Below are 280,685 nucleotides of genomic sequence, written 5' to 3' on the forward strand. Positions count from 1 at the left end.
AAAGAGAGATAAAAATCGTTGTTTTTGGATAGATGGTAGAGGCGATCAATTACAGCGAACGTCACTCGTGCGGCTAATCACGGGTCCGTAGCGAGTCACGGGGGTTCGCTGGAAATCGGGGCCGGTGTTCGATTTCGCGTGTACCCATTATTAGACGGACGAACTTCGTGCGTTGCTGCGCTCCGGACATCCAAGGTGCTAATCTAATCTGGCCGCGAGCGATTAAAGGCCGGCAGCAATCACCCCACAGGACCTTTACCCTTACCTTTACTCCGGCTACTCCACGTTTAATTAACTATTCTCCCTCTTTCCTATCTCTCTCTCTCTCCCTCTTTGTACATCACGTATATGTACACCCTAACCTCACCCAAATTCAGTATCGCTGAATCCATATCTGTATATATATATATATATATATATATATGCACGCGTGGATATAACTCTTATGATTATCTCGTAATTTTTTCCTAGTCGAAAGAAAAACTCGAGCTCGAGGATTTGGTCCGAGAATTGAAAAGAGAACGATCGTTGTGCCCCGAGCTTCCTTCCGGTTTCTTGCTGTATTTTCTTCGCACCACCCTGCTCGTCCCGCTGCGCTCTGCAAGGATTGGTAGGCGTGTGCGTGCACGCCCGCGCGCGATCTCTGATTAACGAGGGAGGGCAGCTCTCGTTTCGGACTGATTTTTGTCGGGCTTTCTCAGAAAACACAGAGCCACTCAAGCGTGGGCGGAGCGCCCTTTCTCAATATCTTTTTTCTTCCCCAACTCCGCGCGTTTCAGCGCTGTGCAGACACACGCCGATGGCTCCGCGAAAAATCCGACGATTCATTACGAGAGAGATCGCAGCCCATTACACCCTCTCTCTAATCCTTTAATCAACGCTCTATACCTGTACGTAGGGAAATATGATATATATATATATATATTCCACAGTGAGGAGCAAGAGAAATGAGAAAATAAGAAAACAGCAGAGTCGAGTAACGATTAATTTTTGTATTCATTTATTTTCATAATGATGAGTGTTCATTATAATCGATCTATAATATACATCATAGCATTCGGTTTATACATAATTACAATTATAAATCTCGTTCGCCCTTTAACGCGTAGGAGTAACTGGTTAATTACGTCGTGAGTATTTCGCGCGGCGAGGATGAAAAACCTAGATAAGGGGGGGGGGGGGGTAGACACGTAGAAAAGAGGTCCTTTCTTTCCTTCATTCTTTCTTTTATCTTCGCGCTGCTTGATTCGCGAGAAACTGATATACTCGCTTATGAAAATAAACATATATATACAACGAAAATTCGACTGCCCAAGAACGATCCTGGTGAATCGAGATGTGATGTTTACGTTAGGATCCGTTCGTGTATATCGTTCGCACACAATTGGTTGTACCGCGCGTGTGTGTGTGTGTGTGTGTGTGTGTGCGTATAACAGTATTAGAGCTGCAAATTGCAATAATTGGAGATTCAATCAGGATCGTTCTGTCGCAGCCAGCTGCGCGCTAAAAGGACTTGGCGATTTAATCCTAGAGGAGGAGGTTAACGCGGCAGTGCCCGCTACTGGCCGCTGGTACAGAGTATCGTGTAGGATTCCTAGTAAACAATAAATAAAATCTATCTATTCTCATTTATCTATATAGCGCGAGCTTCATCCATCAATTTGATTTACTGGTCGATACGTGCTCGCTCACCGATCGCTCGGCTCGTCGACTATCCGCAGGAGAGATCCAATAATACTAATAGAAAAAAAGGCAAACTAACTTTAAGAACCTGTTACGTAATCGATGCCGGTAAAAGAATCCTCGTGATTCCATCTTGCACTCTGCTCTCATTTCTCTAGTTTTTAACATTGCTCTATTACGGGATCTCTCTTGCAAATTTCGCATTCCCCTGCGTCGACTGATTGCATTTTAGGTTAGCTGCCGTTCGATATTATCTTCTTCATCTTCTTCCCCCCTCCTCTCTTCGACTTAGCAACTCGTTTAGAAAACTAACGTGACCACCGATTCACCCTGGGGCGTAGGTGAGCTTGTGTGACGACGATCGCTCCACAAGTGGGCCAACTTAAAGACAATATATTTACGCGATACATCGAAATGTACTATATCATATATATTATATACAGCAGTACTAACGGATTATTGATTAAATAGTGGCGTATTCGCTAATACGTACGTTATCACAACGATGATAAAATTAGTTCGTAGACCGAGATTGAAATACTTGGAAAGTCTCGGGCCACGAGGTATCTCGGTCTGTGCTCGTCCGGCCAATTGTTCTCAGTCTCGTTCCGCATTGGTCCCCGGTGGTACCTGGCGAGCCAAGACCACGGCGATTATGCGCGAGGGAGAGAGAGAAAGAGAAAGAGGGAGGGGGAGGGGGAGGGGGAGAGAGGGGGAGAGAGAGAGAGAAAGAGAGAGAAAGAGAGAGAGAGAGAGAGAGAGAGAGAGACTAAAAGCGGCGGAATTATCTTAGCCGATCAGTTTGGAGTGCTTTGTGTGACACGCGGACTGGAACAAAGTGCGCGGAGAACGCTGCGTGCTACTAGTTACGATTTCGTCCGCGAGCAGCGTAAAATTGGACGCGGAAACGCGCACAAAGAAATCATTCGCTTCTTACTCCCGATGGAATCTTACGAATCTCGAGCGGCGAGTCGCAATATAAGGAATCTTCCTTCGCTCCCGATGCCGCGCACTAAATTTATTTTGATTATAGTTTAGTTTACTTAATCCTACGTGTAGTTTTGTGCATTTCGTTTCCTTTCTTTGTCTCGTTGAACCAAGGAGAACGCACTTGGTACGAGTACCTGACGTAGATTAGATAGATGGAAGAAAGAATTTTTGTGCAAAGGAGAGATAACACTGTAATATAATATTTATATCTTTATGTATATATATAGATCTGCATATATATATATATTTTTTTTTATATCGTAGAACGAAAAAAAAAATCAGTCTTGAAAAAATAAATTACAATCGACGTAGATTCAGTGGCATCGCAACGTTCCAGTGGACACAAACGCACTCCGATCTATATATTGCACGTGTTCGGCGAAGTTGAGACTTTGATTTGCGTCCGAGCCGCTAGAGGGACAGGGGAGATCATCTCGGCGATCTAAGAGTCGTCGCAGTGGTCGTGGTCGTCATCGTCGCAGTCGTTGTTTTCAGGATTTTGGCATCACAGTAAGGAATAGTCGTGCGGTCGATGTCCGTAAAACAAGATCGGTCACGAGCTGTTGGAGATGATCGGTAGATCCCGATGGGCTTGAGGATCCCTGGTGTGAGCGTCCCTGACAGCCCTGGAACCAAAGATCCGGTCGCAGCCAGGAATGGTACACCTAGCCTCTTCCTTCCGGTCGTCCGAGTCCGGGGACGACAGTGGTGATCCCGAGCTGGAGGCGTGTCTCGCGTGTTCCTGCTGCGACAGCCTGGTCAGATGATTGAGATGTTGATGAGTGAGGCCGTTGAGACCAGCCAGGTGGGAGGCGAACGACGTTAAACCTGGGAAGGTGACGTCCAAGTGAGGAGGTAGCAGCAGCGGATGAGGCGGTGGTATCCTCGCGACCAGATCAACGGCCGAGGGCATTCCTGGTACCAGAGGGTAGGGAGCCAAGGGACCGATTCCAGCATCGGCGTACAACCTGGCTAGGAACTCGTGAGGATTCATCTGTCCGGCGTCCTCGATCCTCGGTGACAGACTGGCCGGTAAATTGGACGCGAGGGGTGGACTGGACGAGGTCGACAGCAACTTCCGGTGGAGATTGAGATTGGCCGAGTGTCGATCCCTCGATCTCTTCGAGGGGAATGCCGCGTTGCAGCCATCGACGCTACAGCGATGCATCAGCTTGAGATGGACGTTCTGGTAGTGCGTCTTGACCCCGAAGTGATTCTGGAAGACCTTGCCGCAGGCCGTGCAGCGCCTCGGATTCTCGCGGTCCAGCGGTACCTCTTGGGTGCTGACGAAGCCGCCATTTTCGTAGCGAGCGTAGGTGATGAGGCTACTGTCCGTATCCATGGCCGTTGGGGAGGGTGAAGTGCTGGAAGAGCTCGAGAAACGCGAAGAGTCGATGGTGACCTCCTGATGCTGGTGGTGGAGGTGGTGGTGGTGGTGGTGGTGGTGGTGGTGGTGCTGCTGCTGCTGCTGCTGCTGCTGCTGATAGTGATGCGGTTGGTTGCCGTGGATGAGGCTGACGGGGCTGGTGGAACCTCCGCCAGCTCTCGCTGAGGTCTGCTGCTGGCCCACGGCGACGAACGGCATCGTGCGACCCTGCGACAAGGACTCGAGTTGACGCAAAGTGTTGGTCGAGGAGTCGAGGGAGAGGTCGTCGGCTGTGGTGGGCCGGCTGTCGACCGAGCTCGGGTCACGGGAGGGATCATCAGGACGCTCACCTTCTTGATTGCGCAGTGCATCGTCCTGCTCCTCCTCATCATCCATATCCGCTTCCGGCAGTGGCCCCTCTGAGTCATCATCATCATCCACCTCTTCATCATCCCCCTCGGAGTAGAGTCCGCCCTTCTTCTCTTCCTTCCTCGACACCTCCACCTCCATCCCCTTCTCCCTCTCCTCCTCCTCCTCCCTCCTCCTCTTCCTCTCCCTCTCACTCAGCCTCTCCACCCCCGTTATCTCCGGCCCCGTTCTGTCCTCGTTCTCCTGCAGCAGGGAATCCTCGCTCTCGCTGCGACGATGATTCGCCCGTCGCTCCTCCTCCTCCGCCGACTCTCTCTCCCTCTCCCTCTTGCAACTCGTCGTCGCCGCTGTGCCATTCTCGGCCTTGGCGCACTCCGACTCCCCGCGAGTCTTTGGTTCCGGGCTGATCGGACCTTTCGGCGATTTGGCGCTGCTCGCCCTCGAGCTCAGATCCCTCGGCTCGTCCTGAGGTAGGTCCTCCGGCTGCTTCTCGGTGCTCGCGTCGATCGGCAAGACTTCTCTCACCCGAGGATCCCCCGGGGACCGCGAGTTCGAGTCTCGATCGTTATTGTTGCACGAGGTCGAGAGATTCTTCGGGGACGACGACGCGGTTTTGCGCTCCTCCGCCTCCAGCCTGGACATCGACATGTCCTCCGGTTGGTTCTGGAAGTTGTTCATTTTGGACAAACCACCGTCCTGCGCGTGTCTGTGCACCCTGTCGTCGTCGTTGGAGGACTCGCCGTCCGTCGACGAGGAGTGGACCTCGGAGAGTACTGCGCATCTCGTCGGGTGCTGGGACTTGCGTTTCCGCACACCCTTGCTGTGCAGGGAGCCGGTGCTCGGAGTCTGTTGACCGAGGGAGAAGGAGTGTTGCTCGATCGTCCCCATGGAGTCGTTGTCCTCGTTGCTCTCGGGATTGCTGACCGCGTCCTCTTCAGCCGTATCAGCGAAGTAGAACTTGGGTCGTTTGGCTATACTGAAATCCGCCGGTTGCTCGTCGTCGTCGTCGGCGACCGAGCGCTTGGAAAGTCCCAGGGGGAGGTTGCTGGCTTCGTCGTCGGCGACCACGTAAATTCCTGCATCGTCGTCGTCCTCGTCGTCCTCGCCCTCCTGCATCATCGAGGAGGTCTGGCTGGACGGCGAGACGGCGCCCGCTTGCATTCCCGAGGGATTAGAGTAGGATCCTCTTGCTATGGTGGTGGTGGCTGCCGCCGTCGTCATGGCTAGGCTAGCGGACGACAAGGTCGTCGTGGACAAACTCGTCGCACTGGTCATTCTCTGCTGGGCCTCCTCGAAGGATCTCGACTGATTTTGCGAGGAGGAGGAGGACAGGTCCAGGTGCTTGAAGTCGAGGGCGCAGAGGGAGGCTGGCGAACGCAAGGGATCCGGAGGCGGCGTTAGCAGTGGGAAGGAACCGAAGGACAAGTGATTGAGACCGCTGGGTGGTACCGGAAGTCCACCGACCTGGGGAGGCAGTACCAGAGCGTGGGCCATCGACGAGCGACCGTCGTGAGGCGAGATCTTCCTTCTGAGGTGCGGCGAGTGCAGCTTTGGATTGGGATTCTGACTGTGGCGATTCCTCGATCTTCTCGAGCTGAAGGTCATCGGACAGCCCTTGATGGTGCACTTGTGCATCTCGCGCAAATGCACAGCACTGAAGTGAATCTTGAGCGCACCCTTGTCGCAGAAAGTCTTGAGACAAAGATTGCACTGCACCCTCTTCTTGCCGGTGGTGGGGTTGATGAAGGGAGTACCGAGATTCGGTGGCATGTTGGTGGAAGTACCCCACTGGCTGGTGGGACGTTTGCCGGGCGAGTGAGGCTTCCTGCCCGGGATGCTCGGAGGCCTACCCAGAGGCGCGGCTTGAAGAGGTAGCGGCGGCGGTGGTTGTCGTTGCTCCGAAGAGTGCTTCGTCGACAGGGAGTCCCTTCTGCTGAGATTCAAGGCGCTGCCGGAGTTCTTGTCGTCGGCGTCGTCCTCCTCGGAGCCGAACTCGCTGCTCCTTTCACCTCCGCTGTGGATATCGGCGGGATTGGTCAGTCCAGTGACGGAACTCGGCGATTTCACCATCTGCGGAGGTGGAAAGTGCGTGGGGAAGCTGGGGGGCAGGGCGCCGGAGGACACCGCGACCGAGAGCGGATGTCCAAAGGTCAAGGCCGAGGAGGAGACCGGCGCTACGGGCATGTGGGGTCTCTGCAACTGAGAGCTAGAGTGATGAGGAGGACTGTGGGGAGTCTGAGGATTTCTCAAGGACTTCCTGGCCGGTAGGAGCTGGTCCCCGGGAGGCGGTGGCAGTGGCGAGAAGGCTGGTAGCCCTAGGTTCCCCAGTTTCCGGAAGTCGAAGGGCTGCATGCTCTGCAATCTGTTGAGCGGCGAGGTCAAGTGGGACTCGAGGCTTCTGGGCGGGGAGTTGGCGCTGCCGGCCGGTCCGGAATTGATACCGGCCGAGGTGGAGTAGTGTTTCTGCGCGGTCGGTGACACCGAGGGATGCGAGACCGCTGGTGGTGGAGGTGGGGGCGGCAGCTGGAGCGAGAGTCTCGATCCGTGCGGCGGCAGTCCGCAGTGGAAGGGATGAAGGGTCGGTGGTAATTGTGCTAGTGGCATCGTCGGTGGCGAAGTTCGTCTGCTTGGTGACATAGCATCCGAACCCGACGTGCCGGCGGCCAGCAGCAGCTGCTGCACGAACGGACGCGTCTCGGCGAACCTGAGGAACTGCTGAAGAACCAGCGGCTCCTCCTCAGCCGAGCAGAAACTCCATCGGTCCAGCACCGGGCCGTTCTGCGAGTCCTGCAAAATTACAAGGAAAACACGGTTAATGATCGATCGATTCTCCACTGGGACACCTCCGGCTCTTGCCAATGGCGTGCTCCTCTCGATCGCCTTTAGCACATTACCATATGTATATACATATATGTATATATATATATATACGCACACGTAGCGCGACTGTATAAGCTTGTGTCTCTCGCCTCGCGCCTGCCGCGTGTATATTTACGCATTCCGAGCGAGTAGACGTAACGCAGGACGCCCGCGACGCGACGCTTTTCCCGTACCGTGTATATTTCTTCAACCACGCGTAAAATAACGCGCATCGGCCTTAATCCGCGCGCACTCCAAATCTCTTCCCGCCGACACATTCCATTTTATTTTTCGACACGGCGAAATTGTTATACTTCTCGACCCGGGTTTGTTTGTCCAAGAAAAATCACCGACGATCCTTTTTTCCCCCTTACATCTCCGCAACAATAAATATCCTTTCAACGGTAACGAAAATCGTGCTAAGATTAGCGGGGGTCTCGTCCCTGGAGAAAGGAGAATTCGAGCGATGATTGTTTCGAGCGTTTGTTGCGAGATCAGGCTAAAGTAGTTGCCTGTTTTACCTACGGTTGGACAAATTGGTCGCGCGGAGTTATCCGATTCGCGTTTGGGTCCTCTAGTTCGGTGGTGGTGGTGGTGGTTTATTGCTTCGTGGTGGATGTTCGAGAAGCGAGCGAGGTGTTTCGCACGTGTGTGCGTGACGTGTGGTGGTCCGCGATGAAAAGAATTCCGCGAATCGGTTAAACGCTTCGTCGTTACGTGAAAGGATGGAACGGCGGAGGACCTAAACGATCGTGTCTGAGAATGCAAGACTACCGTGTGTGTATACCGTGGGACTCAAATTTTAATCCCACACGCGAATGAGCCGCCAGACCCCCACCCCCTTGCACCTTCGACCCGTCGAGTCACGCGTTCGCACTCGCGCGCCATCATCTCCCTCCCCTCCCCTATCTTCCTTTATGATGGACAGAATTTCGGTAAAACCCGCAGCTACACACAGGCAGGCCCATTAAAGGACCCAATCTCCATCCGTGAGAAACCGACTCTCTCGACTCAGCCCTATTACTTTCTTCCTTCTATTTCTCTCCATTCATTTTTCATTTAGCGCGGAACCATCTAAAAATCACAACGGTTCAAGAATCACGCCTGGGAAACACCTTACGCTCGACTCGAGGTGTGCTGAAACGTTAGGGGAGCGGTCGTTACGTAATATCGCGTAATACGTTAATTAGCACACGCGGGTTAGTCCTCGCTTCACTTGTATAGCCTGCTCCACGCATCTCTTCGTCATAAGAAATACATCATTGCGAGCCGTATCTCGAAGAGATTTCTCCCACTTTTCATCCTCGGTCCTTATCAAATTGAATATGCACAACGTAATCGAGCACCATTGATAAGATTTACTCGTTTTAGCTATGTATGTACATATATATATATATATACCATTTCACATTACAGCAGCATGAAACTATATATAGCAGAGAGTAGCGTGTATCATTGCGAGAATGATGAAAATAAATTATCCATCGGGTTACCGTGGAGGATATTTCGTAAAACATCGCTGCTAATTGCTCGGAACAACTATATGAGTTCCATTTCGTTTTGCTTCAACGATCGATGCAATAAACGCCAACGGTATACTGGTATATAAACACGCGTATACGAGGAGGTTTTATTCGGAGCGAGCCAATAAATGGATTAAAAATAAATTATCGAAAGCGTGAGAAATTTTTTGCAAAAATTGCCGAGGGACGGTTAGGCTAAAATAAGGAGAGTCTGCGGAATATACATATAGGATAGACTCGTAAAGGCATAGCTGCGCGTTATTGACGTGAAAATTTGAAGGATTCGGTGGAGGATATCGTGCAACGTCTCGAAAGGGGTTGAGAAAAATGAAAGGGGAAGTGAGATTAGAGGAAAAAGAGTAGCAGAAGCTCGGTGTTTATAGCAATTACGAGGATCGTAGCGTGGGAAAGCGGGATGAGATTGTACGGGCTCGCGTGGCTGTGGGAGAAACTCGGCTTCCGATGGGTGGTGCCATCTATCGGGCGAGGCCTTCGTCGCCGGGCACGTCGAGTCGAGTTTCTCGACCGAGAAACAGATTCGGAGAAAGAGATGCGTAGAGCGAAGAGCAGTGCCATCCGTGACTGGACACAGTGCATATGATTTCACGCTCCGCGTATCTGTCTTATTCGTGTGTAGAAATCGTGAAGATCTCGCATGGATATCCGCCGCTAATTTAGATAAGCAACATTTAGCCCGGGGACTATTGCTCTGCGGATCTTTGCTCTTCGTCTTTTCATATCGAATGCCACCCCCCCCCCCCCCCCCCCCACTCCTTTATAGATTTATAATCTTTTTCCCTCCGCATCTATTTATCCATTTCCACGCACGCCTTCCATATCCCTTTTCACGCGTCACTCTCATCAGCGATACACCTGTCACAGACAATTTTACTCACACTTGCATGGAATTCCTACTTCAATTTTAGTGGTTTATCTTTAAAAATGCAGGATTATCTTGTTGTATCTATAACACTGGACAATTTGGTTGGTAAGAATCAGCGGGATTTCTTTGCTCGGACTTTTATGCATCGAAACCGGATCCTATATACATACAGAAGCAATGCAAAGAGTGTGGTGGTGCAGTATTGGGTGGAGAGCACGCGTGGAAAGTGCGTAATTACCGCGGACTTTTACGACATGCACGACAATTAGCTATAGGTCGGTGCGTCTAAGCGAATTCTACAGCATGAGAGGCAGCGAGGCTTTTTCCTCCTGGCGATTCTCGTAGAGAGAGAGCCGAGCGACGAAAAACTGCGCAAAGAACGGCGGGTGCTTCCTGCGTGATGGAAAGCCACCGTATAGTAAAAAGCGCGGATTGTTTCGGTGTAGCTGGCGCGCGCTCGCCAAGTCGCAGGCTTCATCGGACAAATTTTACGAGTTCCGAATAATCGACTCTTGCGCGCTGATCGAATCGATGCAATTCAAACTACACGTATGTATATATATATATATACATTAACAAGGCAGAATTCTTCCATCGTCGCATACACGGTAAATATTATCTCTCCGAGAATTACAAGAGTCTCTTTTCGCAAATTCCACCGAGCTATCCCATTGCGTCAGACACAATGTAAGTTTACAAAGATGGCAGTATATAGTGGTGTAATTTGCAAAGTGTCCCACGACTGTCGTAGCAATTTTATACAAATTTGTTGCATCGTGCGCGCTAACGACGATGGATGGGAGAATCTCTTATAGGAATCGCAGGTTTCCCGTGTCGCGCGACAGTATTGGTGCAATGGGCAGCACTCTCCCCCGTTCCATTTGCGTCGTATCGAACGCAATAAGGAAAACGAGGGGGGTGGTGGGGGGAAAGGTATGCACCGTTAGGCTCGCGGAAGAAGAAACCGGAGCGAGCGGGCTGGAGAGGTTCTCAGCGGCCGCATCTAGGAACAAAGCGCGAGCTCGGAATATATTTAAGCTAAGAATATGCATTACGCGCGCGCGACGCGCAAACGGCCATTGTTGTCGATCGAACGGCGCGCGAGCCTCCTCTATTGCAAATCGAAATCGGCCACTTCCGTTCCTATCATAATTATACACTCTGCTCCGCGACCTCGCGCGAATCCCCGTGTTTCTCTTAGCTCGGAAAATCGTCCACGTTGCGTATTCCCAATATGCGTCGATGGAAGAAGAAGAAGAAGAAGAAGGTAACTCGATCCCGCGCTCTCTAGCTCGCGCGTGTGTACTGTGTACACTGGATGCTAACGATGAAATGGAGAAGAAAAAATTTAGTTACATATATACATATAGCAATTGGGACAGAGTCGTACTAGAGTACCTAGGAGTGTGTATATACATGTATATATGCATACATGGGGAAGGAAGGATTTTATCGCGAGAGAGGCGTGCGAGGGAATCGAGAGTATTTTGAAAGGAATCGCGGGCGCCAAACTGGGCCGACCATTACTCACTGGAGACTATATAGACTCGCGAAACAATATATAGTATATGCCGATGCCCGAAGCGCGTACACACTTAACGCAAGCATTATTGTAATTTTGCCGGGCTGCTGGTAAAGTGACGGCTGCCTTTAAATCCGACTCCTTCCTTTCCCAGGCGCGCCTCTCGGCGATTTACATACGAAACACGTTTTTTGTCGCGTACAATCCTGACAGAGGACATCACACGGACGATCTACGGCAATTAACCGGATCCAGCCGCAACCGTACGCGCGCGGTGTGCGCGCGGCAGAAGCTCAAGAGCTCGCTTTCTTCTTCTCGTATATATATATATATATACATATACCTATCGAGCGATGCAGGCTTCGACGTGCACAGCCGGTGGAGCCTCTAACCGAGTGTATATATATATATATATATATATAGTAGGGAGCGAGAGAAAGAGACGAGACGCCACTACGGCAGAGAAACCCTTCGCTAATGATCGGTTCTCGAAAGACCAGCAGGTCTCCGCGCGCCATTTTTTTTTATCCCCGCGAATCCTGTTCTCCATCGCACTCTGTAATCTCGCGTACTCGCGCGCGGCCTTCGTCCTTTCAATTCCAATAAATCTCTCTCATCGTTGCTCTTCTGCAATTGAATTCCGGTAAAAGCGTAATTTCACTACGCGAGCTGCTGTCCCACATTACGCTCGTCTCAATCATCGAAAATCACGCAGTCCTAGCTACATATATATGCAGGCTGATTATAGCTCGAAAATCGGCAACCGTGATGGAGAACGATCCGATGTCTTTATAAATTCGAGAATCGGCGTCGATCTCCACGCCGAATTTACATGGAGATTCCAACTAATTTCAGGCTGGAAATTTTATTCCAGTCTTGTGTGCATGCGTATATGTATATAATAGAGTGGAATCTGCATAAAGGTTGTAGCGAGGGAAAGAGCAGTAGTCTCTTAGATTAATGGTGCGTAGAGGGGAATCGGTTGCAACTAGATCGGCGAGAGGTGCTTTTATCCCGAGTTCGGTGTAATAATCGGCTGGGATTCGGTGGTTCCGGCCCGGCTCTCGATCGAGCCTCGGAGTCTCTTCGTCAGCAGCCCCTGTAATTTTTCGCCTTCGTGCGTGATCTTCCTTTTTCGTCCTCGCGGCCCAACCCCGATCGATCGGTAGCCCTTGTAACGGCGAGGCCAACTTTTAATTTCCCCGCGAATCCACCTCTACTATATATATATGTATACGCTACGCATGCACGGCGCTTTTGCGCTCTTTTGCGTTTCCGCTCGATTTGCATTCGTTGGCCTCCGCGGCTCCCATAATTCAAGGTTTTGGGCCCGCTCGAGGTGGAGTAATGACGGGTCGATCTCCACGGGTCGGCTCTTGCCCCGATTCTCATCGCCTTTACACCGATCGCCCTTCATTTTTAACGCGACATCCGTCCTTAACCTTATAATCGTGCTTGCATATACATATATATATATATATATATACAAAGTTTTAAACACGCGCGCACAATCCTACTGGATATAAATATAATATCTCGCCTAATTTTCATTTTTAGACCAACGATTCTTGGATGACCTGCGTGATGCGGAAATTAACATTGGCTCTCGTAAATTCACATCACTTTTATACACCGAATACTCGAAGAATTACAATTCTCAACTCAAAGATCCATTTCTCCTAAAATCTCTACATTGTACGATCGTTTCATGCACCTTATCCCATGTCACTTTGAGATATTCGTCAATACAGGAAACAGAAAATAGACTTTTGTTAAGGAAATATATAATAGGAATGTGGCCTCAACACTACCTCTGGTTCTAAATTTCCAACGGACAATTATTTCGGTGACCCGAGAATTTCAGGAAACAACAAAGTCGACTCCCGCATATAGATTCACGTCACTTTTATACACAAACTAAACAAGAATTAAATTTTCCAACTGAAAACCCAAATTCCTCTCGATTTCGACGCTCGTTTGACGTAATTTTTAACGTTACACATTGAGATTCTTCATTGTACGACATAACAGAGAGATAAGGAAGAGCATAGAACGGAATGTGGTAAGAAGGTGGCGCCAAGGTTCCAGCGAGTGCCGTCAATATTTCGAAGGCTTAAATTCGACTAAACGATTCGGGTGGTTGAATGGCGTGCGAGGTGCGGTAATAATGACATGCAGGCCGATGGCCGGTCTCGCTGGGCTTCGGGCGAATTATTTTCGCATCTCTCCCCGTTCCGTATAGCAGAGATCGAGCAACCGGGCCAAGTCGTTTCCGGTTGGCGCTTCCACCAGCAGTCCTCCAATGAGCCGATACGAGGAGAGTTGCGTGTGCTCTCGCGCGCGCAGCACACTTTGTAGCCTGATGGACGCGCACCGATTTATGAACCATCCACATCTCGCGGGCATATTTACAAATTCTCAACGCTCAAAAGGCAGGGGACCACCTGTGCGAGAAATTAATACCTCCTTCCTTTTTTATTTCGAGACCGATCATCTCCTCTCTCTCTCTCTCTCTCTCTCTCTCTCTAGTGCATGATGATTTAATATTGTCAATTGGAATTAATGGCTTGGCGCGACGCGATCCAACGATTTATGCTCTTCCTTGCATTCTTCGCTTTGTATGTATACGTATACACGTATATATATAGGTTCAGAATAATTCTCCATTTTTTCAACGCTTCGTACTGCACATACATAGTTTTCGTACAAGAGTCTGATGGAACGTTGAACCGATCCCTGCATTCGGTCACTTTCCTTTTTTACTCGTATCGGCTGTGTAAAGCATACACACACACACACACACACACACACATATTTATATATATATCTAGTGTAGCAGCGAGTAGTGGCTCGTCCCTCATTACCGACGGGCCGCGGATCAATTCGTCACGCTCACCGATCCTTTCACGACTCGCGGCTTCCAGGGCGTTCGCCGTACCTTATTCCTATATACATATATAGCTATATCTACCTATGAGAATCTTTCAGGTTTTCATCGATAGAAAGATAAGGAAATTCTTGCTTATATATATATATATATATATATAGAGAGAGAGAGAGAGAGAGAGAGAGAGAGAGAGTCCTCGCGTGCCGCAAGATTTCTTTCGTTAATTCCACAAGAAAATTGAGAGAGAATATATTTAGCGTTGGAGATCGAGAGGATTGTTCGAATTTGTTTCTTTTGCAAGAAGCGAGCGATTTGGTGTACCGGGTAGTTGAGTCTGACGGGCGAGATTTCTTCGGATAAGAGAGTAGCGGCACAGCAGCATCAGCAACAACAACAACAACACAGCAAGAGGACATCTTAAAGGCATCCTCGCTCGTAAATCTGCGCTCGAATGCGCGGTTCTCCGTTGTACGGGCGAGCGAGGGACCGCGGTAAACGCAAAATCGCCTGAATTACGCGGCGCGTCTCTCGCGAAATTGGCCTGAGCTTCGACAGGAAGGCGTTGCGAGGCGTGATTTACCGTTTCGCCGTCGAAATATCGACGATAAAACGGCCCGATGCAAATTTCGCGTTCACCGGGAGGCTCTTGCTAACGGGATCCAGCAGGATTCCGAGTTCCGAGCTAAGGACGAGCGTCAATCAGCTCTCGTGACAGCAGCTTTACGCGTTTTCAACATTTTCTTTCTCATCCCAGCAGCTCGCTGCACGCTATATACGTGCCATTATATGTATATATATATAGTATACCTGCAATTTCTCAACCACTCAAATTCAAATTCGTCCAACGACGAGTTATCAAAGTTTTCTATATATATATATATATATATATATATATATGCGTGTGCGCGTGCATGCACTAGTGTACGCGGCGAAGCGTTGACAGCTGTCAAGAGCTGTGCGTGAAACGGTCACTTTTATAACATGTTCCTGCGCGAATGGAGATCTTTTCGCGAGGAGTTTCAAAAGGTACACTGCCAACGGTATGTCGTAGTTTGGATTTAATTGGTAGAAAGTTTGATCCGGCATTGAAAAAGAAACACTTCGGGTAAAAGTTTACAACTGTGCGCACATTGTGGAGTTTAACGTCAGACTAATATATATATATATATGTGTGTGTGTGTATACGTGTATAAATATATATATAGAAAGAGAGAGAGAGAGAGAGAGAGAGAAGGACAGAGAAGGAAGGAAACGAATAAATAATTAACAAAGTTGAAGAGTTGTCAGGAGTAATCCAGGCGACAAGCAAGAGGGAGAAGGTCGCGAAAAGTTATCGGCGATCGTTGCACGCGTAAACGGAGACAATGCCAATGGGACCTCTAAGTACACTTGCGTGTAAAATTCATTGCGATTAAATTCCAGCACGCTGTACCCACGCCGAGTGGCCGACCGCCGCGATAGCGCCAAGCGGCCTCAAGTCCTCTGCGAGTCCCGCCGCCAAACCGGTTTTCCATACGTTTTAATTTCACGCTTACAAAGCCGCGATTCACTTTATATACATACTATACATACACGCATACCGTCCGTTTTCCACGCGAGCCTCGTCTCACTCTCCTCCGCAAGAAACGCGTTGACTCTTCTTCGGCCAAATTCGACCATGCCCACCAACCTCTTTCGAACGTTTCTTTTCTTCCCCTTGGAACGTTTCCTCGTCACGATAACACTTCACTAGGTTGCTACGTCCGATGGATCTCCTCAAATTTCTTTCCATTTACTTCTCTGTCTCTCTCTCTCTCTCCCCCACTTATTGGTTCACTTTCACGCATAGGACAGAAGAGGAGGGCTCGTCATCGCCATCAGAATTGACGTTTGGCAGCTGCGGGCAAGAGTCGGTCGCTGCGACTGCTGTTGCACTTGATCTTCTCGACGCGCGTGTCTACGTGGATTTCTCAAGAACGAGCACTTCTGGTGGAACATCCATGCGACGCTGTATTTCCTGCACCATTCGATCGCCTCTCGTCAACGCGGCACAAAACACTCGTAAAACGAACGACGCACTTTGGTGAAAAAAAAAAAAAAAAAAAAAACACTGTCCATCGCAGTCCATTCACTTGGCTCTGGTTAAATCCAAGCAGGCTACGTCCGAGTGTCGAAGATGGATGAATTTTGATCGGTTTCGAGCTGTCATCGGGAGATGTCAACGACGGATATATCGGTGCTTTCCAAGTCGAGCGTCTTTTCCAGGAACTTGTCAATGTCGTTGTGAAACGAGGTGTTCTTTCCGTTGACCTGTCAAAGTCCCACCGTGACTGTTGCGCGCCTCGACTTCGTAGCTCCCACCCTGCTCACACCTGTCGCTATGGTTTAGCCGAGGCTCGCCACATGGCGAGACACGCGCCGCGCTTCGTCAAATTCGCCGAACTGTCTCTCACACCCCCACCCACCCTTGCTATCTTTGTCCGCGTGCCAAGAAGAGTGTACCGAGAGCAATTATCGTCAAAGTTGGAAGAGCTGGTTGCGACAAGTTCCGCAAAAACCGGCGCGTATCACATACACACACACACTGTATAAAGGTATATACGAATGTCGAAGCGAGCTGAGGCGATAGGTACGCGAGAAGAGGAGCGCTACTACGTATACACGTGGTTCCATGGAAAGTCTCGAGAAGGATGAAATTGTTAGCGAGCGACAGGGGAGCGGCAGGAGAGGCGGAGGATTCCGAAGGGAAGTGCCGATGGAGGGTAGTAGGGTAGGGGATGAAAATTCGACTCACCTGCAGTATGTATCCTCTCGCGTAATCCTCGTGGGTCCAGCCAAATGTGGCTAGGAGACGCGTCACTTCCGCGTGCGGTAACTTGGCGAACAATTTATCGAGCAGGATCTTAAGTCTGATCGGTAGAGCGTGCGAGCCGTAGAGGACGAGGGATGCGACGTCAAACGCGGCCGTCGGCTCGACAGTCTCTGAAACCGGCGGCCTCTCCTCCTTCTCCGCGAGCTGCTCCGACCCGGCGCTGCTTCCCCCACCACCGTTGCCCGCCACCCCACCAGACTTGCCTCGATCCCCACCGAATCTCTCTCTCTCGACACCCCCACCTTCAGCCCCACCCGTGGGCGACGTCCTCGTTCTCGGCGACGTCGCCTTTACCCTCCCTACGACGCTTTTATCTGCCCCACCACCACCCCCGCCGCCGCCGTAACCGTACGAAGCGAGGACATCCAGTAGAGCCAGACCCCCTCCGCCTCCGCCGCCGCCGCAAGACCTCTGCTTCTGGTGCTCCTGCTCCTGCTCCTCTTGATGTTGCTGCTTCCCCGACAGTCGTGCCAGTGCTGAAACACATAAACGCGCGATTCAGCTTTAGAGACCCTTTAATTCCAAAACCCATTTACACGAGGTTTCTCTATGTAAGTACGTGTGTGTGTGTGCGCGCGGGATTCAGGGGGATAAGCGTAGGTGTATTCGTCGACAGGTCCCCACCAACGACTTCTCCCACCCCCGCAGGGTCCCCTCCACAAGGACAGAATCCTCCCCCCCCCCCCCTCATTTCCCTCCCCACTCGTCGACAAACTTTGACTTTCTCTTTCTAAAAGAGGCTCTCGCTTCTCGCTAGCTCCCCGTCAGCGTATCCAGCACTTACGCTCCCCCCCCCCCCCACCCTCTCTCCTTCGCGACTCCCACCCCGAAACCGACGACGTCGTCGACGCTCCCCACTTCTCTCGCGAAAACCCACCACGCAGCTAGTTTAACGTACGTCAACCTGCTGCTGCTGCCACCGTGTCATTCCGCTCACAACCACCGATATCGCTCTCTCTCTCTCTCTCTCTCTCTCTCCCTCCGGTATATGTCAGGTACACACAATTTTGAATTACTAACATCTACTATATGCATATGCAGGAGTAAATTTGAACGTGCGACTCGATTTTGATCGACCGGCCTCTTATACATATCGTCGCATCGTCGACTTTAGGCTGCTTGAAGAATATCAGGACCCTCGGCCACTTTCCCTCGAGAACCGTCACGCTTTTCGCACCTGACGATCCTTATCTCGACACACGAAAGTTTATGGGCCTTCCACAATGCTCGATGGTATCGTTCGCGCCAGTTTCCACTACGAAAACGTTAATCGAATGTGTGTTTGCTAATGTTCCTTCGCTATCTCGATAATTATCTGCCTTCTTAACGACTATGGCCGTGTGTATCCTACTACCTGCAACCTGCAATTGGTCGATAAAGCAGTGTTTCCATTTGGCTCCCGCGAAAACTTTAATAGATTCAAGATCATTCTCCAGTCATTATCTCCTTGACGCGTTGAGTCACTCCCCAGCCTGTTTATAGCCAAAGCGTGCAACGATGCCTCGGAGCTTCGTGAAAAATGCACGATCCAGCAAAATGTCACTCCAAAGGGAAAATGTTGAATTATCGTCGTTCCATCGCGCTTTATTATTGTGCCGCGACAGTCGAGATCCTGCAATGTTGCAAATCAGACACTCCGCTTTAACGAGCGACTTTAATATCAGATTTAATTACAGACTGGATAAAATTATTTAACCAGATACGTGATGCTTTTAATTGAATCGAGTAACCTTTTTGCCAATAAAATATTCTTCGTTAATCTTGCATTTTCCCCTTTCGTTATATTATAATTGTTCTTTACTCGAAGCAACATAGCGACGTATTCTAGAAAGATTTGGTCGCGCAGATAACAAGTCATTGTCATAGCGTAAGTGCGAGAGGGATCCATTACGCGATGACTTTTAACTCGTCGGATAACGTTAAGGGGGCGTTGTATTGTTGCACGGTTCTTATGGGCTTTAAGAGGAAAGCGCCGACCGCGATTGTCGTCGTAGGTGCCACATCGGGCCCTCACAGCGGGCCCTGGCCCTCGCAGCTCACAGCATGAGTTCAATAGAAATCATGCAGTCATTCCGATTGGGCGCCACTTGTCATTAATGACTATCCGTTTCTCTGTTTAATTAAATCTCGATGACCATCTCGCCACCTAGACTCTTCAGTAAAAAAAAAAAAAAATTATCCGCGGGTACTTTGTGCATTTCCTTCGATCATTGACCCCCCCCCCCCCTCCTCCTTCCCTTCCACTCTCAAGCATTCACGTGTGGCTCGTAGCAAACATTCGACTAGTCCGCACTTGGATCAATTAAAATTAAAGAACGAAAGGCAGCAAAAAGGTGCAGCGACAACTGCAGTAAAACCGAGTGGAGAGGGTAAAAAGAGAATCAATCATACAGGCCGTAGCTTTTGTTATTCGGTGTCGTTTCCGCGTGACTGGTGCGTTTTTCGAACAAACCAGTCGCGCGCGTCACACGTGCGTTTTGACACGTGACAGGCACGAAAGTTCGACAGAATCGAAGCACGGTAAAATCCGCGACGTTATCGTCATTGTAAAATGCCGCTGGATATTTTCCGGCAAAAAAGGGACTATGACGCGTATATTACATGGAAAACAGAAAGATCGAGGTGGGGGTGAAAAAATTGGGGTTGCAAGGGGAAGGGGGGGGGGGGAATCCGAAAAAAAATAAATAAATAAAGGACTGAAATGAAAAAGAAAAAAGAATCGAGTCGAAGGGGAATAGGAACGAGTGGCGCGATAGTGAACGAAATCGAATTTCCCACAGCAGCGTGATAAACAAAACAAGATTATCCACGGTGGTCAACGGGGCTAGGGATCCAAGCGTTTATACGAGTGCGCTCGCGTGTATGTACATGTATACGCGAGGAGACCGCTGAATTTTCCAGGGAGAGACGCGAGTTTCGAGGGGAAACGGTGGGTGGACGCCGAACACCTGCATCGAAATACTCCGTATCGCTGGATTTACGTAACGTGGAAAGCGCATTTTTGCCAGCAAACACTATACTCGTCAAGCCTGACCATCGCGATCCTGTATACGTGTGACGCAGTCACCCGTCACATTTTACGCGATTTCTATCCCGATCACCGACTACTATTCCACCTCTCGATTCGACGCCCAAAATCTACAGTTTATTTTGTCACTTACGAGAGAGACTCGTCGTTTAATTCTATTTGGTTGCTCGTTTCGTCATCGTTTCAATGTTGCATATATCATTAAATTTTTGCTTTGTCGCGTGCGCGAGTGCAGCTTTGGCGTGACCATTTTTCGACTATATATAATATCTGACGAATCTGTCGTAGAAATATTTTGTCGGAAGAGGGCGCGCGAGTGCTTTCGATGTCTTATATATGTATATGTATAGAGAGAGAGAGAGAGGGAAAGAGAGTGATGAATAATGATTTAGAGAGACGGATATGCGTTGGAAATCATTTGTCTTTGGGGCGCCGCGCGGCACTTTACGCTCTTCGCCGTGGGCCGGCCAATCTCGGAAAGGTGGCTGGCTGTTGTTCGCAAGACGTCACGCATTTTCCAGCGACCTGTGGACACTCATTGTTCGCTCTATTCAAAGTTCGATGAATATGCGCAGAGAGCAAACCTGGCGAGATATAAAGGAGAAGCTTCAGGTATCGTTGGCGTAACGAAAGCAACCGAATAGGATTCCTCTCGGGAGCTTTATTATGCAAAAGGGTGCACTTGACACCGAGCAAATTTCCCATTTCTTCACAATAATGGAAAGTTTAGCCACTTGAGAGGGATCCGTATTATCGACATGACATTGCAGATCGAAAACGTAACTCTTCTAACAAATTTAAGAACGTCGAGATTCATCGTGAAATACAATTGCAATGTTGGAACTAATGAAAATATGGGAATAATTCTTAAATATAAATGTACGTATTTCACTCTAGTGAAGAAGAGCAACGAACACTATTAAACTATTTATCTTAAAATATCATATAGAGACGAATCGGGTACGCGCGAAAGAGTTTGCCAAAGCTCGAAATCAGCCAGAAATATAAAGTAGCACATTCAGAACGCGTTTTCGATCTACAATGTAGATTGTACAAATTCCTCCCAAATACTTTATTCCAATGTTTAAATTGTTGCTGTATAATCAATAATGTCAATTGTAGAATTTTACTTAAATAAACAGTAATCGAAATATCTTACGTACTACAGAATATTATAAAAACAATGTTGAAAATATGCTCTGGAGAATTTTGTAGAAAATTCCCCTTTGGTTAATAATCCAAGGAATCGGTGGAGCTTGGCAGAGGACTATTGAAAATGGTTGAAGGGGAGTTGCAGGAAAGAAAGCAAGAAAGCGTTGCGCAGGGTATCGTTGGCGTAACTAAACGTCAGCACAAGAGTAAAAGACTAGCTATATATATATATATAGCGTATACACGGGTATAGGATTGTAGGAGTATAGGAAGCGCGCAGGGCAAATCATCCATTACGGTCTGGGAAAGCTTAAAGGGGGGGGGGGGGGGGAGCATGCAAATTTGTCAGGATGCCTGGCGAATGGAATTCGGGTAGACCGAGGCATTGTCTCAGCTGGTCCTCCCCCCCCCCCCCCCCCACCCCAGCAGAGGATTCTCCTTTGGGACTTGGGGACTTCCGTCAATTGTTCGTGTCACGGCGCGTTCTCCGGGATTCGCGCGCCCACCACGGTTATCGTGCACTTTTAGACAATAGCCAGACACCTGCTGCCCATTGACACATCGTGGCCGAGCTAAAACGCGTGCAGAAAAGGGGCGGGCGCTCGGGAAAGGAGCCGCTAATTATTAAAACTATCATTTGTTACCTCGGGCCGGTATACGTCTCCGAAAAACCTTCCTCGGCTACTGTTATATATATATATATATATGTATAGCTTTGTGGCTTTCCTCGGAAACCCTCGCGTGTCCAACGCATCATTCTTAACAGCCAGTGACGTAATGCGATCAACGCAGCGAAGAAGAATTCTTCCCTTTTTCAATTTCGCTCACGGCGAAACTCCGATGCTCGAATTCCGCGCGACGCTGATTGGAGGATATAAATTATTACTGCTCGAGGGATCCTCGCGTAGAAATCCTGTGAACTTTGTACGTGGTACAACGAGTCGTGACAAATGGTACTCCGAGAGTTTGTCTTTTCTGCCTTGTAAACGATGATCGAACAGAGAGCGATCGATCTTGCCCGCTATATATACGAATCTAGCGCGCGCGCTCTCTGTATATACTACTGTGAAACAAGTTTTACGTAACGAGCGCGCGCGGCGTGTTCTTCCAGCCGAGCGTTGCGAAATAATGTCTGCGGCAGAAGACATAAAGTCTCACGCGAGGACGAAAAGCCAATTTAAGGCCGCGCGCTGCATGCGTAAGCGAAACTCGATATCCAATTATACTTTTCTAGCCTGAAACGTGTACCGAATGGCCTCTTGATTGCTCGCGAATCGCGATGGATCAACCCCCCCCCCCCCCTCAAACATTGCAACCGGTGCTTCGCGCTAAAACCGTCCACCCACGTTTCTCGCACATCTCTTATTGTTAATTCCCATATATAGTATATACATACACTCCGTGGAATATCCTGCCGAAAGACTCGCGTGTATCGGAAGCAGCCAAAGAGTCTCAGCTGTTCCTTTTCAAGGAAGTCCGCGCACTGGAGATTGTGCAAACTTCATCCTTGTAATTTATCTAACAACATAATGAGCGACTTCTTAGCAGCTTTGAGCTCGGCGCCACAATCGCTCGTCTTTCCGCTGAAACACACAGCGGGGCTCGGATCACTGCGAATAGTGCCATTTAATAACGATCGGAAAGTAGGGAGAGATCGATAATCCCAATATCGATGGAATTTTTCACCCGAATCGTCCTGCTATTCCACAATCTCAATTCGATATCTATATATAACATCGTTTATAGATTAAACTTTCTCGGTTTTTTGAAAAAAGAACGAACCGCCGAGGAAGATCCTTATCGTGGCCGTGTAATCATCGTGGCACTAATAATAAGAATGGTTAGATAGGTATCTGTTTCGCTGGTAAATTTTCTGAAAAAATAAAACTCGAGGATCGTCACGATGAATCGGCAGAAATAGTCGATTTGTATTGTAAAATGTTAATGACGCAGTGGCGTTATTTCTCGAGTGCTACGGTTTCACTTTTTTCTTTCTTCTCCAACAGTGGAAAATTACAGAGACGATGGGAGGAGGACGTTTGGAGTGTTGGTGAGGGATAATATTGGATGGAGAGGGGGGAGGCGATGGATTTGGTTGGGACGCGACGACATTGAAGCGACTGGAGCGTCGCTAGGTGGTTTGTACAGCACTGTAAATAGGCTGGCGAGATTGCAGGACGCGAGTAAATGGTATGTAAACCGTTCCGTGCCGACTTCACCCCTGGCCCGAAACCCCGTGCCACCCCTTCTCGCACTCCGCAAACTCCATTAAAACATTATGCACGTACGGATGCGCTGAGAAAATCAGACGCGACCGTTCCGACTCCCGTGTGGATCCCGTATTGATATTACCATCCATTCCTCACCCCCCCCCTCAACCTTCCTCCCTCTAAAATAAGTCTGCGTGAATTCCCTGGAATTTCCATTTCGCGATTGGTTCACATATATTTAGCAACTATATCGCAGAGTTTCTCAAGGTTTTTTTCAGTCTCTCCTTCGTCATCAGGAGTGAAAGGAATTATGGGATTTATTGGGAAATAATTTAAGTGAAAAAAGAGCGCCGTTTTCTCGAGGACTGCAGCTTTGCCAGTTGCAGATGAGCGGCGTCGAGTACGCGACTCGGAGCGGTGTTCAGTTTGCACGGGTGAATCTGGGCAAACAGGAGAAAGACAATGGGATGCGGTGGCGCGGGCGGGACGGCATCAGGTATGCGTCGCGTCGGGGGCCTTTTTCTCATTGGGAAAGCCGACGCGATTAGGCCAGTTTTGAAACGTAATGCAGCCGCCGTCACGACTCATGCGAGGTCATTTGTCTTGCCAGGTCGTCGTTGGACGTCGCACCGCGGGATATTATATGCCGAACGGCCTCCTCGGACCCGCAAAATAATTGTTCGCCAGATGAGTTTGGGTCTCGAAACCTCGCACGACCCAATTCCATCGACTTTTGTGATCCGAATAGAATGAGTCAACGATTGATGTTCGTTTTGAATCTTTTCCATCCACTAATATCCATCGATCCCCCCCGCAGGACGGTACCAAAATGAAGATGGACATTTTTTTGATTCAACAGCTATTACGTCTAAATAAAACGCATGCACCTTCTCCATGCGGAAATTCAACGTCTCGCGTGCTGCGTCCTGTAGCTATAAACTCGTACGTATAAAAACTATTTCCATACCACGTTCGAGATTCGTGAATAATTAAGATGAAGTTAACCGCAGCGAATAATAAAGCGAACGATAGAAATATTAGGGGTATTCGAATTATAATCCAAGCCGAAGAATAGGAGCTTGTGCGAGTGTACTCAACGTTACGTATATGTATATAGCTGATCGATGAAAAGGGATACGGACAATTATAGAAAACTACTGCTGCAGGGGAAGCCTTGCTCAACTCGATACACCGTTGACGCAAGCTTTGACCGGATTTTATGGAAACTATTGGGAGGCATGGGCGCGAATGTAATGCTTGGTAGAACTCGAGGAAGATGGAGTGGAAAAAAGATTGTTAGATATAGCTATATAGGGGGGAGGGGGGATGGAGGCATTAGTCGAAGGAAGAATTTGGGCAGAGGGAGTGGTGGAGGATCGGTGTGACAGCGTGACGGATTCGAGTGGTGTATCGAGGCGATTATTTGTCGGTTGTGTGGGATATAATATGCGACAGGTATAGATACGAGGTCGGATAAAATTCTGGTAGGCGGGTTAGAGGGATTCTGTCGCGTGACGCTGGCTCCGCGAGCCGAGACCTCGTCGTCCTCGTGAGCTTTGAAGTGGCCGCCGCCTCGGAGATCCCGCGCGTCCCCGTCGCGCGTCCTTCCAATCTCACTGATGCAAGATGGCCGTTTGACATTTTCACTACGGGAGACTATACGAGCTACGATAATAATAGGTTTAACTCCGTCCCAAGCCGAGCTTGTCGTCTGTCCGGCTGAAATTGTCTGGAAAGCTGCAGGACACGAGGTACGTGGTGCTTCATGGTGTCCCCTCGTACATTTTCCCTTGGCTCGCTCGACCAAGCGCGGGTGTGCGTTTGCGGAATCAAACTGTATATATATATATAGGAGCAGGAGAGATCGTGTGGACAAACCTAACCGGATCCCTGAGATGTGCCGCGCGCTGCTCTTCCGAGATTGCGGCCTGGCAAAAGCTGCAGAAGCCAAACTCGAGTGCGCTCCGCTGGAGATAACTCGAGTTGACTCGCACCAGAGACCAGGTAGCTCTCCTCGGAAGACAGTTTGGTAGTCGCACTGGCTCACCAATACCAATAATCAATGTCCTTCCCCGACCCTCCTAATTCCATATTATACACACATGGCAGGATTCTCCGATCTTCTTTCTGCATTAATTACGTAAGCAAAGAATTCTCAGAAATCTATATATACGATAGACGAATTAATTAAGAGCTCCTGCGGCGGGACCATCGCAATTATTTTTCGTTATATAGAATTATTAAGAAGAGTCCAACTTGCTCGTGTGCGATCGTACAGTTTTATGGCATTACGTGCGTCTATAGATATATACGTATATAGGAGTTATCGACGAAGCTGTACGGCTGGTAGCGAGGGAATAATCGAAACGGTGATAACGAGCGAAACATCGAAGGCGCGTTGTGGCACACGGCTACGCGCGCGCGTTACAATTAATATCTATTAGCCCTCTTCCGGATGGCGGTGGCGTTGTGCCCTGTGGCATGACGCGTCGGTGACGTCACTGCCGGTCAACTACAAGTATTTCGCATTAGAGGGACGGCGCGCGCTCCGATCCGGCGTTAATTAATTGGGTTAAAAAGACGTTAGACGAAATTGATCGGTCCATTCAAAGCCGATCCGAGAGATAAAGTTATTATTCGCTCGTATCAATTTGGACGCCTGCGCGATATCGCGTGTCTGCCAGTCGTATCTGTTCTTCTTATCGTTTCAATTCACCCGTTACGATCGTCCGCCATGGGAAACTATGTCTGACCACCGTTCTCTTTCCCTCATATTTATAAGCACACACACACACACACACATAATATTAGGTATAGATAGGCGAACTTGGCGAGTTCATTCGGCTAGATGTATATATATATATATATATATATATATAGAAGCGTGCGTGAAAATAGCCACTGTCCTATAATATTGAAATAATAAGAGGAGCGAGTGCATCGGGACGAGACCAGAACGGCGAACGATTAATCCCTGTATATATAGGATGTTCCAGCAAGGAATTCCTAAGCTCTCACGAAAAACAATATATCCTGCTGGAAGAAGGACGATACTCCCGGGGAAAATGAGAAATTTTCTTAAGCCTTGTTAAAAAAAGTACAACGTCACCGCGCATCGATAGTCAGCAATGAGAAAGCCAAGTTTTTCCTGCGAGTCTTAGCCGGCTTGGCTTTTCAAGTTCCGTGGCGCGCGAGAGAGCAACAAACGAAACGACAAAGGAATTAGCGAGCTATTTGCAGGAGGAGGTTGCGGAGGATGAAGAATAAGAGAAAGAGGATGATGAGGAGAAGGGGGAGAAACGCCAGGAGAGTGGACTCGCACGATTTGGCAAAGCGGGTAGTTACTTTGAAAAGGCCCCCGGCCGCTCGGGACAATCGGTCCCCGCTGCCACGAATTTTGGAAAACACTGCAGCGCCCGCAAAAGGCCCCTGCCCGCTCTTTGTCCGCCTGTCACCGGTCCCTCTGGGGAGCCCGAGCAAGATCCAATCACTGCGCCCCCACTATTCCTCATCCCCCCACCACCTTTTTGTACTTTTGCACGATGCGTGTCATCGTTATGACGTGACTGCACCCCTCACCCCACCCCCCCCCCCCCCCACCCAACCACCCTTCTTACACAATTGTCTCTAGCATCCTCGATGAAACAAACTGACAGACTTGGAATGAAAGATGCATTATTCCCATGAACGAGAAGCCTGAAAGGTCCGAAATCTCGAATGAATTCTATCCATGTTTATACATCTATATATATATATATATACATATATACTATTTCAGTTGACTCGGATGACAATGCCTTATTTATAGATTTACGAGAAACACGGGATGTTTTCTTAAGTCGAGGAATTTAAGAACGTTAAGATGGAATTATTTGATGTAATATGCAGATTGGAAGTTAGCCGGAAGCGAGCGAGAGGTCCTCGAGTTACTGAAGAGGCCCGGAGGCTGACGGGATGACGATGTGGCGAGTGTGATGAGCCAAGATATAGAGACTTTAAAGATACAATGCGATATCTGTGGGTAGCTATTGACAGAAATGGCCGTGTCATCCCGCCATGATACACTCCATTGTAGCCTGCACGCAGGACCTTCTCTCGGACTGCATTAAATCCTTCCCAGATCGTTTTATTAAACTCATAGTCTCGATTCCTCTCCTCTCCTCTCCTCAACCCACCCCCCCCCCCCCCCTCCCCCATCAATCCCTCCTTTTATCTACGATACGCTTTCGCCGTTGGAAGATGCTGCTGAATTCGTGCAGGATGCGTCAGCAGGAAAACTCGAGACTTTGCTCGTCCCAGTCGCATGATACATGTGAAAGCCACTTTAATGGCGATAAAATCCTCTTTCCATCTCGGCGAACCATCTGTTTTACCATTATACGAATCTCTGACTCGACTATAACTATAGCACAACTGTCACCCATATGATTTTCAAGCCATATCCCAGTCCCGCACGAGCCAACGCAGGCAAAAGTATCAACGTCTCGGATGAGTTTCGTGAATCCTGTCGATATAGCCTCGAGGTCAAAGGTTACACTTGGCTGGATGATTGATTTCAAGGAAAATGCAAATTGTACGGTAATTTGTCAAGCTGTTGGCGTAGCATTTCTCGAGTAAAAGGGGGAAATAAGCCTCGAGATACGAAACTCGTGTACAGAAGAGTCTAAACTCTCGAGTGCATCCGTTCCTCGGTGTGTCTTTATCAGTGGGACCAATTCACACTGATTCGAATCACATTCCCACACGTGCTAAAGTTCAATGCGTTACATCGACGAGTCGAGATAGTCTTGGAGGGTGAAGACTAAAAAACACGAGTTTTCACGTATATCGAGACTCGGCCAACGTCATACCGCTCCGAGATAGAAAGGTTAATTTCAGCGTGAAACAATGCCAACGTGATAGCGAGAAATACAAGCGTTCTAATGTAACCTATAATCATTACCTCTCTCGCTATCTCACCATCTTCCCGCCGCATTTGTTTTCCACAACAACTATTTATGCTTCACCCCTGCTCTCGTGTTGTTCCCTCTCATACACACACACACACACACACACACAAATATCTACAGAAAACCAACACCGTTCCGAACTACAGGGCTCAGTAGTAAAGGAAGCCGAGGCGTGTGGTGGACCCCCGTCCGTATAAGAAGAAAATTCATTTAAACGTGATCGTGATGGTTGTCGCTGTACACGATGCACCTTGAGGCCTGGCTGCTATTTATTCATTTGTTTATTTATTTATCAGCTTTGACGTTGCGAAAAGCGTTTATCGACGCCATAACACCGCTAATACACCCCATCATCGCTCTACTCGACTATCTTGTAATCGCATTTACCAATTTGTTTTCTCTCGATGCACGAGTTTCTCTATATCTATATACATGCAGCTAATCGGTGCTGATTTTGCCTCTGGTACTAATTTGCCAGCTCGCCTATATCGATATAATTGATAGCGAGCCGTTGACTGCAATTAACATTTACGATGAATTAAAATGCGCGCCAATGAAGTGAACGATATTTCTCATAATATTTACTCATAAATCTCGCCCCTCGATTGTTCCTATTATTTATCGCTTCAGCCCGGGGCTTCAGCTTTTTCCGTGGCTCCATGCACATAAGACTACCTAGTCGCGTAACATTATCGCCATTTTTTCAATCACAATCTTTATTGGATTATTTATTGTACTATATCGATAGATATCAATCCTATAATACAATTAGAGCTGCATGTATCGGTGCACCTGCCTACTGTTACGTTGAAATAATATTGGCTGGATTTGCAGTAGGTATATATATGGGAAAAAATCCTTAGTTTTAATTAAATATTTATTTCAATGGTTGCAAAAAATATTTACTTACGACTATTCAAGCAAAGAGCTATTTAACCCTCAGCTGGCTCTCTCGGCCATAAACGACCTCAGTTCATTGAGTAGTAAAAGAGATTCATTACATTAGTCAATACATTCCTCGATGTTTCTCAGAAACTTAAAATTCACTTTTGCCAAATCCCACCATTCTGTTAAAGTAACATTTAAAGATTATATATAGGGGAGACCGGGTTAAAACGTTACCCTTAAGGATAAAGGCTTATATTTAGGTTATTTATTAAAAAAAAAAAAAAAATGAAAATAAAACGACTTTTATATAATATAAACCTTATTTAAAGTGGTGACACAAAATTAAATAATTATTTTTATTTTTGATAAATCAAATATCTTAATTTAAAAAAAAACAACAATTTACGGTTTTACCCCGATGCATGGGTAAAATAGAGTACTCCACGGATTCAAATCGGATACAAAAAATTGATACAGACTTAGCATTTATTACATGAGAAATTATATAAATTTTCAATTTTCTAGTTAGTTCGCATCCTTCATGAGCCCATTTTAAATATTTTATGCATTGCACCCATCCTTCTTGTAATTTTGTTAATGCGCATATTTCTAATACATTTATTAGGGGAAACCCAGGTAAAATAAGATACCAGGGTAAAACAAGGACCCATTAATATAACAAAAATTATATTCCTGATTCAGTCATTAATGAAGGTACGAGATCCGATTTTACCCCGTACGGTTTTGCCCCTTAACCATACAAAGTGTATTTAAATATTATATACACACATATATATCGTATGTAAATTAAAAATACGACTAACGAAATTATAGTTAAAAATATTACAAAATTAAGTGACTTAAGTGAAAATATATATTTACTCTATTAGTCCAGATTTTGTACTGAACACTTGGAAATTATCGGAAACTTTTAAGAATTTTGTGCAGAAATGAAAAATAAAGCGTTTGGAAAGTAATCAAGCGCCAATGTTTACAAATTTTTGCTGACAAATATCTTTAAGTGGCACCATTACATATCTTACATTAATGACTGAATCACAAAAAGTAGTTTGTTATATTAATGGGTCCTTGTTTTACCCCGGTACCCTATTTTACTCGAGTTATCTCCCCTAAATTTGTAACAGTTTAAAAATTTAATTCCCATCCATCTAATAATATATTTTAGTAGTCAGGGGTTAAATTTTCCAACGGGTCAGCTATCTCGTACAGCGAAAGTGTATCAGCCAAGGGTTAAATCATTTGATTTTTGTATCTATGCAGTATATAGTATAGGTATACAATATATGTCGTCTATAGAGTGAAAATGCGTAATTATTAATCACGTTATCATTTGGAAGGGGGTTGAGATGGAACTGGGACGAAGAGTCGCAGAGTGGTTAACAATCTCCCTGGAAATTTATGCGGCCGCATTCGTACTTCATAAATCGTCTTTTAATGAAATCTGGCCGGTGAGAGGAGTTGGCTGACTGCGTGCGTAGACAGGGTGTACACGGGAGGAAAGCTCGGTTTTGCGGTTAATCGCGTCGCGTAACAAACGTTTACGTAGCACGCATGTACCGGATCGTTATCCGCTCTTGTTACCAAGGTGTCGGCAGGTTAGTCCACGCTGCGGGGCGCGAACAGGACTGCACGGCCTTTTTTTACCCTCGACTACCCCTCCGCGAGCCCATTAACGTCCAGAGCCCAGAGAACTCATCCTCCGCGTTATCTAAAATCTGGGCCTTTAACGAAGCACCCGTTGCAACCGATCCTTTTGCTGGCTCTCACGATATCGCAGCTGCTGCTTTGCTAAAATTTAAAAAGCCCCAAGAAAAAATTGTTCGAGATGAGGGAGCATTTTCCAGCTGAAACAATTTTAATCAATATTAGAACTATGGATTAAGGTACCAAAAGCTCTATACGAGGAAGAAAAACTAAGCAGTTAGAGTTTATTAATTATCAACTTATAATGTCTCGCTAATTTAGAAATTTTCCAGATATACTGCTCGATATAAAAGGTTTAAAAGCAAAATATTAATTTAAGAAATAATGTAGCACGAGGGGTTAAATTGGTATATAATATATAGAAAATATTTAATTTGGTACTTCCTTTGGGTGGACGAGGGAATGTAGCGGATACGCATCGAAGATACGTCCATGCAGATTCCGATGATGAAGAGTCGAAGTTTTAATGTATAACGCGTTGTCGTGTCCTCGGCGGCCCATTAGAGCGATAATTAATGGGCGACATCGTCGCTCGTATAAATATAGCATATTATTATGGGTGTGATATGCGGTCCGGGACCGAAGACTGGTGTGTCACATTTGAATAACACGCTCGCAAACTAGTGCATAAATTTTTAATTACAAGGTAGAGAACGAATGCGTGCTCAGTCCGTTCAGCGATTCGTCCTGCGCGCACGGCGGCGCAACACGCCTCTATCATTTATCTGGTCACATTTGTGTACTGCTATGAACGAGCCTTCCCCTGGGACAGGAGAGATATGGCCGTCGGTGACAGAATTTTATACCGCGGATTAATTTTCCTACCTATATATATATATATATACCCAAGCGATATATTTATGAATCCTCCGATAATATAAGCTCGTTTACAAATCCCTCCTCTTGTTTCTTTCCAGGCTAAAATCACAGCAGTAATCTCTCTATACACTTTATTATTGTGCGTGAATGGACTATAGGCGCGTTAACGAAATCCATAATTCTCGCTTGAACCGCGCTTGGATTATTTATCGCCTTGAGATCGATATTTCGCTGGATCAGTCGCGCATCGCGATGCAAATTGTTGCGATAAGAAGCAATAAAAAGCGATATTGATCGAATTATAGGCCCGTATCATGCTCCTTCGATAATGTAGATATATAGGTGTAATTATGGCTAATAGTTTATCGCGTTAATTCGCTATTGATTCGTTGCTGGAAATTGTCACGGGTGATGTGTATTGTATATATATATATGTGTATAAGTGGCTCGATGGGAGAATTTTTGTCGAGGCAGTCGATGCTTGAAATACGAGCATCCGGTTGTATTCGTTGCATATAGCTCGAAGCGTGAAAAATGCTGGAGCGATCTCGGCGATCGCGATGGGACACAGGTGTAAGCCTTGGATATATAGTATATATATATATATATATATACGAAGTGTAATAGCTTCATTTATTAATATGCGCTTTGCTTTACGAGGGCGGTTGCGCACCCCCATAAAGCCTCTTTCTTATGGGACCGCGCAGCCCCTTTGGTGACACTAAAATCCCCAATCTACACCCATAAGCGAGCGTTTATGGTCTCTTTGAGCTGGCCCGCCATTGACGTCTCTGTCATCCCAATTAGGATGCTGTAAAGTTCCCTTTTTTGTCAGACACTGTTTTAGACTGGAATCACCGAGACGCGGAAACATCTTCCTTCAAAGAACCGTGAAACCCTTGAGGCACGTTGTCTCCATATTTCCAAGAAATAATAGCTTCTTTGGAAAAGGGACGAGCTGAGCAAACTTCGACCCTTCGCTTCCAATCGAATGTCCTTTCGTCAAAATAACCATATAGTTTTTCTCTTTCCAAGCAATAAATACTTTCATCCATTAATTATATAAAATTAAATCTATAGTTTTGGATAATTTCACTATAATCTTGTTTTCTTTTTTATAAGAAATTCCTGGAGATTTAATTATACGTTAGAAAATATAGTTTATGTACATATATATGTATATGTATATTGGAAGGGGAACGGAGTAAGGTAAGGAAAGGAGAATACTTGTGCTGTCACCGCGTGGTCTCGGTGGAGGATTGGCTGGTGGCGCGTATTAGCAAGGGCACCGTGGATTTTCCGAGGTCGGTGCGAGAACGTTGCTAGCGAGGAACGAGTCGCGCTGCTCACCAGGGGGGATCCCACGGAAAACAAGATCTCATCTAGATAGGTAGATGCTCGCACTACGTAGCACCTACCTGACGTCCTGCTCCCTGAAACTGCCATGCACCATTAACCGAGATCCTGAGAGTTGTTCGCCCCGTCGCGCGGACCAAGTGAGATGGGAAAAAAGGGGGGAGGATATTACTAGTCATGTTGCACACGTTCACCACTTTCTCTCTCTTTCCTCCAGCAGTTGTTTTCGTACGCCTGTCTCTTTGAAAACAGATACTTGCCAGCCAACCGTCTCTCGACATTACAAAACTATAATAAGAAAAGGTTCATTCGTTTCTTCTCACTAGCAAAAAAAAAAATACCTTCGAATAACATGTTCTAAAATTTTATTCTTAGAAAATAAAACGTAGAGATAATTTGGAAGAAGGAAGGGTTGAAAGCTTGCGAGAGACACCTATCAATTATGAATAGATATATAGTTAGTAGATGGTAGCACATACATTCGCTACAACGCCGAATCCTTTCCGTTTGAGGATTATCGAGTAGGAGCGCTGCGAGAGTACTACTACAAAGTGTCCGTAACGGAGCAGCAATCTTTTCGAGAACCGGTTTATCCTCGCGGTGTACAGAGAGAGAGAGAGAGAGAGAGAGAGAGAGAGAGAGAATCAGCGAGGAGGCTGGAGAGCGTGAAAAAAAGATGGACAGGCTCGCGATTCTTTCAACGAGACTATCGGAGTGGCAATTGGCTTTAATCCGAGCGGGCGTCAAAACCTCGGCGTGGCGTGGCGCAGGACTCGAAATGGATGGGTTTCGAGCTGGCGTACACACACACACACACACACACACTTATATATGTATATACATAGTATATAGCGGTTGATTTTATCTGCTCCGGTGGGAGGCATCTGCCGATATGTATACAATGCCATAGCTCTGCCGGGAATATTACAGCCTTGACAAATTGCTGCGGTGAAGGCCGACCCCGGTAATTACGGGCCAGCGGAGAGAGAGAGAGAGAGACTACGCGGATGTAAGAGGATTGGCAGTGAGCGTTTCTGGTCTTGGAGCTGCGAATCACGAGCAACAACCGTCCGCGCGATCACGGAGCTTTTCGTCGATCCAATTGCAGATCCGCGCGATTCCTCGGGAATCACCGTCCGCTCATCTTCGCTCGCCGAGTCCCGTGGTATATATATATATATACGCTCGTTCGATTTCGCGATGAGGAAAAATACCGGGAGACCGCGTGGCTTTGTCCTTGTGCCGATATAATTGCGCGAGGAGTATCGAGGTGCAGGGGGGATACACCGGAAACAAGCGTTTAATCAGCGAGCGGCTCTTTGTTCTTCGAGTGAGTTTGGTAAGTTTTTAATCGCGTGAGTCGTAAGTCGAACCGAGCCGGAGCTCTAGCAGCGATAATAGATTTCTCGAAGCCATATTTCGACGAGTCGATGGCGAATCGTGACGCGACAACACCGGAGGGAGCTGAAATAGACACGAATGAACGTCGGGCCACTTGGAGCTAAGGGATCCCCCTGTTGTTTAGCCGACAATCGACCCTCGTCCCATCGAGGAGGGAAGCGGCAGCACGGAATTATTGTTCGCGCAATTCTATCGCCTTTCTACTCCTCCTTCTCCTCCCCCGCAGCCTTCCTTCCTTCACCTCTGTGCGCCGTCTTCTTTCCTACCGGCGTGCACGTCCGTATATATATACGTATACGTGACCTCATAGGACGATGGCTACCAGACTCGTGTAACACAGCTGATCGTTGCTATACAAAATATCCTTCTTTATATGTGTGTGTGTGTGTATATGTATAATAGAGGAATTTTTAACAATAGAAAAATATTGACATTTTTGAAACTATACCGCGAACCCTTGATTTAGGATAGAAACGATGTAACCGAAAAGATTGGAAATATTTTTAGCACGAGCAGTGCGTGTGTTCGTTAACGAAAATACTTGAGGTGTCTCTCGTTAACGTGCATTCAAGGATATCCCCGTCAAGTTCTGTCATCCTGACATCATCTTCCTGACACGGCGCTGAAGCACTTTGACTGTTAACTTATTGATTGTACACACTCGAAAGATTTCTTGAGAAAATAAGTCGAGGATGACAGTAAGATAACACTGGCACTTCATCGGCATACCGATCGAGGTGCCCGTGTACTGTAATCCCCAGCAAGATTATTGTCCATTGTCAATGCTGTACCGGTACATTACACGCGTGCAATTATGTTGAATTGACATTATCCCAAGTTGATATAAACCAACTGAGATTTCGTCATTCGCTCAAGCACAATTGAGCGCTTGTCCATCCGGAGGACGCGTAAACAAACGCTGACAATAAATCACATGCAGGGAAATTAACATCACGTTGTTATCTCTCTCTCTTTATAGTATATATATAAATATATATATATAATATTCCTCTTCCTCTGAAATACACATTATAATACGTTGCATTGATTTGAGTCAACGTAGCTCGTTACTCTGATAAAATTACTAAATCATTGATTGCACACTATGTTCAGAGGACATCCTCGGTACGTCGAGTGGACGCTTCGATATCCTCGGAGCGTTTCAAGGATGTCCCGAGGATAGTTTTGCTGCTGGAGTGTTGATTTCTATAAGAGACCCTATAATCCCTCGCGTTTTTCTCATCTGTGGAAAATGCTGACGTGGACGAGGATAGAGAGGAAAATTCATGTGACACGCAAGAGCAGTAGCACTCGGCATTGTTTGATGTTTTACTGTCCTATTGTCGCCAGTTTCCCTCAAAGACCGACTCTCACGACACGTTTATGAATTTATAGCGGTCTTTGTACATAGGACGCGGTAGTTGTGTAATATGGCGAGGAGCGCGGACAGGTACCGATCCACGGTTTATTGGACTCTTTGTTATTATATATTCGTTCGGAAAGACTTGTCGGCACGAAAGAGCACGTCTGGCTGGCTGGTTGCTTTCCGCGATGCGCTGAAAAGGCGCGCAGCCCTTTTTCCTCTCGTAATTAAGACGCGAGCATCTCTGTATACATCGCACCCTCCTACGCGCCTCGGCAGCCACCGAGAGAAAATCTTTAGAAACTTTTCAGCCGAAAGATGGATGCAGGAAAGGAAAGGGTTGTGCCCCGTTCTCTGATGATGCATAAATTAGGTACGCTAATGGGCCGAGGTCGTCGAGAGATACGGTCTTGGAAAAGACGGGAAAATATTAATGCTCCCCCCTCTCATACCATCGTCCAAACTGAGAATTTCCAAAGATCGTCCTAAGCTCCATAATTACGTGCGCTTTCGTAACTCGTCGACTGCTTCTTCGCCTCTTCGTTTTACTGGCGGACAGCTAATTTTTCCGTAGAAAGGACCGTATACGCTGATAACGCTCGAAGAATGAGTATATATAGGGAAGAAGAGAAATGGAAATCTTGCAGGAAAACTATAAAAAATTCGTGAGACAGAGACCGAGGAGGTACTCGATAATGTTCTCATTTCCTGTAACAACACACACAGTAGTCATGACAATTTGGTGGTGTGCGTGTGTGTGTGACCGAGTAACTTATAGTACCAACCCCCAGGGAACGCAGGCTGGCTGGCGGGCAAGCGGGATTGGCGGATTTTTCGTGACACACCAGGTGAGCTCCCAGCTCCAGTGACGTCATTAATCCACCCATCGTTTTTCGAGGGAGTAAGGGCATTGTGTAACAGGCGGGGGATGCTACGCAGCTGCTAACAAGGACGGGTTTGCCAACCTCCGCGCGGTGCGCCCTTCGTGCTTCCCCCGTGCGAACCTGGCACAAACACACGGAAGGGAGTAAGCGTGTGCTAGGATTCCACGCCCGTAAAGAAATGGCGGAGCACGATTCCTCGTATCGAGTCTTAAACGATGCTTCTTTCTCCCGAGCAGAGATACTACCTAAAAGGGATAATCACACATTTTCCATCGTAAAAACGACCCCACATTCGCTCCGCGGAGTTGGCTCGCTATGGAAAAGCCTGAAAAAATCCTGTTCGAACGATAATTGCTGTGCAACCGTTATATATTATTAGATGGCGAGGAATGCGTGAAATTTAATATATATATATATATATATATAGGATCGAGTGATTCGAATCCGATACAGAGAAGCGGGGTAAAAGAATAGAGGAGAGATCGGAGCAATATTATCACAGCTGTCCTCTCTTGTTTCTCTCCCGCTGATGGCACTAATCTGTAAACTCATATATACATCGATGGCGGTCCTGTTATCCCACCAAATCTGTCCATTTTGAATGATTCGTTTAATCCGGAGGATATTGGATGTAACGCCATCATGTCAGTAACGCATTACGTTGGCACGAGAGTATATATATATATATATATATATAGAGAGAGAGAGAGAGAGAGAGAGAGGGTAGGCTAGCTAGGTAATTCTAGGGAGGGGGCAGAAGGTGGGGGAACGGGGGGCTGACCACGCAGGGTCTCCCTAATGAAAGAGAGCTCAGCTCCCACTCAACTAGTTCTCATCTGTCTGCTTTCCCATGCGAAATAAAATATCGCTAATCACTCGTACGCAGGGCTCTAAGTACTTTTCGTGGGCGTCCCCATGCAGCCTATGTGCATCTGTGTACTCAGTCGAAGCCCTACTGTCGTCCCCACCAACCCCAGGCCGTACTACCCCATCGATACCGAAGGGTTTGCCATATAATAGTCACCTTGTCTAGGCGCATCCTTCCTCTCTCATTCTCTCCGTACGTCCAGTAAATCAAACATGGCCGCTCGAATCTTCTCAATTTTTCCATTACCATCTTCTTCGATATACGTATTGCTTTATAGTGTATCATAATTATACGAATTTAATTATCCAGATAAATCATGAATAATTTTTGTATTTTAAATCTATAATTATTGCTAATCACAGTATATATATATATATATATAGTTACTTTCTATCGATGTAATCTGTATAGAATATTGCGAGTAAAAAGAGAGAATGGAGCACATGCAGACTCCAAATTGACCTGGTTGTTTAGGAGAATCAGAAAAATACGGAGAAAAGGACACTCTCCCTAGGAGAAATAAAGAAAGAAAGAGAGAGAGAGAGAGAGAGAAAGGGGCTCGCGCATGATGGCCGCTTTCCTGTCGGCTGAATAAAAAATTCAGTTGTTCAAGCGGCAGTACTGGCGTAACCCTTTGTGCAGGACAGAAGGGTGCCCCTTTAGCCAAGAGGGTACCGTATACAATGCGCTGGGCGTGTGTCGTTTGGTGTGCCCTATTTACACAGCGACAGCCTCCGAGTGGGACAAAACTCTCCCTCTTTTTCTTCCTCCCCCCCCCCCCCCTCCTTTCACGAAAATCCTGCTCCGTCTCTCCCACATTTTTCTACTCGAGCTCTCACGCGATACGTTCGTCTCCGTTCGTTTCTCTTTTATAAGAGGGTCTCGCAGAACGAAGCTATCTCGCACATATATATATATTGACGTCACGCTCTCCCTCTCTCTTTGTACAGACTCTGGCTCCTCTTTAGACCGATGCGCCTGTCCCCGCTCATTTTGCCATCTCTCGTGATTCTCTCTCTCTCTCTCCACACTCCACCCCTCGCTCCAATATTGCCACGAACAAACCCCTTGCATTGTGCGACCCTCCAACGACCCCTGGCCAATCGTCGTGGCGCATGACGATTTTATTATGAAAAAGTGAAACGCCAGGGGTGGAATAGACCGAGGCAAAAGGGCTTTCGCGTGTTTAGAATGTTTATCCGAGCCGTTTTAAACGGTCGTCGCTGAAAACCGACGAGCACAATTCGTGCTGCTGTTGAAGACTGCACGGAGAGACTCTTCGTTTTCTCTCTCCTCTCTCTCTCTCTCTCCCAGTCGCCTGACGAGTTTGAGGGCCCTTAATTTCGGAGCCACACCATTTTCGCGTGCGCCCCGAGTATTACGTACTACCCACCACCGAAATGAAATGCGGCCTTGTATTCCACCCCCGCGACGATACCGCTCCGCCCTGCATTCCCCATCTGTCCTTTCCCTTCCTCCTTTTTTCCTTATTACCAATCCTCCACCAGCTTATTCCTCGCTGCAGCACGCAATACTACGATTCGCCAACAACTTTGTCCTTCCTCGTTCCAACAGTGTTGCGACTCTTCGTTTCTTGTATTTGCAACATCACGATGTGTGTCGTGTATGCTACATAGTATATATCAGTGTTTGTCAAAAAATACTACTTTTAATTTATAAAATTGTGCATTGGAATTATCGCGTTGTAATCATCCGTGTGTAGATCTAAGAGTTTAAGGTTCATACATATAGATCAGTGGGTAAGAGGGGGAGGGATGGGGGGTTAAAGATAGAGAGACGCAGTTATATCTCGCAGAAGCACCTGCCATTGCAGCGGGACGATCGATACGGTCGACGATAGATAAGACCTTGGGATACGTTCTTTGGCACATCGTGCTTCCGTGCTGTTTCACGGGGAGTCGACGTCCGAGGGGCTCATAGGCGGAAGTAATACGCATAAAAGTAACGACCGAGACCATCCAAGCCACGTGTCATCTTTCCGGCGATGGTCAAGCAACTTCATGGTCATCGCCACACTATATACCATTCATATATATATATATATATATACTCCACCGTAATTACACGCTACCAAGCTGCGCCACCAAGCGAAATACGTACGCTTCATCAATTTCGCCGTTTTTGCCGAAACTGCCAGGTTTTATAAGGTTGACAATTAGCTCGAGTAATTAGCCTTTTACGTTTTCCCTAATTTTTATATAGCTTTGGCGAGTTTGCCCCATCGGAGACTCGGTGCTGACGCGAGGCCGGAAACCCGGGGTAGCCACGGCCACCACACAGAGAGACGGTGCTGAAATAGGACCGCGAAAATAAGGTGCACGATTGGAGTGGTTATCGTTAAATGACAGAAACCGCAGTTCCGAAGCGAATGTCAGTCTGCTCGACCATATGTCGGCGCGGAACTCGTAAACCTACCGAACGTGTCGCCATTCGCGAGCTTTCCCAATGTTGCCCGATGAAAATGAAGATTTTAATCTCGCAGGAGAACAGTTATTTGGGGAAATACAGGAGAGAGGGAGAGGGTAAAATATATACAGTTTAAGATTCATGATCTTGGCAGGGAGCTAAATTGACTCGGTTGGCTCTGGAATAATCCTGTCTGATTGCGCAGGTGCGTTGGCCTTTTTTTAATTGTCATGGGGAATTAGCAGAGTTCTTTTGTTTAAGGATAAAGAGTTTCTCGAGCTAGGCACACGATGAAAATGGAGGGTTTTAGGCGCCAGCATATTGCACTGATGCGAGAGGCGCAGGGACGCCACGACATCTGCTTAAGCGGCCCGAATTCAGGCCCGAGAGCACCGTAGAAACCCGTTCCCCCTTTTTTTATGGGACGAGTGAGAGAGGAACGGATAATTAGGCTTGTCGGAATAATTGGTCTTAGGAGCTGGCTATACGGCCCAGGACCCGGTGCGCGCACCGGCCCACCGGCAATTTCTTCCAAATGCCTTTCTTGTCTTTGTTCCCTTCCTACTCCCCCCCCCCTCCCCCCACTCTCTCTTCTTTCCTCACGTTGGACCGACACTAACGCGTTTCACCCGTGACAGAATTCAATTTCGACTCATCGTCTCTCATCGAACAACGCCACTCGCAATCATAATTATTATCACTCCCAGTCCAGTTTGCTTTTAAAGTGGATCCCAATGAATATATATATATATATATAGTGCATATATGAGAGGTTTTGGTGAAAATGACGTGTGACGTCTGTGTCAGTTGCACAAGACTACACAGACATATATGTAAGGTGCGTGGAGGAAAATAGCAGTTGTACCATAGGAGAAGGAAAGGAAGGCCGAAGCTGACATTATTCTAATTAGGCTAATACCGACGATGCTGGGTGTAACGTTAATTCGTTTACGAGTTGCAGCAACGGACATGGCTATATATGAGAAACTTATATTGGGCTGACGTATTGAAACAAACCGACAGACGTTTAATGAGTTTTGTTGGCTGGCGGGGATAGGTAGGTGCATGGCCACGGGACGCTAGCACGTAGTCGAGTTATTCGTGATTGCTAATAGGAAATGTGCTACGGAACAAAATGAACGGAAGTCTCTCTCTCCCTGCCTCGCTCGCGTCTCTTGCTTCCTGCAAAATCGCACGACTTCTCCCGGAAAACACGTCGACCGTGCTGGTCACGATATTCCTAACTGTTCCACGGCCCAGGACATCGATCGTTCCTAGGCTAGCTGCGCTCCTCCAATGAACATACGCGAAAATCCGGTACCAATGCAGTCCTATATTGCAAGAAACAAATTGCTAAATTATTAATATATATTACTGTGAAACGCGAGTTGTACAGTCTGTTAAAGATGTCGTTTGCGTAGAGGATTTTTGGAGAAAAACTCGTAAAATTCTATAGGGAGAATATCGTCGAGTCAGCGAGCGTAAGAAGACAAATATTTAAATATGCTGATCGATAAAGATGATGGTAATCGGGGAGAGATCCAAAAGGGAGAAATGGTACAGCGATGAGATGCGGTTTACTATATATATATATATACTTTACTCCTGCGCGCTACTTTAGTCCGTGCATAATGCGGCGTCCTCGCCACGTCGTAGTCGTTGCATCGTCTACTCATTCATTATACATTCGAGAGTAGTTGGCTTGGCAAATGACGTTTGCAGGATCATTCCCATCACCTCCCCCCCCTTCCCTTCTTTGTTTCCGTCCTTCTCCATGTTATAATTGATGAGAATGACGAGAATGATGAGACTCGAGCGCGTTCACCGAATCGAGGTCGTTGTTTTCAACTCGCCAATCGACGTGCATACCTTATACCTATATATATATATATACATTCGTGGATATAAGTGAATCGCAAGAATACCATTGGCGCGAGTTACGAGATGATTCGATCTTCCATTGAACACTGGTCAGATAAATATCGAGGGTACTACTCGTGGTGCACTGCATGATTTATTAATCCATATTATACTTTTTACACGCTTGGCAAAGTTTTCAGGTAAAAGTTGAGCGAGAGAGAGAGAGAGAGAGAGAGAGAGAGCGATCCGGGAAGAAGCTGAAGAGTCGCGCGGTGGAAGGTATAAGAAAGAAAGAGAAAAAAATGAATTAAGGGGGAGGCGGGTCTGATAATAAAATTGTTGGAGTATTTTGGCGCTGCCGGTGGTCGCACCGGTGGCTTTGGCTCGGCGGTGTGTCACCTGTCGAAGGCGAATGAGCTTTCTCCGGTGGCTCGTCGCGCAGCGGACGAACGCATCGGAGGAGAGAGCACCAAAGTACCAGGAACTAATTTTTCGAAGGGTGCACCGCCCACGGGCCAAGGTCGACGCTCGATGGTCCACTGCCTCTTCTCGTACCTGCCGCGCGGTAACAGCGATGACTTTTGTAGCAAACTCGCGCACAGGACTTTTTGATTTAAGGTTGCGAGGTACGAGTTGGCCGAAGAACCATTCGTGCGACCTCGGCTTTCGGCGATGATCCCACGACCCGGATGCGCCGGCTGCCTGGACAAAGCCAGAGCGCCACGTCAGTCCGATCGCATGACGGACGTTTTATGTGAACTGACCACGATATCGCATCGAAGCGCATCATCGGCCTCTTAAATGAGCCAGGGAAAACCATTAGCCTTGACCAAATACCTTATATACCTAAACGATCATCTATATATATACGCGTCTTTCTTCTCCCCCGCAACGTTCATCCGAATATATAGGGGGAGTCCGGGAGACTCGAGCCACTTTTCAACAAAATTAATATATTTCCTTAACAAAACAATATAGAGAGATGAAACGGGTGGCTAAAGATAGCTTGGTGTATTGACAAATACAGGTAACCTGTAGGTTTATATTCATTGATCAAGAAAAGTGTGGCATTTATTCTTATAAAAACTGTAAAGTGACTCAAAAATCTCCCTCAGAGGTGGGAAACTTAAACCAGTGAGGCGGGAGACTTCACCATACCAATAGAAGTCGGAAATGTAAACATTAAATATTAAATTTAATACACAAATTAGTTATTAACAAGCCATGTTTGAAGAAAAACTACTTTTTATTTATCTTTTAGGATTTTGCATTGAATACAAATAAAGTTTTGTTTAGGCCTTCTGCCACGGCGAGCTGTTTTCTTTTTCTATTACTTTACTTTCTTTTTATATTGAAAAGGCATCTCACATCTGAAAAGTAATCAAATAATTTTCTATTAGAATTTCCAAATTGGGTACGCGCCTACGAAAACGCAAAACAGTGGTTTATCACTCTCTTCACAACACGGATCGTGTCTCCCACCCTATACCACTTTGGATTATTTTGTTAAAAAAAAAAAAAATTGAAATTTTTTTATACTAAACTGATTTTATTTTATCAAACTAGAGAATATTAAGAGTTAAAATACAAAGTTTCAAATAAATAACTTACAATTTGAAGAAATAGGAAGCAAAATGAGGAGTTTGCAATATTATACTTGAAACACGTCCAAACAACTTTTCCTTAATAGTAACTAGGTGCCTTTGCATAGCGCTCTTTTGTCATGCGCTAGAGTAAGCGGTGTCTAAGTATATATTTACAAAAAAAAATTCGCTTCAATTGCCTAAATATTAAAAAATATATATCAAATGGTTTATGTCTCCCACCTGGTGAATTCTCCCGGACTCCCCCTATGTATATATATATATATATATATATATAAGATACAGGAACGAATCGTTGATTAAATTTCATCAAACATAATTGCTCGGTCCATCCATCACTCGATAAACGATCGTCAACATTTATATATGTACGAATTGCTGAGAGGCAGGTTGTGACTATTTGGCCACTCGACGGTTTGAAATCGGATGATTAATAGGATTTGACAAAAGATTTCTCTTTGCGCGTGTGTGTGTGTGTGTGAGGGAGAACGGTATAAATCCGTAGGAAAAGCTGCGCAGGGCGTCGCGTGCGATTATTGATGAGGCTGGCGCTAATTACGCATCGAAGGCGTTTGGTGCGTGTTTATACGCGTGAGTCTTTGACGCGCTCGCGTTAAGCAGATGCAAGAGCGCGATGAGGCAGCCCGTTAATAACGGTGAGAATGGATTTCATATGCACCTTCTCTCTCTCTCTCTATATATATATATATATATAGGCGTGCACACAGCGCTCGAGTCGCGCATCAATCAAGATCCAAGCCGAGACACGAGTCGTACTAGGACTTCCGAGTGGCTTGTGTACGACAAGCCGTATCACCGCTTCCCAGGGAACAAATTATAGGCTACGCGGAACGTTCTCTCGCATTGTCAGTCAACTCAACTTCTGTTCGTGTGCGTGGACGTCGCGACTTATCGTGGCGTCCCGATAATTACGATCGAGCACCGAGAGATCCATCCTCCGTAAACGTTTCGTAATACGTGCGAACGCAAATTGGTAGTTCGATTGGCATATAAATCGGATGGAGCGTGGAAAATCTGCGACTCGTAAAGATTGCGATATATATATATGTGTGTTTACTGTAAAAGAAAAGGAGAATGGCTACGGAGAGGAACTGGTGGAAGAAGACGAAGAAGAAGCGCGGCGCGTGTGAAACCGCGAACGATGGTTATGGGTATGGAAATGGCGATGCTGGCTGGGATGCCATTGTATGGAAAATAGCTGACAGAAGCACTCGCTCGCTCGGTTGTGACCAAGTTGCGGAGTGGCTGGCTCTGGTGGCTCGCGGCCGAGGCTCGACGCTGGTTGGCCCGAGCGGGCCGAGTGTAACGACGTTTCGCCGGGCGCCGCGCCGTGCCGCGCGAGAGTCGAGAAAACGCGTCGACTCGGCCTCCATAAAATCGCAGGACCGTCACTCGCGTGAAACATGGCGCTCCTTCTCGGCTCCTTCGGTGCTACTTCCGCTGCACCGTCAGCTCCGAGAAACCTCAAATAACATCCACGCTCCGCTCCACCACGCTCCGAAACTATATATATATGTACGCGCGGCTTCTTGGCTATTTTGCATGGAGCATCCCGAAGCAGCACCTGCAACTCGCCGTAATTTGCTCCCATAACCTTCTTCTGGTTGCTGTTGCTGCTACCGCCGCGCTTCCTCCTCCTCGATCCTCTTATATTTCTCTTTCCCGTCTTGCTTACATAATAAATTCATTTCGTTCCTACCGGAAATTTCCCTCCTTTTATTCCACGACAATCAATCATCTCAATCTCCTGCCTGAAATCCTTTATTACAAAGACTCTTGAGATATAATACTATAGATATCAGCAAATAAGGCTTCATCATATTGTTGCGAGCATTTGGCGCATCTAATGAATTCCTTAGCAATTAAATCGTTTCCGTTTTCCACTTATAATTTTCGAAAGTTATAACCGATCGGTTAGAGTTTTATTCTCTGGGGAAAATTGCCGATGGATCATCGAGGATCGTTCATTCCTTATATACGAAAGGAACGAATTTAGGAATAGAGTCGATGTGGTGATCTCGAGCTAGGAAACACTGCCGAGGATTTCTCTCTTGACAATTATATCTGCAGGTGGGTATAGCTAAATTTATTATCGCGTGCAAAACTCGGGCTATCGAAACTTTGTATATTAACGTCATTATGCTGTATATACACGTATATATATATATATATACATACGGAGAGCCACGCATACTTAAGTATATTCCAGGGCGCCAGTTTACTTGTGGCGGGTTAGGTTAAAATTACAGTGCAATCTTCGCTATTTACTTATACGAGAAGAATCAACCATGTCGAAGCACAGCGCGAAGGTAGTTTGATAATTACGCAGATAACGATGTTAATTCTACCGAGACAAGAATTTCAAAGTGCGTTAATTGTGTGTATGAGAATCGATACGAGTCGCAGGTTGCTCGTGCGTTCGATAAGAGCTGAAAAAACTTTGCTTATTATCATTATTCTGGCGACTCGCGGATATATATCAGCCGATGGTACCAGATGTTCAGGGGACATACTCGGCAAGATCGCTGAACGTATATGTATGTGGATGATATTCTCGGAACGTTCCGAGGATATTTGCGCTATTGGGGCTACATACACACACATATATATATATATATATATATATATGTATATATGACCATGGAGCAAGGGTCAGTGACAGTTTGGTTTGATGATCGGGAGCAAACGGTGAGAATTGAAAAGCCTAGTGAGTATAGGTACAGTGTGTGAAACGGAGTGCTGCTCACCAGGTGCGCTTGCATGCACTCGTCGTAAATTATGGTCGCGCGCGCGATAAAACCACCGAATAAAATTTATCTGACGTTTACGGAGTCGGTGAGATTGGCGTGAGGCAGAATAGAACGAGACACCTCGTTGTGGCAGTGCGGGAAGGTTAGGCAACGAATGGACCTCCTGCAGGCGACCCAACGATGAATGGCATCTCTCTCTCTCTCTCGTAAAAGTCACTCGCTTGAGACACCTGATACGCGACCTTTATCCTCTTGGAATATTCAGCCCTGAGCCACTCTGAAAATTGTCACTTACGAACGTCCTCGGGGCAAAATAATTTAAAGCTCTCTCTCTCTCTCTCTCTCTCTTCCTATACATATAAATATATATATATGCACGTCGATAGAGGTACTGTATGGAAATTTTACAGGTGGAAGAACACAATGATTAGGTAGAGTCTCGCGCGTTGTACAAGCGTTTTACGAGTTCTTAAAGGTATAACACTTTCGTGTAAAGTAGGTGAGGCAAAAAATTTCACGGTTCAAATGAGTGAGAACGATCGGTGAAGGAAGAAGAAGAATCTTTGAGAAGACAGTCGAAAAGTGAGCTGCAATTACAGGGTGTTTTGTCTTTGGTCGAAGCAGAGGAATGGCGAGGTGAGGCAGGTGCGTGACGTGACGAGTCGTGTCGGTTGCCGGAGTTGAGCGACGTGTCTGCTGCTTCGATCTAGGACAGAATAACGTATTATAGAGCAGCTAGGATCTGGCTAGGAGTTGGCAGAATGAAGAAAATTGTAAGATGAAGGGGGGGGGGGGGGTGGAACGGGAAGAAGGACCGAAGGGCAATAATCCAATGGCCCTCGCCAATTACGTTCGTCTCGTGGCCATCTGCTCCTACGGGACTTGGATGACCACTCGCATCCCTGGGCCTCATACCCCTCCTGCTATACTTTCAGCGAAGGTCGCCATCAAAAATTGCGATGAGGTCGGGACCGGAGGATTCGGAGAGGAGCTGGGGGCCCTCCAATCGATATGGTTCCGAGTGCGGTTTGTCGCTCTGATCACACGATACGCGCCCTCTTTCTCGTTCGTACCCCCTCCCCCCTCCCTTCCCCTTTACCAAATAATATTTCCAACCGGCCTCTGTGGCTTGCGATCGACGCAAGGGACAGGGACGTGTCCAATTACGACGAAATTGTTGTTAATCCGATACCGTGTAGCCTCGGACCAGCCTCGCCGTACACGAATTTCAATTTAAAAAGCTCGATATAGTGTATACTCTGCCTCGGTGATAAATCTTTGGAGAAATAGAGTGGTGCTCGACTAGTTTCAAATGAGAAGAGCGAAAAAATAATAAAAGCTAGGGTATATATTGGAATGAATTTTCTGCCTCCTGATGTCTTGCCTCGTATATATATATATATATATATACACTATACAGAAGTTGAAATTTGCTTGGAAGGTTTTGAGAGTCCTTCTGGATTGGAGGGTCAGTTGGCTTCGCGCAGTGGGTCCCGAAAATTGATCACGTACCACGGCCAAGCCAGCCAGCCAGCCACTCTTCTCGTTCTCGGTTCTCTGTCATTATCGGGAATAAAAGTCACCGCTACCACTTTGGAATTCGTGTATAGCGGCGCGACAATCTTGTACGACCAGGACACGGAGAGTCAATTTCTTCGCCTATCCCTGTATCTGTAGGATTTCATGTTGGTGTGTGCACCCTTCTATAGCATATACACGTATATATCCGTACCACCGCTATGGGCCTCGTCTTTTTAACTCCGTGACTTTTTGGTCGGAGGAAAAAAAGCTAATGGGATCGTGCGGTTACTCGCAGGTGTGAGTGTCCAAGGAAAATATCCTGCGTCGATATAAAAGCGTGAAGACGCGGTAGAGAAATAAATCTAACGCGTTGAAAGAAGCAAATTCGATTGATTTGTATCGAGCACCGTAATAATAAACGCTCGGCGAGACTAAAATTCAGATTACGATCAATAATTATATTGGACACAGTGCGGGATAATTTTAACAAGTCCCAGAGGTGGAAAATAAAAAGTCGTTTATATACGTAAGTCTGTAAGAGATCAATTTTTACACCATGCAGACTTCTTTAATTACGAATGGAGCAAGGAGCTTTAAAAAGATTCCATGTAAAAATTTGAAACTTTCTCATATTAAACAATCTTGGCACATTTGTAATTCTATGTGCTGACATGCCAATCGTGTCACACGCCTCTCCTTATATATATATATATATCAAAGGAAAAGATTGTTTATACGCTTGAAAAAATATGATTTTCTGGAAAAGAATGAGAAGAGTCCTCTGCTGGCGGCAGATTTTCATTTTTCTCGTCTCTGCGAGTGTATGGTGGGGAGCAGCTGTCTCGCGAGCTTCGTATTTGGGATCGCGGCGAGTGGCAATTATTCACGGTAGATGAAAGGAGGCGATTCTCACTTGAGAAATAGGAAGCCGATTAGCATAGGACGAGAAGGCAGGCATGCGAGAGGAGGACGAAGAGAAGGGAAAGGTAGGGGAGGTGGTTTGTTTGGTAGCTATTGTTCGAGAAGGCAGCTTTCGGCCGTGTCCGTCCGAATCGCCGAGCGTGGCGACGATGTCCCAACGAGAAACTTCGGACCGGCTCGGCGAAAGCGATCCACCGGCTCGTTCGTCATCGTCCTCTTCATCATAGCGCGACGTTATCGTCATTTTCACACGTCGCTGCATCATGCACTAGCTGCGCTCGTATCTTGCAAAAGCAACGTGCACTCGCTCACCCGAAAAACTCTACTGCGTTTTTTCCTGCAATTTGTCTTAAAAAAAAGTTGGACGAAGGTGACCTATCCTTTCCACAATCTCAATGTATATATATTTAATGGCAAATATAAATATTTGCTATATAAGAATAAAAGAAAAGAAAATTGCCTATACACACAGCATAACTGTCTAAACTGGCATATTATCATAGCGACGTCCACGAGTGTGGCTGATTTACGACTAAAAACGATGCCTGTTTGCAAAGCTTAATATTTAACAAATGGGAAAAGAGAGGCACGAGGCTTTAATGTGATATTAGCGAAAGAGAAAAAATGGCGAGTTATTACGAGAATTAATGAAGTACCATTAGGTGGATAGTTTGATTGTGAGCTTAGAGATGAGAATCTTGGCGCTATTTAAGGCCACATTTCTTATTCCGCGCACGTGCACGATTAACGAGGTTTTTCCCGTTATCCCGCGCGATTCTTGCGGGAAATTCGCTCGAGTGAACGCGCGTCCCCGTCGCGTTAGGTGCACGCACTCGCTCACTCACGTGCTCGCGCGCATACGCAATTCCACCCGCTGACTTCTCTTCAGCAATTTCAACCATCTATCGGCCATTTACCTCCCGCAAATTTTCTCTTATGTACATCATACAATTTGTAGAGTGCAAAAATTACAACTTCCTCTCTCTCTCTCTCTCTCTCTCTCTCTCTATATATATATATATATATATATATGTTTTATAAAACTGTACAGTTGATCGTTGCATTCGAGTTGTTATAATTTTGTAAACGTGTAATTTAGATTAACGTATGTGGTATGTATATAGCATATGTGGCAAATTCGAGGTGGCATCCGTGCGAGAGTGTATAGACGAGTGAATAATCGTGAGAGGCATAAATGAGGAGGGGGGAGGGGGTCGATGAATCAGTGTGGTAGGCGTAATTAAATGCGTTTATCGTTTGAAGGGAAGAGAGAAGAAGGTCGCGCGCGCGCGCGAGAGAGAGAACGGCGACTAATCGAGATTCGAATCGCGAAATTAGTTCGTCGATCCTCGCGAGAGAGCCGAGAGTACACGTCCGATATATGCCGTGTGCAGCGAGAAGAGAGGAGGCTGCGCGTTCGCGTGTGGTCACCGACTTATTAAACAGGCTCATTTCTCATCGGGGCCCGGTCGGCACACACTGCGGGTCTCTCTGGCTCGTTCGACTCCTCTCGCCTCGCCTCGCCTCGCCTCGCCTCGCCTCTTAACATTATAAATTTATCAGTGAGAACGGGGCGACCAAAAGAAACGCGTTGATCGAAAGATGGAGGTAGGGAGTTCACCTCTGACCCCCGAAGTATTTCGATATACGCTCTCGTGCCGCGGAGATATTTATTGGAGATAATTATAAGAGCAGTCGTAAAGTCTTGGACTGGTCCGTTTCTTAAGCTGATATCTTACACCGGGCGAGCGCGGACTGCCTTGTGCTGTACACGTGTTGCACGGGTTCCGTACGGGCTCCAGCGATCCCATCCCCGCTATATACACGGGGTGTCCTCGCGATGCGCGGGGACAAGCCGGAAAATTTCATTCGCTTCGGCAAAACACTCAATCTCCTTGTTGTTCCTTGCTATTAATCATACGAGTCTATATATGTATACAGTACACTATAGCTACTATATCGTGTATATAGAAATCAATGGGAGAAAATCCGTGCGATTGGTGCATGCTGGTGGGGCAGGAAAACTCTCGTTGCTCCGATATAGGAAGGTTGATATTACGTCGGGTACGTACGTGGTCCCTCTATATTACTGGCTCACCTTTTGACAGGATAGCATTGGATGTGAGCTGAAGCGCGAGTGAGGTTTTTTTATCCGACCGGGCTGAAATTTTATGAAGGATAATTATAAGGTATGATTGATTGTTTAGTGGAAAGGATTGTTGTGCAGGGGCATGTGTATATACTTATTGAACACCCTGTAGTTGAGGTCGTCGATGCAATAAGGTGTGTGCTCGAAGATAGCACTCGGATAGCGAACCGCCATGCAAGCCGCGGAATGAAAATCGATCAGGGAACTCGGTGCGAGGATCGAGATGATGCATCGATATCAAAAAGTTGTAGAGTGGTTTCGCGCGCACGTTCTCTATCCGCAGCAACCCTTATATATATATATATATATATATATATATACCTCTTCGCTTCTCGCTATCCTCGCTTTTTCCTCCTCGCGATGAAATCACTCTTTCCCAGAGAAAATCTACGTCCGCGCCAATTTCGATTTGAATTTTATTCCCACTTTTCTTTTGTCTCTTTCCACCATGGAACTTAACTACCTCTGTCTCGAAACTTTTCACTTGGCATGCCTTATTAAGAATGTAAATAAATATTTTATAGTATCCCGTGGAACGAAGATTCTATAATTATTCATATGTGTGCATGTGATTATAGAAAATTGTAACTATGATTTTTTGCATAGCATATATATATTCATAAACGCGTGCATGATAGGATCGAAAGAGAGAAAATGTATAATATATTGAAAAGGTATTTGTGCTTTTAGCCGATGATTTATTGTTCAATTGGAAAAAGGAAAAAATCCCTTGTACGTAATGGATCCACGGAGAGTTACGGTTTGGCTGTCGCCTTGGGCGCGCAGCCATGTAATATCGGAACGCGGCCGAATAATTGTCGCACTGCCAGCACCGTTGAATGACGGGGAGAATTTGAGAGAGAAAGAGCGACGACGTTTTGGAGAGTTAAGAGATTTTACAATCGCTACCGGCTAATATTACGGTCGCGTGCTCCTCGAGATTACTGTAGCCGAACGGGCCTTCAAACTGCGATCTTACACGCAGACTTGCCGCGTTACTCGGGGGAAACTATGTATGTATATATATGTACTGTATATTCCGTTCCTCGACGCTACTCTTTTAGCCATTAAAAAACTTGTCAACTCGAATAGACCATGAAAACTTGGCAATTTCCTCCAATAAACTTTCGTTAAATCAATTTATCGAAAATCCTCGTTAAAACTATATACATGCGAGACCAATGAAAATTGCACGAATTTATAGTCAAATATAACATAACCAGCGACCTTTACAAGAATTGATAATCCGAGTATTGTAAAATCCTGAGGAATTAATTAAGAATAATAATGGGAGGACGAGTTAATATATTTATAGAATCTAAAGTTGCAGTATTGTGGAAATTTAAATAGTGAGAGATAACATACATAGTCGGTGCAATAAAGAAGGATAATTGTCATCGAGTCGATATTCCCTGCGGTAGACGAGAGTGCCTTGCGAGGTACAAATGGGATAACGTTGACGAGACAATATTTAGCGACAAATGTTTCCTGCGATTTCGTATCGCCTGCGATGCACGGTATTCTCCACTAGACACGTACGGATCGTACATTGAAAGAGTCCGTACAGCATATTCTTTATGTTCAACTGCCACGACAGGCACGACTTCCGCTTGCAAAATCACTCTGTTCTCATCGTTATTGGTGAAAAGTACCGCTAAGCGGGTATCTTTAAGATATACTGTATATACGATGCTTATTTCTATCCCTCGTCTTGTTATTAGTGATTGTATGCAAGTGTGGAATAATACTCACTGATATATATATATATATATATATATATACCACTCGGAACAATAATGTTTACCAAGAGCTAGGTGAACTCTGCTCCACGTGTGAACAATGAACGTACGTATTATAATCATTCTCGTTGCGCTGTTTTTTAATCCCTTTTTTATATAATACCGACAAAGGTATAATTTCAATTTATTATACAGCAATGGTCGCCCTTTAATTGTTACGTGCAGCGAGCAAAATGAAAAATGAGACCGGAAACAGAGATTCGATCGAATAAAATGTATCATAAATAGTTGTACATAAAATGGAAAATGCGATATGACCGAATTTTGTAGCGAGATCCGAATATAATCAGTGAGCTAACGTGTTCATCTAGTTTTGTACGATACACACCACAGTATATAGTAAGCATATTCGAGCGCATATTTGTATTTCCGAGTATAATTTGCGTTACACGGTTTCCTCTCGGTATGTATAACATTTCCCCTGATTATAGAAATTGTATTAATGGGGATGCGCGGAGGGTAACGTGGAATTGTAATCCGTAAAACAAATTGGTCTCAGAAATATATACGCAATAATGTGTTGCTTTTGTCTGCAATTTTTAATGTATCCAGCGTAAATACAGTAGTATCTGTTTTTGTAAAAAATCCAAATGGGTGGAATTACTTTCCGATAGAGATTCTTCCATAATTTGGCCGGGGATTTGGGTAATTAAATGCGGGTGCAAGGAGCGTAGGATGAGGAGGAGGGGGGGGGGGGGGGGGGTAAGGGTGCAATTACGTACGCGAATAAAACGACGAGATTCGGGGATCCACACGCACGCAAGAGGAGTCCCACTTGTCGCAGGAAGTCAAAAATCGCGATACCACCAGGTGGAGAAGGAGCGGGCAGCACGCCAAATAGCAGCCGCATGAATTAATTAGGGAAAATGGGTCCGGTTCGTCACGCCAATTAATCGGGAGAAAGGCAATGCACTCTCCGCTATATAAATTGCGTCAGGCGAAAAAGCCTGTGTCGACTCGCTCGACTCCTGCCAGCGGAAATCTTCCATCTTTCGTTCAGGAATCTCAAATTATTTATGACTGTGATTTTTTGTTCACTCTTCAAAGTTACTTATATATATATATATATACTTGCCTATAGAAAGTCTATTAGCCGGAAGGAGTTTTTGCGCGAAGCCAACTTCATTAAACGATCGTTGCATTAATTCGCACATTAGCACTTTACGCCACGACTCTCTTGTGTACAATCGCTTCCTCTTTGAGACGCGAACAACTGTTGATTATTCTATCCAAGTCATCGTCAAATCTCATGTCCAAGTATCACGACACTGCGTGCATGACTCAACTTTCTTACCGAGCCACGAGTTTTCCGATAAAACAGAAATCACTCTTACGTAAATCAGTTTTTTCCTTTATAATGATAAACCTGTGCGGTTCAATGATAAAACTCCCGTCAATTATCATTTCTCGGATATATAATCTGTGGATCAAAGGAGAAAAACTATATATATATATATATATATGTGTGTGCATGCGTGGAGGAGTGTAAATTGGAGAAAGATCGTATAACGAGGGCTGAAAATAAAATTTGCTAATACACGTTATACACAAAGTTTGTTCGTATATATATATACAGTGAATTTAAACGTGTGAGAATGGCGTATTTCGGAGGTCGCGTAGCCGGAATGAGTAATATTGCGCGAACATGGGTGGCGGTTGAATAAATTTTGCCGACTAGAAAATGCACCCCGATCGGTGATGTTTGCGCGATATACGCTTGCCAGAACGAGGCACGCGAGACTATGACTAAAAGGGACCAGTAATTTCTCGAAAGCGGTCTCCTTAACTCCAAGTCGATAACGTATGTTCTACAAGGGCGAGATTGCCATGTCGTCGTTTCGAAAGGGGTGAGCCTCGTACAGTCCCTACGTGCTTTGCTCTGCTCTGCTGTGCTGGGGTCGTACGGTGCACGCCCCCTTTGGCCGCACCCTTCGGGGATTAAGCCTCCCCGTTTTGCGTTTTCCTGCTCCCGCAGGGAAATCGCTGGAATGTTTGCACTGGCCCGTCATCGTGCTACCGATAAATGGCCGCGATAATCATTCCAAAAATTAATTGATTACACATTGCAAACTTTATACAATATCCGCCGAATTAAACTCATCAAACCGAACGGTCTTTTCTTTCCTATGTTTTTTTGCTGCGATATATAAAGTGTAAGAGGCGAAGAAAATTTATAACAGTGATGATGGAATAAATATTTACTCTTTATAATCGGTGGATATAGCAAACAGTGTTCTTATTGTATATTTGGGAATATATATATATACTCGAGCGAGTATTTATCGTTGATATAGATGGACGGTCAAGGATCAACCTGAAGGGTAAGAAATAGGGTAGGAGTGGGGCAGAGACTTGGCAACGAGTTGAAATTAATCGGCACTCTTCTTTAGCGTTCCTCTTTCAATGGACTATACCTCCCTCGAGTCCACGGCCATGGTCGATGGATATAGAGCTATTAATCCTGCCATCATGGGGTCTCGGAATTATTGAAATTATTATTATACAGCAGCCAGAGCTGAAATCGGAGGGACCGCGTTTTGAGATTCCACCAGGAACGCACACGAACTGTTTGCCAGTGTGTACGTGGGTGCTGTACGGTGCAGGCGAGCAGGAAGCACCACGAGAATGAGAACGAAGGGACGAAATAATGAGTCACCCGTCGAACCGCGATTACAACCTCGACTCCCGAAATACAAATCTTTCTCTGCCCTATACTATATATATATGCGCGGGCTCGATGATCATGGTTCAGCCGAAAAATTTCCGCAGTGTTGCATTCTCTCGGGGTGAAAGAGAGCCATGCTCTTTATTTTCTACATATATATATATATACAGATGGAAATGATTTCCGGCTCGTTCCAGTCAGAATTCCGCCTCATGACAATTTTTCTTTAAATCGACGAAAATACAGGCAGCGATAATAAGCTGTAATTTTGCGAATACAAAGTTGATTAAAATTCAGGGATGGCCTTGGTAGGTAGATTCGCGTGCGTCGAGTCTTCCGGCGTGGAACGAGCGTGTAATGCCCGGCAGCGTAACGCTCTCCTCTGCCACGCAAATTCGATAGCGAAATTTTACGATCTGCGAGAAGAGGGTGGAGAAGCTTGGGGGGTAACGAAAGAGGTGGAATCGCTAAAGAGATGAGCGAGTCTGCCGCGGGGGTCACAAACAGGTTAGCAACCGCGTGGTCACTTTGTTGCAATTTTTTCCCAACATTATAGGATCTCCGAAAAATTGAGATTATTGACAAAATAGCTAAGAATTAGGATATCGTGGGGAGGGGATTTGATAGGAGAAGTGTAATTTGGAAAGAAAGGAATATAGGGAGAGAAATTAAGGGTGAGGTGTATTGCTGCGAGGTAAGGAATGAAATAAAAAAAAAAAAAAAAAGAAAAGAGAGAAAGGGAATAAAAGGTGCGTGGTAGGGGATGGGAGGCTCTCGCAAACATCGAAGAGCAGGAACGAGGAGGGTCCCTTTAGCGCGATGAGATTCGATCCTGCGAGGAAGGAAATTTAGCTACTTAATTCGTAAAGGGTATGTGACTCTGTGTGCGTGCGTGCGTGCGTGTTGCAAATAGGATTACGAGAAAGCCGCACTTCAAACGACGCTTTATTCACCCCATCGCTGCCGACGAATTGACAATTGACAGAATTGATACAGTGCGGCGTAGGCCACGTGTGACTCGAAACGCTCTTTCGCCCTCAGGCGCCGAGCCGAGCCGAGCCGAGCCGAGCCGAGCCGAGCCGTTTCTGCTCTGCTACCGTCAGCAAACCACTACCCCTTTTCTCTGCATCGCATCAAACCCGCAAATTTTATATACCGCAGTTGAAAATTCTATCGGATACGCTTCACAGAGGCACATGCACCGATGGCAAATTTATATTTTCTTTAATCCTTTATATCGTCCCCGGCCGACAAAGCTGCGTTACCTCGAATGAATGAACGATCGGTATGTACCTATATAATATATATATATGCACAATATTCACAAAAACTTGTACGAAATTCCATTTTTCAATCGCCCTAAACGCGACTCTTTTTTCAGGGACGCGCTTTTAGCCAACGGAGAGTAGTTGCTGGTAAATTTGTGCGTGTATATACATATATAGGAGGAATGCGTTGGGCGATAAAAGTGGAGCGGTACGGCATATGCAAAATTCGTGGCGTATCGCGGAATTGCTTTTTCGTCTCGGTGACTACTTCTCGCGATATTGTTCCTTTCACGGTCCAATCGACGAGAGTGCTCGGAAAAAATATTGGCATTGAGGTTACAACGGATAGTGCGGGGTGCTGGTGGAGACTGGCATAAAGAAACCGTTGGAATTCCCTGCCAACATCTATACACGATAAACCCGAGTGTTTTACTACGTTTCACTGATTTTCAGCATGCAAAAGACCATCCTTCCGCTTTAGTTCGCCGAGCGGTCTTCCGTGGCGAAAACTCTTTTAGCTTGCGCGTTCCCGTCGACGCTACTTCTATCCGACGTCTCTTAATTACATACATGCGACAATCAGCAGCTATTAACGCGATACTTGGTGCAGAACCGGCCAGCTTCGTCACTCGCGTTCGACGTGCAGTATTTAATTGTGAAATTCGCTACTGCCAAATTGGTACGGGTGGACGTGGGGTAAAATGAGATATTCCATTAAAAATAGTGTTCTCGATTGAAAATTTTCATTTCAATTTTAAAATGGAAGTAAAATCAATTTTGGGGGAAACACTATACGACTTTGTAAATGATTTATACATCTACTATAACAATATATAGTTGTATTTCAAAATCAGCGATTATTATTAAAAAAGCTGAAAATTTCTTTAAGCGTGACCTTCCGACGTTATTATTTAATTAATAATGAATATAATTTATACGACGCGTCATGGATCTTCTAAAACAAGGATAATATAGTATTAATAAAATTCCGTTATGATTATATTGCTAAATATTCACGACGGCACCTGCATGTTCCCTTATGCTATGTCTATACGAAATGGAATATAACAAAACTGACGAGAGTTGAATAATTACTATATAAGAATTTTTCCACGTAAAAGTACAAATCCGTAGAAAAAAAGAAAGGAAGAAAATCGCAACAAGGTAGCGTGAGAGTTTCCGGCACAAGTCGAAAGTTATTTTTTTATTGGCGAAAGAGTCTCCGGTGGAAAAAGGCCCTCGCGGTTGAAAAGGCATTCGCCACTTAATTAAAGCATCAAGTATCATCTTGGGAGAATCGACGAGTGGTTTTCAGTGCTCGACCGCCCTTGAGAAGTCGCTCCATTGAAGTAAAAGGAGGCTTGGTCGTGATACGGGGGACAAGTATGCAAAAGTTTCCATACAATTTAATAATGAGTGAGGCGAAATGGGAGAAAAAAGTGGCTAGGAATAACATGAGCAGTTTCATAACAATAATATACTATATATATTATACAGCACCGCGAATCGAAATAATAGGGGAAAAATAGTTTGCGTTGTCCCGGAACGATCATCGATTTCTCGATCCTTTGAGAGGTCATCGGGAGGAGTTTATCGATTGGACTCACCTAGACTGGTTGTGAAGACGGTAGAAAGTGGCGAAAAGGACGAACAAAGCGAGGCTTTTGATCCCGATCGTTGGCTCGTCACAACGCGAAAATCCGATTTGTCAGGCAATTTGTTCCGCGACAAAATTTAAATCGCAAAGCGTGTTAGAGCTGGCACACTGTGGACCGTCGGACCGGGCCACCACCCGGCCCACCGTCGTCGTTCTCCTCGCCACGTCGCTGCGGTGAGGGTGTGTGCGAGCCAGTGCTCGGAATCGGATGTCCTTGCCGTCTGGGGGAGCTCAAAGTGGATTCGGATAATACGTGGTAAAATGTGTCCGAGGGTGCATCCGAAATTCGTCCGTTGTAATCTCATTTTTCCCAGCAGCCGTGACAGACACTTCCAACGACGAAAAGACGAGTGCTGGCATATCCATTAAAAATCGCGATATCAATTCACTCTCCTCCCTATACATGCACGCATTCTATGTATATATAGAGACACTGCAAAAGCCGTATAGTCTCTTGAAACGCGTTAATCGTTCATTAGGAAGAGAGCATCGTACCGGTGTTAATCATCAAGCAGGTGAACAAATAATTCCTTCGAAATGATCGAGGAAAGTCATTGGCAAATATCGATTCTGATTTAAGGCCGTCGTTAAATATATCTCTTTCGATGAACTCCTTCGATTCGCTCGAGTACATAAAATTGCTTGCAATTATCGTTAAATCTGGTGTGTGAAGCAACAAGATAAAGTTCAGAGACACTTTACGACGGTAAGCTCGTTTTAATTATTACTCGATGGAGTATAAAACGTCTTGGCCTTCCCGGCCTCTCCGGGAGGCTTTAATAAAGCATCGCCGAAGAATTATTGGCCGGCTTAAAATATGACCTAGGATTTGTCCCTACTGTACCGGACTCGCTATAATCCTATATATATATATATATATATATACCGAGAGACCCAGGCTGCTCCACCTTGACACTTGTCACCTGATTTTATCGCATCGTTAAATGTAACGCTCTCTCTCTCTCTCCCTCTATATATATATATATATAGTATAGCTGCTAGATCGACATCAACGACGCTTAATTGTCGATTTATTGCTATCCCATTTCTCTCGAAGGAATATATATATATATACAGACGAAAAATCTATACTATACAGAATTATTGTTAATAACGCTGGAACGGCGAGCGAGTGAATTATTATTGAAAAAGGCGCGAAAGCCTGGAAGATAAATTGTATTTATTGAAAGATCGGGGTTTAATGGCCATGATAAATTTCTTTGTAAATGTTAAGTGGATTCTTTCGGAATAATTCACAAGCGGAGTCTCCTTACTCGCAGTCGCGTTTCTCGCCGGGTAATAAGTTTCTTTCGTGCATATGCGTGGCTGCAGGGCTTTACATTTTCAGTTGACGTTCGCAGGCGCGTTTCTTAATATTCCCGTTGTCACGATATTCCTTATAGCGGCACGTCGTGATTTAACGAGACAAAATTCCGAGTGCTTCTTAATCCTCGGACGACGTTTCATTATTTATTAAACTAAAGGTCTTATCGAAAACTATTGTGCACCATAATTAAGATCTTCGAAGAGTCAGCGTGATAATTACGATGACGTACGTGCCTCTATATATATATACAGGCGTGTTTGTAGACAAGTCAAACAATGCGTTTAAAAGTATATATATATATAAGAGATCTTTTGCAGCGATTCGATTATAGTCGATAGAATGACACGAACGAATTATATAATTTGATAAAAAATGTCTATTAGAACAATCAAGTTTTTCTTTTGGAAAATATATATAGATATGAAAGCAGGTTCTTCGATTTACTTCGAGCTGCTGCCGACTAATCACTCGTGATGGAGAAGTTGTAAAAAATAAAGTCGCTTTACGAGTAGCCGCGGAAATGGAGGAGTGGATATATATATATATATATATATTCTAAGAAAGGGCCGTACTCTCGTGTCACGGAAGGTGGTGAGTTCATGAAAAATATGCATCACGCGAGCTAGCCCTCCTTGTTACAGGTGCACTCCGCGTGCTCGACGTGGATATATAAGCGGCCCACTGATCGTAAAACGAACGACCCGAATCTGTCCCACGTATATATAGCATAGAGCGTAAACTCTTCTGAATAGCGTCACGCTGAAATAAAGACGACTTTTCCTTCCTGCATTTCGAGGCCGCGGAAAAATGATTTTCTTCATTTTCTTTGAAACATACAATGGAAAGGTGATATTATTTATAGAGTTGCTCTCTGCCTGTAAATGTATAAAATATAGTATATAAGAAACAGAAGCAGCAGAAGGCTGTCATTGTACTTGAAGAGACAAGAATATATGTTAAAGTAGGATCCGTTTATAATATTAATAGGCCCGGAAGCACGTATGCGTCGCTCCGCTGGATGGATGTGTTGGAGGATGCTGTTATGGTGTCTGGCAGTCTGCCATCCAGGCATATAAAATGAGGAAAAGCCTCGGTTATCGAATCGAACGGGCGAAAGGGAAAGCAAAATTCTCTGAAGCGAGAATCCTTCAACGACCAGATCGTCCAACATAGATACACCGATAATACAGCTAATATGCAACTGTCTCGCATTCCCTTATGCGTACAGTATATCGTTAGCCTAACGCGTTAGAAAATTGCAAAGGAGAGAGAGAGAGAGAGAGAGAGAGAGAGAGAGAGAGAGAGAGAGAGAGGGACCACAGATAAGGAGCTGAGAAAAAGCTGTGTAATTTTGTAGCAATATAATACATAGGTATTTTTTAATTATACATCCGCAAGTTTTTGCCAGCCACAGTATATTTTGGGAACAAAACGATTTATTCCCGAGTAGCGCAAGTTTTTGTCGTGCTGCCTTGATGAAACGATAAAACGTGAAAGGTTCTAACAAACTCGCGAAGGTTGAAAAAGACTCGGTCAGTCAGGGGGTCCGGGGAAATAACCGGTTGCCGGGGTCGTCCGGGATGGTCTCAATAACTTCGTTAACGAATAGATCTCTAGCTTGATGACGCTGCGGCCCTCTGCTCGTAACCGGCATTTAAGATTCGTGGACACCGAAATCGAGTCACACACGCGAGCCCCTGCTAATTGCGAGAGAACGAAGATGCCTTCGGAACTTGACTGAATCGCTCGACGAAGCTAGAATATAAGCGACCGGATACCGATGCACGCGATCCTCCGGCGCAATTGTATACCCGAAGAGAATAAAATCCTCGATATGGGAGCAGGCCGTACGTCGTTCGAGCAAATTCAATCCGAGGACATTCTCGTTGGAGAGACGACGAGGAAAAAAGGCGGAAAGTCTGGCATCTTTGAAATATCGATTAAACTTCAGCGGCACTTTGGTCCGAAACATCTTCACTCGACGTCTCGATCACGCCCCAAAGCTCGACGCTTTGTGGCTTTAGTCGTTTGCGGAAAATTTGTAGGACGCCTATATATATACAATATCTCCATTGGATTCTCGTTCGGAATGCGGGAAGGTGTCGGAAAGGGCCCGCGTTGCTCGTGTTTTGCTCTCTTTTTCCTCTTCTTTTTCTGCCAAAGGGTCGTCGAATTTTCTGCGTTTTACCGCGGATCAAAGGTGAGCGCCGACGAATATCATAAGAGAAAGAGACGGTTCGTGAAGCGAATTTGGCTGGACAAAGGCGGCAAAACAAATCCCAGGCGAATCGCGTATTGGTCGGTGCGTGGCATACCGGCGCGGCGGCCGCTCGAACGCCGCGCGGCCCAAGAAAAAGGGCTCCGTGTCGCCGGCACTTTTTGCCACCATAAATTCGTTCTTCCAGCGGCTTGCTCCTCGAGCGAACCAGCTGGAGCAACCAGCGCACTCCAGGATTTTACGGCTTTTCCAGACTTTTAACGACCTCGCTAAATGTCCCGAAAAAAGAAGTCGATGATAGGCGGCCGCGTCTCCTATATACAATATACATGTAGTAGTATTCTTGCGCTATTCTTTTGCTCCCTTTTTTTACGCGGTAGCTCATCACCCTTGAGTTTTCCGTCAATCGTCGTGTGCAATCCTTTTATCATTCTCTCTCTCTCTCTCTCTGTCGTATGATCGATCCACACCGGAGTATCCTTTTTACAAGAAGATTTTTCTCCGAGCGTTGTACGACTTCGGAAGACTATAAAATGAATTAACTGCGTGGCAAGAAATTTAGTGCACGAGACTCGAGTTTTATTTAGCAGGTGCGAGTGGGCAATTATTCGAAAATTAGTATATTACATTGAAGGAACTGTACTTTCTTCTTATTCCCGATGCAGCTTTCAACGCGTTAATAGCGGATGGAGTCTCGACTGCTTCACGCTCCGTTTACGATCTCGCGTCTCCGTAGGCTTTTCTCTCGGTGCCTCCTCTCTCTCTCACTTGTCGAGGCTTCATATACTTGGTTCGCTCTCCCGTCATCCATCTCGCTGGTCTGTCGGGGCAGGAAACGCCGGGTTGACGCTTGACAGTTGACACCACTTTGACAGTACGCCGCATTGTGCCATTGTACGAGCTCGCGTAAGCGTGCTGCCTTGCCATTGTTGAGCTATCTCCTGTTATCTCCATAACCTCCCCACCACGTCTCAATCTCTTATCGACTGCACAAGCTCATCCTTCTCCTCCTCCCCCCTCCTCGCAAAGTGAAATACTATTATATGTATATAAGGTGCAGTACACGTACTATATATATATCGTTTACGCAATCCCCAGTATAAAAATTCCTCTTTTTCCCTCATTTCGCACAATTTGCATAGGTACAATTGTATATTCCGCTATCTTGAACTTTTCGCATATTTGTCCGCCTTCTCTCTCTCTCTCTCTCTCTCTCTCTCTCTCTCTCGCGTTCGATAAGTTTGCTTCTTGCTTCCGACCGTGGTCGGTTTAATGTTTTGAATTTTGCAAACTCGTGCGAATGAATAATTTAGCGAGTGGATGGGGAGGAGGAGTGGGGGGGGGGGGGGGGGGGGGGAGGAACCGCGAAGCGGAATTCGAAGTGGCGAGCATTGAATAAAACGTGCGTTCGCGTGGGTGCGCGCGCGTTCCCGTCTCGGTCCTGTTGTACGTGTGTGACAGTAGGACGAGTATTCATGGTATCGTGCCGCGACAAAGCGTGTACGATCCGCAGGAATTCACACGCGTGACGTGCCCCTCTGTACTCTCTGTATATTTCCCTCGCTCCCCCTTTCGCAGGCCGCAGTCACTTTGTCCGACGTCAGCGAGACATTAACTGAAAAAACTTTACTGAAAAATGCACGTTAACGTTTGCCACGCATTGCTCGCCTATCGTACCAGCTATATACATATATATATATATATACACAGCTTAGCAAACTGTGCAATTATAAATTTGTAGCGAAATTTTATCTCCGTCGACTCGCGAACCTTGGCGTGCGCTCGTTAACGAGGCTACGCTGCGGTCAACCCGAACGGTAATTTGGATGGTTATCGTTTTTATCGGGAAATCGAAGGTGGTGCTTGTAGAGGCGTTAATGACGGATAATGGCGTGAATCATTGAAAGGATAGTTGTGGAGGAGGGAGCAAGGGCTTCGGGGATTGGCACATCGGTGCGGCGCGAGCGTAAATCCGGCGGACTTTTATCGCTGCTGCTGCAGCGGTGCACCACGCGAATATGTACGTGCTTTCGCGTGTATACATATATATATATATATATATATATACGTAGAGCGAGACCGAACCGTTTATTAGGCTTTAAGTACCTCGGCGATAATCACGATTCGGAAGCGCAACAAGTATAATCCGCTGCTGGCGCGCATCTGCTGCTTCCCGAAATCATCCGTTCCTGAGAGAAGAGGGGGAGGGAGGGGGGGGGGGGGGGAGCTTAGCCGTTGGGCTTTTAATTCGCAAACGGCTTGTTTATGGGCCTGCCGAAAGATCATCGATCGGCCTCTGAAAAACAAGCGAGTACGAAGAGCAGAGCCGCGCGAGTCAATAATTAAGAGGAGAAAGCAGAGTGAGTTACTCGCCTCTCGATCCATACACCCTGTACTTTTCATCGGCAAATTGCGGAAAGTTTTACGAGGCGGTTTTTGACAATTGTCGAGACTCGGTGGAGAAGATGCGTCCGCGAGGGTTTGGTTGGAGGAGCGATCGACGATGAGCCGAGAGGAGAGCGCGGTCGTTTTAGGAAGGTGGCGGCGGCACGCGGATGCATCTCGCGCCGTACCGCGTTTGATAATGCATTAACGCTGCTGGATCAGAATATTAGCATAGCATACGCCCATCGCATTTGAATTGAGAGGCAGCGGCCCCTCGGTGTACAAGCAGAAGCGAGGAGAAGGCGTCCCTGCGTCTCTTTGTCATGCTAATGCGGCATCCATCCAGCCAGCCAGCCGAGTGCGAGACGCGAGTGCGCGGCCAAAGAGAGATGACTCTGCACCGTTTGCCTCCGCTTCGATCTCTTCTTCCTTCCACAACCACGCTCCTCAACATCAGCACCGTGCGCACGACTAACCCCCCGAATAAGACGCCATCCGCCTCAATTTCCTATTACCATTTCGTTTAACGAGCCACCAATAGTATATATCTACCTCTCTCTCTCTCTCTCTCTCTCTCGCTCTTACTTTATTTTTGTATATATGTATATATGCTTCGCACTCATCTCTATCTCGTACTATATTAACACGAAGCTCTTAGCTCTGCTGACACGTGAAAAAATTCTTTCATCGATCGAAGAAATCTCACTATATATTAACATATAAAACACTCGATACAATGATGAATATTGCAATTACATTATTCATAAGATGACGATCTTGACACTTTACGAGTGAATCGACACATGCAAATGACAATAGGTACACGCGTCAAGTTAATAAATCCATTTACCCTTTCAATCTTTATTGTTCCTGGAATATAGCGGCAACTTAGTTAACTTATTACCGATGATGTTTGGTTGCTAGTTTTATACGTACGCTTGCATATATATATATATATATATATATACAGGGTGAGGCACTTAAGCCGCCCCAGAATATGGATGCAGAAAGGCGCGTATCTCTTCACCTATAAAAGATATTCAATTTTTGCATAGAACCTTTCTGAAAGCAAATAACAAGAGGCTTCGAAAATGTCCTATGGAAAAATTGAATATCTGTTATAGTTAAAGAGATACACCTCTTTCGGCATTCGTATTCTGGGGCGGCTTAAGTGCCTCACCCTGTATATATCGAATCAATGTTTTAAGCAACTGCTTCTTATCGGTAGAGGAAACAGGCGATTTTCCAGACGATGCTGACGTAATTAACAAGTGCAGCAATTGCGAATCTCTATAACTGGCTGTGCTTGGCAGCGTTGGCGTGTCACGAATGGAATAGACACATCGATATATCGAAGATTAGAATTAATAGGCAGCGCAAATCGTGGGATACAGTCATTAGTTTAAGCGATAAATTTCATTGGCGCTAAACGCATTTTACCACGAGCCATAATAAGTATATATATATATATATATATATATGTATACACATACGCATTAACATTCCAAGAGGAGAACTGAGGCTTATCGAAAGGATCGTCCCGAGCAATATTGTTTTAATTGCGCGTAATCGCGAGGGCTAATTAAAAAGGCGGACAATCTTTTTAGTCATTCTGCATCGCATCCAAAGATCCATCTTCTGCGCATCAAAGATATACCTAGTATATATATATATATAGAGAGCTGGGCGATTTTTTATACTCCGAAATGAAATCGAATTAACCAAGATCGATCGAGCTAGAACTCGAGTGACCCTCCCAGATGAACCTCTCGATAAATCTTGTCGGTGCGTTGCGTGCGTGTGATGTACACGCTTCAAACGCGCACGCGCGCATTTCTTATCAAAGAAAAGACGCACGATCTCCAATAACGCTATCCGCGTAAACGCGGATAATTATCTAGGATCGTAATGACGAATCGGCGCATCGTCTTCTCGATCCACGGTGCAGCGACCTTCGATCGATCGGCGATCCTCGATCATCGATCGAAAGCGTCGTACACCTTTTATGCCTGCCGATGACGATATTATATCCGACGAATGAAGCTAATGGGAGAAAAGAGAATGTCTTGGCGCAATTATTTGAATAAATTAATTTCTCATTGATCGGTTATCCCTATAATAATTAAATCCAAGAAATTTATCGAACCAATTTCAATTATATATTATATATCCAATATAACAATTCAATATACGTCGTTTTAACAAATCTATCCAATTCTAACGTTTTAAGATTTATCATATACACATAGCACACGCTTGCTGTTGAAATGATTGAGATATCTTGTAGGATTTTATGTAGGGCAGAAAAGCATAAGAGACCTTTAAAGTTTTATCGAGTATAGAATATCTTAATATTAGAGATATATTGACCGCGGGCTGTAAAAAGTGCGCAGTGGCAAGATTGCTTTCCTCGCGGATCGGCTTGGCAAACGCGTGGAGACGCGAATGGACGATTTGCGGTGGTAGATAGGCCAATGTGAGTTGCGCGAACGGTAAGTGTAACGGCGAGCTTCGCCAGAGGCTTCGCTTCCAGTCGACTCATGCACGAGCGCGATCCCCGCCGATCAACCTAGCTAGCAGCCCGCTGCCATGCAGCTTGGCGAGTTAGAGACGACGACTCGACTCGCGTCACGCCTATCTTCCAGCAAATGGACGCTTCGCCAATTAAGCACTCGCGGCTAATGTATTCTTTTGTCTCCTCTCCATATCTAACCCCTTATCTGATCCTCGTTCGAACGAACCTTCGCAAGCAGATAAGATTGGCGATAGTGCACGAGAGAAAAAAAGGCTTTTTCGCGAAAGGTTCCTATACTTGCCTTCTAAATCCTTTACACCCCACCCCTATATTCTCCACTGCGTCAAATTTCGGGGAGCTTTCGTCGCTCGGACATGGACAAAGAAAAAAAATAAACAAACAGCGAGAGAAAATTTTGAGCGTTTCTTGAACGTGGCGTTAATCGGACACTGCTCGAAGCGGACAATTAGATGAGATCAGCGATACGAGGGTGTGGAAAAAAAAATAGCGTGATAAAAGAAAAAAGATTTTCACGCGCCTTAGGTTGCCGCGGGACGTATATACATTCTGCCTCGGCAAACGCGCTTTTTCCGTTAGCGAAAGGTCGCTCTGAGCTTTGTAGACTTCCGACCCCGCCACACCCACGTATATAGCAACGCCTCTGGTTTATTTATGCACTCTTCTCCGCATTGTTTCGCGGTCGAACGATTCGTCTGCCAAGTACACCCAATTTTTTCCTCTCCATCTGATAGCAGAGGCTCGATGCAGCTAGCGCGCTTGGGCGGTTCGCGATCTTTGGCTGCTACGTCTCCGAGCAATCCGATATTTATTGGCCTCTCTCTTACTTAAGATTCGCCACTCAGATTCCAAACTAATAAGTTTTACCCGTCGAGCATTTTTCCCCACATATATATATATATATATATATAACCCCGGCATGTTTATCGCTCTATAACGAGACGTTAAAAAATTTCTCTCTGTTAAATTCTACTGACAGTGTGTATATACCAGTATGATATAGACAGAATATATATATATATATATATATATATATACGAATAATTTTGTCGAGGGTTCCCATCTCTTTCGATACTCACCCGAGTGGTGAGTATAGACTCTATCTCTCGGTGTCTATAGCGAGGAATTGCTTACCTGCAACAGAAATACATACATATATATATATATATATATATATATATACAGTGGTTATATATATTATACAGCACAGAACACACGGGGTGGCGAGTTGAAAATTTAATTAATTTCGAGAAAATGATCATTATATAGATATACTCTACATATACATATACAACAAGTGCGCGATGGTTCGTTAACCCACGCGTGCGTAAAAGGTTAGTAGCCGTGTTTCCGACAAAGAGCCTGCTTCCCCCGCTCGCACAATACGAGTAACCCCTACATACAGTACAACAAACGTTTACGTACACATGCGAGAATAATGGCGGAGGAAGGTATTGAACTTGGAAGGGAATAAAGAGCAGTCGGGGACGCGTGGCCAAACGTTAAAAAGGAAATCTCTATTTTCGTGGAAGAGCGTGTTGACGTGAAAATGCCACTCGTTGCATGGCGTGGCACACATACCGGCTGTTTGTGGTCGGGCCTGCACAAATGGGCATAATGGGCGTGGACCAAAGGGCAATGGCTCTTTTTCGTCCTCGCGTAAGACTCTTGCGTAACAGCCTCGTATATATAATTATTACGTCGCTATAAGTTGTTTCGTAGAATCTCGAAGGAATTACAATCCGAAGGAGACGCGAGCCGCACACGCACAACACACACATGTATACGTATTACAGAGAGAGAGAGAGAGAGAGAGAGAGAGAGAGAGATATTTCGGAAGAGAGTGGAGGCAGTGACGGGTGAGATTAGAGGGTTTCGAGGTTATTATTATTGAGCAGGTTATTGAGGTAAAAAAGAAGTCGAGCGCACAAGTGGTCGGACAGGTGACACAGCGTGACGGTTTCCGGGCCAGTGCGCGTGGCTGCACCGGCTGATGGTCCGGGTACACAGTTGCCGAAGACCGACCGGTCAACCCCGAGTACCGATCGAGCTACGGTGCTGGTGACACATTGCGCCGCGAACCATCTACAAAAGCGTAATAGGATTAACCTTGGAAGGGGATGATTGCTGGCCGGAAAAAGCAGATCTCGCGACTCGACTCCTTCGTTCTTTGTCGTCCTTCGCCTTCGAGCGTCAACAGGATCTCTCTCCATAGATCGCCAGATTACGTCGATCCCACAGCTATGACTTTCTTTCGTTTCTGCCATCTTCCAGTCGATGCATCGGCTGGACAACCACTGCTCGAACAGTGCTTCTTTATATTCCAACCGCATAATGGAATTATTCATATCGTCGTCCTAATTATGATTTCTTTATACTCGTTTGTATGTATATGTGTGTATGTTTCAATAAAACAACTTGATTAACTTATGTGGAGTATATAAAAATTTGCTCAATATCCAAGAAAGATAAACTCTGGCACCTTATATACGTGTCGAATGAAGCGCAATTGCTTATCTCGATGTTGCGGTACAAAGCGTCGAGAAATCGAATATGAATCGTATATAGAAGGATCGCTGGTGCGGAGTTGATTGAAAATTCGGGCGAGTGCGATGCGCGGCAGCATTTTTTGTCGTTCAACGTCCGTTTTGTTATAAGCGTGTCAAATTACACGGTGGGTGTAATTCGCAGTTTTACTTGGCGTGTAAATAGTACCAGGTTATATATAGTGCTCGTGCGTGAGCGTAAGTAGTTAATTGTCAGTGATAGCTCCGTCGACCAAAGTATATACGGAGTAGTACTATTGGGTATATGCAGGAGCAGCGTAACGCGCGTGGAGAGGTAAAATGACGCTTTGAGAAAACATGCTGGTATATATGTATATCAGTGTGTGTGTGTGTGTGGAGCGAGAGGCAGGTAATACGAGCACGACAATTGAGCTCGTTTTGAACGCGACCGTCAAACTTGTCGAAAGATTGACTTGCATTGGCTGGCTCGAGCCTCACGTGCTCCCACATCGACCCGTGAAACTCGTTAATTTAGCCCGCACTCGCAAAAAACTTGGAAATCTCATTAAACATCGCGTTTCGACAAGAAACTTTGATAAATTTCCGCTCGCGGATCTTTCGCTCTGAAAATTGTCAGAACGAATTTCAACGACCGAACAAAGCACTGTCGACTCTCTGGCAAATTTGATCGATGAAACGAGCAACTTGCGTACGCGTATATATATACCTATACGTACATCCTGGATCTATCGCTGTTGTTATCATTATTGTTATCGTTAGTGGTTAATTGGTAAGGAAGGATCGAAAGGACACGGAGCGCCGTGAACTCGCGAATCAATTTTAAGGGCGAGAGAGAGAGAGAGAGATAAGTGCAATTAATAAATCAAGTTTGTGCACGGGAGAAGTATTCAGCAACAATGGCGTAATAAATCAGATAGGCTGTTACGCTAGCGATGTTCTCACACCGTGGGCGCGCGATCCTGACACGCCATTCGAAGCCACTAAATGACACGGCAGCTTGCCGTTGGAGGAGAGAGAGAGAGAGAGAAACAAAGAGCTCGGAGAAGAAGAGGAGGAAGAAGATGGAGGAGGCTCCGCGCAAAATAGTATTGCGCTGGAAGCGGGGGCGTGCGGTAAGGAGGGGGATGGGGGTGAAACTCGGTGGCTCGGCGGCAATTAAGTTAAACGAAGCGGGAGTGGCGTGACGCGTACTTTGTCCAGCGCGTTCTCTGACGTCAGTGTGTTGCAGAGGGAGGGTAGAGACGTAAAATGGCCGGTAGTGGTGGTGGTGGTTGTGGTACTTTGGCATTTTTGCCAAGGAAACCCGATGGAAGCCTCGCAAAACCGGCGAGTGATAATTGTTTGGCTGGTACGGGGATACGCATGATGGAGGCTCGATCGTGTCAACAATGGAGGCGAGGCGCAGCAACGCGGAAAGTTATTCCAGCGTGGAGTGATCGATTGGCTCTGCGAACTTAACTCGTCCTCCGTGCAAGGACGTTCTACTGCTCGCGAATCCACCGCTGCTATAGACCGAGCTGCGCATGCTCCGCGCTCGCTCGATCGCCACGGAAGGAAAACATTATTGCGTAGGATAAAAAAAAACACAAAAAAAAATCGCAAATTAACAACGTCAAAAAATCCACGCGCTATAGCTCCCTAGTTTTTAATTCGCCCGTTAAACATCCTTGCGATTTGATTCGTGCGGAGATTTTTCGATACAGCGGAGGGGACGGTATTGACCTCGCGCGGTTCTTGTAGATTATAAAGGGGGTGGGGGGTTAAAAGCACGAGGGATTCTTTGTATTTTTCAAGAATTTTCTCGAGCGAGGCAAAGGACTTTGGAATCGATTTAAAGGCTCCGTTCGGTCGGTCTCGTCGACTGGCAGGTTCAGTCACATCGGTGTGGAGCGAAAGGCTGGAGATTTTAGCCGGGGTCATCAGATTCGACATGCAGTCCGAACAAAATTTTCTCTCGCTTTGGGTACGGCTGCTGATTCGATCGCGCGCCGCGCCGGGCCGCGCCGCGCGGACGGAGCTCCTTCGTTTCCATCCTTCCTCCGATAATCTGATAATGCAGGGATTAAAAGAGCCGCTATGGTGTATTAAATACAGATTTCAGTAATGACAGGCCGTGTCATGAATCCATCGCAATTCTCATCGGATTAATTCTAGCACATTTTCACGTAAAAATGTTCCAGGCGGAAACAATGGCACGAGTCGTTAAATTAAAACTGCCCCCAAGCTCTTCGAAAATATGGATTCGATATTTTTCTATCGCTATTCCTGTTACGTATAAAAACTAATAATGAATAAAAAAATACGCGTATCAAGTTATATTTGCGGAGAAAAAGTTTCAAAAATACAAAAACGGAGTATAAAGAATGTTTATATACGTATTTGGTGTGCTAGAGTAGTATTATATATGTGGAGAAATAGATTTTGAAAATACAGCCTTTATAGAGAGGTGTGCGTGTTCGTTGTTGGGTGACGGTTCTGCGGTGGGAAGGCCCTTTACCCGATCGCGCACAGTACCCCTGACAAATTGTCTTTTAATGCGTTCCTGCGACACGCTAGGCCACGCCTTTTGCCTTTATATCCCCAATGTCGCAACGCTTTTCACAAAAGCCAACAATCCTACGTGATTTTTTCCAATCCTCTCTCATTCTAAGTTAGCTTTCAACCCGACAGTTGGAATAACCTGCCACACCCCGTGAGAGCACCTATACTATATATATATATATATATATACATATATACCTCTGTAATTTTTATCCGAAAGGAATGTACCGTAAAATGCTTCTCTCGCGTGTGCGATTTTTTCATATACCTTCTGTCGAAGGAAGATACGAGTTTAATTGTTGAACAAATATATTTGCCAAGAAATTAGAGCAATATATGAGAAATATTCTATAATTTTCTGCCGGATTAAAGAAATTCGTGGCAGAGAAGAATCGATTGCATTCCGGAGGTTGGAATTTCAATCGAATCACCTTCACTAATTGGCCATGGGATAAAGGACGAGCGAGGGTATACCAATTGGTAAAAAAGGGCACTGTGTCACAGTCCCACAGTAATTTAAATCTCATTATATTGGGCGGCTGTTTGTGGTTTTGATACACAGCAGCTCTCATCCCGAAACGAAGAATAAGACGCGAGGTGAAGGGGACGAGTATACCGCGGGTGACCCAACGTTTCTTCCAGAGACTCTTATACCGTCTTCGTGTATTCGGCCTGGCACGCTATTGGCAATCAAGCTGCGAATACGCGCCAGCACGTATAACGACGAAACGAATCACACGCAGATTTATTCCATCGTATCGTATAAAGGCACAGGGTCTCTCGATCTATAGGAAACACCGTTAACACGACAATTTTACAAGCTTAAATTACTCGTATTTCGTCCAAGAGTCTGAAATATTAGGGACCAGTCGTGTGAGAGAAAATAAATAAAAAGGATGTTTTGTGTACTCTATAGGAGGGGATAAGGTGTATATACGCAGCTACATAGATTATTTATCAGAAAAGAAATGTTTTGGGATGTCGCAGCGTGAATCGTGCGACGCGTCGAGGGGTCGTAGGAAAATAAAAGTGGAATGTGAAAGCGTGTATATAGGAGGGTGGCCTTGGAAGAAAGGTTGTAGGACACGAGAGACGGGAGCAACAAGTGGTGGATGCTCGACGAGATCGACGGATGTCAAGCTGGGGGAAATAAAAAAGTCTCATCCGTAGCCCTGCGGGGGTGGTAGTGAGGGGCCAATATAAAGGGATGCGCGACAAGAAGGGTGTGGGTCCAAGTGTATAGTATACAGCTGAGGAGGACAGCAAAGTGTATTCCGAAAGGGGGAGAGAGAGGCTTAAACGCCTGCTCCTCGGTGACACAATACAATTTTATCGCGTTGCCTCGTCGAGTTTCAGCTTCTTTTCTCCGGCGCGTATAAGCGAGGAATTCAAAGGGCACCGGTGGTTTATATATGGCGTTATAACATGTAGCTATATATGTATATATGGGTAACCTCTTTATAGGAGGAATGGGAAGTACGTATTACCGAGTGGAGAGAACAACGTTTGCCTTGTACATTAGTGACGAGACGTTACTCTCGCTCGGTGCTGTGTATCCCGAGTCCATTACAAGGTATTATACTGTCTCAAACACGTTTTGATGTTACGCTGGATACACTCCGCCGTAATGATATGTTTTCGTTATTCGATCGTACAATGCCATAGCGCAGTTTAGCTTCTTATTTGTTATCCCTACGGCAACGTACATCATACACCATATACATGTATATATATATATATATATATATATAGTATACGATGCCAGTTGAATGATACGCCAAATTATCCCTTCGGTAAACACACGTTTGAAATTTCCCATTGAAACATTTCGTTAATTTACCAGAATCTCCTTGTTATTGTCCAATGATTCGCGCGAAAAGAAAATTAAAAAAACCTGCACACATATGCACACACATATATATATATATATATATATATATATATATATACGGAAGGAAAAAACGATAACGCAGATACGATAGAAATTGTTGTGTCGGAGTAAACAAGTTAAAATGGAAAAACAACGCAGGGCCTTCGACTATCGTGTTTCAGCCGTGTATATCGTAAATTGATTACCGCGTGGAATAAAAATTAATACTACCTGGCGTCCACCATTCGGGTTAACACGGTATCTCGTTATTTGCACTGGCCGGTGTTAGTGGAAGTTTGCGAAGTTTTAATCGAAAACGTAACATGAAAATCGCGATGAGAGTAGCGGAAAACAGGGAGGGGAGGAGGAGGAGGAGGAGGGAGAGACAGAGAGCCAGTCCTTAAATAGTTTCATCCCGCATTGTCTAAACTTTTAGCAGGGTATCGACACAATCAGTTCTCTCGCGCGCGCGGTCCGACGAAAAAGAGGAAGAAGCTATAGGTAGTTTGTAGGAGCATCGGCTTCAATTAATTTCAGGACGGCTTTGATCCGAGCGAAATATCGCGAGTTCACCCCGACGGAAAACAAATAGGCGGCCAGGAGTATCGTAACAACTTCTGATCAAGCTACTGTGCTGCTTAGCAATACGTAAAAACCAATTACGCGGGAATGCCTCTGTTGATTGGGATCGGAGACGGCCCTTCTCCGACTTGCGAATCAAAATGCCTGGGGTTTATGTTATACCATCGAAATGTATCCGATGTCAAAAGTGGACTGGCCAGAAATGCAGCTGGTGCCACGTGTCACTTTCAAGCGATTCCACTGTATTCCCTCAGGGCCAAACCCTCGATATTCTCGCTGTATTTAATAATAATTTCCCTACGAATCTCCTTCCCACTCTCATTATCTTATCATTTTCCAACCAAAACTCACTTTTCTCATCAATATTATTATATAATGTATATACCATATGTTGCTTGTTTATAATAAAAAAGCACGTGGTGAAAATCTTTTAGAAGGTGCAATAAAGGCTTTCGAATTGGTAATGAGCTGTGATAAACGATAGCTATTCGAAGGGTAAATATTTGGTGTATTATTGTTTCGAGTACGACGACTGTCCTTGAATTTAGCATATGCGGAGGACTATATATATAAACGTGACGCGTAAGCACGAATTGGGTAATCCTAGTACCCCACGTACGCTCCCGGCGACCTCTGTGATCGGCGTCCCGTGTAATCGCCAAGTATGCAGATGATTAAATTTGCAACATCATCACGGCAACCCTAAAAGCAAGTAAAGGGCTGAAGGCAACGGTTGGATCCTGTTTGATATACGCGGATGTAAGGAGTTTCACTGGTGGCTCTCCAAAGGATCGTCTTCTGCCCAACAGGCTCAAGACTTGTACATTCTCTAGCGAGGCTAGATTACAGCATGACAGATTCCACGAGTCTTCAAAGTTTCCTTCAAACCTTTTATTACCTTACTTTTCATCGTTATGGTAATCAAAAATATACCTATAATTTGATTTATTTTTCAAAAGTTGCTCATCATCCACATGCATTATCACAGAGAATCATAATTGGCCAATTCTTTCGAAGGATGTTTCCAGAGACGAAAGTTTCTGGCTGGCTCATAAAATATCATCCTGAAAAATATGGCACTCTGCAGATGTTTACATTAGATCCTCGAAGCGCCCAAGAAGAGCCATTGTCAACGAAACAGAAGGGAACGCTCATATATGTATATGTATATAGTTTCTTAAGCTCCCGCTTACATATACATGTCGAAGACGATCATCCTCATCCATCGGGACCGAGCGAGCACGAAATTCCCATTTTTTAGCCATTGTCCCCGTGAATTGCGCGTTGCTCTCTCAGAGACACGTCGCGATCCAACACCGAGAAAATATCATATTTTCAGTTGTAGTCGGGGGAAGAAAGATCGTCATAATCATCATCATTATCCATGGCTGGCTTGGCAAACTGCTTCCTAGCCAAATCCTATTGTCGACTACCGCTTTTCTGCCGGGCTCCCTTTTTTTCTGTCTTCCTGTTTCGAAAGATCGGTCAGGTAAGGTTGAACGGACGGCGGCCAATCACAATATTTTTGACGAGTTATGTCAGCGCATAATGGGTCGTTGGGATAGAATGGGTGTAGGAGGAGGAGGAGGTGGGGGATGTAAGTGAGCGAGTATTGGTATGTATAGGTATATATATAGAGGAAAGGGGGGGGGTGGGGGTAGAGGAAGGATAGAGGCTTTTTCGAAGCTTCTGGTGCAAACAGCGCGTGCATCATCTAGGCCGGTCCCGTAGTACGAACACATGCGAACTGCGATTCCTCTGCCGCCGGTACCACAATGGGTCCTTGAGCCTTTAAAAGCACAAAGACACTACACTGCTCCTCTCCCTGCATCCTGCTTATCCCGCACCGTGGCGGCATCCCTCGGGACATGGACGCTGTGGAGCGTACGTAACGCGATCAGCGGACCGTGAGTTATGAGGGAACGCGCGCAATATTAATATTTTGTATCATCCTTGCCATCCGGCGCGCAAGACGACCGTGCCAGGACCCTTGTCTGCGTCCTATCTTTCTCTTCAACCCCCCCCCCCCCCCCCCACCCCTCAACCAACTTGGTCCTTTGTCGTTTGAAGCATGCACGACGAGGCCTGCTGCTATATATATACCACTGCCTACCGAGAAAAGAACGCTCACGAAAGCGTTCGGTGTGTGCCAAATATGGAAAAAATCGCTAGAAATCTGGGCTGAGCCTTTCTTCCAGGTTCTTACGTCGCTCTTTTACGCAGTGTTACACAGCTACTTTTCTCGGAAATATATACGTATAGGAGTGTAGCCTCGTAAAACTCTGCTAAATCTCTGTATTTGTATATATAGTCTTTGGGGCCTTTGTATACAGAAAAAGAAAAAGTTCGTTTGTCATCGTACACAATTGTTAAATTGTAATTGGTGTACAGTTTTAGCTAGTCGATTGGCATTGTGTCTGGATTTTAAAATGTTAAGGCATCATCGAAATTAATTGTGGACAGTACAACAATGGTAATCCAGTTGTAAGTATCCCGCGGTGAGAGGGTCACTGTAAACGATTTTAAAACGTTTTTACCCGAACATAATAGGAACGAAGCAAATAATGCATGGGATAAATAGAAAATCTATCATTTTCATATAATATATATTGTTGTCGGTAGGTTCCAAAGTCTCAAATTTACATCATTAAATAGCGATATTTCATTATATCCAGGCGTGATACGATAAAAGATGTCATTCGGAAATTTATGGAAAGGACATTGATCAGCATTTACGATATTTTAAATTTATTCCGGTAATCGCTTAACGAAAGCTAAGTCGATAGTTTTTAATGAGCGATAAAGATTAACAACAGTAATAAAATTTTATCTATACAGTATATATAGCACGCGAATACACAGTTTTCAGTTACACTAGAAAAGGCAAGCCAATATGTGTGCGTGCGTGCTTTAGTGTGAAATCTCCCTTAACGAATGTGTCTTTTCAGTCAAGAAAAATGATGTTTCATGCTCATTTAAGAATCATACAAGGAATTCCCGGAGTCCCAGTGGACAAGGCGCCGCGCAATATATCACAACGACCACTGGCGATCGGCGTAAAGTATTTACCGGGCTGTGAATTATTTCGAGGCAATCGGGTGTCGAAAGTCGTTCTACTTCCGTACACCAGGCTCTTGCCTTGGGTTGGCTATATATATATATATATATATATATAGATGTAGCGTGGTTTTGGTTCGAGAGACGAGTGTATAAGGTTAGGTGGTCCTAAAGCAAGGAAGGTTCTTTCGAATTCGTGGCGAGACGGTGCGAGGTGTTGCGTTGTTGAGGAGGGGAAAGGAGGGGGAGGGGTGGGATGGCGAGGAGAGGTTTCTCCATTTCCTTCGGGGGGCCTCGTCACGGCGAGCGAAGGCCCTTTCTTTTCCCTGCGGACCAAGCGATGATGACAGGAGGGTTTCCTTGCAAAAACAATGCAGGATGACTGTCAGTCGGGTCGATCGCTAGGAAATCGCGTCTCGAGAGAGATCAGCGGTAGGAAAAAGAGAAGAAGAGAGTCCAAATAGAAAGAGTCGTGGAGGGAAAGGTATATGGATGATGCCGAGGCAACGTGGAAGGAACAAAGCTTATATATCTGGAACGTATAGGAGCGAGATGGACGAATGGGGACGACGATTAAGGCGAGGAAAAAAAAGGGTACGAGGTGCGACAGAGCTACCCCCGCCCCGCCCCGCCCAAAACTCGGAAACGCCTGGCCTCTGCCACAGAAAATTACAGGCTAAATAGTGATTTTCCCCACAACTCGGTTATTTACAATTATACTCTTCCTGCTGACACCCTCGGTGTGACGCCATTGTTTTGCAGCCGAGCCTCCGCAAGCAAGCGACTCCGCTCCGGCCGTGTTAATGACGAAATGCCACGGCAAATTGGCAAAACGAGCCGATAATTGTGTCCGTCATTATTTTCCGGCGTCGACAAGGACGATGCAAGCTCGGGAACACGCCGCGTCATTGCATTCCCAATTTGTATCGATCGGACTCCTTTTTCTTCTCTCGCTTCTTACGTCCCTCCCCCTCCCTACTCCTCTTTTTTTACTCCTCCTTGAATTCGTACCAGTCGGTTAGCTCTTCGACTTCTTCCAACTTCTCTCCTCCGAAGCTTTGCCTCGCTGCCCTGGAGTATCGTTATTTGGAATTCCATATAAAAAAACTCTACCGTTCAACAAGAGAGCTCTATAGCTGAGGAAAATTGCTTGTTTCGAAATTTTCGATAGATCACGTGACCTGCGAATCCCCCGGTGAAAAATTCTCTTCTTCGTCTTCTCTCTCTCTCTCTCTCTCTCTCTCTCACAAACCCTTTAAATATCCACAAGAGAATATATCGCGTGATTCTGCGTGTGTTTTGTCAATTATTATATATATTTCGCGATGGAGGCGTTGCCGTCCTTCGTGCGATGTCTTTGGCGTCTTTGCAAGGATCACTTTTTTTTCTTGTCCAATTGAGAATAATGACAGTGGTATATATAAAGTTTCGGTCGAAAGCGAGGAAACACACGTACGGGAGGATACCGCAAGACAAGAGAGAAGACAGCTTTTGTGGTGCAGAGTCCAAAGTCGATTGGTCCGTGACACAATTTTATTGATTTTTTTTACCGCACGATCCACTGGTCCGCGTGCGAAAAGCGGATGTTGGATCGCGAGTGTTTGTATTTGTCCCGATGCGTGCGAGAGACTCATTTTTTAGGCGTGTCGCGGCTTTCGGAACATCTGCGACTTCTTCGAGGCGGTCACCGATCGACTGCAGCGACGAGGAACCCAACTTGCGCTTTTATCGCCGTGTCCTTCGCGGCCGAGGATCGCCCTAACATCTGTCCCAACCAGAATGTTATATTTACGTATATATGTATAGTTACTCCCACAACTTCCGATTCCTCATTGGCTCATCGCCTAGCGTCAATAATGTTTCTGCACCTTTCACGCCGTTAAATTCCAAGGAAACAATTGCGTGCAACGGATATACCTATATATATATATATATATATATATATGCATGTATTATAGTTTGATCGAGCAATGGGTGTAACATTTGTGGAGAGATGACGTAATTGGATAGTGTATAGAGAGCACAGCGATCGAACGAAACGGTACCAGTAGTTGGTTCGCCACGTCGCGTTGCATCAGGAATGACAGGTAGATGCATAATATATATATATATATATATATATATATATGTATACAGGAAGAAGGTGGGCTCGGCGATATAGGCGGTCGTTGGTCCCCTGAAAGAGGAACGCGATGAGGAGGGTGGTGGTGGATTTTCGCATCTCTTCTGCGCCGGTGGAGTTTGGTCGAAATTACCCTCCCCGGGTGACACAACGTCGCGTAATGGAAGGTTCACATCGCATTCCTGCACGCAAGCAAGCCCGCCAGGCGACACTTTAGGTAACGATCGGTTAGCCGCACGACGGATCTACCGCCAAACGCAAATAACGCTGAAGAAGCTGCACCGAACTTCACCCCGAGCAGATTTCCGATCGATCGAGACTCGCCGCACTCTCACCACAGTTCGATTGATTTTTTCCCTTATTCCCAACTGCATTTGCATGAACACGCACCGTAATTGTAACGGGCTTTAACTTCTTCATCGGTAGAACCAGTTTTGTATATATATATATATATATATACGCTGCGCTAATTAAGATCGAAGTTCTGATCAATTCGAGTGTTTTATATTATTTTCTACGCTACACGCGTATGTAATCTATTATATTTATATATACATATAGCGTTCGAGCAAAGAACGTCGGACGCTTTGAGGAAAAATTCTTTTCCATGCAAATCAGCCTTCCGTGACCAATGGCCATCTCGTTGGATTTTATCATTGAATTCGATGGTGCAGGTTTGGTCCATGAACGAAAACGTGTATATTAAGGCGTGGCCAGAGTTTTATTGGAACTTTCGACGAGTATGGTTGGGGTTTATTTGCGTTTGTACGCTTTTTACTCATCGGCTAGAGCTAGCAGTATCCCACGGATGGATCGTGGCACGCGTGGATGAAGGATTCGCGAAACTTTCGCCTTAGCTCGACGTCCATTAGCATCCAGCGAGGAGTGGGTAAGTATTGCAGGTCTTGGAATGCTTTCGCTTCCTATATATATATATATATATATATATATATGAAACCACGTTCGACGCCGATATACATGCAGTTCGAGAGTGTGAGAATAAAATGCACTTTAACGAATGACTTTATACGCGCTGTCGACGAATTTCCCTGAGTCGCGTGTGACGAGTTCAATCTCAACAGACTCCATACTTAATTAACGCTACATATTCGGATCGTTAATGTTGGCACTCGAACCATTAACTCTCCTGTTCGCACTCGATCAGATAGGCGACGCGAAACATTCACGATTGATTAAAATCTTGGGAAAGAGCGTATATATATTATTAATGGTGATTTCTGCATTAGTTGTAGAGCTTGATCGAGGTGCCTCGATGAAAATAAGTTTCCGAAGATTTTTTCGGTGAATCTTGTTTTGAAACGACGTTAGGATGAGATTGGATGATATAAAATGCATATTATATATTTTTTTGTCTCCTTTAAATTATGCGAATTAAAGGAAGGACGCTGCATATGCGTCTTTATAGTTTGTTAGCAATTATAATTAATTAGTTTGTCTCGCGACGGTGTCGATCCCGTCATCCATATATACGTGAAAATCCTTCGGAGAAAAGGGATGTCACTGGCAGCTGTCAGTCGCATATAATCGGACTCGAAAATAGTGCGGCGAGTTCGCGCATCACGCAGCAGATGTTTCGCGTTTCAGCGACACTCTTGTATTTCTGTCCCACCCAGTATAAACAAACCGGAGTGACGATCGCCATCCAGGAATAAACGCGCCACCCGGCTTTCCAAGCTGCTCGATCGAAGATCGATGCCCGCCGTGTCTTGACCCCGCGAGGAAACGTAGAAAGAGACGAATATAGCGAGAGAGAGAGAGAGAGAGAGAGAGATTATTCTCGGCTGCCTCCGCAAGAATAAGCATTGTCTTCGAATCGCATTCGTTCTACCCGATTTCAAACAGATAGCCAATTTTAAACGCCTCGCGCTTCGACGAGAATCAATAAGGGACGTCGACCAAACGGTCAAAAGTCAGCTTTTATTAGATTCCCTTGAAAAAGCTTCCATATTACCAACGCTCTATCCACCAGGCTCTCTTATAGCTTTGAAGCTCGAAATATCCATAAGAGATTTTTGCTGCGTCCAGTCCACGCGATATAATTCGATGGTATACACGTGATTCTAAAGCGAGAAAATTAGTAATAATTGTACAGAGTACTCGTTCGAATAAGGTGCAGGTTTTTAATTGGACGATGCTGCGCGAGACGAGCTTCTAATCGTCGAGGACGATCGGTATTTTTTTTTTCTCGATGGATTCGGGAAACGGTGTGTTTCTCCCGAGGCACATGGACTTGGTTACGACTACGGCTCGTTATTAACAAGGAGAGCTTTGTGATGTTTTGTCGCGGGCCGCGACACGCCGTGACGAGGGAGGAATTCCTGTGCGGCCATCGCTCACTCTCTGGCCAGACTATAAAACGCTCTTTGTACGCTTCTTCGACGCGCCTTGCAGCGAGTTGCAGCTTTAACAGACAAATGTAAACACTTCGCGTGCGGACTGCGGAGACGAACAAGAGTCCTCTCGAGTGACCACGGATCACATACATCCACCAACTTAAACTACCCGTACCCGATGAAGCCCGAGAAGAGTCGAGAAAAAATTTCAGCAGCTGCGTCAAACCCCCTCGTTTGCTGCTGCTTTTCTTCTAGCAGCGAGGACTCGATGAACAAGGGGATCGGACGAGCCGCTATTCATATAATATTTACTCACTGCTCCTTATTCTTTTTAATTTTTTAATACACTGCATAAAACGCGCGAGACAAAATTATTACAATTTCTCTTCCTTTTCCGCGATATATATATATATATATACATATAAACTTTGAGTATCTATTATTTCGTCCTATTTGGTGACTATATACGTGCAATTTACATCAGTGGAGAATCGACGCGTTAGGACCACTCGGTAAATTAATTAGGACCATTAACATAGAAATTACTAATAAGCCGAAGAGGTTAAGAGGAACGTTAGGGAGAGAGGAATTACAAATTGTGGGAACAAGGAATCACAAACAGGTTTGGGAAAAAAAGTGGACCGGCTGAATGGCAGTAATCTGACCGGGCAACACCCACCACTGGCTGAAGGAGGGTACATGGCCGGCTATAGAAGGATCATTATAATTTGTTTTTCCGAGGCCTAGCCGCCTCCGCATCTCGTCGGAACGTATACGTTTACATATCAATGATACGGAAATAGAAGCCTTGGACCTCTTATCGCAAACTGGAGCACACGGGAGATCACCATAACACGCGAGCCACGCCGCGAACGGTTAAACAATCTAGGAAAATATATAATTCAGCCCTCGATGATCTCGCGTATTTCCAGTCGACATAAAAAGCGTGAACGTCGACAAAACAGTTGGCGATGACTGGTTGAACGTCCGGGGGGGGGGGGGGGGGGAGCAGACCTATATAGCTCACCGAGAGAATTTTGATCGACGTCGTGTATAATTAATACTCGTAATAACAGAGAAAGAGAACGGGAGGAAGAAACTTTTTAAATCCCTCCAACGACTTTGCACTCTTTATATCCTAATCAATTTTCACGCCCTTTTTTATCCAAACATTGCAACTCCTTCCACAACACACCTTCCTTCGCTCCTAAACGAGCCTCCTTTCTGTCAGAGTCTGCAAACTGTGTCAAATATTTTAATTCTTATTCCTCGTAAGACTGCAGTATTTAATATTGTCAGTTACTCGGATGATCCTTTCGATGCGTTTAACGACATGTATATACACGCAAGATTAATTACCGATAAAAATGTTCGAGTCGATCGTTTGGTTGCACGTGTGTGTGTGTGTGTGTGTGTGTGTGTGTGTGTGTAGAGGGCGGTGGTCGCACCTTTCTTTTGGGTCAAGTAATTATTGGGACGTTGCGCGGTGAATGGCGGCCACCCGTGGGGCCGACACGAGGTTCCACGTTGGATTCGCATGCGACTCTCAGAAAAGTGAAGGCAGAACCTAAAACGGATCACCGACAAGGCCGACGACGGTGAAGCTTTGCTGCGCTGGAGACAATGCGCCACCCGTGGCGGCGCTACAGAAATTGTTTCACCGAGCCGAAACTCTCCGCACGTTAGATTTGCGTGCAGCCAACTTGACAAAGAACGAGTGAGCTATTAATCAACGACGTACACCGATCTTCTTTCGAAAATCTAGCCACACCGCAAATCGTGATTGATATACACACCGACGCCCCGACCCGAAATCCCTTCCACAACCACGCACCAACGTCTTTTAGCCGCTAAATCTCCTAACCTAAAAACCAATCTTACTCTCTTGTATATGAATAATTTAACGTACGCGATAGTTGGATGGAAAAATATTTGCAAGCAGAGTACTCTACCTTGGCATGGGACAAGGTCAGAGAATCGCTATACGAAATGGCAGTCTCGTAGCTGAAAAGCTCTAGGTTAATGAATGTTTAACGAAATAATTTTGCGATACAATGGAACGCTCTCGGGGTAAATACAGTGGTACTCGTGTAACGTAAACGAAAACTCGGGTTTGGAGTAGGTAGGACTGGCTTACGCAAATGACACTGAAAGAAGGAGGAATGCGAGAGAGAGGAGAGAGAAAGCAGGAGGAAGGGGTGACGATTAAAGGACAAAATTGCCGGAGGGGTTAGTAGCGTCGTTGATTCGCGCGTTGGCAGCTACTGCTCCGCTGGCTCCATTGAACGCATCGGCCACAAAAGCACCTCGCCGCTACGTTAGTCTCGGTTTTGTCCGTCAGCCATATAAAAGCCAGCCGCGCTCGTTCGCAGCCCAAGTCAGCCTCGCCTGTGTGTTTTAACAGTATTTCCAAGCACTCCCACGCGCTTACTGCAAAAGCTTCGCAGTCGCGCGGATCCCTTTAACGCTCGCTATTTGCTTACCGCGAGAGAGCTTTTGTCGAGACGGCTCTCTGCAGGTTCGTTCGAACCCGAGTGTGCCGATACTCGCAGCCTGCAACAACGACTTTGCAACATTTATCAGAAACGATTTTATCTCTGCTCTATATATGTATAGAACAGGGCAAAATAAATGCTAAATGTTCATTCGAGGAATTTTAAAAGAAATAATATGGACGATTCTTGCACCATTTGCTGATATTTCGTACGAGTGTCGTCACGTGTACGAAGGAATTAGACATAATTTTAACAACGAAGCGCGCGCGTCGTCGCGTCGATATTATAACTGATGCATGTAATTATCGAACTGTGCTGAAAGCACCTGTGCAAAAGTGGATGCAAAAATGCGTAGGTTGGGATTCTCGCTCGGTTCGGCACGTCACGCGGTGTTGTTATTTTCTTTCGGCTTGGTGGAGGGGTCGTGAATATTATTCCTCGAGATGTGCGTCGGTTTGTCTGCGGCTCGCGGCGACGGGGACCGGACCGAAGCGAGCTACGAAGCTATGGTAATTCGAGCGCGAGGGACACGGGCGTGCATGCGGCCACGGATACCAGGATAAGCGTTCCTGGAGATGGCGCCTCCGGCTCGGGACCGTGCCGGAGTACGGTCCGTACCAAAAGGTATGTATATATATATATATATTCCTCGCTGGATCCCCCTAATAATATCGACCGTCTCGCGGATCAGCCGCATCCTTGCACTTGTGCCATATTTCACGAGAGTCTAGAGGGAGTCTTGTATATACTACAGCTCGAATCCTCGACACGGTTTAATCGTTGCAGGGACGAATTAAGGGGAAACGTTCAAGGTCGATGGAAGGATCGAAATTTCTACGACTCGATTGAGAATATTGCGGATATCGAAGGAGGCATTTGAGATTTGCATTTTAGAGATAAGTATCCCGAGGGTAGTGGAATGTATATCCGGTACTCTTGCGGGTGGCTGTACGTCGAGAAGAAGGTGGACAAGTTGAGTCCTGGGTCTGTGAAAGCGTGGGCGGGGCGGAGCACGCATAGCTCCCGGCCTCTTCTCCTCTTCTCCCCTTCTCCTCTCTCCTCCCCCTCGTCCTGCACCTCCAGCGTCCATCCATATACCTCTATCTCCCGCACTACCACCCCCAACCTACGCCACTCTCTCTCTCTCTCTCTCTCTCTCTCTCTCTCTCTCTCTCTCTCTCTCTCTCTCTCTCTCTCTCTCTCCCTCTCTCTCTATACGCTTCCCTTTGCTTCCTCCTGGGCCCGTGTGTTCGGCTTGCTCTTTATACCCCACTCCTCCTGCAGTATATATATCCTTTATTTTCCACCTTGTAGACCGCACTTCACTCCCGTTTTTCTCTCTTTCTTGTCTTGGTCCGCTAGGATCTGGGATGACGTCGGGACTCTAATGCTTCTGGGCTCTCTATACTATATATACGCGCATCCGATTGGTTGCAGACGCGCACACAGTTGCGGAGATGCTGGACGAGGGAAATTACACGTTGAGCCCACCCGTCGCCCTGCCGCGGGTCGTCTCTCTCTCTCTCTCTCTCTCTCTCCCGCTCGAGCGTTTTACTCTACCAGACGATCGTCCCGCACCACGAGGAAACCCCGAAGGATCCGTTCGGGATGAGAAACGTCTACCACCCTCCCCACACCCATCCACCCGCACCACCAAACTTTACCTTTCCCTTGAGTAGACTGCAGCAGTCAAGTACGGAGAGGAAGGTCGGCAATTAACTGTTACGCTGTATCAACATTGCACTGCCTCCACTGGACCATCCCAATGATCCGCACTTACAAGTACACGCGAATATCCCTGCAGACATTTTTCTTTCAAATATTTGCTACTCTTTTTTTATAAATATACTATGAATTATGATCTATGAATTTTTCTAAGAAATTGCTTCTACTTTATAATATTTCTTGGTTGTATAATACCAAGAAGAATATTAAGAGGAAAGTGAAAATAGAAAATTATTCTTTTTCTTACAAACTGTTCGTCGTTCGTTTCTATTGTCAATCATCCATCAAAAAATCCCATGCTATTTTTTATTAGGTAAATCTAGCGTCACGATTGCTGATAATCGTCTACTTTTAGTCCAGAAAGCCACTGACAATGCCGAACGAAAGAAATTTTTATTTATTTAAAGGAAACATTATTTTAAACGTGAAAAAGAGGATTTTACAGGTTATACTATATAGGTAAGTAGCATAGTTGCGACCGAGGTCAGGCACTCGCGTGTACCGCGTTTACGCAATTAACATTCGGTTTAATTGGTCGACTGGGCCGAACGGTCCTCATCGGCAGGCTATCGTTAGTCGAGCAGCGCCCTGGCAACACTTGGCCAGGTTTCTACTCATTTATTTACAAGCAACCAGTGGTGGCCGCGACTCGACACGCTCGCCACATAATTGCCTTCCGCGCAGGAGAACATCGCGACCGTGACGTTCATGGACTTTCCGCGCCCAACAGTTTCCCGATTCCGACCAATTAAACCGCTTCCTCCTTTCGCGGAATTTCCAACCATCGGAAAACCAGCGTTTCACATCGAGACCAAAATCTACCATTAACCCTTATTTAGGGAAAATTCTATTATTATACATTTATATGACCAGAAACGACAAATCCTGCAACAACGAATATTAATAAAAACTATACATTTCCACGGAAAGATTCTCCCGTTGCAGAATACGGCCTACATTCATGAGAAATCAGTTGAACGCGCAATGACAGATCGTTCCTCGCGAGATATATGCCTCGGATAAAGATTTTCACGGAACTTTCGCAGAGCGCGCGATAATGAATGGACGAGAGTCGAGTCACGAAAGAGCTAATCGTTTCCGGAGAATGTACACGGCTGCGTGCATCTTCTCGTTACAATTGAGCGCGCCGAAAGAGGCGATTTCCATTCCAAGAGGAAAACCGTACACGCTCGCTAACTCGAAAGACCGGGGCGATTCGCGGCGTGCAGAAAACTTTCGCGGCGCTGGTCTCTCGGGAGGCGCGCGCGCATACACACACACACACACACACGGACGGTTACAAGGTGGGAATATTTAGAAGCTTGGCTGGGGCGCGCGATAAGTAATTAAAGTATCGACGCGAAGGCGGTCAGCTGCGAAATGGCGAGTGTGCCACGCCACGGCGAGTCGCGCGCGGAGAAAAGCGTGAAACTAATTTCGCCTTATCTCGCGCGGGCTCCGTTGGAAGCGATAGATAGGCGCGGATAAGTCGCGACCTTTAACGCGGGGAGATCAAACTAATATAAATTGAGAGAACTCGGAATTTCCTGCCTCGGCCAATTCTCGCCTAGCGCGGGATCTTTCATAACTGATGCCGATGCTATCCTGCGGAGGATCGAAATAAACTCCGTTATACTCTACTCGTCGCATGGCTCGTGTACAGCAGTGAAATAATAAGATTGTGCAAAACGTGAAAGCTCCACTTGCCGAACGAAATCACTTAATTCGACGAGTCTTCGCGGAAACGCCTTTGCAGCTTCTATACCGCGAGCATATCTGCCGCAGCGAAACGATCTCCAAGAGTCGAGTCTGTGTCTGCCTTGGGATGAGAAACAATAATGAGGAATCACGAGTTCACGATTTCTGTCGCACGACGCGAGTGTCGATGTTGGCTGACTTTTATGGCCGGGGGAGGGGGGGGGGGGGGGGATGAGGAGTAACGTGAAAAATCGAAGGAACAAAATACCGCGGGCTCGGAAGAGTCTCGTCGACTCGAGGCGAGAAAGTAGCTCCTTATTGCTATATACATATGTAGCTCCCTTCTCATGTATATATATATGTATACGTTCGCCTCCTCTGACGCAATCGAAGAAGCCCGGCCAGGCCCCAGATCACAGATTAAACAACACTCGAGTCCTTCTCCTCGATAATTACCTAGACCAGGGTAATTGCTGCAATCCGTGAACGGCACGCAGTTACCGCGATAATTCGACGAACGGTGATTTCAAGTCAGATTGGCCGAGCAGAAGTTACGTTATACGCGCGCGAGAAGCGCCGAAGTTGAAATTGGTTCGGTTGCAGAAATTGAGTGTTCCCTCGTTTCGTCCCCTCCCCCTCTAACCCCCCCGAGTCACCCCCACCAATCGGTAGAGCCTGGGAAAATGCGATCGTCCAAATCGACGTGAATTACGCGTTCGCACCTGTATGTACCTGTGCCCGTGTGTGTGCGCATGTATATATGTATAGCTAAGCTGCGATATACGCGGGATGTCGATTAGGCACGAAATCGTGGTACTACTTCGTCGTATATGTATATATATATCCAGTGTAACTATACGATCTGTATATATATATATATATATATAGCGATGAAATTCGCGCCCCACGTGCGACGCCTTTTCTTGGACTTGCATGTAATTGACGCGGTGCACGAACCACGCGCGAAATTGAAGTGGCGCCATTTTCCGTTATTAACGCCCAATCGTTTTCGCGAAAATCTACTTGTATTCCAGTGAATTCGACTTTCGAAATGTCAAAACTGAATAACAATTTCAACGTTGAATCACTATAGAAGGATATAGCGTATATATACATATATAGTCAGGCGCGCGTGTCTCTCTTGCGATCTTTAATAATTTTCTACTGGCAGAAAAAGCCAAGAAGAAGTGTAAAATGTAAAGTAGGCGTAGAGAGAAAGAGAGAGAGAGAGAGAAAGAAAAAAAAGTGAAAGCGAATAAATATCCATGTCGTGCTAGACGGTTCGGGAAGGTAGAGATATGACAGATATGTTGTTCAGTTTTAATTATAGGGGTCCTTCCGAGAGTAGTACCTCACGCGAACTGTTCTCTCTTCTAGCTCCACTCCTTCTCGGTTCTCCCCCGACCCATGTCTACTACCCTACCGCCCCCCCCCCCCCACTCTCCTGACCGTGAAACAACCTAAAAAATAAGAGATCGCACTCGCCATGGTAAAGCACCGATCGATCTACGCGCTAATGTATTCAGCCCCTCAAGGATACAATCCTTCGAAGACAATATTTTCAGGTTTGGCTTGGTCATCAGTTTGTAATTAAAAGTTCCCTCGACGGGACCGCGTGGCCGGACTCCGTGTCATTATTTCGAACCGCGCGGCGCCAGGATCCAGTATCTCATCCGTTCTCTCAAATACAAAACGGACTAAGCATGGGATCCGATCTACGGGGTGTTGCAAAAATCCAGCTTTTATATCATGGATGACACAAATATCACACTTCTATATTGTAAATTGTACAACATCAAGTTTTACGAAAGATCTACGTGTAGATCCTTGCATTTTTCAATGTTATACAGATATACACTTGACGGACAATGAGCCAGGGTGACTAAATCGTGAGGAAGAAACGAGAATAAAATTGTCAAAGGATCGAAGATCCATTGAAGATTTTTCAAGGTATGACGAATATGGGTTAGGCACCAGGTATAGAAATCACGTAGGTGCGTGTCTAGAGGCTTTATTTAAAAGCATATATAGAGGTACATATAAGAGATGGGCGGAATGCCGACCGCGTTTTATTTACGGCCACTGGGACAGTTTTTAATTTGTTCTCCCTCGGGATATAGGATATAGGAGTCGAGAGTCGAGGGTTGTTGGAAGAGCGGGCAGACATAGGAGGGAGGGAGGGGGGGGGGGGGATGCGACGCTCTCTGTCTTTAAAGAGTTTTCGGCCTGTTAGTCGTTAGAATCGAAAGAGGCGTTTCTATGGTGTTGTTATACGGTGTGGCGGTGGGAAGAGTTTGGAGAGAGAGAGAGAGAGAGAGAGAGAGAGACGAGGAACGACGGATAGTCGACTTAGGGGATGGGAAGGGGGAGCAGGCCGCTTCGGACGCTAATAAATCCTTAATTATAATTGCGCGGACGCGTGACGGGAATGGCTCTCTGATTTAATTATCGGAGCGACGATTGTTATTGGTCGAGCAACTCTCGCCGCTAATGCGCCGCTCTCCCGGATACCGAAAGCTTGTCACCGCGTGCACTCTGATCTTAATGTTTGCTCAATTTGTTAACGATACCCCGTCAGTAATAGCCACGGGACTGAGGATAATTATACGATAAATAGATTCTCGCGAGCTATATATCGATGAGTTATCTCCGTCACGTCTATATGTACCAGTGGCCCCTTGACGTAATACACTTGTTTACATAGGATTATCGATCTTTTTGATGATTCCGCTGGATTCAGATCTATTACACGAGAAACAAGCGTTTATCGCTAAATTTCCCCAAAAAAATTAGCCAAGGAAACTATAATGTTTCGCTCGTGCAGTCAAAGGACGGTGTGTCGTTTTTAGCCTTTGACTCGAAAATAGTTGATAGAGAAATCTTGCTCTTTGCCGATGACGCTCGATAAGTTGAAATGAATTTAACACGTTAATGGAGAGATAATTGTGGTGGGAGGATTGGGGCGCACAGTTTATTCTAGGAGTTGGATATCTTTTTGTTCGAAGGCATCGAATTCCGGGCGAATTGTTTCCCTGATTGATCCGAGGTAATTGAGCGAGTACGATCCCGTCCAGCTAATTTTTTATCATTACCAAGAACTGGGATCTGTCAAAATGTCCCGGGACTGGCAGTTGCGTTAATTACGGTCCGTGGGGCCTTACCGGGGTCCGGAATAATTATAATAATCAGAGGACACGCCTCTCCCTCTCTTTCTGGACGCCGAGATGGATGGCCGGACAGATATTTCAGGTAACGCACCTCGCGGACGGCCGTGTGCGAGTGACAGGAACGAGACTGAATTAAAAGTGAGAAAGATATACATATATATATATATGGCGCGTTATAGCGGTGCTGCGCTGGTGATTAGGAGGCAAATTATTCGACTGTCGAGTCTGCCATTTTTTGCACTTATTGTCGGATTACGCAAAAACTAATGCGGTTAATTAGGACTTATTTTCGTGTGGGGCAATCGAGGCCGTCTCATCGATTGGTGGCTCGAGGCTATGCGAGAGGCATTCTCGAAGCGAGCAATTGACCGAGCTCCCCGGCCGCTGGACCCTGGGCTGACTGGCTGGCTGGCCCCCTCGGAGAATTGCAGAAGGATAAGCTGCGACGTCTCGGCCGGGCCTGACCTCTCGCCCGTCCCCGTTGATTTACGATTGCTGCCAGCGAGTAGAAATCGAACTGGAGCGATTTCGGTGACGGGCCACCTTTAATTATAGCCCTCCCTCGCTCGCCGAACCACGAAAATATTTCTCTTGCGCAAACTTATCCGCCAACTCTCGATAATCGACCGTCTATACACTCCCTGCAGGACTTTATTGAAAAGACAAATTACAGCAGGATGGACCGGGAGAAACGAGCGAATCCTTGCGATTTCGATCAGGCTACACACACACACACACACACATGTATATAGGGATAATTTTATCGAGTAAGGTGATTGCTGCTTGATAAATGGCAGGAAACTCTTGAAATATATTGATACGAGCTCATCAAAAAGACAGATCGCACTGCTTGTATTTCCCAATAATAAATTTTACTCGTCATAAGACGGGGGGTATATGAGCGGGACAGTCGAGAGAGGGTGGTTGAAAAGGAGAGAAAGAACCGCAGAGGAAGACGAAGAAGAAGAGGTGGAAATGGATGGTTGTTGAATGTATATACGCGAGATGGCTGACGTCGACGACGCTGTTAATGAAAACCACTGGGGCCGTGTCATTAAGTAAGGGAGGGCTTGGTGCACTCTCGGATGCTCTTTGTTTCGTCTCTGAAGATAAAGAGAGAGAGAGAGAGAGAGAGAGAGAGGAAGAGAGACGGAGACCGAAGAATATGGGCAAAAGTGGGGAGCTGCGGGGGTCCGAAACCGTCTGTCATCTCCGAACGACTAATGGTCGCTTCACGCTGCTTCATTATATTTTCTAAATGTAAATTTGTACACGGTCCCAAGCTCTCGTGTATAGCGCCGGAGGCCGGGGGGGTCCTTATAAAAGTTGGGACTCTTTCCTCGCATTACCCCCTCTCCAATCTCGCGCAGAGACCATGCGAGAGAACGAGAAGAGACTCGAGTCCGTTGCATGGCAGGAACGCGAGCCGGGGACCCACCCGCGGGCTAGAGTCGCGCATCCTTGATTGCAGGCGACAGTTTATGATCCTGGCTGGTCCTGCGGACCAATTAACCTGGCAGCTTCCAAGAAGCGCCTCTCCGAGTACCGCGTAGCTGTTTTTCTTTATGCCCAGGACGCCCCTCGCCTGATCTTTTGTCATTTTACGAGTGGCCTCGTAGCGCGACCTCCATCCTCATCATCGCCCATACACGCCCTGTCCCCTCGTGCTCCACCAATATTATTACTCGATAGATTAGCATCCTGTCATCGATTCTTATTTCATCTCCGAAAAGCCGCTCTCGCTCCTTTAATTGACTTTTATGCTAATATACCGAACGATTATAGCGCCTCGCGCTTCCTTTTTTTGCTTTTCAATTTTTCTCATGCTTATTCAATAATCCGCCGGCCGGCGTGCTCGAGGGGGGGGGGGGGGGAATGTTTGATTAATGTAAATGGCGTGATTGCTCGGTAAACGTATTATATATATATATATATATATATGTGTGTGTGTTAGAGAGAGAGAGAGAGAGAGAGAGAGAGAGGGAGAGGAGGAAAGTTACTATATATACACTGTCGTTGAGAATCGTCGCGAGATTTCACGGAGCGATGGAATTTGCCGTTGGGAAAAAAGGAGGGTCCGGTGTCGGAATGAGGTATAGGGGGCGTGGGGAGAGGCGACGTCGCGGCTATTATCGAGCTCGGGTCTTTTTGCGAGCGGGTTCGATCGGCGATCCATTGTCTCGAGAAGATTGCAACACGTTCGAAGCTGTTTATAATGTAGTAGGGAACCATCGGAGCTATCTCTGTCTCCTGCACTTGGCCCAACCTCCTCAGGAATCAGTTTGGCTTTGCCCTCTGCCCCGTCCGCCCCCTCCACCCTCCTTCTCTCAACTCGATACAGCTTCTTTCGCAGAACCCGTGCTACTCGCCTTCGGGAGCCACAGAGACATGTACCAAATAAGCAAGGCCGGCCTCCTCCTGAAAAGTGGCCTACGGTTAATGGGATCGCGAATCTTGCTCGATCTTGTGCCATCGTATATATAACTATGGGTAACGTGCTCGAGAGAGAGAGGGGGGGGGGGGTGAGCCTTATAGAACGACGATAACGCCCATCAACCAACGACCGCAGAAAAACTCAAGCAATTTGAGAGTCCCTCCGTTCCTTATTACCAATCGCTTCGTGAGTCACAAATTGCTTTGGGCCCCGCAGAGACGTCCGCTGGACACCCAGCCTCCCACGCACCACTGCTCTTCCACGTACGTCATTTTCTTCTCCTTGTCAATTTTCATCCTTCCATTTCTTTTCACATCCTTTGATATTGCCTGATTTCAAAATTCTCTCGTTTGCCAATGAGAGACTTTGAAGTGTTTGTCGAATTATTCGTCAGAGTATGTTTTAGGAGACCAGGACAGAGCCGGTTTTTACGCAGACGAATTTCCAGTTTGTAATTTTATCGATTTAGTTGAAAAACAGTCCTCCGATCTTTTATTGGTATAGTCGAATCACAATTTGCAATGTCCGAAATAAAAATAATGTATTAAAATAGTTTATACAAGTTATAAAGCTTCGATTCTTAGAGTCCAAGAGTCCCGCTTTTGCCTCCATCTCCTCAACGTTGAAACACTATAACCGTCAATTTGAGGAAACACGACGATCGATCAGAATTTTCGAATCCACGCGCTCGGTCGTGACGCGCGAGAGGTTCGAGATAGCGATAGGATCGTGCATACCATATAGATATACGTGATGAGCAAACGATAATTAATTAGGTGTGTTTTTAATTTATATGCCTGACGCGTGAAGGTATATTTGTCAGAAAGCGCGTGGAGGCTCTTGTCCAGCTGGGCAGAGTGTAGGTAAACGCGCACTTTATCACCCTCCTGGCAAGATTGGCAAGACGACAAACCAGCGATTGCCCAACTTATTATTGGTTATTGATCGGTTATTTATTCAAATGAATGCAGATTGCCGAGGCGGGTTTTCAATACGCGGCCAGTTAGCGGCGCAATGAATAAATTGCTACCGGGCGCACGCCAGTACTTGGCGTCTTTCAAGATCCCCTTTCACCCTGCAGATTCGATATCACCGCGTTTTCCCATTTCCGCAATTCTTCTCCAACGAGATATGGAGTAGAATCGTAATCTCGAAGATTCTTCGGAAAGAGAGATCCATGGTCGTTGGTCGAGTCCGAATGGCAAACTAGGCTTTTTGCACGAAATTACAATGGGACAAAAATAGGGAATAAAGTATACGGTATTGCCGAAGGAAAAACGTGTAGCGTTGGAAAGCAAATATCAATGGGTTACTTCGGCCAAGTAGATTCAAGCGCAGGCTTGTTGAGCAGAGTCATAAATATTGTATTTATCCTTCTGGCGAGAGAATTCGTGTCGCGGACCAAACCCGACATTAGCACAATTCCACGTTGTCTCAATGCCAATGTCTATCAGCCCGAACAATGCCTGCGCCGTATACGCAAACTACGTATATATATGCTATACGAGTCTCACGCGTGCCTCGCTATTATCAGAAATAACACGTTTAGCAAGATCCTCTTTATGCGAGCCGGAGAAACGCGTGCAATCCGATCGTGAAAAGCCGATTGCGAGTCTAATCCGAAAAATCCTTGTAATTCCTGATATCGGAATAGTAAAAACTGGCCGATAGCTCGTAATTTGCACGTTTGCGGTGGTCGTAAACAGAACGTGTGTTCTATAGATAATAATACAAATAATTAGAATGATACAGATTGTATAGAATGTGAGAAATGAAATGTATCTATATAGGTGGAATACGCGTGGTTGAATATTAGGTTAATGTTGAAAGAGTTGTGCATAACATATATAGTGTAATAATAACAAGAGTTGTTTATATATAGGTGAGATCGGGGAGCGTTTATCGCGGCACGTCGAGGGCGCTTGTGTTCGAGTCCTGCCGCGCGCGTGAGAGAGAGAGAGAGAGAGAGAGAGAGAGAGAGAGAGAGAGAGAGAGAGCGATCCCTCAGCGTGAATACATGGACGCGCGCGTCGTCGTTGATCGTGGAGAAGCTGGGAGAGATCTCGCGTGGATGACGGATTCCCTGTTTCACCCCGTGGAAGTCACAACAATGTTTGTTAGCCCGACTGAAAGTCAGCCGTTGTCCATTCCATCACTGCTGGAGTTAATGGCTGCTGGCTCGCATCACCGCCGCCTCTGTCTCGCGAAGCACTCGGAGGTGCACTGAAAACAGCGCATTTGTTAGCCGACTTCTCGCGGGATTATTACAAAAGGGCCCTGGCGACGAAACAAAAGAAGAGAAGAGTAGAGACCGAAGAGCGATGTTCGGGAATAAATCAAGACTAACCAGCCGAGCGTATACTCTTTAATTCATATACTCCGCGTGGGATGAGCATCGCGCGCCAACGCTTTCCAAAAGATACCGCGCTTCTCTCTCTCTCTCTCTCTCTCTCTCTCTCTCTCTGCTATTCCTCGAAGGAAAACCCCGATTATACATATATATATGTTTATGGGCTCAAATGAAAGGTTTTTCAAAATCATTTTAAGGAAAGCTTTATTTAAATCATCACAATTGATCATTCATTGAAATAAATTGGTTTAAAAATTGAGACGGCCAAACTTGCTGTATAAGTTACACGGTAGTGCTCGGCGGTATAGACATGTCATTATCTACTTTTATATGTACTTGCCGTCGAGACACTATAGCGTGTCTCTTGATAGAAGAGATTTCCCTGGAACCAACGCAACGGCGATAAACTCGCGCATATTTTTCTCGCTCGTTTCTAGAAAAAATAATCCAAAGATGATTGTGTCAAGCGAGTAAAATAGCCAGAAGGGACGAGAGCACAGCGAGCTTCAATAGTCTTGTGCGTAAGTGGAGAGTTTTTATAGCGAGTAAAACGAGAGCATCGCGAGCGCTCGACGTAAATTCCTGATAATCGCGCTTAGCGTCATTACTCGTCCGGCAAATTTTCCTTTTATGCCGCGATGCGTCGTAGCGGCCTTTAATTCCAAGGGAGCTCAGCTCGGCCAATAAAGCGGGAGGACGCTAATTAGGGAGCCATAAAACGATAAACGGTGACACGCGGTTGACGCTTGTAGTATTATAGCTGGAACGACATGCCGTTAGTTTTGTCTCGCGCGATAACCCTGCCGATAAACCTCCGCTCGATTATATTTTTCTCGTGTCGCCCGCACCAAACAACGCCGCCGCGCGCAGTGTCAACGTTGAACATTTTAATCTTTTTTCCACTTTCTCCTCCATCCTCGATCCACCGTTCCATCCCGACCCCACCTTGTCGCCGTTGCTCCCCGCGATAACCTGCCAGATGACATTTCTCAAATCTTCTCTTCGATGTTTTCTTATCGACCTTTCACGTATTACAAAGTATTTTAGCTGCCTGGCAAAATTCATGCATGCTTCGCTTCATTAGACGCCTTTTAGTATTTTTTTTCACACTCGATAATGAATTTATTATTGACGACTTTACAATCGTTGCTTGTGTATTTTGTAAAATAGAAGAAGAGTGGTTAAAGGGGAGCGTTGGAAGTTTATACGCATATATGGAGGGGGGATTTTACGGTTGCAATGACTATATTAGGTTGATTATCGAAACTCGAGCAATCGTTTGGAGCATTCTCTCGCGACACTGAAGGCGCACTGTGATTGTCTCGAAGCGGAGCAGCATATGCAGGTGGAGAGAGGGAGAGGGAGAGGGAGGGAGGGAGGGAGGGAGAGAGAGAGAGAGAGAGAGAGAGAGAGAGAGAGAGAGAGAGACCAGTCACTCATCAATATGGAGTAGCTGGTCGGGGCCAATCCGGCGGCGGGAGCCCTCGGGCAGCCCTTTTGAAGGTTACGAGGCGGGCAGCGGACTGTCATTCCTTTGATTGGCTTTTAGAGAGGACCACCTCCCCCTTCCTCCGCTTCCCTTTGTTTCATTTCGCCCCCTCACCTTCGTCAGTTTTCGTCTCGTTTGCCTTCTCTCTTTTGAATCTGCCAGCGCCTCCACAGTCCAGACGAGGGACAACGCTTTTTTGCTCCTGTCCTATATGTTCTTCTTTCCTCTCTGCACCCTACTCCCCCTCCCCCCTCTCATCACTCTCCTTTCCCATTCCGAAGGAGCCTAGCTCGTACGCCTTCGGCAGAACCGCGCGTCCACGTCGATCCGATGCCATCACCGTCAGGGATACCAGGAAATCGACGAACGTGTCGAGTACGACGTCCTCCAGCGGCATATACCGTTCGGTCGAGTCACTCCAACGGATTGCTGGACCACGAAGAAACACCGAAACATCTCATTATATAAGCACGGCCTTCTCACCATCGCACAAGACCCATCGAAAATTCACCCGATCCCGCCGCGTGCACCGCGATGCCGATCAAACTTTATACAATTCTTCGCACGATTAATTAACTTTTTTTCCATCCTCCTCTCTCCGTTGCCAAGTGTCCTAGCTGCTTTCGGAGTGAAATATGTGGCGTGAAGAATTTCCAGCGGGACGCGGGTTATCGAGGATGGCAATGTTATTAGGAACGTTCATGGTTATTAGGAACTCGTGGACGGTTGAGAATAGCAGACGGCAGCTCGAACGGCGCCGGATATAAATATCCTTTCGGGTCGGGAATGCGAAACGTCGCCACCTGGTAGGACCACGCCGTGTTCGATCGGTGTGGCGCCATTAAACACACGCGTTTCTCTTCTTCGAGCGATGCGCGCGCGCACACGCGTGCTCGACAAACGACCCGAGCTCATATATATCGGATCCTTTCCCACTTATATTATTATTATTCCGCTATAATTAATAACAATGTTTCCAAAGCCGACAACAAATTTCGAGGATCGATACTGCAATTTCGCTGCATTAGAAATTCCATGATATCCTCGACACGTGACAATTACAACATTCCTGCCAAATTGATTTTCTTGCTTAGCGCTAAAAATGGAGTATCGCAACGCTTTTGGCTAAACCTTCAATTATATCGGCAGGACGCTTATTTCGCGCAAATTAGGCCCTTAAAAAGGATGACGGTGGGGTATATCTATATATATATAGTAGCATCGAAGGACTGTTACAGGGACCAAAAAAATCCTTACGTATCTCTCGTTCCTAATTATCCTGAGAGGCTGATACAATACGGCTGGTGGTGATGGTTGGGAGATGTAAGGAGGGGGTTTAGAAAAGTCCGATGAGAAAACGCCGCCACGAGGCGACAACTTGATTCCTTTTTTCGTGCAGTCATCCTCGGGAAAAGAAAAGATCCGTTTGCGTTCACCGTGGGTCGCTTTCACGCCCTCCTCCTCAGGGTCTTCCCCCCGATTCTCGTATAAGGAACGTTTCCATCGGATGAAGAATGTGGTCACGTCGACGGGTGGACTAATGACACCACGAGAATGATCCAGCCCCATGCCGCTCGCTGCCGAGTTGGTCGGCTGAAAGAAAAAGGGGCCCAGGTTGACTCTCGGGGGACCACGTGATAGTACAAGGCCCGATTGCCCCCTGGTGACATTTCCCATTCTTTTCGGCACGCCATTACTCGCTCAAAGCTGCCGCCCCCGCGGGATGCCCCGCCACTCCAAAATACGCCTTCCACCATGCACGCACACATATATAACATCCGAATGGTCCTGCATGCACTCGCAACGTTACGGTCCCCGCTCCAAATATTAATCGATCGATATTTCGGTAATCGTTCCACACACAACCTTCACGAATTCTCTCATCGCCCGCGTTCCCCGTATACAGTAACCTTCCGAAGCATTGATTTATGGAGAAAAGGCAAAAGCCACGGTTCTTTGATTCGTTACGTTGCTCCATTGTGAAATAACAGATATAGATGGACCATCAAATTAATTTAAAGAACTGTCGTCCTGCCTCTCGACTTTATCAAAATATCATAAATAATCCGTCGGTGCAGCTCATTGTAATATTTCACACTTGTTTGGGATGTGGAATTTTTTTTATCGTATATATAAGATATATGGTAAGAGGGAGGTGGGGTGGAGGTGTTTAGTTGTTTAGGAACGTTTAACGTTGTATAATCTGTATACGAGACGCAGTGCGGTCTGCACGAGCGAGGAAGGAACGATGGATGGTGGCGCATTCTCCTTCGTCCTGGCGTAATAATACACACGGCATACAGCCGCCGGCTCGAAAAGGGAAAACTGCGAGGTAAACGCCGACGGAGAAGAGCTGTAATGCATGCGATTATGCGGATCAATGAGCTATAGCGCTATTTATGGCTCTATCAGAGCCTCGCGCCACCAGCACGAGCCGTGCCATTTTTTCTTTCGGCTCGCAGCGACGACTCTCCCAATCGATAAGAAGACTCTCTCTCTCTCTCTCTCTCTTTCTCTCTCTCACTATCTACTCATGTACACCTCGATCTACAGAAATCGCTATATTTGCCCTTACAACGACACTAGCACAGATACATCATTACACATTTTTTCTCTCAAAAATTCTCTACATTAAAATTTATCTTCGTGGTTGTTTCGCGAAGCACATATATATATATATACGCAGCTGTTAGAAAATTGGAATTTTTTCCGAGTGCAGGTACGTGTTGTATTACCTGTAAATTTTCATACTCGTTATTCCGAGCGTTTCGCGGATGAAGGCGGCATTAGGCGAGCTATGCGGAAGCCGAAAATCATACGCGAATCGCTTCTGGCCGGTTAAACGCAGGCGGCGCGCGCGAGTGGTCTTTCAATGCGTTTATTACGGCATAGGTCCGATCCTAATATCTTAATATTCCGCTTCATTGCGGGAGAAGAAGGTACATGAAAACACGAAGCTCTAATGGTCGACTCAATTAAGACACCATTAGACCGCCAACATTTACATGTTAACGATAATAGCCGTCATGATACATTCCCGCGGAAAATGGCGTATATATATGTGTATACCTATATATATATATATATACGGGAAGGCCGCACCACTTACGGAAGTATATTCGTCCTACAAGGGAGCGTATAATTTTTTTCGATGATGTTGTTACCCTTGCCAACGTAATAGAGCCTGGCAGAAATTTATAAATCTCACCGAGCCGTAATGCATAAGTCTTATTCATTAACCTCGCACGCACACGCACACGCGCACGCGCTCACATATACTCTCTTCTAAACATATATATATATAGCCTCTAGTCGTATTACAAGCAACGAGCAGGCCTTGATAAGATACGTTGCATAATCCGATTATAATACATTTTTTCCGGTCTACGAGGCGTAAATTATCCCCTTTACTCGCGCAATCCTCCAGAGTTCTCCGCGTGCAATGGCTGGATATTTTTTATAGCCTTTCTCAGCTGCATAAGTGATAAAATAATTAATTTATCTGGAAAGGTTTTCGAGCTGTTTTTGCTTCCCGCCAGTGATAAATGTTGCATTTTGCAGGAGATTATCGGATTCGTGTCATTGGGCTCGGTTTTTAGCGCCACGCTTGGGATTCGTCGGATGAGTTTAGTGGTCCTTGCTGGAACGTTACCGGAGACCGCCCGTGTCGACGCAACAACGACCCAAATCCTGGGGACACTTAAAACCGGCCAGGCGATAAGTCTTTCGAAATCGTCTCGTATAACTTTCGACGCATATTACAGGCCCGTCTACCCTTTTATTCATCGACACGGTTATATTATGCATGTCCACCGACAGGAAGCCTCTTCTTTTTCTCCACTTTTCTATTCGCATATATTTCTCGCCATTTACTTTACGGCTTGTTTCAACTTGAAAAAAATAAGCTTTCTAAATTTATTTATTAGTTTATCCTTATGCACATATATAGAGGTTTTGCTAAGAATTCATTTATCATATTTTCATCAAGCAAGAATATTTGTCAGTATTTTTGCACTATTTAATCATTTTAAACTGTGAAAGATTTACAGGGTGTTGTTCTAATATAGCTGTATATACATATATATATATATACGATAGTTTATGTCTTTTGACTATAGTAAAACTATCACACTTTGTTTAATTGGATTATTAAACAAATAAAATTTATGATGCACAATGAAAGTAATTAAACTATTAATGCTCTAAGAATTTATCAAGAATGTGATAACGAGTGCAAAAGTGCTATAGTTATATAATATAATCCTATATGCTACTGCTAGAAAAACACACTATAGAATATCGTGGGTTTAAGGGCTCGTAAGGAAAATTCTTAATAAGTTTTCAGTAAAGGCTCCCGTTGTTTTAGACGGCTGTTGCTCAGTTTTCTAGTCGCGTCGTCTTTATTCTTGTATGACGACGAAAGTTGGCTTTCTAACGAAGAAGCGTATATACATCCACAGCTGCGCGTATACGTAAAAGGCAATAGAGAAGGGTACCGCAGAGAAAACCTCGAGGCAGCTGCAGGGCTTACTCGTCTCAAGCTTCGAATTTTCCTGGCTGTGCACGGTGTATCCATCTTCTGATTACTTGCGAGGAACTTGCAATTGTTTCGCTATACAATCTTAAAATATATAGTTCATCCTGCTAGTTTTTATTATTGTACGATCGTTTAATATTTGCCACTAATGCTTTTACAACACGTTTATTACCCACTAAAATTGTCGAGTGTCCCATACTCATATATTGCAACATAACACTGTAAAAAAAATTTTAAAAATTAAGTGACAGTCGTGGGTGTAAACTGTTGCCCATAACTCTCTTATTACAGTATACTGTACGATATATATATATATAATGAACGAGACTCTCCGTTCATAAGCGAGCAGTTGATAGTTTAGGTGTCACCGATTCGCGAGCGTGCGAGCATATATAGAAACCAAGCGGATTTGTTAGCACGTGTATGCCTAATGCAAACAAGAGAAGATTATTGGTGGTTACCAACAATGGTCTGTGGCTCTGGACGTTATCTCCTGCTAATCGAGCGAAGCTGTGTTAATTATCCAGTGCTAATGGGGCTGCGACTGGTCGCTCGTACGAGCCTCTGTACCTCTTATAAACACGATGTTCGCGTCAAAGACCTACTAATTATCGTCGTAGGGTTATTATAATATCGAGAAAAAAATCAAGCACCTAATAAGAATTTTTAAACACGATCAGCATTGAAAGCTTCTTATTAACCCTTGATCGTTTTAACACGGACTGCAATGTGGACGTTGAATATAAATATTGAGAATATATTAGCCAATCCACATCGCTATCGGCAACGTGTAAAAGTATAACTGATTCAATTAGAATCCCTCTCTCTCTCTCTCTCTCTCTCTCTCTCTCTCTCTCTCTCTCTCTCTCTCTCTCGTTAAAACTCAAAGAAACGAAATATATGCTTTCGTTAATTGTGGCGGTTTATCGGCTATAGAAGATGAATGGCTCGAATTAATAAACGTAGCATATACATAGTTGATTTTAAAAAGTGGAGAAAATGGAATGAGGATTCCGCAGAGCAAAATGCGTGTAATCGTTCTGTTGGAAGGTAAGAGTGTTGAGAAAAACGTTGAGGGGTTGCCATTAGTGGGAGCTTCGCGGAGTGGTTATCAATGAATACAAATGAAAAAGGTAGGAAGGAGAGAGAGGAGAGGATGAGTCAGTGCGAGGCAGCCAGGTCGACCAGCACAGTATCGACTCTTCCTCGTCTTATGTAAAGCCCGCAAGCTTTGCGTGGTGAATAGTGCAGCCAGTTTCCAAATCCTCCCCCCCCCCCCCCCCTCCTTCCTTATTTCCCTCTTCCAGTGAATAATGCATGGGATTGGCGTGGTCAAACGAACGAAATATACACGTACGAGTGCTGGTATAATACACATTTATATATACGTAGAAAGGTTTTGGTTGGTCCGCAGGTGGAACCACACGGTTATTAGAATGATTTATACGAAGCGGACTGTGTGGACTGGTACATTCGCAGTCGTTTGCCCGACTCCCGAGACCAGAACAAGACGGTGGGGGACAGATATTACGCCACTATCATTAAAGACAATCGTAAAACCAGACTCGAAATAGCAGTGTATGCTAATGCCAATGACGGTTACGCACGCTAATTGCGGTGATACTTAGGGTAACCCTTGCGGCTCCCATTGTCATTATACGTATATACCGCAGGTAAGAAAAATGTAAACTATTTCAACTGCAGTGTCGCAATTGGAGAAGATTAAATATAGAAAGCACAAATATATTTCGTATTATCCATTGTCAGTGGAGCTTTTTCGCGAAGCTCTCCAACGGGAAGTTTGCACGGAAGTTGAGAGGCAAGTGTGCGGCCGAGCGATCGGAAATTTCCGCAAGGGATCGTTACAAACTTTTAACGGCTTCGAGACGCACTCGACTGCCGGGTTCAAGCTTTTCGCTGCAAGTTTCGCGTTACCACGTCGACGGACGTACGTTGTCGGAGTGCATGCCAACTTCCGAAGAACAAAATCAATTATGAAACGTCGGTTTTTATGCTCCTTGAAGGTGAAGAGGGAGGGAGGGGTGGGGGTGAAAGGAAAGGTAAAGGAGAGAAGAGAATAGGAAGAAAAAAGAGAAATAGTGACTGCAAAGAGAGAGAGAGAGAGAGAGAGAGAGAGTGAGACAGAAGCCTAGGAGACTAACCACCATGATTATCCTCCAAAGTTGCAAACTATAAAGTAATTCGTCCTTGGCGCCCTAACGTATATTTAGGATTACGTTTTGGAATTGTGTGTTATAGGTATTCTCCTCTCTCTCTCTTTCCACAAGAAAGAATAATCGCTTCGAACTATAAACCGCGCTGGATGACTTTTATCGATAATGCCTCCGATGATCATTATACATCTTTCAACAAGATTTTTCACTATAATCCTGAATTATTCGGCATCCTCATGGACCAAACTTTGATGATATTATATAATAATCATTAATTCCGCTTCGATTATGGAAATGACTGGATCGAAGAGCATTGGTAAAACCGATGAAAGCTCTCGATACAAGTTTTTTCGAGGGTTTAATGGAATATTAAAACAATCACAATGATAATCTCCGATCTCGATTAAGGGACGTAAAAGTTTAGCGTGCGATTCAGATAAGATCTTTCAGGCGTGTCACCGTGACGCGATGCTTTTTCGAATCGGCTCGTAAAAACGTAAGTGGAGCCGCTTAGGGACCCTCGAACCAACGAAAAAGAGATGCGAGAGAGAGAGAGAGAGAGAGAGAGAGAGATGGAGGGAGAGGGAGGGAGAAGGAGAGAGAAAGGGCCGGCTCGTTTTTAACGATAATTTTTCTCTTATCTCTCGGTAACACATGCTCTCTGGATAGTTGCGTGCCACGGATCGTATGTATCCGGTGGTAAATTAACCGACCTACGACCGTCGCAAATTGCTTCCAGAACTTTAATAATTAACCGTTTCGACGGATTCATTGATTTCGAATGACCCATTACGAGTGGAGCGTGAAATCGTTAAATAAAACGATTTTGACTTTCCATGATTTAACGTCGCCTCGTATTACGTTACGTTACGTCTCCTCCGAGTAAGATTAGCCCTCGGGTCGTTGTCGTTATTATTTATTATCGGTATCAATGCAGATATCTCGATAGGCGCGAACACGTACGTCTCGCAAAACCGACTAATAACTACACCGTTACTAGACAGTTATTAACTGCGATCAACAGTGAATTACTCAACGCAGCTTTTACGACTGCCTCATGCGAAATTATACACGAGCGCGCGCGCCCCATTGGCGTAACCTACCTATTGATATTGTTGCACCAAGGATCCATCCTATATTCTATATATATATATATATATATGATTGTAAAATCTGCAATGTTCAAGAAAATATTCGAAGGTATATAAGTGTAACTATATATGGAGAGACCAAACTGAAATGGAAAAAAATGCACAATTTTCTGTATTCAGTCTCGATTCCCTCCATCGCTCTAATTTCGTAGAATTTTCGAGAGAAGCGTTTTCGGAGAATCTCGAAGCTCGTACGCGGTTCGTGGGAGGCTGGAAGAGAGATAGAGCGGAATTTCCAGGAATCATGGAGATTCGTGAGCGGTAGCTACGCCACTGAGCGGTGATAATGCGGACACAATCGATGCTCTGTGTCCAAGAGCGTTCAGAATTCACGCGGTCGGGGACGCGGAGCCTCTTGTTTTTGTCGCCTTCGACGAGAGGCCCTTGCACTGGACACTCGGCTCCTTTAACTCTCCTATATATATATATATATATATATATATATATATATATATCCTTTCCCCTTTTGCTTCTTCCAACTGCACGAGTTGCTGGAAATGCATTAATGGTATATATATATATATATGTATAGTGTTGCTATAGCACCCTCGGAATTTTCTGTTTACCCCGGTATAAGTTACTCGGCAGTGAACACCCCTGGGGCCGGCAAACGGTGCGTAACTAACCTCACGCACGCTTCACGCATTGACGTGACCGCACACTGCTTCCATTCATAACACACGCCCTCGTCAATATACATGGATATACATATAGGCGCAACTACGCGAATATACGCTGCGTGCGTGTATAGTAAGGTACACCAGACCAATTGATCGTCAGGGTTCTCCAACCCTCGCAAAATCACAGAAAAACCTTAATCAAACCGCCTGAGAAATTAGCACTGACGAGAATCGTTAATCAGCAATTTTCCTCATGCTAAATTTTGCATCTATGAAAAAATTCTTGAGTTTTTATATTTATTCCTAAAAATGATTACCGATTTAGAAATTAATTTTATCGCCTCCTGTGTTTTACACGTAGCACCTGAACGAATGGCTGGTTATCTGAGAGATGTGGCCGGGTCTAATTAAGCTCATCCAGAAGCGAAGTTAATCGAGCTCGCGGTCTCTCGCTTGGGAGCAGCGATTTATTCGAGAATGTAGCTAGCTTCTTTTTTTTGGTCCAGACGCAGTCTCGATCGCGAGTGTTCCGCTCGGGTGAGGAGTACAGGGCAATCGATCCCGTGTTGTAACTCAATTAATAATTCAGTCGACGGGAGCTAGCGATTATTGAGCAAATATATTGTTAAATTATTTTAATAGCGCGCTAATTAAATTCAATCATATAGCCAGGTTCGAGCCGTCGATTACACTCTGCCGCTGATCTGCATAATAAACATGAAACTCCGCGGTACATTGTTGGACGGTGGCCTTATATATATATATATATACGCACGCATGCTGAGGCAGCAGGCGGACAGCCATCAGGCCAGCGATTAATCCTACGGTCATAATTATCTAATTAGGTCAGTGATCGCTGCTGAAATTTCGTATGACCCCGCGGGAGAGAGAGAGAGAGAGAGAGAAACGTAATAACCTTTTTGCGAGCGCGGACACAATCGATGCTTGGCTCTCTTGGATCCCCTTATTCCATCCCGACTCGACTCTGGCGAGTATATACAGAGGAGTTTTACTCTTGATTTTCCAAGAACGGATTCCCGTCGTCGGGAACACGGTGATTTTCGTATTGGAGTATTTCCCGAGGGAGCTGCACTCTGTCAAGACGAGTTTATCCATGGAGTGACAGGCATCGCCAACGGCCGACTGTTTACGTCATAAAACTTTAGGCATCTGATCGAACAGTGTGCGGTACTATATTGGACCGAGCGAGAGAAGAAGTAGGGCGATTTCGTGATTCGACGAGACCTCAAAGCCACAAACTGTCTGCAAATATTTTCGAGAACAGCTCATAAGTTCCGGAATTGACGTTCCAATACTAACAAAGAGAAACACTTTTTTCCCTGCGCCAGTGTGTTTGACTCACAGCCATAAGATTATCCGACATTTTATAAATATCGAGAGTACAGAAACGGACGTGCGTCAAATAAAGCAACAAAAGCACGCAAAAACTCTTTCAATTTCTCAGACTGTAGCGTTAAATGGTCTGAAAAGGTTATATGCAGTGGTATATGGGAAAGAGATGTGTATATATAGCCAGAGCTCGCAACTCGCTGGTCCAAGTACGATTATGCCACTGAGAAGAAAAACGTGTAAAACAGAGAGATATGATATAATTGCAAATTTTTTCACTCGAGTTTAATCGACAAACGCGCGTGTAATCCATAATTTGAACACGTTCGAGCAATTCGCTCGATGGTAAAACGCGGCGAGATCTTGTCGCGTAAGGTTTGGGATTATCGGCGCGGTTATCGCGGATAAAACGGACATAATGTTTTTCAGCGTAAACGCGAAAAGTGTCGAAGAGGCAATAATAATTAATGTAAAGCGACGATAGGGAGTACGCCGAGTGACACAGACTGATCGATGTCATAGGCCGGTTTTCTTTGCGATAACCCTCCTCGTGACATCGGCCACCTTATCATTTCCACGAATACTCCTCTCGCGCATACGGCACACAGCTTTTTTCCCCTCTTTTTTTTTAATTCTTCTTTCATGTACCAGACTTTCTATACGCACGACATATATATATATATATACGTATTGTATTCGTTTTCTTTGATCTCTTTGCCACGCGAATTCTGCATTATTCTATGCCATTCACAATGTCTTCCTTCCTGGAACACTTATCCAGAGGCAAAGCACGCAATTATACACGAGGCAATCCAATCCGGGTCATCGCCTGAACGTCCATCGCGTCAGACACGTCTTCCCAATCTTCGGATATACACCATTTCCTATCTATTAATCATACGAGCCAGAGCTCGCGCGAGACTCGAAATAAAACGTCCTAGTCCGCGGCGCGGCGCTGCTCGCTCGTTCACTCACTCGATCTCTTCTCGCGAATACTGGCCCATTGTATCCAGATATACACCTTATCTCTTACCTATTTCGTAAATCGTGATTTATCGCGCATGCAAACGACCGTATTAGCACATAATTATATGCTGCGTTATACGAGTGATTATACTCAACTATTCAATGACTGAAATCTATTAATCATTGCTTTTTCATGGGACCAACGTTTATTGGATTCGATATACCTACCACGATTACCCTGGAGCGTACAATTCTCACGAATCTAGATACAATAATAATGATAATAATAATCGAAAGAATCTCTTATCCAGTTTTCCCTGAAATTAACTATGGGTTGACCTTCAATTAGCATCGAGGACGTTTTAATCCTTCCCTCTTACCAAACAATTCTTATCGAGGAAACACTTTTTTCTTCGAAATGTCAAACATGGGAGATAAGCGAGAGGTCATAGATTAACATGGGCCACCCTGCGTTCGCCGACACTCTTGTATTTTATTCTTACGACAGGTCTTCTGCGATGTATATATATATGTTTATATAAGTTTTATCGTTGGACCTTCGCGAATGATAAATTTTTCAGCGAGGCATCAGGTTTGTGCTTTACGGCTCAATCTCATTTTCGAAAGCCGAAGGTCTCCCGAAGATCGGCCAAGACTCCGTTGGGAAGTGCTTAAGCATCTCGAGGCACCGCAGTTACATAGTGTATATCCGTTAACGAAGAGGCATGCATAGTAGTAGTATTCTATTAACGAGCGAGCGAGGGGCCAAGTAGTGTCACGTCGACGCACGCGTCCCTCGAGGATCAACCCTTTGTCGGTCCCTGCATAATCCACGACTCCGTCGAGACCCCGTGCGAAATTAGAGGTCCCCTCCCCGAACCTGCTGGGTCCTGCGCTCCTGCGAGATATGATTTACAGCAGAATTATCACGAGGAATCCAATAACGAGGACCGCGAAATACGTATACATCTAACGAATTAAGATCCACACCCCAGTTTCACCAAACTGCACCCTGTACACTACTACTATACCATCTCCAAAGTGACGAAACTTGAAAAACATTAATTATTCGACCTTCCCTTATTTTACGGAATTCAATTATTTCCTATGTAATGAAGCAAATTTTCTCATTTTTTTTTTTTGGGATAAAAATAAATTAGAGTAGAAGAAAGGGGTGAATATAGTTTTCACTTCGATGTTGTAGTAGCTTTACTACACTGCATCCCATATTGTAGGTAATACAGTGTGCCATTCCCAGAGCGAAGAAACTTGTAAACAATAAATTCTTCGATCTCCCTTACTTTGGAAAATTCAATTGTTTCAAACATAGGAAAGCATGTTTTAATAGTTTTTGAAACAAAAATAATTTATTACAGAAGCGAATGTAGTTCTCATTTGGACGTTACAAAGTGGTATGGGTATATGTGCCGAGCGAGATAAAGCTTGATTGTGATTGCACTGGTACTCGATCGATCTTGTCCGAGAAGCAAGGTTACTTACGGACAGCGATTTTCCGATTCGCCAAGTAATATGGATATCTGGGTGTAAGTATCGAGAGAGGCAAAGGACGAAAGTTGTTATGACAGTCAGCAGCGAGCGATCCATCACCGAGATTTGGTCCCGGCAGGCCGACCACGGACCAACTTATCCAATATTTAAGGTTTTGTCCCTTGCGGGCTAGCTGATATATCATTCGCATTAATATATATTTGCGGGGGAGATAACTCTCTAGGAGAGTGGGCGTCGCTCCTAAAAGGCCTGAAAGACTTCCAAGTGTGCGCGGGAGGAGGAAGGAATATATAAGGCGAGCTGGTGTTCGTAGGGTGGCTCTGCCTCGGACCTTGTGCACACGCACCGTCCAGCCACAAAACTCTCCTCATCTTCCTAACGGACGACGAGGCACAAGACGCGTTTACTCCGAGATTCAAGCGCGACATTTGCTGCTTTTTTCATGCAAGTCATGCCCACCAGATACGTTTTCCCATAATACCTGACCATTGTCCATCTGCTAACATTGTACGTGGAAGGCTGGCGACGCTTTTGTTCGATCATTCTCGCGATATTACCGAGTCGCATTATCTGCTCGAATGAATGAATGGTATTTTCCCTGACAGTAGCGTGATAAATTGAGTAACATTTTTATCAGGAGCCGAAAGCTACACGAGTTTTTGATTACTTGTGTAATTAATATTTTCTTAGATAAATGTGCGATCGTGCTTCCCTCGGCCAATGAGACGCGACTTTGACCACACAAGGATGGAACAAAATGCTGTAATCGCAATATGCAAATTCGAATAAAATGACCCATACTCGTGCACTCCTCGTGTACCTACATCCTTGCAAATTTCCAAGCTTTTCTCTGCGAGAGTCCCTCGTCGCTCGTCGCTCGACTTGAAAAGGCATATAAATTAACCGTGACTCTGCGCTATATCGCTTTCAAAATCTCTCTATTCGCTTTTTGCTTCGCGCGAGATATTCATATATAGTAACGGTAGCTGAAATTGTTATGATGATAAGAGTGGGGAAAAAACTTGTCGATTCGAAAGTTCCTTCGAGGCGTTTCTAGTTGGCGAAAGACGATCACGCCTCAGAGTCTAGCACGACTCGGCGTCATCATCCATCTTCGTAAATATCTCGGCTGGAATAGTCACGGCATGGCATCTGTTCCGTTCGTTCCTTGGCGAATTCGAGAGCCTTATTTCGCCAGGTATTATTATAATTATGCTACAGGACTCGTATCACGAAACTCGAATAATATGGCCAGCATATAGCAGAGTTTTCATTAAAGAGAAACGACGAAATGGGAGATGGACGAAGGCAATAAATTAAGTAGCGGCTCGTCTTGAAAATTGACCAAAAAGCTTCTATATATATATATATATATATATACATATCTAGTATCATTAAATTACTGCTGTAATACGATTCGTGCTCAATTAGGATGTCCAAGCCGGTGAAATGCAAATGACTCGTGACACAGCGTTTCCGCGTATAATGCCAATCGCTCCCCTTGCCCCTTTTTCTATTCTGTCCTCTATTTCGCCGAATCACCGTCTCAAACTTATTCGACAAAAACCATTGGTTGACGTTGAGAGTGCTTCTCCAAGCCAAAAGTGACAGCGACGTTAACGATACCCGTTGCATGTACTATATATAAAACTATATAGACTAGTAAATTTTCAAACCGTGCTACAAAATTATGTAGGATATTTTGCGAATATGATTAACGGATTTATAATGATGCCGAGAGCCTTGATCTACGATAAACTTAGTTTTAAAGTGCAAACGAGTCCTATAATTGGATAGTATCATTGAAACACAGCGATCTGTCGCTATCCGAGCTCGAGAAATATTTCGCAAAATACATCATTTCGCGCAAGCAGTTTGATAAGGATGACGGCGATATAGTACGCGTTGCGTGTGCATCACAGATGCAGCGCTTATCGCGGCTTGTCAGAAGCTGTCTCTATCGCGCGAGATCGATGCAAGCGTATACACGTATATATATAGTTACTTAATTCACGGCGGAACATAAATATTGTAGAAAACATTCGAGTAATTTGTATTATCGAGTTTCTCGAGCCGAAGAATCGGTCAATAAATTATATAATTACTCGAGTGACTATATATGTATATAGTGTCAGGATGCTGCCACTGATCGTTTTCCAACTCTGAAGCAAGTTTTTTGCGATTCTTTTATAATTCCTTCTTATTCGCAATATTAGCCATCATCCCGAAAGTATTTAATGGTACCGAGGTGAAATATTTTTTTAGCGTGGTAGGAAGCACGTTGAGCAGTTTGCGCCGAAGAAAGGAAGCTGGGGCATAACGGACATAACACTAAGGTAGCGCATACAAACGGGCGCTAATGGCGCGGATAGCTTTTGTTGTTTTTAATTAACCCTTTCTTTTAAGACGGCCAGGGGGAGCGGTAAAACTGTAGAAAAGGGGTTGCGTGGCGGAGGGCAACGCGTCGACGTTGCGCCTTACAGCCTCTCTCTTTGGTCCCTCGCCGTCTCGCGGGGGATGTAAATACGAGGAGAATTGCACCTTGGAGACAGGCCAGAGCTTTTCTCCTTTACGAGATACGACGATCCGGCCGTTTTGCAATTAAAGCTTCATCTAATTACTCCGCGACAGGCCGACTAATTGCTACAGAGTCCTCTATATATATATATATATATATATATAGGCAACCCGATTATCCCCCCGCACGCTCCATGCATCTATTAAATTTTCAAAAATATCTTTTTATATAAATTATTATTTTCCATCGATTTATTATAACGTCAGAGTTGAAATTATAATAATCGAGCGTCGCAAGATTTATATAAGCAAAGAGGTTACGTTATTATCTTGGTACAGGTTCGTCAACGAGAATTGATTAATATTCCACTACCGAAAGTCGAGCCTATAGAGCGATTTGAAAGAAGTTTCGCCATGCAATATGAGAGTTTTGCCCTTTGACCTCGGAGAGAATGAAGGTATGTATGCATACGTGTAGGTCGGCGACAACGACGACAGGGACGATGACACGAAAGAGTTACGCAGTTCCCATTGTAAAAATGAAGCTAAACAAGGAAGGAGAGGGTGTGGGGGTGAGAGGTGGCCGGCGCTTTGTCGTGGTCACGGTGCTGTCAATCACCGGTGATAGGAAGCGACGCATTAATCTCGCCGAGACCCCGTTGACCGCATCTGCTTCTTCCCCCCACCACTGTGCGGTCAGCCAGACACTTGACGACCTCACTACCGCATGCAACAACCCCCCCCCCCCCTCCCCCCTAAAACCACCACCATACGTCATTTTTCAACATCCATCTTTCCACGAGAATTCGTCAAATCTCGCATCGAAAACTCTTTACGACTAATGTTTATACTGACCGACTAACCCCATTCCTGTAATCTCCGAAGCGTCGAACAAATCCGTCCCTGTTCTTCCCTCTCGTCATTCTCGCCTTCCTCTCACGCACACACGTGCAAGTGTAATAAAACCGATACGTATCCTTATATATGCATGGGAAAAGAAATTTATGTATGGATATTTCAATTGTGGAATATCGCTCACGAGTTGCGTATAGTACACTTATAAAGCACAACACACTATAGTATACATCGAACGGTTCGAGAAAGCTGATATTTCAAAGGGAAGGTTTTGCGACTCGAGAAACCGATCACGAACAACGGCGCTGGCAAAAACTGACCGCGACTGACAAATGCGTAAGGAGGCGTTACCGGACGTCTTTACGGATGAGGAGCGAACACTCTGGGGTTATTCGCGTTATTAAGTACCACGTTTCTCTGAGGAATGGCGTCATTTGTTCGAGAGCCAATATCGCCCGAGTTAATTCGCGTTTCGCAGAGACTCGTGAGGACCGTTTTGTGTTTCCAGCCGAGAATTATCCTAATAAGACAGACGAACATCGATATAGGATGAAAATAATTTCGAGGGAAATTATTTTCATTGGTGATAAATCGTTAATTATTATTAGAGCTTCGCGAGCCTATCTGTCGGCGGCGAACTATGACCCTAGAATGAAATTCAAGGAATATCGTATAATATCTATTGGGGTGCACGTGTTGTCGAACGAGCGAGGCCAGCAAACTCTCGGAGATTTATCGAGCCAGCAGCAGCAGCCGCTTGGATCGTCGTTCAAACTTAAGATACGAGGACGGTAGAGCCGATTCAGGCCACCCAGACGCTCGATCGTTACGCGATAAACGCATTATTTAATTACACCGAGTAATTATCGATTATTACACGTCGTGGCCTGTCTCGGTGCACTCTCCGCCATTAATTACGCCAAGGATCGGACCAAATACTCGTTACATAGCACTTTTCGAACACTCGCATCACCACCCATTGCAATAACTTCTCGTTTACTTTAAACCGCGAGATATCGAACGCTCCACTTCCGCTTCTGGCATTCCTAGAAACTGGACGCTATCTTCATTTTTCCATACCAGAAATCTGCCATTGCTAGATATATATAAATGTATATATATATATATATATGGCTCTGATGAAATATTTGCGATGAAAATAATTTTGAGTTTTGTCATACACCCTTGCGATACTATATATACTAGTATTCGAGACTTTTGGTTGTGGCAGTATATATTTCTTGGCGTGCGAAGTTGGGCAAAAAATAATTTGACGTTATCTCGAGGGTAAATAAGTTGGCATCTATCGTAGTACGCTAATAGATTCCCCCAGGATGCCATATCTTGGGATAAATGCCTCCCCTAGCGACACCGTTCATCATAGCTAGCTTAGGGGTGGGGGGGGGGGGGGGGGGGGGGGAGTATAGTTAGAGTTCTGGTCTACTCTCGGGATGAGATAAAAAGGGCCAGAAGGCAGATAAGAGTTTTCGACAATCCGTGTGGCGTCAGAGGTGGTAATCAAAGATCCGTCTTCCTTCGTCCTTCGAGTACTCTCTCTCTCCCTCTCCCTCTCCCTCTCCGAGAGCAGCAACGACACGAGACAAATAACGCTCGGACGGAGCTCCGAGCGAAGATCGAGGATCCGACGGAACGCACATTAATCTGTATCAGCCTCCCCGATCAATATTTAATCGTAATCCCGTGAATTGGCACGAGCCTATACCTTGCTGCGACGACCTATCGCTTCACCCTGTGTGGATCCAAGCTTCCTCCTATCCTATTGCTATTTGTCAAAAAATTCCAATCCACCCTCGGTCGTATATATATATGTAGTATACTTCTCCACGTCCAATCGTTTCCACAATTAATTCATACGGAAACTTGAAAAATATCATATTTCCTTTCTTCTACAATATTCATATAATCTTCTTAGCTCTTTAATATCGTAAAACCTTGTCAATTTCCTTTTGCGTTTTATGAACGATATTTGGTAGAACACACGGACGCGGTGTATAGAAACAACGAGTGCCAGAAAGCTGGCGCAAGTTAAACACGCGTCTCGGGGACCCGAGGGGTCGTAAAGCGTCGCGGCGCCTCGGTGTTTACTTCGCAACGGGCCCACCAACCAAGATTGACTTCCTTCGCTACCTCTCCCATTTGTTTCCAGTCTATTTCTGAACTCGTGACAAATCTTTGTGTTCGCTGAATTTATCGAACGACATTCAACCTCGTTTAGCGTCCATATGGCAGCACTCAGTTCTAAATTCCTTGCGTGCACTGTTTTACACGATATCTCGACGATAAAAGCTTCCATTATTTTCAAGAAGAAAATTTGGAAAAATCTTCGAGAGAAATTTATCGATAAATCGAGTGTTGGTACAGCTGGGTCAGTAAGAAGAAGGCGTCTTACGTCCGATCAATCACGCTAATTAATTCCAACGATGTACAGCGCTGAGTGAGACTTTAAATTACTGTGCTTCAGAGATTTGATTGGAAATTAAAAATGAGCAGTCAGTGAATTGTGTCTTGATTTACGAGAGGCACTACGAATCAGAAATTTGTCAGTTTATCTCGGAAGGAGTTTGTGGCGTTGTGGCACCGGTGTATCGATCTTGTTTCGTATAAATCGAAGGTGCTGTGCTTTGTGGTGATGCTGGGGAGGGGGGGGGGGGGGTGGCGAGATCCCTTGACGCGGGAGAAAAAGTAAGTCTTAATAAAGGCGAGCCAAGATAGATCGGTACATTAGCATCTCGCTTGTGATTCATGGTGACGGTTTCCAGCCAATGAGAAGGGATCCTCTAACCAACAGTTTCGTGATATATTGCCATTAACATTGCTTTCGTATTAGAACAAATAGCCTCGTGTTTCGAGGGTGTAAAAGGCGTGTTGCGCCAGTCATTAGTACACTCATAATACAAGACCGACACCTTCTCCTCATTGGCTGTACTCTTTCGAAGCCCTCGCCCGATTGGTCTACTCGTTAGTCACACCGGAAGGTCGCGACGGGGGCTGACTCAGCCCCTCGGCTTTTAATTCATAAGCTACAGGGCCTTTATTAATGGCTCGCTGTGTCACTTGGTAAGATGGTTTTATGAATACCGTGCAGGGGCGGATCGAAAAGTGCTATAGCTATATTTAATGTGCCTTTTAAAATTCGTTTCATCTTAAGACTGTATTAATGAATATTTAAAGCTTTATATGGAAGCTTGGTGTTTAACTATATATATACAAGGTGTCGTAGAAATAGAGGCTGATAAGACAGGCACCATTGAAAGTTATTGCGAGGCTATATACATATATATATATATACAGAGTTTGTTGCGAAGGAATTATGAAATATTTCAGTATAGAGAGACCGTTGCACGGTTCCCTTTTTGTGGCAGAAATACATAAGTCATTTCTCGAAGGCGTATTAGTAGTACCTATTTGTGGTGAAAGTACGCTGCTGGTCCAGTTCTCGCGGTGAAACAAAAGCCGCGACAAGGGTGGGTTCGAGCAAGGCATGTAATTTACAGCTGGGCCAGAGGAGAGTGACTTGCGCGCACGCGTTTATTAGCTTCGGGACGCGAGAGTGTCACTCCGGGCACCGCCTTCGATGATTTATCGCGTTTCGCGGCCCATTTGCGGGCCAAAGTTCGAAGCGCGCGGCATCTTCCTGGGCCGCAGCAGAGTGCAGACCCCCTGGCTCACCTTCCAGATGCTCTCTCACCTGAAACTCGCAAGAAACCCAGATGCCGGCGCAGATGTTACCCTCAACCCTGTCGAGGCTGCTTTTCGTCCAGAAGAAAGCAAATCATCGAAATCCAGTCGGCATCTTTGGTGCACGGATCATTGCCTCTCAATGAAACTGTTTTCCTGGAAAATTTCAAGGGCCTCGACCAAATCGAAACATTTATTGTTGAAGTCCATTAAATTTTCATACCGATCAAATCTAGAAATTCCATTTGTGGTGGAAGAAAATGTTTTCAATGTATATATTAGGGCCATTAACTTGGTACTTTGGTGATTCGAGGAAAAGATTAATGCTTTATTAAGAAGCAATTATAGGCATATATATATATATATACATATATCTTGAAGAATAGGCTCGACTGTCCAATTGTTATAAGAGGCACCCTGAGAGACAATGGCAATTTGGGTAAAACTTGACGTATTAACAGTGAGAGTTTTTGTAAAAGGCGAGCAGAGGAAAACAATCAATCATAAGGGCATTTCGTCATGCTCGAGGAAGCTGTGGCGTGACTAGCACCGAGAAGGAAAGAATCATTAGTGGAGGACGCGGTTCATCGCTCACATATCGAATTCCTAAAGAAACTGCAATGATCCTTTGCTCGCAGAGGAGAATTTTGTGAGAGAGGAGAGGCACGTCTCAGCGATATAAATAAAGTATTGGGAGATAGACACACTTCGGCGACTGACGGAGCGACGGGGCAAATGAAAAATGCCGATACGGACGATCAATGTAAATATATTCATGACGTGGGGTGGCTGGGTGGGGCGGGGAGGCCAGATATATATGGGGTCCTGCAGGATGGGGTTCGCCGAGGACCCGATGGCACTTGGACGGCACATAATTCACTCTTTGGCAGCTCATTACAATTTAAAAAGGCCTTTGTCAGTGTATTACTCGCGTGATTCCTTACGCGAGTTCGCCAACTGCTCCAACCTCGCTCGATATCCTGTCACCTCGATCACCACTCCAGCCTTCGTGTATTATCTTCCTAATGTTAATTCGATAGCCATCAAACTTTGATTCGTGCCCTCTTCATGTACCTTCTTCCGTATAACGATATATATTTCTATATTGATAGTGTCAAAGATGAAATTTTTACGTGTACATATATATTGAATTGGCGTTTACGAGATTTCCCGATAGAATCTGATCAAAACCTTGATTGTTCATTGTTACTTAAGTTGCGTATAAGAAAAGAAAAACTCGCGTGTCCATGCACGAATGTTCTTTTTTATAGAACATTCCAGAAGCATTTTGACGATGCTATACAGGACAGATTATCGCGCCTAATCGAGGATCGGTAATAATGACGAGGAAGCTTTTTTATTTCACAAAAAGAGAGGAGGAACCGGTCGGGAGAGAAAAAAGGGCGAGAGGGGGGGGGGGGGGAGGTGGGAAGAGTCGGACAGGCGAGATTTCTAATTTAAGTCACTCGATCAGCCATATCGAAAGAGAAATGACTCTGTTGGCATTTTCGAGGTCGATTTCGAGCAATTACTATAGCGATCGTCTTTGTACAGTAACGGTTGATGAATGGTGCTACTGCGACCTGTGTCGACACAACAGTCACCGTCCTATAAGATCGCGTCATTTCCAAAAGCGCAGTACGTGTCGAAACACCCCATCCCAAAGTAAAACGTCATTGCGGCTCCACGTCGATTCAACATAATCATAAAACGATCAGGAGGAGAGTTCCCCTTCGCATAATCGACAAACTCTATGATTAATATTTATCTTAGATCAAGATAAACCTTGCGCAAAAGTTATATCATTCCAGAAAAAAAGAAAAGAATCCTGTTAGGTTTTTTTGACAACTGTGTCACTCGACCATGACGTAACGCATAATAAAGGCCCAGAGAGAGAATGAAGCGCAGGGACGAGGAGTTATATACGATACGAGTGGGGGGGGGGGGGGGGGGGAGCGCAAGGGCAAAAAAGGAGTGGTGAATTTCAGTGACTCGGTAACGAGTAGGAAAGTATAGCGACTTTAAAAAAAAAGAAGTATGGAAGGCGGCGGTATGGTTAGGCGATAGAAAGAAAATGCAGCTGTGTTCCCAAGAGACACGGACGGAGCTCGGCTGAAATTGATATGTATTCCATGGCGCGCCGCGTCCAATCTATCGCGGGTCAAGCAGGCGGAATTTTAAACGCGCGATACACAGCTTCTCGTAGATGCTGGGCTACTGATCGAGGAGTTTGATGTACACACGCACACGCACGCACTCTCGCTCGCTGCCTCGCTCGCCGGCGTGTCTGCTTTATACGTAGGTGAGCAGAAATAGCCAACGATATCCGGGCCAGACCCTGATATCGCCTCTATACGTTCGGAAACTTACGAGCGCATAAAGTACGCGGCCTTATACTCACGATACCACGTATACCATGCTCGTTTGTGTGTGTGTGTTTTCATGCGCGTATAGGGGCGAGCAGCTCGGCTGCTGGCCGCAGAAGGGATGGCACTGGTCATCGGCGGAAAATTGAATTTCGTCCCTGAGGGCCTGTCGGATGAAGTATGCTGACAGTTGGAAAATTTGCGTTTAACCGGCCACGCGCGACTCGCTGGAACCTTGCCCGCTTCCACATTTCCAGCTTTACATTCTTCTCGTCCATATTAACTTCATCCCTTGTATATTATAGCTATCGTTCTTTGTCTGATTTTTTTTTTTTTTTTTCGACTTCTTTCGTTCGTATCTCTGATACTCACCGTGCAGGACCCAACCGTGTTGACATTTTCCACAGTATCGTATGTGACGTTTCCCCGGTGTGAAGGATTCGCACGAGCATCCATTGACGGTGCATCTGATGGACTGCAACAGAGAAGACGAACGATAAGGTTATATGCCTGTAGTAAATGGGTGTACATGTCATGGTGGGAGAGTAGAGAGAGTAGAGAGAGAGAGAGATCAGGTAGTTTGGCCGAACGGAAAATTGCATGGGGTAAGTTTCGTTTGAAAAGACATAAAAAAGCGTGGGAGGCAGGAATATCCTGGACACTTTGGCTCGGATTAAAAGATCCTCGCCATGGGCAAGAAAAAAGGGGGGTGTGGTATTTTGAGTGACCGTTTCGCATAACGCTACCCCAGAGGAAGCTCGTAAGAGCCGGGCTGGTCGGATTTTAAGGAACCGTGAATATTTCCACCCTTCGGCCTGAAATTAACCTCTTGGGAGCCACCATCCAATCCAGCCCCGAGCGAAAGAGAGTACGGGGCTACTGCTAGAGCGCTTCTGCTGCTGCTCCGCCGATGCTGATACTGCTCCGCTCTGCCGCTGTACTCCTATCTCGCGCCGCTGGATCAGTTTTACTTTATATACGCCTTGGAAAAGTTTATTCCGCGCCGTTGCGAGTTACTTACGGATACCCAAAATGGCCAGATACTTGGTTGCGGTGAAACAGGAAGATCATTCTCGTATCTTTTCACCCACGTTTTTCATATGTAACTGAACGTTCCTCTAAAAAGCATTCGATTCATCAAATATAGCTAGCATGGGAAATAAAAGCTACGTTATAGCCTGTATAAACCTTCAATCGTTTTATAATCTATTTATATTGCCTCGCTTTGCGCTATCTGCGCTAAATAAAATTATACAACCCCTCCGAGTAATTGTACGGATAGCAGAGTAGTATACCTATATATTTATCACGTGGAGTTTTTCCGTTAATTTTATCAGAGCAGTTTAAGGGGGAATATTTTGCAAGGTGATAAGTTCATATCAAGCAAGTTTTCCCGCTGTTGAAGAAAATTGGGAGTCGCTTATGAAAATCCAGAGGGTAGGGGTAGGGGAGCATTGTCGTCATGGTAGCTCCCGTTGGAAGGGTGCTGACTATAGTTATGGCGTTACACTGTGCCTCGTAACGTTAATATAAAGACAAATGAAGCTATACGTGGAAGCTCCTGCCCGGGCCATGTGTCTTTATATATAGAAGACATCCCGTGCCACGGTGAAAGAAAGAGCATTCCTGCTGGTGAATCTTATTGCAGAGGCCACCAACTTTATTAGACTCACCGTCTCATTTTGATTTTAGCAAACTTTGTCCTCCTCGCGAACGAGCCCTCGTCACTCGCTTACAAATTTTCACTAATTTTCTCGCACTCGTCTTATATATAATTCACACACACACACACACACACACACACACACACACACACCTATTACGTACTTTTAATCATGTTCAGGCTAATTTAACAGTCGGTACGACTCAAGATTTATGACGCGAGAAATCGATGAAGAGAGGGCCTCGTTTTTTCAAAGCTGCTGGTATAGCCCCGACAAAAAGTAGCAAGGCGAGTTGCGCGATGACCGAAGGCGCGCGTGCATCGGGGGAAACCGTGAAGACAATGAAAAACGCGTGTAACGCCACGCGCCCTAATGCTGAAACGCCAACACCTTACTCACCGTGGCCACGCAGTTATCCCATTTGCCCGATTTGGAAGATTTTTATCACCGAAAAATATCCCGCTCGGCGAGAAAAAAAAGCACATTCCGGCACTAATTGCTTTCAGCAATTTTATTAGTCGAGCAATAATATAGTGAATACATCCAAGGTAGCTTCTTTCCAAGGGGCTAATTATCGACGCTCCGTAGTCAAAATTTGAGCAATTTTTTTCTGGCAAGAGGAAGCAAGAGTCGGCGAGGTGTTTATTTTCTGAGCGGTAACGGTAAATTTGCATGCCACATTCGTATAAGTAGCGAATATTACGTAGAGGTAGCAGATGATAAAACGGGGCGAAGGCATAACTGGCAATAAATGTTTCGTGGCTCGTAAAAATGTTATTGCCTTCTGTGCGGCATGATACGCGAAGACAGGCTGGCGGAGAGTAAGGGGATTCGAGGCAAAAGGAGAGACAACTGAGAATGTAATGCATCGGGGACAAGAAGCACGGAGAATGGGAAATTTTCCAGTATCCGCGAGGAAGAAGCAGACAAGGCTTCTCGAGCATTCTACTTCTGCCATGCAATTTGCGAAAAGCGAGCCCTGCGCGCCTTGCACATTATTCTCTCTCAAATTGCGTAAGCCTGACGTTCGGGAAACTCGCCCCTTTTATTATTTCCAGCAAATTCCCGCCTGCATGCATGGATATATGTTTTCGTGCGTGGGAGTAAATCTTTTTATAAACTATAACACTTTCCTATATGTATATAACCTTCGAGATATCGTCCATTGGATTTTCAACATTAATGTGCTTTTTGCACGAGATGCGAAGAACAGCAAGGAAAATAGTATACACATAGATAATCAGGCTAATTTTGATATTCAACGTGGATGGCCATTCAATTATCGCGAGCCCATTGCAATTGCATTTAGAGGGGGGCGTGGAGCTAGTAAAGCTAGAAAGCTCTCGGTGACGATCCCGTTGCACCTATATGCTAATCGTAAATAGCAAATCTGATTGGATGTAATCCGCCCGCGCGCAGTCGTGTTTAATGAAGAAGGCTAATCTCTCGATTCGAAATGCAATGCCAGCAAGGTATAGGCTGACTTGTTCATCGTTGCAAATTAATGCGACTAGGCCGAATTAAACTTGAACAATTCGCGCTTGCTGCCCAATGCGATTCGCGTGGACTGCGGATCCCATTAATGAGCTATAGGATTTAAGCTTGCCTCTGGTATATACGCTCCGTAGATCCAATAACAGCACCCCTTTCTCTATTGTTTGTTTAATATTTTAAACCGAACAATTCGCCAACTAATCTTTCTCGTTTCCCTCCAAATAACCACCCATCATAAATCTTCACCCTAATTGATTTTAATACAATTCCAACTCCTCGCTATGCGGTTAAAAATATTTGTAAAAAATCTGAATTTTCCTCTCCGTTCATCGACGCGAAGCAAATTTTGGTGATTCAACGAGTATTCTATAGCAGCATGCATACACGCATATATTACATATATGCTACAGTGTACGCGCGTCCGTGGCTTGAAAAATGCTTGGGTCGTTTTCGAAATGAAGAATCGCCTGGTATAACAGTCCCATTCGAGCGAAGCGAAATTCTTCATCCGAATGCTTCGGCGGAATAAAGAAATGCTAACAGCCACCCGTAACGTGCCATGCGTTTAGCATATTGTCGCGACCACAATGGCAATTTGTGTGATATATCTGCCCGTTACCGGGACGCGTTCAAATGTACTGGAATGAACTGGCTGGATATTTTTGCAAGTAGCAGCATATTCTTCGTGTAAACATAAAGAGCGATCAAATTATAATAAAATGCAGTATATATCGAGTATATATTCAATATTGTTATTTAAACAATTCAAGGTGTATAATAGGAGCTAGGGCATAAATCTTTTTAATTATAATAAGAAAAAAAGACTGCCTGATTCACCTGTTGTGATTTTGAGATTTGGCTCTTTACACACACACACACACACACACACCGATGGAAAACGAGAGAAGTAATTATTTGGGGAACGAAGGCGAAACGATAAATATCCATGGCGACAAAATATGACAAAATAAGAAAGGTTCTTTCGGAGGGTTAACGGACGGCACCCCTAGGACCACTAAGTCATGGCTTATGCTAACTTTGGCCCTTCTCCACGTATTTCCGACCGATGAAATAATATCACCCCGATTGCCAGGCCCGTGTGTTACATGTAGCGTGAAACACACGCTCTGCAGAATAGGTTCGCGCTGGTAGGCACATTTTTTAACTGACGCTTCGAGCATACACATACGATACACTATATATTATAATAACCATGTATGAAAGTGCTATGGTTGCGATTTGATCATCGATCGCAAACCACAGCTTAACAAACATTCGATGCGAATTTGAACCGAATCCATAAATCTGTGGTTGATATAAAAATACAGAGCACAACGAATGAGTGACAGCGAGGAAACAGTATTATAACATACAGCTAATAGAGCTGCGATTTCTCATAGAGAATCCATGAAAGTTCGTAAAGCGAAGATTTTAGGTAGGAAGTGCACGACTGGGCTTGTGGAAAATTTTCATGCGGAAGAAGAGCTCGTAAGTCTCAATTATTTAGGAAAATTGTAAAAACCGCAGAGGCAGAAGCCTATTTTGTTGGGTCTTGGGAAATAGCCAGTCCTTTTCTCAGGTGAGTAGAAAATTGCTTTTTTCTACATTGCACGCGTCGATGGACGTAGTACGTAGACGCGGGTGCGCGCGGACGGGTAGCGAGTGGGTGGGAGAGAGAGAGAGAGAGAGATGAGGAACACAGAAGGGGAGGGGGAGGCTTTTTAAGTCTCATTATTACAGCTCGCGGCAAATGCGAAAAAATAACCAAGGGTTTCACTTCGGTCCAAAGCCACCCGGAGCTGGAGAACTTAATCCTTCGGCTTAGCCGTAAAACGACGATTGCTACGCGCCCATATTCGTCCACCCACACCAGTTACGCGTGCACGAGTTAATTCACGCGTGCTCGCCGGATTTCTTTTTTAATGCGATAAAAGGAACAATGGTGGGGCCAGCTAATGCGGTAATTCTCCGTGTCACGACAAGGCTAATGCCCTGTGGAATTTAATAAGCGGCCAGCGCTACTCGCACCCCCCCCCCCTTTCCCCTCTATAAACTATAACTCCGTTACGATTAACCGCTGCATTTATCATCGTGTGAGAATAATCGAATACTCTGTCTGGTTAAAAAAAAAAGCAGAATAAAAAAATGTACTCGTTAAAATCGAACGTAAAAAAATCGAGTTTAGTTATACACATACGCTTATAGGTATATATACCGCGGTCCGAAATTAATTTTTAGAAGATTGTCTCGTTTTGCGCAGCGGTAATAATCTGGTTGCTCGATCTGTGCAGCTGTAAGATTGGATTGCAGTTAAGAAGAGTGGTTGGTAGTATAATACGATACTGTAAGGGGGTCCTTAGCGACCCAGGTGCCTCGAGCAAGGATAGGGAAGAAGGGAAGAGTGCTTTAAAAAATGACTAGACATTTTAATAGGTCGAGCAAGTTTTCATCTATCGTCCTATTCATCGGCAATTTCCGATTGGGTCGTCGGGCCTGGGGGGATCGATCGTCATTGTCTAGCTGTAGCCGTGTGGCGTTGCTGACTTTCCATCCTGAGAGCCACACCTTCCAGCGTCCACCGCTGTTAAGCGAAAATCAAGCGTAATGGTATAATGGCCGGTAGAAGGCACCTTCTATATCATCCTTTTCCTTTCTCGTGCAGCCGTGTGTCCCCCCTTTCGATAAACACACACACACACACACATATATATATATAACACCCACAACCCTTTTATATCGGGCTCTCCCCTTATAACCGTGCCTACCGTGACACTCCGAGGCCACACTTCTCTAAATGAAGTGACACACGCGATTTCAGCTCCCATCGGCCGTACAGGCACACAGTCGCAATCTGCATTTTACCAGCGGAAACTCTCCGCAGACGTCGCGTTTCCATTCCTGATGGCTCCGTGGCACGGGACATTGTTTCCGAGTAAATGCCGCGTCCACCCCCTTCCACCCCCATCCAGCCCCTTCTTCCGGCCCAGTTTCCTGCGTTCAGACAGAGAATTCGTCGGTGCAGAGACCAACGCCCAGTGACGCTTTCTCCATTAAACAGACTAAATTCGATAATACGCTCGATATAGCGTGCCATTCTCCAATAATGCTGACTCTCCCACTGCGCTATAATACACTCAACTTCCGAATAACTCGTCTTATGATAAATATTTTAAGCACTCTCTTCATTATTCATAATATCAATTTCGTTACCTAGCCTCGCAACTCTGTTGCAATTTATGGGACGAACCGTTATACCTACACTCTCGTGTCACTCTTCGCTCTCTCAGATCCACCAGCGATTCACCGTCCGTTATCGACTGTATTTGCGTCCGCGTGCACGTGCGTGTGTGTGTGTGTGTGTGTGTGTGTTTATATATTCCCGACGACCCAATAATGAGTTTTTTACGACTACAAAAAACAATACATTAGGATGACAGCGAATATCTCGTTGTGGAAAGTTATCGACGGGCCACGTCCCTCGTAATGTGCCGCAAAATGATCCACGCATTGCGTAAATTATAATACACATCGACGTTCGTCGAAGCAGAGATCGAAAAGAGAATAGAACAATTCTCAATTATTTAGAAAGTTGCGCGGTGTAATAAGTTATTGATGTTAAATTGAAATAAAATTGCGGTTTTTTGTGCGGTGCTCGAAGGTTGGGGTCTTACGAAAGACGCAGTCTCGAGCACGATCCACCAGGAAGTCAATGATCACGTCTGCTGTGTACCAAAGCAAGGATGAGCGTCCTTCGCCTCGAAGGTTATCGGTATTAGTCAATCACATCGCACAAATTGTCTATGGCAATGTTGAACGATGAGTCATTCTAACTTTGGCCAACTGTTACTCGAGGGACACCATAAATGCGGACGATCGTGCATATAGTCATAAATTAATATAATCGTAAATTTTCTACCCGAGATGTATGTAACGTCGTAGTGTCGTTAACTGACACTCTAAGTCATGCTATATACGAAGAAAACAAAGATGAGAACCGTTATCCTCGAGTAGGATATCATCGAGGGGACCATATTCATTCTTATCGATCATCGCTGAACAATTCTTCAAAGTACCAGAGAAAAGAATGCAACTGATTTTCTTTAGATTCCTGAAGACTCTTTCCCGTACACATGCAGCGTGTATACTTGCCATAAAAATATTCATGGAACAATTTTTCTCACTGTGCAACAAGACTGACTTGTCAACGTTTCTGCAACACCCTGTATATAACTGCAGAATACACGCCTATTTGTAATCAAGCATCGGGTATCGATAATTATATATATGGCAAAGTGAAAGGCGGTGGATCATTTTATTTAAACTGCTCGAAGAAGACGATCAAGGAAGGTTTCAAGGTGCAATACGATCGATAATTTTCGTGGCTCGTGTACTTCTCGTTCCGAGGAGCGTCCTGTATATGCACGTATTCCCTTATCCTGCACGTGGGAAGGGGTGAGGGGTAGGGTGTTGCCAAGTGAGTTATGAACGTCGAACTGCTCTGTCTTTCGCACGTACGCAAACATGCACACGAGGCGTGCACGTATACATATCAGTTTGAGCGGGCACAAAAGTCGAGATGATTTGGTGTTTGCGAGACGAAGGGTAGGGGAGCAGTAGAGAAGCAGAGAAGAGAGGGTGGGATCGCACCTTGGGTCTTTTCGGCATGGTCCGGCTGGTAACGCGCCAACCCCGTTGGGCCCGGCTCGGGTCGGTCGAAGTGTGATATATCGGCTCGTAAAAATCCTCGGGAATAAAATATCTCCGAAGGATCTCGGGCCGAAGGTCGCAGTCGCCGAAAGGGGCCCCTCGCGCGATGGTACTCCACCTTATAGGTGACTGCCAACGCTTGCCCGCTCCTCTCGCACACCGCTACGTAGGTGCGAACATTGTTAACAAGTCTCGTATTTTATACGCTCCTTCAGAAACAAGGCGCTCCGAACGGCAGAGGTGCTCTTCCCTCTCGATACTTTACAAAGACTTCCGCAAAATTCCCTTGTCCAATTAAACTTCGTAATGCATCGAATTGGACGAGCGCACCCATTTAAATCACCGCGATTCCATATGTTTATGCCCGAGGTTAATATCGCTGCTGTTGGAACGCCGAGATTTCTTTCGCCAGTTTTTGCCTGGAACGTTTGATCGGTCGAATTGAGAACCTGCTTGTCGGCGATACTCTTAAAGCCGGTGTTGCTCGAGCTGCCATAATTTTAAGTATAAACACTGATTTGGAACGTGTAGTATGTCGAGCGATGCACTGCCTTCTCTTTTTACACGTACCTTGTAGAACAATGAAAAGCGTTTATCGTGATTAACTCCCACTCGGCAAACGAGAGCGAAAAGAAGCATCGTTTCGCGCTTCTCGAATGACGAGTATAAATAAAGCCCGAGGGAGTCGATGATCTTTGCTGAAAAACTCGAATTATAATTGAGTGCGCACGCATATATATTTGGCAATGCATAGGTTGTGTTCTTTCAGGTAAGATAACTTTGTTACGCATGTGTGTGCATATATATATATATATATATATATATATATATATTTGTGTGTATAGTAGAATATTGATCGAAGAATTCATTTGGAGGAGGTCGACCGCAAGTGGGTTGAAGAAACAAAAGCATCCTGGTGTTTTCTATTATCGCCGTTGGCTCATGGACAAAAGGAGCCGGCAAAATCGATAGTCGTCGAGAAAATTCCCGTATAGGAGGATCGCGGCACTTAACGTCGACTCGCTTTATTTTGCCCAAGTGCTTCCGGATATTCTCTGCACGTGGTGCGACCGCTCAGAAGGTTAGGTTAAAGAGTGGTAGACCTTTCCCTCCCTCTCTCTCTCTCCGTGTCTCGATCGGCCGAAAATCGTGTGTACGCGCGCGCGCGTGTGTGTGTGCGTCTGTGTCCGAGAGAGTGAGAGAGTTTCGAAGGGGGCAGCCAGAGCAAAGGGTTTACGAACGAAGCAAACGAGTTGGGTTGTGTTCGGTGGTGCTTGGTCTGGAGCCTCGTGGATGTGGGTGGAAAATGGAGGGTGAGTGGACGGCGGGAGGTGAAGTGGGACGAGTCGGAGGTGGAGGACTAGAATGAGGTGGAGAACGAGAAGGATGAGGTGGAAGTTGGGTGGTTAGTGGCGAGGGGGGGAGGGGGAGGGGGTGGTGGTGGTGCACAGGAGGGGGTGGAGGCAATGCGATGAAAGGGGATCGCTGCCTCCTGCACGCTGGCCCCGGGGGCGGCGTATTGATCCGGAGGCGGCGGCGGTCATCCGGCCGCTAATTAAATGCCAATCGCCATCCCCCTTCTACACTCAATTCACCCTCTACTTGCTCCGCGCGCACCGGTCTCCTGCGAACCGCCCCCTTTGAGCCCGCGCGCAACCGCCATATCCTGTGATATCCTGCTCCGAACCAACCCTGCCTGCCCCAGTCCTCTGCCAGGGCACACGCGCTCTTTCATTGTTCGGCTCAACGCGACGATGCCAACCTTTATTACACCAGCGCCTTCTATATACATATACGCGTACTCTCCATTAAATCCTATCCAAGTCGATTTCCCACTGAAATTTTTCAAATCCGACTCTAAATTTCATTCAACTCTGCATATATCGGCTACAATAAGGATTCCGAGTCCCAATATCGCGCTCGGAGGCAGATGACTATCTATATATGTATGTATATCAGAGGTAAATAGCTGATTGGTCAATGTATATAGATGTAGCTTCACGTATGACGTCCTGCATCGGCGAGCGATACGCAACGCGACTAACCTTTCTTACGCTGTCGGTGAACAGTGCTTTACGCGACCGGTAATTTAGCGCTATCATCGCAAAAAGACCAGCGATTGCCTTGTAGGAGCACTGCAGGATCGCGTAATGTGTATACCATCGACACGAGATTCTCCATTGAGGAAAGCCTGCTATGTCGGATAAATTAATTTCAAAAGGCAACTCATTCAATAACAATAAAGAAACGTGCTTTCAAAACTTCGCAACGTTTACCTAAAACCATTCGTGAAACTCACACTCTCTCTCTCTCTCTCTCTTCATCGAGTCAAAGGAGTTATTTTCTAAACGGACAGCTCACTTTATCCTTCACTTACAGCTTGTATAACTAATTATAGCCTTATAATAATTTGTTTGTATACATGCAAGTTTTATCCTACTGCTGTATAATGGTTTATTTGCGCGGCACCATCTTCCCAGACGAGTTCTGGCAGAGTTTTTCCTTTGCTGATGTATGGACAAGTCTCCACTGATTGTTTCACGTTTTGACCTTAAGCAAGTAGTTGGCTAATTTACTTGGGTTCATATTTGCCGCTGAAACTTTGATTAATATAGAAATTCTATTCTATAATATCCTAAAATAACACTGTCAGATGTGTGATTAACCTTTATTGTGATGGGCATTTATGGTAGGTCGGCGTAGGTATCAATTTCTCCGAATGATCAGAAAAAGGTTAACGACTGTACGGTAATTTCTTGCAATCATCGTAAAAAGGTTAATAAACGCTTTAAAACTTTTACCCCTGTTTCATGCTTACAAATTCATCCTCCGTGCTATGCATGTACCGCCTATTGAATCAATCATCCGGTGCCGATTGAGATTCGGTCCATTAATAAACATTTTGCTGCTTTGGGGCGTATCGCGTTTAAGAATTCATTACTAGTCCAAATATCTCGCGGGTGAATTAATGAAGTCGATATAAAGGAGAAGGAGAATCTCTGTCAATCGCTGCCGGTGATCTTACCACGAGAATTAACACGGAAAACTCTCTCAGATTTATTCGAATAAGGATTATGCCCCGTAATAAAGAGCATATACCTATAGGCAATACTGAAATATTCAGAGTAAAACGATGATGAGAGCACTGCGATAGGATTCGGGGTGCTGCTCAGTCAAATGGAATTTATTTACGCGTCGGAATCGCGAATATTCGTACAACCCCCTCTGTAGCGGTCAAAGGTCGGTTGATTGACTTCCCTTGGGACTTTATTTTCAGAAGAGGACCATAGCTTATCCCTCTGGCTATCTTAGGCCTTCCGAAACCCTCCGGAATCTGTCCAACTTCGATCCGTACGTGACCGCTTTACTTTCTTATACTTGGAAGCGTCTTCTTGAAATCGCAAGAAAACCTCTTACAGTATTTATTCCATGTCGAAGAGTTTTGGCTGTATAGAGACTGTTGTAATTAATAGCGACAGTTTAATCGACTAATACACAGCGTATATATATATATACCTATGTATGTAATGTACAGTAATATGATTTGCTGTAAATTCGGGGGCATAGTTGCATGAAATGGTGCGTGATTTGGAGGCAGCTGGGTTTTTTCAAAGCTCGACTCCCATTGGTGGTCGAGTACCCCATCTTTATTCGAGGCGGTGTTAATTGGCGCGGAAGTAATTAAGAGATGGCCACCCCGTTCCCCCAGCGTCGGGCCGCGTCTCTCGGAACTCGCGCGGGGCTGAATCCCGCGCGCCTCCAACCCCCTAGTTAACGAGCAAACGTTGCTCTGGGAGATGGCAGCGTCGTGATTAATAACAAGGTCCTCTCGAAAACCTTGGCGCGCTACCTCGAAAGGTTGTAGGTGAAATTCCAGCCAACTGGTTGATGCTCCATCCACGACTACGTCAGAGGAGACTGTCGACGGTCCAAACTTCGCGAAGCAATCCGCTCATCGATCACTCCCCGCTTAACACGTCGACGCTTACCAAAAACTAAAGAGGCGTTGACCAATTCGAATTTCCTCTCGATCCGAAACACGCGCCCTTGGATCGACGATAATCCCACTATATTAATATTCCTCGTGGGTGTGAAAACAAAGAGATATCCCGGTCTTTTCATTTATTACCGGATGATGTATCGGCATCGTTCTCGCGGAGTGTGTGCTTTACGAAGCAACCTCTCTTGTATATATATATATATATATATATATGTATAATATATACATACGACTATACATAGCGATCTATAATTTATAGTGGTGTAAGAGGCTGGAGAATCCTCGTAATTATATTTGGTAAACGCGCGAGGCTCGAGGAACGAATCTGAAGGATGGAGTTTGAGATGACAATGGGCAAGGTCGAATAAGGGTTACTGGGTTGGAGGAGCTGGACGGTTCTTTAATCACCGCGTCATTCGTCAGTCTGCGGTGAAATGGTGGGATGGAAAAATCATGGCAGAGCACCGCAGGTATAGGGATCATCATCACGGAGCTTTTTAGTACCTACTATATATACATGCACACACACATAGGGGAGGCGCTTTCCTGAGCTATCAGTCTGCTCTTCAACGAGGCATATCAATCTCCCTCGGTGTATCCGACGATCATCCTCGGCGCGGCCGGCCACGAGAATCATCGCCGAGCGTCATTAGGGTGACTAGAGGAGGGGTGGGGAGGACCGGGGTCACACCTGGCGCCCCCAGCTACATGGCGTAGGAAAGGCTAATGGCGCGCGGCAGATGCAGATCATCCGCCACCATTCTTCCCGAATCTTTATAAATATCCAAACGATATATGAGACTGCGAGAGGCACACTAGCGACGAGCCTCGCACACAGATCCTATTCCAGATTCGACTAGCCCGCAGGAATTAGATCTCTCCCATCGATTTGGAGAACAAACCGAGCCTGCCAATTTTCAAGATCGATTCATAATCGCGTTATTCAAATGAGCTTTTTTCTCTCTGCTCCTCTTTTATTATACGTCAATTTATTAATACGTGGCCCGTAATTCTAGCTTAGGAGGCCTGCAAACTTGCTGCTCGTAAAGCATAAAAATCGAAGCTTTGTATGCTCTGCAGCCGGCTATATATACGTGTATACTATATATGAGTTGAAGGCCGTAAAATGGAATTTAAGTCAGAACCGTCCACGATAATGTAGGCGGCTTATCAAGACAGGGTTAATATGACAGTTTTGTTGTAGGTAGGCAGTAACAAGCCCCTCCCTCCACCCCCTGCCCCACCCGAGCGCTTATATTCGATCGAAACTACCGGCACGCAATAGCTCCAGTGTAAAAGCAGCCTTCTTCATGCGGAAAATAAGTTCGACGTTTATACACAAAGTGCCTAGTCCAAGTGCTTATTACATTTTTATACGGACATTTTCAGATTTTTTTTCTTCGCAAAACGCTCGGATATGTACGCGTGTGTATATACGAGCCGGGGGAATATATAGCTATATATATAAAGTGTATACGCGGGTATCTCAAATGTTCCTTTGATTTAGCATTCTTTTCCCCATTCGTTTCTTTCGCGCGTATACGCACTTTGGCAAAAAAAGGATCTCGATTTACGGTGGAAGCGAGCGTGCAATTACCAAACAGAATCTCTGTACGCGCGCGTCCCTTGAATATGTATATCGGGAAGTGCATCGGGTCTTGGATTCTTGCCAATAGATTAATAGCTTGGGAGTGATGCTCGAGATTTCAGCGTATATATTGCATTACGGGAAATGACGCGACAAAATGTACGAATGACTTCGCGAACGGGAGACGCATCTTGGGGGACCGATCCCGGCAGGGAGATGAATCTCAACGAGATCGCATAATCACCGCCGCTTCCTTTTCCTATTTTTTCCTCCCCTCTCTTTCTTTTCTTATATATATATATATATATATACGTAGTATGTACATGCCTGACCGCTGTCTCCCATGTAGTTTCCCTCGATCATTTACGTTTGATTTGCTTGTCATTAAGAGCCGATACGCGTGTGTCAACGCCCTATATACGCATATATAGCGTGAATCCTTCAGCACAGTCGAGCCTCCGAACGATCCGAGCAGATGATTGTAGAGTCGAGGAAGAATCTATGGATCGACATTTTCCACACGTGGATGAATTAACGCGTGTTCGAAGCTCCGATCCGGAAAGTCCGTTTAGTGCGGAATATCGAAACGTTCAGCGTATGTATATATATATATGTGTGTGTTTGTATATAGTAGACGCGATAGAGTCATCGGGGAGTGACACGAGTAGCCTCCACTTTTCCCCCCGAGTTCCTCCGGCTGCAGAGTGCTCCGAGTCGTTCTCGGCTCGTCGCCGATTCACCCTTGCTCTGCGAATGCTTACGAAGCAGACGTCAAAACATTTGTGAAATATGAGGGTGCGGAGCGGACCGCGGAAGATCGATTCCCCAGGATCTCGGACGAGCCGAGTACTCTCCTGCTCGGTGAGATGCCTCGCATTGTTAAAAGCCCGTAATAGATTATGCATTAAACGCGCGATCCAGAATATAGAGAGATAGCGTAACAATGGATCCAGCACTTTTGGCTCCCCCGGGGTCTCCGAGCGTCCTATACGTCATCCTTTGATCCCGACCTATCATCATTGTCCCGGAAGACTCCCAACTTTCCTCGGTTCAACCTCCGCAGTGACCACAAGTCGATATAATATTTTATTCGACCACTATATGTATATGTATATGAAATTCTACGTTAGTCCAATTTAAATTTCCGATGGTAAATCTTAGCGCGCGCGGTTATAACGCTCCATACGCGAAATTCTGTCTCTCTATATAACCTGCATATATATATATACGCCTACGTATAGGCATATGCCAGGCAAATACACACACACAGTTTTGACGCTCTGAATAATCGACTGGTGAAACGTGATATTAGCAGGAATTCCACGCTCGATCGACTTCTGTGAATTTCGACATTTGCGGTATTTCGATTGCTCAGATTTTCAAGCGGTCCTATAATAGGGAATGCGGGAGAGGACCGGGTGTCTTGTTGGGATACTGGCCATTTGGTCATCGGGAGAGTGAGAAACAGGGGGGAGAGGGTTGGGTGCAAAAATAATGCATGTAATCTGTTCCGTAAAACCGTTTGACCTCTCGATCGTCTCGGGTATAGTGTCTAACCCTAGCATTACCAAAATCTCCTTTAAGACGAAAAGTAGAAAGGGGCTTAAGGAGGGAGGGGGGAGGGAGTGCGATTACGAGAATTACGGTAAGACGACGTGACTCCATATGTGAGATTGCACACGATAACGTGTAATTTCACTATTAGATCTAATCTGTTGACATTAGAGAACAGTCGGGCGAAATTGTTGGGTCTCCAAATCGGAGCGCGGTCGCCATTATGTTAAACAGTTTAAACTATTGGGAAAAAGGCTCGAAACGACCACCGACCATGGCGCGTACCACGACGTCCATTATTCTAATTGTGTCCCCCCTGGCTCTGTTACTCCTCGACGGTCTATCGGAGACCTCCTTCGAAGGGCGTTGCTACCTAATCGCCAGCAGCGCTAGACGTGATATTCCAATTCGCCAATCATCATCCGGCAAAGGCCACGAAGGAATGCGCGAAAGCCCAGACGGAATAATCACCGCTCGACATCCTATACTTATACATATATATATATATATATATATATTCCACTCGCTCATGAGGAATAATATATTTAAGGAAGCGAGTCGAGCTTATATATTTATAAAGATAGGCATGATTGAATAATGAGCGTTATACGAGCAAGTCGAGTGAGTATAATTTGCAGGCTATGACATTTCAAAGATCCGAGAGAGAGAGAGAGAGAGAGAGAGAGAGAGAGAGAGAGAGACGTCATCGATGAAACGACCGAGCAATCGCAGCGTTGTTTCTGACAAAGCGTCATTGGGAGTGCTTAAAATAATACACGAGGATTCCGATGACTTCTCATCGCAGCGTTCGCGCCGCGTGCCACATTGAAATGTCGTTCCCAGGCCTGGCTTAATGCGGGGAATTGTTGCGTTGCCATTTCGTTGCCGAGGACCGCGTATTCCCCGAAGGCAGACACGAGTCTCCGTCGAGCGTGATCCTCTGATTTTATTGTCGACTCGTTACGTCACTCTTGTCACTTCCAGCTGCGGCTCCACTGCGGCCGCTCTCCTCCGTCAATTATTATCGATAGTCATCTCTCGCGATTGAGTCGAGTGCGACCGAGCGACCTTCGCGCAATTAAAACCTCTTGAAGTTTTGGCCCCGAGAACGTTCGCGCGCCAAGACCTAGCTGTATACACACATACATACATATATATAGGTACTATTCTTCGGGACATTTATCGCGTCCAAATCATCGCTTCTATCGCGATATACACCACTTATATATATATATATATATAGACAATTATAAATCCACCGAAGGAATTTATCCGAAGAAGAAGACCGTTTCGTCCCGGTGAATTTCTCGCATGGCGAAAGCCATCAGAGACAAATCACTGGAACTATGTGGGCACCTTATTATAAGTATCGGTAATGCCCAGAACTACGATTATAATCCTGATTGATGCTCGCAGCGCTACCAATTACAATCTAGTGTCGACGCTATTTTCGAAAGTAGCCGATCGAACCGGCTGAACTTCGCGAAGGTCAAGCATTCTCGATAATAATACAGTATGGGAGAGAGATGCTTGGCTATGTTTTAGAACGCAGCGTGTATACCGACCACTCGTTCACTCGGACACCGCATAAATGAATCTTAATCTTTACCGCTTTTTTTACGCTGTTTCCGGGTTGGCGCACCTGATGCGATTTACGACTTACAACCTCCGCTGATATCGTGTTAATCCCTAATAAATTGCTCCGAGGAAAAAATTCAAATTCGATCCTGCCACAGGGCTAAAATTTTGCCATCGGACCCTTTTGCAAACTTTTTCCACGGCCATACGCGAATCATATACGGATTCGTTAAATTGATTGAAATATAACGCGAGGGTCAAGGATATAACGAACAAAAGCTGAGTGCATTTTACTTGCAGATTTTATCAACGGATGATGACAGCTATTTTGCAATATTTATGTATACAAGCTGACTCTATATCGTTGCTTTCGTTGTGGAAGCTTGACAACTTTTCCTGAGAAACCTGTCAAGCTCGAGCAAAGTTAGTCTCTCTTGTATACCGAAAGTACCACCTCCCATGCACAGCTATCTCATCCGAGTATATCCCTTGCATTTCACCTTTTGGAGTCAACGAGCGGGAAAAGAGGCGTGTCTTCTCTGATGTAGAGCGTACATCTGTGTCTTTATGGAGGCGAATCAAAAGACGCCAGATGAAACTACGAGGATAGTGCCATCAATGGAATCTCATCGTGCCGGTGGATGTGAAAATTACAGAGGATTATGTCTATCTCTTGAAAACGTTCTTCTCTTACAGGTTGACAAGTTGCACCCCCCCCCCCCCCCCCTCTCTCTTTCTCTCCTTCTCTAGTTATCTGCATTCGACTTTCTCACCAGTAGTGTAAACAGTCAGGGACACCAAACGCTGATAGAATTTGCACGATTGTTCTGATAAACTACGAAAAAATATTGCAACGTGTTTATATAAAATGTCAATAATTTACCAAAGAAAATGGAAGAGTTTTATCAAGATTGAAAACAATACTTGAGATGCATAAATATATATATATATATATATAGTTATGCAAAGTATGATAGCTGGTATCGGAGCGAGTCCCTGGCAAGCTACGCCGCTGGCAGCTGGGTATAGCGAGAAGAATAGACAGAGCGAGAGAGGCGAGTGTGCGAAGTGTGTGAAGTGTGAAGACGGTTAGGGACTCGTTAGCTCGAATGATAAGTCGGAGCAATTTCACAGCTTGAAGCGCCGACAAAACAGAGGCGGCCAGATGCTCCGGAGGACTCGGCAAGATTCCCTGAAATTTCATTCTTTGCCACCATGCAAGTCGAAATTGATGCACCGCTGCTTACAAAGGCTGGCCTCTTGATTCCCAGCGTTACATTCGCATTTGATTCAGCACACTTATATATAAGACGAACGACGAGGCATCCGCAATCCTTTCACAGGGACCTCGCGGCCAGTCTACCAAACAAGATCTAACGTTCTCCGATAAATAAAGCAATTCAATTATGAACCAGCGCAATTTACACCGACTGAAATAATGCAGAAACCCTTGATAATAAAAGTTTAATAAGACACGGAGTAAAATTAGATCTGCCACTTTCGATTACGCCATTCTGTGAAAGTAAAGAAAGGTAAAAGTGGATAGATGGATAGGCAAAGAGAATTAGAGAGAGAGAGAGAATCGAAGAAAGAGAGGGAAAGGGTAAAAGCAGAGAGATGGAATGGAGCAAAGTGCAGATTGTACTCAGCGTCCGGTTGCCAAGCAACGCGCTAATTAGCCCACCCAGCTCTTTGGAGTGGATACTCGACAGTACTTGATAACTGCCCCCCCCCCCTCTCTCTCTCTCTTACTCTCTTCGATACCTGTCTGTGTCCCTCAGCATCCACAGAACACACTATATATTCCTCTCTATATCAATATAGCTATATCCATGTCTCCACTTTCTTCACTCCATATAATAGTTATACTCTCCCTCTCTGTATTTCACTCTTCGTCACAGTGACATCTGATTGGCCAGGATGTCGTTAATGCCTTCAGGCTCGTAAAAGTGACCGCACGATCGTATGCTCCGAATCATCGCGCACCCTATTAAAACGTTTCTCTACATCCATTCATCCACCCAGCAGCCTTTCTATACGTTTAAACTTTAACATGCCAATTGAATCCAAGGGGAACGACCATTTCCAGTGATCTTTGTATCCCGAAGAATTCGAAGGATCCGATACACTATTTAGCTCTTTGCCGGTATTTTCGATGGTATGCAAAAATCATGCACGAAGAGGTCGGTAAAAGGCGATCGCTTTCAGGTTGGTCCGCGGCAAATTTTACGAGCCCGAGAAATTTTTGACCCTCTCTCTCTCTCTCTCTCTCTCTCTCTCTTCGTAGTTCCAGCTGATGCACAAAGCAACGGACGTGCATTTATATGTATATAGGAACTACGTTAAATTAGCAGAGTGGCGAGTTTTTATTTGGAGCGCTTGGCATAACTCCGAAGTAGCCAGAAATGTGATAATGGCTCCGGTAGATTAGTCATTTTCTCGCGAGGAGGGAAATCGCTAATAAAGCCGCGAGACACGTAGCATTTAGGGCTCGCCATCGACGTTAACAAAGTTCTCGCGAAGTGGTGAATTACAGTCGTTTCGCGCTCAGCGTTCCATTAGCCTGGAGGCTGCGCGTGTGTTCGTAATGAAAATAGATACGTGCCCACACTCGCTTCCCACGGTTTGTTGTGTCCAAGCTACGACACCTGTGTCGTGCTTTCAACACGTCACGCGTGCACGTGTGAAACACGAATTCTCCTGCATTTTCCAGGTAAATACGCGAAACGTTCTAATTTATTTCGATTGTCCAGGAATTTCGTGGGATGCATACATATTTAAAAATGGCCACTGTGCCTGCTAATGATACGTTCGACCGGGACAATATACACAGGAAAAGGTATCCTGGACTCTTGTATCCTGGCAGGATGCGAACTGATCGAGCGGTCGTTACGTCACTTATCCACGTCTTCATTTATTGCATACTTTGACAAAAAATAAACTATCTTGCCAGTCTTAAGTGAAGCTATCATCGATGCCCACGAGAAGTCCGATTATTAAATAGAACCGTATAATGACACAAGTCGAGACTGGCCAAAGCTCCATAAATAAATAATTAGTATCGTCATCGAGCAAATTACGAACCTCTCTTACATACATAGTTGTTTTGATAAAATTGATTATTCAATCGATCTGTGACTGCAGATATCTCTCTTTCTCTGCGAACAGCCTAAAATGTTCTCCATGCATAACTCAGATTGATTACGCAGTTATATAGCTTCATGGACAGTTATGTCTGATCTGGTGAAAGTAAAATGTGCTCTTAGTCTTAATTCGCGACCGTTCCGACCAATAATATAAGCGTTGTAAAATGAAAAATGACTGCGTGCGCGTGGTACAAATTGCTATAAGTGGATTAAAACTGATAATGTTTGATTGAAAAATATATTTGTTAGGATCGGTAAACTTGGGAGGAAAAATCGAGAGGTCTAATGTCATGCGAGAAACGCAAAGTTGGACCAATGTAAGAGAGCCGGAGGTTGCAGAAGATAAAGGAAACGGTGGCGTGGCCAAGACAAAGACAAAGACAAAGAGAGAGAGAGAGAGAGAGAGGTGGAATAAAGCAGGTTAAAGCATAGCCCGAAGACAGACGAGCACAAACGGAAGACGGTTGTACTGGTGGTTGGTAGTGGTGGTGGCTCGTCTTAAAGCAGGAGGCAGTACAGGTGCGCGCGAGCAGCTCGTAAAGATGCAAATATTCTCAGGATGGACTCGTCAGCGACTGTCAAAGTGCGATTGCGAAAGGGAGCGGCGCGGCAGGCTCTTTGGCAGAGACCTCGCGAAAGAATATTGTGTTGCGGTCGGAAGATAAACAATGGGCGAGGTCCTTCCTCGGATCTTCAACAAGTCCTTCTTCGTCTCTCTCTCTCTCTCTCTCTCTCTCTCTAGCGCGTTCCACCCCCACCACCTCGCACGCCACAACGCATTTTCTGTTTACTCGACAAATAAACCCTCCCTGTCAAGGAAGCTATATTCGCTTCTTCTGCCTCCTCCATCCTTTACGTATTTTCCTTCTGCCTCCTTTCCCTTTCACGCGATCTACTCTTGCAAAATCCCGCTCGGACTTTTCTCCTGCATCTGTGCGTGGCCAAAGCTCCACTGATATGACGTTTCGAAACAGTAGGGTCCCCTCTTTATTTAGGATTGCCAGGATAAATATAACAGCCTCGCGCGACACACCGACCCATTCACCAACCGAATTTGCCTTTTTGCCTTCCTTTCTACTATATATATATATATATATATACATACCGGTCGAAACAGACCTACCTGCATTTTCCATTTTTCACTTCTATCGCCTCGGACAAATCTTATACACTTATTCTATCAATTTCGTCCAATCACTGTGTTGATCTTCTGCTATATAAACTGGGGAAAAAATACTTTGTGTGTCTCTCTTAAAGTACTATTAAAATACGATTTATAATTCTGCAGTAGGATCCATATTTTCTCTCGAATCTATTATAGATTCTGATGAAAGCTGCGAATACTGAGAAAATATTGGACGAGTCGAAAAGTAAAGTTCTGACACTCGAGCGGGATTCATCCGTAGGGCTAGCTGTCATCGTGCTGGTAAACATTGCAGTTATTCACCTAATGCCCTGTTTCCCGCGTAATGCTCCAATAGGTCTGTCTTTATTTAGGGTTGGCAAGATAAACAAGGTGGTGGCCACTGCTGGGGGCTTAGCTTCCTGCCTCTTCAGGTGATCCTCCGAGCTCAACCCTCCCTGATAAATAAATAATCAGCGATCCTCGAAGCTGCGCTCGAGTCATCATTCGAATACGACCAATAGGACGATGATGACGTAGATGAGGCATCGAGCGAGAAGCGCCGGCTCGTCCACTCCGTTTTCGCAGACCCGGGTCACCCAAGATTGTTGTTCCAAGGGCGTGAAACATGACAGGTGTACAATGCATGCTGATGCTGCAGGTGCGAATCGGGGCTAACGATGCTATCCCACTCTCGTCTCTTCTAACTCAGAAATCCTTTAGGGTTTCTACATCCACGCAGCTTCCACACGAAACGTGCAACCGAATGAAACCTCTGGATAAGCCTATATATATATATAAGAGAAACGCGCGAGAAAAATTATTTTATCCTCGTTATCAAACTTAAAGACTGTCGCCTTGTATTTTTATATAACAATAATTAAAGGGGCAATTTAGGGATTGGTGTTGATAAGAGGAGAAATCACGAGTTGGTTGGATAAAGTATTGTGGTGAGCCCGCGCATCATCGGCAAACGGATGAGAGTTATGGTTTACGAAGCGTCGCGTTACCTTATAGAGCAACAATAATGTCAAGCCAGTCAACGGTCGGGTCGACGACGTGGATACGAACGGCTGGGCAATGATAATTAATCAATCTCAACACTGCGGTGATGGCGCCCTTCTCGAGCAAGCAAGCAGCCAAGCAACCTTATAACAGCGCGTGTTGTGTGGTCCATCCTTGTCCTACGTCCTCCTCCCGTGGTCCCGTGTGTCCCGCCACGGTGCACTTCTTTCAACTCTTCCCCCCTCCTATATATCTACACGCGAGGAAGCCGGTCATTGCCTGTATTAGCACCGACGATAGACAGGGAGGGAGTGGAGGGGGTTGGAGATGGAAAATCCACGGTAGGAGCACGATTATACGCTTTGTGGATTAACCAAGCGTTCTCCGGCCTTTCAGAAACCGCGTCGTAACTCATTACGGCTATAAACGGCTGCATTTGCGTTATTTGATCACGCTTCTGATCAACTTCGGCTCTATGCATATATATAATATATATATATATATATACGCCTGCCGTTTCGTGACTCGCATTCTATACTCGATATTTATTCGACACGGCCACTGGGTTACGCAATAAAGCCCCGATGCATTACGAAGCTAATGAAATTAATTTCGTCTGTATCATTAGAATTTATTAACAGTTTTGCCAGGCTTAGGACGGTAAATCATGCAAGAGAGCTTTAATAAAATTGTTGAATTTATCTGCAAAGTGGAAGATTTTTTTGAAAAAAAGTAAAGTCCTGTTGAAGCATTCCTATACGTATACCCGTGCGTGAAAGAAATACCTGAAACGCCTAATAGCGAATCGTTTATTCATGGTTATACCTCTTCGACCGTTATTTGAAAGACGCCCTTTATAATTAGGTCAACGACGAGCTTTTTCCAGTGCAAAAATTCGGTTGGTGCCTGCCTTTATATTAATTGGCAAAAAGATGCTCCCGAAATCGGTAAGAGCATGCTGCGAGTAAATCACAAGTTCCGCCGGGTGAATAAGGCCCGGTAGAAATTAGTCTCGTCGATGAGAAAATCGAGCGTGGTTGGTCGATAAATTTACATTTTTACGAGAAAGATAGTGGGACATTGTAGATGGTGCCAGGCGCGATCGAGATGGCACGGGCGGCCGTTGGGAATTCAATTTGCAGCCGCAGGATCGAAGAAGAAAGAGCGGATCGCTCGTTGGAGGGGGAGGAGGAGGGAGGGGGGGGGACACTGTGACGCGCGCGATGGATGGAAAATGCAGCAAGAACAAAGAGAGAAAGTAATAAGGAGGAGGCTGCAGGTATAAGGAGGGAAAAAAGAATAAGGCAAAGATCGAAGGAAGATTATAAAAGGGGAAAGAAAGAGGATCGTTGTGAAAAAGATGAAAGTATAGCAGAGAGTGAGGAGGGGAGAGGGGAGGAGGAGGATTATTGAGTGGATTGAAAAAGAAGGAGGAATAATGGGGGAAAGGGAAGAACTCTCGTAAAATTCTGCACGTCTAATTATCGGAGCTGCATGAGTGCACGTGGACACAGCGGTGCGTCATCGCTGTTAATCGCGAGATAATTAATAGACGATCGTCGCTAATTGCACGATCGGATCTTCTCGGCTCCTTAATGAAGCGTGACGCCGAGAAAATTCCCCTCGATACGTGTGAGTGCACCAATACACGCGCGGACCAATCGCTCTAAAACGAATAAGAAACGGACGTATATATATATATGTACGCGCGGACTAAGCCACGTTTCTTCGTCGTCCCGTCGCGTTTGCTTCGACGATATTATCGACTAGGCGTAATCCCGATTTACAACTTTACATTTCTGCCCTCTGGACGATCGTATATCATAATAATGTTGAGCAATTAATTATCAGCCTTATGAGCCGGTCATTATCATTTTTCTCGGTGGAAAAAAATAAAAGTTCACGCACAATCCGTTACGTTGCCTCGATCATCGCTCCGCGCGGAAAAAGTCGAGCCAAATAATCGCGGGGACCCAGTTTAAGTTTAGTAGCTTAGTATATGTATAATAGCGGTCCCACATCCATGAATGCACGTGTGTCAGTTTGACTCCAAGTGGAATTTGGTTTCGCGCAGGACCTGCTTTCCAACTATCCGAGCCGCGCCTCCGGGCAGCTTACTGCGAAACTCCGTAAACGAATCAGGTCCGTTCCTAATTGCACGCCTAATTTTCGGAGCCCCCAGCACCGAGCGTAAACATTCATTTGCAGTTACGCCTCCAGGAAAGCAATGATCGATGAATATCGGTTTCGAGATCAATCTGCCTCGATAAATCCGCTTTTTCTCCTAGCAGGTGAATCTCTGCACCTCGAATATTAAGAAATTTACTTTTTTCCTGCTTTTGGCGCAATTATAAACTCGCTTCTATATGCGAACTATATTGCTTTCGAAAGTCGCTGAAAAAACACCATGCACTGTTGGAACTTTATGAATTTTCAATGAATCCATTGGATATACCGATTCTTTTTTTAAAAACTATAATATTGCTGCATTCTTACGAAGAGTTTGCGCTTTGAAAATAGTAAAATAGCAACAAAAACACTATAGTAAAATAAGTATTATCAGAAAATTTACGAGATTTTATAAATATAAATATATATATAAAGACAATGGTGGTCGAGTTGAGCGTTAAAAAATCGTAGCTTACACATATATAGTGCGAGAGGGATGAATGGTGATCTCCGAGAGGGTGAAGGAGGGGGGTTAATTCGTAATTTAACAGACGATCGCGTCTATAAAGCGTTTAAAGTGGCTGGATTCGCGGAACGGCAGTATTCTCAGCGTGTACGTTCGTCGGAGCCTCGCGTTTGGCTCGAAGACACGTGTATAATTTACGTTGATGCAGTTGCAAGAACTTATGGTTTCTCGCGATAGTGGGTAGATGGAGGGTACGCGAGGTGAGTTCAAACGCAGCCGACCGTAAGACTGTCAACGAAACTGACTGTCACGCCAGTTTCCGGCGATCGCCGATGGCGGAATTCGCATCGGTGCAAACGCTTCTCCTTTCACGCCTTATACGCAAAATGACAGGCTCGTAATCTGCGTCCACCCACACCAGCCGGTTCCTACATGCTCTTCCTCTCGTCTCCCTTTTTGCTCTTACCTAACTCGCTCGCTCCACCTCGTCGCAGCCTCCTTCGCCATATATACATATAGAGACTCTCTCGGTTTCTCGTCTTTCTTTCTTCCCCGTCATAATTTATATCGCGCGCAACATCACCTTCGCCGCGCGCGCGCGCGAGCGCCTTCTCAATCTGCCCCAAGGCCCCGATGACGCGCTCATAAAACTGCAACTTGTCTCGCAGCGCGAGATATCCTAAAAGAAAACAGACCTTTCCCCCCTCTTAACGTAGGAAGATCATTGCCGAGACTAATGTAATCTATATATATATATATATATATATATATATATGGCCGATTTAAAGTCACAGCAGCATAACAATAATAAACTATAATAAATATACAAGGATAGAAGATTTTTTGTAGTTTTCAGAGAAATCTCGGGGGCGAGGATCGTGCGTGCCTCGATGTCTACCCACACTCGTTCTTATCGATAACGTGACCGAGCGTAATGCACACATCGCGAGTGCGCTCGAGTACACGCGCGGATCCTATTATCAGAATGCACAGCTGCCGTCTCCCACACGGGTCCTTTGCTTCGAAACAAAACTGCAAAGCGCGATACTGCTCGCGTGATCACACGTGTGGCATGTTAATACACAATAAGAAATTAAGAACGTCCGCCCACTGCACTGTTTAATACCGCGCGGCTAAAAGTGCCGCTCTCTGCCAACGCCACACACCATTTCGCGCTCTACGCTACACGTTTCTTTTCCTTCGGCTCTCGCTGCACTCGTCGTGTCTGCGTTTTGTACAGAGTTTTCGTGCAAAACCAGGGAAACTCCCCTGAGAATACGGTGGAATGCTCGCGAGATAAAAAATGACTTTGCGTTTCGTACGAAAACTCTACCAAGATTTTCAAATCATTCCAGGTGTTTAAGTAGCATGATAAAAGGCTGCGGGACTTTTAATTTAGTCTTATATATATATAAACATCGGTTGGTGTAGACTGTGTATTTTGGAAATTTCAGATTTTCACCATGTTTACAGCTTTGTATTGTGACGTACGCGGCTTGGTGGCGTCACAAACTTAATTGCTAAAACCCTAGCTCCTCTCTCGCTCTGCTGATATGCCCTCCCGGATGAATATTTTAAAATTATGTTAGAAGTCCGTTATTAAGTTGTTTTCCTTTTGGCTTTCTCTAAATTCACCAATTTTGGGAGCATGTTAAGATAAACTTTTACAGCTCTAGGTCAAGGGGAGGCTCCAGGATCACTGCTGAATCCCGCCATCACTAAAGGTACGAGATCGCCTTTCTCATTTCATGTACTATTTATACCAATACCGAACGGTAATCTTTAATTCTATAAGCGATGGCGCTTTTTGGCCTTCTTTCCGCACATTGTTCATTCTATAATTCGTAATCGCTTGTACATACGGCGTGTCGATCCGAGCAGGGGGTCCTGCCTCTCCGCTCTTCTACCCCATCGACAGCTACAGGGAGGACCACACCAGCAACCACGCCGTCCGAAACGAACCCCACCGCCTTACCCTCTCGCTTCCCGGACCCATAATAGTCATCGGATCTCCGCCCAATCAGACTGGAACTGAAGAGGAGCTCTAGAGGTCGCTACACCATGCAAACTAGGCCTTTGTTAAATTAGAGTACTCTCGATATAAGGAATAATTATATCCGGATGAGTGAGCTATCGCCTACTCTTACTAGCTGGGAAAGTCTGTCCATGAATAGCCCCTGCCTCGCCACAGCCTGAATCTACCGATACCGCTACCGCCAACGACAATATTTAGAGTCGTTCAGGACGAGACTTCTTCTTGGCGGCAGAAAGAAGAGAAAAGAGTTAGAGAAGAGGATCGCTTAAGGCCGTGGATCCTCGTGAATCTTCGGTGACCCGATCGATATCCGAGTCTATTAATAATGAGATGGGGATGATCGCGAGGTGCCGAGATCACTGTACTACGAGGGGAGTCGAAATTTGGCGCTAGTTGGAGTCTGATGTGAATCTGGAGCATCCCGGACTTGACCTGTGACCATCTACAGAAGCCTATAGTCGAATCTTCAGGAATAGCCTTTTCCTGTGGGCTGCCGTATCCGAGAGACGAGTTTGGGGTGAAGATTATAGAAAAGCGAGCGGATCGGTGAGTGCCTCCCTCGGGTCAACCATGCCGGTATAATTGCCTACTTTCTTTATATCGAGTCATTTATCGTAATGTACCGGAAATCCTCTAAATCTCGCTTGCGTATGATCACGGTCGTATATAGTAGCTGACGATACGTTGAGCTAAATTTCGAAGTTTTTCTTAGAGTTAAGTATCGTTTGGCGGTGTCGCGCGTCGAGGCCTGCCCATTGTAAGCTCGACACAAGTTTCGACTTTTTAGTAGATTTTTTTTTACCGGGATAAAATTGCCCAAGTTTTCGTATCGTTTAACGGATTGATAGTCCAAGAATGAGTGTCGCCGGACATCAATTCCGTCTCCAGTTGCCTCTCCGTTTAAGGAATATATTCTCCGCTATTGAGGCGTGTGAGATTCGTAGAGTTTTATACGACGAAATATTCGACGGTATCGGTGATTGGCCATGATCATAGACAATCTTCACCACCCTTCCTCTAAGATTTATTGTATCCTCCTGATGGGTCTCCCCCTTGCGTTACCTTGTGTTGGTGAATCACAACTTTTGTTTTACTATAATCTTTTCTTGTGTGCCGCTGTAAAGAATTGATATATACAGTATTCGTTCACGAATTACTGAAATTTGTAGTAGAACGTGGCGGCCCAATTTACCAACGAATTTCGACTTTCTCGTTCTTATTCTTTAAATCTGAGGTGTTGTCAATAGTTGTAAAATACCGTAGCTTTGTTAATAAACTTCAGAATTTTCTTAGGTAAATCGTGCCTTTTCCTTTATTCGAATTTTACCTCACCTGCTAGCGATTCTCTTATCTTTTTTTTAGCGAAAGCCTCTCCTAATCTCGCCCCTCTCCCTCATCCAGCTAGGGACCGAGCTAGCCTAGCATTTTGGGGAAAACCTTACTGTATCGAATCAGAGATTTTCGTGGAGAATAACGTAATAGACAAAAACTGGTCTATGTGGACCTGGCGCCCAACTTATCGCTTCTAGAGTAATAGATTTCCGCGTATTCTAATATATAGTTGTGTAGATAATCGCGTATTAAATTCTAGCTGCCTGTTATTGCCCCAAAAACCTTTTATAGAGTATCCCGTATTTTGCTCTACGCGGCAAGTTTTATCACGGGATTTTTGCCGCGTAACAGTATATTCCTGTGCGTGGCTCGAACATCAAAGGTGGGCAGATATATTTGTCGCTTTTAGGGAATACCGAGAAGGAAGTATTGCTTGTGTAAATATACCGGAAGTCGATGCGGAGATTCGATGATGGATCTGCGAGGCACGTAAAAATCGTCGTCTACAAATATTATAGTAAGTACCTGTATAGGAGTTGTAAAGGTTAAAAAGGATGGAGTATAGAGCTATACGGTGGGTCGCGACGGCTCTGGATAAATAGAAATTCGTTTAGCAGGTCAGTGCAGCTACTGGACAGGACAAACAATCGCGCGGACCCTCGTGCTCTACCTGTGTGCGAGCGGTGAAAATTCGTCGATGTAGCCGAGAGTCGAGCGAGCGAGCGAGCGAGCGAGCGAGGAGGAGAGGTATGAAAAAGGAGGAAGAGTGAAAATGCGGCCGAAAAGGCAAAGCCCGGGAGCCCAGGACACGTTAACGACTTGCTGGGTGCTAATTGCGGTGGCGGCAACCTTGTCGTTCCCGGAGACGTTTCGGGGACAAGCCAGCTAAAGACTTTGGCAAACACACCGAGACCTGCCGAGGCCCCGAAATTTTCGACTCTGAGTAACACGTACACACGGCAGTCTCATCGATGCTTTTACCACATAATCTCTCTGTGACATCTCGTCCCCAAAGCACTCTCGAATAATTCACTTTAATGCCAATGTAAATGAACAATTATTACCACCGGATTTGACGTTCTCACCTCGTACGTTTATAACTGTAACGCATCGCAGCCATCGGATTTTCATACGGCGAGCAGCAGCTACATGTATTGATCTTTCAATTATAACGCTCGGAGTGAATTATAAGGAATTATCGTAATTTGTCGGAGCCATAGGGGGAACCACAAGGCACACGGAGTAAAATCAAATTTATTCTTTGCGCCCGAGGCCGAAGTCTGGAGAAACCTCTCACCGTGGGCAGCCGCCTCACTTTCGGTAATTTCTTTCCTATTCTCTTCCAGGTGCAGGTTGCAGCTCGACGAAAAGAACGCATCGTCCGGCGAGGCGACCGTAGCGACAAAAGAAATCCCCCTGCTCCGCCATGAATATTCAGACTAAACTTTGCATTTATTAAAAAAAAAAAAGATGGAAAAAAAACACGGAGAGATCCTTTATTCTCCACGTCGGAATAATTAAACCCTCTATCTACAAACATCTTTATTTTTATATTAGGCAGATGCTTTTTTCGCTCTTCAGTGTTCTCGTTTCTCTCCGAGACTTCGGGCAAACGGAAACAATGGAAATGGAGAATTATTATTAAATATAACAAGGATTCGTTTTTCTGTTTATTGCTTCGCACGTCCATGTTTAAAACCCAAGTGTCATGGGAGTGTTATCAAAATTGGAGCATCTTCCCGAGAGAGCTTTTTATATCGCATCAAAAATTTGATAGCGTTTGTATCATTATTTATACATTTTAGAAATCAATCCTCTGGTCGGATCGTTCTATATCAGCATTGATTACACATGCAACGTCTTGCAGTTTATTCACACGTGGTAATAACACAGTCGAAGCCAACTCGATCCACCGGGAGTCGGTGATTTATGTCTCGTTGGAGCGTAAATTTGAGAAAAATGTGAGGAGAGAAAAAAAGGTGAATCTCGCCTCTGAAAACGGGATTCAACGCGTTTATTAATTAACCGAGCCATTCGCGCGTACGTCATATACACTAGCCTTGATCCTCGCGACCGCTCACCGCGCGCTCTGTAATTAAATTTATCAGGATCGGAGGATCGCACCGCGCGAAACTATGGAATTCCGCAATTTAGCTGGTCGCGCGGAAAACTCATATCCTCGAGGAAGACGCGAGACTCTCGTTTAAGGCTGGCATATCATAGGCGGACTGGCGCTGACGGTGAAATCCGAGAAGCACAGGCGGCTGGAAATGCGCGGGAAAATCGCACGGTGATTAATTAAACGAATAATAACTGGATAATTAATAATCCAGCCATGGTCCACGATCTCTCCCTGCATGATCACGCTGGTGCCACACCTCAAGGAGATTCAATGGCCTGGACTATAAGGAGTTTGAGGACGATTCGACTATAAACCAGCGCAACACACACGTATAATAAACATGCAACTGCACCACTACTAATTAATTAGATGAAAGATAACCAGAGCTCCGATTAACAATCAAGGCATGATCCACGTTCCCCAATCGCACCAATGTCGCACTTGTAAAAGATCCAATGATCCAGTCTAAGGAGTTTAAGAACAATTCGAGTACGAAGCACCGCAACATGCATATATATATATATATATATATATATATATATATATAAACACGTATAATAAACATACAAGTATGTATAACGCAGCGGTACCGCGATCCTGCATCCACGAGAACGTAGCATATATATATATATATATATATATATATATTAGATTATATACACGCGTGTGATTTAGTTTATCTGTGCGGAGAAAATGGCGGGATTCAGCGAGGCAGAGCATGAACGTTGAAAGTAGCGAGGTTATGGCTATGTATATCTCGACCATTCTCCACTTATTATACGACTCGATTCAATTCCAGCTTGATGAGACAGGAGCACAGCAGCGCGTACGTTTCACGGCGCAGCTTTCCGTGAGAACGCTTCTTCTTGCACCGCTGATCGGCCTAGGCGAGGGTAGCTACCAACTCCAACTGTACACGTACACCTACCGTTAGAGCTGCCTCTTAAAACGTAACGATCCTTGCGCCGCTGCTATTCACCTCCGTCATCCAACGCTTTTGGCAAAATATCATGCAAGCTCTCTCCCTATACTATATATATATACGCGCTAGCATGTACATACCACAGTGTATTTGCGTATACATAGGAAAAGGCACAAGGTTTACGGGTATACTTTGTGGCTGGAAGAAACTTGGACGCATAGGTGCATGGTAGCGGAGTTTTAGCTCGGATCTCGATGAAGAACCTACGTATAGGACGGTCGATGCCGATATGCGGTAATTATCCCGGCTGGCGAGCCGAGGAGTCGTGCGAGTTCGTGGCCTGCCCAGGTGCTCCAATGCACCTAATTACGAGCAAGAACACTAAACTGCAATTAACAAGCCTCGCATTGCCATTTTCTCTTATTGCTATATGCCGTAAAACCGAGGCTGACCTCACCGAGAGTGGATCATCTCTGGGTATAGAGAAAATCGGCCTGCTGTCTTCCACATAGCAGAAACCTTTATGACTTCCTACTCTATTGCTCTCTCTCTCTCTCTCTCTTTCCAACGTATATGTGTTTCTCCACCCTGCTTCCCTCCAACCAAATGTAAATTCTTTTTCATATCTATTTTGCTTCACGCACGCTGTTTTCTATCTCTCGTATTACGCTCGCTCTTGGCATACGGAATAATAATTTTAATTTATAGTTCTCTCCACTGTGTAATGCTCGGGTTATTCCAGCTATGCATCGGGTAGATAAGCGTGTATACCTGGACATAATTCAGTCTCGATCCTCGTGTATCGCACAGTTTCACGCGCTTATAATCGAAAACTATTGATATTTACGAGCGTAAACAATAGATCTTGGCTAAACGCGAAGACAGTTGAGGCGTTTAGCTTAATGGAGTTATTTCACACGGCATTCGTTCGCGGGAGATACCCTATTGTTTCGTAACGCGAACCTCAAATACGCGTGAGTATATCGACTGATAAAATCGAGAGATCGGCGATCGAAAGTGAAAAATTGGATTGATGTTCTTTAATTCGCTGGCAAATTAGAATGGAGAGAGGATATGGTAAAAGGGTGAATTGTTGTGCCATTGGTCAAGTGTGGCCTCAGTCGAGAGGGAACTTGAGCATTTTTGCAAAAATTTCATTTCGCAGAGGTAATACGAGATTGCCTTAATTTCCACCCACGTATACGAACCGTTGACTATATATATTCTGCATACAGTCGCACGCGATATATTCCTTATATATAGAGTTGCGTACACTAACGTTTTCCTCGTTTTATATAGCTTTCCGACAGCACAATTGCAATTTAGATCCCGAAGCATTAACGCTTCTTTTCCATCGATATATATATAGCTATGCGTCCAGCTATATAAGAATTAAGATCGCAAAGTCCATCAACTCTCATTTGACGTTTTATTCTCGTCCATCGATATAGGAAAGAGTGTACTATTGTTATCGGGAGCTCAGTTTTGTGCTGCCGTTTTGTAGATACTCTGGTATTATTATGCAAAGTAGGACAAGATCACGCATGTACGACAAGAGAAGGATCAGAGAAAACCGGAACGGTGCGATCTTATCTAAAGCAGGCCCAAAAATCGAAACGCAACTGTTTCGTGGTAGTGTAGGATGTGTGCCGACACGATCGTTATCGTTGATTCTTACAACGGGCAGAGCTGCCATTACAGGGAGTTTAGTCTAATGGTCCGACTTATAGAGAGAGGACCGGTGTTCGCGCCAATGTCTTCTTGATTGATGGATTAGAAGCCTTTGAAACAAAAAAAGTCTTTAATTTTTCACCTCGCGTCGACCTCACTTGGAAAGTATAGACAAAATCTTCCACAACCATCTAAAATACGCGTATATATATATATATATATATATATATCTCTGCAGCTGTAATGAAAATTACAAAATTACGTCGTTAATTGCAAAACAAACGCGAAGCTTTTTCCATCGTTGGTTCGTGATGATTGGGCTCTCGTGAAACTATATATATATATATATATATAGATGGGTTGAATGAAAGACCAAGTTGAGAATGGAGTTTCGAGCACTAATTACCGGACGTTGTGCCACTTCTTTGCGTACGGTCATTGCGATAATCACGGTAGCCGCGCTGTGACTGAAGCAAACGCGTGTCTTGCGAGGATGGTCATCGCTATCCTCAAATGCCCCGTGAAACGATTACGCGAATAGCGCGACAAAGCACGCGAGTAGACTCCGTTTTAATATCCTGTTTTTTTTTTTGTAGATGAACCGTCGAGCGTCGAGTCACCGAGACACCCGACTGATTGATGTGCCTAATCTACGCTATTTACCGTACCAACCTAAAAACACCAGCTTCCGCACGCTTTCCAACAAAAACACTCCTACATCATCCTTCCACGTTCCTCCACTTGCCTCGTACATTAAACACGCTTCCCGATAGCCTCTTCGCCAGGCGTCATTCAGCCTCTTATAAAATATGAAAATGCCATGAAACGGTAGGCCGAAAGAACTTTGAAAACGAGAGCAAATCGGCTGTAGAAGAATTATTTTTCGCAAAACTTTATTCAGTCGGATATATGGGATGGCAGATATATAGGAGCAATAAAAACTTAACGAGTGATTTGGATTAATTAACTTTTTGCCAATGCGAATAAAACTCGTGTAATCTGGAAGGAGATTTCGCTGGGTTTTTGCCACGTTTAACTTGAAAATGCTGTGCGTTATAGGAAGCGGATGTTAATTCGAAGGGTGAGTGGTCCCACTCGGTGGCACTGCGCATAAAACCGGTAGGTGCATGGAGCTTGTGTCCCCGCGTGTAATTTACTGCGGCACCATGGCTCTCGCATCCCTTTTCACGGCGGAGGACGACAGAGTCTAATTGCACCAGCAAGGTTACAGAAAAAGACTCCAAAGTCGCTCGTTAAGCTGCTAGCCCGGGGCTGCCTCGGGATGATCATTTTCGTTGGAAATTTTCTCCCTAACCTCGCACATTTCCCACGCTTTTTCTTCCTCCACCATAGGAAAGCTCCGTTCGATTGATCGAAAAGAAAAAATCAACGGAATGATATTTACACGAGTAGTATACATTATACACAGGCAATATATAATTATGGATCGAGATTTGATTCATGTGAAACGTAATTTTGTTGTTGGAATCAATTAAACTAGAGAGTCAATAATGGAATCCGGAGGTCCTGATCGATGGATTTCTCACGGTTTCACGTAGATATTAAAAGCACAATGATAAGCTTACGCAAGGACGTGCGAGTGTGGTTCTGATTTCAGTGATAGTTGTCCGAGAATTGCACTGATGCGTTCGCGTCTATCCCAGCAAGAGTTGCCGGTTGAGTGCGTTTCGCGAAAGGTCGCCCCCTGTGCGTGATTCTTTCGCGTTAACGAATAGGAGAGGGCCACGCCTTGGGTTCGAGCTGCACCTGCACCTGCACGCTCGGCATAGCTCGTTAAAGTCATCGCGCGTTTAACTTAACCGCGGGCCAATTGGCCTCCTACGCGCCTCCTCGTCATCCGCCAACAAGAATTGTCCAGCTTTATCTCTTTCTTACCGTCAGCTGTACCGACTCCTTCAATCACAGTCTCTTATCGAAACTTTCGACCAGTATCGATTGTTCGTCGTATATATATATATAACTTTCCCTACATCCTCTTAAACTCTTTCGCTAAAAATTCATCTTGTCCAACGTTTTCCTCATCCTTTTACTGGACACCGCAATCATTGCGATTGATCGATATTATATATATGTAGTAATCTTGCAGACTTGTCCATAAAGCTTCGATGAGTACGAATCGTTCATCGATACTCTTAACTTTCCCCAGTGCAGCCTTCGACCCCTCGCCACTTGAAATTGTCTTGTTCACTTTTTGTCCTCCTCCACCCTCCTGCCTTTTCATCGAAGCGGCAGAGTCCCGTTCTGTATTGTCCGAGGTTCGATTCTTCGCGGTCCGGTCATCCTAATTGGCGCTTACGATTCCTTGAATCGAGCTTAACCAACGGCTTTCCGCGAATCGCCAAAGGCAATAGAAACTGAGATGTTTGATTTTCACGGTAGGTATATATATACTGTCGATATACAATTTTCGAGTCTACGACCCTTCCATATCTGTATATCTTATTACTGCATTATACAAAGAAACAATAGGAAACTTTTTAGCGAGAAAAGAAAACTATATATATATATATATATATAAGATTGCAGGTTGTTCAAAGGCAAGTATTATTTGGGAGTCGTAAGAGCGTATCGAGCAAAAGTGATTTTCATTAAGAGGATCACGAGCAATTACTGTTAACTGGCAGAGTGCGGCGAATGATACGGGGCAGCAGAGGCTCTTTTCCCTTTCCGTGGCACGATACGAACGACGGCCTCCGCGTAGGAAGTCGTATCACGTTGCAATGCGGAGGGAATCCACGGTAATTGATATTTAAGATATTGCTCTTAAGAGGCCGCATAAGCGGCCTGCAGATCTGTAATGAACGAAGATCGGGTAACTGTATCTTCCGGCGAGAGCGTAGCATCGAAATTATGAGCAGCAGGGTCATTCGTGCGATGCGCCATTTGCACAGCATGCGTTTATCCGATCGTATGTGGAACAAACCGATTATATTACTTTCCTCCCGTCGAGTCGTCGAGCGAGGCGTAGGGCGAGGCCTAGTTCCGGATCACCATTCCCCCCCCCCCCCCCCTAACCCTCTATATATAGCCAATCCGAATTAAACTTCAACCGCGATATCTCTCATGCCCGACCATAGTCTATACTTGTTATACTTGAAAATCCCCAGGAATCGGTGAAACTTCCAAGAATCTTCTTCCAACTTCTTTTATTAAGCATATATCAAGCCTTGCTGTGCTGCGCGCCGCTAGTTTTTCTTTAATTTCGTACAAAAATTCCAAATTGTTGCATTAACAAATTTGTATCATTCCACGTGAGTTTCTTAACGCATTCGATGTACACACGCGTGCATGCTTCAACGAGCATGATGTTCCCATTCTTTGTATCTACGATATTTGCCGTGGCACGTACTTGTCAATAAATTACAGATATTTCGCCTGAAAAGGAAAAGAAGAACTTTATGAAATAATACAGCTTTCTCTTTTACTCTCCTTTCATTGGATTTAAGAAGCTGATGCTTGTTTTGAAAGTGCAAACATTTCGGTATGCTCAATAAAGGTTTACGGGCCCCTTCCCTCTGATTACTCGAGTACCATCGATAGCCGATGGAAATCCTTTTAAATTCCCTCGATAGCTTCGAATTGCTCGAGGAAGAAAAATCTCTGGGTACTTCAAGGAGGGAAATAATCCCAGTCCTTGAGGAGAAAAACAGTTTAAATTGACGAAGAGGCGAAGAAAAGGAGGAGAGCTAAATTACCAATCAAAATAAACCAGTATAATTGACTTAATATCGCTTTTAACAATACTCTATAGAAAACGACATAAAATTCTGAAATCATTGTTGAAATTGAGCACTTTCGATTACCTAAAAAAAAAACACTTTTCTTAAATTAACCACAAGGAAATTTTAACATAAATAGAAAAGAAAATTAAAAATATTCTGCAAAAATTAAATTCCGATTCAAAAGGGGATGGGCATTTTTTAAATGAATTTCTTTTAAAAATTCTATATAAAAGACGACAGTGATCGGGTTGCGCGTGTGGTCACGATAAATAATATATAAAAATCATTGGAGATTCCATTGAGGAATGTGTATGCGCACTGCTTAAATGTTGTTACGCAGCGGTGTACCGGACATTAAAGTGTCCGCCGATTTTCTCATGGCATGCCGCGCGCAGCATAGAGAGAACCAAAACGACAACGGAACATAAAACGGGCCGTCCTCCTGGAGCTCCGGTCCGGAGGGCCGACGCGAAACAATGAACTCTGTAATTTTCTCCAACGACGACGTTCCATCGGGACCCTTTTCACGCGCCACCATAGCCCAGGGCTTCCAGTTTTTCTACCGCGTCGGATAAAACCGAGCCACCCCCCCCCCCCCCCTTATCCTCCACCAACCTCCCGCCGGATTGAGCGATCAACGATCTGTCCGGCCGATCGGCGAACCAAACCCACCAGCCGCGAGATAAGATTCCCTCTTCTTAATCCACCTGCGATCTTCTTGCTCAAGTTCGAAATAATTCTTCCGTCGAAATATTCCAATCCTACACACACACACACATATATATATATATATATAATTATATGACTCTAGTCCAATCAATCGCATTGCTTTCACGAAATAATTTAATCGATATCGCAAGGCTTCGAGGTGTTCAACGGACCAATATAATTATCCCGCTCGGGATAATTCTCAATTAACGCAATATCGCTAAATTAGCAGTCAACCGATCGAGGGATGCAGGCCGGTGTTTTTGACGAGAGAGCTTTCGCAGATCGATCGGAAGCAGCTATAGCAGTTCCGGCCACGATAACCGTATACCCCGTTGTTAATCAAGCCTTCAACGTTATCGCGTTTAAGTACAGGCTTGTCGTCGTTGCGCAGTTGCACGGTGTTTTATGTAAATAGCGCATAATCGGGACAAGAAGTAGCAATAACTTCATTAACTCGCGGACTAATCATGGAAAATTAGCGAGGCTAATCGGAACAGCAGCCCTCGATCATTAAAGTCTCTCATGTGTACATACGTATAGTGGGATTGCAGCATTGTTGAAATTAAATAAAGGTTGCGCGAATTTTCGAATCGGATGGATTAGCGATAATGCCAAAAACACTTGGTCCCTGGTAAAGTAGCTTCGTGTATATTTCAATGCGATCGACTACGCCTAACCAATTTGCGTAAACAGTGCAAGACGATGAATAATTGATCTTGTACATTGTACGTATCGCTGCATTTCATTCTCGTTTTATAGTCTTTAATATTATATATTATTTAGCGCGCACCACCTCTATCGTATAGGTGGCATGCTTTTATTATTTTTTCAACATTATATGCCGGGCCTTGCCAATAGCAGCTCGCCCATTATCTTATGGATGGCTTATCGCATTCGATCAATGACTATCAATCCCGCAGCCAATATTGATAGCCGTGGCCGTATAGATTCGCATCATGCAAATTTTAATGTCTTGTCACGGCGAAAAAAGGTCACGATTTCAAGCCGTCGTTCCATGAAAGGTGAAGGAATCGCCGAGAACACGGCTTAGCCGCCTCTAATTGCGCGACCGAGAAGAATCGCCGTAAAATTATAATTCTACGAGCCAAGGACAAAGCAGCTCGCAGAGTTACGCGTCGCGGATGACTCTCCCGCCCGGTTTCCCCGACCAATCGCCGCGCAAATAATATAAGTATTGAAATAAATCCAACGATGTATACTACCGATTCGCCCGATCGACCAAAAACAAAACACGCACTAATTACAATTTCATAGCTTTTTGTGCTTTATATATGTTTATATATATTTATCGAGTCACGCTAGATTATATCCGAGTGAAAAAGTTATTCTCCAAAATGACGAATCGACCCACGTTAATCTTTCGTGATGAGAAAAAGAGCTCGGACTATGATAAAACGGCGAGCCGAGAGTGGGTGATTTAGGAGAAATTGCTGCTGCACGCTCGCCTCGCTGTACTTAAATGTTTAGTTTGCAGTAAAAATTGATGCAATCAAGTGGATCGAGCAAAAAATTTAACCAACGAGATTATCGCGGTTGCAAATGATTGCATTTGTTACTCGATCGAAGTGTATTGTGACTGCGTTGTTTTCAGCGGAAAATTCATGAAACTGTGGGGTTGGAATTGGGGGGGGGGGGGGGGGGAGACTGATACATGTTGCGGGGGCGATCGAGCCACGGGCAAACGTACGTAGCTTGCGGCTTCTACTCTACTACATATATATATATATATATATATCGGGTCTTCCAACACACCGACGCAAAGTCACGACCTACTAATGAATGATTATACTACAATTCGCCCTGGGTCGTCAGCTATCACAATTTATTAAATTACAGTAATTCGTGCTTCGACTGTCAGCATCCGGTAGTCGCGTAACGTCCTTTCGATCATCGCTCCACTCACCTTAATTCGATTATTGAAATACTCGATTTTCCTTCCTCGCTTTAATATTCTTGGATAAAGAGCGCAAATGAGAGACGCCAGAAGAATTAGTCTGAGTTTTCGGATAGACAGGTTGTACAGAGATGTTGATTATATATAAGGTGGATGAAATAGGACGAAGAAAGGTAAAGGGACGAGTAGTAAGAAGTACGGGTGGTTGAGGTGTAGGTAAGAGGTGGGAAAAATGTGGATGAACAGTGGCGAGGGTCATGCAGAGGGCACGAGAGAAGCCGAAGAGAGGAAGAGAGAGGAGGTGGAATGGCATTATCGGCAGGCAAGAGTATTTAGGAGAATTCGCGACGGAACCATTGCGTGTCCAGGCCCGATCCTGTCATAAACAAGGGGGCCGTTAATTTAGCCAGGAAGGATGCCCAATATCCTTCGAAGCTTTTCTGGCGATCCAGCGATAGGCAGCTAACGCGCGGATAAAATAAGTTTAGGAGCGCGAAATTGGCAGTAATTTTACAAGCCATAACGATCTACTAAATCTGCAAAATAATTAAGGGCGGAGATCCTCCTCCTGGTACCGTTCATGGTCCCTCGTCCTTTCGACCCTCTCTCTCTCTCCATAACAACGCTCTACCTACACCTCCACCGCAATTTCATTCGCTGCACTTTATTAAGGCGACTGTTCGCCACTCACCATACATCGGTACACGACCTTCATCTTGGACTTTCGATGGCGTTTGAAAAAAATTCGATAAAAAATTGAAAGAAGCTTCTCTTGGAGAAATCGGCACCAGGAGAGATTGGATAATCCAGTGGATAATTCTTAGGTGCGTTGTCGAAAAGAATTTCACGATTACGGTATAAAAAGGGGATTAATTCGAAGGAGACACCATTCATAAATATGGCGAATTACACGGAGGGTAATTCGATCGATACTAATACGGGGGGCGTGCCTTTTGAAGTTGGCGAGTAAGGCCCTATCGATAGCCGTTTCCCCGACCCATCTGCTCTCGGGTTTATATGCGACGAAAGTACTCACTTGGAAAACGATTAAAATACCATACCGGAAACGTGACCAGTTTTCAGCGCGCGACCACACGCAAGGCTCGTAAAGCGGGCTTCTTGGTTCTCTCTCTCTCTCTCTCTCTCGGTTCTTGACTCTTGGCTCTCACAATCAGTGTGTTTGCAGACTCGTGCTGCTGCTGCTGCTGCTTTCCAACCCGAGCCCCGAGGACGATCGAACGAGGACGACTATGGGGCCATGCCGGCGGCCTCTATATACCGCCAGGACGACAACAAGTAAAAACCAACTGCTAACGATCCGCGACCACCGCATCTCTTAATTCTCGTTCCGCTCAATGCGCGTTCCACTTTATCCCAGGCATCCCCGACCGACCGCACACCAAACCAAATTGCCACTTGCCCGCTGCAAACTAGCAATTTTTTCATTTTCACCAGAATCATCACGTGTCATCCCTCCTAAATCATCCAAGAATCTCGTTGCTCTTCGTTTGCTTTATACATGTATTCGCGATCCAATGGTCCTTTTCCGTTTGAATTATTATTATATTTCTTTTATATATATATATATATATATATATATATAGCACTATACGCGGGTGATTCGTTTCAATTAAAAATAGAACATTAATCGATGGCTCGTGACAGATACGAATGTTAAATAAATAGAATGAAAGGTATCTAACGGTTCGTCGATTACCGGTGTCTTCTCTGTGTAAATAGCCGTAATCTTTCCCAGTAAATAACAATCAGTGGCACCCTGTCTCGTTAGCGTAAGGCGAGCAGAAAAGGAAATAACGAAGCATGCAAGAAATTAGATATAAAAGATAGGATAGGATAAAAAGTGGACGGTCGTTCGCTTCGCATAATTTCTTGGAAATAATTAACGATTCGTGATCACAAGTTTTGCCTGGTAGCGATGAAACATGGTTCTGTGCTGTCCCATGAAGGGAATTCATTCACAGCGACGAGTGACTAATTATTAGCAAGCTGCATGCACTCACTTCGAAAGCTCAAACTACTCGATCTCGATCTCGATCTTGATCTCGAAGGGACCAAATAAGCAATTAACTATACCGATTGGTCGAAAATTTCAGAGGCAAAATCAGGAATGATCGTTGAGATAAAAATGGGAGAGACGAGTTCCGATGAAAGTAAAAAATGATCGACTATATATGTATATACACAAGTGAATATTTATTAAAGCTTCCTTTGGTATATAGAATATATAGTCAGTTGGCAGCAGTCACAGTCCATTGAGGAATAACTGTAGGCTTGCATAGTAGGCTTCCGGTGAAGATTGCTTATTAGGAAGAAGCAAAGCCTTGTGTATACACATACAAAATAGAAATACCAATGACAAATTTGATAGATTGAACTTTTTGTCGTCGGCTCGGCATTAAAGCCAATGGAAGCGTAGAATTATAGATATTTTTGCCTATACGATCAGATTGGCTAATGACGAGAAGCTGCCGGCTTTATCCGACAATATATATACGGTATCCCGATAACCTAATGAAAATAAATCGATTCGATATGCACACATGACGGTAAAATTTCAGGTAAGCGTAATTGCACTGTTCCAGCCTATATAGTAAAGTATGCGTTAATTGGAAAACTGCGAGGAAACGTAGGTCGATTCGAGAAATGCAATAATTTTTGCAACGATTATTCCAACTTGGTATTTTTCTCAAGTTTCACGAATAATGTTTTTTAGAGCTGGAAAGTTAAATTGGCAAAAAAGTTAGTTGCGTTTAAAAGAAAAGAAGGAAGTGTGGTGACTTTTAAGCTATACACACACACGCGCGAAAGGCACGCTGGGCGATACGTGTGGCGCGTGCGTATATACGCGCACTTGGTGAATTTAGTGCGAGTTCTAAATTTGGAGCACCGCGCGCCGTACGGAGCGTGTAACTCTTGCGAGAAAGATTAATTTCGTGGAGACGTTGAATCAGCGTTGATTCATATCGCAAGAGTAAAGCAACTTTGATAGCGGACCTTTGGTCACAGAGTGCAAATAACGATATAATTTAACGCTTCTCGCTGATTAGATTTATTTCGCCTATTTGTACCCAATTTGTCCGCTTTTATCAAGATGCTCCTCGAGAAGGAATTGCATAGTAAAAATCCAAACGACGCTTTCCGGATTGAAGAAAAATTGCTCACTTACGTAACACGCGGAACGTTGAAATAAGGTTTAGCATTGAGAGAGAGAGAGAGAGAGAGAGAGAGAGAGAGAGAGGAGAAACGCAAAAATGCAGTGAAAAAAGGCGGTAATAATTGCACGCACATTTTACAGGAGAGGAACAAATGAATTAGGCTTTTATACGAAATCGTGCGTGACCGGTAGTATAGTAGGTCCGGGGGATTATTGCCGAGTAAAAAAAATCTCGCGTTAATCATCATTAGCCGTTGGTGACCAGTGGCGACGCAATAACCACTTTACTCTTTAGTCTTCAAAGTCACTCGCTTAAACGACGCGGTTAACGATTTTACGGGCCAAGTTTCGTGCTGCCGTCCGTCTGCTCGCTCGCGGATGTTAAAACTACTCGCGGTAACTATATTTTCACGGACGTTAACGCGTGGGTAGGTGTCGAGCGTTGCTAGCAGAGCTTTCAAATCGAACGCGAGCCAGTCATTCAGTCCCTTTGCCACCGTCTCGAATTATCTCTCTCTCTCTCTCTCTCTCTCTCTCAAGATAATTAAGGTCAAACGCGTGGCTGTTGCAGGAATTCGTGGCACGTCCGATCGTAAACTGCAATGGAAATTCTTTAGTGAAAAAATCTGATACGTTTTATGAGAAAGATAGTGGCGATGCAAAAATAACTCGAGTATGAACAAGTTTAAAACTGGAGCCTGCGGGTAAAGGACCTTGATGAAGAGTATACAAGTGCAATAATAGAGGAATTACAAATAATATAGCATTAAAAGTATAAGATATAATTGAATCTGAGGAACTAGCATGGAAAGGTCTTATTAGTAAAGGCAAATAGAAATTAATGTAATATTGCATAGCAGCGGGATTTCTTTTGCATGCGAGCTGCTGCTGGAGAGTCGCTAAAAGGACTGAAGCAGTTATTAATTTGCTACTTTAGTCACGCTAATTGCCCTACGAAACCGCATCATTGTGGATGTTGGATATAGCACGCGGGGCCCGTTATTAAAATTTCAAGGAGAGAATTTCGCACGACAGGATAATAATTGTAACAATGGACAGGATCGTGCACTCTACGAGTTTTGTTTCGTGCTTTTCCTTTGTTAAACAACATTATATCGAAATGATTGTCTCGTTTAGCAGGATTATCCTGTATATACACAAGCAGGTTTCTGCTAACGAGGTGCACAGCTAGGACAGCCGTTTAACAATGTGCACGCCTATATGGACCTCCCCCCTTCTCATTATACTCTCTCTCTCTCTCTCTCGTTTCAGGGTATAACTACGCTGTCGATCGATGTTGATGAATGACTTCCATTGGACTCGCATTTCTCTTCCACGAAACACAATACTATTGTGACAAAACTGTAAATTGAATATCGACCCGGCCCATGTGTGTGTGTGTATGTGTGTGTGTGATTCCGCTGCGTTTTCGACGTCAGCACCTACTGTCATGTCGCGACCCATTAGACCCAGCTCCGCCTTACCTGCTTTCCTATAGCTCCTTCGCGTTCAACCAAACCAACTCATGCCAATTCTTTCCATCGATCGATACTCCTCCATGACTTGTACACCGTTCCTGACCTATTACCAATGCTCTTATAGCTATCTTGGAACCGTGCCAAACACCATTCTCGACATTCTACGAACTCTTCTATCATCTTTGTACACCATTATATCCGCACCTTTACCGAGACACTCCATCTTATTGAGAGAAGACAATTTTCAACAAAAGGATAAGTACGTGTACACGCATAGAAAACATATTGTATTATGATTAAGTTAATACTCAAGCTGCAAAAAGACAGCTTTGAAATTCTTAGATCACTCACCCTGCATATTTGAGGCGTCTGACCATGAATCTTGCTACTATTCAAAGGAGGCTCGAGTCCTTTTGCTATGTTGGAATGAATCCTAGTTGGCAAAGGTGACGAGGTAGGAACACTGTTAGAATTCAAAACGTGAGGAGTCTGCAGTGGCCCAGCAAGTGGAAAGTCTGGAGGAAAGAACCATGCTGGCCACTGAAACAGATAAACATTTGTATTTATTATCATTATTGTAACACACAATAGCCTCCAACAGTAATATCTTTTAAAATCATAGATTAATATTGTCTTTCTCGTCTAAGACTGAATTATAGCACGAAAAAGTCTCTCTTTCGCCTATATATATACGCTATATATAGGTGCACGAAATACGCTTAACACTCTATAAAGCCTTTTCCACTCATTTTCCTTGGAAGCAATAAATTCCGAGTCCCGTTAAGCCTCGTAGTCTGCGTTCTTTTTCTTCATTTTACGAGTTAGTCGCGTGACAGTATCGCTGTTAGGGAAAAATAATTGCGCGAGGAAAAGAGGGACTGGCTTTATCAAAATTGTCCTTTCCAAGGTGATAAGAAGCTATTTACGGAAAGGAAGATTGGAGATTTCGGTTGTCAGCGGATAGTTAGTTTGCACGAAATAGTTGGCTAGTTGAGATTTCTCGAGGCTCGTTGCTGGAGCTATACGCAGAGATAAAGGTTGAACGTGAGGAGGGACGAGGCATTAGTGTCACTGGATGAATATGAGCCTCTCTAAGATAGATGACACAAGCCCCTGACCCTGTTGGAACGCACTCACTTCGAGGTCATCGTGCGTGTGGTCCATTGTGAGTGTTCTTATAGTCGTCGGTCGGAGGAGCCTCGGAAAAGAAGCAACGATCTTCCGTTCACCGTGGTACGTAAAGACTTTTTGATCAGGCCAACATTCGTGTACGTTATACGCGCTGGAAGGACAAGAATTTCTTGTCTCTACCGCCCGTTAGCCATGCTTTTTTTTATACCATTCGAGCACAAATCTTTTATGTAATTATGACAGCATTTTATCAACTCGAGGGAGCCTATATAGAGATTAATGGTGATTTTCGTTTATTCTACGCGTGCTATAAACTATCTCCTTTATAGTGTACTATATATATATATATATATATATATATATACAAATATACGCGACGCCCTCGATCATGAGAAGAGATCAAATGTAATCAATGTTTTTCCGAACGTGTTAGAAATTTTCCGCTGGTTATTTTGAGTCGCCGCATTTAAGCAGCCGCGATTGGTCACGACGTGGCGGAAAACTGATCGCTTTGGCGAAGGATGGGGAGTATGCGGACGTTTCGGGGTGGTCTGGCGAATGTCTCTTGTCGCTGCCTCACGGGTATTAACGCCAAAACCGAAATAACAAACTCCTAAACCCTGCGAGTTAACGCTATACTTCGACAAGCTTTCCTGCCTCGAATATTCTCTGATTACCGTAGACATTCCGTATACAATAGGAAATAGTTTAGTACAAACATTTCTTGTAACAGTATTTACTTAGGCTGTATTCTTGCGACACGTACGATAACTCGATATCGCGATATGCTAACCAGTGTGACACTGCAGTCCTTGTGCTGAGATTTTCTCCAAGCACACCGAATCACTGAATCAAGCGAGAAAATCGAGTTTTCAAACAAAATATTGTGCGAGAAATGAAAATGAAATATTTTTTTAGTTTATATATTATATAATACAGGGGCAAAATTATACAGGTAGTACACGTGTATATATGTTCACGTGTATGATAAATTTCTGACAAATTTTATGGACCGATATTTACCAGGGGTAAACCCTTTTATTTTGCAACGATTATGGAATAAAATTTCAGTGGTCCGCAAAAAATGTTATAAAATGTCGGCTGGTATTCGCTTGAGCAAGGGACGTATGGGTAATATACTTCGATTATTTTTACATTACGAGTTATGTGAAACAGCGAAAAAATGTGCTTCTGTATTCTTGAAATTCCGTATATCGATGATTCGACGAGGCAACAGCTGTTACCGTATAGCCCTGTGTTGATTAAATATTTTCGCAGATATTTATTAAAAAAAAAAAAAAAAAAAAAAAAAATGGATTTTACAGAGTTGCAGAATTTCGTCATTATCCGCTAAAAAAAAACTCTTAACGTCATTGGTACTCGAATGGACCATTGCCTACGATTGATCCCGGTGTCATCCGCCAGGAAATTAATTGAATTCGATTTACAACTAAACCCCAAGTAAAAACGTGTACCTGCAACTGGTTTGAAATTAATGCGTAAAACTCTTTTCGAATTGAATAGGTACTTTTTGCACATGCAGGATCGACGATAGTTTTATATTATCTGCCACTAAACGCGTTAAAATACCAAAATACTAGGGTCACGCTAACAACCGATGCAAAGATTACCGCGGCGATGCATGCTTATATTATTACTTATACGCAAGATAATATATTATTATAAATTATGACACGCAATGTCTCTACAGTCTGCGTTGTAGGTACGTAGGTATAACGTACGTTCCGGAATAAGTGTATATATGTAAACTGTAAGATACGGGGGTTTTATGACCGGTTGATACGATGATTACTACATTCTCATCATTACGTATACACACGCGATCACGGATTTTGCTTCATGACACGACAGCCTGATTGTAGAACGTGTTTCATGCCAGCGAGTTTGTCCTATTGGACAAAAAAGGTCCGAGTCATGAAATGTCACACGGACTTTCCGAGACAGGAAGCGTGACTGGAGTCGACTCTCCCTCTAATCATCAAAGACTCTTTGTAACCCGAGGAAGAACGCGTGCCAAAAAGTCAAAAGACGAAACTTGCGTTTAAACTTCCGCTAACTCGATACGTTACGTTTCGTTCCTCTCAAGTATATACGAGCGATAGATCGAAACGATGCTTCTCTCTCAATTTCAAAAAAATTCTTACGATGAATAACAACAGGAATCCTTAACTGCTGATACGTCCGTGTATATTAGAAAATTAATTATTACTCGGTTCTTATTACTATAGTTTATATACAATTTTTCGTCGGGTGTGATCAAGATAAGCCTATATATATATAGTATATATGATATATATTTTTTCGTCGAGGGTGATGCAGACATTTTATTCAAGGGAAAACAGCTGGTGTATGGGTAGAGAGTTGAGACTTCGGTGGTTTGTAATAATGACAAACGGAGAATGGGTCCAATGAGATAAACACGAGCCAAACTACTTCATTAACGAGCGGCCTCGAAGAAAGCAGCCACCGTGCTGACGCTGCTGATCGTGCGCGTAATCGCCACCGTCGTTAAAGCCTTGTATACTCCAGATGGGCAAACAACAAATTTATGTTTTCCTGAAATTCTTTCTTTCTTCGCCGTCAGCCTTGCGCGGCATAAGATGCCGCTGCGACATTTTCTCTTTTTCCCTCTCTCTCTCTCTCTTTCTGCTCCTAATAACCCCCTGTCGATATACCTATAATCGTAAATTCTCCAACGTGTAATTAACATATTACTTGTAAGGACGAAAAACTAACGATCTTCCACATATTTGATAAAGCAATTATTAAGAAAGGAGCGATCGGTGAGTCGGCTAAAAATCAATCTATTCCGAGATACAAACATTCAATTATTAGCTCTCGTGCGAGTGCTTTGTACACTTAGTATATATACAGTTTGTACTTTACTCGGGTTGTTTGTTCAGAAAGTTTCCACGTGCGACCAACAGAGGCTAATTATTTCTGTGTACCTTTTCGCTTACATCACAGGAAACGATGATTTTCCTCGGGCCAAATGGCCGCAACTCTATATACATATATAGAATACTATACAAATAACGCGCAATAGATATACTTTAGGAATTAGCGAGGCTCGTCTAATGACACGGATCGTGCTTCCGCTTTGGATTCAAGTACAAGCAGCTATATAATATTCATCGCATCGGTCCTACCCTGGTACACTTATTCGAGGATGAGGTTTTGGTTCGAGTGAAAATTACGTGTTAGCCCGGGGCAGACGGATCGCTAGACCGTTTCATCTCTGATACTATATCGAAAAATCGTGTGCGAGAGATCCGACGCGCTTTTCGCTGATCGTTGTTGCAGCAACGAGCGTGTTCCTGTGGGAGTACATAGGTGCAGGTTTGTAGGTATACTATATGCAATAATTACGTGTTTTACGGAACATTAGGCTTGCGTCGAGACTCTTTTAGGACAGGTATCAATTTTGGCGCTACACGCTACATAGGAAGAATAAGCATGATCGGCGCGGCGGTTAGCTGCACCTAAGAGCAAATCGGGTTCAACCTCGTGGCCGACCTATGCAAATCGCACCACCGTCTTCATCCACGACCTCACGATCGATTTCGACCGATCGATAACGTCATCCGCGCAGCCAGCACTCCACGCTCCTTCATTTTCTTCCACGAGGCGCCTATCGCTGACGATATCCCAAGATTAATGGCGCAACAGCAGTGTTCCCGATCCAGACACTTTGCCTCGTAAATTATTATTAGCCGCAAATTGATAATAACACACTGTTCGCTCTCTCGGACGTGTATTCCTGTATACAGGGATGGGATAAAAAAGCCGCATCGGTTTATTATCGGGCGTAATAATAATTATTTGGGGAATTGGATGAAAAACTTGTTCGAGTCGAATGTGACGTTTGATAGATATGTATATATATGTACAAGAGAGAGAACGGATGACGAGGAGCGAGAGAGAGAGAGAGAGAGAAAGAAGGTGGTGAGGACTGCTGAGGCGAAAAGCGAAGCGAACGAGTTTGGCCTTGCTTGCATCTGGCCAGTGATCGTGACGAGGCGCGACGAGGCGTGACGGTGCCGTCGCCGTTTTGATTCATCGTCGTCGTCGGCGTCGGCGTCGTCGTCGGAACGACGCTCGCTCGCACCATAATGTATATATGTGTATAACGGCGAGTGTGTACAAGCCGCGTTTTGTTGTCACGTTGCGCATGCAGACGTATCGTGGTAGAGGGGCGCGGAATCGTTTTGTCGCTGGCAATTACGCGACACGAAGTGGGCGGCACTTTGCTTGCGTGTCGCACGCGTTCTACTTCTCTGACGCGAATCGCGCGACTCTGAACGTGTAGATATCGCGTCGCGCGCGCCGCTCATACACATATACCACACCACAGTAGGCACAATGGATACCAAGCGGATAGCAGCTCCGTGCAGTATAGACTGCCAGAGTCACGTGACAGTCGCGAGCGCGTGACGCCTAATGTCACACTCCCTGGACACGCTGTGCATCAGATAAATCCAACCGCAAATTAACCTCCGCGAATTTTCCACCTATCAAAAAGCACCCGGAGAATTCCCACTTTATTACGTGTCCCGTCCACTGCTCCGCGTAATAGGAGGGGAATATTAATTTCTCAGCGGCTTAAAGTAATGAAAATTCTCGCGTCACGACGTACCGTCGCGCATAGACTGACGAAGGGGGGAGGGGAGGGGGGTGATACAGAAAATAACGCAGATATACAAGAGTATAAATGCGCCGGGTGGTTGTTTCAACTCCGCGGTACTGCGTTGATTGACAGTTCGGAGCAAAGGAAAGAGGAGGAGTAGTTGGAGAGCGGACGAGCTGGACGCAAATTCTGCGTTTATCAAGCTAATTGGAAGCTGCGCGCGCGCGCGCACGCGTGGAGAAAGGCGTTGCGCAATTACGAAAGGCGAATTAAGGCACGTATAGATAGGGAGACTCGTGACTCCGGTGGATTCGTGGATGTATCGTTTAGCGGTGATGATTAACCATGTGCATGATGGGAGAGTTGGTGGAGTGGGAGAGGGGGGGGGGGGGTGAGTTCAGAAATGCCGTAAATGGTCCGCTGGCTAATTATCGCCGTCTCGAGGGAGATCGCGCGGTCCGATATATTTATACGAGGCTCGCGCGCGAGAGAGCGTCTTCGGTGTCTCGTTTGGGACCGATCGTCGATTCATCCGCGTGCGTCGCGGCGCGGCGCAACCCCGATTCGGTCCCTTTAAGGAATCTCGCGGACGTTATCGAGACCTAAAATCGATCTCCTCGAAATTCCACGCTGAATTCAGCTGGAAGCTCCCGAATCGACCAAAGAGATCAATTTCGTGCAAGTGTCGATTCATGCAATCATTTTTTCCCGGCAGTTGATTCATGCATGTGCTGGTTTGTGTACTACATTGCCGCCACGCGGAGAGCACCGATTCATCGCCGCGCGTCGCGCTGCGCTCCCCCAGCCCGGTCTCCTTCGAGGAATATCGCCAAGTTATCGCAATCTCGAATCGATCGTGATCGATTCGACCGCCAGCAAATTGTAACGCTGCATAATTTATCGAGCTACTAAAAGACTTTTAATTGAGCCGCCAAAGGTGTGTGTATTTAATTTAACGCTCCGCAAGAAAGTATCGAGTGTGTAATTAATATTTTACGTAACGCCAGCACAATGATACGCGAAAAAAATTATCTTTGACCTCCATACTACTAATTATTATATTAATCGCCAACTCGACCCTCGTGCGTACAGCGACCATTCATTCCACGTGATTTTTTCCATTTCTTCGCGCAATTATAAACTTTACGGATTTAACATATTTTGCGCTATGTTTACTAATTTGTGGGATGAAACAGACTCCTCCTTTGCCCGCATTGATTTATGCCTTCTCATCGCTCTTGGTAATCTTGCAGAATGCTTAACGCGTGCTCTCATCAGGTATATAAAGAGAGCAAATACGCTAGGTTCTTAGCGAGCGATTTTCAGCTAATCAAAGGGATTGGTCGAGCATCGAGTGTAATGCCGGTAAGAATTAATAGAAAAATTCGTACCAAACGCCTAATAATGGGATGTGTACTAACGGTTCCAAGGGAACTTCGAGTCTAATGATAGAGCGGAGATGTAATCAATGAAATAATAATAATGCCGGCTTTAATTTATGGCTGATGAGGAAGAAGTGGAAGAAGAAGCGGGCTACGAGAGGCTGATCAGGACTAAGGACAACAAAAACTAAGGCGCTTTATAAACTTGACGACAAGAAAAGATCTCGCGTTGCTATACGTAAAACACTGAATAGCTTTAGTTTCTCGATCGAGAGCCCCTTTGCAAAGATGGAGAACAGCTATGGAATACCACGAGATTGGAACGTTCGAGTTGTATCCGTCGTGAACTTCTGGATGTCCTTCATTTGACCTTCATTCGATGTCATCTTTAAATAAAAACTATACTTGTGTCCATTTTTCTCATCTGCAGCCTAGTCTCAGTAACACAGAGGTCTCATTGGTAATAAATTAATTAGGAAAATGTTTCTGTCTGGATTCTGAATGGTTTTAATTAATTATCGTGACTCAATATACATTGATGAATTTCAGCAAACTTAGTCTTTACTCGATCCTTTTGGTAGAAAATCGTATTTTCGTATTCAAGTTTGATAGTACAAGAGACTGAGATTCTGATTCACTTCACCAGGTTTTGTTTGAATAGATACACCATTCTCAATTGCTTGAGAAGATTGTGACGTCGTCGGAACTAACCCTCGCCTTCAATACGAGCACAATGCTCGTATAATGACGTATTTAGCGATTTGAAGGAAAAGATGAGGAACGACACGAAGCAGTTATTGCTAGTTTATAATTATGAATATATTAAAAGTTATAATTTCGAAATATCACCCTAAAAAATCCGGATTTTTTGTTCTCCTTTTTTTAATCCTCCTCGATTTTGTTACTGTAGCATAAAAATAATCAATTTTATTTCTGGCTATAACCACACTCACGCTATAGGCTTAATTCTCTTTGGATTTTGTGTTTTAGATAATTCTTCGCTAAAAAAGCGTTAAGCTGCTGACATCGGTTTATTGGGGAGGCTATATGTGTATGCTGCCATTTTAAACGAGTTGCTTATACATTTAAAACGAATAAAAAAATGTTTGCATATATTTAAAAAGCGTTTATATCAAGCTTTAACAGGATCTCAGTAATATCCACTATAAAATGACTGTATGGAAAATAATATTCAAAAATAGCAAATTTTTCGTGCCTCCAAATTACAATCAACCCTTAAAATATAAAAACACATGTTAGACAAAAAAATTCCTCAATACTTTCAGTGTCAAAGGAAAACTTTTGGTTCAAGTGCTAAAAAATGACTGCAGGACATGATCGTGGTCCTTCGGCTTGGATTAATTGTGGAGAGAAATTATGTGCGAACAATGTTATCGGGAATCTCGCGAGGCTCCCCGGAGGGTCGAACGCAAGCGACCACACACAATAAGCATTAATTCTCCTATTACGGGCAGTGCGGTGGCGCATGCTATACATATATATATATACCGCAACACTGGCATTGTCAGAACCCGCCTACAGCCTGTTATCGAGCGTCGCGACGTCGTTCGGCGTCCCACTGTGGCGCTAACGAGCTGTCGCCGCCGTCGTTATCTCCACGAGACAGACAAAAGCTAGAGAGAAAACACAAAAGCACGAAAAGAGCCAACGCGAAACGCCAATGGCCCGCAGCACGTGCTCAATCAGCAATTTCACCTGCAATATCTGTAACGTTGCGTGTAACGTATATGTAACATTATTACTATATTCAAATATATATACGTCCGCCAAACTAACGAACAATTTCACCCATCGGCACATCACTGCTATTTCAACTTTTGTCATGAACTTTCCAATCATGCGTCATTGCTAATTGATCATTGAATCAGTTGGATCAATCAAAATAAATATTGACATGCGTCATTATTTATATATATATATATGTATACATATATACCTGTATCAAAAGCATGTGTACATTGATTCGGTACTATATAGTGAAAGGTGATTGGAATATGAAAGTCAACGGTATAAGTATATATATATATATATATTGATTGATTAATTAATTATGATTAAACCGATAGGAGAACCAATTCTTCGCTTCATCGCTCGATTAACCGCTTATCGTCTTTCCTGTTGATTTAAATACTTAATGGATAATGGTAAATTGGCTGAAGTAAGTAAATACAAGTGTACAAACCGCGCGACTGAATTGACAATTCGTCGTGAAAGTGTACAACCTGTTGAGGAATACTGCTTTGACGTTTCTCCAAGAAGACGCGAGGGGAGGGCCGGGGTGGGGGGTCCAATTAAAGCACCGAACGCGTCTTCTAATTAACTCCTCGATTACACGCTTCCCCTGATTTCGAACAAACAAAGAAAGTCCTCGAAACGGGGTGAGTCTTGGTTGAGGAAAGTGGTAGGGGCGAGCCCGCGGGCCCTGGGTACACATTATAATTGCGCATATTAAAATGGCGATGCGACCGAGGTATCCATCCATCCGTTAGCAGGCAACCGGCCATCTTTAATCAATAATGGAGCATCAGGGACCATGACAACAGATACCCTTTCCCGTTCCCAGCTTTTCGTCTCTCGCGGACCCTTTTCCTTTCTCCAAGGGGGGTGCTGGGATTCCATCCTCTCGGTTTCTCTCTACCACGCTTACACACACACACACACATATATATATATATACATATAAATTTCCTTGTACCTCTAAGCAAGGGTTGCCGGCTCTTCAGGACGAGTTTGGATACCCTCGCGTCATGTTACATCCGCCACGAACCGAACCGTGTACCTCGAATTTTCTATACCTCCAAAATTCTACCGCAAACTCCCTCTACATATACCAAACATCGGGACAACGTAATCCAGTACATTTTTTCATCATCATATTATATACAGACGTATAGATACAGTGGAACGAAACAAGAGAAGGACGTGTCCATGTGAGCACGTGCGTATATGTGTATACGTATCAAATAAATAAAAAATGATAAGCCAGAGATTAAAGATATTAGAATGTTCTCGAGTGGAACGGGACTCTGCATGGCTCGTATAGACGGCACGTGCGAATCATACACTCGTTTTCTTACACGCATCCAAGTTACAGTTCGTGTACAACATACATCATTTCGAGCATAGAGACCATTGATCCTCGATCAAGCTACTCCTATCAAGTGCATACATGTTGAACATCCGGTACAATTCAAAGTTCGTCTTGGTAAATGAGCATGTGGAATCCTGATCTAACATTATCATTATATTGCACGAGTGATAACCATTGGCAACAGCGTATTCGCACAATTACACGAATATACAATATTCCATCTTGGCAAATATGTGCAATTTAAAGTATAATTTTCCCTCGGTAGAAAATTTATCGGACTTTTAATTCATCGATACCGAGGTTGAAAGATTGCGTTGAATTAAAGGAATAATACACACAGTGGATAGCCTCTTCGATCTACGATTGATGTTGTCGATTTATCCAGGGAGCTGCGTATAACGATAATAAAAAAAACAAGGTTTCGCATGCGGCTTCTTTTTTAAGGGAGAATCATCCTTGATAGCGTTCACCTCCGGGTACCTTCGAAGCTCGATGGATCCTTAAGATGGAGATTAGCATATGTAGCCATCTCGATATTTATAATGGTTATTACGCGAATCTAGCAGTTAGGGTTGCAGGATGAAGGAACGACGAGGCAATCTCACATGGCGGCCATGAAAGTGTTGTTGTTGTGTTCACGTGTGAGAGAGCGAGGGTGGAACTAGGTGGACGGAGGTAGAGGGATAGGAAATTAATAGTGCCTATTCGAGAGAGAGAGAGAGAGAGAGAGAAGGAGAGGAGAGGAGAGGGGGCGAAGGGTATTATCGTCTCTCGTTTGGGCATTGGGAGCGTGTAAAGGTATGATGCAGAGCCGGTACGCGGTACGCGCGGTCCGTCTCAAAGCGACGATTCAGCATTGCCGGACACGCCAGGGGCGCAACAGCTTGATACATCGTTACACGCTGTTCCTTCCATGTGCCGTTCGCTTTGCCGCCGCACCGCGTATCCAAGCAGGCGCTCCAACAGCCTCCAAAGCCAGTTCCTCCACCACCTGAAACCCACCACTCTAATACGATCTCACGATCGACGGGACCCTGCCAGTCGTAAAGCTCGCAAAACACGCCGGTCGCCCACGCCACATAATACCACCACGCCAACACCGAACCATGTAACAGACGCACGCTTATTAAATCTCCTATCGTCAAAGCCTTCCTCTCTCTCTCTCTCTCTCTCTCTCTCTCTCTCTCTCTTTCTGTCACCACAACAGTTCCAAATCTTCAATTTTCTTTCCTTTCATTCATAAAGTATACATTCATAATTATATTTACTCTTTTCCAATGAGGTTCAAGCCTCTATAATTTCTAATCGTTAAGGTATTTTGGGTTATAGTTTATATACATCGCGACTCACTCGACATGAATGAGTGATCCTGAAATATTCGACAATATAGTGTCACGAATTTGTGGCACTGGTGCTACGTGAGAAAATTCGGGAGAGAGGAACGTCACGATTGGAAAAAGCAGCGAGGGTCTCGTAGGCTAAATTTAGCGAAGCTGGCTACGCCGTTCGGTAGCCAGCGATGAAGAGTTACGATGAGAGAGAAGGAAAGAGACTGTACGCACAGTTGATACGGTCATTACACACGCGAATTATAATATACGAGACGCGTATAAAAGGAGAGACGATGATAGAGTGTACAGCGAGTGAGTACGGGAGTCGCGACAATTATCTTTTTAGCACGTTAATTCCTGCCACGTTTCTGACAGATTCACGCGAGGTCGTAAGGGTTTTCTCCAAGTAAGCCCCGTGACGCTTCCCGGCCAAAGTTTGTCGAGACACAAGCGAGAATGGCGAGCGCGATAAAATAGGCCAGGCGTCGTGATCGAAGAGATAAAAAGAGGCAAAAGGGGGATCGAATATAAGATTTTAGAATGGAATTGTATTTCATTGATAGACAACGCGTACAAATCAAGAAGAGCAGGAAGAGCTGCGGGATGAGAGAAACGCGGAGGCATCGGCGCAGCTATATATATATATATATATATATATATAGGCTGGGAAGGATGGGACACCGGGGCCAAGAGCGAGATAGAGTGGCTGCTGCCTGTTTTATGGAGGCATCAATTATTTTAATATTCGTGCTCGTAATATCGGCGCGCACGACTCTTTGCCAGAGCTGGCATCGATCGGTTCCGGAGGTGTCAGCGATCGTAAAGTGCAAAGCGGCCAGCGGTCGTTCTCTCTGTGTTCCCTGCCTTTGTAACATAATCGCACGCTCGTGGAACACTAGTCGGATTATAATAATGTTTACTATGCGACTATGACTCCGCGCCCGTTTAATGGCCCCATAAAGAATCACCGGGTCGTGTTTGACCAGCCACCATATCTGCTCGTTACTATAGGAGAGCAACTCGTGGGACGGACAAGGAGGCAAACCAGCGTACACACACACAGACACGTATAGGGACAGAACGAAACACTCTCGTGCAGGATCTTCGTCACGATCAACCGCGCACTGGTACCGAAGAAAAAAGATTTTTCGAATCGTACCTACAACCCGAAGCAATCCTCTCTTTCATAAGATTCTACATCCTTGTACTTCGTGATTCAAGATATTCCCCGAGTATAACTCAACGTCCCTTCGGCCAATAGTATTTAATTTGCCGTTTCTCTCCACGCAGAACTATAGTCGCTCGATATAAATATAATAGCGCGGATAGGATCTTCTCTATTATTCTTCAGGATAGAAAATATAGTGCAGGGGGAGACAAATGTACGAGACACAATCGTGGAGGAATTGCGAAGGATGCGAGAGTATTCGTGAAGCAGGTGGAACGTGTATATATGTATAGAGAGGTGTAGGTTCTAGTGGTGGGGAGACTGACGACACGAAAGAATCGTCACGCCACGTTGGAGGGGGGAGGGTATAACGAAGAATAAATAATTAGAGCGTGCGGCTCGAAAGCTGCGGTTTTGTCGCGCACGCGCCATCACGCGAGCCTGTCGACGACCAACGTCTGTCTTTTAATAACATTGTGGCCCCTTTTCTGTGTTCTACCTTCCTTATTCCTTTCTTCCTTCTCTCCCCATTCTCCTTTTTCCCCCAGATGGATGGATACCCTCGGGAGTCTCGCATATACGTCTTCCTCCAACGGAGAGATTATTCCAACAGGCAGCGATAAATTGTACTCGCGAAGGAAAAGATCGGTCAAGATTCCTGCGTTTAATAAATGTTACCGTGTATCATTGATCGAATTATTATTGTTATTAATTACTCGAATTACTTTGTATAAAACTGTGAGTGTTGCGAGGGATATATACGTGTGTGGAGGGATGATAAGGTGGTGAAGAAATACTCGAGAGTGAACAGCTGACATTAATTGTTCCATTGAGCGTATATATATGTATACAGAGGGTGACATGGTGGCGAACATGATTACACGCTATCGAAGTCACCCTTACGATACAAAGCAACCTTCCGCGTCCGGCACTTGTTATTCTATATAGCAGTTTCACTGCAATAACGTAATAAGTGGCTGCGCTTTTTTCCCCGGCTTCGTTGACTCGACAGGCGTATAAGTACACAAGAGTTTCTCGCGAAATACCTATATCAACAGCTATAAATTCCACGAGTGATGCTTGAAAAAGCTATATATGATCCGGAAAACTCGAGTAGATACTGCATTTCCTCGTTTCCCACTTGTCAGCATCGGTTTCATCTCCTTATCATTCATGTCACCTTTTTACCCTCTCTTGTGAATGCTTCGTTATATACTTTCAACCCCGCTCTATTTTTCAAATTAGACCTATATTATACAGGTGTAATGAAGATAAATGAGAAGAGTCGAGTACTCTGCGTGGATAAGAAAAATTATTTGATACAAATAATAAATCTTGCTGTAAATATTAAGAATGCAATATTTTTTCTTTAGATTTAATATAAATATTATTTGAATGATACCAAAATATGGACACTGCTAGAAGTGTGTAACACGAGAATTAATAAAAGAGATTTTATGCCACTGGACTTTTTCCCTCAATGAAGATTTCTTTTATTTTCTTCGTCAAAACACACAGGATTGATCTCTCACGTTCAAAGTTTTACTTCTCCAGGAGAGACTATACGTTACGTTCATCAAGATCTTAACGACATTTCTTTTCCTTTTATTACACCCTTCTTCCTTGATGATTTCTCTATCCACGCTCGCGTCGGTCGTTAAAATAATAACAGTTTAATTAAAAAAAATTACGTGGTCGTAGCAGTTTGTACTTTATGCCATTAATTAAAAATCAGTGTACAGTACACGTGTTTATTGATTATCGGAAACGATGTTGCTAGGAGGAAGATTTCTATCATGGATTTAGGGGGAAAAAAGCAAAGCGAGGTTTGGGGATCGTTAAATGTTATTGGTGGGCTTGTTTACACGCGATGAAAAGCGTGGAGCGCATTGAGAATTGGGGAATAGGCTGGTTTGGTTTTGTGTAGAAAGGTCTTCGGAAGCTACGGCTACGAGACGAATCGTGACAGAGTGAGGAGGGTGGTAGGGGGGAGTGGAAGAGACAAGGGAGGTAGGGAGGCATCGGACAGCGCCCCGCGCCATGTGCTGCACTCAATTGAAGTTTGAGCGAGCTCAGGTAGAAAAACGCGTGCGTTCTGCGCTTATGTGCACGCATCTGGCGAGCGGAACGCTCGAGGGTCTGGTGTTCATGGGCCGAGAGGCGTGCACCTCGCCAGTCCTTTCTTTCTGCCTACCACCAAACTTAGTTTGAAATCATCACGGCCTCGTGCTTCGTACAATGTGTTAGACCCGTCAAGTTACGCTCACGCTTACACGCCACTTACTCGATGACAGTCTTTTATTTCCTCCCTGCTATGCGGAAAGAAAAAAGCAACAAAAAACTCGTTACTTTAACTGTCACGAAGTCTCGGAACTAAGCACCTTGCGAACGTGACGATTGTACTAACTCAATCTACAAAACCTTTCCGTCTTATTCCTCTGGAGTTCCCTCCTCCTCATCAATTTTCCTGTATATTATAGATGTAATTAGAGGCGTCGTATTACACCCCCTCCCCCTCCACCCTTCTCATCCAACATTTAGGTTAACCGCTTAGTTAGAAGTTTTTGGCTATTAAGAAACTAGTTTGTAGTGCTCTTTGCTCATTGTTATATATATATATATATATATTGGTCGAGAGGAATTACACTTACTCGCTTCGTTTCAATGTTTTCTACTTTAGGAAGTCCTGCAGTGCTCTATATAGTGTACGTCACAAAAATACTTATATTCCCTCTCTGTCCAATAATAATTTCATAGCTCCAAATCACATACGCGTAGGAAAGCGATGATTTTCGCAGTTTTGGTGAAAATGAAGCGATCACGCGAATTTGCGGGAAATGCAGTTTAAGCCGGAGCGCGGTTTGCAGAATGGTATAATTACAGTTGATAGCTAATGCGTGCAGCACTAATCCGGCGATATCCGTGTAGCATCCGTGTAAGAGGAGCGTTGAATCCGTAGAATGCGATGGGCGAGAACGGTCGAGGAATAATATGGAGTCGGTGCAAATGATTGCTTGCTCGTTTGTTGTTGAGGTCGTTGACGCCAAACTGGAGTTGATCGGGCGTCCCGACGCCGCTATACTGTGCACGCTTGCCGCACATTCGCGCAAGAACAGAAATTATTAAGTGGACGCATTAAACGCTATAATGCGATGGATCCAAGCCGGCCGCCTTCTCTGCCTCTCTCGCTTCGTGATTTATGACGATGCTTCGATCACCTCGGTTAATTTTGAGGCCTCGCTTTATCACGTTGGTCAATTTAAACTCTTTCGGAAAATTTGGCTAAAGTCCATATATCTGGAGAAAAATAATAGGTTCCCTATATACATGCATATACTTTGAATCCTGTATGCATGTATATAGAAGCTAGATTCAAATTGTGTGATTAAGCCAAAAGGGAGAAGAATCGGTGGAAGAGGAAGAATATATATATATATATATATAGTGTGGGGGTGCAGGTGTGCGATTTCGCGGAAGACAGAATTTGTAGCATGGTTTAGGCCTCGCGGCTTTTACAATGGGAGAGGGGGGGAGGTGAGAGGCACGAATGTGGAGTGTAGGCGCTATACTCGTGGAAATAAACGATAAGCTTTGGCTTCGGCGTCGATTCAATAACCTTATTCGCCGCACTATCTCGATGCAGGTGCGTGCGAGAGTGTGCGAGAAAGATGAATGGTCGTTGGAACAAACGTACACATATATATATAGTTGAAATGGACCAAAATCGACGATGCTTCCGACGCTGATCGTCCTAACGAGAACAACGATCGATGAACATTGTTTTTTTAATTGTAAAAATGTTTACTTAAAATGACCTTCTCTAATAATAAGAAACTTCCGCCGGTTCGATCAAATTTGAATTTGAGCGATGGGATTGATCGCGCTTGAAAAGATTACGTGAAAGCGATATTATTTACTCACGTGTCAACATTATTATCGTTCTCACGTACGATGGGTAAGCTTCTTTAAAAAGGGCAGAGTTTTTTGAGTAAACTGAAAGGGCGCGTCAACAACGCTATTTTCACGCTCCGGTATACATATATATATATATGCGGTGTACAATCGTTAAACAAACTGCGCGCGTCGTTGATCGTTTCCTGTTGGCAATGATGCCGTAGTCATCGAGGGCGAGGAATAACAAGAGTTTTATTCGAATAATTAAATGAATTTCTGAACGATCCGAGGGCTCAGCTGTATATCTCTCGACGATAACACAGCAGCCGGATTCTCGTCTCTCGCAAATTACGCAAGGTCAGCTTTAATAGCCCCCCTCCTGCACGTTCTTTTCTTCGCTTTCGACACGCCGGCGCGTGCACTTATATTTAGAATGTACGCATTTTATTTTCGGCAATCGCCGACTCGTAACGCCAGTTGCAAAAGTCATTCAAGGTAAGCGTAACTGCAGTGAAAAGCTAAGATTGTCGCTTAAAATGTCATTAATTCTTATGGTCAATTATTTTCGAAGGAATGAAAAATTGGAATGTAAAAAAATTGGTGGTATCGTTGAATGCATTTTTATTGGAATGGTGTAAAAAGTTGATAGAAATCCGAAATGAGACTCACGGGCATAGGAGGATGCAACTGGCGCAAAGCAGCAATAGCGGCAGCAGTAGCACCACCACCACTACCACTACCACCACCTCCTGCACTACCTCCGTTCCTTTGCTTGTTTTGCTGATAGTGAGCAGCGCTCCTGTAAGCGTTGTTGTTTTGATGGTTGTAACTGTGACGGTGCCTCATGCTGGGCCAAAAGCCCGGAAACTGCATTCCAGAGTATTGCAGACTTTTCTGCTGAAAGTCATGGGGGTCGAAGCGGTGCTCCAGGAAGTCGTTGACCGTGCTGGAGGTAGACATCCGGTAGGAGGCGTGACGATCATGAGATTCGTGATGCCGGTCGTCGATCTTACCCCGATGCGACCGATTGGTTACCGGAAATGACGAATCCAGCATAGTCGGAGGGCCGTACAACGAGTTTGGATAGAAACTGTTGGGAACCTCGCCACTGGGACGGTATCCTTGCGCCGGGCAAGCTTCCGGATAATCCTCCAGTTTCAAGGGCGCGGCAGGTTTGGCCTCGGAACGACATTCCCTAGGCTGCTGATGATAATGATGATACTCATCGCGAAGCTCTCCCTTAACATCGACGCTCTCCGTAGGCTCGGGCATTTCCTGCTTAACCTTAACTCTCGCCTCGAAACCGGAAGTCTTCTCGCTCTCGTTGGAAAATTCCAGCTTGGCCGAATTGTCTCCCTCGGAATTACCCACGCTTGCTTGCTGCATCCTTTCAATCTCTATCCTGGCCAATGAACACCGTCATTCAAAGCGTCCTTCCTACAGCATGGTACGACGAGCCAACGAAATACAAAGAGGCATTAGACGCACTATTCCCACCAGTACTTCGCATCGTCATCACGCGTTTACCCGGAGCCCTTGGTAATCGGGACTTTGGAGGAAATCATTGAAAATTGCAAGGTTATATCCGTGCGCTAGCAGTAAAGTTTTTTCAGTGAAAATTGATATCGGTCATTGCACGTTGAGGGGGGAGAGTTTGGAGAAGGCTGTTCGGTACCGGATGGAATGGAGCGATCCGCAACAATAGCTGGCGTTATCCTTGGGTATTTGGCTGTCATCGACGTCGCGTAGAGGAACATCCTGGGCCGATGGAAGGCGGCACTCGGTGGCGAGGGAAGGCGAAGGGCGGAGGGAGGTTGGGACGGATAATAATCGGGCGCGTCGGAATTAGGTCGAGTGGAGGGGGAAGGGGCTGGGGTGCCCGCGGTGGGTGGAGGGGTAAGGGCGGCGTGACAGTTTCCGCGTCACGTGTCCTCCGTCCTTAAGCCACGCCTACGAGAGTGATTTTCCCTCGGTTGGTTCGCGTTACCTAGCCCTGCCGTGATCGCCCTTCGCTTTGTCATTCGTCGACGCTCGGCTTCCTTCGCCCAACGGGCGACACTCGCCGTTCCGATTTTTTCCTTCGCTGAGGAAAAAAAGGTGTCACACACTATTATCCGAGAACGAACGGTCCGTCCCACTCGACTCGCTTCACTCTTCTCCCTCCATTCTTTTTCCACCTCCACCTCCGTTGGCCCTTTGCGCCGCTGGTGTATCTCTTTGGAAAAAAGAAAAATGTCACCACAGCCAGTCCCGACGTCGTATCCTCTCGAGCGGTGTTACCCCCTCCAATCCTTCCTTTGTCTCTCTCTCTCTCTCTCTCTCTCTCCCTCTCGCTCCCTGGATGTCCTCCTCCCACCCACTCCCTCCGGCGACAAAGCAACTCGGTGAGGGAGAGCGTGCACGACACACAGTGCGAGCCCGCTCCTTCTCCCTCTTCTCCCTTTCTCCGTCCGCGTCTCTCTCTCTCTCTCTCTGTCCCTCTCCCTCTCTCTCTCTCTCTCTCTCACTCACTCACTCGGCCGCAGTCGAGCAGCGAGACCTCACGAGAGTCGCCGGCGCCTCGACAGGCAAGAATCGCGCGCGCACTCCACCAAAGCCATCCCGTCGCAACACACTACTGGCACACACGGTATCTCTCGTGCATTCGTTCACCGAAAATAAGATGTTGGAGAAAACGCGAGATTTCGGTGCACGATCGTGCGTGCTGCTCCCATACGTAAGGAAAGCCTCGGACGAGCAGATCGCGTACGAGTTTCGTTCCACGCAGCGTGAAACTCTCGTCGGAGGTGCGCGCGTCCACCACCAGGCTGCCGGCGGTACACGAGAATTACCGAAGCCGCACGAATATCCATCCTCCTCTCCTTATCTCTCTTCGAGCTTTTTCTCTATCCCTGATTTCCACCTCCCCTGCACCGTCTACCCACTCCACCGTCCACCTCGTAATACCTCCTATCCCCTCCTATACCCCCCGCCCCTCCCAAGCACAACGCCAGCCAGACCCACTTCGTGCCTCACCTTTGTCGTACCCCTCGCCTTCTTCCCCTCTTTCATCTCAAACTGCTTCTATTCCTCCCCTGCTGCTGCTGCTGATGCTGCACGCACGCACGCACGCACGCGCGCGCGCGCGCTCAACTCAGTTTTTAAGAAGAGCACACGATACGACCACTTATTTTATCCCCGATATTATACGTTTGCCAATGCGTGTCCGTGGTCCGCGCGACCATTCGCCTATGCTCCACAACGATCCCTCCTGGTCAGTGGCTGAATTCCAGAAAAATATGCCATTCTATAATCGCCGTACTAATAAACAATTTTACGAAAGCGATATATATATATATGTATATATCTCCGTGAAAAATCGAGCGCTCGAGAGTCTAGAAAATGGCGGGACTTTATCGAAATAAGAATTATCGCTCGATGCTCGCGAGATAGACATGCTGTCTGTCGAGCGATATCTTTCGGTTCACTTCCATGACCCCCAGTTTTTCGTATTTATACGCGCTTGTGCAATATTGCACATGCATCTCTTTTCTCGCTTCTCTCAGCAGCTACCACCAGATACGTGACGCACCACGCGATTCGTATTTATTATGTCTGCGGGAAGTGACACTCGGGCAAAACTGAGCAGTCATTTTAGCATTTGTAATAAAAAAGTGACAGACCTCGTGACCTTTATCTTATCGCCAGCTTGTTCGGAACCTTTATAGCTATCGTCTTTTATATACTCACTCTTCTAAGCAGGTCGATAGGAATATGCTTTTACTCGGAATAAGCTGCAGGAAATGGACTCTTTTTTTTAACATTGAGTCTGAGGACTATAAGTGCTGCATATATATGTATGCGTCAAGGGACAAGCACGTAAACTATATATACATATATATATATATATATATATATATATACCTTCCTCCTCTTTGCTCTACCTTCGAGGTTCCAACGTATTCAATGAATTTTAATACTTTCACTCTTAATGCTATACATATATCGCTGGTTTTTCCGCATGCATTAATTTGAGGTCCCAAAGAAACTCGGAACGCAACGATTCGACTCTCGCTATCATCGAATATGGGGTGAAAGCTAGGTTCGTGCAGCCTTCCATAAAAGTATTGGTTTAATAGACAAGCAGCGATGACATATCGGGATCTAAAAATTCAAGTAAGTCGAACCGTGACTGAAAAGCGAGAGTTTTGATTTTTTAATCGAGAATCTGCCAAGAGTTACGAGATAACGTGGTCGAGTCTATGTCGAGCCAAAGTCGATTGACCTACGACTATGTTGGGCGAGTCGACCATCGGATTCGACACGAAGAAACGTATACATATATATATATATATAGAGTAATAAAGCTCCTTACGCAATCGGCCCGCTGCGCTTCCCAGCTGTCCGCTTAGTTTTAGGGAGGAGCCATGTGGTTTGGCAAGCCCTTAATAAATCTGTAACTAGTCCATCATGAGCAACCACTGGTATGTACATACAGCGCAGTCAAATCTATATAACTATGGCGAGCCAACTTGATCCAAGTGCAATATATTCTCACAAATATCAATGTTTACTCTCAATATTTCTCGAGTTTTTCGATTCTTTTCAATATTCGGCTTCTCCACGCCCATTAAATATAACAAATCGATATATTGTTTTTGGGGGGGGGGGGAGGGGGATTGAGATGTTCGGGCCCTGGGACCGGTTCGACCTTCTTCGAGGGGTCCCAGCGCAGATCGAATAAAATACCGATAACGAAGAAAAATGGCTGACTAGAAGACTGGTATTTGTAAACCAATAACTCAAGGTAAATCGATTCCTCTAATTCCAACTTTGTAATAAATTGCCATCCATTCACAATTACCATGAAATATTACACTACTCAAGCAAGACTACGTAGGAGCGACGAATTTAATGATTCGTTGTAGTTTTTCTTTATCATGATATTGTTGATTCGGTTAACTCGAGTATCTCCGGGGCTATGAATCGATAGTTCTCCCTCCTAACCTGAAGCGAGTAAAGGTAACGAGGAAGGAAGGAAGGAAGGAAGGAAGGAAGGTTGGAAGGTTGGAGACCGGTTTCATCTAGCGAGGTGAAAGGATGAGGATGAGGAAGAGTAGTGTAGTAAGTAGTACTAGTAGTAGTAGAAATAGTAGTGTAGTAGAGGAGGAGGAGGATGAGGAGGAGGAGGATAGAAGGAGAGGCGAGTCGGTCGATGGGCGTGTGTCACCAGTGCCTGGGGGACAGATCGAGCCAATGGGACGTAGGAAGGCGTGGATGAGCTTGGGACAGTGCGCGAAACAGTCGCGTTGCTCTCGCGAGGACATCGTTGGCTGGCCTGGTTCCTCTCTTCCTCTCTCCTTCAGTTCCCTCCGCCTCACCCTACCAACCCCCTCTAGCCCTCCCGGCGTCCCCGTCCGACCGTCCGGCTGATCGGGATTCGGCTCGAGTCGCAGTCGACTCTTCGCGGCTTCTCGAGAGACGAACGCGCGCGCACGCGCCTCGAACTACATCGTATTTCGTAGGTGGGGGCACTTTGGAGGGGTTGTAGGGGAGGAAGGCCAGCAGGGTGGGGGAGACACAACACGCCCACCCGCCAGCTCGACTCTAGAGAGGGAAATCCACTCTCCACTCTCCTATCCGGCTGCTTTACTAAAACTCTACGCTGCATCGTCGTCTAGCGCGGAACTATTGCCTATTCAATCTTCTAACCCAGCAAAAAAATACCCCCCCCCCCCCCGCTTCCACTCTATTTTTCTATTTTCCTATTCAATAACAAGCCAGCCTTAGATATTAATAGGAATGACATACATGCATATTTGAACAAAAACAGTTTATTTTCGTTGAACCAGATAAATGGATGAGTCGAAGCGTAATTAAGATTGCTCTTTTTAATGTCGAATGTTTAAGTTAAAAAAATTCGCTAGTAGACGCGCTCCATGCTTCGTATACAGGGCACGTGAGCATGAGCCGGTCAGAAGTATACGGAAAGCATTAGACGATGTAATAAAGAACAAAAAACTAAAATTACGAAAAGTAGCTCTTCAATTGAAGATTGGATTATGTGCTATATAATTGTGTAGCTTGTGGGTGCACGACAACTATGTGGGTGTAGTAAAAGCAAATATACTGGTTATTAATTTGTGATTTTTGCACTAATAACTGTTAACTCATACGTTGTTCATATATGTATACATATACACCTCAAATTTATCAGAGAATTGAAAAAGTAGCATTAAGTTTGCAATTCTAATATAATTAATAATGTATGCTTCTCTTTACGTATCACTAAATTGGTTTAATTTTTTATAATAAACTGACATATTATTCAAGAGGTCAATGACAATTATAATTTTATTGATATATTTATCGAATTACTTATTGCGCGAGTTTTCGTTGAAGTATATTCAGAATTGCCCCACTCTCCCCTAAACACATGCATAAATTTGCTTACGGTGTTCCTCCTTCACGGATCGTGGTTACGGCGCATCGAGTGAAATGAACGTACACTCGTGTACAAAGGAAGGCGTAATCCAGTCGCGAGCACGCTTCCTTTCTACCAAGCTGCCCGACTCTTGCAAATAAGCCGAAAGCGCTATGAAAACGCTCTTGAAAAATTCAATCCGCCTAACTTTTTGCCCGAGGCAATCTCTCTGTGATTAAATTTGCAATAATCGAAATTCAGCACGCTATAATTCCTCTCGTAATTGAAAACACGATCGAAAGCGTGGAAGAAGCATGCATGGACTCTTATGTGCGCAGCCAACAACTACGGAGAGTGTCTGGCTAGAGTGACGTCTCTTAATTGTGGATTTTCCCTTATCTACTGTCACCCTAGTCGTTCCTCGAGCAAACACTAAGTCTCGGATTAGTCTCGTCTATATCATCGGTACGCCACGTTCGACATTTAATCTCTTTCGCCACGATAGTCCTTTCGCTCCAATTGGGATTAACGTATCGATCTGCTCGCCATCGATGTTCAACCTTTTCGATGCGATATATCAAAGATTTTTATGACAAATCGATGCGTTCCGCGAGTTATAATCACTCGATTCGTTTGGCGTCACTTTGGTGATAAAAATCTCCTGGGATCTCCACTTTGGTTGCTGTAGAATTAAGCGGTGTGTCTTATATCGGGTCCAGTGTACCGATACGTGCCGCAGTAGGTACATAGAGGCCGTAACGAAGGCTGCTTCACCGAGAGTTTCTTTTGACACTTGACATTAAAAGTCACGGTATTCGTGCAACTACGTCTCTGTCACGTCAGCTTGACGGATCGGCGTGCGCACTCAGGAAATTAGGCAATTTCCGGCCGGTGCTCGCTCGTGCCTGCATTTAATAGCCGCGCGCGGCTTTCTTCGGCGGAGCCACCCCCTTAGGACACACCACGAGACGCTTTAGCGCTCTAATACATCGTCTATATACACCTTATTGCTACACTGGAGTGTACGTTGGTAGCGAGCATAGTCGTTCGGCGAGTTCGCTTGCTCGACTCTAGACCATCACCTATATAATATATTACATGGTAGAAAACAGTTGGGTAGTTTGTAACCTCTCGCTCTCTCTCTCTCTCTCTCTCTCTCTGAATAGAGTCTCTGCGCCAGACGGTGGCCGCGCGTCCCATGGCAATCGATCGTCCTGGAACTTTCGGCCCAGCTCGAGGCAGCCTGGAGACCTGCGTCTAGCCCCAGCACCATCAGCTATTTCGCCAAATCTGTACTTTCACGTCGGCGCGTTGGACCAAAGCTACTCTCTCCCTCTATCTCTCTCTCTCTCTCCCGCACTCTCTCTTGAAGATACCTGATTTTTAGAAACTCTTCAACCCCCGCATCTTCAACATATCACCTGTCAAACGGACCCATCGAGTCACGTTGCACGATGCACGTATATATACGTTCCACTCGAGTCACTTGATTATCTCATAATTCTCATTACTCCACATAAACTATGCTGGAGGGTCATTAAAAGCTGCTCGTTAGTTGCCGAGCAAAGAGGAAAAAGAGGAAGAGATTCAAATATTGCATAACGACGAAGAGCCGTGTGTGGATAATATATGCGAGACTAGGAGAAGCCAGCGGAGGATGCTTAATTGCGGCTTGTTTTTAAGGCTGCATTGTAAACGTTAAACGATTTCAGTGAAAAATGTTCACACGTGATCGCTGAACGATCGTATCTCGAACGACAGTTTGGTTTGGCGATGGATATGCGGGAGAATCGTTAAGTGGAAAAGGCTGAAGAGCGAGGAGCGCGAGGAGCTCCATTACCGCACGGTGGTCGGTGTTGATAGGCCGCCAGGAGAACTCACCGGGATCGAATCCCAGGGTCAGCATCTCGGGGTCGCTAATGACACACGGAGAGGAGACGTTGGAAAGGTTTGGTGGGGGGGGGGGGGGGGAGGGGGGGAGTGCTACATAGACACTGCACACGTATACTGATGTATACGCACACCTTGCAACCGTGCAGCGTGTCTCCATGGTGCGGGCGGGAATGATGAGCGCGAATCTCCTACGAAACGCAAACGCGAATTGGCCTCATCAAAGCGAGCAAACAATGTTGTTGGATGCCGCCGCCTCCGCCGCATCGACGCCGCCGACGTCGATGCGGCTCAACAACGTGTGGTTAGCCAAATCACCGTGCGGCATGCAGCACACCGATGCACATCCAATGCCGAACAATGCAAACCGGACGGCAAATCCGCTTGCTGCTATAGCTGCATCGCTCGCTGCTGCCCATTTCTAGCTTCGATCTCGCTCTCCAACGCCTCCCTCCCTCACCCTCTTGCAACTATCGACACACACCCCCGACGCGCATACACGCCAATAACCTGCATCCACACACGCTCGCAGCTCGACGCGATAATCCTTGTTTGTTTTCTTCCCGGGAACTTCGGCAATTCTGCCGGAAATTGTTCCAAGGCCGATTATTGGAATAACGGGTTTGCCGCTGAAAAAAACTTACTCGGAGAATTCACCATCGATTCCTCCACCGTGCGAATCAAGATTTTTATGCCTTTTCACGTAACCTCCGGATAATCTTTTCCTTTTCTGCTTTTCTTGCCATTATTTTCAATCAACGGCAGAAGCCATATAGGTGTTGAAAAAATTATTTCTTTCTTGAGAAGTGGTAGATGCGTGAATTCACAACAGGTGCTTAGGCTCCAGTAAATATTTCGTATATTAATTAAATATTTACTTATAATTGATACTGATTAAATCCCATTAAAACATGTGTTACCAAAAACGGGATCATTAAACGCTTGCATAAAACAAACCAGTTTTACTAAATATATATACACAAAAATTGTAAAAGTAATTCTTCAAAAAAAAAAAATTGCAAAATGTGTACTAATTAAAAAAACATTGTAACTACATATACAGGGTGAGGCACTTAAACCGCCCCAGAATATGGATGCAGAAAGGCGCGTATCTCTTCACCTATAAAAGATATTCAATTTTTGCATAGAACCTTTCTGAAAGCAAATAACAAGAGGCTTCGAAAATGTCCTATGGAAAAATTGAATATCTGTTATAGTTAAAGAGATACACCTCTTTCAGCATTCGTATTCTGGGGCGGCTTAAGTGCCTCACCCTGTATATATATATATATATGTAGAAGGTATATAGTGAAATCAATATTTTAGGTAAGCGCACATTTAATGCTAATATGTACGCTAGAAAAAAATATTATTAGATATATTCGTAAAATCAAAATTTTTTAAGCTAACTATTTTTAATCCCAGCTAGAAATATTATTATATTAATGAGGAAAACAGCTGTCTTAAATTTGAAATTGAAATCATTGAAAAAATTGTATTATTCACAATTTAAGCAAATATATTCTCTTAAATAAAAAATGAAATATAAAGTGGATAAACAGAAAAATATTTGAAATTTTATGCTCACTCGATAACAATAAAATTCGACTGAATAGAATAAATTTATTTGGAACAAGATGCTTATTTGTAATTCAATCAATTATTTATAAAAATTATATAAGTATATGTAAAAAGGGGATTTTTTTATTTATTTGAATAAAAAACATATATTAATCTGCGAATTGTATTCATCGGTTTGTAACATTCCGCGGTCTCATTTCGGTCGAGTCAAAGTTACTCTCTCTCTGTTGCCAATTCGAGAGCTCTCTCTCTCTCTCTCTCCTGGCTAAATTAATTTCTGCAGTCGTAGAGAGCTCGGGCTCAAGGGTGGGGGAGAAGAAGCTGTTTCACATTGCGAACGAGTATCGACGTCGAGTTCACATGTGGAGCAGAGCTGGATTAGTGATACAAGCAGGAGAACCATCTAATAAAAATGTTAATTGTACTGCTCGTTAGAAGACCCCCCGCAAAGTCTAGCTCTTAGAAGTTCAGCCGGGGTCGCATTGCGGGGAGTCCGCGGGTATATTTGCCTTTAAACCTTACCTTTTTTTCAATTCTCATATCATATACCTAATTCCTCGAAAATTTATTAGCCCAAAATACACCACCACCCATCTAGATCGTCACTCGTGTGACTTTTTTCAAACAAGCTGTCACTCTTGTACATTTCTGTGCTTGAATCCGTGTGAAAATATATATAATCACATTTCACTCAAAATGACCCAATCACAGACATAGAAAAAATTTGATTGGTCCATTTCATCAAGAAGAATATTTCAACTCAAAGTTATAGAACGTACCCCCTTATCAATATCCAGAGAGATCGTTTTGATTCGTATGGACGAAAAAGTTTGTCTCGACGAGGGTTGAGGAGTAGAAGGCGCGTAGCAGTAGCTCTCGTGGAGTCCAGCAAGCTCGAAAATGAGAAAGCACGGAGTCTGGAGGGGGATGGACGATATAACGCGGAAGGGGGTGGTCCGATCCGAAGAATCTCGGCTCTTTTTCGTGCAAAGAGTCAACGCTTGGCAAAGCTGCGCGGAGTCTTTCACGTGAATTAACCTGCGGCCCGGGGCCACTGCTCGGACTGCAGCACGCATTTTCTGTTTTTCTGCTCGTCCGGCGCTCTCGTACACGTGTATATATATATATATATATATATATATATATATATATAAGCCAGCGTGAAAAGTCAGTGCGCTGCGGGGCGAGGCTTGGGTTCGGCCGGCCGGGGTAGTACGAAAAGTGGACGCAAGGAGAGCGAGGAACAAACGAAGGTTAAACTGCTGACTACCGAGGGAGAGAGAACGATTCCATTCAGGCATTGAGGCAGTTGAACCCTCCGGCTGCTGGAGCATCAGTTCCTTTTATACATGTTATATTCCCGGGTTTTAGGCACAGAAAACTAAAAAGCTAATTTACTTTAAAAGTATCTGGCCGGCGTGTGTTCGCGCGCGCGCGCGCGCTTTCCAGAGAGAGAGAGAGAGAGAGAGAAAGCACGCGCGTGCTTCATCAAACGCGCACTGGATCTTTTGAAAAGGCGAGCCGAGCGAGAACCCCCTGGGCTAATGTAGCCAGCGACAGATTGGCGGTGGCCAGATTATTCTCTCTTTCTATTTCTATTTCTCTGACCCTCTACAACCCCCCCCCCCCCCCCCCCCTTCTCTCGGTCTCTCGTTCCAAGCCACCGAATGGTCATTTCGCTGATAGCTAAAACCGATGGCGAAAATGTCGAAACGTGGGCGACGCTTCACGTATTCGGTGACGCCGCTAAAATTCACCATTCAGACTATACCGGCATTCACTCCAATCTTCAGCGACGAATCCTTTTTGTCCGACTATAGCTGGAAATACCGCGAAATCGATACGTGACGCTGCAAATTCAGCTCCAACAAGTATTTCAATCGAACAACGGTACAAACGATTTAATTGAAATGCTATACGTTCGATTGATAAAATGAATCGTATAAGAAAAATTCAGTCTCTTATATTTCCTGGCAAATGACGGAGAAGTGTATACATATAGTTTGAGGAGAATGACAAATGCGAATATTTATGCTGTCGCTGGTACGAGGATGGAAAAAATATAACAGTGTGCGTGCGTGCGTGCGTGTGTCGGTGCAAGTCGTACTCTGCAAAAACAGAAAACCAGTTTTTGTGCAGACGCAGAGGCACTAGAAATGCGGAAGAGGCGTGCGGGCGTGGACGCGGTGACTGTCGAGAGGTGCCTGCCTTGTGCGACAAAGTTTTTTCGTTTGGCAAGAAAAGTGCAGGTGTGTGGTGCGCGCGTTGTGGCACTGCAGCAGACTGCACTCGCTCGGCTGACGGAACGACACACGTTGCTTTCCCGGTGTGCATATAGATGCAGTCACGGCCGTTACGTAGTCGCTGCGTTAAATGCGTCATTATACTTGTAAATTCCAAACAATTAGCGATAATCAGGTACAGGAAACCATTGCGCGCGGCTACGTAATTATTTTTAAATAAGATTCCGCAGACCGGACTCTTTCGTAGGACTTGAAAGGAGCGTGATTATTATTAATCCGAGCTCTCGCGCGTGATCATTGAGCTGATTGCGCACCGGACGTTCAGTCCTTACGTTGTAGCAGCCCTTGTAACGGTCGCACTGACATCCTCCTCGTGCACACGCGCTTTTTGCTCTCCCTCTCTCTCTCTCTCTCTCTCTCTCTCTTTCCAATCGCTGCATGGCTCTTGGCACGCTAATCCTACCGAGTGCCTATTAATTAATTGATCCAAGAAATTGCCAACTCTCCAACGCTTCGCGATTGAATCTCGTTGCAATCTACGGCGCATCAGCCTTAAGCACATTTGTCGCACTTGTATCCAACAATTTAAAGACGAATTAAGAAGGTAAACTGTAACGTTCCTCTCGTTTCTAATAAATTATAACGCTATATAATCACTGCTATTTATAATAACGCTATGAACAATCAATACCGAATCGCCTTGGAACTACTATGTATAGTCCTATAAATATTCGCATTTCTAGCAAACTCTTCGAGTTATCTTTCACTGAAAGCCTCAGTGTACTTTGGTCGTAACTTCTATTATATTTTAGTGGTTACTATCCATCGCGGAACTACTTAAACTTACGAATTAATGTAAGGAATGAATTTACGTTGGTGCATTTGTTGGAGCAAATTTAAGTGGGAATCCTTTCTCGATTCTTCGATCTTCGACTCCCTCTTACATACATACATATATATATATATATATATATATAGTTGTAGCAAAGTGAATGTGATTCGGTTATTCGGAAAGAAAATAATTATTGCCCGCAATCTTATCGAATTAATTGAATAGAATTAAGTCTCGTGTGTTGGTGTGTGGGTGTATCTCATGAAGAATAACGTCGAAGGAATTTCAATTAATTGCCAGAAGCTGATTTGCTCGTTTGGAAGAAACCGCGCTATAGCGTGACGTATAAGGTAAACGTTTTCTCGTTGATAGCAGGAGAAAAACAGGCGACAAAGAAAAGCAAAAGGAAACGAGTATGTTGTGGAGCGAGCTACAGAAGCAATTCCAATGACGGCTTCAAAGACAAGCAGTAAGAAAAAGCTTCGATGCAAAAACTGCTGAACGGAACTCTGTCACTCTCCTCGCTTGCCGGGCGAGCAATGATCCGTCAACGCCGGCTTACAAAACTTTTAATCGACCATCGTCCTACGAGACCGTCCAGACCCCCTAAACAGTCTACCAACTTCTTTTCCGGATGTCGGAATACAGATTATCGCCACACGGATTATTTCGGATGATCGATTTCACTTTACCAATCCCAATCTTGCTGCCCAACTACACATATAATCACTCTGAATAATTTTACGAGAATACTATATATACTGATAAGACGGATTCATATCGTTGCTTATGAATATATTATCATGCAACAACGATTTTTATCGTTATTTTAATAAAACGATCGCTTCTGGTACTACTTGCTAATAACACTAGTCATAATAATAATAACGATAATGGAGAGCTTTCCTTTCTCACTCTAGACACATTTCCTCTTTAATGTGTCTGCGAACCCTATGGAGCAAAATATCGATCCTGCCAGAGAGTCGTACCCTACCGTTGTGAATTTACCCCTATGTAGAAAAGCAGCATGACGTCATACCACATATTTCCTTCTCTGGGTCACTGTGTCAATTATCCCAAGTGTACAATAAAAGCCAAATCCACCAATCTTTCTCCAATTTTCGTTGCTTCAATGTCCATGGATAATTACGGTTTATAAGAATATGTAAAAATGAATTACGTAATTCTTGAATATAATAGTTATTAAAGTCTTCGGTGGTTGCGCACGAATGCTACTAAAATGGTGAATTGATAAAGTCGAAGAGTCTCTCGTATATAAGGACACGCGCGAGCGAGAGACTATTTTTACGAAGACGAATGACGAGCCGCGAAAGATATCCGACTGTTACTGTCGACCTATCTTACACTCTACGAATGATAATGAGCAATAAATTATCGTTGGTCGTTATGGCGAGGCAGTTAATCCTTATTATTTCAGCTACTCAGCGGACGTTCCTTTCCATTGGACGCGCGCGGTCGTTGGGAGTCAACACAGAGCCAACGTCGACATTAATCTTTCTCACCTTTCCTATCCAAAGCGCCAGCACTAGCCTGCATATATTCACTACAGCTGCACTTGACACGCTCTGCTTAGCTTCTTATTATTATTTCCTATTCTACGTGACACTCTTTGCATATAATAGCAATAAATAATAAACACCTCGTGCCATCGCGGTTATAAGCGAAAACTTTTCTCCTCGACATCATCTTCTTCAAGTTTATATACGCTGAATTACCTTGCACAACTCGCGAATGAAAAATGACAAATTTTCCACCACGATGAACCGATCCGTGCATTTTTATACCGTTTCCATTACTGGAGTATAATCGCGAGAAGAAGAGCTAGGCCATGCACGTCTACGGGAATGAATTTGAAATGCAAAGCCATAGGCGACACTGGGTAATAACTAGACTGGTCGAGCTGTAAATAAAACAAAGAGCAAATGAAAGACGCCATGGTGCGAGTATATATAGGCGAGAGATTTATGGGTCTCGTAGCATGAAAACCTTATCCCGAATCATTCAATATCTTCGTGGAGCTGGCAAAAGAAGCTCGCATAAAAAATGAATAGGAATACGACGAGCGAAAGTGTATACGAGAGCGAAGGATGACAGATTATCGGGAGGGAAATTGGAGGAGATTAATTCGGCGAGTGCGATGCATCGGGACGTAATTGCGACTGGATATCGGGTAGGGGGACTTCCTGGTGCGAGTGGGCATTTCTTATCCGAGATATCGATTGGCCGCTTCTCAGCGGGGGAACCCTCTGGCGGTGGTGCCAAGAAGGACGAAGGACGAAGGACGAAGGACGAGGATGAAGGGAAGGTGCAGAGCGAGACGCGAGAAGAAGAGTGTTCTTCGAAAGGGCGATCTGTGTGTTTGTGTGTGTGTGTATCGTCCTACCGCATTACTTTTATTTCGTGTCATTTGAGCCCACACCCGACCCCACATCACCCACGGATGCAATAGATTTCTTCCCAAAGTGCTTTCGTGACCTTCCAAACCTATACCACGTCTAGTTTTCTTTGACTTCCACTTCCTCCCTGCACTAAAGTCAACTCTATATTTCTTCGCTCGAAACAATGACTTTTCTGCAACGGTATATACTAAATTCTATAGGTACATGAGTCTGAGAAAAAGAGAGCTGTGTGGAGAAAATTGTATATATATTATATATATATGGTGTGTACCTTGACGAAGAATAAAATGAAATCTCTTCATAGCGCAATTAAGATTATCCGTATCGATAAGCGTTCGAGTTGAAAGGTCTGCGCCAGGATGTCCACGCGTAGAAGCTATAAAGCAAAGTGAAGTGACGGATAATCGGTACGTTGCTAAATGATTTACCGGAACGACGCGCAGCCAAGCTGGTCGATGCTCGTACATATATATATATATAGGGACATAGGGAGTAGAGGACGCGCCCGTAAAAAATCCATCTCGGTCGAAAAGGGAGGAGGGACACGGCGAGTTTCGGTCCCAGCGGTCCATGGCAAATCTCATAACGATCACTCGTATTTCCCGGCATATCTTTATACATTGCCAATTACACCGTCACTTCCGGTAGCGATAAAACCGGATAGACTCGACCCCTTACCGCACGTATCTGCAATAAATACTGCGAGAAAAACGATGAAGAATCGTTGGAGACGATTGGCAAATCTGTCCATGTTCCAAAATACATGGAAAATAAGAGAGAAAAGTTCAAAGTTGGCTCGATTGAAAATTTATCCTGAATAATTCGAGCGAAGTATACAGCTTTACCCGCACTCGAGCTATACCGTACACGATAACGCGATAATAAAAGGAAACGAGAGGCTTGTGTAGAGCCATCGATAAACGTGCGAGTCTTATATATATTAAAAAGTGAAATGGCGTTGAATTAAAGTTTCAATAAGAACGCTCTAAATATGCAGTAACTGCAGTTGAGAAAAATTGCAGGTCCGGCAATATCCTAAAGAATCTTTATATAGGGAATATGGGAGGTGTAAGAGCGTATATAGGGACGGAGGATGAGAGGGGAGCGAGAGGCAGGAAGGAATCGACCGGCGGGCATTTGGCGGCTGTATGGTATGAGCGTGGAATTATATAAAAATGAAAAGTTAATGCTCGTCGGGCAGGCGGCATCGGTGCCTCCCTAACCTTCAATCACTGAGGGCTCTTATGACCGGCCCCACGATCCACCAGGGAAAATTCTGGCGATCATGCCGGCATGCGACATCAAATATGCAGCGCGGTCGAATCTACGGTTATGTCGTGTGTACGCGCCTCCTCCACCTCCGGGGCCCCTCCTAACGAGAACGAGGAGGTCGTTGCTGCGGAGGCCGGAGGCCGACCGTGACTCGCACGGGGCGACCGACTGTTTATGGAACGCGCTTTGTCAAGGGGGTGATACCCGTCCTATCAAAAGGGCTCGGCAAAAAGCTGCGATGTGATTCCACGTAAACACCCCTCGGAAGCAACGTATATATAGACCTCGACTCGCCAAGGGTGCCGCCACCACGCGCCGGTCCCATTATTTATTTTAAACCCTTGCGCGCTCTTCGTTGAAAATATTCCTAAAAACACCGATAAATCCTTCGTTGCGTAATCACTACCGATCATAACGAGGCGAAAAATTCTAGCGAAATAATCTTGCGAAGGGTTGAGTAAAATTGTGTCTGATCTCTCTGTGCGATGTAGTTTTCGAGTGACTGCAGCTTCCGAGGTGCGATTTCTCGGCGATCCGACGGAGGAGGAGATCTTCCGCCGCACGGTCCTGGGACGTCAATTTGCTGAAACGTTTAATAGAACGCGTAACGGCCGGCGGACACGACTCCGAGTACCACCATATATACTACTACGACGTAACCTATCGGAGAGGTGAATAATAAATGCGCGGGACATGGTCGGTCACGCTAGCTAGGAACAACACTGGCTTGTCACTCGAAATGTCAGACGGGACGTCCATGAGACTACAGACTGCGAAGCCTATTAATTAATGAACCATCCGCCATTGTTGTCGGTAGTAAACACCCAATGTCCGCCTCTGTTACAGTATACGTGACCGTCGCACGCGTCTTCTTATATACCGACACGACGTTCCTTACCCATGTATAACGTCATCGATCGAATTACAAATTACCACTGGCCCAATTAACTACCCTATGTAACGTATCACCGTTCCTAAAACGAGTATATCAACTCAATTACCCCTCCAGCTACTCTTTCATATTATTCTCTGGCGTCACCGATATTCTCACTTTTAATCGAACGCGAGGGGAAATAAATACAAGAACGGAAGTTTGACGATTGACCAGAGTTCCGGACTCGCGACTGTCTATGGAAGCGAGACGATTCTCGCGGAGGTGGCTCTCAATCGCATTGTATGGGACCTTGGGACCGTAAGGCGTCAGCTTCCGTGAGAAACTTACGGGACAAAGTGCACGTGTCGAGGACTGAGGAAGCCTCAGCGAGAAATACTGCATTATTATAGGCTTTTACACGAGCGTGCACCTGTACGTGTTTAATGTATGCAGATTGCTCGAGTATTATTATGTCTCTTTCCTGGCTCTTTGGTCCTTTTGCTCGTCCCGCTCCAAGTACACTATACTTTTCATCACTCGTATATATATTTGTTGGATCGGATCCTTCAAGTTTCGTGTGTACATAAAACGATCATTCGCGATTGACCTTCGATAACACCTCCTTAATTATTATCAGAGTATTTTGTATTCTTAAATGCTAAACTCTATCTCTCTTCACTGCAATGCTCCAAATCAATTATCGATGATCAGACGCAAAAAATGTCTATTAAAGTTTCTCTATTGATATAAATATTTGGCTTGCTATTTGTCTTCTCGTTATTGTGAAAGTAGGGGTATAAGAGAAGGTTATAAGGAGAGTATAATGTCACGCGTTTGTCAGGAGCTCCTCCGTAGACAGTCCATTTAGCCGTGGGCTAGTTAAAGTTGGAATGGGAGTTGGCTACCGCAGAAGGAGCACACCGGGAAGTCGTGAGGACAGAGACAGAGTTTGGCCTCCGCAGATTACTTAGGTAATTGGTAAATACGAGGGTTACCTAGCAGTTTTCAGCAAGGGGTTGCCTGGCGGACGTGAAGATGCCTCGCGGCTTCCCCGCCACCCTCGAGATCCATTTTCTTCCGGGCCCCCGTTCTTTCTCCCTTTCGCCCGACTACGCGCGCAGGATATTCGCTTTAAGGGGAGAAATGAGCCTTAAAATTGTTTAAAGCGCTCGGAAGGAGGGTCCGGGATCGCGCGGGACCAGGACCTGGACCCGAGATCCCCTCGGTCTTATACGCAAGATGTAACTCAAGGCTTTGGGGAAGCTTCGACACTTTGCGCCAAGAGCTTTCCGATCGACGCCAATTTGCTGATAAGAAACCCAATCGTTGAGCAATAACAGAGCGAAATATATACTATATATATATATATATATATATATATACATATAGGTTGGCTCTCTCTGAATGAGAGAATTAAAATCATTGAAACAATTCGCGGCAAATTATCGTGGCTCGTATACAGCAGCTGCAGACATTTATTCATTTCAATGGCCTTCCGTTGTAAAATGATAATACGATTCGTATATAACAGGATAATACCCGCACTGTTCGCCAAAGAGGCAGAGGAAAAAATTTAAAGGCAGATTACTTTTGTAAAGAAGATGAATAATCGCAGGGTTCACCCAACGTCACGATAGTCGTCAATAAAATATGATCGAGATCTCCCGGTGATCGGTGAAAAAAGAGGAGAGAAAAAAAGTGATTCACAAGGAAGACACGCGGGCAGTAAAGTTCGCTTTTCTCGCTGGGGCTTCCGCCTCGGCTCTTAATGAATAGTGATTAATTGCTGGTGCTCCGAGACCGACTCACGGCCATTAAGCCCGTCAGAGCCGATTCCGTCGAAATAATTACCGGCACTCGGCATACCCCCTCCCCTCTCTCTCTCTCTCTCTCTCTCTCTCTCTCACTATCTATCGCGAGTGCACAGACACATCCTCGCGGCCAACGCTAAACAAATCACGCGGCTCGCATCCATTCTTCCGGAGCAAGACTAATTTTTTAATTGCACGTTTTCCTGCGCCGATCTTTACAACGACTCGCGAGAGTCGAACTCAACCGCGGCTATATTAATCCTCTATATAATGACGCGTTTTAAGCTAATGCGACGAGCGGTACCACTGCCAATGGCCGAATTATATATTGGCAGCGGGAAGAAAAGGGGGGTATATTGCCAAGAGAGTTCTTTGTGCCATTGTCGAAGGCGAGCCGATCCGTGTGCGAGTCTCCGCGGTTCATTGGTAGCGATCGCCGTGATCCAGATCTCGCAGAAAATGGATTACATTAACGGCACACTGAACGTCTAGGCAGGCAGGCAGACAACTCTGGAAACGCTTCCGCGTGCTAATCATCGTCAGAGCACGAGACTTTGTCCACGTTTCTGAACGCTTAATGATCCCAGGAGTGCTAACGACGATCGAGCAAAGCAGTCGGCTAACCAACCAGACAGCCTCACAATCGGCGCTTTCTCCTGGCACCTTGCTAGTCAGATACGCCCGCTTTTGATACGCTCAACTCCACACGCAGCGAGGATTTCGCGATATCAACGTCAGATACCGTAATAGCGCTGGATAATGCGATTGGTAGTCACTGAAGCGTGCCTCGAATGGAATATCGAGCTTCGCCCGAAATGTCTTCCCATGAACGAGTCTCCACGATGAAAATTATACATTTATAATTTTCTTGTGCTTATGGAAAACCGAACCTCGATGCTCTGATCCGTGTTATTCAATGCTGTATATATATATTCAAACGACTAGTGTCCTGAGAATTCAGTACACACATATATATATATATATATATATATATACACTGCGCTCGCCGCGCTTGTTGGCACAAGAGTTAATTGAGAATGCGAGTCGTGCTTCTTTAAGAGCAAACCAGATCAATAGAGACGCGAAGATGCTCGAGCGGCTGTTTAGATAGGGTACATCGAGCCGGAAGTAATTAAGGACGTGCTTGGTGATACTAAACTACGTTTGATCTTTTTTTACTCTCGAGAGATATACGAAGCATTTTTGCACTGTTTATTGAAAATCGGTTCTCGTGAAAACATTCGTGGAACAAATGGATCTTAAAGCTCTACGATTAAGCGTACGTTGCAGTTGTTTATATTTCTGTTGAAAGAGAAGGTGGTTTCGAGACTATAGGATAGAGGGAAGGGTGCATTAGGAGGGGAAAAGGGGGATATCACGCTCGCTCTGCGTTTGCACTCGCAGTCGTTCGATAACAGGGGCGTTGCGAACAAGCATTTAATATTTGTGGGGTGGTACAGATAATTCTGCTATATATATATAAAGGAAAGAGGGAGTGAGATTTATACTCGCCAGTGTCTTTCATCCTGCTCTTCCTTCGTCAAGAGAAAGACTCGCCACTCCTCGACAAAATCTCTCTCATATCCATGGCACGTCCTAGACTCCTTTACAGATCATTCGAAGCTCGATAATATCCCTTTCGTATTGTTTCCTTTCGACGCATACAAATTGTCCAGAATTTCCTCTATTTTTTCGTTCGCACTTTTCAGTTATATATATATATATATACAAAGTAGAAGAGTATGAAGAGTGTTGCGAGGCATAAGGCTCGGTAGCTAGTTGCAGCGCCGACAGGGCAGTAAAAAAGTAAGTGGGGTCGTTACCGGACTCTAGTCGGAGTTGCCGGAGTTGGGTAGCTCTAGTAGTGCTCTAGCTGCCGCTCGGCCGTAAATCGTCGGTAGTGACGGGGCTTGCACGATCGAATGCTATTTTATTTACGAGATGCAGCCTAGACCGCGATGATGCACCGACCCCGTATGGGTCGTTTTCCAGTCGAGCGTTCGACCACTGCTATAACGCTCTCCGAAGCTTCGTCTCTAAATAACGCGCCGATAATAAAAGGATAATGACCAGAGAGCAAGCTGGATCGCACGCGGCACACGATCCTGCGAGCGGCGTATCTATCGGTCTACATTCGAGCCAGCCTGCAACTTTGGCGCGTGTACTATCCGACAAATTTGTATTACTTTCTTTTTATATACTATATATGTATAAAACGAGGGAAGAATTCGCGTGGCTTTTTTTTTTTATAAAAGCTGCCCGTTTTAAGATTTACGATCCTCTCTTGGTCTTGCTTCCATACACCAGTCTAAAATTATCCTGCGGATCGTCACGAATCGTATCTGCCACTGGTGGAAAAAATTCATCTCTATTACAATGATTTAGATTTATCATAGGGAGCGCGATCCCTGCACGCATCACGTGCACTTGCTCTTTCTCTCCATGCGCAGGCATTGGTGAATCTTTTTCTCGTTTTCGGTCAGCTGATTGCTTCCGTGGGCAATTATAAGTACAGTAGCTCTCGTCCACGTGGAATTGCATACTGCTGGAATAGGCTGGTCGTCCGGTACTGTAATTGTTTCGATGATTCCTCCACCCAGGGCGAGCAGCAATTGCACCTGTTTCGATTTCGCTCGGTTTTTGCGAGAGGTCATTTCCACATGAGTTTTATTCCCATCCATCTCGCCGTATAAGATGAAACACGCAATCTGGAGACTCGAGTGATAACGGTGGTTTTTTTAATTAATTTTTTCATCTTCAATTTTCTCGACAAATCTCGCACGATACGCATGGCTTGTGCACTATATACATATGTATATATATATATATATATTTTTATAATACATATTTGACTGAGAGAACTTTTTTCAAAGAGAAACAATCGCGCGGGCCGTTAAGCTATCGCAAATAAATCTTAATAAGGGATCGATTATATATTTCCTTTTTTTTTGTGCCGCTTGTGTACTTCAATTTCCTTTGCTGCGTTATTACCGGCGTAATAAGGTTGATAAGCTTCAGCGTACACGTAATAACATTGATAAGATTTAACGAGTGGATACCCATTACTAACATGATTACAGTACACCCAACTTTTCATACGTAACAAGTATTTCTGTGACGTCATAGAAAACTAGAGATAAAAGAGATTCGAACGGCCTGACCTGCCACAAATCCATGCTTATAATAAATTCAACGAATTAAGCATGCTCGTATTTAACAGAAGCAAACTGCACTTGCACGAGATTACATAAATCTGCGTCGTCTAATCGGACTTTGCTAATGAATTTAATGAAAGCTCCAATAAAATAAAGAAAATGTATAAACCGGTTTAAACGCATGCATTCGGAGGTTTGGTATAGATGTTAAAAAGGAAAGTTTGTTTATATATACCTATATATATATGTAGTATATTAGCGAGTAGCAGAGACTCTCACGCGAATCGATGCTTTTCGCTATGTAATATCGACGGATCGTTATTATTATTAGGAGGGTCGAGATATTTCGCAGAGTCGAGCGAAATATATATGTTTTCTCGGGTATAGAGGACGTTGTGGACGCGCGCGGGGTCCGGGGTTGGAGGGAGGGGCAGGGAGCGGTAGGGAGCGATCGTGGCAGCGTGCGAAAAAATCTTGCTCGGTTGGCCGCTACCGATCTGAAAATCGTCGGGTAATCGCTGGTTGCCGTACCGGCGGCGATATGGCGAAGCCCGAGAGTGCGTGCTCCTCTCTCTTCCTCTGGTTTTCTTGCCCCGTTGAAGCACAAGCGACAATCGCCGGTTCCCAGCAGCTCAGCGGACGACCTCTCGGCCTCTACCGAGTAGCCGCGCCCACCGTAAAAGAAATCGACCAGACGTACCGCGGCAGCACCACCAGCACCAGCACCAGCACCATCACCAGCAGCGAGCAAGCTGCGGAGCGCTATCGAGACACGAAGGGACCCCGAGACACGATCTCCTTCTCCCCCCCCCCCCCCCCCCCCCAACTCACCCCCTCCCCACTTTCTCTCTCTCTCTCTCTTTCACTTTCCTATACACTATACAACAGCACAAGGCTTGTACGCGCCGGTTCCACATGCAACAACCACTGCACCAACACCGCGATCAACAAGGACGTAGAGCATGGTGCTGCTCTCCTCGGTCCACCGACCGATGACTCGCCCCGTAGTCTCTCGCAATGCAATTTTCTGCGTCCTCATCATCTTCGTGGCACACGAGTTGCCAGTTAAGGACGAGACGGGGCAAGCAAAAAGATGTGGAATTCGATACAGAACGTGGAAAATAAACGATTGTACACGCTCGTCGGAGAGAGTGGTAGACTGGGAGGTATGCAAGAATCCTGAAAAGCCAAATGAGAGATGCTGATACGACGAGATTATGAAAGAGTCGGATATAAAAAACATGTGTGCTTCTGTGATTTTATAATATTTTTCCACTGGATCGCATAAAGCATGTATGCACGTGTATGTATATAGTGGAAACGACCGGGGTCTCTAAAGCCCATCGCGATGCAATTTTCAGCGTCCTCGACTGTGTTCCGCGGCTGGAAAATGTCTACCGTGCGCATCTCCTGTATCATCCGTATATACGCTGGTCCCCTCCCCCCTCTTACCGCGAGACATGCACCGTGCAATTTGCCAAGATGATGCGATGCGAGGGATTAAAACGTTCAATTTACTCTCCGCGATTAACCGATATTATCTTTTATCATTTTCCCGGCGAAATATTTGTCCATCGACGGATGTAATTGATCCAACTTGATATCTAGCATCGGTATATGGCGTGTACACGCAAAACGAATCCGTTTGGTTTGAGAAATTGGTACCTGTGCGGAGAAATTGGTATCTGTGGGTGAAGATTTTTCCAGAGTTACCATGCGGAGAGACAGATGCTGTAAAAAGTGGTGGGAGAGAGATAGGATTGGTCAAGCTGGTAAATGCGAAGAGGTGAAAGCCATATGCGCAGTCTGGGCACAAATTGGTACATTCCCCGTTTGCTGCGGTTCTTTGACAAGATTTCTCCTCGTTTCCAGGAAAAGTAAAATGTATCATAAATTAGCAATCGCAAAACTCGTTATAATAATTGACAATTTCCCTCTGTGGAATAATTTTTCCTGTACGAACCGTAGCGAGTCTACGACGCCTTTATAAATATTATAACCCTTGCTGCTCGCGGATTATTGAATTAAAATCGTCAGCTTTATTACAGGGGCTATTAATTTTTCTCAATCACGGTTATGAGCGAGGCCGAAATTTAGTGCATCGAGAGGAGAATGGGATCTGGTCTGGGGTGAAAAAAGCGTGCTTGCGGTCTAAGAATAAACGCGAAGGAGCGATGAGACGGAACGATACCGAGAGCTAATTCCGTTGAGACGTCATCGCTTTGTCCTTCTCTGGCGAGGCAGTAACGCCCACCGCGAACTTTAATAACAGAGTGGCCCCGATGATTCAGAAGAGGAAGAAAAAGAAGAGGTGAGGAGGAAGAGGAAGAAGAGGATGAAGAAGAAGAAGAAGAAGAGCTGCCTCCTGCCAGAGCTGCCATCGCGTCGCAGGTTTTCGTGACGTGCGATACCGTGCGCTGTCCAATATGGAAAAGGGTACACACATACAGAGAGAGAGAGAGAGAGAGGTTGCTCCGGGACAAAGAGAATTCGAAATGCGCGCTGATGATCTTAATCCCCCTTCCATTTCTCGCAGGTGCCTACTCTCCTAGAATCTCAACTCGATCCTCTCCAACTCTATCTTCCACCTAACAGATAGAAATCGGTGTGCGTTCAGGGAATAAGAGCAACGCGCTTCCAGAGATTTACATTCATTAAAGTGGTAGTTGGTTATAATATACTGGCCACCTGTAACACTTGGATAACTTATGCCTCGCTATTATAAGTTCGCTCAACGATAAAGCGTGACCGTTCCAATATTTAGATTATATTGCAATAGGTCTCCCGTGATTAAAAGCCTGACCTTTTGTCGTGAATACCGTGCGATAAATTTATTTCATTAACCACGGGTGGTAGGTGCTACGTACTGCGTCATGTAAACAAGAGCTGCGTCGAAGCTTCGATCCTGTTATTGTATCAGTGCTTCTATGCTAATTTCAATACTCGTCATTATTGTTCCAACTGTTTCTCTCTCTCTCTCTCTCTCTACATATATATATATATATATGTGTGTGTGTGTGTGTGTAGACAGCTTAACACGAGCGTGTGTTAGAATAAGGGAGAAAACGAGAGGAGAGAAATGGAAATAAAAGAAAAGAGAAAGACAGATTTTTGCAGGGTTTTCCAAGTACTGCAGAAACGGAGAATAACGGGCAGCTGGTCATTTGGAGTTTATTGCAAGGGCGTTCTCTCGTGAGATGAGGGAGACGGTGCGGTACTAATGCATCGTCAAGTGCTAATTACAGAGTGCGTAGAGTTTCCCAGTAATAGTCCTGAATTTTATGGACCCAGTACACTGTGTATCGTTCCGTTCCAACGTCCTGCGAGTGCGAGCGCGGCGTCCGCCCTACTCTTTGACGTTCCCCTGCGCATTGATCTCTCTCCACGCAGTTCACTCTCTTCCTTTGTAAAATCTCTCGAGCAACAATAACGAGACCTTCAATATCCTTGATTCGTCCGAGGGCTGAGGCGAGGCCTTCGCATCTACCTCGCGCTTATATACAGATTATGGTTATATAGGGAATGGAATAGGATAAGAGCGTTCGCAGGAATAAGGGCCGCAATATCGCAGCGGAGAGAGAGAGAGAGAGAGAGAGCCTGGACATAAAATGTAGAATAATTGTAGAAGGCGATAAATCGATGGAGAGAATCGTGAGTGCGCGCGTCTTTCGAAAGGTTATATTCGGACAAATCGGTAGAGCAGAAGTGGAGTCTGAGACGGCGTCCTCGAGAGGAGATGAGTCCGTGTGTAAATAACGTCGTCCGAAGGGGAAAGCGTTGCTCTAGGAGTCGTTGTGGCATTCGCCAAAGGGGCAGGGCATACTGACCGTACTTCATTACCCGGGAGGCCCCCGGCCTCACGGGTCATCCGTTATCATTTTTACAACTGCCGCCATTCAACAATGTCGAATAAACTCCGTTAGGTATTGTGGGCCGCGCGCACAGTCCGCAAGGGATCCGCTCGAGGCTCGCTGCTTTTAAATGTATCGATCGCACCGCGAATTCTCGCTTCTGCCACGTCCTTAATAATTTACGAGCATCGCTCGGCTACGGCGCTTCGCGGCTGGCCATCTCCGATCCATGACGAGGACGAGGACGAGGAGGACTGCAGGACGTCGGACACTTCCGGCCAACGCGTCTCATTAATATTTTTGCCAACTGGCGACTCGGAAATCTCCTACGGCAACTCATCAACTATAAACGAGCTGCTTTGCATCCGCGAGCCTGCCGGAAGATCTATAACTGAAATATCTAAAAGTACATCCCTCCCGTTGCTTCCGGTTCGAGCATATAACAATGCTTGACACGCGTCGTTATTTTATTTGACGGAAGTATATATCCGTGGAAGTAATCGAGCGTTTAAACGCGAGCGTCGAATCGTTGATTATCTGATTTTTTTTTCTCGCAAAAAGATGCGGCAAACGCGCAACCGTATACTGCTTGCTCGCTATATTAATGGCTTTTTAAATCCCATTATTTGGCCTCGACTTTAGTAGCTTGGCTAGCATCGAGCGGTAAAATCGTTAATCTTGCATCGGCGATGAATCGTCGTTGCAGAGTTTCAATGGCGCAACGGAGAACCGAGCGCGCCACTATGTAGATGCCAAAGTTTAATTCCGGCAGCGCAACGAGTCTAGCCCGAGGGAGTGAGTGATAAAGGGGTGGGGGGTGTCGAGGGGATGGATGGAGAAAGGGGGAGGAGAGAGGAGTGCCTCGTACGAGCTGCGTAGTATAGTCACTTAACAAGGCGAACTCATTACCATTCGTCAATTTGAGGTACGTTCGGTCGGAGTGACCAATGGCTCTCTATTCGGCGCGTAATGGGATACGGCCCGACATCCGTCACAGTGCCACCCGTGCCAGAGCCGTTATAACTGGAACAACGTCGCCACCCTCTTACATGGAATGTTCTCCAGAAGCTCTCCTACCTAAATACCTGCTCAAAAATTTCGCCAAGATCGAATATATAGTAACGAGCGATCATTGAGGATGGAGCGAGGGCTATATATGCTTGGACGTGTATATTTCAAAGAGAGAGAGAGAGAGAGAGAGAGAGAGAGAGAGGGAGAGAAAACCTATTGGAAGAAGAATGAGAGTCAAATACAGAGAGAAAGAGGGGATCGGTCAGTGGCCATGGTACGGAACGTGGCCCCAGGGTTAAACGAGTTCCACTAACGAGTTGACAAATCGAGTCTCAGGGGGGTCGTGGCGAAGTAGACCTATAAAGCGAAGGTCGAGGGCCAGAGCTCACGTCGTACGTATCACCCGTTACTGCACTCCGACACGTTTATTGCTCTTGTTCGCAACCTCGTAACGAATGACTCCGCGGCAGGCTGTCCGCGTGCGCGGTCCAAGGGTCCATGCACAAACTGGCTTCTCGATCGACAGACTTCGTTATCCCGATCTTCCTAATGCCAATATTACCGGAGGCTGCTCTATACGCGAATTATTGCACCGCGATAAACACTCTCGATTCTATTTTTTACAAATCACTCCTCGAGCTTCCTCGTCCGTATTATTGGATTCGAGATAACGATCTATCGCGGCTGAGATTTTTCAAGGAGCAACGAACGCTTGTCACGAGGGTTTTAAACTGGAGAACGAGTCTTCGTTGGTCGGCTTTCTACTCTTCGTATATAATAGTATAGAAAAAAAGGAAGAAGCAGGAGGGGAAGAAGAAAATGAAGAAAGAGAAAAAGTAAAAGTTGAAGAGGAGGAGAAGGAAGCTATACGTACGTAAGGTGGGACGAAGTGGCTGGCGGTACACGTATTTCCAGCGAGCGTCCCTACAAACCCTGTTATTTTCTAGAGGGCAAATTATCTTGGACCGCGGCAACGTCCGTGCTCTCGATGTACTTGCCATTGGCCGGTGTAGAACGCGAGCCAAGCGGTGGCCATACCAAGGCATTACCCAGTACCATACCGCACCGCACCTCACCTTGCCGTACCTTACCGCACTTGCACACAAGAAGTAGCATCTTCGCGCACGTATCTCGAGCCACCACGGCGCATCAAGCCACGTCCTACTGGATTGCGGCTACAACGATCTCGCCGTACTGCTACCTGCTCTACGTACCACTCTTCCACCTTCCATATCATTCCTTTTTCCCTTTCTTCCTATCATCTTCAATTTCAGCCCATCGAGAATCACTCTCCTTACTAATTTTCATTTTTCAAAGATTTAGGCTAGCCCCTGAAGATTGGCTCATTGGCACGTGACGCCACGATCGAGTCTCACCTTGCAACTGCGTATATATACAGGGTGAGGCACTTAAGCCGCCCCAGAATACGAATGCCGAAAGAGGTGTATCTCTTTAACTATAACAGATATTCAATTTTTCCATAGGACATTTTCGAAGCCTCTTGTTATTTGCTTTCAGAAAGGTTCTATGCAAAAATTGAATATCTTTTATAGGTGAAGAGATACGCGCTTTTCTGCATCCATATTCTGGGGCGGCTTAAGTGCCTCACCCTGTATATATATCGTACTCTCGAGGCCTACCTTCCATTCCCCTCCAAATTTCTATTCTTACCAGCTTCGATTTAAAAACCTCAATTCTCAAAGATTTCACCCCATGTGTGGAGGATTACTCACCTCGCTGATTCTCCTTATTTCTCAAAGATTTACACGAACGCCACTGAAGACTGGCTCACCGACACGTGACGCCATGGCGCTTAGGATATTTCGGGGTGAAGGTCGACGCACCTATTTCTAGGCCGAGCGAGGACTCCGCGAGTCGAGTAATAACAACGCGCCCACGTGGAAGACGTTAAGATCGACGACTTGGTATATTAGCTACTGCTCAACTGTTGCTCTACGACCAGCCTTATAAGATCCAGTGGATAATTTTGCGAAAGCAACGCGAGAGATGTAGCAGGCATCGCTCTATTCACGGTCCCGGAGTATTTCTGGCACGAGTATAAAATTCGACCGCGTTATCGCACATAGTCGCGCAACTATAGCGTGTCTGTAGACTCTTCGCTGTCTCCAATACAGCAACGTGCAGCCTGATTCACATTTGCTGATGCCTACGCGCAGATAGATACACGCGCGAGCGGTGCATTAATTCATATATTGCATCCTCGTCGGAGGAGGTGGCTTAATTTTAGACAAATGTCCTGTTGGGTGTTTGTCGGTGGTAAATTGTTTGACGTCACGGTGAGACAAGATACGGCGGATGGTTCTCCGAGAGAAGATATAGGATCGTCGAAGGTTTCGTTCCGTCACTCGAGATTGACAGCCCTCGAGAAGACACCGCCGAGGCGAACGACGAAATAGAAGGGGTCCGATTCGAGGGAGAAGGATGGATGAGAAGAGGCGAAAGGAGGATGCCTATATAGCGTCAGAAGCGAGATAGCTGAGTGTGTATCGGGGTGTCTTGAGACTCTTGGAGCCACCGCTGATAGGAGCCAGAGACGCTTACTATGCTTACTTGGAAACGCTTTATCATCTCGTCTTAATTCGGGACTTTAAATATTTATAACGCAAAAGGGGTGACCTCACAACGACACGATCCTCGCTAGCTCGGCCAACTCGATCTATTTTTTACTCCTTTCCTCGTGTATCAATAGACTGATTTATACTACCAGTACCTACTTATAAAAACATTGATGATACACGTTCCTCTTGGTTAATACAGCGATATATAGGTCTGTGCTTTTTAAGGTTTAGCTGTGTTTTTAAGTATACATTGCACTCTTTTGGTATAGCTGCATGGCTAATATTGATTATTTTTCTAAAATGTTCGCAGTTAAGACTTACGTCTCGAGGGAAGTCCCTGCAAAAGGGAAAAAATCGAAAGGCCACTCGCGTTTTTCTGTTTACAATGGAGCTCCGTGACCAGGCTGAGATAGGCTTTCTGCTGGTATTCCGTAGAAGTGGTAAGCTGCTAAAGAATAATGGAAGTATTCAGGACCACCCTCGAAATCCTTATGTCGTTCGAACCCCTTCCCGATTCCCCGAGGGTCGCAGACGTGCGATGAAATCAACAGGAACAACACTAGCGTTGTATACCAGCGTGCCACTTGGCCTCGAGTGACACTCGTAGAAAGGGTTTCGTGTTCTCTCTCTCTCTCTCTCTCTCTCTCTCTCTTACTCCCAAAAGTTCTTGTCGTTTATTCCGGTAGTCTTCCTCCCGCTTCTTCTCATCTTCTTGGCAACTGCTTCTCTGGCTAAAGGGTTCTATAACTACTGTGTAGGGGCGGAGGCCGTTTGATTGGCCAGCCGTTATTGCCTGTCAATTGTTCAGGTTCGACGTTATTAAATTAATATTAGGGTCAAACTTAAGCCATTCTGGGGGGATCAATTGTTGTCCAGTTTGCCTGTATTTGTCAAGAATTTCCCATGGGGATTTCGAAACCCTTTTCGACGCTGTACGCTTGATACGGTTGGTCATTTTCGAGCTTCTTCATTCGTGACATCCTCATTGGCAGATGGTCCAACAGTTTGACCCTATTCCACGTCCTTGGTACTTTCGAAGGTCCCGTAAATGTACATAAATGATGGATTTTAATAGGGATTTTGATAGATTGATGGTTAATTTTCCTTGGTAATCTTCGCTAAACAATGATATATAAGATGCATGTTTCTTATGGGAGTATCATCATCGTGTTTATCCTCGTCTCTCGGTGCTTTGTGCTCACGGCTAAAGCAAGCGAGTTATTAGGGGAGACACGGTCTTCCGTTGTCAAATGCATTTAGCTACTACAAACGCGAACTTGGGAGCACACCTTTGGGCTATGTCGTCGTGTCTCGCCAAGCTTAATTACCGGGATAACAATAAGACATTGCTGATCGCTTCATCGACCAAGTCGTTTTGCTCCGAGTCTCGTGATAATTTGAATTTAGTTTTGGCCTTAACCTGGCTGAAGTTTACCTCTTCCGGAGGTAATATAATAATTGCGTCTAATTATAGGGAAAATCTTTCGGTAGGGTCTCTTCCAGGCAATTTCTTGTCTTGACACGAAAACAATTTCTTGCAGTTTGGAGGTACAAAGTGGGATCATTATGGATTACGACGCACGGACAAGAGGCAGAGGTAAGGGAAAAAATAACGTTCGCAGGCTCTACTCAGAAAAGAGTTACTAATGTTGGTCACGAACGCACTATAGCATCATCTCTCTCTTCTCTCTCTCTCTCTCTCTCTCAGCAATTGTCCGTACGTCTTTTATGTACGCATCCATTCGTCCATAAAATCCTCGACCCTGGAATTAATCGAGCTTCATTTTTCTGAAGAAAAAACTAAAGTTCCTTCCAAAGTGTTTTCCTCCTTCGAGTCTACTCGAAGCATCTATCGGTCCCTTCTGTCCAAACACTCGATCCTAAAATTAACACCCAACGTAAAAGTTTCGGAATGGTCTAAGATACAACTGCTGAAAAGATACTGCAAAAGTTTTCCTCTCTTCTTCATTAATATTTCCTTACCCTATCAGGTTTGTGTCAACGGAATTACGCGGCAAATTAATGCAGCAACGAGTTTAATTAGAGAAGCAAAGTAGAGGCAAGTTGTTTTAGCACGTCCAAGCCGAAAATGCAGGGACATCCGGGAAAAGGAATTTACGAGACAACCTCGTGCAATTCTAATAAAATATATCGGCAATTATCTCCCTAAATATTCTCACACCGAAACTCCGTGATCTATAGGAGAGCGCGAGCTTGGTTAAATTACTTTGAATCACCGTTTTTCAAGGGCGGAACGATCGCTACTGCGACTACTAATTATTATCGGAGACTGTTCGCCAGCGAAGCAATATAGCGACTAATAAATAATATTGTAACAGAGTGAAGCCTGTATATATAAGACGAGGAACACTCGATACTACATACTCTTAATGAAATCAGAGACTTCGCACAGAGTGTGACCTCGAGCTTTTAGCAGCTATATATATATATATATATATACACGTTTCTCATGGACGCGTCGAAGGTTCTCTAACTAGAGTATTTCGTGGGCTAACTCATTTTTGTAATTACGCCAGCACTTCTGTCGCGACTACGTTGGAAAGAAAAAGAAAGTCCCTCTGATAAACTTAGGTGTCGGACGTGTGAGAGGCGGCTTACACGCGAGTTGGTGTGCGGCGGAAAGCTCGAAGGAGGTTGCGTGGGGGAGTGGACCCTTTGATAGATCAAAGCGCCCCCAAAGATCAATACGTTCCTGAGGCGTAGGGGCTGCTGCTGCTGCGTTGCTCCTACTACACTGCTAGAAATAAGCGAGACAAGAAGAAAGGAGAGGGGTAGGGGGTAGGGAGAATGGACGAATGCGATAGCTTGATTGAGGGCATCGGGCATTAGTAGCTTTTCCTCCTTTTCTCCCCCACTGCTCTCCCTCCCTCTTCATAAGCATGTCACGTACTCCTCCTTGGCCAAACGGAAGCAAAGGGGCATAAATAGGCGCAATTAAGGGACCTGGCTAAGGACTTCAGCTGTGACTTTATCACAAGTTTTCCTCCGCTCAAGATTAAAGCAAAGATGAATTCCGCCATAACACTCACCAGATCTGATTTATTATTCGCCTCTAAAAGAGATTGATTGGGATACCGGCGATGGAAGCATGTGTATAACAAACGATTGTTATATAGGCTCTATATGAAAATTGTGATCCTACGAGAGTTATCACTTGTACGGTGCGTGTATATATACATATACCCGCGAACTATCGCGGTAGTTAACATTCAATTATACCAAGGTTTGCGTTTGAAATTAATTAAGAGCACATTAGGTCGATATGAAGATGTAATTTTATGCGTGGGTTAAGCGTGGGTAAATTGGAAGAAATGATTTGTCGAGGGAGACGTCCTGGACCGCGGAGAGCGTGGGTCATGCAAGGATAGCGACCAGATATTTGGTTAAATATTAACGACGTCGTTAAAACAACACATTTGCGGTTCGTTAAGCGCGAGAGGGGCGCGTATAACGGCGCTCCGTTAAGACCTTCGTACTACAAGCTATTCGGGCCAAGCACCCAGCCGATACTGAAGGGGCGCGAATGGTTACAAGAATCTCATTGGAGCCTTGGCTACATCGACGTGGCAAAACTTTAATGCCTACTCCTGCCCATTGATTAAATAGCTCCCTCTCGAATAAAACTAACATTTTTCTAACATTAACCCTCTGCATAGTACAAGACTCTACGTAGACTTTTTAGTGCGGGAATGATGAAGCGGAGGTGCGAAGTCTATAATTGAAAAGGCTTTTAAAAAATGCAGGAACGTTAAATTATGGGGAAGGAGCTTAATCCGTGACTGTGCCATAAATTTCAAAGTTTGACGATCGGATACTGCAGCCACTAATGCACCCTACATTATCCAGCGATTAAGCGTTATCCGTACTTTTCACAGCTGGAAAAAGGTCGAGGTGGAAAATGAAGAGTTATCTGCTCGGAAGCAGACAACGACGAGATTCGAGTGGTCTTTTTTGATTTGCATCTCTTGCGCCCTGGATCATCATAAATCCGTCCGCTCTTGGCCTGACCCACTGTTGCCGCTCGCGCGAGCCACGACCCGAACATCGAGGATTCCATCGGATAGTGCTCGAGCGATAAAACTCTTGGTCAGTATGTAAATTTTCCCCTCTTTACGCTTATTTCAAGGTTCGACTGTCGTACGTATATGCCTGCTAAACCTATATCGAGATACACAACTGTGTTCCAAATTGCTCGCGAGTGTATAGTTTGGAAAAATAAAAACTAAGGAGGCAACGCGCGGCGCAAAATGCAGAGGGAAATACGTGAATTTATGAGGAGGTCTTGGAATGGAAAAGCGAAGGAAAGACAAAAGGTTGGAGCGAAGAACGCTGGAAATAGGACGAGGTATATATATATATATGTATATATATATATATATATATACAAGAGAAATGTGGAGTAGATAGCGAGAAGGTGAGAGAAAGATAAAGAAAGATTCGGAGAGAAGAGGACGTAGCCCGATAAAAACGTACACGTATACGCACACGCGGTGGGTAAACGAGAGAGTGAGAGAGAGAGAGAGAGGTGATATTTTAGGAGGGGTGGTCCGCCTCCCGAAAGCCACCACACGAGTTTCTTAGCTTCGCGGTGAGTAAGTAAGTGGGTGGACTAGTTAGGACGGCGTAGGGACAACGAGCATAAATTCTCGGACGGGACGAGGGATGACCGTGCCGCACGCGAGCTCTCACGATCCTCTTCGGCCCCTTTCCACCCTCGCCTACCCATCCCGCACACACCCCTCTACGTTTCCTTTATCTACCTTTCGTTTGGTATTATCGACGCGCGCGTGAACCAGGCCGGCTACTACGATAACGATCATCCGCAGCTCGAGTACACCGGCTTCCAGATAAAACAAACAGTAGAAAAAAAAGCATGCTTCCTTTTCCGCGGCAGAAGAAACTTTTAATTAATCCAACTTTTAATGAATCTTAATATAAGAGTCACGGGCAACTGGCCGAGTAAACTCCTTGGCTGGAAAAATAAATGTCTATTTAATCAATATAACGCGTTATAACGCACGCGAGGCAGAATGTAATTTAATCGTTTAATCAATGGTAACGTCAGTGTCGGTTAATTTAAAAGAGACTCGCAACATCCGGAATCTGTCTTGGAAAGTTAGACGTGGAGAAGATTCACGGTGCTCGGTATGTCTTGAAGGGATACTTCGGCACGCGAAGGTCGACAGGGTGACAGGGCGTTAGAACGTCACCTGGTGGACATTCTCGACACATGCCGACCGAAGCCAAAATACCAACCATCTTCTCCCTCTCTCTCTCTCTCTCATCTCTCATTCTACCAGCACGCGTTTCCGTCCGACATATTCCGGATTCCAAGACGACCGGACGTCCCTTAACAGTCACTCAACGGTCCCAAGATTTTTCTTCCAGCTTATATATATATATAGTATACGTAAGTCAGAGAGAATCTCTGGTTGAAAGTGCGAAAAATTGTAAATACTTCACTTTTATATTGCTCGGTTTGATAAAATTCTACGATTCTCTTGTACGTATTAACATAGCGGATGTCAGCCGAGAAGATAGCTGCGTTGATCGATGACTAGCCCGTCAGTTGGCACCACTTTTAATTAAACCGCCCTCAAGATTAGTTCCCCTCTTCTTCTGGTCTCGGTTCCTTGTAATTGTTTTAAATTTCACCCCATACCAAGGCAGACGCTCCCTCGCCGGCTTATCCCAGTAAAAAAAACCACAGCACGTCAAGGTGACAGATTTAGCAGCTCTACTGACATTTATAAGGTCGCGCAAAAGGGTTGGCCGTAGCGCTTTAAACGGATTTTTCTATTTATCTTTTTAACGAGAATCTTACTTAGGAATTTATGAGTGAGATTTTTCTTATAAAAACCACTGAAATCCCAACGTCATATTTTCTTAAGCGCTGCCGTATCATCTCGTTAAACGAGAAATTGCCGAACTTGACCCGTTTCTTGATAAAACTGCTCCTTTGCGTCAAGTGAGTTAAACTTGGCTTCTTCAAAGTTCTTCGCTATCTTAAATCGGAAATGAAAGTTGGCTGGATTTAATACGTAACTAAAATGAGTATCTGATAAAGCACAAATTCTCTGGCAAAATGAAACCGTGCTGAATCTGCATTATAACAGGGTGTATTAAACTGTGTATATATATATACACATATAAACATTATAAATGTATAAAATTAGTAAGGTTGCTAATGGAAAGTGCATGGAAAATACACTTTTCAGCGAGATTTTATTCTCAAGATATTTTTCTGAAGTAATGTTAAACCGGAGAATGTCAAGATTGTGGAGAGGGATATTTTTGCGAAGTATTCCGGGTCCTGTACTTTGGCGTTGGAGATGTTTCTCGAAGGTCTGAATAAACGTCGGTTGAAGCCAGACTATCCATCCATAACGTTCGTCCAAACGTTGTAACGGTGCAACGAGTTAGCGGCACCGAGATGTATGGTAATTGTACGTGGCTAACTTACAGACTCCGAATGGCCCGAGGGCTTAAAGTACCTTCCAGTAGTATCACTGGCGCAACATCCACCTGCAGATACCAGAAGCGAACTAGCTGCTGGGAAAACCAACCGAGTTAACATCATCCCCCTTTGGCGGCTTTTGCCCAACGCGAGAGACGTACAAGCAGCTATACTATCGTCTGCTTTCGAGACACTTCCTGTAAGATGCAGATTCCCCTAATGCCAATAGTATAAATTGATTTGATCGCTCTCTAGAATTAAGTCTATTGGAAAAACTTGATAAAACCCCGAATACGTAATGTATATATATATATATATATATATATATATATTTTAAGAGAGAGAGGGAAAGCAGTAAGAGTATAGGCGTATGTAAACGATTATTTTCTAATGAAACGAAACGTTTGATCGGTGGTACTGGTTTTAGCTAAGGTTAATGATTCGAGAGTCACCGCACGACAAGATCAAAGAGAGACACGAGATAGCGAGGTTTTTGGACTCTACTGCTTTAAGTGTTGTTTATCGGTTGCGTTCACGACATTTACCAGATGGCCATTTGGCTATTTTAGCTGTGCACTTTGCTCTCTCGACTACCTGTCTCATCTTTTCTCGTGTCCTTGTTACACTTCGCCTCGTCAACAACAAACAAACCAAATTTTCAATTATACAATTCACAAGCCACTAGCTGTTATACTCGAGTACAGCTGCACTCGTATATATATATACACATATAATACCGCCGCACAAAACTCCCTAGGCAGTACTTCAAGGCTTCGTCTTACCTCTTCGGACGGTTCGTTCTCGTACAATGGCATATATCTTCGCACCAGCTGGACGAAACTTCTTCCCTACGGCTGAAATATCATTACCTGAAATTAACGTAAAAATTAATGAAGACTTTTAATCCTCTATATATACGAAAGAAACAAATTTGTCTCTCTTGCGTTATATATACATATATATACTTGTGACATGTTTCCAATGTTATTACTAGACCTTGCGTTTACGAGAGAGAAGACGTTTCTTTTGTTTCGGATGATTGGGGATCTCGTCTTATTTTAGTTCTCTAGCGGTGAAACCCTCGGGAAAAGCTGCAGGCGTAGGAAGTCGTTCGCTCGTATCCGCTCGCGAAAATATTAAGCCAGGCGTTTTACTTTGTCATCTCCGGTTCATCCCGACTGTCAACGGGGCTACATTATGAATGCCAGCCAATTTAAAATTCATTACAAGGTGCAGATACTTGGTCGGCATGGCACCCCTTGTCTGTCACTCGACGGAGGGGCTAATTGTTCGTCACAGAAGAAGCGTCAGAGGAGAAGCGAGTCGGTCGGCAGCCGCCAGAGCCTATATAGCTGCCAGCCCATCAGCCAATCTCTCTCTCCCTCCCTTCCTTGTTTATTTAAATAATGCAGAGGGGTGCCGCCTGGAAATGGATGACTACAAAGCCTCGAAATCCGCTACGTGGAAGCCCAACTCTGGGCGGGAGTGTGTGACAACCGAGCGAATCCACCTGCCACGCACGCTCCGGAGGAACATTAGCTGCCTTATTCCTGAATACGACGACGCTTTTATCTCGAATTTATTTTCCGAAAAATTGCTGGAAGATACACCCTTCGCTCTGTATTCTTCGAAAACACTCGACCCCCCGAATAGGGCCTATCCTCGCATCCTCCGCTTTGAAGTATCGATACACGCAAGTCACACAGTCTGTATTTTTTCCAAGCCTTTGAAAACTCGACTCTCTAGAGGAGCAGTAGTCTATTTTCTCATTTTCATTTCCGTTGCCCAATATTTTAGGCCTATTGAGACTCGAGATTCGACGATGAAACGAGGCGAATGTTAATAATTTCAACATTGAAGCACGTATTGCATTAGATTTAGGAAAATTTGGATCCCTTTAAGAGGAGGTGGCATTGAAAGATCGAGTGATTCGATGGGGAGTAGAGTTCCGAGCTGGATCAATCGCACCTTCCAGACCGTAGCCTCTTCTTTATAAATGAGAGAGCGAAGGGGTGGACTGCTGTAGAGTGTGGAACGGGACGAGTTCCGAACCAGTTCAGATATTCACCGGTTGATTACCGTCCCGGCAGACTGTGTTTGCCTTCGGAGGGGAATTCTCCGGGGGACGCTAACTCGACAACTGACAAATTAGCCCAGCGCACCGACGACACTTGCAAAATGGGTCGACAAGAAGATGCCCGCTTCGTTTTCAGTTTGATGCCCGAAACTCGACCAGATGAGATTCGAAACGACCGACGCGCGACTCCCAATTGGATTCTCTGCAACAAATTAAATTCTATTTTTGCGCAGCATTAATGCGCAGTTTCCTTTTCCTCGAAAAGCTATAATAGATCCCGGAACGGAAATGAAATTTACATCGAGCCGATGAACACAATTTCCCTGCTGACAGGTAAAGCGATGTGTCTGTGAGCCATTGTTATCAGTCACCCGAAGCTACTCGCGATCCTTCGTGCAAAGGCTCCACACTGGAAATGGAATTTTGCTTCAACATCTTCTTAGGTACTCTGCTTATGTAATATATATATATATATATACACAGCAAGGCAATCTTGGAAAATTTTGCGGCAGAACTTTAAGAAGCACGAGCTGTTAAATTTTCAGTGAAATTCGTCACTCTTCGGGACAGGGTCAGGAAAATCACAAATGATTCTCGACAGACTCGACGGTACTGGCTAAACTTGATTCTTCGTAGCTATAAAGCCGCAGCGCGCTACTGCGGTATAGCGGTGGAAATGGGAGTGCGGAGCCCGGGGCTCTGCGAGTCGAGGAAATTCCTCGTTGCGAGTCGAGTGAATTGAAAATAAGATGAAAAAAAGCAAAGGGCTGGATAAAGTGAGGTCTCGCTTCAGCCAGTGGATGAGGGACACCACCGAGGCAATACTTTTCACATCGGAAGCCGAGGCCTGGGGATTGTTATTCGTGCGGCGTAAAGCCTCGGTGTCGCTTTCACTAGAGTCGGTTACTGATAAACGAGCGGTTTCACCCCCACGCGGTGCACCCTGAATGTAAACTCACCCTTCTTCCTCGACACGCTTTAAGCTCTTGGCACGGGTAAGCGGTCGGTGTAAATCGTTTTCCAACTTAAACGATTGTCGACGACAGACTTGGAATTAATTATTATTTCCATAGCAGCCGATCATCCGGAAAATATTCTATCGTCTATCGAAAAGATGCTTTACGGATTCTTTCGTGTATATGTGTGTTAATGTCACTCTGCTTTCGAATATAGCATATATATATATATATATATACATAGAGAGCGATGAGGTACATACGAGGACCACGCGGTACAAGCGTGCGGCTCATTTGGACATTAATGTTTAGCCAGTTGTGGAATCCGCAACACGTAGTCACGGCAATTTTTATGCGCATTTGTCTCGGGATAGCGTAGGATTTGTACGATATCAGGCGAGAGAGAGAGAGAGAGAGAGAGAGAGACCGTTGCGCCGCGACTCGTCGCAGGACAAAAGCGTGTTGTACGTGAGTGGCAAAGGTGGAACGTCACGTTCCTGGATCTCCGGGGAACGATGTCTCAAACGACCACGAGGGACCGGGCCAACGCACCTGCACCAAATTCTTAGATGGGGAAAAGTTTTGACCACTGTGGCATCTTAAGGACAAAACTTGAACCGCGCCTGAACACGTCGCGCTATACACGAAGCCTTACGGTGATAAGTTTGTCATAGCCAATTTATACAATTGGCATGGCGCCCCGCTATTTGGCACTGGGGACTCACGAATTTATGGCTAATGTCCCGCACGGTGTCCCTCTATTCACCCGCAGAAGAAATATCAGCCCTTTTTACGGATAAAAACCTATATGTATATATGTCACTGCAGTATCCGTGTTATATGGCCAAGCAATGATCCATTTTTCCTTTGAAATCCACTGGTAATTTTTCTTCCCGTTCCAATGACGAATGAATAAATAATATTCGTCAAAAATTGAATTATACGAGTATATATTAGATGGATCGATGTTAGAGAAATGGTCTCTTCGCGTATGTGTGCTTCGTTTGAAAATAACCAGTGGAGGAAATCAACGTAATTGAGATCGGGCAGAGAGTAGAAGATAATCTGTTAAAACAATATTCAGAAATGACAGTTTTGCCTGATTGGACGAAGGACTAAACGTCAAAACAGACATTGACCCTTCAGTAACATCCCTCGACTGGTTTGGACTGCGGCACGTGATTCGTATTCAGCCGTTGGGGTCCTTAGATACATGTAACACAGCATCGGGGACATGTGTCACAGAGAGTATATACGATTGGTGGTAGGAGTTGGAAATATATGTAGCCGTTTAAAATTGCATCGAGGGCATATACCGTTTCCAGCACGTGTGCTTTTTAATGTCCCCACCAATGCTTACGATAATGTCTTTGAAGCTTTTATTAACGTCTAAGCGAGCTACGTGGTTCGAATTGCCATGGCCATTCGCATGCGACATCACGAACCAGCCTCGATCCTTTCCACCGAGGTGTATATATATACCAATGCCATTTCGAGAAGCTTGTCTTTAACCGCAGAAAACGGGAGAAATCAGGCGGAATCGAGATGTGCCTCGACACCGACTACACCCGAAAACAGCCAACTTTCAACTATATCCGTTTGTAGAACGTCCGAACTCAGCTATTTCAGATCGATAAGGGAGCGGTCCGAAAGAGAGAAGTGTCCATTATAGCATTAAGCGTAGTGGAGGGCTCCCTGTCTCATGGGGGAAAAGTTTTCGCAATGATTAACCGAACTCTTGCTTGCTGCTTCGACGAGTTTGCCAAATCTGCTTCACTGAATTTCTCCCGACATTTTTTAGTGTCAATTAACCGATAGTAATCTCTCTTTCTTGAGAAAGTATATCACGGTAAATATAAATTAATTCTCTTCTCTCTCTCTCTCTCTCTCTCTCTCTCCCTCTCTCTGTCGTAGTCTCGTAAACTGTGATACGTGACTAACTTCAGTTTCAACAAACATCGATATAATATGGAAGCTGAAAATATATCGTGACAACTTTTTTCACTGAAAATAGTAGAAAAAAGAGATTGAAAAAAAATTTAATACAAGTTGTAAAGAATTTGGATACGGTAGAGAAAATATTCATAGAAAATTTGGGAAGGACAAAGATTGTTTTTGTATGATTTAAGCAAAATCTGTCAAATTTTATGATGTATGCCTCAAAAACATTTTACGTACAGGGTTTGCTAACAAGTAAGTTTTGTAATTCAAGACTATATTTTATGCATAAGTGTGTAGCGTTAAGAAACATGTTTAATTATTAATTTCAATTGTGCAGAAGGACCCGTTACGAGAGATCAAAAGAGGTTAAAGGGATTGTTTACAAGAATAAAAAATATTTTCTCTAAACCACCAGGTAAACTTGACAATTGCATAAATTTATCATTTACGTCTGGTAAAATGTTTTAACTTTGGTAGAAAAAAGTGTAAAGCTTGCTGAAAACCCGAGTAAAATATCTGTCGTGAAGCCAGTTAAAAAGGTTTTGGCAACGATTCCTAAAACAATTCATCCGGATTTGAAGTCTCAAAAGAATAAGGAACTGGATAATTTAATCAACAAAGATAGTGCGTGAAGGCCTCGGTATAAAAAAAAATACAAGGAATAAGTATGAGAAACAGCGATTAACGCGAATATCACGAACAATTCTAATTATTACGTTCCATTATGATTTCTTTATTTTTCTTAAATAGTCATCGTTTTGTCACGTAGTTAAAATTATATCTATTCCTAAATTTATTCCTTATATTTTACATAGTGCGGAGGTCTAAAATCTGAAAAATTTATGTATAATTACTGTAAACCTCTTTCCCTCTTTTAACAGAAGTGAGCATTTTAGTCCAAAGAACAGACACTAGACAGGTGTGCATAGAAGAGAAGGAATCATTAAATAAAATAGAAACCACCAAGATGATTGATGCAAAGCGTAAGATAAATTTTTACATACAAATTTAATTACACTATAGAAACAATCCTAATAAAAACCATGATACTCGAAAAGCTATAGAAGTTTCGCCGGCTGAAAAGTCGAAGATTTACAAGATGAAAAATTACGATTACATGAAGGTTGGAGCCTACAAAAGCGCAGTACCTCTGACAACGAAAATAACCAAAAGTACCGGTTTTTAAAAACAATTATAAAACTATGATGATACTTTGTTACTAAAATTTGTGGGTTGAAATGTTTGTGCAATAAAGATAGCGTTGATAAAGCAAAGCATATTGAATTGATATACGGGGAGAAGTGAGTGGCAGAAAAGAAACGTTCGAGAGTTAATCGAGGCAGAAATTCAATATCGTGAAAGAGGGAAGGTTAAGAGTTGCTGATGGTAGGCAAAGACATTAGTCAACATTAGTGGAAGCATCGCAGGAATGTTACACAGGATCAATTGGTAAATAATTATTAATAAAAATAACAGTTTAAAATGGGTAATCATCACGCGCGATGAGAAGACGCATCTCCGAAATGGAGGGAGCGACGTGTGGTGTACGAGATGGAATAAGCGTGTAACGAGGCATAATTTCGTGTAATGTCAGAGGCCCATTGACTTTTATAGGTTGTGTTGAATAGACATCTCTGAGAGAAGTCGGTACCCGGCAGGATTAACGCGAGTAAACAGGTGAGTAGCTCCATCGTAAAATTATTCCACTTTCGAGCGAGCGAGCTCGTACTTACAATTAAAAGTGATAGCAGAGGTTCGCCAGCGCGCCTTGGTAGAGCGCGTAAAATTACCGTAAGAGTCGGCCTTAAGAGCTTTTTCGATCTGGCTCGATCGTGGCATTAATTCTCAAGCAGATGCACACCTGTCCGCGGACGAGACCTCGTATATGGCTTGCTACAGTGTACTGTATAAATGTATATATATAGAGTGTATTTTCCGTGGCTGGTATCGGTAAGAGCAGCCAGCGCGGCGGAGAGCGACTCGGCGTACTACGTGTACTTAGCCGGTTGCCATAAAACAGCGTGAATCGCTCGCGTGGATTTTGCTCTTCTTTGTCGAGAGAGAGCGAACTATCGACCCTCGCATGCGTGCATGTCTACCGGTCACGAAGGTATCGCTCGGGCCCATCGCCGGAGGCTGTTATTTCAGCACCGCGTCGATTTCTGACTATATCGTCGACTATCTAATCATTCAAATCGCGCGCGCCGTATATACGCGATTGGCTTCCAATTGGACCTCCGCGCACGGTAATAATGCAGCGGACCGTGTGGCCCTGATTGCCTCCTAGTGCCTACCTTGTGGCTCCTAGTCGTGCCTCGAGACCCACCGAGCCACGTGAACTATCCACGTAACTCGTGTGTGTGCGTGTGTCTGCAGCGTAAACTGCATTATCGCAGCTGCTCCGCCACGCTCTACACGCCCCTTGTTCTATAAAAAAAAAAAAACACATCTCGCTATATGGTCATTGTTTTCCTCCTCCCTTTTTTCTCTCCCCCGTCACCGCAACCTTAAACGATCGGTAAAGATGAATCGTCCAACGCGCGGACTCGTGGCGTTTCAATTTATTCGCGTCACGCTGCAGGTGTCTCGGATCGACACCGATATCTCGATCACACATTCATTTGCGTTAAACTGCACGCATATTTCATGCGAGCAGAAAACTCTCGGAGCGCACTGATAAATCAATTCTCCTTTGCGGATTTCACGGTGGTCGCGTTGGACGACGACGACGCAGCGGGGACCAGAAAAGTTGCCAAGTGGATTGGCATTGGTAGCGAGCCATGCTTTTATTTACGACTAGAATTGTTGACTGGCCCGAAGGCAGAGAGAGAGAGAGAGAGAGAGAGAGAGAGAGAGAGAGAGAGTCCGCTCCTCTCCTTGACCCCTCCCTTCCCAGTCATTCTCTCTCTCTCTCTCTCTCTCTCTGTCAGGAAGGTTAGAGCAGAACGATCCTATCTCTACGTAGCACGGATCATTCCCTTCGGAGTCACTGCGCTATAAAAGATCGCCTTGCGCTTAGTATATTACTCACGCCACCGTGTTTTCACTTGGTACGCCGATCGGTTCCGATATCATAACTCCTTGTCGCAGCATTCGAGCAGCAAATCTACCAGCTTGACTCTGATGCGTAGTAGCGATTCGCGTGATCCGCGCAACCAGTACATTTGGGACGAACCAACGAATGTATAATTACACGTGTCTGCAGGGATAAAGAAGAAAAATCAGTTTTATTATCCCACGTGTATTGATGTAATTACAGCGTCGTTATATTCTCTCGTGTATTAAATTGCAACTATCCTCTATATAGACTGCTGTAATAAAAGGATTGGATGGTGCTATAGAGAGCGAAGATTTCATACAACTGACGATCATCCGCGACGCTGGGACCTTCTCGGGTAAGACACGAAAATAGATGGTTTACAGCCTCCCTTAAATACGTCAACGTTTATGCGAGAATTCCTGAAAGTAAATCGACGAGGAATGTTTTGGTACGACGGCAGGCCGTCACGAGACGTAGCCAACTTAAACGTTGAAAGCAACGATGCTACACTACTATAACCGTTTCACTCACCCTACCACCGGAGAATCGTTCGCTCTTATTAATATCGCGAAGAGGAGCTTTGTTTACGATGTCACGAGCTACGCGCGCCACACTTTTAAAGATAGCGCGCGCGCGCGCGCAACAATCGAGATTCCGTACGACCAACGCGTAAGTTATGTCTTCCGGGTGTAGTAGTACCATCCTCGTCATCTGCGTCTCGCACAACATAACAGCTCCATCTTCCGCCGCACGTGTTCCTCTCGTGATTCCAAAGCTCCCCGCGCGCGCAAACTCTTTTCGCCTTCTCTCAATTTCCTCCCTATGCGTCCTCTTAATGAATTTATACGCAGTGGTACACAGTTTTTTCGCCGCGTCTTCCTCAACGTCGGAATTGCGGGAGGATATTTGGGAGCGAGCGCAGGAAAATTATCGTCCTAGCGTTTTATACGTGTATATATATACGACGTAGTATTATTTGGTGGCCTATCGGTGCGCTCCCCGTGACATTTGACCAAGGCAATCGTGGCTTGGCCCGCGTCTGCAAGTCACCGCACGATCGTTGGCCACAGTTTTGCTACGGCATGGTCGTCCTAGTAATGACATAACAAAAAATCACTAGGCCGCTTTCCGGCCGGATATCTTTCAATTACCCGTTAATATGATAGGCGGCGAGCGTTGTTGCAAGTCAGCGCCGCGTCGTTGCCCGCAGCACATACACACACAAACACACGCGTCCGTACATGAGACCCCGGCGTGATTAATCGACGTCAACCACAGGCCTCGCCGCATAACCTCAACAGGAGAAACGCCGAAATTCGTTGACACGTTAAACTACAGCTCGCGTTGACAGCTTACGTCTAACCAACCAACGAATACCATCCATCGAATTCGATTTGCGCGCCGAAACCACCTACCCCCTCGGGACACGCAGTGGAGTGTATAAATTTCATAAATCCTCCCCACCCCCCCCCCCCTTCCTCACTCTTTTCTAATAAATTCGATTCAACATCGCGCGTTACTGCGCTCGTCGAATTAATAACGTTAACCGATTTATCGCGAGCATTCCAATACACATTTATATCGTGTATATATATATATATATATATAGGAATACCGTTTCCAGCATAATAAAACGCGAGGTCGAGTCTCGCTCGGTGAGAATGTTTTGGGCAAATTGAACGTTCGCGACGCGAGGAAAAATTCGGTTAAAATTGTAGCGCGAGCTGTGCATCGCATATCGTACATAGGCTAGGAAGCTACGCCTTGAAAGCTGCAGCGATATATGTGGCAGATTGTCCGAGCGTGTGCTGTTGCGAAACGTGAGTGGTTGATGCATCTCGAGAGAGTGGAAGCGTGTCTCTAAGTCGATAATGGATTCTCGCTGGCTGCGGCTGGCTCGCACGCATCAGCAGAATGCACGACGCGCACGCACACGCCAGTTTGACGATTCGCCTGCCATGCTGACGTTGCGCGAGGTGCGAGCGAACGAAGGAGGAAAGACGAGAGCGAGGAGCGAGCGAGCTACGCCGAGAGGAAGATACAAGCGAGCCGCTACGGTAACTTACCTAAATTGGCTATTTCGACGATAGTCCGACGTCTGATGGCACGTTCCTGCAATTTCCTTTTAACGCCGTCTTAATATGCGACTGAAGCGCCGACCGTAGTGCGTAACTGCTCGCGGCGGCCTCGCTCTCAACAATCCCAAATAACGCTCGAGTAAATTGCGGAAAACGCACGGGAATGAGCGAAAGTCCCAGGACTTTTCCCTCTCTCAATTTTATAGCAAACGCCTGTCCTTTCTCATGCCGGACGATTCGTCATGTGCCATAATCTATTCCGTTTTTTCCAGAAAAACGAATTTCTCCATGAAAGCGTCGATGGAACTTTACGGTCCTCGCTGCTCGCTCGCACCGAAGGATCCTACATTTAAGCGAAGGAAAGAAATTGAATCTCATTCCGATATAGACGAGTCGTCCTTGTGTTTCGGAGGGGAATGGCACAACCTGCTATATTCTCCTTGCCAAACGAACGCAATCGTTTTGTCATTAGTGGAAAAGCAAACACGATAAGCCACCCCTTCCCCCTCCCTCTCCCCCCTATAACAGTGAAACAGCCGCGCCGACGGTGATTCACGGATATTAATTGTACTCCTGACGAACCTTTGATCGCCGAGCACAACGGAATCGTCGAATAATCCACTTTTCCGTCCAACTTTTCTCCAGAGAATTTTTCCTACAAAGTTTTTCCTCTCGTAGGACAATCGAGATATGGTATACACGCGCATCTCGCGGAATGTTCGAAGCCACGATGATGTTCTCGACTTTTCGCCCGTAATGGAGATGATGCCTCGCGACGTTGGCACTTTGGAGGATCCTCGATTCGCCACGGTCGTTCCTCCTTCTTCACCAATGCGGAAACGCTGACCTTCCAATAGTTTTTCTCAGCTCTTTCGACCGTGACTGATTACGACGAATATGCGATCGAACGCCTACTCGTGGCCAAATAAGTAGCAAAAATCGTCGGTGCCACGTCGAAGAGAGATAAAAGCTATCCTGGCGCGTAAGAGGCGACTCTATATAGAAAAAAATCACTCTCCGACGCTGCGAGGCTATTTAATTATGCACAGAGATCGGCACGCTTTGAGACGATTTTTTGTGGCGATGCGAAATTGAGATTTCGAAAGCGGCGCCATTAATATCGAGATTAAAATCGACCTGTCAACGTAGATATGTAACTGCGATAAAGCATCCGGTGGGATTGACTGAATTTTAATGGTGTCGACTTTGCCAAGTCACGAACAGCTTGTCCCATCCTTTCGCGTACTTATTTGCGCGTACGAAATTTGTAAAACACGAAGCATCGGAACGTTTAATTTATCGAACAGCGACGGACGCGCTAATTAATAATCGGTTGGTAAACATGACGTAACGAGTTTTGCGTTTGCTCGATATATTATTTTCTATCCTGGATGGATCGCTAATTTGACTGATATGAATTTCGACGGAGTAATGGCGCTGAGCCGCGCTACGCCAAAGAGGCAACTAGTCAAACAGACGGTTATCTAATGTGTAATGGCATAATTTGCCACGAGACTTAATCGCATCATTGTTACTTGGCCGTCCAGCAGGCTGGAATAAGCTGATCGTTTCTCAGACGTCCCTTATGCCACAGTACTTAGCGTTCACCCTGCACGAATTAAATTGCATTACGAGCTAAATTATTATTAAAGACCAACGAACCGGCATTTTCGACCTTTCGATTGGAGCCTTCGAAACAACTCGTTCTCCGCAGCTATAAGCAACAATAAACACCTCTAGAATAAATACTCCGCGGGCGCTCTATATGTATATCCTCAAAAAGTATATAATTGCGAAGAAAAAAATAGCTGTCGTACGGAAAGCAATAAAATGTCAGAATTTCTAAACAGATCCTCCTGGTGGTGGATATATAGATTTTGGCAAAGGCCGCGGGCGGGCAACTTTTATCTCGCAACGAGCGAAGCCTGTAAACAAATTGTTCTCGCGCGAGGCGGCTAGCAAAGACGACTTCCTCGAAGCGGCGTTTCCCAATTGGAAGAAGCGCCGGGCGCACCTTGTGTCGTGCCTATAAACAAGTCGTCGTTAACTTGGAAATAGCCGGGCAGCAAGCCCGGACCAGCTGTTGGCACTGGAGCACTGTTGACATAACTTTGACAAAGTCGTTGACAAAGTTTGCACGATGTCTGTGGAGTCTTTACGATCGCGAGCCCGTTAAAAGCTGATAAATCTCTCCGTGTTCCAGTAGGAAAGCGCGAAAGAACAACTATTTCTATCTTGGCCCGCCCTGACGCCCTGCCTGACGGCTTGTGAAAACATTGGCGGTTACCAGCTTTTCTCTCCTTTGCTTCTTCCTCGCCCTTATTCCTTCCGTGTGTTTGTCAACCGGTGGCCACCGAGCAAACAAACATTTCGTGCCACCCGCTGCTGACACACACGGTCCGCACACGTCTCTTCGCTTCTCTCTCGTGTATTATTAATAGCCTTCGCAACCATAACTATCACTCTCCATGTGCTCGAGAGACCAAATTGCTTGTCAACTCTTTTATCGAATTTGTCTCCCGAGGAGAGAAACGCTATATAGGCTAGCCACGAACCGGTTTATCAACTATTCTACTTTGAGTCTATAACATATATACATATATACGTAAATAAAGAAAAGTCGAAAGATAAAGTGACCAGAAATAGTTTTACTGTTGCAAACATTGATCCATTGTGCGCGAGGTACAGTAGTAATCGTCGGTGTTGATGCAGTTGGAAGTTCGATTTGTCAAGGGACGATCGTTTTCAGGCTTCCTCGTAAGTGCAGCTTACTTGACAGGAGCTCTGATCTATTTTCAGACGATGCCCATGCCCCACGAGACAAGCCAGCAGCACCAGCAGCAGCCTCAGCAACAACAACAGCAACGAAGCGACTCGGATTCGACGAGGAGGATAGCGCTAAAAATCCAGGGATGTATCGTTAGGTAAGATGGAGCAAAAGAAAAGTGTGCGGGTTCAACGTGACTGCGGGTAAACGTCAAAACTGATTGCGTGGAGCGCTTTAAAGCGATCTCCGCGTAATGGAAAGAGGCTCGCCTGACCGAGAGACGTTGACCATCCAAGCTGCCTAGAGGCATCCGTTGATTACCGGTCGAGCAGAGCCGCGGGATTTTAATTAGCGTGGTTTGCTCTTCGCAAACACTGTTCAATATATACATGTATATATATATATATATATATATATACTCTTGCAGTGTGCAACCGTGCGCGCCCACTGACCCTTCCCTCCAATCTCAAAATCCTCGCAAAATTTTTTCTCTACCACGATATCCCAGCTTTTCGCGTATTACGAATAAATAAAATCAACTCTAATAAAATCCTTTTCCTTCGTTTCGCTCTCCTTCAAAGAGACCAGGCTACAACACAATAATTGTGTAATAATAATAATTTTTAGAGTACCTAATATACATTTGACCTGATCATGGAATGTGACACGACTATAATTTTCATTATACCTGTGTAACAGAATATATTTATTTAGGTGGAATCTTGATATTTTCTGGAAAAATCGGAAAATTTATTCAGTCCCTCCCTCCCCTCTCCATAAAATGTGCAAATATCCATCATCCCTGCTCCGCGCGAGCGTTTACTCTTACGGGAGATAAAACAAGTTTGCGGCAGTTTGTATGTAAAGTGTTGGAGAAATGTAAATTGTAATCATCCGGCTGTTTCCCTCAGGCGAGATTTAACATTCCCCCTTTTCTCTAATCGATTTCTTCAATCCTTTCGACGTGACCTACATACCGTCGTACGTGCGTGGTAGCCCTTAAACGGAGACCTCGAGGGTTTCGTGATATTTTTAAGCGTCCGTCTCTGAACTCTGTGCGACCGTGCGAGGCCAAGTTTGTATATGAAAAATAGAGAAGCTTTGGCAAAGCGGCCTCATTATAGCAGTGGTAGGCAGCAGAGTCCAAGCGGCAAAAAAGTGTCCAACGAAAGGTATTTCTGGCGCGTGTAGACTCGTGTCACTCGCTACTACACGTCACCTACATGACAAATGAGACGTTGTCGTACGTTTGTTCAAATTACTACCAACATTCCACGTATATTCGGCCCTCTTGCGCTCTTTGAAATATTACCCTCGTCTAGTTTAGCAGTTTTCTGCCTCCAATAATGCTGGGTACTTTTGGTAGCGCGCATGTCACACAGAAAGAGAGAGAGAGAGAGAGAGACGCGCGGCTGCTTCGCAAATTGCAACTTTCAATTTTGCGCGCCGGCACGTTTGACGTTCGAGTTTTCCAGGCAATTCGGCCTCTCTGTCGCTGATTATGGCGGCGTGGAGCCTCTCCCAAGAGAAGAGTTAATAAAGCGTGTCAGGTTTCTCCGGGGAAAAAAGCTTAACCCGGCAGAGGGCGGGACGTGAATTAATCCACGACGCGATGTCAAGAGTCATCTCGTAACGCGGTCCCGTGTTTCTCCTTGGCGACAAGTAATCCGGAATCAATTACAAAGCACGCGGAGCCCCGCCAAGGAAGGAGCTTCGAGGCGTACAAGACCTTTTTCGTCTCCGCCAATCATTAATCACCAGCTTTTTAGCTGGAAATTCCATCGCGCCTAGTTTACAAAACGAGGGTCGTCGAAAACGCCCCGTCACCCACGACAAGGGTGCTGTTCTGCTGCTGTTCCTGCTGCCGCTCCTATGCTGCTGCTCCGCTGCTGCTTTATGTGTGTATAGTGTGCATGGCTTCGCGTCGTCGAGGTCGAAACGATCTGCTGCTGTTGACGGCACCGGTCGTCGCTTATACCATGTAAAATGCTTCGATCCATCAAAACCTCTATCACCCACTTTATACAGGGTGTACTAAATCAATTGCGCACTAATACTTAACTCTTTTCTTTTCAATTTATATTAGATACAAGATTGGTTATATTTCGAGCAGAGCATTAAGATATTTTGTATCAGTGCGGCGTCTCGACGGCCAGTACATATATCTATATATTTTTCCGGACCAACAGAGTTAAAATTTCGAAAAAAAATAATGACCCAAAGAAGTTACTTGCCGTGCCCATTGTGTGCAATATGGCATTAAGTAGCCATATTTTATGCAATTACGAAAAGAAACGCTTGTATTGTAAGATATAGAGACTTGGCTATGAACATTGTGGGCCCGGCAAGCAACTTTTTTGTGTTGCTATATTTTCTTTTCTTTTTTGAAATTATATTTTTTGCCCCGGCAAAAATATGTTCTTGACTAACATTAAGATTTTACTAATTCTTTTAAATGGAATATTTTATTTCATTGTATTATTTATCCTAGACGATTTATGTATTTATCGCCTTTTTTACAGGCAAAGCTTGTTTTTTGTGGATTTTAAGTGATTTTTTAAATAAAAGCGGAGCAAAATGCGAATTCCGGCGAAATAATCGAAGAAAAGTGATGAAATTGCACTATAGCGAACGAAAAAAGTGAGAAAATCAAAAGATCTGGTCACCCTCGCTCGCGGTTAAAAATTTCAAAAAAACGTCGTGGCGGCCATGTTGGTAGAAAAAGATGGCGTCGGAGGCCGGGGAAGGAGAACCTGCACGTGACGCTGAAGTTAGCAGCGACTTTCCAGCAGCGAGTTTCGGCGTCGCATAACCCAAAACTAGCGTGTCACCCGGTACACGATGCATGTAGAAAACCTAAATAAAATGCTTTAATATCAAATTAAAAGCAAGATACACGTTGCATTTTTTTTAAGTAACATCAATTATGACTTAAAATAAAAAATAACAATTAATACATAGAAAAAATAGTCAAAGGAAAGATAAAAGTTTAAACTCTTTATCATTATATTTGACCGATTGGGAAATGTTGCTAATTTTTTTCAATCATACAGTCTTGTAGCCTATTAAATTCTGCATTGAGCAGTATAAATTTCATTAGGGATCTCGACTCCCTTTTTAGATTTTTTTAACATCGAAAGCAGAGATACGAATGAATTTTCAAGTTTTTCGACATTTGGTCAAGCTTTTGAGTTAGCAGGAAATTTAAAAAATTTGTTTCAATCATATAGTTTTGTAGCCTATTAAATTCTGCATTGATCAATATAAATTTCATTAGGGATCTCGACTCCCTTTTTAGATTTTTTTAACATTGAAAGCAGAGATACGAATGAATTTTCAAGTTTTTCGACATTTGGTTAAACTTTTCAGTTAGCAGGAAATTTAAAAAATTTTTTTCAATCATATAGTTTTGTAGCCTATTAAATTCTGCATTGACCAGTATGAATTTCATTAGGGATTGCGATTACGTTAATGTTTTTTCTTTAGAATAGGTAGTATAAATACATATGATTATATGGCTTGCAGAATAAATAAACGAAATATTGCTTGAAATATAATCGAGTTTCGGCAGTTTTCCCCGTTATAAAAAAATTATAAAAAAGTATCAATCCTTAATAAAATTTGGACTTGCCTACTTCTAATTTAATAAAGTACAAGCCTGTATATTTTTAAAGATTAAAAAAATATCTCGCCGGTTGAAAAACTCAGCCGACAGTTTGAAAACGTGATTTTCTGATTCAGAGTCTTAGGTTGATTCTTGAAAGAAGGCACTAAGGAGGGCGCGATCCCTCACAACACTAACACCATTCTCTGCAGAATTTCCTAAGCAAAAAGACAGTATGATTGAAAAAAATTAAAAAAATTTCCTGCTAACTCAAAAGCTTGACCAAATGTCGAAAAACTTGAAAATTCATTCGTATCTCTGCTTTCAATGTTAAAAAAATCTAAAAAGGGAGTCGAGATCCCTAATGAAATTCATACTGGTCAATGCAGAATTTAATAGACTACAAGACACAGTATGATTTAAAAAAATTACAAAAATTTCCCTATCGGTCAAATATGATGATAAAGAGTTCAAACTTTTATCTTTACTTTGACTATTTTTTCTATGTATTAATTGTTATTTTTTATTTTAAGTCATAATTGATGTTATTTAAAAAAAATGCAACGTGTATCTTGCTTTTAATTTGATATTAGCATTTTATTTACGTTTTCTATATGCGTCATGTACCGGGTTACACGCTAGTTTTGGGTTATGCGACGCCGAAATTCGCTGCTGGAAAATCGCTGCTAACTTCAGCGTCACGAGCAGGTTCTCCTTCCTCGGCCTCCGACGCCATCTTTATATACCAACATGGCCGCCACGACGTTTTTTTGAAATTTTTAACCGCGAGCGAGGGTGACCAGATCTTTTGGTTTTCTCACTTTTTTCGCTCCCGAGTACAATTTCATCACTTTTCTTCGATTATTTCGCCGGAACTCGCATTTTTCTCCGCTTTTATTTAAAAAATTACTTAAAATATGATAAAATATTGAAGTGAAGTGTGAAGTGGTACCAAAAGCGTTTAGTTCTCTAAAATTTTTTCATAATATTACAATACAGTGTGTATAGTGATGTTAAAAACCTTAATTATATTTGTAAAAATTATCGATTGAATGTTGAAGTACAGTGTGCGTAGTGAAGTTAAAAAGTTCAGTTTTCGAATTTGCCCGGGCAGGTTCTCCGGTTCCGACCCCACCGTCATCTTGTTTTTTTGAAGTGACTATTGCGATGTTTTTTTGATATTTTTAACCGCGCCTGAAAATAAATCCGAATTTCATTCTTATGCCGTGGGTGTACAATATCATCATTATTCTTCAATAATTTCACTGGAGTTCGCAGTTTCCTCAATTAATAAGTAAAAAATTTTTTAAAATAAGTTATAATATTTTTGAAGTGTGTGAAGTGACCTCAAAAGCGTTTATTTCTCTAAATTTTTGATTTAATATAGAAATGCAGTATATGGTGATAATAAAAGCATTTATTTTTATAAAAATTTAATTTAACATTGAAGTGGTGTGTATGGTGATAACAAAAACGTTTGTTTTGATTAAAATTTCGATATAATATTGAATTGCAGTGTGGAATGAATGAATTGACATTAAAAATATTTATGTTTCTAAAAATTTGATATAATATTGGAGTGCTGTGTGTGAGAAAGTTAAATGTGCATTTATATTTGTCAAAATTTGACAGAATATTTAAGTGCAGTGTGCAATAAAATTAAAATTGCTTATATTCGTAAAAATTCATATGATAATTCAAGTTATAGAGTGAATGTTACCAGTGGAAAATACATGTGCTGTTTTATGTTATGTTTGTAAACATTGCAGCGGCCATAGGTAAAAGTGTCAAGGAACCTCATGCCGGTAAGTTTGATTGATTTTACTTTTGAAACTTATTCAACTATCAAATTAATAAACGACAGAAATTTTATCTACTTTTGAATTACTTAGTGGAAATTATGGAAAACACTGAAAGATCTTTTGTCGCAGTGCTTTACGGTTATGAAGTGTGTCTTTTCAAAGATTCTTTTATTATATTTTTCTACATCAACATAATTTATCAATATGACCGTTTAAATTTTAAAAAGCGTAAATATTTCTATATTATTATTTATAATCAGCTGTAATTTTAGTTTGAAAAATGCAGTTTGCTTTATACGGAAATTAAAAAAAAAACGCGCGCGCGTACGTGAGTGGCATACAAATATTTACTTTAAAGTCCACAAGGCCAAATAGAAAAATTGAATATGGGTTATCCAATATGGCGACGATTTTATAAGAAAATAATAATTTTTCGTTTTTTTTCTCGATATTTTCAATTATTTCAAATTAGATACTGACAAATATGATGAAAAAATCAATAATTCTGTTGTTGGAAAGCGTTAATTTCAATTGGAAGGCCTGAGGCTAAATCAAATTTATGTTCGTTTTAAAATTTTGACCGTTATTACGCCGAAATTGTGTCACTCCTCGGAGAAGGCTTTCGCGGTAACGTAACTGGACAGGGATCGATTTACAGTGGTTGACGGTATAGAACGAATCGAAAAAGTCGCAGCGTGTCGTCTCAGGGATCTAGCTGTCAGGGATAAGGACTGAAATAACAGAGACGCATTAGCGACTTGGAGGATGAAAGTGCGAGCTAGCGGACCTTGGAGGACGGGAGAGAAAAAAAGACAAAAATAAGGAAGCCACCCAGGCTGTCGTGCCGTAAGTTTTACGCGTGTACGTTAATGCTTGTCGAGCAAGCTGGACCTCGTCCTCTATAATTAGCCTGTATTGTGTTACTCACGAGCGGATTATTGCGCTCATAAACCGCTCATAAAGTTTTTCGATGACGAGGTTTGTTGTTGTTCGCTGCTCGTCTCCCTCCCAGTCATTCCTAATCTAACCGACAACTGCGTTCTTGCGATTGCGAGCCTCGCTCATCCGGAAGACATTGTTTTCCTCAGAATTTGCACGTAAACGACTCTCCAAATAGATATATTATTTCCGTGTTGCAGCAACCGAATCAATCATAAAATAGTAGTGCATAACTATATACTCGTATATATATATATATATACTATATACAGCTAGCGAACCAAAAGCCTGTGATGTGCAGCTAGGAACCTCTATTGTTGGAGTCTCCCCTTCCCCTCTTTTTATACACTTACGCGCTCTTTTCGCCTCCTTCGAAAGACAAATTTCCATCAATCTTCCGTATTTTGAAGGCAGTGCACATTTTCTCATAGGCTAAGTAGGTTACAATAAAGTTCACTATCTCTGTTTATCTCTGTGATCTCCATTGTTCCCTTCTGTCCATCACGACTTTTACAATATTAAGTTTATCGCGAGTAGTACTTGGTAGTTGCACGCCCTCCTAGTTATGCGCGGCAGAAAAATGCAAACGTGTTATCGCAACAATAGCGCATAGTCGTAACAACAGGACTCGCTTTGGCTCTGAGATTAGCCTCGGTGCGGTGGGCGTGCCAGTTGTTTAAAATCTTCCCTTTCTTAGCAACAGGTGCGTTTTTCACGTGGCACGCTTATTTTTAATCTATACCGATGCATGCATGGCTTATTGGGTCCTGCGCCATGGGAACCAATATCATCCTTTCATTGGACGATGACACAGTGATTTTTAACCTTCGCACGCGGGCACTCCTATATAGAACACACGCAACCAGTCGCTGCAAAGTCCACGAACAATCAGGCAGCAGTAGACAAATAAATAACTCAACGCGAGATCCGTCATTGGAAAGATTTTTACATCTCGTATATATATATGTATATATATATATATATAGTGGCCAGGAGAGTGTAATAAGAGGTGGTAGAGGCGGAAGAGAAAGTCTTTAGTCCGATTCGCATTGTCTCAAGAGTTATTCAGGGCGACCTACGATAAATTTCCTCGCGTTCATTTCTCGAGGCAGTTGAGATGTTTGAGAGCGTCCGCACTCGTTAAGAGTGTTTCAGAGTGAAAGAGAGACAGAGCGAGAAGAGATGGCACAGTGGGACTCGAGGAAGCGTAGCGTTCGCGGGTAATAAAGTCGACGGTCCGGCAAAAGTAGGTTTTGTCCTATGTCGATAATGGCCACACTTCATCAAGAAGCCTTGGCTCTACCCTCTTCCTGTGGGACACGCGTGTACTCTTCGTGCCTCACGACGCTCTCATCCCGCAGGAGGCCATCTGTTTCGTCATTACCGCCAGGCAGTAAACCACCTCCCCGCGCTACCCCTCGTCACCGTCCCTCGGGTGATACATCGTGTTTCCTTATTTGCTGGACGTGCTGCGGGAAAATCGTCTGAGAAAATCGAGTGATTTGTCCGGGAGGTGTTAATGGCCACCTTGCTCTATCCTCTACCGGACTCCTTCTTCTCTCTTCCACGCGCCATATACCCTTCCGCCCTTTTCCTCATCAGCCATCGCGGGATGCCGCAGTGAACAAAAAATATCCCACCGCACAGACCTTTTCTATTCGACCAGCAAAAATTACAACACTATAAGAAACCTCCTATATATATATACTCCAAATATAATTCCGCACAAAAATTGGAGAACAGCAAATTTTCAAAAACGATCTACACGAAAAATGCTTCGTTAGCAGTATATGATGGTGCAGCGCACTGAGCGCACATCTCTGTATCGGTCTTTTCATTATTAACGTAAAAGCAGAGGATAGAGCTATACTCAATATGCACACTGATACAAATATTATACCGAAATTCGTAAAGAAGCGAGTCGTGTTTAGACAGAATTAAGAAGAATTCCTGCTAGTACATGCGAAAATATTCTTCGAGCAAGACATTACGCTATGTGGAAGCGATCGAGGTTGAGAGGCACAAGATGCTGGGTCAGTTATTTCGAGCATCGACGACAACTTCACTTTAGATCGAAATGAAGAAGATGATCGAGCCGAAAGAGTAATACGGGAAACGAAGCCACGTAAAATATACGTGGTATCTAGCAGGATGATGGTGGGGATGTGTTCGGGAGCCGTGAACCTGTCAATAAGCTGAATTCCAAGGAGCTTCTTCGGTAGTGAGAATTGAGAAGAGAGAAAGCAAGCTAAAAGAAGTGCCGCTGGCGCAACACCGTTAGAACCGAGCGGTGGTACATACATACATATACATATAGTGGTATATACGTTGCTATGCGTGAGTGTGCGTTCGCGTAAAAGAGATCTGTAGAGAGAGAGAGAGAGAGAGAGAGAGAGAGAGAGGATCCCCTTAGAAGCTCTCGACTCGCCCTCCACGGCGTGACTTGCACCTTGATTTCTGGTCCAGCGGACAGACGGATACTTACTCCGCGGGCTTTTCTTCGAATGGCGTATCGGGTCAGAGATGCCCGTGCCAGTCATTAGGCCGTATCGTGTGAGAGATCGTTAAGAAGCAGCTTCTAAAAGGAGCACCTCGTGATGCCCCCCGCGCGCGCATTCACCTTCCTCCATGCATCCACACAATCTTTGACTTGTCTCTCGGGTCCGCGCTCGCGTGCGCGGCGGTGACGTTATAAGTGAGCGACCTCGACATTTTTTAATCACTCGCTTACACTTGAGAACAACTTTCTTCCTTGCCGATCCTCCAACACGACGCAACGCAACGTCGCGCCCATGTACCCCGCGGAGGATCAATTTGGACGAGTCACGAGAAGAATACGGCGGACTTTATTAATATTCATTATTTACCTTCACTATTTTACAAAGCAATTCGAAGCATCGGCGGCTGGAGGAACAGGCCTGATGATACAGTTTGCGAGAGCGGCCATTATAAATTAGCCGGGCTGTGAAATATCGACGGTGCGAGTCCTGCGAGGCTGCGAATGCCGTGCCGCCGTCCGTCCGTCGCATAAATATCTAAGATTTCGATTCATAGGAGGCAAGGACGTGGAACGGCCTCTCTCGAAAGGTGCAATGCCTATAGCTCTAACCTCCTCCAGTCTTTTTTCTTACCAACCGCGCACATTTACAATCGTTAGCCTACCCTCGTCGCTCCTCCTTGGAAATCGTTTAGCGTAATTACGGCTCTTGTCACGCGCGGTGCGGGCGTCCTTACCTCGACAAATGTGCCTGTTTATGTTTTCGTGTGGCCTCCCGGAGCCGTGTATATCAGCTTGATGGATACCCGATGGATGACTCCTTGGCATTCCTTTCGGCGACATTAAGCATCTCCGGCGTATCATGACGAAGCCGAATCTTCGGTGTAAAAGCCAGATTGCCATACACCTTCTCCCCCCTCCTGCCTCCCTTCTCGCCAACCATACCTCGCCTTTGCTATTACACGCACACTATACCAACCGCTTAAGATTCATTTATAAGATTTAACAGCGAGAAAACTCGTTGAATTCATTTAACAATTATCTGACGCTATCATCTCTCCGCTCGTGTATTGTAATACCTCTATGGATATATGTATATATATATATATACCTCCCACCGAACATTTCTTTAATCCCACAAAACTATTATGCCACTATGACACGATTATTGTATCGTGGAAGAACGCGAGAGGTCTGAAAGGAACCCTGCGTAGAGTGACTTTTTGCTACTTTATTATCATTATTATTATTAAGAAAGATACGATGAGACTTTTCGCGATCGCGCGGAGAGATACGGTGGTGGTCGGACGAAACTGCGGGCGATAATACATCTATATGGAAACTTCATTAGTCGATTTTAATTACTCAACGATCAAGATCGTTGTCGCGCTTAGGATGGATAGAGCTCCCCTTCGATAGAGGAGAGCCTCGAATCTTCTTCTACCGGATGGATGACGTACGTACGGGGAGAATTCATTTATCATTCGGCAGCAATTATCGTAATTAATATCGTCATCGTGACACTCGTATCCTCGACTCCGTCGTGAAACGATTTTTGCCACCCTATCGTCAAACACCGGGTCTCCTCCTCCATGGAGGACAGCTTCGACGTAACTATTATTAATCGCAGCGGCAATCGAGCGTTTTGATGAATCCCATCGAATCAATATATTAATATTAGCGAAGGTAATAACAGGACGCAGCAACGATTGATCCATTCTTAGCATGCAATTTTCTTCTAGGAAGAAATCAAAGTTTGTAGTAGCGCAGCTTGCTCATTAGTCCGCGACGGTGTAAAAGTGCGAACAATCGAAGACAATTATTTATGACTGTTAAGTGACTGTAGGATTTCCTCTCTCGATTGTCGTAAAAAGTCTGAGAGGCTGGAGGCAGGAATATCTAGGATCGATCGGTCGAGCGCGATTTTGATTTATGCTCTTAGCAATTTGCGGCGTTAATAATAAATTGTAGTGCAAGCTTTGAAATTGGATGATGTAGAGGCGGTATAACGGCTCGTAGACAAGTGCAATCGCCGTTAGGCTGGCTTTGTCCGCGAGGTCAAGGGAATTGGTAAAGCAATAACATTAATCCAGGACAGCAGCGTGGCGAGAGAGGCCGTCTCCTCGCGGTTACCGAGGTCCATACAGACCTCTGCAAGAGTAATCCCCAGTGGTCGACGTTCTAGATGTCCGTATAAAGCAGCAGCAGCGCAGAATGGACTTGGAACTTACCCCTTTGGATATCCTGCCAGCCGTCTTGGCTCTGTCGTGGTTTGTCCCTAGACGGGATGTGGTCTCGACCCCAAATCTTGCTCGCCCCTGCCAGTTTGTAATTTTAATAAGCCATATTACGAGCTCTCCTACCTACGTAAACAGCTTCCTTTTGTATAACCCTGCGCGATCGCTCCTTCTCCCTTACGCTATATCTAGCGCTTAACACACCTCATTAACGCTTCCCAACAACATGCGTATAATCCCACATGGAAAAATCTACTTATTCTCGTATATAGAGTATAGTATCGTTTGTATGCTTTCAATAATTAACTTGTATCAGCGGCTTTACCAAAGCAGTCGTTAATATGTATATTAGAATATTTTTATTTTATGTTGTAAAATAAATTGTAATAAAGTGTTTATTTTATGCGTGTGAAGGAATTGGAAAATGTGTGAAAGTAATATTTTTTAAATGTACAATAAAAAATATATTTCTCATGGAAAAATTTACATAATACATAGGCCGGTGCACTTATTCTAAAAAATTCCAGTTACACGAGAGATCTGCTAATCCATTCTAAGTAGAAAAAGGTAATTGTAATATATTTATATTTTTTTATGAATCTATGTATAATAGAGTTTGACCTTGGGAGGCGCAATGCAGAAAAGATAAAAGTCACCTTAATTTATTCTTATGGCATATTTTTGTAAATTACCTAAAGAGCTTTCCAATACCCTCTTGTCATTTTTTCATTTAATCCTTGTCGTTTACGAAATATTATAATTTGAAGGTTTACGTAGGTGAGCTATTATGCGTATGTATGCTCTTAGCGGTCGCGCACATTACTTCAGCCATACCTACAATTATGTGCAATTTCAAATCGAAATATCTCGTAAACGAGTGGATGAAACGAAGAAACGAAAGCAGGGTTATGGAAAGATCTTAAAATAAGGTAAGAAAATTATGAATTAAAAAATAGGTATCTCTCCGTTTTAAAATCTCAAGGTGACCTAAATATTTTATGCAGTATGGCTCTTGTAAGGTCAAAGCCATTTGACCAATCCATATATTTATAAAAGTAATAAAAATACGTATGCATCAATTTTATTCAAAATACGATGGATAAGGTATTATCCCAATAACAGACATTTTCGCACAGTATAATGTTTATCAAAGTATATTTTTCATTTCTTAAAAATATGAGCAGCTGCATATTTAAAATAATTTTCTATTTATTAAAAAAATTTAAAGAAAATATTAGTTGTTAATATATCTGCGGTATGAACAATTATCTTTCTTTATTCGTTTTATTAGTGCATCTTACATTTTAATACAATAATTTAAGCATTAGGATTTTGTATCGACTCCTACACATTTTGTCTTTTAACGAAACACAACTAATTTATTAATTAATACAAATTCCACTTTATTTCTTCGCCATCCTTTTTATACAAATATTTATAAGACATTTCAAGTAACATACTTCCTGCCGCTTGTACAAAAATACATGAAATATTAGATTTGTTTATATCTGACGTGTAATTAACATACCCTCAACAAATCAATTTTACACATATTTTTTCCTTCATGTGCGATACTCCATATAAACTATATATTATATTAGTTAGAGCGTAACACCTACTCTCCGCTCCTAAGCGTTTTCTTACAGCTTTGATAGGAAAAGCGGGACGAATAAAAACATTACAACTACAAGACAAAGAGTGATAGCTGCGTTGATTAATTGCAAGAGGCAAGAGACTAACGAGCTTATAATTGGAAAGGAAGATTTTGATCCGGTCTTGTTATCCAAGAAGTGTGCGTATGCTTATAAAAGGCAGGATCTAATTGGCCCTGATCCGTACATTTGTGATGCTGTTTCATTAGGAGTACAGGGGACTCTGGGAATAAATGAGATACCGTTTTAATGAATTTCTAGCGGAACGTCAGAAGGCGTCAGCCCTGCAGGAGACGGGGTTGGGGCTCGGGGATTAAGCGGGGCAATCTGCGGCATTTTTTCTCTCGGAACGACCAGATTTTTATGCCTAATTAATCGTCATAAATCTGTGGAAAACGACGAAGGATTACTGCGAAATTTGCACGAGGCGTCTTTTTAGATGGGGTGATTCGGTGATTTGTGGTCACACGGGGGTAGATCCTTCGCGCCCTGTAATTCGTGCTATGAGCTCTTATTGATTCCTCCAATGTTCAAATTTCATGATGAAATCGCTGTTTAATAATTATCATCGTTAAATTGATTCTCGTCAAAAGAAATTCAACACTATGCAGCGTCTTTAAATAAATATACAAGTTCGGGCTTTGAGGGAGCTAAAACATTTTCTCGAACATTGCTAAAGTATAGGTTATCGTTATATCGCGTTGAAGAGGGACCCTGAAGAATGTTCAATTCTTATACAGAAATCACTCGACTGTCCCCGAAGCTTCGAAAAAAGCTGCAGTAGCCCGGAACGAAGTGCAGAAAGTTAGAGTTATCAGGCAAGTTTCGAGTGCAGAGCCAGTTGATTTATCGGGCTCATTACTGCCGGAAAAGAGGGAGAGGACTACAGCACCAGCCACCCCAACGGCGTGTTTTACAAGACGGCATTAATTGCTCGAATTAAATATGCACCTCTCTCCGCACCGTAATTTATTTCGGTTTCCTTAAGCGCTTTAAGTCCTTGGAAACTCGACGCTACAGCTTTGCTGCTGCTTCCCACGAACGTTAATAATGGCTTTGCGGAATATTAATTGACGCCTCTGCCAAAGGTCCCTCTACCTTTTTCATTAAAAACTTATCGTTTCCTTTCTGCTTGCAGAAATGCCATGCTCGAGGAGTATCGTGCCCAGAAAGCTCTGCATCTCCTGAAAAATCGAGACCAACGTATCGCCTATCTGGAGAGTCGCGTCACAGAATTGGAGGAAGCTGCTGCCAATTTGCACATGCTCACCCTGAATGTATCCACTACGTTCTCCAGCTCGGAACGGTCGAGAGAAAGCATATTTTATCACACACCTAAGAGAGAAGGATCCGTCGAGGAATTTCCCTGCAAATTGGCGCTCGAATTGAACAGTGAAAATATTACGAACAATCCAAATGAAAATATAGCAATAGTCCCAGAATTAAACATATCCAACCAGATCGAAAATCCTGATCGTACCTCCGATTCCTGGAACGATAGAGTCACACAGATGCTTAAAGCCAAGAGTCTGTGCGTGATCGACGATAGGCCAAAAACGACCAACTGCGTCGATTTGGAGGAAATTTCGAGTGCGGAAGAGCCAGAGACTGACATGGACGAGAAGATGTTGGGCGGCAGGGTGGATAACGCTCGCGTTAGGTCCGATCTCGTGAAATCCATCGAACCATCGAAGGACTCTAACCGATCGACCGATAAGATCGAGTCTGCGAACGATTGCAGCGATTCGAGCTTTCCACCGGATAAACGAGGGAAGCAGCAACGCGTGATCGTGCAAGCCAAGAGGGTTAAACGAAATCTAGCTACGAGGACATTCAGCAGCGTGCCGTCGGTTCTCGCTCACTCGAGGTGTACGCGCAGAAGGAATCTAGCTTCCGAGTGCAGCCTCGACGAGAAACCTAAGGAGGGAAGAATGGGGGATAGGCGCTACATGTACAAGGAAGCCACTGGGTGAGTAGAGAATAGCAGTCACTTATGACATGTATATATATTTATACATCACAGTGGTATAGATGATACTATTTCAATTCGAGGGGAGTCGATCTTAACCCCGTCGTTAAAAGCTATCACATGCACGCACACATGTACATGTACACCTCGTACATACGTGGTGTTGTACCGCGGCGATCGTGTGGAGCTCTTGGCAGCTGCCATGGCGCTCGACAATTTTTCCTATCTCGAACGATCGGCTGTGAGCATGAAAATGCATGTAATTAGCTGAAATTGATGTTGAACGCGAGCACGGCCACAATTTTAATCGGCTGTCGTATATGATAATTACGCGTGGCAAGCACCCCGCGACCCACGCCGGATAAATCATTTCTCTCCCTGGCGCGAGCTCTCGCGTCACGGGAAGAGCCCTGCAACGATTCTCAGGTATTCATTTACCTCGTATTAATCAATGTGTGAAATTGATTATAGCTAGCCTCGTCCGTAACGAGGGTTGGCGGAGGGACGCGAGGCGCTGGGAAGCGGAAACACCGCCGCCGCGTTTCTTCTTCTTTCCAGTTGGGGATGGAATATCTCTTGTGAAGTAGTAGAGAGAGGGGGGGGGGGAAGCATTTATCCAAGATCGTCACGGAGTCCTCTCGCGTTCGCTCGGTCAACCGTGTAATTTTCAGCCTTCGGTCGATCTACTCGACGGACACGCTAGTCGCGCGTGAGGGCAAAAGACGAACGGACTGTTCGTTGCTGCTCCCCCCCCCCCCCCTCTCCCACTGCTTTCTCTGCCTCAACAACATCGCGAACCAACGCAGATTTATCTTCGTCACTCAACCCGCTTGGATCCTGCTGGATCCTCCGGAACGCGCGGCTCTCCTTCGCGTATATATATGAGGGTGTAACGCGATACATACTATAATATATGTACATCGCTTGGAAAACCTTTCGATCTTTGGCGACTAATGAAATTCTGCCGCGTCCGAAACTCGTATCGATCGCGACAATAATTAGAGAAACCTGGTATTATATAGGTGCAATAGACTTTCGCAAGTAGAATTTTCATCGGTTTAAGCACGTGGCGTTCGTTGGTATTTATCAGTTTGACGTATCGGAGGTGGAAATCGAACGATCATTGTCACGACTCGCTCGTAGCGCCCAGGAGCCCATTGATGGCCTAGGAGAAGAAGCGGTTCGCGAAATAGTACTTAAATAGGAGATCGTGAAATCGTCTGGCACGAAGTCAGTCAGTCAATCAGCGCTAACAATAACAATGTAATTCCGTTGAAACCAGAGTGATCAACCTTTTCGTTCTTTTTGCGGAGTTTTATGAAAGCTATAAAATAAAATCGACGAAAGACTATAATGATTTCATCCCGTGCATTGTACACAGATCAGACGATACTGTCCCACTGCAAGGAATTATATATATAAATAACTGTTAAACAATTATCAACTCGCTGCAGAGTTACATTGCGTAACAAAACTATATATATATATATATATATATATATAATGTGTGTTTTTCTGCTAAACGCGTAAATTATTAATTACGTGTTTCGTGCGGAGGATGATCGAATTGTGGAGAATCGCATATCCTCATTACCGAGGTTATTTTAATTAGAATCTCCAGCGGGCGAATTGACGGCTCAATATTGATCGATAATTCGTGGAACGGGTGCGTTAACGCGCGCGCGAGTAAAATCAATATAACGCCGATCGAGTTTCAAGCTTCTCGTTAATTTTCGGGCTTTCGACGGTGGTGCCGGTCCAGGGCGTCGATTGGCGATGTGCGATTGGCGGGCGGCGGCATTATGAAAATACGCACATCGACGAGGAGCACTCGCGCGCCATTTACGTAATTTGTAATTGCGCAGCAGAAACCGTCGGTTTATGGAATTAACGAGGGGAGCCATTAAATTTAACGATCGTTGATTCGCCGCCAAGTTGCCTCCATGGAATAGCCGCCATAGGTAGCTTGGCCTGGCCAGTTGCTCATCCCCTCTCCCAGCCCCCATGGAGCAGACGATCAAGGAGAGCGAGAGGAGGAAGAAGGCGAGTCGTCGGAGAGTCGAATTTATCGCGTCCAATTAGTAGGCTACCGGTGACACCGTGGTCGACATTTAAAGGGAGAGGATAAGACGTCGAGTGACGAACCTAACGGGCACGTCCGGCAACGTCACCCTCGATACCCGTCCTACCCTGTCGAACCTCCAATTAAAATGCGACGTTAAACTGCTGCCGATTGCTCCTCGCGCTCGCCATCGAGCCTGCGCGCGTTTCTTCTTACCGAGAATTTCACGGCAACTCTCTTCTCTCTCTCCGCCAATCTCTATTATTTCATTTATCACGCCCCCCCCCCCCCCCCCCACCTTATACTCTCCTTGCAAAATATTCACTTCACTACATATTCTCTATCCTCATACTTCCCGGAATCCGAGATTCCTTTCGGTCTATTAACTTATTCAACCTGCCGATGTGCATCTTCCAGCTCGTAAATTATCCGGACATTAATTAGTCCCCGACATTAACGCGAATTAATTCCCATTTCTCAGTTAACGACTGGTCGACTCTCCAGTCTCCACAGGCCACAGTCGATTTAGCATTTTACGTCCGAGGAGATTGTTGACAGCGAGCAATCTTAAAAGGATTTCATCATCGACATTTTCATCTTTTAAATGAATATGTACTTTACTCGCAACTCCATAATTTTCTCATCAGCATTAATATTTAGCAGTTACCCGTAAACTCGTTAAATTCCACTTTTTTCCCCTTCTTTTGTGTTGGATGATTTTTAATAAAGGTATACATATATAAGTAGCGAGGCAAAAATGAGGTTTGGCCGGTGGGTTTATTCGACTCGTCAAACATAATCCATTATATCGCGAGTGAATCAGTCACCTGCATCGGTATGGGACGTTCATCATCGTATTCTTCATATTGGAGTTAAGGATCGATCGAGGCTTCCCTGGACGTTAATAGCCACTGAAGTAGCCGATAAGTAGCTTTAGCCGTTATCTTTCGAGCAGAGATTGCGAATCTTTCGGAGTATCCAGGGTAAAAATGCTGTCGGTGTTCGGCGCCTTTATCGTGTTGACTGTCGCTCGACTTGCCAGCTAGTGATTTGCATACCCGTCCAAAGGGACGTCGCATCGTGTCATGCTTTCTCTCTCCTTCTCGCACACAAACACAATCACACACACACACACACACACCGACACAGTAGAATGCATCCACTGGCCTGCACGCGCGACCACAATCGTGATTCACCTAGCAGCCAGCCATCCACCATCCCTGCCCCTCTCCCCTCGTCCCTCCTCGCACTTCTTCCTTTACCGCTCTACATCCACCCCGTCCCCTCCTCCTCCTCGCCTTATCTTTACCTCTTTTGCCCGCTCTTGCGCTCTCCTTAATTCCCCGATCGAGCGGCTAACGAGACAACGCCGCTGGCGCTGGACAAGTAAATTACGCGAGTGCTCCCTCAAGATGTTTCAAGGTCCGCTAACGGTCGACCGTTACTAAAGGAATCGCGCAATCGCCAATGCAGAACGAATCCCACTGCGACGAATTACCATATTGATGGACGACACTTCCTATAGCTTTATTTTACTACTCGCTTTATTGCTCAATGCTTAATTCGTTTCGCTCCCAGTCAATACGATATTCTTCTTCTTCTTCTTCTTTTTTCGTCCCATTACCCCGATCCTCGTCTTATTGATAATTTTATCCTCGCGGAAATTGCATAGGTACACTGCTGAGATATTTCAATATACTTGGGGTAAAAATAGTTTGCTCCTCTCCGGGAGCTCTTCCTCGTTCTATCTATTCTCTGAAGAGAGAGAGAGAGAGAGAGAGAGAGAGAGAGAGAGAGAGAGAGAGGGGGGGATGGGGTTGCGAAGGGAACAATGGCTCGTAATAGCAGTAGTGGATAGCCAAGTGATTTCTCGATAAATCAGTACATGCTTGTTTGCGGAAGGTCGTGAAGGCCGGGGAGTAAAATCTCAGAGAGTTCTTCTGTGGTTCCGCGAACCTGTCTTGTCGTGCGTCTAAACTTAGCTTGCCCCAGGAAGCGGGGTCACAAAGAGAGAGAGAGAGTTGGTTCACGATGTGGCAGCTTCAACTGCAAGTCCCTGCAGACCACGCGGGGCAAGGAGGAACCTGTTGTTGATGCCCAAGTTGGCGACTCGCTGCAGCAAGAAGGCATCGCAAGAGATTCGAGACACGAAACTAAGAGAGCACACGGGGAGAAAAGGTAAGTGGTATTATACTAATCCTAGCAAAGCGTCGAGTAGCGAAGAACAGAAGACTAGGACGTCCCGCAGAGACGACAACTATAGTCCGAGAGCTAATCATGCTAGTGCCCGACGTTCTTGCCTCTTGGTTCATCGCGGAGAACACCGACGGAGTAACGTACACTGGATTATACATGATTTTGAAATAATCTTATATAAATCTTACTCGACACCCTCTTCATTGCTATTCCTCCTTGAGTAGCAGCGTACTTGTCAAAAAGTATATTAGCCTATATCCTTTAACCTTTAATTCCATAATTTTCCTTCCAACATCTCAGTATTCACGCTCAATCGTCGCTGGAATTAAATTTATCCTATACGTGAGCCTGTGCAAGATTTTCTATGATTGCTCTTTTATTTATATATATATATACACTTAGCATTTTGTCCGGTCTGAAACGATAGACCGTGTTTACGTAGTTCTCGTTCCGCTGTACTCGCTTGGGTATACTACTTAAACCTCCTCAAGGACAATAATAGTCTGGTGGTGGCTACCTTAACAGTGAAACCGCTTTATACACGATCATTTCGAGCGATATCGCCACCGTGAGGCTGCTTGCTGGCGAGATGGTAAGAGGACCTTTCGAGAGATCGAGATAGAGTTTATTGTCCTGAAACGACGCCGGACAGGTGTGTAAGGTTAACAAATCGAGTGGTGTACGAGCGAAGCGAAAGATATACTCTCCTGTCTCATCCCTCGTCCGCTGATCCTCTTATCGCAGCTTTTTCAACGCGTTTGCCAGTTAAAAAACGAAGCCTCGTATATAAGCCCGATCTAAATAAGATCGCGTAATTGTTATATTGTAGGAAATAGTAAATTCTTCGCGATGAGGAATAGCGGGAGCATTTTGCAGGTGGCCGCTAATAGAAATTACAACGGACAGAAGTGTAACCATGAAAGATATAGCAGTCTTCTTGCTACCAGTTCAGTGATTATATAGTATTTCGGGGTCACGTGGGGTCATGCTTGCACATAAATGCATAACAGCAACACGATTGACGTTACAAAAGTACTAAGTAATCTAGCTCGGTATGTCTTACGCGCGATAACTCGAATGAACCCTGGTGCAAGCGATATGCTGCCTCGGCTCTTCTGCTTTCACGATAACGAGGCACCATCGATAAATCATCTATCCTCGCGCAAGGATCGTTTTCTGTTCCTTCGGACAGCAGCCATTTGCTCTCCTTCTCGAGGTTTCTTCCCAAACGTAATGGCTTGCCTCGCTTCTCCATTGGCCAACGATTGCAGCGACAGCATTATTCTATACATCCCCTCCCCCATTCCCTCTTTCTCTTTTCCATCTTTTGTCCGGCATTTTTTTTCTTTTGCCCACTGTGCAACAAGACACTTGCCGTAAAATGAACAAATAATATAGGTTCGCGGAAGGAAACGCTCGATGGGATGCGAGAGGAGAGATGATGTGCGTGAAAGGCGACCATTCTGCCATGGCTATTCGGACTCATCGAATAACACGCGAGAAAGTTATTTGTGAATTGGCGTTTCACCGCGCGACCACCGCCTTTCTTATGTATAGGAAAATGTGCGAGCCTCGAGTGAAATCGTGGAAAACTGCACGGATAGTTCGCTTCGAATTTGTCGGGGATATAATTTGACTATAGTTTCGCAGCTGGTTTAATAATCATTATTATTATTATAGCTTGTTCCTGGTTGTCGTTCCTGGAACAAGCTTCGATGTACACGGCAAGCTCGTTAAAGTTTGAAAAAAAACACAATATATATATATATATATATAAATCTATCCGATAAGAGACTCGAAGGAATAAAGCTAAATACTAATACATGTGTGTGTGTGTGCGTATAGTAGTGGAGTTCGGATGACGCTCGAGTGACCCGAGAGAAGATGAATCACAAGAGAGGTCCTGTTAATATCTTGTTCATAAGTCTTTGATAAAAATGCAATCTCGTCCGAGATATTCGTGGCCTTTGCACTAGAAAACTCAAATGGAATCGCGTCCCATCGAGCGGTTATCTGATGAGTCGATCTGCCGAGTCTTAGATTGCACTCGATACATAAGCGCGATGATTCGAGCAGACAGCTCTGACGTTATTCCTTTTGCGGAAGCACATTGTAAGACAGAGCCGTGTGTAGCGCGATTTATCAAACGGCCGGTGAACCAGCGAGAAATCAGAGATGACTAGTACAATGGGCAGGGCCTGCGTACCTTGTACTAGAAACAAATCAATAGAGTTGACGAGGACCGACAGAAAATTTTATGCCCCATCGAAAGGCAGGAACACGATTCCGACAAACCGAATGCAACACTCAAGCATCCTGCCTGGCATTTACATTTTCGCGCATTCGCTTATGCATGTATGTATACATATATGTATATGCAGTTCATAAATTAATTTCAATGCGTATATACACACTGCAACGATAATAGATAAGGTATCAGGTGGGACCGGCTGTTGGATTTTTCACACTTGATCGATTTAAGTGTGTGTATGTAAGGCGTACGCGCGCACACGACTGGGAACGCAGTCTTATTATGCTCATTGTGGAAGCATAGAAATGAGAGATAGACGGACGAGTACAGTGATCGTACGTGATTGAATATCACGCCCAAGGCAGAGCTGCTTGTAATTGGTTGATTGAAGCAAATTGATTTTATTATTTGATCGTCGGTGACTCATCGATCGAGAGGCGCAGGCGAAAGTTTGCTATGGATGTTTTTGATAGTGGGGGGGGGGGGGGGGTGAAGGAGGAAAAGTGCATGAATTGCCGCTCGTCACACCTCGATGATTTAACTTGAATTTTGTCATGCCGTTGTGGTTGCCACGGGGTCACCTGGCCGAGACGGCTCGCTCGTCTCGCTCGCCTCCCTTACCCTGCATACCACGTCCCACCTTCCCGATGCTCTCCTTCTCCCCTTCCACATTTTATTAAATGCCACGTCACATCGTGCTCCGCTGCTCTTACCCAACAAACCGTTTGTCGTTATATTCGTCTCGATCGGGGACCGCTCCACCGCACATTTAATACATTTATATCGGAATTTATCTAACTACCGGAGCGATCACCTGATTGCATTGCAACACTTTCTTTCCACCGACTGTGTTCCTGTCTCGCTGCGTCTATTCGCTCGTATATAGAGAAATTTATTTTATCCCAATAGCGTAAACTATATTTCGATGTGGAATTTTTTTTTCTTTACCGCAACGCGCGCCGCGGCGGTGCAGCGTGCGGCTGGTTCACTCGCTCGCGTTGAGAATGCTTCGGGGAAACGAGCAAATTGTATAGGCTGCGTTTTGCGCGACTTTCCGAGCGCGCTGTACGTATATATATATATACAGCGTTTCAAAATTCTTGGAGGAATAAAAAAAATGGCCCTTCTCGTTTGGTCGGCCGCGTTAACCCAGCTTATTGGCGCCCGCTCCTCGCACTTTTTAGCCTTGCAGATATATACCATACGCGCGCGATCCTCCTGTCCCTCGATGCAACGAATTACTCTTTCATTTTACGAGAGACGATAGCCGGTTATACGCTTATACAAATTGCTACGTGGAGGTAATATTTCAATTTAAGAGATTCCCTACGCTTCGGCTTTATTAAATTATTTGATGGCGCACTTAAGAGCGAAAATGAGTGATTATTGTAAGAAATTCAGATGTAAAATGGCCTTAAAATGATAGCTCCAAAAATTGTGCGGTCGTACATCTTCGAGAGCGGATGATATTTATAATGTATATGGACGGCGTTTACGCGGTATCAGGGGAAACTGCTACAAGCCTGGATAAGTAATCGATTCGGTATATACGTTTAATTTAATGAAAATTGCATGAATAAGGACAGTTGGACGATCGCTACCACGAAATTAAGTATCGGTAATGGTCGTAATTTAGTAAAACGAGACTGCTCGGTTGACCGCATAGAGCACCTGAGAACACGCTTCATTAGTCACCTGTCCCCATTTGCTTCTGCCTCGCACCTAACGCTCCGGAAAGAATCTTCGTCGACTCGTCCTTCCGCCGCGCAACGCCACGTACGCCGTACGCCGCGGGCGCCTTATTCCAACCGCGCGTGCATAATTTCTCACATAGAACTCTTTCAAAATTCCACTATTTCACCAGGAAGAATTAATAATAGTGGATAATCCCTCGTCGTCTCACCCTGAAGATTTCGGTGAACCATACGCGCGGCAAAAGCGAAAGAGAAAAAATTCAGTGCCCGAAGCTATGTGTTTTAACATTTATCGGATTACAATGTTAAAAAATGGAATTAAGGGTTATTACCGTAAATTTGAGGCCGCTATTTTTTGTCGCGCGAGGAGAGGAAAAAAAGGCTGAACAGAACACTTAAAAAATTTGTTGCGCTGTCTGGTCAGCGATGCAGAACGATCGGCGACGAGAGAGAGAGAAGATTGCAGGCAAGCAATACCCGATGGTCGAAAGAGTCGACGCCCGATCGCCGATCGCTGATCACCGATCGCTGATCACCGATCGCTTGTACCTCCTGATTGAACCACCACTGTACACGTTTCAGTCCCCCTTTGTCACGACTTATATTTGTAGAAACTCCATCGCTTATTATTTTATCCCGACCGGGACCAGCTATCTTGATTCAATAAAATGTTAATGTCATTCCAGTCAATCAAAGAACCTGCGGTCCGGACGGTGCCAGCACATGTACGAGTCAAAATTTTCTTCGTCGTGCCGGTATCCTCGCTTCATTGGTCAATACCAAGAGGCAACTCGACTGGAAAAAAGGTCCTTTTGTAACTTTGTCTCTCCTCACGAGCACAAAGAGGAACACGTACCAGCTCTCCTTATATATGCATATTTATAGGACTAATTTTTCGTCGAATCGAGATTTACGAACGACCATGGAAATCTCATTTTCTGCATCTCCCCTCCTTTTTCTCTCTTTCCAGTGGATTATCTTTCGCTACAAGGCCAGCAATTTACATCTGGTACAGCTTTTCTCAGCAAAGGATTCGCTTTGTCGAGCATTGCAATCTCTTCGACTGCTAAAAATAGCTGGGGAACGATAGCTACCGAACAAATGACGGATCGAGTGAAATTTATGTAATTTTGCTGGTTGAGGGAGAGGAGAGCGAGGGTTTGCAGATAAAATCGTCGGTGTAGGAAGTAAATGACGTGGTCCTCTATCGTGTATTTATCGACACGAAGATTATCGAGTCGGATCTGGCATGAAGAGCAGCAGTCGTTCGGGTGGTACCAATTTGTCGTTGCTTTATCAAGCGTCATCTGATGGCGACCCGACACCGCAGACCACTGAATGCGAAGCTACCTTCGAGTGACACCAGCCACAATGGGAACAAAGCGCCGTGGCATCTTGCCAGGGTTTTGTTTCATTCCGCGGTGGACAGCTTGCGTTATTTGTCATGCATTTTGACTCTCGCCGATTTCATCTTACCCATTTTTCTCTGCCTCAACCGAGCGTCGCCAATTGTACGCGTCTGTCCGTAAAATTATCCTGCAAATATGTTGGTAGCTTATAGAGTCGATCGACTGGAAAATATTCCAGCCATTATTATAATTATTATTATCGGAGGCATTGGACCAAAATTATCGACCAATCGCGAAGAGTAGGATTTGTGAAAAATCATGTGAAAAGTGATTTATATATATGGACGAACTTATTTTACACGCAGAGACTTTTTCTTCATAAATCTTGCAATAATTTAAGAACAATGGCTCGCGCGGATGAATGGTCGATCGATCGTGGAGTTTCTAGTTTGCTGTTTGTTCTTGGGCACGAATGATCATAAATAAAGGTGTTGGAGAAAAGAGGAGACACGCATGATCCTCCCGGGTTCTTCCTACGTTCGACTATAGGCCGCTCGACGATATAGGAATTAACGTCTTGGAAGCAGCAGACACGCGTGGCGCTCTTGCATTCTCAGAGCCCGGAGGTACAGCTTAATTGGCATATCAATCCCAGAAGTACCGCGAGAAAAGTGCACGGGAGAGACAGAGAAGGGAATAGAAGCAAGGTCTCGCAGGGTTAATAAAGTTACACGCGAGAGCCTTACGATTAAACGTTTCGGCTGACAATCAGAGACCGCGTCTCTTATTATATTCCTTATATATATATATATATATATATATATATATATTTCATTACATACGAGTGAATCGTAGGCTCACCTCCGTATCACTATCATCCCTATATATATATATATACATATACGTATAACGAGTTCGACCTATCCATTCAACCCGGCATGATTTACCGTAAACACTGCCCGCTTCGATCGCTCTGCCAACCTGAAAAATCTTTCACTTATAAATGATCGAGAGATTAATTCATATCTGTATAAATACGTATATATAGTACAGTCGCACAATCATAGTCAGTCCTCGTTCTCACGTCAGATTTATCGCGAAATCAATTCCGTTTATTCATTTGTTTATCGTTAAATCGTTTCGTGACGTATTTAGTTACGCAGCTTTGTGTGTGTGTGTGTGTGTAATAATTAAGGCTCGATTCGACATAGCGCGTGTGTTATAATAGGTATTTAATTGAGAGGCGTGATAGGGTGTTTAAAATGCAGGTTTTTCGTAAGTGAATTATTGTGGACGCGCGCGCAGGGCACAGGCGAGAATGCTAGATAGAACAGAGTCGATCGGTGAGATAATAGCAAGACGATTAATTTGCATCGCTCAGCAGCTTGGTTGGAATCGCTATTATATTCCATTGGAAGTATAAACGTTCTAACTAAATCGCCATACCAATATAGCGAGCAACCAACCGACTGGCAGATCGATATCTCTCCAAATGGTTTCAGTGTCTGTATATCGATACCAGGATGGCGTGTCGTAACGACTTTATAATAGATACCGGCAGGTGGGATCAATACGAGGAAGATTGAAGCTGGCTCGCGAAGGATGGCAAAACGCGTCCTTCCATTATACTCGCCTTGCAATTCCAATCTTCGCTTATTGATCTCCCTCGCCGCAAACTTTTTCTGCTAAATATTTTTCCAATTTCATTTGCATATTGCACAATGCACCGTTCGACCGCGAATAGAATTAAAGTCAACTGTTCTCGATGCGGTGCAGCAGTTCAGCGTCAATTTCGGTATAAACTGCGAAAACAATATGGTGGAGGATATAGCGAAACTGTGGTTTTACAACTATCATTCGCTTTTATATATTCTATTATACACTTGTACATATATACAGTTGACTCTGTAGCAATTTTCTTATATGTGTTATCCGAACGGAGGAAAAGTCACACGATAGCTATACGTATGGCAAATGGTATTCATTGGAGAGATGTTGAGCAAAGCGAGGTAGACGTTTAAGGGCACGATAGTTAGCAGCAATTGGTATGGGGAAGAGAGTGAGTTTGCTTGGATAAGCGGAAGCTATAGAATGCACTGGAAGCGAGGGTTTGGTATTTTTGAGTAATTACCGGTATCACGCGACGCCAAAGGTGTTACTTAGTTGCGGGTATCTTTGTTACAGTGGTGGTGCTGATTTGAAGTTGCCTAGGCGGCCCTTCACGGTCCCTCTTATACCTTAGCCTGGCCGTGCCTTCCTATATAGTATATATATATATATATATATATATACACCGAAGGCAGTTAGGCGAAACTTGGAAACTGGTAGTTCGACGGTCGCATGACTCGATAAGCGATTATGCCTTAACGGACTACCACGGAGGGCCCTAACGACCGGTTGCTTCATTGGCTTCTCACGACACAGCTAGTTATTCCTTATACCGTGAATACTCGGGCCCGCTCCGACACGCTGCGCTGCAATGAACAAACTACTTTACCTTTATAAACCTAATGCACCCCATGCACACGTGCTTCCTTCCTCTCCCCTTCATTCTCCTCTCGCTATTTTCGACAATTCCCGGAACGACGAGAACTCCATTGATAGATACCGCGACTATAACGATCAGCGATGCGTGTAGCTCACGCGCGAGTCCCACGTATACGTAATTCGTAGTTGGCAATTGCGAAAAAGAAACACAATGAAGATGCGAAGAGTGGATGTTTCTGCAGTTGTCAGTCATCGTCAACTCGGGCCAGAGATAGAGAAGGAACGGCTGTAAAAATGTTAACAGAATCAATGACTGATGCAATGGGGAACGATCCGGAAAACTCTTCATCTTGCGTTACAATGATAATGTCTCAGTATTTTAATTGCTACTTTATCTTTACATAGATAATGTTGTCGTCCAAATGTTCCTGTCATCTTCTTATATTAATTTTCCTCTCGCTATTTTCAACAATTCCCATGCCTATACAATAGCTTGATGAATAGATACTGCGACTGTAACGCTCAGCGATGCGTGTAGCTCGCGCGGGAGTCCCACGTAATTCGTAGTTGGCAATTGCAGTAAAGAAACTATAATGAAGATGCGAAGAGTGGATATATGTAAATATTTTAATGCAATCAGTGACTGATAGAAGGAATGATCCGGAAAGCCTCCATCTGACTGTACAATAGAAACGTTACTATTTTAATTATTATTATATACCTTCATAAACGTAATGTCCTTCGTCCCTCACCTTAATCTCCTCTCTCTCTCTCTCTCTCTCACTATTTTCAACAATTCCCGTATTCACAAGAACTCGATTGATGGATACTGCACTACTGCAACGCTCAACGATACGTCTAACTCGTTCAAGCCTCGCATAAATCGTATAAGCTGTCAATTGCTAAAAAAACAAATCTAATGAAGACGCAGAGACTTGATGTTTCTATATTTATCGTGAGCTGAAGCAAAGATGGAGAAAGAGCGTGGCTGCAAAGTGAATATTTCCATAGAAGAATGAATGACTGATGGAAGGAACGGTCCGAGTGCCCGTATCATAGGCGTTACAATAATAACGTCACGATTTCGGCTGTAAATCGAAAAGACACGTTGGCATTCGTGGTGCTTTTCCCTATAGTGGCGCACGCAATCGGCGGCGTTCTCTCTGTTGTGGTCTTCTATAGCGTCACGCATCAACTGCTACGCCGCAAATGCTCTGGAACCACACTGCCGCTATACCGCGCACTTGCGATATCGCATCTATGTCTCAAATTGATTGCAGCAACATTCCGACCAATTTTCAACGAGGACTTTTCTCCAAAACACCACATAAGCATCAAAAGTATACAATAATGCTACATTGTTAAATCTTAATTTTTGCACTCAACATTAATCCCGCAATAGAGGTAATCCTCCTAATAGAGATAATCCATTAGAATTGATGGTAGAAAAATTGCAGGATATTTTCCGCTCGATTGGTAATATTAAAGCTTGTTAAATTGATTTGAGGTTGAAGCATTGTTTTTATTTTTATTGGTTTATCGTTTTAGATACAAAGTTGGAGTTTCTTTTGGGATCGATCGGGTTAAGAGAGATAGATATCAGTCGGATGTAGAGTGCAGCAAGAAAGATTGTATTCGTTCCGTAGAAATATCTTGGTAGTCGCGTGTAGTCAGGCTCGAGCGCTCTTGGATTTACAGGGAAGAGCGCGCGCTTCCCGAAGAAAAACTTGAGCGGTACACGGTTCAGCATCTGGCAACAGGCATATTGGCAGGATGAAAATTGGACGATTCCCGGTAACCGAGCGACAACGTGTACGACTCAGCACGTGCGGCTGCTTAAGCTCCTGATGCCAGCTTATGGCTCGCGTTCTCTTTTCATTTGACTCGCCGGAGGAGGGATCAGAGTGGACGCGCTTGACCGCACCCGCCGGAAAGAACACCTCTCATGGCGTTTCGATATTTCACCATTAATTCCTTCTAATTTTAAATCCCACAGGATTTTTTCCAATCGGCATCGTTCCTATAATAGCACGCGCAGGCAGCAAAATAGTAGCATCTGTGCAGGAATCCACTATGAGACACCTTGGATGGAATTCGATACAAATGAACCAGTCCACGAGACTCTCCGTTGTAGATTTCCTCAGGATATAGCATCGAGTCTCAGCAATTTCTAATCGATTCACGTTGCTAGCACGCAGGTATGAAAAATTCGTTTATATTTTAGCATCGACATTTATAGGGGAGATTTATACTTGTTTGGACGTGCGGGACATTAAAGAAGTGCCGTGTCGGATCCTTAACGCTCCCTGGCGTCTTTCGGCTTTCGAGTCACGAGCGTGGAATTCGGACAGACACGCTCGGACGCTCCTGGACCCGCGGTATTCCCGTTTTAATTTGCTCGAACGTGCGTGAGACTAAAGGGAGCAAAGAGTAGTGTCGCCCGATTCCCGCAAGCTGATAAGTCCTGTCGGGAACGGTCCTTGCGTCTTGCGCTATATATATATATACACAGCCTGGCGATGCACAGGTGTGCGTGCAGTATATTTGTATATATGCAACATATATAAATTTATTTCTTCCTCTCCTTTCTTTCCCAGGCAGTCAACAGCGTCTTTCTAGTCCTCTCGGGTTAAGAAGCTTGCTCCTTTTTTCTTTTCGCCCGTTTATCCATCTCACTCAATCTTCGTTCCTTTTCAAACGGTCAGTGTCGTTTAGCCCTCCCGTTTTGCGAGATTTCGGTCGTTTACTTCTATCTCGTTCGATCTTTCTCGCTGCTCGATTCCGAGCAAGGAGCATCGGCAGCACAGCACACGGACGGTCCCCTTGTCCAGACACGGTCCTTACTCCGACTCTTTCCTTTTACCTCTTTCGCTCGACACGATCGTCACGGATGACTGCGTCGTCGACGGCGGTCTTTTGTCCCGTCCCGTTTGTCATAATGACATCAAACAAAAACTGTCAATCCTCCTGTATTGGCTTCCATGCACGCATTGAGAGCCTCAATTAAAAATACACACTTTTTCCTTGCCTCCTCCGGTTCTTCGTGCCCGAAAAAGTATCGTTAAAAGAGAAATTAAATTTCACCGGGAATTTACCAAATTATCTTTTAATGGGCCGAAAGAAGGGCAAAAATATATTCGGTCATCAAGCAGAGGAGGGAGAAAAAAGTGTGTCCCGATATTTCCAGGAACTCGGTATATAGATTATATTTTAATAACTGTCTCACGATTTTCTTATGCTGGAGCAGCAGGGAGGGAGAGAGAGCCGGAAAGTAATACGGTCGTTTATTGGCAAAACAGCGAGACAGGATATTGCACGATCTTTCTTTGAGTCTGGCTTTTATGCAGAAAGAAGTGGTCGGTGCTGGTCGTCCTACTATATATATATATATATATACTCGTGGGACGACGCGGTGGCTCCGATAATCAGAGGCGATTACTGTCGCCTTCCTATGTTTTTCAGTGTCCTCTTTCATCCTCTACCTTGTCGTTGCACGTTAGTCAATTTAGTCCGGCGTGAGAGAAGAGAAAGGGAGGACAAGCGAGAAAAAGAGAATAATCCTCTGCGGGCAAAAGCTGCCGTTGCCCGTGCTTAATAGCACCATGGATACGAGATGATGCACGACAATTTCTTCCAGCAGTTCTTTTTGCCATCCAAGAGGAGAATTTTCGTCGAATAATAAAATATAGCAGCAATAAAGTAATACAGTTATTTCCTGGAAGCTTATCCTGAAATTAAAGTCAGCAAGAGAGATCACATTTAATAATATTATCTCAACCTTCGTGTATAGCTTTGTCTTTTTTTTAGCAAAATGAAGCACACGTGAAAGTTCATAGGTGAAGGTTTTTAGACGAAGCGCAATCAGGTTTGTTCCCCATTGCGTGCGATCGTTCGGTAAGCTTGTATATATAGTTTACTTCCGAGACGTTTATGAGTCGTTTCGTCCACGCGTACTTTAGCGCGCCGCTCATCCAGAGAGGGTGGTAACAGTGGAAAGTCATTTATTTATCAAACTGAATTACGAGCAAAACGATACAGAGATACACTTCTCGCGATAAATTACAAGCCAATCCCGTCATCCCGACTGCAATGAGAGACGAATAAAAAATAATGACAAATTATGTTATATCGCTGTATACATATATATATATATATATATAAATGGGAAAAATCCTTCAATAATGCTTGTACACTCCGCGAATCCTTTGGCGAACATGCATACATGTCTTTTGGTACACTATATACACGCGATACGAGAAAAAGAATGAAAAAATAGAGGCGCGCGCGATGGTGCGAGCGATTTTGACAGTCGCACTGTCCCTGCTATGATGAATGAAGGAGTCGAGAAGTAATCGACGTTATCGTAAATCTTTGACTCTCAGGACCATTGTGAACGCAGCCGTCATCCATTTCGATCTCGTCGCCCGAGAACTTTGATCTGACAGAGCGAACACAGATTCCTATCGGACTTGATATTAACAAAACTCTATTCTGTCGCAAGGTAAACCGGACATGCTTAAACGAGCCAGGAGAAAAGAAACGCAACGCGAGATGGATAAAAGCGTAAAAATTATTTAGCGAACGTTCTGCTGTTATATATTTATCGAATCGACGACGATAAATCATTTGAAAATCCAGTGCTATAGGCAGTGTAATATACCTGTCCACGACCTAGCCTCGTCGGATTATTATATATATATATATATCCTTATCTATAATCCATTTTAGGCGTGAAAAGCATTTTGATCGAGGTAATCGAGTGATCCGGGCCAGCGCCAAAGTGATTTTCCTCGGATCGCCAAGATCGTCCGCTATCATCGGTTTTACTTAACTGCCACGTGACACACTAACGATAAATCATTCGAAATTTTCGTTTACGACAGTTTCTATCCACGCCACCCGAGCGCGAGATTATTATTCCTATCTGAGAATTGAGAACGAAGTCGATGCTTATCGAGAACTTGGAACGACCAGACACCAAGGTTAGAAACGATCGAGCGCGTTTCACTCTGCTGAAATATCGATTTTAAACCAGTGTGTTGCCTCTCAATTCCTTCGCGACTTACCGCGAGCGGCTAAAACCAACAATGCATTCAGGAGTTACCCCGCCACGTTGGATGCTGATATTAACGACACCCCGTAGGTCGTTATGTTGTCACACGAAGAAAGGGGTTGCTCAGAAGAATCATGGAAGAAGCGTTTCGGTGGAATTTCAAGGAGCGAACTAATTGCATGCATTTTTAAAGACGAGAGGCGTCTTAATCGGCGAGTAGCATGATGGAAATGCATGCATAAAGCTTGATACTCGTGGCACCCTCGGGAAAACCAGCTCAGCCAGGTCTAACGAGACTAAATCTTTTTCAAACCAGCTTCAAAGGGTTAAGCATTTAGAACCTGCCCTTATACTATATACTATCTCCCCATGCAGTCATAAAATTACATAATTATCTAATTTTGTTTTCAATTATAAATTAACGGTTTATTTATGCACTTCATTGACACATATAAATATGTATTACTAACATCTCAGGAATTATAATGATAATCACAGCAATATAGTATTGATATTTTTCAATTGTTTCAAGTCTCAAATATTGATTTGTGTCGTTGAATGTTATACAAAGAAATCTACATACAATCCGTTTCCAGAAGCGTCTAGAAAGGTAATGATTGCAATTTGTTTCAAAATTCTTGTGAAATAGAAAAGGGAGCTTCCTGCCAGGAAAATCGTTTTTCTAATTATAAACGCTGCGAAACAAAAGTCTGAAAAACCGATGCTTGGAAACATTGACATTATAAACGTTTCTCTATATATATACTCCTTTGGAGATCGGTACTTTATTCACGAGTGTTGTTCAAGTTCATTATAATGTATAGAGAGAGAGAGAGAGAGATAAGTCTGAATAAATTGTTCCTGTTGAGTCGACTAAATTTCCCATTGGCGATAAAGAGTAATGCGACAGTTTCAGAAAGTTTGTCTGGAGATTCGTGTGACTTTGGTCGAAGGCGACCTGTATAAATTGCGTTTTCTGCGGGCGAAAGGGACTTTAATGGACATTGATATATCGAGGATAGCTGGACGTGGTCATCCACGTGTCGTAATTAACGCCCAGGGTTGTCGTGTGCTTCGATAACCCAGGTCCGAATGACGTCTCAGGGCTTTCTGATGTCGCGCTCTTGTAAGTGCCGATACGCGACCGAGCTACGGAAACTCTCCTTGTTTCCCTTTATATAAATACACGTAGGTCCTACTCTTCGGCTTATCGACTATTACGTCGCGCTTGCAGTAACTCCTTGCCTTTCTGATTCAAAAATTCCAACCCTCGTTAAAACGTCCATTATATATATTTATATATAGAGTCGAATAATTAAAACGCTCTATAGAGTATAAATATTAAAAGGCTTATATGTATCCTACAAATTTATTACAAAGCTATATATATCTTCTAAATCTATTCTCCGGATTTTAACTCTTGGACCCTGTATACAGAAATGCTAAAGCAAGTCTCTTATCCATCCCAAGCAATATAAAAATTATGAAAACATGACGTTATAATTGTCGCAGGATATACAACATTTTTTTGGAAAAGAATAATGTGGCACTTGGATTATAATTAGGCGTTTACATGAAGCGTCCCGTGCGAGGGGGAGAGAACACGAGGGATAAATAATGAAAAGTGCGAGAAGACGATTTCTCCAGAGGCCCATAGGGGAATACATCGGGTGAGAGAGATCGAGGACAAAGCAGCAATACCAAGGTGGTTGGTTGGCTCGCATCAAAGTGGCGAATTTCCAAGGTGCGTCGTCGTGCCAGCACGCCATGTCGCGTATAGTGGATGGTAGCGAGAGTGGAGACCGTCGGCGCTCATTATTCTTTGGCGGCTCCGTCATTTGTCTCTCCGGGATAATCGACGAGCGTCCGCGAAACGAGACACGCCAGCCAGGAGATATAATACACTGTAGGAAGGGGCTCAACGAGACTGTAGCAGGCAGCCAGTCGGTAAACCGGGGCCCCGCAAATTATGTAATCGCTGTGTCATTGCGTTAAAGTAATTCCATTAGCTAACGAAGAGCTGCGAGCTTCGTGCTCGGCGAGCGAAAATACGCTCGCAGCTCACGAAAAGCACCGACTGTAGGGGGATGACTCGTGCTATGCGTCAAGGATCGCGAGGTCACGTTTTCACCTTCCACCGAGCCACCGTTTCTAATTCCACTCGATACTTTTAAGAGGGCCCCTCTCCGTTAGCCAATATAACGAAGATCGGTCGACGCGCGAGACCTTCGTTCCAACTGCACGATTCGAAGAAACTGTCAAAGCTGTATAGCTTTATTGCAAAGTTTAGGAAAATGTGCCACGGACTGTTAGATTTGTCGTGCTACAAGTTTTACAACGCTATAAATTCATTCGATTGTTGCAACAAGGTGGAAGTACCTCAGCACTGGATAGCAATCATATAGGATTACAAAAGTCTTCTTCCACTATTTTCCTATCGAGTGTCACTTTTAAAATTCCAAAAATGATGTACCAAAATTTAATGTTAATTTGAATGAACTATTATTCCTAATTTGTACATTCCAGTAAATACGATCTGTCGTTCCAACAGTGGAATCAACTCGACGTTGTACAATTTCTTGCGCTAAAAATCTAATATTCTGTAATCCGTTAAAGCGTATGATTCTCACTGCAGAGGATAATACAAGAGAGTATTGGACGTGGGATCGGTAGAATATTCTCCATGGTTGAGAGAGAGGTTCGGGGAAGGAGCAGAGGGAGACTCCTGGGTTCGAAATCGTCGACTCGGATTCCACGTTGTGCGTTATCCAGCTATAGTATACTGCGCGATTAAATCTCTGCGGCGCGCGATGTCACCTCCGCTGCAGCGAGTCGTCGTAGCTGCTATATGCGACGAAGGAATCCTTGACAGGAGGTCGCCGGATCCTCGTGCCCCCCCGTGGCGCATGAATCACCGCGACTCGCAGCAGTGTCTTGTCGTCCGTTCGTGGAAGGTGACAGCTGTCAAGTGGCTGCTATACGGCAGAACCGAGACGGTGTGTAGGAGGCGGGAGAGCTCCGCACCGTGCAAAATCGCCAGATAACCACCGCGTATCTCTCGGAGCCCTCGCACACCTGGAAATCTCTCTCGTTATTAATAAACCGCACCTCGAAAATACCAGAAAAATTCTGCCAACCAATTTTTTCTTTCGACCGAAAAAAGAACGAGCTTATATAATGTATATATATAGAAAAAGCATCGAGGAGCAGGTACTCCAGGATGACGCGAGTATTTATCTGCCGCGTGTTTCGCTGATAATTTACAGGCACGACTGTACTTTTCAGTCTACTTTGAAGCTATCGCGCGCGCGAGTGTGTTGGTGTGCAGGAGAGACGCGTGCAGGCACGCATACTCCGGTCCACCTTGACCCGCGGGGCGTGCGATGTGCCCCGGGTGATGTTAGCCTTTTGCAACGGTGTAGCAGTGAATTAAGGTACTGGGTGACCGTGCGTATATACTATATATATATATATATATATATATATACATATAATCGTTTTATATAATAATAATTTCTCATTAGCATATACGAGTCGGTATAAACCGGCGATCGTTGGGTAAAGTTTTCGCCACACGAGTGCCAAATGAAATGTGCGTTTGAAAATAATAATAAGGGTTAGGTTAGGTGGTGACGATCGGCTGGATAGGAAACGTCGTCGTGCACTTTGTACCCGAGTGCGAGGCACAATGGCTGGATGCACGTGGTGCATCGAGCGTGACTGGCGTTAGGTGTTGGCGCGTCCATCACGGTCGCGTACTCGGTGCCACCCGGTAATTTACTGCTCGATTTCTCTGAGCGATAACCGAGGAGCGAGAAGGAGCGGATAGGACGAGCGTAGCGAGATAAAAGAAGGATGAAGGGGTAGGGGGGGGGGGGGTGGGAGGCAGGTTGAATATAATTCAGCGTTGAATCTATTGGAAAGCGAGTGAAGCGAATGGCGAGAAGTTGTTGCGTATCTCGACGTTTGAATCGACTCGCGAGACGGACGGTTTCGTCCTGCAGGATTCGCAATAATGACAGAACCGTAACGAGGGAGGAACGTCTATACGGTGCTCCTCGCGATCCACGCTCATTTCGAATGACCAGCAATGACAATTCGTAACGAGGGAACCACTTTACTTCCGCCTCTTTTCTCATTCCTCTTTCATCTCGACACGCTAATCTTATCTCGTGCTATTTCATTTCCTAATTGCATTTAGGTATAGCGAATGTGCAGTGGCGAGAATACAGTGTGATGGTAAAGTGTCAATGTGTAACTGTGTATATATAGTTGTATACAAAAAGTATAGGGTAAAAAGTTCGGAGAATTATTGATGGTGAACACTGATAATATAATATACATATATTTATTAGTGAATCTTTTCGTTTCGTTGAACCTGTATATAGTCATTGCACGTTCCCTATACTGGGTGTGCCAAATTTTGCACAGTGCATTGTTAATGTTTTTAGTATTGGTTACAAAGCTAGTTACATTAGAAAAGTATCAGAAACTTGCATACTAATTAAGACGACAGAAGTGGGATAAATGCAAAATACTAAAAAGGGCAAGAATAATGCGCACCTAATTTGCCACACCCTGCATTATATATATATATATATATATATATATATATATTTGTATTTATATACACGGTCGAGACATTTGGCTACAGCTGCGATCTTTGATTTATCGTTCGACGGAATCCCTCGGAGGTAACAAGATGATCGAGTACGTGTTATATATATATCTCTCTCGGACGTTTTAAACGATATTGTAATAAATCGATGGCCATTGTTAAGTGCTGGTGTTATTTGTGGCTCTATGCTGCAGTGGATCTCTGAGCGACGACAATAAGGTTGGTGCGATGACCGGTAACGATTGGCAGGCAGGCAGGCAGGCAGCCGTGTCTCTCTGCTCCGCGAATGCCACTATGACCCGGCCAGTAGAAAGCTGGCCATGCCACACTTCGTCACGAAAGCACCCCGTATCTCCTCCTCCTTAACTCGCTGCTTTCTTTCTCCTCTTGTCAACCGTCCGAGTTTCTTGCTCTTTGCTTCCCGTCGTGCGACCCTCGACAAACATATCGAGGCTCGTTTCGTGAGCAGCAACAAGGTGCGACCACGATATTGAAAGACTCGGTCAAGCAATGACCTTTCGTGACACTCTACTCGACGATTTTCCACTCGACAAAAGCTGCACGCGATGACGATGACGAATGATCGCGCTTAATCTCCTCGTGATCCCCCCCCCCCCCCCCCCTATGAGAATTCTTCTCGATATACTTAGCAATTTTGCACAAAACTTTTTCCTCCTATTCACGATGCGAAAAACCACGCGGTCCCGTTATAATCAGAAGCGAACCTCGACGAGAAATATTGGACGGGATGAGGAACATTCCTCCTCGAACCAGCGATTATTTTAGATACTATATATATATATAGGTATCTGTATCAAATGTCCTTGATAGATATAGCGATATCTCGCCGCTTTTATTAATCACGATGGATGACCTTATTCCTCCACTAACAAGTTTCTATAGGGACTTTACAATGTCAAGTCATATATCGCTTGGCAATTGATTAGCGTGAAACGATCATTAGACTGCGGTGGTCTATGAGCAGCTGCGGCAGCCGGTATATAAGCTTATTAATTCCACAGTGCCGGACTAAAAGGACCATTAGCCCGATAGCCACTCTAATGCACCTTGCTATCGTTCAGATCGCGGAGCGTCCATAAAATAAAACGTGTCGAACGGGGCAAAGTATTACGCGGGCGCGGTCTCTCGGCTACGTTCCACGTTAATCGCCATTGTAATTAAGATCCTCGTTCGATCGATGCGAAAAATCATCGAGAAAATGTAGCTCGTTTATTTTGGTTCTGCTGGTTATTGTTTCACACGAGTGTTCGATAAGTTATAAGTGAAAACTTTGTCGAAGATTGACCCTGTAGCTAAGACCCATTCTCTGGTTGAATCTTATATTGGTTTTAAACATGCGAAATCATTGAATCAATGCAAAGAATCATGGAGAAAATGTAGCTCATTTATTTTCGTTTCGCACGTGCATGCGCTCGAGAGTATTCGATACGTCATAAGTGAAAACTTTGGTCGATAACGGCCCTAATAACTATGTACAATTCTCTGTTTGCATCTTATATTCTCATGATTATAAGCATGCACTGCTGCGTAGTAATAGATGCAAAATTATTGAAAAAAAAAAAACAAAAAAAAATCGAGAAAATGTAGTTCATTTATTTCGTTTCTGCGCGTTGTTTCACTGAATATTCAATAAGATATGCATACAGATACATAAAACTTTGGCAATGAATCATTCTCTAGTCGAGTCTCATATACGGGTTTTAAGCATGCAAAATAGCGTGGTAGTAGATGTGCAAGAGCAAACAAAGTATTATTCGATTAAGTGTCGCAATTAAACGACCGAACCGTTAGGTATTTTAGCACGTAGGAGTACGTATGATAAAGAAAATGGAAGATTCGTGTTATTGGTCGGGGTGGTATAAAATATGTCACCGAAGTATCACGCGAGCAGAGAATGCAGATCTGGCGATCGGTTAAGATCGGCCGATGTGCACGGAGAAAGTATCCTTTCGTGCGACTCTTTTTTCAACGTCGCTGATGTCCGTGGACAGAGCGAAGCGTAGCGGATGCTCGTATGTGCTGGCGAGAGAGGGTTATATATGTATACACAGTATATACTGCAGATATATAGAGAGAAAGAAGAGAAGGGGAGGAGGGAAAAGGCTAACGCGCGAGTTTACAACCGTTTTTCCCAGCCGTCGTAAACGATCAACCGAGCCAATCGCTATAATCGATATGAGCTAGCAGACTCACAATCGCCCGGTGACACGATGCGTTTGTAAATTTTGCTGCTCGCATCCGTGGGAACGGCGGCGAGTCGCTGCGGATTCGCTTTAATTCATGCAAAAGGTCGCAACCCTGAAATGAGAAACTACGATCGCCAACATTTCACGCACCCTCTCGCGCTTTTCGATAACGTTGACATTTCACACTGGTTTCATCGAACGCCCCTCCTCATATAGTCCAACGAATGAAAAAATTTTCGTTAAAGTTTCACGCTTCTGAAAGGGAAACTCGATTTATGAATTTCTGGTATGTCGCGAGTAAGAAGATTAATGTTTTAAAAATTCCTTATAAGTATATTGAATACACACACATGGATCGAGTTAGTTGCGTGTTACATAAAATGTATATAGATAAGTTGTCGTTGCCCAAGGAGCGCAGTGTTGGGATAAATCAAGAGAGACACGGTAGTGGTGTCTCGACGGCAAGTACATAAAAATTGCAGCGCCGCGCGCCGTCGAGGCACCATGTCTCAGCTGATACAGCAAGTTTGTGGTCCTCTGAAAATTGAAAATCGGTAATATTTCAATGATTATTGATTTTCATGAAGCTATCGAGTACTCGTATCTTTGGCTTAAAACAGCTTTAAAATGAGATTATGTACAAACATAAAAATCAATTCAAGGATTTCGAGATCGATGAATAAATATTTATTTCATTAAAATGTTTGTTCAACTGGCTGATGTTTAATTTTAATGAAGTGATTTGATTGTTTACGGTAGGATGTTTTAATAGGACACTAATGTACTTAAAATTTTTGTTTTTACGTGGAAAGCATCTTTTTTGGGAATATGTATATACATAGAACCATAGTTGACTGGGATTGATCGATCGGTCTAATTAAAGAAATTTAATTAACGGTGTATAGTAATGTCAATAAGGTTAACAAGAAGGTCTCTCTGAAAGAGTATAGGCCATATAAAAGGCGTTGTTAAAGATTCGTGAATGGCTTATCTAATCTACCTGGAGATATCCTTGCAGGACGATCGATGCTACGTTGTCTGGACGCATGTCACCCGAAACGAGCGATATGCAAACGTCGATCTTTACTTAGCGGCTCGTCAAAAGCTGCTAATCTTGGCTCGCTTATCGAATTACCTTGGGGCCATGCCGATGTAGATGTTTCCCGGCTAAAAGATAATCTGGTGGGTATGGTAATTCAAGATGAACCTTGTGCACGGTACAGCGTTGTTATTGTCCTCGCTCGCAGCGTCCGCAGTGTGCGTGCCCGGTTTCGGCTGCTATCCTCTAGGAGAGGATTCGGTGCTGTTCAAGGTGCGTCCATCAATTATTATTATAATCCACGCAAAGTGGAGTATACCGAGGCGAGATAAAGAGGCTCTCGGTCATCCTGCGATAGCACGAGATGCAGCTCGATAGCGTCGCTCGACTCTGGGAGCGGCTCTCCTTTGCTGAATATACTCGCGCGTTCCAGCAGAATTCGCCCCCTTTTTCGATATACGCGGTATTAATCGAGTCTTGGATGAATTCTCATCTCATCTCATCTCCTTTTTACTCGTCGTCGTTTAAAAATAAATCACCTTATTTCTTTTCAAACCCCTGAACTCTCGATGCTCCCCGATGATATCCAGACTCGCAGATTTAACGAGCTTAAGCACTGATATCCGTTTACGAGAGATCTTATAAAATCCTCGTTATGACGAGCGAATCGTTTAATTAGATTGTAGGCAAAATGCGGTAATTACATAAATATATCTAATAGAATTACCATATGTTGGAATAACATAAAGGTTAAATACATTCTAGCCTTGTTAATAGAAATTATAAGATTATTGATAGTTTGCATCCTGCAGTGTTTATCGCAGAGCAAGCTTATCAAAGTTCATAAGACATTAAAAACTCGGATAGTATGGCCAATGATGAAGAAATATTTCAACGATTGCTTCCGCCAAAGTGGAGTAAATCTCTATTCGGATCTATTAACTTTTTCGAAAGATGCAGGGTCTTCGGCTCGTTATACGAGAATCCACTTAATGACAATAGAGACTGGGGGTTGTTGAAGAGCGTATAGGTTTCCTATCGTCATACTTATCTTGATATTCGAACCGATACGCAGCATCACTACCTACCTTAAGCTCACACCCGGTGACCGCAGAGCGTTTAAACTAAAACCATGGAACAATACCCATTTAAAATTCTGAATCGCTGTTACAACGATTCACGATAATCTTGCTCAATGAATTGAACCACGGACAACCGAGCATAATTTAATTTACCGTTATCGTTTTATTTGCCTGGAATCAAGCGATTCTCCACAGTCACTTAGACTTAGCTTAATCCGTGGCAGAGCGCGAGAGAAAATAAGAGAATCATCGTTGTGCGACAAGCTAAATATGAGAGTTTAGAATTACACGTATAATTGAACTGAATCTTTTGAAACAAAGAGAAAAACAAAAGATACCTCCACGCATAAATTATTAGCTTTTTCCGGTAAGAGTGAAGAAGCGAGTCGGTAGATCGACGAGAAAGCCCCATCGTTATGAATTATTATTATCGAGCTCGTGGTCCGTATCAGTAGAGAAAGACAGAGTTGGTCGTCCCTCTTCGCGAGGCGGCTGCGGCGGCGGCGGAGGTTGCCGCCGCTATAGTGCCAATATTTTCCTCCATGGGGGGTTAACGACGAGAGAATTCCAGGGACGGAGCGAGCGAGGTCGCGCGTCTCGTTAATTTGCATCGGTCGAGCTTAATTGTCGGGAGATAATTGGGTGGCCTGGGCAGCAGCGGACGATTAAACGTCGCTTAAAGAGTCGATGTCACTTAACGGGGTCCGCGTGCTCGCGCATGGAATGCATTTGCGTCGCAGCCACCAATCGGTCCATCTCCGCTAATTATATCGCATTTCCCGACACGAGAGAGCCAGCTTTCTCGCTCTTCACCTCCCCCCCCCCCCCTCCCTGCAATGGTAAGCAGTCTCAGTCGGTTTACCGGCATTCGCCGCGCGCGGTGACACACCTGGCCACATAACCGTATTCTGCCCTCGGACTTACGCATGCATGAACACGCAAAATGCCAGCCGATGATCGCTCGCGATCCCGCGGCAAATCGTTAGCAGCGCAGAGCAGCGATGCCAAGACCTGCTCTCCCTACCCTCGCGCTACTCGCCAGCCTGCTGCCTGCTCCGATAAATGAATTGTGCATACTTGCGCGCCACGAGCCTTATCTCCCATCGCTAAATCACTCCTGGCTTTAACGATTTCGAGCGCGCTTCTCACTGAAAGCCGTATCCGCGGATTAAACGCTCGTACGTCCAGTCTCGAGACAAGTCTCGCCGGACCACGCACCGCATCTTTTTACTTATCCCGCACGACCACTACCACTACTATAGTATACATATGTGTACCATCCATAGGACGCGGTCCACGCACAGGCACACAAGCTGCTGAGAAATACAAGCGGCAAAAATTTGGACGCGCGGCGAGATATAAATGGTTGTAGACTGTAGATAGGCATCGTTTCGTGTAAGCCTTATCGGAAATCTGGCTGCTCTAGCTCTTGTCGTTAAGTTTATTCGCCGCTCGGTGACTATCGCGATAAATTGCTGCTCGCCTCGTAATCGATTTCGACTCTCGTCCGTATAGGATCTCCGTGAAGCAAATTTATCATTAATCGCAGCGAAACGGTAGACTCCGCGGCCGGTATGATACAGCGACCGCTGGAGAAAAATCATCCCTGATATCTAAATGATCGCGAAACGCCCTGCATGGATCCTCGTGATTCGCGCTTCAGTGATAAAAGGACGAGCGTGGTAAGACGCTGGTATTCGGTTCTATAAGGTTTATATGAAATACAGATAGGAGAGAAAAAGAAGTTCTGTTGGTGCGAGAACGTTTTGTACGTTTTCCATTTGGCTGCGAAACGAGAGGCTGCTCTTATCGAACGTATCTCCGTATTGACCCGGACGATTCATAAATCACTAGAAAACGGGAGGGGGGTTTTTATGGGATAAATCATGGTTAATGCAGATATATGGCTGACAGTGTTAATGCACCAATTAGCATAAACCGCGCCTAAAGGGCCGGAAACGCTACAGGACGCGCAGCTGTGAAACTCGAAGCAATCACGGATTTCAGAGTCGCAGCGTTTATCACTATCGATACAATTTTTTCTTTTTTGTTTTTTTTTTTTTCTTGAAAATCATGAACCTTGTACCGCAATGTGTCGTCACGCTCCAGCAAAATTCGCTGCAACTGCATGATTACGCACACGCGCTTGGATCCTGTCGCGTATATTAATAAAACGGCACGGCAATTCTCTCATTGATTATTAACACACGGAGCGATATGATATTTAATAAACGCTACGTGTGAAGCGAGTCGATGATTAACGACCAATAGGGATTCCATGAAAATTACAAGTGGCGATACGCCGCTGCAGAGAGAGATCCTCGCGTGAGAAAAGGTTCGTATTTCCTCGCTCGAGCTTTTCTCCAAACGCTCCGTGTGTGCGTCGGACGGAGGATAATATTTACCGCGTGATATTTCGCTGTGACGATACGTCCAGCAAATTACTCCCGGCAATTATGCCAAGTTTACGCGAATCTCGCCTTGCATTGGCGCACAATTGATTTAACACTTTCGGCACCGTTAAAACCGGTTCGATCTGCTCGGCTTAAATCGAACGTGTCTGCATACATATACATATATATATATATACATGCGCGTAGGCGAGACGTTGGCCACTACAGCGCGTAACTATTGCCGATAATAGGATTAAATGTAATTAAAGCTGAATCGCAGTGTCCAGGGCTAATTATACTCCGGCGGAGGAGCCGGCCTGTACATGTAATGGGAGGTCCGAGTTACGAGCATCTACCGCGATAAGTCTCGAGGCTGCGCGACAAAACTTGTATATTTCCAGAGGACTCGCGTTCGGACGTTAAGCAACGGCTGAAACACACGGCGTCTTTGAAATTCTACGAACGTTTATGAGAAACTCGAGGAAGCTTGCGCGCACAGGTACATATGCGTGTGCCTCTTCGCTTTCTATGTATACGGCATAAGGCACGATAAATTTTCATTCCTCTTAGGCCACTCCTTCCACGCGGAAACACACTCTCGAGCGTTTATTAATTTTCCAATACGGTCCCAAGTTTTACTACACTCTGATTCTCGGGATCCTGATGGCGTTAATTACGCACGCGCTAGCTGAGATCATCCTGCGAGGCTAGATCCCGCTGCAACTTTGTGTGTCGTAGCCGTGTGTTGTCGTTAAATCAATCGTGTATAAGCATCGGGCGAAACTCGTTAAAGAACACGTCACGCAGATTGCCAATACACGTGTACTACATTAGTCGGAGATATGCTAATTTACATTTTCGAGAGGTGATTCGCTCTGACTGGCAAAAAACGTTTCTATCGTTATACCTCGTCTCTATCAGTGTCGATTTATATATCTATATACATATACGCTGTGCTGTGGAGGATGAGAAAGAAAAATTCACTCGAGCATAAAACTTTTTGCAAGCGTCATTTGTCGCTCGTTCCTCGTCGCGATATTTCATTCAATATAGATATGTACGTGTATATATTCCGCTGGAACACGCTTGCTATGACAGATGCAAAAACTCTCGGTGTCTATTCGAACGTTATTGGCCATATAAGAAGCAGCAGGATCGCTTTATTACGTCGGGCTTATATAACTTGACAAGTATTTTCCTCTCCTCTTTGTCATTTTTTTATTCAAAGCCTTCCGCTGACAAAAGAGTCCATTTTTTCAGCCGCAAAAAATTGCACAATCCTGATTTCTCGGGAAAGTTAAGAAACTGTGGGATGCTCGGTGGTCCTCGATCATTCCCCTATATATATGTTGGTACGAGATGCCCGGATCTTTTTTATCCCAAGTGCTGGCTTTTGTGTCCGTTCCTTCACGGGAGTTGGTAGCATTATGCATTGGCCACGGTGAATTACGGACGGGAAATACCGAGTTACGGTGTCACCAGAGCTGAATGACCATGATCGCACTGTGTCCCAACGACGCGTCGCTTATTTCGTCTTGGGAGGCGAACGTACAAAAATCCACATCGATACACCAGTTTCTCTCCTCATGATCGCAATATCAGCATCCCGAGGGATTGAACCAATTTCAATCGGCTACAGTGCTATATGCCGTGGCTGTCATAACAACGGTTCTCCGATCGCCAATCCAATTAACACTGCGATACCAACACTGACGTTGCATCGTGCCGTAAATTAGCATCGGTATTATGTCTCAAGCGTGGAACTCACAATTGCATAATTCTTATAATTAAAGCAGCGGTTCGCTCGACCGGGAGAGTTACGGATAATGGCGTCATTAAGCTCGAGATTTAATGGATGATTTATACGTATATATAGGTATATATATATACATATTCCCAGAGTTTAGGTATATAGGTGCCTCGTGATCTAATTACAGGCGCTTGAGATAATTTTTGCAGCACGCCATTTAGCAAGATCGACCGAGGAACGCGAGGTCCTCGTAGAACGCTCTCGATTAATCTTCGCGTCAAAGCTATGTAGGGGAAGCCCGGGCAAAGCGGGTACCCCGCCTAAAGCGGGTCACTGTCCTTACACTTTTATTTAAACAATAAGTGTTAATATTTTGATTTGGTGATATTGATACAACAGTTATGAATGTAAATTAGTAGCATTTCGTCGGCAGAGACGTATTCTATAAAAGTAGTGGCAATTAAATCAGTTTTGTTGACGCCGATAAAAATTTTAAAGGTTAGTTTTTTCTAGATCATTTAAAAAGTATTATAATTATTTCTTTATTCTTGATACTATTTCGAACCAGCGTTATTTAGCTTTAAAATAATATGCGAAAATATTGTTTTGGATAATTTTCTTAAAAGTTATAATTATTTAACTAAAAAGTGTACTCTCGGGCAAAGCGGGCCGGGCAAAGCGGGTCAAGTAAATTGATAGCTTTTGTTGAATAATTTACAGATGGTGAATAAATACCAAAGGAAAAAACAAATCAGGCGTCTTGGAGTCAAGACCTAATGCAAAAGGCAATGGACGAAAGTAAAAAAGTTCTATTAGAACCGCCTCAAGAAAATATAATATAAACTACCCATACAGCATATTTGACTAAACGTTGTCTTATAGACTTCTTTTAGTCATCCAATTGACTAAAAGACACCTAAAAGTTGTCTTAAAGCTACTAGGTGCTCTATGGGTACTCCACTTTACAAAGATATATCAAAAAAGGGAACTTGTGAAAAAAAGCTCGGTAGATTTCATAGGGTATTCAATGACGCTGAAGAAATTGAATTGTTGAAATATGCGTTGCAAATTACTCTGGTCGAGGATCTTATTTTTGTAATTTTTGCCAAGACTGAAATTAAACTTAGAAACTTCGTTCAATAATATACTTCATGTTACTGTTAATATGCCATTAACTTAAAATTTGGTAAAATAATTATAACATAAAGTCAAATATTCAAATTTGTTTTTTTTTTATGTATCTAATAACATTTGTATGGTTTATTATAGCGGTAATCCGCTTTGCCCAAAAGACTGACCCGCTTTAGGCCTACTTATGGGGCAAAGCGGGTCAAAAACACTTTTTTTTATTCTTCGCATAAACAAAAATTATGAAATTAAATGTTGTTGATTGTTTTATTACTTTATAGTCAGATAATTACCCTGACTAATGACACCGAGAATGTTTGATTATCAATTAAAAACGCAGTTTTCTTGATCTACAAAGCTTAAGTGGCCCGCTTTGGGCTACCTTCCCCTATATATATAACTCTGTCAGAAATGGCGAATATAGTGGAGCGATGCATGAAAATTTAGCTGCAGAGTTGCGACAGTCACTGCTTCGCTAGTCTGGAAAATAATAAAGGTTAGGCGAACGAAAGTGACAAGCCAAGTGGATCGGAGTCTTGCTGGTATATATATATATATATATATATAGGTTCTCGTTCCTCTTATTTATCTCGATATTATTGTCTCTGCGCAAAGAGTCACGTGAGCGTGAAAACGGCAGATTAACCTTTGTAATTGTTGAATTATGCGGCGATTAATAACTCTGCGCAAGGTGTGCGTGGGACTGGCGCGCTTTGTGGTTTGTGCCTGAAATTCAGTCCCGGGATAAGGATCGGTCGTGTCCGGAGTGCAGACGATGTACACTCTGGGTTACACAGACTCGGCCAAACTCCACCTAACTCACGCACACATACTGCATGCATTATTTCGCTTATTATTGTGTCAATCAAATAACAAAGCTATAAAACTCAAAGTCTACTCGATCCCGATTGGTTCATTCGCGAACCAACCATATCAACGGTTTAAATTTTGCGATATTCGCGATACTGAAAAATAATCTCCTCCTTACCGCATGTGTAAACGCATTAAACATGTTGCAATTTCACGCTAGAGTATACGAAAATCGAGATAAGCAGCTATACGTGGTGCACGATATTTTTGCATTGAAAATCGAAAGGGATCAAGATGACAATTTAATGGTTGAGTTTCCCAAGCGAGGCTGTCTCAGGCGAAACGAGGACTCGTTTGGCGCGCTCGTTACTGCATACAATAATATAGTACGTATGCGAGAAGAGAGTGCGTGTAATCAATGGCCGAGCATGCATGTGGTAAAACGGCGATCTTATTGGAGACACGGGAAAGAGAGAGAGAGAGAGAGAGAGAGAGAGAGAGAGAGAGATATGGGGGGGAGGAGAGCTGGGAATGAATCAATGTCGCGTGATGGAAGGAAAATGCAGTGGCGCGCGACCGTCCGTACAATCTGCGTGCACCAGGACAGTCACCGCGCGAGAGAAATTGCTCGCTCGAGTCGTGATTCTTGGCGCGCGCGAGCTGACACGAAGAGTATACAGAGGCTTCCGCCTTGGTATCCTGCTTCTTCTTCAGCCGCAGCACAGCTACGGTATAGACGAAGAGCCGCGTTCTACCAGAGCCAATTCCCTCCGAGCCAGACCAAACCTCGTAAAACTCTGCTCGAGTAAAAATTCTCAATTGCTTTATATCAACAGCTATATATATATATATATATATATATATACAGTTTTTCACGTAATTGCTACGACTGTGGATGAAATAAATATCGGAAACACACACATATGTATAGTGTACACAGGTTAGTCAAAGGTCCTTGAGGAAGAATCGTGCATAAATATAAGCGAGGGTAAAAGAAATGGGGGAATCTGGGGACATCGGCGAGCGATCTGTATAGAGAGATCGGTATCGAGGCGCGTTACTCGCTGGGTCCTCTGTGTTAGGGCTCCCCTGGCCGCGCTATTAATCGTCGGTCTCTCGCGGCAAAGGTTCACCCACGCTCTGTGTGGCGCGACTCTGTGCTCGGTACTCGCACACCAGGGCTCATTAGTACGCGTGGCCCTTTTCAGGAGAGACCGTGTGTGCTATCCCGCAGCCACTCCGGGGGCCCGTGTGATCGAAGGATCCGCGAGGATCCAAACGCCATATATATCTCGCGGAGGATTACACTAGAAAAGTTTGCTCGGTACACGAGCCGATGCGTTCCAATATTGAGTTACGCGCCGGCAATCTCAAACGAGCGAGCAGCAAATTTATGTTGGAGGAGCAGTCCTCTTCTTCTGCGCCGCGCTTCCTGCTGCGCGCGTCTGTGTGCCGCTGCTGGCGAACGCGGCGCACCGCTTGACAGAACAGTGGGCATCGCGGAATCGCTATACTTTCCAACATTCGCAAGGCTCTGCTCCGATCCAAGGACAAAACCAGATCCGATCGGTCCAATCGCAAATGGTAGCACACGATTCTCGGCGACATTCGATTCCGGCTGCCGCGCCAATTTTTTCTTTATTCCCCTGTCACTTGCCTCTATATATATATATATATATATAGCATTATATTCAACAGTCTTTCCCAATTGGCTCCCACGCGCCTCCTATAAAAAATACATTTTTATCAGGGACGATTGTTCCTGCGCGCTCGCTCTTTAGGTGCATTTTCCCCGCGGTGGCAATCGCGCGGCCATTGTCTGCCACGCGAGTCTCTCTCTCCCTCGTCAGCCGTGTAGAAAGTATGGCACAGGCAGCCGTCGCACCGCGCGTCTCTCATCCGAGTGGTTTTTCTTGCAGCGCTCCGCGAGTTGTGCGACAGCGGACGATGCATCGATGGGAAATTAGAACGGAGCAGCGCGCGGTATTACACTATAAAGCGACACGACGCGACGAGCTTTCCTACGGCTCTGCGGAGCACTGCGCGCCGCCGAGCGAATTCCACGCTGAGAAATTACGCAAGTACGCGATTGCGTTCACACGGGGACGCGTTGTGGGTGTTATGAAATAGATATCGCGCACCGTGTACACTGTACAGTGTACGTGCAGCACTCGCTCTCCTTGCGCCAGACTTTGTCGCTTTTTTCGTCCAACTTTAATAGAGTCCACTCGCCCCGTCAACATTTATTCCCCCGAGTGAATTATTAAGATTGCGATGCGTTTTTCGCTCTCGCGCTCGGACTCGATAGTTTTACAGCTGTGAGATATGCGTTCGTGACACTATTTACGATTAATCACTCCACGTCTCTATAAATGTATAACTCCATCTCTTTTATCTTATCGACGCGATTCGTCCTGACAGATTATTTCTTTTCTCCTTCCCCTCCACGATCAACTTTCATGTTTTTTCTCATGAAACGGATCGACTAATTTTATGCCAATTAACTCTGACGATTGCGATTATTGCAGGGAATAAACTGTGTTGAATGGACGATTGCTTTCGGCAGCATTTTTACACTATTCCAGTGTATATATATATATATATATATATATATATATATATAGTTATTAGGGATTTAAAACTGCGGTGATCTGGAAATGAAATTAGTTGTATGTTATATAGTCGAGCGTGCTGCTGTTGTGAGCTGCAGGGGGATATATGAGCGTTTGATCAACCAATTAACATATTCCAGGTGGCTGTTGCTGGTAGTCGATGCTCTCTCGAGAAGGTAAATTATCGGTACTAACTCGCAGTTGCTGGGAATGAAGCGAGAAAGTTTCGACCTATGGCCATTTTTTCTAGCCGCATATAACTATTTATATCCCGTAGCACGTTATCTTCTCATTTTACGCGCGCGAACCGACTGTTGCAGTTTTCTCCGCAAATGTCACGAGCGAGAAGAAAACAGAGTGAAGGCAATTGACGTATCCTTTGAAGTTTGCGTTGAAATGTGGGAAGCATAACTGCCTGCATGCGTCCAGTCTGCATAGATACGGTATTACCCTACTGTGTACATATAATATATAACGATTTATCGATAAATCGAAGAAAAAAAATGGCAGCGTTAGAGTTTCGTCGAATCCGAGAGATACAATTAGTCTTACACAATTTATAACAATTTATATTAATCGATTGGCATTAGTCACCATAAATTGAACATAGTTTCACGGTGGCGAGCAGCAGCTTAACTCTAAAGTTTTGCAAGGCACGCGAGGTGGATATTCCTTTCGCAATGAGTCCGTTTAAAGGCAATATAGAGACTTTTCTTTTTCATCTATTAATTAGACGTGGTCGACTAATTTTTGCCGAGTATTACGAAACGCCAGCGAGATCCGCTGAACGTACCACCGCGCGAGGCTGCTGATCGGTAGTCACAAGTTATCTTAAGTGGACAGAAATTGTCCTGTAACGTCATCGAGATATAAAATGGACCGAGAGAGAGAGAGAGAGAGAATTGCGTCATCACGCATCAGCCGCTGTTGGCCGCAGTTTCCCTATACAACCGTGCCCGTACCTCGAAGACTGCGAATTTTCAGTAAAAATGGCAATCTTCGTGAGCCAATGCCGATTCTAACGTGTATCCTATCGAACGATCGAAATGTTTGCATCGCGGCTTATTCAGTGCATGGTAAGTGCACGGCTTTCTCGTCGGTTAATGTAACTGTAGCCAAAGATTACATCGTTTTCTTCGGAGTGCATATACGCATTGCTCGTGGACTGCTCGGCTAGCATAATCGATGGAACTAGAGTTGCTTCGTGGTTCTTGTTAACATATTTTTCGTCGTTGCGCTCGCCGAGCGGCCGAGAGGAGAATCGAGAAACAACTCACTCGGAGGGAGAGAAGCCCGGTGTGCACGCGAGTCCCGGTCACGCACGATCACGCACGGTCACGCACTCGCCGACACACGGGCTATGCATCAAGATACGCTGCTCGTACGTACGTACGCCATCCATATAGGTACCCTCGGCCTGTCCCTATCCTTCTCGAATGCACACGACGGAACTCGACTTTTACCGAAAACTAATTTTCACCCGTAATACGAGACTCCGTTGGGCGCACTCGCGCCAAATGAGAAACGAATGATTCAGTGAACCCCACCTCCCCCCCCCCCCCCTCAAAGCAGCACCAAACGCTGCACTCTTCTTATACATACCCATCAGTGAAATCCTCCAGCAGCACCGTATAATTGTATGCGAGCGGCGTGGCCGAAACTCGCAATTAGCGCTAATACAGGAAACTCAAAAATGCTGAACTTTCCGTTAATTTCCATCCCTCCACCTCGATAAAAACCATTTCGCAAGAATTAAGGCAGCGCCGAGCTGCTCGAGACTCACGGATAATTTTGCGTATATACGCGTCGGATGGGCTGACGTAAACGCGAAAATGATGCTTTGTCTCACGTTCCTTCCAACATCCTCCACCACCGTCGTCGACCAAATGGCATTAAAAATTATTTCCATTAAGGCGAACAGCCGAGCCATACAAGGCAGATCGAATCTCTGGGAGCTGTAATTAGCAGCAATCAAAGAAATGATAAAAAGTCGAAAGAAAAAGCAGCCATTGCGCACCTTACTGTTTCCCCGATAGAGTAATTAGAAATGGGAAATGGATGTTGTTGAAGATAGGGGGAGATAATTAATATCTTAAATTTCTCGCGCAAACGATTTTGCTATACTGCGGGAGCTGCTCGTCCTTCCTGTTTACCTGCGAGCTGTGAATAAGTGGAAAGTTATTATATTTTCATTGTTGCAAATAAGGAAGGGGTTTGGCGTCGTTGAATGTACCACGAGAGGTCGACTCGCTAGAAAGCATCGTCGATCCATCACTCGGAGGAGATATACCGGATCGAGAGCGAGCCAACGACTCGTGGCTGATATCCTGATCGTCGAGTTTCGAGCTGTTACAGCAACTCGTGGGTATTGGGCTTCCCCGCCGTAGCTCCTCGACATCACTACCACGAGTACCCGGCCCTCGTCCATGCGCGTTCAAAAGCACCGAGCGATGCGAAAACCTCTCACACGGACGAGGAGAATATCCCTGTAGCGGTGAGTCCGAGTAGGAAGTCAAAATACCCACGAGTTGCCATCCCACTGCACTCTGAAATTCGTTCCGCACGCGTCGAGCTTTTGCTTCTGCGCCGAGGTCAGCAGGGGTCACTGGACCAACTTTCACCTTATCTGGCCATCAAGATCGATAATAATCGGCTTCGTGCTTAATTGTCTGTCGCCGGCCGTAAGAGCACTTTGGTGTTACTCGCGCGAGCGTGAGCGTAGTTGTCGCTCGGCGAGGGAGTGAAGAGGGGGGGGGGGGGGAAGCAGGGGAGTTCCTATTAATTTCAATCGGCAATGAAAGTACCGCGATTGCCGAACCAACATGCGACACAAGCACCGCGATAAATTGGCGTCGTTAATTATATTTTATCTCGCGACTGTTTTATTCGCCAGT

The 280,685-nt window shown here is 44.8% G+C and overlaps 1 protein-coding gene across 1 annotated transcript; it reads right to left on the reverse strand.

The window, feature by feature from the left end:
• Positions 1–1,063: 1,063 nt before the first annotated feature.
• LOC136778159 (zinc finger protein basonuclin-2-like) lies at positions 1,064–180,495 on the reverse strand. The gene is made up of 5 exons (XM_066734773.1): positions 179,771–180,495; positions 162,787–162,975; positions 119,210–119,312; positions 16,856–17,409; positions 1,064–7,195 (listed from the first exon to the last, which is right to left on the reverse strand). Exons 1-5 carry the CDS (start codon positions 180,485–180,487, stop codon positions 3,227–3,229), a joined length of 5,532 nt encoding a protein of 1,843 aa, XP_066590870.1. The 5' UTR covers positions 180,488–180,495; the 3' UTR covers positions 1,064–3,226.
• Between the last annotated feature and the right edge of the window lie 100,190 nt (positions 180,496–280,685).

The sequence above is a fragment of the Prorops nasuta genome, unplaced genomic scaffold (genome assembly GCF_024137725.1).
Source record: "Prorops nasuta isolate Cenicafe-Biocafe unplaced genomic scaffold, Cenicafe_Pnas_1.2 PNAS00013, whole genome shotgun sequence".
Classification (NCBI taxonomy): Eukaryota; Metazoa; Arthropoda; class Insecta; order Hymenoptera; family Bethylidae; genus Prorops; species Prorops nasuta.

Bases quoted from the DNA above. Each gene is read 5' to 3' on its own strand.
- LOC136778159 (XM_066734773.1), bottom strand. From the start codon at position 180,487: ATGCAGCAAGCAAGCGTGGGTAATTCCGAGGGAGACAATTCGGCCAAG. The intron at 119,313-162,786 runs GTGAGTGATCTA...TCTCTGTTGCAG, and splicing joins AGACGCCTCAAATATGCAGG to TCCATCAGATGCACCGTCAA. The intron at 17,410-119,209 runs GTGAGTATCAGA...TATGTGTTTCAG, and splicing joins ACACGGTTGGGTCCTGCACG to CACTGGCACGACTGTCGGGG.